Here is a 206,719-nt window from a genome sequence, read left to right on the forward strand (position 1 = left end):
AGTGCATGCAGATAGTAGTACTATGAATCAGTAAAAATCCTATTACTATGCTCAGCAAGGCAGTTTGTTTCCCCTTGGTCCCATTCCAAGTAGTTACTTCCACTGACTTATGAATATACTGGCTAGGAAGCTAAAAGGCTAACAGCTGCCTGACTGTAGGTTTAAATTTGTATTCTATCCATTCTCATTAGTGTATTTGGGTTTATATCTCTGGGAATATATAGCTTAACCCTCACCATTAACTACATTTTGTGCTTTTGCTTTCTCTTCCCCCATTAAGGGGGGGGGGGAGAAAAGGGAGAAATTAATTGGAAAGAGATTCTTCTGCTCCTGAGAATTATGGACCTTGATCACCTATTTTGAAAGGTGTGGGTTTTTTTTAACCTTTGTCAAATGTTATCCCTCTCTTCTGCACTGACTGGTGCCAATAAAAAAAAAAGTCTTCTGTACCACAAGTTCCTCATTTACTCAGGAGGATTGTTTATATTGCAGTAGTACCAAGACATTCATGAGAATTTAGGCCTGGCTCTATATGCATGTGAAGATTGTTCCCTACTCTGAAAAGTTACAGCCTAAATTAACTAAACAGGTAGTACAGACACACAATGTCTCAATTACATTTTGGTTTTGCCTTTTCCCCCGACCCTCCCTTTTCCCATTAAAAAAATATCTTTGTCCAGGTGCCTTAACCCAGTATTCTCCACCTTTGCTGGCCTAAGATGTCCTCCTTTCCAACCTGACAATGACAGAGAAATAGAGTAAGTTGTATCAATGGCCAGATGAGTGAGACAAAGCCACTTGGCTGATATTGTAAAATGGACAGTAAAATATTTTTCTAAAGATTCCATGGGTTGTGCTCTCATCAGCAGTAGTCCCTGACAGTACCTCCTGTGAGCCTGACCCTGAGCTAAAGGCCTTTCAGCTGGGGATGGTATTTTTTGTCACCTGTCTTTTAGCATATCCCCATTATTTTTAGCTTGGGGGTGAAAAGGGGAAGTAAATACTAACTTGCTATGTTGTACCACATGGGCACTATGTTCAGCCACCATCTCAGATCCTGCAGAGCATTAGCACTGCCCACTTCCGTAATCTGGGATAAATTTTACTTTTTAAGTCCCTCTGCTCTGTCTTCTTTCTTCCTCACATGCAGAGAAGGGATTACTGTGACACCCCTGTGGAGTGTTCAGAGATGTCATCACTTCAGCTCTATTAAACTAAAAGAAAATGTATGGATCTCCCTATTTAGGAGGCAATATCTATAGTGAATTGGAGAGGAGATGAAGGTTCAATATATTTCTTAGCAATAGATCTAATTCTACTCTTCTTTGTAAACTAGCGGGGAAAGCCCACTTGGATTCTTCTTTTTCCTCCATGTGGATGCCTTGTATGGAGAAAATTGCCTTTTTGGGAGAGAGAACTTAGAACTTGTGCATGATCTGCAGATGAGAGAGAGAGGACTGGTCACACAGTGTTGGTGTCCTCATTGTCAGGTGTAAATGTACTTTTAATTTTCCATTTTGCCAGTTGTAATTGCCAGAGAAATGTTATGTTCTCATAAATGGGCAAGAGACTTAAAATATGCAGTCCATATGGTGTAAAATGTTGAGAAGGCCTGCTTAGATGATTTAACTCTTATCTTTTGGTGATTGAGTGGGGCTTTTAGGTAAAGGACTAGTGATGCCTCAACCCCAGAGTAATAATTGTTTTGGGGGTAGAGATGTTGAGGCTATAAGCATGTAAGAAAGAGGTAGAAGTTCTATCCATTCCTTTCTGGCATTCTCTCTTCATATCTCAACTTTGATCATTGTCACTCAGAAGTTAGCTCAAGTTTGACAAATCCCTAAGTCCTAGAGAGCATAAGTATCAGGGTTCCCCAGAGAAGACAGTGAAGTTTTCTTCATAGATCCAAAGTAAATGTAGCCTCTTATCTTTGTCCCATGTGTTCCTCACTCAAGCCAGAACTTGTGAAAGACCTGAGTGCATTTTGTCCTTCATAAGGTTTGTGCAGTCAGTTTTTTGCCTAGCTTTTGACTTCCATTAGCTAATACATTTCTTGTGCATTTCTACATATTAGCTCGGGTGTGTGTGGGTGAAGGCATATCTGGAGTAGAATAGGGCAGTATTGTGGTGATCTCTCTAGTTCCGTGGTCACCGACCAGTAGATCACGATCTAGCGGTAGATCTCGGAGGCTCTAAGAGTAGCTCTTGAGCCCTCTCTGAACTGCGCACCTGCGCAGTACATTTACATTAGATTTCCTCATTTGAGGAGCAGCTACTCACCGAGCAACAGCACAGGTGAGTAGCTGCAAGGAATGGAGGGAATTTTTTTTTAAAGTAGCAATATAAGGATTGGGGATAGCAAGTGATGGAGAGGAGGAGAATAGAGAGGGCGGGGCTTCAAGGAAGGGGCGGGGCAGTAGATCTTGGCTTGGTCTGACATTTAAAAAGTCATCTTGGGTGTAAAAAGGTTGGAGACCACTGCTCTAGTTCATTAGGCCTCTAGCGGACAGCAGAGATGCTGCTTGCATACCCTCCCTCCCCTTGCGTTCTTGAAATATCACAGACCTAGGTTTGTTTTTAATAAGGTGCTAATAAAACTGTGATCATTTAAAAGGCACATGCTAAATTGCTACATAACAGTATCCTTAGATCACATTTATGATGTCGGGAAATGGAACACCAACAGCAGTTGAGCACTCCCTGGAACAGTAAGGATTACAGCCTTCCTCCTTTTTCCCCATCCACCTACTCCAAGCTAGTCCCTGTAGGTGCACACAGCATCTGAGAAAACCCTTTTTTTTTACTTACTGAGGCATAAATATGATGTGAGCAGTCATCTTTTTCTTTCACCAAGAATAGAGGGAGGGCATTAGCTTCACACCCCTGTTACCCCCTTCCAGAGAAGCAGAGGCTTGGGACATCATTCCTACCCATCCTGGCTAATAGCCATTGATGGACCTAACCTCCAGGAATCTATTTAGCTCTTTTTTGAACCCTGTTAAAGTTCTAACCTTCACCGCATCCTCTGACAAGGAGTTCCACCGGTTGACACTGCACTGAGTGAAGAAAAACTTCCGTTTGTTTTAAACAGAAGAAAGAAAAAAGTGTGAAGGACAGTAAAAGGAAGCATGATAAAAACAAGACACATAGTAACTTTATTTTTAAGTATTTAATATTTTAATTCCAAAATAAAATACTGCTACCTGGTATGCATGTTCAGTAACAAATCAAAAAATATTCAGGCTGTGCAATTATAGATTAGTCAGGAAATAAAAAGTGCAAGTGCCTTACAAATTCAGTCTCTGTGCTCTGAGCCCCAGTGCAGTCAAATAACAGATGTTCCCTACAACTTTAGGTACAGATGTGTAGCATCTTCTAAAGATTTTTGTCTGTAATTATACAGTATTAATTCATTGGCAAAATGGTTCACTATGACTTCAAAGACTGAAATTGGGAAGATGAATTCTGTGATGCATAATTTTAAAATGTAATCAGCCAGTTATTGTCCAGTACACTTTCTTTTCAGCCCACAACTCATAAGATGCATCTCATAAGACCGTTAATTGTGAAAGTATTTATCTAATAATCTTGGTGGCTTCTGTGGTTAAAAAAATTGAAACAAGATCACACCACATTGTTGCATTACCCTGGGTGGGCTATATATGCCATTAACTATCACTGTTACTTTAAAGCAGTGTTACTCAGACTTCAGTGGTTAATGAGCCAAATAAGCAATTGATATTTCCCAAAAGAGCCATAGTAGTGTGAATTCATTGTTTCATTTACTGTAAATGAAACAATGAATTCACATACATGTTTGTATAAAATAAAAATAATTCTCATGAAAAATTGACCAAATATAATTTTATCAACTACAGTTGATTACATAGTAAAAGAATTCTGATGGATTAACAACTTAGATTGGTTAATAATTAAATCACACAGTGTTTCAATATTGTGCTGCAAAGAGCTGCAGGAGACATTGCAGAGCTAGTTACAGCTCATGAACCTCAGGCTGCGTATCGTTGCTCCAAATTTACACTTAATCTATAGTATGTTGTGTAAAAATGGTATTAATGTGTTTTCATATAAATCATTTTGTGGACTCTGCAATACACAGAGTTCAGGGCATTATAAGATTTTTACACACCCCTGGTCATAGACTTCATATAAACTTAGAACTATTTGCTCAAAGTTGAAAGAAAATTACCATGAGTACAGACCAACCCTAGAACAGTAATTTATCACCAACTAGGTTGTTGGGTTTTTTGTTTGTTTTTTTAATTAAAGAAATAGATGGTTTTGTGTTTCTTTTTTACAAGTCCAAGCTGGGTCAGACAGTTAAAGGTTCCTAGAGGTTAAGACGCTACATATAGTTTCCAAGCAAGCTGAAGAGTTTCCCACAAATATTTGACTTGTCTAAGAGAGATGGCAACTACTTGTAAAACATACGGAGTCCTAACAGGAATGTACTGTTAGACCCTTACACAGTTTGTCAGATACAATTTCAGCATCAAAATTCTCTTGGTAGTGCCTTTGAAATGACATCCACCTTCTGACTTAACTTAGTTATAAAAGCAGTATAAGGGTCAGGGACACTACATGATATTGTTATGGATAAGATCATCACTTTTTTCACAAAATCTAGCAAAACATGCCAGGACAGTGGACTGTACCTCCATTGAACATTAATGTAGCAGACATTAGTGACAACTAGCAGGGGCATAAAACCCCAAACTCACTTAAGTCCTATAGTGGGCAGATTTACCTACCTCTGACAAAAGGGACAGAGTCCTGTGTCACCTTATAGACTAACAGATGTATTAGAGCATAAGCTTTCGTGGGCAAAGACCCACTTCGTCAGATGCAAGACATGCATCTGACAATGGGTTTTTGCCCACGAAAGCTGATGCTTCAATACATCTGTTAGTCTATAAGGTGACACAGGACTCCTTGTCACTTTTGCAGATCCAGACGAGCACGTCTACACATCTGATATTTTACCTCTGACAGATGCCCGAAAGCACACTCCTTTTTTACAGTTCAGTGGAATGGTTGTCATGATGGTAAATATTATGGAATTATCCCGTGTTCCTCCTCCTCCCATCTCTTTGCAAGAGGACATCCCAAAATTGCACCATTTATCAATAGGTGCCATTATGGTTACTATGTTGTGACAAATACAATGCTAGAACTGAAGCAGATTCTTTGGACAGTAGAAGAAGGTAGGCCGGGGAGGGGGGGGGACACTTAGTTTCTTTCTACCTAACATCCTCTCACTTACAATACAATAATCAGAACCCAACCACCACAATTATTAATGTTGTACCAAGACAAGGGGCAGTCAGTATGTGATGAAAGCTCACTGACATGATTCCTGAGCTCATTGTGTGTCATGTGTACTCAGCTCTGTGGAAAACCACAATTCTACCCCTAAACTACAACCTTCAAAATCTAGCATTACTCTTTAGCATTCAGCTGCACTATTGGAAAAGTAGGGGGGCTATGGGATATTAATTAGCTTTCCAAAGTTCATAGGTTCAAATCCACCAAAGGTATTCGGGTGTCTCCCTGATACTGATTTCAGTGGGAGGTAGGTGCACCAGTAGCATGTAAGATCTGGGAAAAGTCTGACTTGTAAATCACAGAACTGAGAACTGCCCAGAAATAACTCCTGTCTGAACTAGAGCAGACCTTTCAGTAAAACATCCAATTGCTATTTTTTAATCGTAATGATGTTGAATCCACCACCTGCCTTGGTAAATTGTCCCAAAGGTTAATTACTTTTACTGCTAAAAATGTACATGTTATTTCTGGTCTGAATTTGTCCAGCTTTGACTTCCAACCAGTAGATCTTACTATACTTTTGTCTGCTAGACTGAGGAATCCATTATCAAATATTTGCATTGGGACAAGAGTTAAACTTTTCAGCACAGTCAGCTGAATTTGCCCTTAGTTCACGTTATCCACCTTCATACTGTTAACAGGCTTTGATACTATTGTGACTTGTTTCCACAGAATTTAATTAGTGTACACTGCATTGCAAGGTAACCCACAAAAAATATATAGAAATGTAGGAAAGCAAAGGCCTAGCTAAATGTATGCCAAGGTTATCTATGAGATAGTTACAACACAGAAGAGCTAGTAATATTTTGTTACAATGGCCTGCAAAATATTCTATGTTGTAGTCATCTTTTGACAGCGGGGGCCCTGGTGGAAGGGGTGGGTTTGGAGGCAGCCAGGCCTCAGCGCTGCCCAACCCACAGTGCTGGATATCCCTATAGTCCTCAGAGCTGCGTGGTGCAGTTCTCTGGCAGCAATTCAAAGGGGCCCAGAGTTCCGGCTACAGGCTGTGCTACTGTTACAGCTGTGGGAGCCAGAATCTCAGGCTCCTTTGAATTGCCGGGCCCTGAGGCAACTATCCCTGTTATTCTCCCCCCTGCCTTCCATCAGCAGACCTGTCATTTGAACATGTGTAATAGCGTTCTTATGTTCTTCCATTCTCAGGCTAAGAAGAGGGATCAGCTCCAAAGAGTAACCTGGGTTGGATCAGCCTCCTGTGAGCACAGTCTTCATTTAGTGTCCTAAAGAGAGAGAAAGCCAAAGAAAAATCTATTAGGCAACACATTGGCTGGAAGTCAGGCCCAGCATATATGATTCATGAATTGTAAACCCAGTTGCGATCATCTAGTCTGATCTCAGGTACAACACAGGCCGTAGGACATCCCAGTATTAATTTCTGTATGAATAAGACTGAGTTTTAAAAAAATAAGTAGGTAGTTAAAAATAAACTAGTGGTACAACTGTAGCAGATGTGATCATTGTGTGCATTCAGATTCACATGTAACTACTTGAAACATTATTTGCTTCATCCCATTTGTCCTGCAGAAGCACCTGCCTCATGTTCATCAGCAGAATTTGAGAGCTATTGTAATTGTCCAATTGCAAGACAACTGGTGTATCTCCATTGCCCTCAAATTATGCTATCGGTTGCACTTTTGCAATCCAGCTGACGACAAAAAGATTTCATGAATATAAATGAGCATACAATGTGAAGGCCATGCACTTGAACAGGTATAACTGACAAAATTTTTATTAATGATGATGATACATAAATCAAAGAACTCCACTTGACTTTCAAATGCAGAACAGGGTGAAGGGATGACAGGTAAATAGTATTTTTGAATTGTAAACGGAGGAAATTTGATACAGAAATAATTGAATCACAAATGTAGAACCTTACAGCCATTTTCACAAAATATTTTGTAGAGTAAAATGGTCATTCAAATCTAAGGAGATAAAATTGAACCATTTGGCATGATTTTAAAGCTTTTCAGTGGAAAACCTTTATAAAATCTCTTATTGGAAGTTACATAGCAACTTGATGCTATGTGGTATTGGGTGTATTAGAAATGGAGAGAGAATTCTTTGGGGGGAAAATACAACAAACCATACACAAATTGTCTGAATTCTAAATGTCAATTTTGTACTAATTTGTTTGAGGCTTAAAATATTTCAAATTCATCTTAAGTACTTCTCTACACCCACCAACACTAGTGCATATTAATAAAATTCCATCACTACCCAGAGAGAGGACATTTGATCATTTTAAAAAATATATTTGCTGATAACTATGGAATCACTAGTGTTTCATGTTTTATCTGGGTCTGTTGTTTAGACTGTAATGTAAGCTCTGCTGGACTGGGACTATTTATTTGCTGTTTGTCTTGTACAGCAACAAGAACATTGTCAGAATTTAATTGTAATAATAAAATAAATTTATAAACATTAGATATGATAGGATAAACTCCAGTGTTCATTGGGGCTGATCCTGCATTCCCTTTGCACTTGGAACTCTTGCTCATTCTTAAAGGAGGTTTGTGTGAGCATCAAATGCAGTATCATTTGTTGCTTTTTAAAAATATTGCACTTAAGGATTGACCTTGCAGATGTAAAAAATCTTGCTATAGTTATTTCACCTGTGTTATACTGCAACTCTCGTGTAATAGGACGCACTTTACAATATTGTCATTTTAAAGGGGAACTATACAACCCTGACTTTAAAATCTCTTGTTATGTATCTGGTCCTAATGACATTTCAAGAGTCATTCAAACATCAAGCTGACGTTTCATTGATGCTTTTCAGTTGATGCAGCTTCCTCTCTGTTTTGTGTGACTAGAAGAAGCAGCCATTTGTTGGTGGTCTGGTTGTATTTCCTTTTCACATGCATAGGTTGCTATGTAAGGTGGAATTGCATGGGATAAAGTAGAACTGCTGTACTGGGAATTTTATTAAATAAAGGGGAGTGCACCCCCTCCTGGTCAATAAGGATCATGACACCAGATACAGAAAATGGTTCAACGCACATTCCTGCTAGTGCATCTCTTTCTCTCTTCTGAACTTGGGTAACTGAGAACCCCCAACAATGAGGGGCTTGGTGCATTAAATATAAAAAGACACTCTTCAGTAATGTGTTGTGTAATGTATTGTGCAGTGTTAATTGTGTTATACGAAAATCAAAACTATTAAAAATCTGTTTCCCTTTTTAAAAATTCTGCTTCATTTCCCCCTTCCTTCCCCTGCAACTGCTGTCATGCACAAGAATTAGTTTCCTTAATAGAAGACACATTTTAGGACCTAAAGAGTTTAACCTTATATGCTTTTATTACCAAAATCCAATAGAACAAACACTTATAAAGACATACAAGTTGCTTTCTCTGTGTGTTCATGTTTAGAGATGAAGGAACATAAAAAATGTGGAAAACATAGTTCTCTAACATCGCTACAAGCAAGTGACACCGATGACAACTGCAAATTGGAGAAGTTAGTGGAGGTGGAAAGACCTGAATCATCAACATCAGAGCAGAAAATCCCTTATAAAATCACTTTGAAAAGGATAACAGAGAGAAAATAGTGCACTGTTTGAAAGGTGCTTAACCAGAAAGTGGACTGTGTTTAAATGAGTTGATGTAAAGAAATTCCAGTTGACGGTGCCCTTTAAGTTATTCCTCCTGTTCCTCAGGCTAATGCTTTTCCTAGCACAAAAACCAAAAGTTCGAGTTTTGCTTGTTTGTTTGTTTGTTTTTTAGAAAGGTGTTGCATGCCTGCAGTGACTTTTGAGTTCAACATGATGTGGCCATTAAGTACCTCCAAAAAACAGAAACATGGAGATGGGGGGGGGGGTGGAAGAATAACATGAGAGGGGAAATTCTCATTGCTGAGATAGAGAATATTCTTAATAGGGCCGTTAATGCATGTGATTAAAAAATAATTGACTAATCTCTTTTAATCACACTTAAACAATAGAATACCAATTGATGTTTATTAAATATTTTTGATATATTGATTTCAGTTACAATACAGAACTGCTCACTTTATATTATTTTATTACAAACATTTGCATTGTAAAAATTATAAAGAAATAGTTTTCAGTTCATACAAGTTCAACTTAGTTCATTCAGTTCCTGCAATCTCTTTATCGTCAAAGAGTAACTTACAGATGTAGATTTTTTGTTAAATAACTGCACTCAAACCCGAAACAAAATGTACATACACTTTAAAGCCTACAAGTCCATTCAGTCTTATTTCTTGTTTAGCCAATCGCTAAGACAAACAAGTTTGTTTACATTTATAGGAGACAATGCTGCACACTTCTTATTTACAATGTTGCCTGAAAGTGAGAACAGGTGTTTATAGGGCCCTTTTGTAGCTGGGGTTGCCAGGTATTTATGCGCCAGATACACTAATGTCCCTTCCTGCTTCAGTCACCATCCCAGAGGATATGTCTCCATTCTGGCGATGCTTGTTTAAAAAAAAAAGTGTTAAATTAAATATTGACTGAACTCCTTGGGGGAGAATTGTATGTCTCCTACTCTGTTTTACATGAATTCTGCCATGTATTTCATGTAATAGCAGTCTTGGATGATGACCCAGCACATGATTGTTTTAAGAACACTTTCACTGCAGATTTGACATGCAAAAAAAGTACCAATGTGAGATTTCTAAGGATAGCTACAGCACTCAACTCAAGGTTTAAGAATCTGAAGTACCTTCCAAAATCAGAAAGGGACAAGGTGCAGAGCAATACTGCACTATGCACCCCCCTGCGATCGCCCCCCCAAAAGAAAATCAGTCTTCTGCTGGTAGCATCTGATGAAAGTGAACATGCATCAGGCCACATTGCTTTGGATCATTGTCAAGCAGAACCCATCGTCAGCATGGATTCATGTCCTGTGGAAAGATGGTGGAAGCATGAAGCAAATGAATCCTTAGTGCATCTGGCATGTAAATATCTTATAAAATCAGCTATGATAGTGCCATGAGAATGCCTGTTTTCACTTTCAAGTGACACTGTAAACAAGAAGTGGGCAGCATTATCTCCTGCAATTGTAAACAAACTTGTTTGTCTGAGTGCTTGACTGGACAAGAAGTGGGACTGAGTGGACTTGTAGGCTCTAAAGTTTTACATTGTTTTCTTTTTGAGTGCAGTTTTTATATATGATTCTACATTTGTAAATTGAATTTTCATGATAAAGAGACTGAACTACAGTATTTGTATGAGATGAACTGAAAAATACTATTTTGTTTTTACAGCATCAGTATGTAATCAAAGATAAATATAGTGATCACTGTACTCTTTGTATTCTGTGTTTTAATTCAAATCAACCTATTTAAAAATGTAGAAAAGATTCAAAATATTTAAATAAACAGTATTCTATTACTGTTTAACAGCATAATGAATCACGTTTAATATTTTTAATCATTTGACAGCACCAGTTCTTAATTTAAATATTCCTTTATATAATCCTCCAAACCTCTCATGCAGCATTCAAAAGGGCTGGAGCGCACAAAATCTACTAGACTGTCGTCCCCCCTCTCCTCCCGCAAGGCTCTGGTGTGCAAGGGAAATGTGGAGAACCCTTTCCCATTGGGGACCGCCTCAATGAGAGGTGGTTTTTTTCCGCTTCTCACTTGTGTGAAGCCCCCTGACTGACTTTTTTGTGGGTCAGCAGCCCCTGACCCAAACAAGGTTGTCCATCCTTGTTTTAACCACTGGGCCACTTGTCTTTCAGGATATATTGCTCTTGGTGCAAACACTGTTTTCACTGGCCTATAGAACTGCAGTGGTAGAACATGATGGTCTCCCAAGGAACGTAATCACAACAAGCACGTACGCACATCTACAGATAAAGCACACTCCAGGACTTGATGCAGCAAAGACAAAACTAAGTCTGTAAGAGAGACTTCTCCATTCTCTTTCTCCTGGCCACATGCTGCTTCACACTTCATCTTCTCCCTACTTTTCCACTGCCTCTTCCTCCCCTCTTGCTTTTCCCCCCAAGCTCCTATCTACTTCATCATGCACACTTCTGCCTCATCATACCCACAACTTTCACCCTCTGCTGTCTTGTCTATATTATCTATAAGCTCTTTAGGGTAGGAAAAAGTCTCTTACCCCCTTTAGATTTATGTTAAAAAATGACATTTTCTATAATCTGCTCTGCCCTTAGAGCAAGACTGAGTGGTATGGCCCTGGAAGCTGACAGTGTGGGGATCCCTATTCTAGGGTGCCCCGACACTTTTAAAATGCACTATTATCGACATCTATAATTCCCCAACAAAATCTAGATTCCTATTCCTTTCTCACATTGCACCCTTTCACCATCATCATAATTGTCCCTCACCAAAAGCAGGAAAAAATGACAGGCTTTGCAGCATGCCCCAAAGACATAGCATTAGGATATTTTGAATGAAAATATTTCCACTGAGGTCAGTGGGCACCAGCCTCTTATCTTGTATCATGAGCTCAAAAGTGGCTTTACTAACCAAGTAGGACATGAGAAGGGAAAGGTAATTTCACAAATAGGGAAGCCATCTTTGCCACCAATCATTCTCTTAACAGACTTCTCAGTATTGGCTTTCTCAGTTTCAACTGCTTCCTCCAGTAATAACTGAGAGGTGTTTAATGCACCTGGTGACTATCATTCTTGCCAACAGTGAAACATTTTACTTGGTCACTGTAGTCCATTCACTCATGGGATATTTTCTAATGACAGTCAGTTGGGGGTACTTGAAGTAACATTTTCTCCTGGGAAGAAAAATGAATACAAAAGGCCAGTATCTCATAATGTGAGTTGACATATTTTAGCCTAAATCCCATTTGTATCAAAGAGCTTTCTTTAAAAGCCTTGATTCGAGTGGAATTTGCTTTTGGAGTTGGAGAAAAGTGTTTGCAGCTGAAACTGATTGGGGTTCAGGTACTTGGTGACAGATGCAGCTTATTTGGGAGGAGAGAGGAGGGGGAATAAAAGAGGCTCTGGAAACAACTACTTTGTTCCTCTTTTTCAGGAGGCTCTCAGCCATTCTTTCTTTGTTTTTAAATACAGCTCTTGTTCTTATTCCTATCTCACTATGCCATCCCCTAGCCCTCTTAATAGTTTTCTTTCCCTGGAGTTTTCCCCTTCTCTGGACCTGAGGCCCTGCAGTAGTCCCCTGGTACTCCCTGGTAGAGGCGGAAAACTCTTCTTGGGGGGAACTCCGCCGCCGAGGGCTCGTCGGCTGCCTCCCCGCCTGGCATGGTGCTCTATAGACTGGGATCAATTGTGCCTACTACACCCCTTGGGCTCTGGGGGCTTTGGGGCCGTCTACAAGGCTACTTACCATGGGGAGACGGTGGCTGTGAAGCAGGTGAAGAAGTGCAGCAAAAACCGGCTGGCATCACGGCAAAGTTTCTGGGCTGAACTGAATGTGGCCCGCCTCCTCCATGACAATGTGGTACGTGTTGTAGCTGCCAGCACCTGTGCTCCTGCCAGCCAAGACAGCCTGGGCACCATAATCATGGAATATACTGGCCGCACTACCCTCCACCATGTCATCTATGGTATGGGCTGCCTGCGGGGAAAGGGAGAGGATGAATGGGATGGGTGTGGCAGAGAACCCCTAAGCATAACTGACTCCCTGGCTTATTGCTCTGACATTGTGACTGGTTTAGCCTTCCTCCACTCACAATGCATTGTGCACCTGGACCTGAAGCCTGCTAATGTGTTCATCACTGAGCAGGGTGTGTGCAAGATCGGAGACTTTGGGTGCTCCCAAAAGCTGGAGAATAGTGTGTCCCCAGGTCCCCAGCTTTGCCAGCAGGGGGGCACATATACCCACCGTGCCCCTGAGCTTCTCAAAGGGGAGAGGGTCACACCCAAAGCAGACATTTATTCTTTTGCTATCACCTTCTGGCAAATGGTTACCCGTGAGCAGCCTTACTCGGGTGAGCGCCAATATGTGCTCTATGCGGTGGTAGCCTATAACTTGCGTCCTTCTCTGGCTGCTGCAATCTTCTCTGAGACAGTCTCAGGCCAAAGACTTGAGACCATTATCAGTAGTTGCTGGAGATCTGATGCAGAGGAACGTCCCAGTGCAGAAATGCTGCTTCAAAGCCTCCATTCACTGCAAGATAGACAATAGCAGGTTCTGTGGTGTCTCTTTCTTCTTCTTTTTCCCTTTTATGCCTGGCTTTTCTCTTGATTCTTTTTTTGTGTGTGTGTGTGGCTGCATTAGCATATTGTGGATCTGACCTCTATTTTGTCCAAAGAGGTTAAAAAAAATGTACCTGTTGATTGAGATTTCTATAAATAAAGTGATTAAAATTAGCTTGGTCAGTGTTGAGGAAATACATAGAGGCAGGACTGTCCAAAATGTGTCTGCTATATCATCTGCCTTGCCCAGGAGAAAACAGAATTTTGGTTTTGAACTCTGGTATTTGAGGGGTGAAGTATGACTGTTAAGCCACCAAAAAGCATTTTTATAAATGCCTCAGACCAGAGTGATGGGCATCTTGTAACAATCTAGCTAACTATTTGCAAAATGTGAGATGGAGGCAGTATTTTAAACTGCCTCTGAAAATCTCTTCATGTAGTTGTCTATTGATAACCTTCCTTCTCATTCCCAATTCTCCCAACAGATACGGATCATACATCCTATAAGTAGATGTACCGAGAACAGTCAGACATTGAAGATAACCTTTCTTCCTCCACTTCCCCAAATGTCAATTCATTTTATGTGTGATGAGTTAGGAATAAGGATGTTGGGTCACTTGTGTGCCTGTTTAGCACCCTGGCAACAAAGTAAGATGGTTTTTCATCAATTTAAGTTCTTAAAGATAAACTGACTCTACAAATGCTGTATTAGCAGGTGTATTGAGTTAAGAAAAGGCTGCAGTGTTGCCAGCTGTTAAGGTGAATCTATTTGTGATGGTTTACTTAAAACACTGCCCCGTGAAGTCTATGGAAAATCACAGCTTTCACAAACTGCTAAAAAACTCTGAAAAGAAATAAAGAACCAAATACTTTAAAGCCAAACTCTTGATTTTTGGGGGGCCTGATTCACAACTTTTTAAATACTGGGGGTTGGCACTAAGGAAGACATTTTAGAACTGCTAGGAAGGAAGCTGCCCTAACAACATAAACGTTTTAGAGAGATTCTAATTGGGGAAACTAGTACTGCTAGATTATCACACCTCCCCTGTGTCTTATCCATCTGTTGCATCTTGGCATAACCTGTGCTGAAAGTTTTCTGGGGGCAAAGGCTGACTCTACGAGTGTTTGCAGAGTGCCTAGAATAATGGTGTCTTGATACTGAATTGGGGTCACAATAACTGACACATTCTGGATGATTAGTGTTGTAAGACTGAATTGGAACTGTGAAGACAGCTATAGTCTGTACTCTTTCAGCTCTTCTCTTCATAGCTCATTTTGGGAAGCTGGGAAGCTGTGGTTCAGTGCAATTTTGTTATTTCTCACTCATTTCCATTCCTTAAAGAATTAATGTATTACAAGTCAGAAAGTTACAGATTTGTTCACTTCTTATGAAGTATTGGAAATAGGTTCTTGTGATTTGGAGGTGGAAATGCTAATCTTCAATATGAAAATGTCTGTGGCTTGTTGATCACAGAATTTTGCATATTTAAAAGGTACTCCTAAATCTTCTACATAATATTTATTATTGAGGGCTTTGAGAAGCATACCGGCATGTAGAAAACTGTAAAGGTAAATATTAGACTTGGTCTTCCATGTTTCTTGTTTCCTTCAAAACCTGCTTTATGGAGAGGTCATTGTGTGGCAATTTCACAGTGTACCATAATCACTTGCCCCATAATACTGTACAACTTAAATCGAGAGTCTTATGAATTTTAACATACTGTTACCATATTGAGTCGCATGGCTGTCTTGGAACTTAGTGATCAGAGTGCATTTAATGTAAAACCTAATTTAGAACAGCTAATCTTCACCAAGCTACTAATGGTCTGCAGACATAATGTTTTAAGCTAGTGACACCTAGTGTTCTGAATGTGAAACACCATAAGACTAATAGATCTCAGCTTCTACAGTAGTTTCTGGTATCAGACTCTGGGTTCCCTGGCACTAAGCACTGGACAAATGTTGTCTGTTTAGACAAGTCTTAAAAAGCAAAGTGTCTAGAGTGTAAAAGTATCAAGCTGGAAAAACAAACTTTTTGGAACTTAAGCAGCCTCCCCTCCCTCCCCCCAAAAATATTCTTAGCCAGTGTGGGGGGAGGGGGCGAAGAAATCAGAAGCTAGAGCTATGATGGGGGGGCTGGACAAACATTTGAGCTTCCTGAACAGAAAGAGGGATCTGATAGCTATAAGAAATCTTAGGAATGAAGTGGCAAGATTCATTTACAGTATGGCTGCCTGGGGAAAGGATTCTGAGATGCTGCTGCAATTATGGGCTTGGTCACCAGGTTATTTTCAAATTGGTATTCTCAAATTGCCAGAGAGGTGAGACTATTGGGTGACTTAATCCAACCTCTCATTTCCTGAGAAGGTTGCTACTGGTCCCTTTTAAAGGGCTTCACTAGCTTTTGTAGAAACTTTGGGGGTGGCTTATAGCAGTTCTTTGTATAACTTTTCATTGGGATTTCCCCTCTATTGTCATATCTATGTTGGTGTGAACAACTGTACCCTGACCACAAAGTGATGCAATGACAACTTTGTCTCTGGCATCCTCTGACAGGATATATGTTTCAGTGTTATGTTTAAGATTTACACAGGAATACCTTTTGTCTGCCTCTGTTCTCCTTTGTTCCCAGCTTATCATATCCATACAAGTGAATAGCAAGTCATTTAAAACACTTAGTTCTGATAATCTGCTTCCCAAACTATGCCTCAAAATTATGGTCAATTATGTATTGATGAATTAGGGCTATAAAATAGCTCTTCACTTAATTTTTGTAGGCTAACTGCAGTTAAACGTAATCAGTTGTATTAATTATTATCAATGTTAAATACTATCAATGGAATCCATAAGGGTCAAAACCTTAATATGACTTCATAGACATTCTCAGGAATTTGTTTCCAATGTTGTCCTTAGTTTGACAAACACACATCTATAAATAATGCATCTGTAATGTGGATGAATAATCTCATATGCAGAGAATATGGTTAATATGAGTGTGCTTCGTAGAATTTTCTGCTCAAGTATCCCTAACAATTTAGTGTAATTAGAGGGCAAGGTCTGCAAAGCAGATCTGTAGCATAAAGAAGCCTAAGCAGAACACTGGGATGACAGAATTTTCTTTCTGAAACTTTTTAGGAAAAAGTCAAGATGCAACTCAGAAACAGATTTTATTTAATCCTAGTGCTGTCAAGTTAAAATTTCAACAAACATGATATGTGGAAAGTGTCATGATATGTGATCAAGTGTCAACACACCAGTCAGGAGAACTCTGGGCATGTTTTGGATCAAAACGAAAACTCTTCTCAGTCTCAAGGCTTTTTGGTTTTGGTTTTTAATTTTCCCTCTTTGAACCAGCCCTTTAGAGCTGGGAAATACTCCAGATTTCAGGTGTCAACTTGATCCACCAAGTGATCAGCAGAAAAAAGGAAAAGATTGCAGCTGTCTGAGTTACCTTGACCTGCAAAGACAAATATATAAGGGAAATGAGAATGGATGGAAGAAGAGATTAAATTGGAAATGGAGTGTCTGAATTTTAGAGAGGAAAGGTGAGTGTGGTTGTGGGGTTTTTTGTTTGTTTTTTAATTGGACCAACTTGTGTTAGAGAGAGAAGCTGTTGTCATCCGAAGGCACTTCTTGAACTGAGAGAGCTTGGTACCATCTCCACTATAAAGGAGAACTTGTCTTTCACCAACAGAAATTGGTACAGTAAAAGATATAACCTCACCCACCTTATTTCTCTAATACCATGGGGCCAACACTGCTACAACCACACTGAATACAACTGTTTTTGTTACTTTATTTTGAATTGGTCTTCTGTAGCTATTGGTGAAGCTTTGTTTGCAAACAACATGTAGGCATCTTTTTGGGGGTAGAGATTTTTTGTGTGAAGTTCTATGCTCACTTGTGAATTCAGTTGGACTACTCATGTCTAAAATTAAGCTTGTACAGAAATGTATGCAGGATTATGGTCGTAGGTTACCCATCAACTCTCCCATATGTAACTGGAAATGTAATAGGGCTAAGTTGGGGAAACAATGAATATTTTATTTATAAAATGTTCAAAGGCAAATTATTCCATCTGTTCCTGCCATAAATATCCTATGCCATCCTTGTCACACCTCTGCACTTCTGTTATCCTCACCATAAAATAGGGGTTGGTTTGTTTGTCAGTTCAGGCAAGAAGTGGGCAAAAGTCTACTTGCTCCTAGCCCAATGCTAAACATGGAATATTTTGACAGGAAAGGCAAGATCAGATCCTAAATTTCCCAGAGCACATTAGAGTTGTTAAGCAGCCCAGCCTGACACAGAGTTCAATGGTCCAAATATTCTGCTAAGGAGTAAACAGTTGCACTTGTTTGTGCAGTGTTTCTCAACCAGGAGTACATGTACCCTTGAAAGACCACTGGATACATCAATTTGTCTATAAACTTGCCTAGTTTTACAACAGACTACATAAAAAGAACTAGCAAAATCAGTGCAAACTAAAATTTCATACAGATATTGACTTGTTTATACTGCTCATGTATAGTTCATTCTATACACTGATCTGTAAGTACAATACAGGCAGTCCCCAAGTTACGCGGATCCGACTTATGTCGGATCCGCAGTTACGAACGGGCCCTCCCTCTCCCTGGTCTCCAGCAGACCAGGGAGAGAAAGCAAAGCTGCGGAGCACGCGGCCAGCTCAGACGCGTCTGGGCTGTCCGCTGCCCGTGTGTTCCGCGGCTTTGCTCCCCGTCCCGCTGGCCTGCAGACCAGGGGGACGGGGAGCAAAGCAGAGCAAAGCGGCGGAGCCCGAGGGCAGCAGGATAGCCACGGCGCGTCTGGGCTGTCCTGCTGCCCCCGTGCTCCGCGGCTTTGCTCCGGACACCTGTGGTACAGCAGCTGGGGCGCTGCCGGTTGGTCCCGTAGCGCCGCTCTGGGTGCCACTGGACCAACCCAGCAGCACCCCAGCTGCTCTGCCCCAGGTGTCCCCAAGTCAGCCGCTGCTGAAACTGACCAGTGGCTGACTACAGGAAGCCCCTGCCCTGGGCTTCGTGGAATCAGCTGCTGATCAGTTTCAACAGCGGCTGACTTGGGGACGCCTGTTCCGACTTACATACAGATTCAACTTACATACAGATTCAACTTACATACAGATTCAACTTAGGGACTGTAGGTTTGTTCTTATCTTGTACGTAACCCGGGGACTGCCTGTATTTATATTTATATTTGATTTATTTTACAATGATACAATAAAAACAAAGTTGGCAATTTTTCAGTAAGAGGTCTGTGTATTTTATGTTTATAAGCAAGTGGGTTTTTGGGTTTTTAAGTAAGTGTGAATAGCTTTCTTTACAGCTGCTGTTTTTTGGTAGACAAATATGTAATCAAATAGAGATATTTGGATATTCTTAATTAAATAAGGACAATTAAATGTCTTTGTATGTTGCCTCCAGTGGGTCAGTTTAAACCATGGTGAAAATTAATCTTAAAACAATGACCTAGCTCATGGGGTTGAATGTATCCCTGCAGAGAGATTCAGCTGCTAGCTGTATCACTACAATACGTAACCCACCACCAAGGTAATAAAACTAATAGATTTCAAAGCCAGAAAGGACCACTGTGACCATCTAGTAGTCTGATCTGTTGTATAAAGCCAGGCTATAGAACTTGACTTGACTTCACAAAATGGCTCCTAGAGCATATCTCTCTTTAATCAAATTTTGATTTAAAAAAATGGCAAGTGAGGGAAAATGTGCCACAAAGCTATGTACATTCTTCCAATGGTTAAATACCCACAATGTTAAATTTATCCTTTTTTTTTTTCCATTCTAAACTTGTCTAGCTTCAATTTCTAGCCATTGGATTATTAAAAACCTTTTTCTGCTGCACTGAAGAGCCCACTATGAAATCTTTGTTTCCCCCGGTGGGTACCTATACTTCATAAGCCCCAAACCTTCTCTTTGTTAAACTAAATAGATTGAGTTCCTGGAGTCTCATTATAAAGCATGTTTTCTAATCACTTAGTATTCTTGTATGTCTTCTCTGAACCTTCTCCAATTTATCAACATCCTTCTTGAGAATCCTGGTCACCAGATCTGGACACAGGCTTCCAATAGCAGTCACGGCAGTGCCAAATACAAAGGTAAAATAATTGCTCTTCTGTTACTTGAGATTCCCCTGTTTATGGATCCAAATATTGTGTTAGCCCTTTTGGCCTCAACATTACACTGTTCAGCTGATTATCCCCTAATCCTTTTCAGAGTGTCTGCTTCCTGTATAGATGGACTATCCTCTTTGTTGCTAGATGTATGTATTTACATTTAACCATATTGAAATGTATATTATTTGTGTCCAGCACACCAAGTGATCCAAATCAGTCTGTATCAGTGTCTTATCTTCATTATTTAACTCACTTAATTTATGCACCATCTACAAACTTTCAGTTATGAATGTTATTGCCTTCCAAGTCAGATAAAAATGTTAAATAGTATGGGTTCAAGAACCAGTCCCTAAAGGACTTCACCAGAAATTATGCAGTTATGTCACTTCTGCAAATAAAGTGACCTGAAGTGAAGAAATAAAAGATTTTTCTTATTTTACTAAATAAAGCCACTCCTATTAATGAGAATCAAGACCTTTAGAAAGGACAACTTTAAGAGACTTTTAACTGGAAAAAATACCTGTGAGGTTTGAATAATGCAATACTTGTACTGATGTTTGACAGAAAAATATTTTACAGCTGCAGTTACAAGCAACATCCTTTTTTTTTTTTTTTTTTTTTTTTTTTTTTTTTTTAATTGTTCAGGTCTCATGTGGCACAAGCCAGCAATACTCTTACTGAAAGTATATGTTCAGATTAGTTCTTAGTTCTACAACTTCAAGGTTAGAATTTCTGTAATGTGCAGGTACATTTCCATTGGGCAGAATCAGATCCTTATTCAAACATCAAGCCAGGTTTCTTGGATTTCTTTCTTCTGGGGATTGGACTGAGATCACAGGCTTTCTTCAGACAGGTCACCTAACTGCAATCAGATAGTACAGTAATAGGTTTTAATCACTACTAATCTGGGCAAAATGGTGTCAGGCTCTGTATTCTATTATGAATACCTAAGGGTATGTCTATACTACAGGATAAGATACACAAGTTCAGTTATGTTAATTACATAGCTGAAGTCCAAGTCCCTAACTCAATTTTTTTGTGCTGTCCATGCTGCAGGAAGTGGAGAGTGTGCACCTTTCACTAAGACTCCTCTTCCCCCCGCCTCCCTTCTTTGTAGAAGGACTACTGGCATTGACAGAAGCGCCCTCTCAGTTCAAATTAGCGTGTCATCACTAGACCTGCTAATTGAACCCCGGAAGATGAACTGTGGCAGCTTCAATCTTCTCTGTAGTATAGATGTGCCCTAAGAGATTTAATGCTGCATATATTTTTCTTTTCCTTTCCCCAGTCACTGCTATGAATGCTTTTCTGTACTAATGGATCTTATGAGCAGAAGCTCAGGATTTGAGCCCATGACCTCTTACATTAGGAACAAGAAGCCATACCCCTATGTCAGCAGCAGGAAAAAAAACTTTAGGTAAGCTTAACTTTTGAATAAGTAGAAACCTGCTGCTGGTCTAAGACAAAAGACATAAGAATTCTTTAGAATACCAATTCTTAGTTACTTATGTTTCTATTCTACAGTGTACAAGTAAAACAACCCAGGTCAGTTTGCAGTTCTCCAGTAATTTTTTTTTGACACATTTCCATCTACTCAGTGAATGTAAGTAAGCAGTATTTTTAAAAACAAGGCTTAAGTGTTTGTAAGATAAATAGACTAGCAATACCTGGGTACTGCATTTTTTCAGTCTGGATGGTTCTCTCATCTCCATATTACTGATAAATCCTCTAATTTGTATCACTTTTATTTTCATAACCCTAATAAATAGAACAATATATCTTATGATCATGATCAAGTAATTTTAAGACATTTTTATAGTGTCCTAAAACTTTTCAATAGGATTTTTTTTCCTGGGGTCTTCTCTATTCTGACTCATTAAAAAATGAGTCTCCCCTCTATCCAGACAAACAGGTAAGAAAAATAAGCCTAATCTTACCCCCCCCCAAAAAAAAATCCTAGCAAAAATCCTTTAGCAGTCTGTCCCTTCCCCCCCAGTAAACTCATGTTTTTGTTTTGTTTTGTTTTTAAAGTAAAGAATACTTATGTTCCACAATAACCTTTCACTAGTTGTGAGAGGTCTAAGACTTCTCAGAGACCACCCAGAATACTTTTCTGAAAACTTCCACCGAGCATATGTCCTGCTCAAGAGGAATACCTTGTATACTCATGTGAAGAACTGCTTTAAATATGTCCCTATTAAAAGATTCCGACTATGAGAAGTCTCTAGTTTTGTTGTTGCAGGCACATAAGCATATTAAGCCACTTGATACAAAGCTCACCCTTTTGAGATAAGAGTAGAACTTTAACTCTTAAAGTCCTTCTTTTATGTCAAACAATCTTGTAAATTCACACTGGACTATTAGCTGTTTTTTCAACTGCATTTCATTGCTAATTCATATTCAATGTGATCTACCTAGATTCTTTTCAGCAGTACTAACATTTAGCCATTTTATAATTACACGTTTGATTTATTTTTCTTCCTAAGTGAAAGTTATTTGTACTTTATTGCACTAAATTTCCTCCTGTTAATTTCAGAATAATTCTTCCATTTGCAAGGTTCTTTCGAATTATCTTGCCCTTTAAAGTGCTTGCAAACCCTCCCACCATGGAATCATTTGTCAATTTATAAACATACTGTCTACTCTTTTATCCAAGTTAATGAAGATATTTAATATCAGACCCAACAATGAACCCTGTGGGCCCCTACTAACTATGCTCTCCTAGTTTGACAGTGCATCCACCATATAGTAAATTAATCTAATTCTCATGTTCCCAGTCTACTTATGAAAATATCATGTGGGTTTGTGCCAAAACCCTCACTAAAATCAAGATATCACATTGACTACTACTTCCCTAGTCAATAGACCAGTAACCCTCACAAACTCCAAGAGCTAGGGCTTCTACAGGAGAGATCTGGGTTCAAAGTTACAATAAGGGCACCCCTCTTTCTGCTGCAGGTGGTAAGTCTAGGTCTCTTTGGTTTTGTTAAAATGACCAAAATAAAAACTTTGTTTTTATTGAAAAAAGTGACTGACTTTGCCAAAAACTAGTTATTTTTAGATTGATCCAAAACAAAACTCCCCCTCCACCCAAAAAACCTGCCACTGAATGGAAAAAAATTCCATTATGTACCCCACTCTACTCCTGAGTCAAATAGGGGAAACCTACCCAAAGAATCACTAAGGCCTAGACTGAGGGCCATGAGAACCCTGATTTAAAGCGAACAAAGTTTAGACTTGTGACACTAAGGGCTACCTTGAAATACCATAATAAATAGACCTCACACAGGGAGTGTGTATGTTTAGGTGAAGAGAATCTTAGCATTTTGACCTGAGCATTTTAGCATTTTTTATAAGACCCAAAAGGGAACTGAGAACAATGCACCTTCAAGGCCCTGTGGTGTGTCAAGGAGGTGCCTGGCATTGTTTCACTTGTTTTATTTTTCTGAAAATAGAAGTTTTGATTTCTGAAAAGCCAATCTTCTAAAACTTCAGAAATATAAGAAGACTTAAGTAAAGCTTAGCTCTTCCTTCTCCCAAATCTCAGCCAGTGATGGACAGTAGGGTGTTGAGGGAGCACAGCTGGGAGTCCCGTACCTCCTGACTTCAGGGGCAGGAGAGGTTGGGATGGGATGGGGAGAATGTATGGACCCCTCCTCCTTTCCTTGACAGTGAAACTGAAAGGTTCATACAGCATACAAAGCCATCTCTTAAAAGTTTCAGAATGAGACTGGCAATGGAGGAAAAAGGGCTGCATCACCCCAAAGATCAGTATATTCCCCCACCCTATAACTGGAGAGAGAAGCCTCAGAGCAGTTTCTTTCAAGAGAAGATTAGATAACTGGGCCTTGTCTACACTGCGGGGGTTTTCTCGGGAAAAACTCTGCCACGTCCAGGGAACGCATTTGCTCTTCCACTTTTTTCTTTTTTTTGCAGAAGAGCAAACACACTCTTTCAGAAGCCCTGTCTCCTTCATTCTATGAGGAAGAAGGGATCTTCTGAAAGAGGGAGATTTTTCTGAAATTTGGCCTAGTGTAGATGGGCCACAATAGAGCAGCACAGCAGTGGAAGTGGTGCCTAAATATCCAGCCAGAAAAGTAGCCAGAGCAGTCTAGATTCTGCAGAGACATATACATGCTTACCTTTATGCACTATGAATATGCTCTGATCCACTGAGACTACTAGTAGTATGTAAAGTTGTGTGTGTGCAAGTCTTTGCAGGAACTGGCCCTAGAATCTGCATTACTACAGTTTGAGATGTAAATTTCATACCCTCATTTGCAGTTTCCTCATCCCACACCTTACACATGGAAACTGACTGTCCTGGCTCACAGCCCATTAATGCACTATTGCCAACCCCAATCATTAAAAGATCATGACAGTAATACTTTTCAGTTATTTTCTTGCTGGTTTTTGAGTCAGATTCAAAGCTTTTTCTCTGCAGCAATAAGTGCTAGAAATGTTTTAAAATTAAAGCTTTTTTATAAAAGTGTATAGTCACATGATTCCAAGAGCGTGTTCAAGATAAATATAACGCGGCCTGAAAAGCAAGAGTTAGCAAAACTTTATATGAAAGTAACTTACCATACCCCTAATTGCTTTCTACACATTTTTCAAGATTTATTTCTATAAACAGTTGAACAAAGTCTTCTACACCCTTAAGACAAGATGACTTCTCTTTCCATGTTAAATGTGCCAACCAACACTTCAGCTCATTTTATGGATGGAATGCCTGTTGTCGTCAGTTTAAATGTGTAAGGTGGAGGCAGCCATGTGGGGAATTGGAAAGCAGAAGTGTCTTCTAAGTTTTTGTTTATAGGACAGCTAAAATGATAGTTTAAATGGTAAAGTAAAAGGGGAAAAATGTGTGTGTGTGTGTGTGTGTGTGTGTCTAGGGACGCTAAATAATCCATGTGTTCTCATGTTATAGACACCAAACTATCCATATACTGTGTGCATGAGACTGTAGAAAATATGCTTTTATTAAATATGTATTTATGAACTACTATGTTAAGATTAAGTGTAAGGCAAAACCCATTGGCTAAAGCACCCATGCAAGCCTAGCATGTATAGAATATCAAATGGGAAGGCTATATTACTTCTGAGTTTGACAATATTGTGACTGCTAATGGAATACTGTGTTCAATTCCGGTGTTAATTCAAGGGGCTTATGATAACCCAGAGAGGGATCAGAGAAACCAAAGGAGAATGATTAAGGATTGGAAAGTAGGACTTAGATTGAGCTTCTTAAGTCACTCTTATTTCATTTATTGAAGAGAAGGTAAAGAGGTGATTTGATCATTCTATAATACCAACATTGGGAACAATAACTTGGCAATAGAGAGACCTGCAATCAAGCATACAAAGATATACCAAGATCCAACTTATCTGAAGCTAGATAAATCCATACGAAAATAAAGCACAATTTTTAAAGAAAGGGTAATTAAACATTGGAATAAATTTGTAAATGTTGTGGATACTCCTTCACTGGAAACTTTAAAATCAAGACTGGATATCTTTTTAAAAGATGTGCTCTAGTTCAAAGCTGCCAACCTTATTACATAGGAGGGCCACATAAACCAAAGCATAACCTTGTGTAGGCCATACAGATTCTGCATACAGTAATTCCTCATTTAACACTATAGATATGTTTCAGAAAATGATCGTGTTAAGTGAAAACTTGTTATGTGGGGTCAATTTTCTCATTGAAAATAATGGAAAAGGTGGGGTTGCGTTTCAAGCGGTGGCATCTGTTGGGACCGGGACATAAGGGGACTGGGTTACAGCAGGGAGGGGAGGTGTTTGGCTCTGGGGAAGTGAAGGGGACTGTTGGGAGTATACCCCTCTGATGGATCTGCCGGGACCCGCACTGCGTCTGGGGGGGGAGGAGGGAGAAGAGAAGGGTTGCTGCAGAATGGCACGGCGAGCGGCGAACCTTCCGCTGCTTTGCAGGGAGATGAGGGAAGCCCCGTGCAGCCACCAGCAACAGGCCAGCTGGAGAAATTGTGTTATTCCGGGGACGGTTGGGTAATTAAAAAAAACTATCCCTAAAAAAAATTGTGCTATCGCAAAAACGTGTTAAGTGGGCACATGTTAAATGAGGAATTACTGTACTTAAATATTTTAAAGACCCTGCTATTGATTTATATTAGGCTGTTTGTGTACAGCATTATCTTTGTACACACTTGTATAAGCTAAAATGATGTAGATGTAAATGTAACAGAGCCCTAAAACTGTAACATGCAGTAATGACCAGTTTGTGGACTTTTATGAAATCCTCTGGTGAGCCCTACACACCCTGGCAGTTGGGCAGCCCTGCTCTAGTTCAACCACAGCCACTGAGTTTGAAGTAGGACTTAATTCAGTTGTATTCTTATGAAGTCCAATGGTCTGTTATACAAATGGGACTAGATGATCACAATGGTCCCCTCAGGCCTTAAAAATCCATGAATTGCAATGATTATACTTAGCAAGGAAGATTAAGCCACCAAAGCCCATAGTGAGACTTTCAGAAGCTGGAGTGTACTCAAGGGCTACGTCTAAACTGGCCCCTAATTCAAGTATTTGTACATGAGTACGAGCCCGCTGAGTCTCAACCTATCCACCTTCCAGTCATACCACAGAACTTTCATTTTAGTAGAGAGATTTTTACAATACCAGAAACAAAAGGATACTAAAAGAGAAACACTTTAGTGGATTTTTTTTTTTTTGGGGGGGGGGAAGAGAAGGGAGAGAGTGGATACAGCCAAGTGTAAATGGAGCAGGATCCATAGCCGGGATTTAACTCAGACATTTTTTCTGCTCCTAGATACTATAATGATTGTATTATAAATACTCTGCATGAATAGACAGGAACATGTTCACCTCCATTTTAAAGCAAGTTAATATGTATACCAAGCAATGTTCCCTCTAATTTTTCCATGCATGTGCAGAATAAATTGTGCTTTGCTTTGTGCACCACCAATAAAAACACATGATGGTAGCTGTGGGTGCTTTGTCAATCAGCTGGGTGGAAACTGAATCTCTTCTGGGTGGCTGCTAAAGCACTCAGCTTACAGGGAACACAGCTATCCAGGCATTTATGTTTCTACAACAGCCTGCTCTATTAATGAAGAATGTAAAATGACTGTAATCTCTCTGGGGCAGAACAGAAATTAGCCCAAGTGCCTTGATCAATAACTGGGGCATTAGCCAGTGTTATCAGAAAAACAAACATTTGCTTAGTGTTCACTTAAAGTTACTTTACATTATGGAGAATAGTTGTTGGCTAGCGTTACTACTTTTAAAGTCCAACTCTTAACAATTCAAGACTGCGCTCCCTCAACAGTGTACACGTTTAAAGCTGAAGGACCCACTAAGGTGCTGTATCTACCCTGCAAGGATTGGTACAAAGGCTGAGAGTGGGATGCTTGTGTACTGTGCATCTCCTCTTACCTCTGGGACACCTACCACAGTATCAGGTATCAGAGGGGTAGCCGTGTTAGTCTGAATCCGCAAAAGCGGTGAGGAGTCCTGTGGCACCTTATCGACTAACCAAAGTGTTGGAGCATAAGCTTTCGTGGACAAAGACCCACTTTGTCAGATGCATCTGACAAAGTGGGTCTTTGCCCACGAAAACTTATGTCCAACACTTTCGTTAGTCCAGTAGTCCCCAACCTTTAGAGGTGCCTGGGGGTGGGGCCACTCATGCACCGGGTGCACCCGGTGCCGGCATGTTGCCCGGGGTCGGGGCCGCCCGAGCGCCTTGTGCCGTGCGCCCGGGGCCGGCGCCGGCACCGGCATGTGCCCTGGGGCTGGGGTCGCCCGAGCGCCGCGCACCAGGTGCCAGTGCGTGTTGCGCACCTGGGGCCGATGCCTCCAGTGCACTGGGGGTGGGGCCGTCCCAGGTTGTCGGCGGGCGCACACAAATGCTCTGACTGGCGCCATGGCGCCCGCAGGCACCGCGCTGGGGACCACTAAGTTAGTCTATAAGGTGTCACCAGACTCCTCGCCACTTCTACCACAGTATAAAACTGAAATACTGAAGCTGGCCAAATGGGGCAGGACGTCACCTTTTTTAAATTAGAAAAAGCCACCCACTTGTATTTAAAAGCGGTCAGTTTGACAGTTGCTCCTATCTCACTGTGTGTGTGTAAACAAATTCAGTGCGAGCGGCTGGGTGTTCTTCAGTCTTTGTATCTTTCTGTGCAATGAGGCGATGATGCACCAACGCCAGCCTGTCAGAGCTTCCCCGTGACAAATGCAGACACCGCCCCCCCCCCCCGCCCCCGCAATTCAAGCGTTCAGTTCGATGAGGGGGCTGTTCCTTTAAAAACAAACGGCGCGGCCCCGGGCCCGTGCGCTCTGAGTCCTCACTAACCCCAACGCTTACACGGCTCCCCTACGGACTCAGCCCTGCCTGCGACGTCTTGCTGCGGCCACCGCGCTCAACCCGCGGCCAGGGGCTGCAACCGCCGCCCGCTCGCTGCGGCCCGGCAGCGCGGAGGACTCCGCCTCTGCGCCCCGCTACTCCGCGGGCGGGTCCTGCGCCCCTTGTCCCCTGCCTGGCAGCGCCGCTCGCGCAGAGCCCGCCCGACCCCAGCGCCCAGCAGAGGCGGCCCCGCCCTGCGCGCCCCTACCCGCACCCTTCCCTTTCCGGCGTCAGAGGTCGCGTGATGGCCCGGATGGAACGCGGCTATATAAGCACCGCGCGCGCGCCGCCCTGTCTCTGCTGCCTCGCGCGCCGCTCCTGACTCACCGCTGTTCGCTGGGCCGCGCTGCCCGCCCCGCCCGGGAATAAGTCGGTCAGGACGACTCTGTGCGGCCATGGTGAGCGGGGAGGTCGGAGGGGGGCGCGCGGCGCTTTCCCCGCTGGCGCGCGGCTGCTTGGCCAGGTCTCTCCTCGCCGCGTGCTCCGTCGCGCTCCCGGCCTCGCTGCGGCTGCCCCGGCGGGGCTCATCTCCACCGCGACAGGGCGCTGGGCTGGCGAGACCCCGCTGCAGCGACTGTCTGCGCTGACGGTGAATCGGGGGCGGCATTGGCCAACGGGCTGAGACTGAGCTGGCCCTTGCGGCTAAACGCTGCCAGCCGCAGATGCGTGTGCTGCTACGACGGGGCGGCATCTTGGCCCACGGCGATTGTGGTTGCATCTCGTTCCCCTCATAAATAGTCCTACATAAATAGGCCTTACAAATTAAATTGAGGGAAGGGTCCTGTATGTTGTGGCTCTGCTGCCTCTAGAAACCTTTCGCTAGTTAAACTTTATCTCGTCAGTGCGATGATTGCAATCCCGTGCCATTTGCAAAATAAATACGAGTATCTTTTTAAAAGTCCTAGCCAATATTGCCATCAAAAGAAAGGGTCCCACTTCCATATAATAGATAATGGCAATAACGTGTAAATACTGTTGACCTAAATCTGTTAATACAGTTTGGACCTCCCTGGTCAAGCAAAGACTCTGGTTGCTAGCCAAAGAGGTCCCTGGGGCAAGAGAGGTTCAACTTTTAAATGGATTGCCTTTCCTTTCTGATTCCTCTGAGACGTATCTTTCACCAGTGATAAAATAAGATTGTTCTTCCTTAATGTTTCACTTTTCCCATCAGAAATCAGAACAAACGTACTAGTGTATCTATCATCTTCCCAAATGAATTTAAGATTCAGTCTCATGATGCATATCTATAATTGCCTGTCCAGACACCTCTTTGTTCTTTATCACCTGACTGGACTGAACTTAAGATATTGGCATTTTTCTCTTTTTGACTTCTTGCTATGAAACAAAAACTGGTTCACTTGCATAAGATTTGTATGTTGCTACCTGGTTAGAGACAAGGTGAGTGATAGGAATATATTAGCTGTTGGTGAGAGAGTTCCCATTCTAGACCGCTCTTAAGGTCTGTGAAAGATACTAAGAGTTATGTATTTGATTTTTGTATTTAATTGTGACACTCAGTACCCTTTGCGTGGGGCATAGCCCCTAAGTTGGTGTAACCAAGTTTAGGCAGTTGCTTTATTTTGGAGGTGGCTTAGTGGCTAGATATGCCCGTCCATATAGTTACTCATCAGTATGGGATGCTTCTGCTGTTTTTCACGGTGAATGATTGATTGTTTTACAATAGTAGTGTGAAATAACATTTCTAAAACTGGATTCTTGCCCTTTCCTGTTCTTCTTTTTCCCCTCATTCAGAAGCATCACGGCTACATCTTTTTGATATGGTCTCTAATAAAAGTTATAAACTAAATATGTGTTCTGGATTTTAGTGAAGATACTTTAAAAAGCATACATGCAATACTGACCAGTTTGGCTATAGTTTCTAATTTTCATAATGTAAATGTTTCAGGCATTTAAAGATAGTGGCAAAGCACCTGTGGAACAGGAAGTAGCAATTCACCGAATTAGAATTACCTTGACAAGTCGCAATGTAAAGTCACTGGAGAAGGGTAAGTAGCACTTTTTTTAGGGTTGCTTATGATTTGAAGTTTTAAATGGGAAAGTTGACAACTTAGGTTATTTGCCTATGAGTTGTCAGTTGTGTTCTTTATCTCAGCCATTGATTTACTCTTCCAGTGACTTAAAGTAAACTAGGAATAAACTTGTTAACCTGTTTTAAATGCTTTCTTTATCCCTGTTAAATTGTCTGTGAACTCTCTTGAACAATATTTTAGCTATGTGTTGTAAATAGTCTTCAAAAATAGGCCTGGTCCATGCTCTCAAAACAAAATATGTTTACACCATGTTAGTCTAAACTCTTAAGGTCTTTAACTATAATGTAACATTCTTTAAATGCAATTTTGGATAGACCTAAAAAGTAAAATTACAAGTGACTGTTAATTCTGGGGTGAGGTTTTTTTCATATGTAGTTGGCTATGAGGATAAATTGTCAGTTTGAAGTACTATGATTGCTATTTACGCTATTCTGAGCCAACAGTTTATCTGAAGTGGAAAATCAAGTTCAACTAAAAAAAACCTTATTAAAACAGTTGTGTATTCTCTTGCAGTCTGTGCTGATTTGATCAGAGGTGCCAAGGAAAAGAATCTAAAAGTGAAGGGACCTGTTCGCATGCCTACTAAGGTACTTACGGCTTAAGAGGCAGGAAAACTATGACCAGTTCTACAAGATTTTATTTGTAAATTACAAATAGTAAACCTGAGAGGGAATGCAGTCTGATTACACTGGATTGAGTATATATGAATTCTAGACAGTTAATGGTTAGTAGCTCACATAAACACGTGACTGAATTGCTTAATACAGTAGACTTCCGATAATCCGGGACCTATGGGTAGTGCCGGATTATCAAATATGCCGGACTATCAGGAGGTACTGTAAGATGGTTATATATGTACACTGTATACATTATATACTGTATATAAAGTGTTCTTAACCCTTTTTATTGTACATACTGTATACAGTATACTGTAATATTTTAGTTTTTAAGCCTTTTTTACCCTTTTTGCTCAGTTCAGCTGCTGCCGCTGTTACCTTGTGAGTCATTTTTTGCTGAAGCTCACTCACTAGGCTTTTGCCATTTTGATGCTGGACTATCAGGAGTGCTGGACTATTGGATGCCGGACTATTGGAGTTTTACTGTACAAACAACATGCTGAAGAGAAATGCAAAAGGGGATTTTGATCAGCTTTTTATCTGCATTTTTTTTTTTTTTAAACTTAATGGGTTGCATCTAGACTGGCATGATTTTGCGGAAATACTTTTAACGGAAAAGTTATTCTGTTAAAAGTATTTCCTCAAAAGAGCATCTAGATTGGCACGGATGCTTTTGCGCAAAAGCATCTGTGCCCAATCTAGACGCGCTTTTGCGCAAGAAAGCTCCTATGGCCATTTTAGCCATCGGGCTTTCTTGCGCAAAAAATTAAGGTGCCTGTCTACACTGGCCCTCTTGCACAAGCACAAATTCAAGTGGCCAGTGTAGACAGCTGGCAAGTTTTTGCACAAAAGCATCTGCTTTTGTGCAAAATCTTGCCAGTGTAGATGCACCCAATGCTGTTTTGGCAGGTATGAAAAGGATGGCCATCATAATAAGTAGAGTTGATTTTAATTAAAATATTGCTTACTTTTTTTTTTGTTTGTTTGTTTGTTTGTTTTTACGTCACACCCATAAGGTTTTGATACTAGCATAAACCTCTGCATACATCTGACCTGTTGGTTACTGTTCCACTTTCTGTTACAGACTCTGCGAATCACTACTAGGAAAACACCATGTGGTGAAGGTTCTAAGACCTGGGATCGTTTCCAGATGCGTATCCACAAGCGTCTCATTGACTTACACAGCCCCTCTGAGATTGTTAAGCAGATCACTTCTATCAGCATTGAACCAGGTGTAGAAGTTGAAGTTACTATTGCTGATGCCTAAACACCTGGCATCTGCTTTAATAAAAGTTGATTTGTAACTTTTTATTGTTGGTTTGTAGTCCGTGAAATACAGTATTGACTAGAATTGTGAAACTTTAAACAAAGAACTGGAACAAAGTAGCATTAACTATCAAGAATTTTAGGCATTTTGAGGGGAACAGTTGGATAAGTTTTGAGGTGGAAAAATTATTTTCTTGTGTTTGAGATATAACTGCTTTTATGTATTTTGAAGATGGGAGAGAAGTGTGTCGTTTAAATAGCTATTAAACCTGAAAGGAACATTAACGGGGGAGGGAGGGGATTTCAGTGAATTTTATTTGAAATGTCTTATAGGCTGTATACTTGATCACTGTTCTCTGATAAAGTACACTGAAATGGTCCAAACCCTTTAGATAGCTTTTATACATCATAAAAAAAAGGCAATCATGCTTGCTTTGGGTGTTCTGTGGTTTTGCTAGAGAAGTGGTCACCAACCAGTAGATCTTGGAGCCTCTGACAGCCTCTTGGCCAAACCAGTCAGGATCACATATCAAGTGCCAGCACTTTCAGCTGCCACTCTCCTGACTGCTGTGCATCTCCTGCCTTTTGCCTTGGAGCTGTTCCCCTCAGGAGTCCCCTGCTTGCTGGGCGGGGGTGCCAATGTCAGGGTGTCCCCTTCCCCTCTTATCTCCATAGCACAGAGAAGGGGAAACAACAGGGCTTGAACTGGAAGGAGTTTGCTGGCTGCTTTTGGGAGTGGTGCAGGGCCAGGACAGGGATGAGCCTGCTTTTAGGCCCACTGCCCAGGAGCCACCTGAGATGAGCAGTGTCCAGCTGGAGCCCATATCCTGAAACCCTACCCCAGTATGAACCCCCTGCTGCACCCGAAGTCCCTGCCCTATTCCTCAGCACCCCTGCATCCAAAGTGCTCCCAGGCTATGTCTAGACTGCAGGCTTCTTTCGGAAGAAGCTTTTCTGGAAGAAATCTTCAGCAAAAATTTCTAGAGGAGAGCATTTGCACAGCAAATGTTAATCCAAAAAAGCAGTCTGCTTTTTTGAAAGATAGCATCCACACCAAATGGATGCTATCTTTCGAAAAAACAGATTGCATCGAGAAAGCAATCTTGCATTTAATCTGTGATTACTGTGGACAGAATGGCCACCAGGGCACCTGTGCTTTTTCCTCTTCCCCGTCCACACTCCTTTTTCTGAAGAGCTCTTTCAGAAAAAGGCTTCTTCCTTGTAGAAAGAGGGTTTACCAATCTCAGGAAAAAAACCCTCTGTTCTTTCGTTTGGTTTTTTTTTTTTGAAAACGTGATTGCAGTGTGGATGTAAGTGAAGTTTTTTTCAGAAAAACAGCAGTTTAGATATATCCCCCAGAGCCTGCATCTAGAGCCCCTTCCAGTACCTCAACTGCCTGCCCCAAACTCAGCTCATCCCCCAACACTCCAAATCCCTTAATCCAAGCCCAGAGCCTGCATCCCAATCCTTTGCCCCAGTCCAGTGAAAATGAGGGAAGATGGGGAAGGGAGAGAGGATGGAGTGAGCAGGGGCGGGGCAGCGGAGAAGGGGAACAAAGGCAGAACAAGGGTATTTGGGTTTGAGGTAGATCTTGGATTGCTCTTAAATTAAAAAAGCGGTCTCATGCTTAAAAAGGTTGAAGACCACTGTGCTAGAGTATCTGCAAGAGCTACTGGGGATACTTATTGTGAGACTTCATTTGAAGCAGTGAGCATAGTGAATCTCTTAACCACTTCTAATTTCAAATATGAATTCAGCATTTAGTTAAATCTGTTAAAAATTTAAATGCTGACTAAAAACTCCACCCCGTTCCCTACTGCTTAACTTGCTCTTGTGATACTTCAGTCTTGGGGAGCTTGTTTTCATGGTGCCTGGGCTCCAGGAATATTCCTGGTCCAGGGGCCTAGCTGTAGCAAAGTTCAGGACTGGGTCTCTACCTACCACCTCAGTGTACCTCCCCAAAACCCCCACTGCTACCTCAGGGTGATTTAGAAGGGGCTTCTGTTGGCTGTCACCATTGGCAGCACAGCAGGGATAGAGCAGCTTCCTGCCTGCACTTGCCTTCTGGAGGGGAGGGGGATCTCCATGTACTACCCTTACCCTGTGCTCCCACTGCAGGAGTACTTGGGGTGGGAGCAGCATGTTGATCCCCACCCCGACTCTCCACCTAGATGTTGCTTCAAGCAAGGTGCCCCAGGTAAGTACTGCACCCCACAACCCCTCCTGCACCAAAACTTATTTCCAGAACTTGATCCCCTCACCCTTTATGCACCCAGACTTCCTAACAGCCTGCAAACTCCCATAGCCAAAGGGAGAGACTTGGACCTGTTCTTTTTACTACAAAATGTCTACAATGCACTAGCACATGGTTAATCCACCTCCCCAGGAGGCAGTAGCTCTGTTGATGGGAGAAGCTCCCTCCACCACCACCCTCCCTTCCCACCAGCACTGAGAGGGGAGGTAGGTTAGTGTGTAAGGCTACTTCAAGGTTTATGGATTTGTCACCCCTGAGCAGTCTATGTACACTGATACAAGTCTACCATAGACCTGGCCAAGTCTTCCAATGTAGATAGATTCTGAATTGTGTGATTAAGAATCCCTTCCCTTGCACATGTGCATGCACACCTGTAAGGACCTTCAAAGATCCTGCAGTAAACCAAAGTCAAGCTTTGCAAATCTAGTATATGATTCAGTTAACTAAAGCGATTGAAAAGTGCTGGACTATTTAATTCATCATAAATATTTTCACATCACCACTCTTATGGGCTGGTGGTTCTAAACTTAAATTTAAAAATGCCTGTTCTTGCAGGATGCTTGGAAAATATAGTGCTTAAAGCTAGTGTCTTACAGTCTTCAAATATCAATTCCTATCTGCTAGACCAAAATACTATGTATAAAATATATACCTCAGCAGATTTAGAAATGTTTTCTAACATTCATCTATTTTTCTCTCTGCCTATATCTGACTATAAATTAACAATGAGTACAGTAGTCAAGCAATTCAGTACAGGTTAGACCTCACTGGTCTGGCGGTCTCGGGGCCTGAATGGTCCTGAACAAGGGGATTTGCTGGACCAGAGAAGGTCCCTCTGCTTGTGGCCATGCTGCCACTGAGCTAGGGCTCCAGCCTGCCCCTTCTGCTGCCTCAATCACCTGGGGCTCTTCCTTGCTGTACTGCTGCCGTGGTTGGAGCACCCCAGCCAGAACTCTGCAGCTGCCTGGCTTCACAGCTGGGGCCAGAACTTTGAGGATGGAGCAGAGGGATGGGGCCAGAGGTCCCTGGATACAGTCAGACTAGGAGCTCTGCTGGGGCCAGAACTCTCTGCCATGCCATCCGTCCTATGCTCTCCTCCTTCCCCCACACACACTCTAGGCTCCTGGATGAGTTGTTGGTGCCCCTTACAGAGCTCCTGCCCTGCTGTCACACCTTCCTCTTCCTGGGCTGACGTTGCTGGACTAGGGAGTACCAGTTAAGGGAGGTTCAAGCTGTAGTGAAATAACAAAGATGGGGGACAAGATTATGCTTTGAGTACAACAAATCAACTAATTTATTACATGTTGGCTTCTAAGAGAAAACATTCTAAATTCCAGAGTGCAGTTATTGTGTATCAGTAAATATTCAGAAATACTTCATTTCTTTCAGCTAGTTCAGTCTTCTGCAATGATTCTCCTAAACCACTAATTTACAAGTTTCTGTGATAACTGCAAATACATGAGCTATCTAGTCCCAAACTTAAGTGTTTGTGGAAACAGCTACTTGTTGCATACACTTTTATAAAAACCCAAATCCAGAGGCAGGATGTTAGACCATTCAATTTGTTATACAGTAAAACTCCAGTGGTCCAGTATCCAATGGTCCGGCCCTCCTGATGGTCTGGCACCATCTGAAACCTGGAAGTGCTCCAGGCAGCTGGACAATTGGAGCTGCTCTGCCCCTGGCTTCCCTGATTCAGCCGCTGCTGAAACTGACCAGTGGCTGGCTGGGGTCAGAGCAGCTGGGGTGCTGCTAGGTTGGTCCCGTAGCGTCTCCCTATGGCGCTGCGGGACCAACCGAGCAGCATCCCAGCTGCTGTGTCCCTGGCTTCCCTGATTCAGCCGCTGCCGGGTTGATAAGAAGCCATCAAGAGATGGAGAATTCATCACTTCCTGTAATTGTACAAATACTGTATTTACTGTTAACATTTTGTGCTTAATTTCCAATTTGAAGTTGTCTTGTTTATGCTTCCAACTATTGATTCTTCTTATACGTTTCTCTGCTAGATGACAGGGCCCCTAAGTGCCTGGTATTTCCTCCCTCTGAAAATACTTTGAAGTAGGAATAAGAGCCTCCGGAAAAGGGCGCTTTTTCCGGAGGATCGGGGCCAGTGTAGATGCTCTTTTCCGGCTTTTTTAAAAGCCGGAAAAAAGCGGCGGACATTTTTATTTAAATGCCGCGGGGGATATTTAAATCCCCCGCGGATTTCCCTACTACGATAGGTGAATTTAACATGCCCCTTCCGGAAAAGGGGCCAGTGTAGACGTAGCCCAGGTGTCTGGGTTAAAACACATTTTGTTTAAATGGACCTAGTTCTCCAAGCAATTCAGAATAACCTGAGTAGCTACCCTGTCATTTCTTATCACTCTACCAATACCTGTCATTTGCAAATTCTATCAGCCATGCTATATTTACTACCAGATTACTGATGAAATGTTGAGTGTTGAAATTAAAGTTACCTGCTTGCTCCAAGGCTTTGCTTCCTACATAACTTCATACAGCATATGTCAAGATATCTCTACAAATTACATTAGGTCAGCCTAGAGCCACCACAGTAATTACATTGGCTCTTTGTGTCCACACTATGCTCCTGTCAATGGTACACATCCTCATCAGGTGCATGTGCACCAACTTAAGTGGGGCAGTATCAGGCACTGACAGCTGGAGTCCTGCTGCCTGGGCTGACAGTCAGCATTGCACTGTCCTGAACCACCTGCCAGAACCCCACTCTCCAAGGCTGACAGCAGGCACCCTCCCACCATAGGGTTGACAATCTGAGCTGTCACCCTGGGGCAGCCGGGCTCAGGTGACGACAGTAACAGGCAATGTAAGCAATGCAGTGACTATAGGGATACTCTGTTAATGTAACTACAGCAACCTATGCCTCTCTTGGAGGTGGAATTATTAGGTTGGCATAGTGAGGGAGTTAAAAGTGCTGGGAAGAAAACTGTAGTGGAGATGCTTACAGTTAGACCAAGGCTACCTCTCATGGACCAGTGCAGCATAAGGATGCAAAAGTAACAGTTTAAATGGTTAAACTGATACTTACCAGTTATCAGTTTCCATTATGGTTATATGGGCTCCCTGGGAGCAACACAGGCAGGAGCTGCTGGGGAGCCAGCTGAACTGTTGACTCTGCAGTATAAAGCTTATATTTTAAATATAAATCTTATAAAAAAGTTATACTGCAGAGCCTGTAGTGCATGGATTCCAGGGTGCTGGCCCCACTGGTGGGGAGCCGGCAGCAGAGCCCACAGCAAGTATAACCGTGTAACCACTAGGATTTAGTGGTTATATGGTTACATTTTAAAACAATTTTTTACATCCTGGCTGTGTCTACACTAGCAAGTTTTTCCGGAAAATCATTTGATTTTCTGGAAAAACTTGCCAGCTGTCTACACTGGCTGCTTGAATTTCCGGAAAAGCACTGACGATCTAATGTAAAATCATCAGTGCTTTTCCGGAAAAACTATGCTGCTCCCGTTTGGGCAAAAGTCTTTTTCCGAAAGACTTTTGCCCGAAAGGGCCAGTGTAGACAGCATAGTTCTGTTTTCCGCAAAAAAGCCCTGATTGCGAAAATGGCGATCGGGGCTTTTTTGCAGAAAAGTGCGTCTAGATTGGCCACGGATGCTTTTCCGGAAAAGCGTCCTGCCAATCTAGACGCGCTTTTCCGAAAATTCTTTTAACAGAAAACTTTTCTGTTAAAAGCATTTCCGGAAAACCATGCCAGTGTAGATGTAGCCCCCTAGTGTAATGCAGAAAAGGCCTCAAAGTCAGTGGCAGACCCAGGAATAAACAGTGATCTCCACTTACCATCCTGCTTTTTTAAGTTACTTCCCCTAACCTTCCTGCACCTGCCCAATTGCTGCCGCTAATTTTGGACACTCTCATAATCAACTGGTCTGGATTGAATCTTTTTCTTAGCAAAACTGCCAGTTTAACCAGACTCAAAGCAATGGCTGGGAACCTCTAGGCCAGTGATCCCCAACTTGGGGTCCGTGGACCGGTGGTGCTGTAAGGGGTCAGTGCAGAGCCTTCCAGGCTGTATCGTTTCCCGAGGCTGGGGAAGCAGAGCTGGGTTGAGGCCAGCTGTTCTTCAACCCGCGTTAATGAGCCAGTGGGCTGAGGGTCGCCGCTGGATAAGCAGTGCGGGCTGAGGGACGTGCATGTTGCGGGCGCAGCTATATTGTTGGGGGTGAGGGCGTAAAATTGTAGTAGGGGCATGGCCTCGAGCAGGTTGGGCGCCACCGCTCTAGGGTGCCAACCCCACCTTCCCCTCAGAGAAACTGCGCTGCCCCTGGTGCGCAGCTCCCCTCCAGCCCCGCTCTGCCCGGGGGTCGCTTCGCAGCAGCCCTGGGGCCCCCTCAGTGAAGTTCCAGCGGCTGCGCGCCCTGGTGGGAGAGCGGGGGCTGCTGCAGCCACGTGAAAGGGGCAGCGGAGAGGCCTGGCCCAACGGAAAGGGCCGTGACCTAACGCCCCGCTCACGTACACACGCAGCTCGGGCCGGCAGGACTGTGTCAACTCCCCGCCCTGCAAACAGGGACCGGTAGGGGAGCCGCGCCCGGGCGCACTAGAAAAGGCGACTGGCCGGGCGCGGGCGGTTATGGGAGGAGCTAGAGCGCGAGGCGGGAGCGCCTGCGAGGTGCGCGCGACGCTCTAGCGGCCTCTCTCCAGGTGGCGCGCGAGAGGGCTTGGGACCGCCCCTCCCCTCCCCCCCATGCTGAGCCGGGGGAGCGCTGGCTGCGGCGCCGGGCTCGGGACGGGCGGCCGTCGGTGCCTGCGGGTTTTCCGCTCTGAGTCCCCAGCCGGCGGCCCCGCCGCTCTCCCTCGCCTGCCTCCAGCCTGGGATGGGGCCGCTCCCGCCTCTCATCCAGTCCGGGCGCCTGGTTGCTTTCCCCGGGCAGTTCCCGGCCCGGCCGCGGAGCCGCTGCGCCCTGGGGGAAGAGGCTGCCTCGGCTCCTCCTCCGTGAGCAGGAGCGAGAAGGGGGCGCCAAAGAGACTGGCGCCAAACGGTTACCTTGCACCACTGTCTCCTGCTGCGTCATTGGGAGCCCTGCACGGGGGGGCAGAGTGGAGTCCACGCTGCGCTGAGCTTGTTAGCGTGCCAGTCACAGCATGTGGGAAATACCTTTTGACAGCTGAAAGGGAATGATAGAAGCGCTGTCCCCTTCAGATGTACCGCCTTACAACAGGGCAGTACCCATGTCCAATGTTCCCGCCAATCTTTTCCCGTCCATGTGCAGAATAATTTTTTTAAGCATGCACGTGTGAATGTGCACCAGTAGAGACAAAAACACCTAGCTGTGGGTGCTTTGCTAATTAGTTGGGCGGGGCTTGACTTTCTCGTGACTGACAACACAAGTGCAGGGCTTACAGCGAAGGCTGCCCCTGTTTCTGAGGTGGTACTGTAGACAGAAAGGTTTGGATTTCCTGCAGACTCTTTTCATGCTAAATGTAGTTTTAGAAATGTCTTAAACTGCAGAGCATTTTTCAAAGGGTAAATAACTAAATGTTTCTTGGAGGCTGTGTGTTTAGACCTTCCTCCTCCCCCTTCCCTTCATGAGGTTACTTTAAAACCATACTTGTTTTTTGCATACTCTTCACCATTTGTATGTGAGAGCATATGTGTTTGTTTCTTATTCCTCTCCATGCAAACAGGATAAGAAGATGGCCGATAAGGGAAACTATAAGTCCTCAGCAATAGGTGGTGTGTTGGAATCCACCTGTTATGTGCACTCAATGGGTAAAACTTCACCTATGGAGATGTCAGTCTTATCTAATGCTGATGAACAGCAACAGGAGGTGGGATGTATTTGTAATGTTTCTTCTAATGATGCCTTTGCATTTAAGTAGCAAAAACTAAATATCAAGTTTGTCTTTGTATTGTGAACACTCTCCCTTTTTCTGAAAGTTTCTTTTCCTTTTATTTAGAAACAGATCATGTCCTTCAGTGAATTAACATTTTAGTGGGTATAATGTCTGTCTTAAGCATTGGAGGAAATAAAAGATTACAGGGTAGTGCAGAAGTACACGTGGAAGTTTGCATATCATCCATCAGGTGTATTCTCAGTTCAAACTAATTTTCTTATTATCTCACTTTCACCATGGGCACCAAAGAGTTGTAAACTTGCACTTGGCCTGCAAGCTTTTTGACTTTATGCAATACAGCTATAGCAATTCTGGCCTGGCATGTTGTTTCTGCTGTTCATGCTGTCCTCTACTGCTTCAGTATCTTTAGTCAGCACACTATCTGGTCTGAAGAGTAGTGGTAATGAAAGGTGCTAAATGGACAGCTAGCTCAGTGGTTTGGAGACTCTAGAATACCTCTTCTGCTTTAATAGCTGAGTGGAAAGGGAAGGATAAGCAGGATCCCTCTGTCTAATAGATAACAGTGGGTAGACCCAGTTGGATTGTTTTCTTCTTAGTAGCTAGAATGGGAGAGAACAGCACGGAGGTAGACTTTCTCCATGACTGTTTCTGAAGGATTGGGCAAAAGTTTGTGAGTTGGTAATAGTCAAGGTGTTTTTTGTTTACTGAGCCCCTCTAGCATGCCTTGCAATATTAAACTAGAGTACAAATCTGCTGTTCATGCAAACAATACAGCTCTAGATATAGTGCACAGAGCGACCAGAAGGTGGAAGCAGTGCAGTTTAAAAAAAATTAAATATATAATAATGTTGATAGATTAATGTTGGGCTGACTGTGTGGAATAAAGAATTTGAATGAAAAGTGGTGGAGTGTTTAGCATAGTAGGAGTTTTAGTTCTTGGCATAAGGGACAACTTGGAGAAGACATGAAGATTAGTGGAAGGGTAGTAAAAGTGTCACAGTAATGTGGGTGGCATGAGATATAGCGGTAGGGGCGAGAAAAACATCAGAGAGAAACAAACTGGAATCCTGAGTCTTTTTGGCCAGTTGACTTAACTGTATATATTTTTAAATGTGCAGATATATCAACCTTTGAGAGTCTACTTGAGAGTCAGACCCTTCTCTAAGGCAGAGCTTGAAAGCAAAGAATCTCAGGTTGGTGGTTGTCCATAAATGACTTATTTTTGCCCTCTATGGAAAACACTTGCCTTTCATCTCAATAGAAAAGCTTTTGTAATTTTAGAGTTTAAAGTCTGTAACAGTAGATGTACTTTACTGCACCATTAAAGTTAAGAATGCTTCAAAAACAATTCTGTCTTCTAGAAAAGTGCTACTTAGCAGTCTTTATTTTCACTGATTTCTGCAGTGCACCTTGAGTGAATGAACAAGATCAGAACAGCGTATCAAATTTTGTACAGTAAACCGCTCTTTTTTCAGTTACAGTAACATGTGATAGGTAATTTAAAGACCAAACACAAAGAAAATAAATATTTGCAGTGGAGCAGTAAGTTACTTAGGTTATAGGAAAACCATGCACAAGGTAGTATTGCATGGCTTATGTGTTGTGGAAGGTAATTGCTTCTGCCACATCATTCGCAAGGTCATGTGCTCTTAAGCAGGGTGAAATTCTCTGTACATTTTTTTTTTTTGACAAGTTGCAGCTTGGGGTTGACTGGAATAGTTTTAGACCCCAAAAAAGCATAGTAGGAGTTTTGCTTTAAATTCATATGGCTATGTAAGCCTTCTTCCCCTTTTGTACCAGTTAGGACACTTAACTGTGGGGTGGGATATCCGTGTTGAAGTTCTTGCTCCAATGAATACTGAATTATTTTACACAAAGTGGAATTGCCTCAACAGGAGAGACTAAGAGACAAACTAGAACATTCAGTAGTCTGCTGCTTAGGGCCCTCAACGGAGAGATTGACTTTAAATCCCTGGTCCAGATTAGGGATTTAAATTTGGGATTCCCACATACTAGCTATGTGATGCAACGAGTAGGTTATTGAGTATTTAGGCACTACCTTTCCCTCCTATGAATCCAGCCCTTTGTTTAATCTTTAAACTGGGTTAGGAGGAACAAAACACTAATTCAGTCTGAATTAAAATGTTTATTGACTTTAAATTTGCAAAAAAAAATTCAATTAGGATTGAGCCTAATCTGCCAATGAATTGAAAAATAAGTAACTTGCCCAGCTCTAACTACCAGTTATCAAATGGATTTTGTTATAGTGTTCTAATGATTTAACTTCTGCCTCTTAAATAAGAGCTAGGGCAAGTTCCCTTTCCTAGGTTACAAATAACACCATAAGCATTCACATTGAAACTCTTCAAATGCAGTTTACATTCTACGGTTTATGCAGTTTACAGTTGGTCCAGAAACAAAATATGGAGGAAAATAGTCAGTTTTCTAATCCTTGTTTTCAGGTTCCTTGCATGAATATGGTACTGCAAAGCTTGGGATGCAAACTCTACAGGTGTTTGGAATGTGTGTTGCAAATAGGAGTGGGTGGAGGGATCCTGGCAACATTTTTAATTCTCTTGGGTGTTGTAAAAGCTTACCTTTTACAAAGCCCATATTTTGGTCCAAATCTGACAATGCACCTATTAAATATGTTAAACGTTTTGAAAAGCTATTTTAAAAGAAAGAACTTGTTTCTTTCCTTTAGGACTGTGTAATTATTGAAAATTCAGAAACAGTAACCCTACAGGCACCCAAAGAATCCTTTACCGTTAAAAACAGTGAAAAGGGGATTGGACAGTCTGTACACCAATTTACTTTCACTAAGGTAGGCTAACCTTCATGTAGTTATCTTTAGAAGGAAAGCAATGGTACCTTTTAGGAAATCATAGTTGTAGCTTGCTCTTCCATTTTTAGTGACAGTGAAAGTATTTCTGTTGCATAATTAGTTGACTATGACTTTTCAGATGTGAATTACTTGTGGTGTCTAACTTCATTTGAAATAAAACACAATGTGTAGGACTCATGTTCACTGTTAAAGTACAGCCCTTTAGACACATTGATGCAAGTGTCAGTTAGTTGAGAGAAGGACACTTATGCAGTAATCCTGTTGCTTTCTTTGATTTAATGACATTTTCTAAAGCTTCTTGCAGGCAGTTTTTTAAAGAACAATATAGCACAAGGAAGTAGTGTGACCAAACAAAATTTTGTGCTTTATTGTCCCTCCAGATTACAAATGGATATACAGGTATTGTGGGAACGTGTTACTTTTCTTTAAGCCAGTTTTAAATATATCTTTCAATCAAGAGTATGGAAGCTTATAGCTTATCCCATTTGAATCTGAAGCCTATGTTTTCTGTTCTTGAGACATGAATACAAAATCTAGTAAAGACTATAGGAGCTTCTGTTCTCTCAATGTCAAGAGATAGTGGCTTTATGTTAAATAGCTTCATATTTAAGACTTGATCTTTCATGGAGTAGTTTTTGAATTGTAGATTCACATTTCTGCATGGTTCCCTCCTATTCTGCAATACAAGCTCAGATAATTCTTGGTTTTTGCCAGTTGCAAGTCTGCATTTATCTCAGTAGATGGAATTAAACATCTCTGACTGTGGAGCCACAACAGAAACTTGTGATCGGTTTATAGGAGATACAGAAAATGAAGCTGATGCTATTCAATTTTCTTTGTACAATTAACTTACCTTATTATCCAACTGTGAACGGTATATACAAGTTCTTTGTACCATGTAGTAATCCATTTTTCAGCAGCTCCAGACATTGGAAAACTATTATTCTTTTTTTTGTTTAGGTCTTTGGTCCAGAAACTACGCAAAGTGACTTTTTTGAAGGCACAATGAAAGATATAGTAAAATCATACATTGATGGAGCAAATGGACTGGTGTTTACCTATGGGGTTACTAATTCAGGCAAAACATTCACTATTCAAGGTACCCAAAGCAACTTTCATAAAATCCAATGAACACTTTTTGTGAGATTAATTAGTATAATACACTAATTTTTTTCTTCACAGGTTCTCCTAAAGATTGTGGAATTTTGCCTCGTTCTCTTGATATGATCTTTCACCACATAAGAGGAAGGCAATACCTGAAAATGAACTTTAAACCATATTTAAGCAATGATGTAAAGAAGCTAGATGAGACACAGGTTAAACAAGAGGAAACTATAAAAGCTGCTGTTCTTGCTTCTTTGAAAGAGGTCAGTAACCAAATACGTGTTACCTTAGGTAACATCTAAATCTTCTTCCCCTTTATTTATAAAAAAAAAAAAAAGCTGCTGCTTAATACTTTTACGAGGATCTGCTTCTGTAGTGAATTCCATTGTCAGATTTGTGCAGGATCTGTAATGTTGATTTAAGATATGGAGTCTTTGAAAAATAACAAGAGGCCATTCATGCATCATAGATTTAAACTTTTTAATGCAAACTTTGTGGGAACTCAGTCTGCTGCAGGCATGGGAAACAAGTGAAAAATATAACTGTTTGAAACCTGCTAATGTTATGCTGTTGAGGGTCCAGTTATATAATTGTTCCCAAGATAATATCAGTAGAACCTTGATCATCTCCTTCTCAGCTGAGTTTGAGTGTAATATACCTTGAGTAAAAAGAAGCATACAGATTTGGTCTCTGTTCTCAAAACGTATGTGAAGTTGAAACCAGGCAACCAAAACAGTTCAGTTCCAGAATGACTGATTAAGGCTTTGTGCAAGGAATAGAAATGAAATTTCACTGGGGGCTGTAGGCTCCTAAGTGAGTGCATTTTGAAATTTTCATCCTATGCACCTTTTCTCATACTTATTATGAATATGATCAGTCTGACAAAACCAAAATATGCACTAATAGTCTTAAAATGGAAGTATGTATTATGGACAGCTCAGTGTGTCTTATGTCAAATATACCTGGATGGTTATGAGATTAGTGAGGTGGTTTAGTGGCCTATCTTCCCTCCCAACTGTGCTTTCTATTGCCTAAATACAGGCAGTCCCCGAGTTACACGGATCCGACTTATGTCGGATCCGCAGTTACGAACGGGGTTTGCTCCGCGTCTCCCTGGTCTGCTGGAGACCAGCAGACCAGGGAGACAGGGAGCAAAGCCTCTGAGGACGCTGGCAGCGGGACAGCCGCGGCACGTCGGGGCTGTCCCGCTGCCCGCGTGCTCCGCGGCTTTGCTCCGCGTCTCCCTGGTCTGCTGGAAACCAGCAGACCAGGGAGACGCGGAGCAAAGCCGCGGAGGACCTGGGCGGCGGGACCACGGTGTGTCTCTGTCCACCGCCTGTGTCTTCCTGGTCTGCTGGGGGGGGCGGGGTGCAACTAGTACAACCCCCCCCCCCCAGCAGACCAGGCTTTTCTCTGGATGCCTGTGGTAGAGCAGCTGGGGCGCTGCCGGTTGGTCCCGCAGCGCCGCTCTGGGCGCTACTGGACCAACCCGGCAGCACCCCAGCTGCTCTGCCCGAGGCGTCCCCAAGTCAGCCGCTGCTGAAACTGACCAGCGCTGACTACAGGAAGCCCGAGGCAGAGTTGCTCTGCCTCGGGCTTCCTGTAGTCAGCTGCTGATCAGTTTCAGCAGCGGCTGAATCTGGACTCCAGTTCTGACTTACATACAGATTCAACTTAAGATAGGGTAGGTTTGTTCTTGTACGTAACCCGGGGACTGCCTGTAGTCATGACTACTTTTGAAGTAGTCCAGTTTACTATGAGACACGTATCTCCTTAATAAATGAGAGCAGAAATTATTCTAGCAACTCATTCAAGCTCACTCATATTTGTTAAGAATGCTGCTGCAAAAATCATTCTTCCAGCCCATTGCTTTTCTTTATCTTTCCTCTTTATATCCTCAAATGTAAGTAGCTGTCTTTACTTTCAAGACCCTTGGTGGCCTATCACTTGCTATCAAGATGTTGACTCTTGCTTCTAACCCATGCCAGACAAGATTGCCCACCTGTTTAAATTTTCAAAGTTGCACTTTTGTGCTTTCTTCCATGCTGACCCTCATGGTTAGGAGGAGTGCCTCGTAAACCATCTGCAACTCGGTTATCCTAAAAGTTCCTCCTTTAATTTTTTTTCAAGAAAAGAAGATTTAACTGCAGTTAGGCCACTGGTATCACTTCCTGTCTGACAACCATTATTGTTTTACTGATTCTTTGTGCTCTCCCTCTAGGTGTTGATTCTGTGGGTGCTCCAGGGTTAGTGTCCTTATATGTGGAGAAGTGGAGGAAAGGTTGGTGCTGCGCAACTACAAGTTGCCAGCTCTCTCCCTCCCAGCACCTCCCCCCCCCCCCACTTGCTTTGTATCTGCTGTTCTGCAGCATGCAGGAGGCCCTCATGAGCAGGAGGAGGAATAAGGGTGGAGTTGCCTTAGAGGAGGTACTGGGGATGGGAAAAGGTTGGTCAGGCATGGGGGCTTGGAGGAAGAGGCTGAGTGGGAGTCAACACTCCCTCTCCTCCCTGCACATTAGAAAGTGAGTATTTCTAGCTTCCTGATTTGTCTGTATCCATCTGTGGTCTCTTGTCTTATACTTAGTCCCTTCCCTAAAGATCTTGTGACAGTGGTGGTCAACCTCTGGCCCGTGGGGTCCTTAGGACATTTTGTTTACTGTTGCTCAGGGTTGCTAGATTGTGCTGACTTCCATCCACATAGTTTTTTTCCTACCGGTATTGCCAAAGTGAAACACATTCCTTGAAAGTAGGAATAAGAAATCCTCCGGAAAAGGGCTTATTTTCCGGAGAATCACGTCCAGACTGACGCTTTTCTCTGGCTTTTCCGGCTTGGGGATAAAAGCGGCAGCCATGTAAATGCAAATACCGCGGGGGATATTTAAATCCCCTGCGGATTTGCAATTCCGAAGTGTCTAATCTGCATCCCTTTTCCGGAAAAGGGGTGCAGTGTAGACACAGCCATGTAAAGCAAGGGCAAATTGATTGGATGCAATCAGCATGCACCTCATTTCATGTTGCATGCAGAGAGAACACACTGCTCTCACATTTAAAGGGTTGCTATGGTTCAGTCTGCACACCCCGCACATTCTAGGTACACAAACACAGTTAGCAGAGCTACCCTAACCTGAGAGACCATCTTGGTTACAACAATCTTGCGGCCCACTCACTAGCTTAGGTTGACCATCGCTGTCTTACACTATACCTTACTCCAGCCTGAATTCTTCTTGTAAGGCTTTTGCTGAATTTAGCAAAAACTGAAGCTTACAAAAGAATTAGGAAGGAAGACCAGTTATTGTTACAATGTCAAAATTCCATAGTCGAGAGCTCATACATGCACTTACTACAGTTCTTGAGGATCTTTTTTTGAATAGCAGATAATTGGTTAAACTGTGTCTGTCTTTTATTTTAGTGCAGAAGAATTGCTAAGGCTTAATTCTTTTGTTGCTATAGAATTTTAGTACAGTAAACTTCCGATAATCTGGCAACTTTAGGACCCAGGGGGTGCCGGATTATCTCATTTGCCAGACTATCGGAAGGGGGGGGCTATGAGGGGTCTGGAGTGGGGTGGGAGGGATGCCACCCCAGACCCTTCATAACCCCCCCCTTCTGATAGTCCGGCTCTGCCCCAGGCGTCCCTGATTCAGCCACTGCTGGTCAGTTTCAGCAGTGGCTGAATTGGGACGCCTGCAGCAGAGCAGCTCGAGTGCTGCCGGGTTGGTCCGGTAGCGCCGACGCTTGGTGCGGCGAGACCAACCTGGCAGCACCCCAGCTGCTCTTGGGGACGCCTGGGGCAGAGCAGCTGAGGTGCTGCCGGGTTGGTCCCGCAGCATTGCTCTTCGGTGCTACTAGACCAACCTGGGAGCCCCCCAGCTGCTGATACTGATCAGTGGCTGACTCCAGGAAGCCTGAGGCAGAGCTGCTCTGTCTCAGGCTTCCTGGAGTCAGCCGCTGATCAGTAGGTCCGGAGGGGCAGCGCTACGGGACCTACCGGCAGCACTCCAGCTGCTCTGCCCTGGCTTCCCCAATTCAGCCGCTGGTCAGCTTTAGCAGCGGCTGAATCGGGGAAGCTGGGGGCAGAGCAGCTCCAATGGTCCGGCTGCCCGGAGCACTTCCAGGTTCCTGATGGTGCCGGACGATCAGAAGTGCCGGACCATCAGATGCCGGACCAATGGAGTTTTACTGTAGTGTGCTCTAGAAAGATTGTTCTTCATGATGAGAATATTATATTGCAAACAAATATGTGGAGGACAGAGGAAAATAAATGCTTGGATATACTACTTTAGTAAAATTTGAACAATGTTTGGGACTTTAATGACACCAGAGTCAGCTTTTTGTTTTATGAAATCAAATTCTGGATGTAGCCAGATGAAATTTGCAGTAATTTTGATATTTAGGTGTGAAGGACCACTTTCTTTATATTGATCAAGTTCCAGTAACTTATCAAGGCACTTCTCTTGTACATATAGTTTAAGGCCAGAAGGGACTACTAGATTATATAATCTGTTATCTATGAAGCGTTTTTTTCTGACTTGCTTGAATTCCTTGTAGTTGACATTTCTGAGCGCCCTGTACCATCCAGTATCTCTAGCTACTCTTAATAATAGAGTATTGCTTCACTATGTTTACAGTCTTCTACTTAAGTTCCTTTCAGCTAGATTATCTAGAGAATCTAACCATTTTTAAACAAGTGGACATCTTCCTTTCTTTTTTCAAGTAAATTTTTTAATTTTGCTTACTGGTTTTTCTTTCAAAAGAGTTCACTGTTTATGTTGTGTTAGATTAAACACCGACTTTCTCAGTCGTGACTAACTATACTATCCATATGAGAAATCAGATTCTGACATTCTTTTCTGTTGCTTGCTCCTGAATGGGTAGAGAGAGCTGTCCATTCCCTTCTATGTAAAATATTCACTGAAGAACAATGGCTGAAGCAGGGCCAAAATATTGGGAGGAGGAGGAAAAGGCCTGGAGCTCCATTCAGGATGCCAAAGATCAAATTGTTGGCATGGGGGTGGGCAGATGGGAGATGGACATAACATTTAAGAAAAGAGGATGTGGCAATCTGATGCTAGTTTACTGTTGCTGCTTTTGCAAATGTAAAACCTTTAGTGAAAACAGTGGCTGCCAGCAGGTGGCCAAGAAATGACTACTTTGAATATAAATTTTAGGCCTAACTCAAGAATTCTGTGTGGTGGTTTTGTTCTTTTTTGTTCATGACAACAGTTTTTCCCTTAGTTACAAGAATTATTTGTCTTTGTGATTTTGTTTTGTTGCTTATAATTAACTTTTTTCCCCTCAAAAATTAGTGTTGGAGGTGAAGACAAGCTCAGTGTAACATTGTCACTGTTGCACTCGTTTTTCAAATATGTTATGTTGGTAACATGCCTTTAAAAACTTTATTTTATCAAGGAAGAGGCGTCCAAATCTCCAGTTCAGAACGCTTCATTGTGCATCTTGGAATCTGAGTCTTCTTGCAGCTATTCTTTAACAAGTCTGCCTTCTGAGCCACTAGGTAAAATATACTTGAATTCTTTTAGTAAAAATGAATTCGGTGTCTGCTGGAGTTGTTTTAAGAATGGAGGGAATGGAAGCAGAATATTTCATAATTGGTAGCTCATGGAAAACTTTAAAGTCTAAGATAAAGATTAACATTTTGAAAATGGATTAAAACGTAAAGAAAAATAAATAAGACATTTTTAAAATTCTCTAATAGCTTTTCCACCTTTAAATGGTGGTTTAGTTTGCTAGTCAAAAAAAGGTTTGATCAGGACTTGTGGTTAGAGATATAAAGTTAGCGGTTGCATAAAAGGAGAAAATAGGAAAACATAAATCATTTGCAAGTGTTTTTGAGTTGCAGATATTTGATGGGAAATGTTAAAACATGAGAAATATGAGACCAATCTGTCAAGTGTGCTCATGTGTTCATTAGGTATATTCAAAAAATTTGAGAGGTTATTAAAAATCTAAATTTTGTGCACAAACTGCAGAGTCCCTATTACGCAATTTTGAATTTCAGAGGCTTCTTAACAATTTCAGACTTGCCAATAAGGTGCTTGAACAATCTCTCTTTTTATTTTATTTTATTTTTGTGTGTGTGTGTGGTTTTTTTTTTTTTTTTTTTATGGTTAACAGTGGAGGACTCTGTTTTACTGGACGCTGATGGGATTAAGCATCAGAGAATGCAGTTTTCGGTGTGGGTTTCCTTCTGTGAAATTTATAATGAGTATGTGTTTGACCTTCTGGATGTATTTGCTATGTCAAAAAATCAAAAACGCAAAATTCTAAGAATCTGTGAGGATCCAGGGGGAAGCTCTTGTATAAAAGGTAATAACATTACTGTTGTGATGTTATTTGTCTTGTATAAATGTTAGTAACTTGATGTGTTTGTAAACAAGTCTCTTTCTACAGATTTAAAGTGGATCAACATTCAGAGCACTGAAGAGGCTTGCAAAATATTAAAAACAGGAAACAAGAACCGAAGCTTGGCTTGCACTAGAATGAACCAACACTCAAGCAGAAGGTTTGCTTGCCTGTAACAATATATATGTCCATGTACTTTACCCTTTTTTGTTTGTTTTAAATTGAAAAAAATTATAATACTTTGAAAGCATCTTTGGAAAGAACTATCAGTTGATTGCTGAAGACGTTGCTTGATTGTATTCTTGCCATTGTAGCCGGTCCTTAAATTCCCTTGTTTGGGGAAGAGAGGTTTTGACAAAGCTGGTTTAACAGTAATTTGAGTAATTTTCTTCACCTCTTCAATCTGACCGGTATGGTGATCCCTTTTTGAGTCAAGGGCTGCTGACCGACAGAAAAATCAGTCAGGGGCTGCACACAAGTGAGAAACAAACTGAGAAACTCCTGACTGAGGAGGAGAAAAACCCTCCCCACATTCCCCTTGAACACCAGAGCCTGGGGGGAGGCAAGCTAATAGATTTTGTGCTCCAGCCCTGCAAGTGGGTTGGAGCACTAGCACAGACTCTCCAGTGCAGAGCCTCGGGGGCCCGTAGCCAGGCAAGTTGGGGGCTGCATCTGGCCCCTGGGCCTAAGGTTCCCCACCCCGATCTAAGGCCTCACTATGGTACAGAAATTGCACAGGTTTAATCACTTTATCTCAAAATGGATCAAATCCTGTATCCAGTAATCAGATCCATACAATTGAGATGACAAATCAGTGGATCTTTGTAGAGATAAATAAAATAGGATTGGAATGGCTATTTTCTCTTCAGCCTCAGAAGGTAGTACAGGGTTAGGGATATCAGTGGTTAACCAGTAAGCATCACATTTATAGTTAACTGACAGTGCAGCTAGGCTAGAGCCAACAGCCCTCTCCAACCAGAGCACCCCCTGCTTGCTAGGCTCAGCCAGAGCAGTCCCGCCGCCCCATAGCAGGCCTAGCCAGGTTACAACAGCCCTCCTCACCCTTGAGATCCTGTTTAAGTGGTTAATTGGTTAAATGTTATATTTAACCAGTTAACTGATTAAACAGGATTTTACTAGGCAACTGCTTGGTCTCCAGTTGGGGTTTCTCAAGATTTCCTTGTCTTCCCACTATCATTTAACCTGCAGTAGAGCCTTTCTTCTGATGCTAATATGTGTACCTTTTGCCAGACTAAGATATTGCAGTTCATCTTTCCATTTAGTCTCTATGGATACAGCTAGTTGGCTGTAGCTCAGTTCAGAAAAGACTGAGATGATATAGGGTTATGTTTAAGTAAGGGGGAAAAGTATGCCCATTTGTTACTCAGTTTTATAACACGGGAAGGTTCTTTTTACACTTTGCTGTGTGATGTCTGTTTATCTGTTGAGCAAGGATGCTTTTTTCAGTCTGTCTTCAATGGGAAAGCTCACAATCTCCTATTGTACAGTGGCAGCCTGAATCCACCCATAGAAGGCCATGCTTGATTATCCCTTAAGCTAGTGCAGAGCATAACTGTCCTCTTCAGCAGGGAAAGTACCTTAATATCTTACAGGTACTGTCCTTTTGCAATCCATGTCTATACCAGCTGTTTAAATAGCTCACTGCTGGCTTTTGCTGCAGCTCAGCCAGCTCTTGCCAGAACTGCACACCAAGGTGCACCCACTTACTTTCACTTCTGGTCTCCTTTCTTAGCAAAGCTTCATGCATGGAACAGTTACACTGATGCTCCATTTCTGATTCTAAGTCATGGCCTGTACACACTAAAATAATGCCTTCAGAAACTGTGACTCAACAGTTGGAGTGCCTTTATACCAAACTTTTTAGTAGAGATTAACTAGGGTGCTCAGACTATGCAGGAGGAATTAGAAGCAGAACATACTAATGCTGAAATTTTACTTCCATCTAGTCTAGCAGCCAGAGTATCAAATTTCAGAGCACTAATGACTGCTTCTTTCTGAGGGTATTGATCTAGGGCAGCGCTTCTCAAACTGCGGTCTGTGGACGACTAGCAGTCACCAGCTGCCTTCCAGGTGGTCTGTGGCTTGAGCTCAGCCTCCCTCCCTGGCAACAGGGAGCCTGCACTGGTGCTCCAGGCTCACCACTCCCCTGTGAGGTTGGAGTACCACCACTAGCTTCTTTCTGGAGGCAAGGGAGAAAGTCCTGAACCTCCTGGCCAGATTTTGCCCACAGGGAAGAAGCAGAGCCAGAAGCAGGTCTGCACGCTGCTGCTCCCTCTCCCCCAGCTGGGGGAACAGCAGTGCAAGGACACACTGCCTGGAGGCTTTCCCTACTGCTCCCATTTGCTCTGCCCCCGGCTTCCTGGAATCAGCCGCTGATCAGTTTCAGCAGCAGCTGACTTGGGGACGCCTGGGGGGTTCTTAAGTTGATTCTGTATGTAAGTCAGAACTGGCGGTCAGTTTCAGCAGTGTCTGAATCTGGACGCCAGTTCCGACTTACATACAGATTCAACTTAAGAACAAACCTACAGTCCCTATCTTGTACGTAACCCAGGGACTGCCTGTACGAGGAAAACCTTACAGCATATTGGGTAAACTGAACAATAGCTAATTTATGTATATGCTAAAAACCAGGGTGATTTAATAGACTAGCAGATTCCTCTTATCCCCTTCCAAATCAACTCAGTGTATTTCCAGGGAGTTGGAACTTCAGAGGCAGGGGAAGATCTAGTTCCTGTCTGAAGTTCTTGTATTCAGGGATCCCTACATTAATCTGTCATGGATCAGTAGATTTCTGTATGCCATTGAAGCCAAACTCTGACTCATGAAAACCATTTTCCTCCTCTGAAGCAGCTAACTCCCATACTTTAAGTACCTCTGTTTAGCTCTTTACCTTGTTTTTTATTGGCATTTATCGTATAATATACGGACTTTTATTGGCTGTACAAATATGCACCTTAACATGTATTTTGTCTGATGCTTAATTTTCTCTTATACATGTTAATACCACTCAACTAGTTAAAAACAAAATACTTGTTCAACTCAAATGTTGTTCTAGTTGGAAGTGTGATTGTTGATGACCACTTGTCTGTTTTTCCCTGCTAGTCACAGCATATTTTCTATCAGACTACTAAAACTAAGTGTTGAAGAGGAACCTCATATTCTTGGGGTTTCAGAGTAAGTGCCTTTTATGTCTCAATTTTACAATAAAATTAATTGAGAGAGCTAATAGTGAAACTGTCTTAAACTGCTGTTTTCTGGCACAACCAAACTCTGACCTTACTAAGTTAAGATAAGAGGAAGCTGCATTCCAATTTTGGTGGTCCTAGCTCTTAATGATTCTTAAGAATCATTAAAAAAGGGATAGAGAATAAGAAGGAGAATATCTTGTTGCCACTATATAAAACCATGGTACTCCCACATCTTGAATACTGCATACAGGTGTGATTACCTCATCTCAGAAAAGATACATTGGCATTGGAAAAGGTTCAGAAAGGGGCAACAGAATGATTGGGGTTTTGAATGGGTCCCATATGAAGAGAGATTTAAAAAGACTTGGGCTTTTATCTTAGAAAAGAGACGACTAGCCCTTCACTTGCCTAAGGTTCTGAGGTGTGGGGGGGGGGAGGGATTGGAGTCAGGTGCGGGATTGGGGACAGAGTTTAGATGTGGGCAGGGGAATGAAGGGTGTAGTGCTTACCTGGTGCAGCTCCTGTTAAGTGACTTGCATCTTCCACTGGCTGCAGGAGTGCTCAGAGCAGGGGTGGTGTGCAAAGACACATTACTTTTGCCCCTCCCAAGGGACTCAGAGACATGCTGGCAGCCACTTCTGGATTTGGAAGTGGAGTGGGCAGTCAGGAAGCCACTTTAGCCCTGCTATGGTGCCAGTGGTGGGAGTAGGGCCCCATACCCTTTTTAAATGGCCTTGGAGAGGCAGACAGAGCTGGGGGGAAGGTATGTAGGGGTGGCAGTGGCAGGTGGGGCCAGTGCGGGAGACCTAGCCCTGAACTTCATTGGAGCCAGACCCCTGTGCTCTTATGCTTGTGGAGCACAACCCCCATGGGCCCATACAGCTCTCCACTCCTGGTTCTGTATTTGCCTGCATACTTTGATTAGTGTACAACTGCATCATACCCTGAGCAGCCATCCCTCTTGTATATTGAATGACGTACTTGTGAACATAGTATGATCATGTAATTAGTCATATACATGTAAATGTCTAAAATTTGCATAGGCATAGATTGCATGGGCAATCTACTTAAAAGTTTTGACATGCCCAAATGTACTTGACTTTGTAACCTAAAATAATGTCCTTGTAATGCAGTTTTTAATGTAGTTAGTTATCTTGGGACAAATATTTCTCTAAGCATTCTGGTGGGCCATGTGAGGGCAGATCATTAGCCTAATTCAAATTTTGGTAGCATATAATGCTGCCTTTGTCCAGTGTTGACACATGGCTATATAGGTCAGTCTGTGGGGAACTCCTGTCCTTTGCACACCTGTTGGAAGCTGCAGAAACAAACTACTCTGCATCCAAAAAGTATCTGCATTTTATTACTAATACTCTGCACTAGTATTTCCAGGCAGCTGTTATCCTTAAAGGCATTCTGCCCTGAAAAATTAAATTCTGTACACTATTTTAAAATTCTGGAAGTTTTATTTGTCAGTAAATAAATGCAGAGTCTCCATCATGGCAATCAGGAGCACTGGCCACTGGCTGGAAGGTAAGAGATGACCCTGAAACCCTCCCATTTACCCCCCACCCCCAGTACACTCAGAGGTAAGGCTGCATCCATTTGTGATGTAGCATAAAGTCTGGGCCTGCCCCAGAAACACCCTTGGGTCCTGCACTTTGTGCTGGGTATCAGGCAGGCAGGATCCAAGTGGAAAGGGGCTTAGTGTGGAGAGATCCAGGTATGGGGTGAGAGCATTCTATATGAGGAAAATCTGGTTGCAAACCGCTCAGTGGGGAGATCTAGATGCACAGAGGCTTGTTGGGGGCTGGGGTTTCAGGGTGCAGGGGCATTGTGACCATCTGTAGGGGCTTCCAAGTGAAGATGGTGGGGGCTCAATAGAGGGGTCTGTGTTTGGGCTCTGATGGAGTAGGAGTCTGGGTGTAGCTAGTTAAGGGGTGGGGTCTGGATGTGGGGGCTCAGAGTGTTGCAATGGGGAGGAATTCCTCAGGTTGGGGGTTTGGGTTCAGGAAGCTCTGGGGGATGGTTTGTGTGCAGGAAAGAGGAGTCTAGAAGCAGGGGTTGTGGTTTGGTGGGGTGAAGTTTGGGTATAGAGGGCTAGGTGAGTTTTGGATGTGCTTGGGTAACACTTGGCAGGGGTGTTTAGGTATTGGAGGTCCAGATTTACAGGTGTGGATGGGGGAGTAGTTTTCTGTACAGTGACCCTCTTCTTCCTACAGCTGGTAGCTTTTTGGGGGTGGGTCTGACACAGCCCTACCTATTCCTTGCAGGGAAAGAGGAAGTCCTATCCCAGCTGATCCAAGTACAGGGTAGAGGTCACTGGTCCGGTATCCTGAGCCCTACAGTGATTTACCCCTCCATCAGCTGCTCCTCATGCTTGAAATGATGCACCTGCACTTTTAGGGAGTGGTGCATGACTGCTCTTACAGCTTCCCTTTGTTTCCCTGTCAAAGTCATTTTTCTGTGGGAAAGCAAAGAAATCTGTGGGGGATATGAATTGTGTGCATGCACAGCAGTGCAGAATTTCCCCAGGAATAAGTTCATGCAGTACTGAAATTGACTACGATAATGATCCAAGTACTTCTAACAGGTTTTTCTCTTCTAAGAGAAAGTGCATTGGTAGCACTCATTTGAGGTCAAGTTGTTGTTAGAATAGTCCTACATTGAGATTTGGGTTCCTATGAATACTGGTACTAAAAAATTGGATAAATGTACTGAATGCACCTGTTTCCATTGTTAAAAAAAAAAAAAAAAAAAAAGAGCTATGATGTTGACTTGACTAACTCTGTGGAATATGGAAATAGTAATTACAGTATTTAAGCTATTGCAGTGTATTTAACTGTAGCTATATTATCTGATGATTAACTGATGACCTACTCTGGTCTTTGTACAAAGCCTTCCCTTCAATAAAAAACTGTTTCTTGCATTTTGTTTGCCAAAAGCCACTGAACGATCAAACATTAAAAATAAGGTATTCTGTACTGTGACTCTTGAATGTATATCCAGAAATGTTAAGATTTAGTGGTTTTTATCACACCGACTTATCCAAAAATAAACAGTGTTAAAATTATACAATATTTACATTACTGATTAATTCTTTCATTTAGAATGTCTCTTTGTGACTTGGCTGGGTCTGAACGGTGCAATAAAACACAAGCCTTTGGAGACAGACTAAAAGAAGCAGGGAATATTAATAATTCTCTTTTTATTCTTGGGAAATGCATGGCAGCACTGAAGCTGAATCAGAATCCTAAGTAAGTGAGAAGACTTAAAATAGTAACTTGCATTTTAGTTCAGCTAAAAGACTAACCGTGCAGTGCACAGCACTGAAGTGATTCTGTAAACTTGCACAGTGGTTCACTTAACAAATATCTTTTATGTGGGAATGTGGTAGAAAAGACATTAAACTGCAAAACCTGTGAATTTCAGACTGCAAACAACCAATTATTTTTAAGTGTAGATTTTTCTCAGTCTGTGTAAGTAGAGTCACTCAACAAATTAGAAACAAGACTGTACTTGACATAAGATTCAAGTATCTCCTTTTTATGAATGGTATGAACTTCGCCAAAGGCAGATTTCTTGTCCATATCCCCCCCCTTTTTTTTTCTTGACTTTTAAAAAATATCTGCCATAAACATTTCCTTGGACACTATTTGGGATAGAGATGTCAACAGTAGTCAACTAGACGATTAACCAATAGTTCTAGGTTTATTGGTTAATCTTGTCAACCACTCGCATGCCCCCCTTGCTGCCTCTGTGTCAGAGGCAGCAAGGGTGGTGATGGGGAAGCAGGAGCTGGTGCTGGGGGAGCTAGCTTAAAAGCCAGATCTGCATGCGCCCCACCCCCCAGCACCAGCTCGCAGTGCCACCTGTCCCTCCCCCACTGCTGCCTCTGCTGTAAAGCAGCCCATGTCTACGAGGGGGTCCAAGCTCCTCACGGACAGGGGCTGCTGCCATCCCGCACTGCTGCCCCTGTATCAGAGGCAGCAGCACGGGGTGGCAGGCAGCAGGTCTGAGTGGGGAGCCGGCTTTTAAACTGTCTCCCCTTGCAGACCAGCTCCTGCCTAGCACCCTGCACTGCTGCCTCTGAAGCAGCAGCGTGAGGTGGCAGGAGGCTCCCCAGGAGTGGAGCCTGAGTGCACTGGCTGCCGCCCCTCGCCCTGGGACTGTAGAATAGTCAAGTAACTGATAAGAATTCATGCAGTTACTCAACTATTCTGTCACCCAGTATCTAACATCCCTAATTTGGGAACATGTTCAGGGACGTTGCATTCAAACTTGGGTGTTTTTATGGAAAAGTACATGTTTCCTCAGCATAACTTTAGAAAATGTATTGGTCAGCTATGCATCTGCTATTATGACTTGCTCAGATTTCTTCATGGAAATTGTACAATTTCTTTTTTTAAGAGTGAAACCAAGCTATATTCCATTCCGAGAGAGTAAACTCACCCGCCTCTTTCAACCATTCTTCTGTGGTAAAGGCAAAGCTTGTATGATTGTCAATGTTAATCAGTGCGCTTCCACTCACAATGAGACATTACATGTAATGAAATTTTCTGCTATAGCCAAACAGGTAAGTAGAAGTCTACTTCTCCTGAAGCACTATTACACTTAACTTGTGAATTGCCTAGGTTGACTGACACACACAAACTCCTGATCATATGGTTTGTGTATGTAAGACTTTATGATTTGAAGAACATCTGGCTTGTTTCTTTTGGGCTTATCTTATATTACCACACTATCCCCTACATATTATATTGGGTTTTTGTTTTTGTTTTTTTCAAAGTTTTTAATAGTCTTAACCTTCTTGAAATAATTTTTTTTCTAGTCAGATACATAGAATTATATTCCTTTGTTAGTGTGCAGTTACTTAGTGTGACCAGACAGAGAGCTAGCCATGTTATACCATCTGTAGATATGCAAATAGTTAAATTACATACTGCACATGTGCTCAATTTATGAATATTTAAATACATGAATTGCACAAGCTGATAATTTGTCCCCAAACTTTTTATCAGCAGATTTAAGAGGTGCAGTAAGAAGAGGCATTCTCTAGTTTCTTATAACCAATATCCTAAACAAGATCTCTAGTTTTGGAAATTGTTCTGATATCTGCTTAGATACCGAATAATAGCAACCTTAAAAAAAGTTGGAAAAAACCTGAAAAAAAAAAAAAAAAAAAAAAAAGGATCTTGTTTTAGTAAATAAAAACTGAGGGACAATAGGATTAAACTTCTGTCCTGAACGTACATGTATTATAACAGATTCTTTAGATGGTTTGATGTAGCTCCTTATATTTATGTCAGAAAGAAACACCATTTTCCCCTCACAGTACATGTTATTTTATGACTAATTTTCAGGTTACTCAGACAATCCACTCCCAAACCTTTGAATATTTTGCCCCAAGATTACTTGGGAAGGATGGCAAGCCTATAGTACATTTTGATGCCAACATATTTTCTGAAGAACTTCCTGATGAAGATATCGATACCTTCTCCTCTGAAGAGGAAGTGGACATCACCATCATGACCCACGAGGTAGTTAAAATCTATTTAGTCATGCATACTGTGTAGTCTTGACTTTGGCTACATTCAATTTCAGTCAATATAATCAAACCATAGGAGAAGTAACATTGTCTAACATGAAAGGTTGACTTCCTGCTCAGTCTAATTTTAAAATGGTTTGGGATGGTAGGATGACCCACCTTAATTTTAAAAGGCTAAGTAGAATAGAAATGAGACTAGGGATATTAGCGAGTAGTTGACTACCAGATAAGCATAAGCTTATTGTGTAGTTGAGTGGAGTATCAACTGCTTCCTTCCCGCCCCCCTCTCCCAGGAGTCGGTGCTGGGAGGAACTAGCTTAAAAGCCAGTTCTCCCCCTCCCCCCAGCACCATCTCTATACAAGAAGAAAAGTAAGGAAGCAGAAGTTTTATTTTGTTAAAACACAGCACTAATTATTTTGAAATAGCTATTTTCTTCCTTGGGAACTTTATAAACATGTCTTTAAAACCTCTTCAGATCATTTTAACAAAGCTATCTTGGGTTACATCTCCCAGCATCAGTTCCTACAGTAGGGTGGATCAATCCATGGGCAGTGAATTTAGTGGGTCTAGTGAAGACCACCAGTGCAACCACAGATCACTCTGAAGTTGATCTCTGTACTCTGTCACCAACAAGAAGAGTAAGATAAGTTGATGGGAAGGTTTTTCTCGTCAGCCCCCCGCCATGTAGATCCTACGCTTATTTTGACCTAAGGTACTTCTACCCATTTATGATGTTAATGTAGCTGGAATTGCTTACTTTAAGTCAACATTCTGTGGTCGTATAGGCATGAAGACATGAAGGAAATGAGGTTAATGTTTTTAACAAATACGCAGATCTGTATTCATAACTTCATCTACAAAAATGATACAGGTATATGAATGGGATAATCCTATTCAGTAAGGCATAACCTTTCAAATGATTTCTTACATGAACCATTTTGAATAAAACCTATTTCAGTTGTAACATTAATATAATAAGCATATTTGTTTAAAGTATATGGAATGCCATGTCACAACAATATACCTGGGCTTCTCTAAGCTATTTTACTTGGCATTCCCTGCCCTTGCTCCACCCTTTTTTCCCCTAAGCCCTGTCCCTTTCCACCTAGTGGGAGCTAGGGGATGGGGGTGGGGGTGGGTGGGCCTGGCATGGAGAGGCAGTAGCACGGGGGTGTGGGGCAGACAGGAGGCAGTGCACATGAGGAATCCGCTTGAAAGCCAGCTCCCTGCACACACTGGCTCCTGAGGAGCTGACTGCAGCCTTGCATGTAACCGTGTAACCGCTGAGAACTTCACCAGTTACACTTTACTTAACCATATTTTAGCATCCCTAATATATAGTTTTATAGTAAATGAGCCAGTGAATTCCCACTACTGTGGGCCTTTCAGTTGGGCTGTGTCTAGACTGGCAAGTGTTTCCGCAAAAGCAGCTGCTTTTGCGGAAATACTTGCCAGCTGTCTACACTGGCCACTTGAATTTGCACAAGAATACTGATGATTCAATGTAAGATTGTCAGTGTTCTTGCGCAAATACTATGCTGCTCCCGCTCGGGGGGAAAAGCCTTCTTGCGCAAAAGCATTTGCGCAAGAGGACCAGTGTAGACAGCTAAAAACTGTTTTGCGCAAAAAAGCCCTGATGGCGAAAATGGCGATCGGAGCTTTTTTGCGCAAAACCGCGTTTAGATTAGCACGGACACTTTTCCTCAAAAAGTGCTTTTGCCTAAATCGTCCGTGCCAATCTAGACGCTCTTTTCTGCAAATGCTTTTAAGGGAAAATCTTTTCCGTTAAAAGCATTTGTGGAAAATCATGCCAGTTTAGACGTAGCCGTAACGTCGATTGCTTATTTGGCTTCTGAAGAAGCACTGATGTCTGAGTATCACTGGACCAGATAATCATAAGGGTCCTTCTGGTCTTAATATGAATGAATCAGTAAACCTAGCATCTTTTGGCAATTAAATACCAAGGTGAAAGCAGAAACTATAAAGTAACTTCCGCAGTAAATATTTTCAGATTTGAGTTTCCCTTAAACCTTTTCTTTAGAATGCTAGAAACTGCTAAAAATGCAAATGTAGAAGAAATGCAGCCTCTTTCTACTGGCTCTGTAGCCAATTTTCAGATAATTTACAAACAGCCTAATCTTTAATAACTTGGTAGCAAAGTTTTTTAATAATTTAGCAACATAAAGCAGCCTTTAATCTCCAAGTGAAGAATTGTCATTAAGCTACAACATGGTTAACAACTCAACCACTGGTTTGAAAGAACATTCTGTTAAGAAAACATTATGCTTGTACAGGTTGAACCTCTGAGATGTGATTTGATAGTGGATAGGTAGTTGTGGCTTTTATGAACACCATTACCTGGTATATAACACTTTTTTTAAATTTAAATTGTATGCTACTACTGCTTTTAGCTTGCTTTCTGAAGTGAAGTATTTTAAATCCAGGAGCTCTTGAAAATTACTGAGAACCTGAAGGAGAAGCTAGTAACAGAAAGGCAGAGTAAACTCCTTCTTGAAGTGCAGATACGTAAAGAGATGGCAGAAGCAATGTTTCAACAACTGTTGGAAACAGAGGAAACCTGGAGGTAAGTGGTGAGACCACCAAACCTATTTAACATGATGGAATAGAATAGAGACCTCTCTAAATGGTGAATGCATGAGAGAAGCCAATAATGGCTTGCCAACTTTAAAGTTCTGTTTCAAAGAGCAAAAGACTGGAAAAATCTCAGTGATTGGATTGTTGATGCAGGCTTTAAAAAAAAAAAAAGTAGTAATGCCCTTTGTATTGTACTTACTTTATAGTTAACCTGAAATTACTGGAGGATATTGCATTCTGACTTTCCCCATATATGAGACTCTACCAGACCAAAAAAAATTGTCTAATCACATACTCAGTACTTCTGAGGATGCTTTCCTAGATTGCTGTTGAATATAAACTGCTGCCCAATTGGTAGAACACCTTTGTAAGCACACCTCACTTTTTATCTTCTGTGTGGTTTTTGCCACTCCATGAATCATTGCTGTCATCTTGGTGGCTAAAATGCTGTGATTTTGCTCAGAATGAGCTCTATATTCTGTGTCATAGTCATAACTCCAGGGATTGGTTCAGTATCTGCAAAGTTGATAGGTATGTCATGTGCAATAGCATAGGGGTCTCAAACTCCTGGCATTTGAGCAATCTCTGGCTGCATGGGATGGGACTTCCCTGTGCTACCATTTCTGGCACACAGCTGCTTCCTTTCCCCACTAGGCGGAGCCAGCCACATCCAGCCAGCAGCTTGCCTGAATCCAGTCCGCGAGGCTCAGGGATGTCCCCCCCCCCCACACACACACACATCTGCAGATTGGGAGGGGACCTCCAAATTTTGCCAGCCAGATCAAGACAAGCCAGAGCCCAGATCTGGCCTGCAGGCCATAACTTCCTCACTGTAAATAAAATAAAGTCTTAAATTGTAGTTGGGCTTGAGTTTAAAAGCTAATCAAATGCAAGGATCTTAATCTTAACAGTGTTTGAGCCTGAATATTAAAGGGAGGAGATCTGGCCCAGTATTTAGGGTGCTAGCTTGGGTTTGGGAGCCCCATGTTCTTTTTCCTTCTCCACTGGCTTTGTGTGTCTTTGGGCTTGCTGTGCTTCAGTTCTGCATCTATAAAATGAGGGATAATCACACCACCACAGAGGCTGGGCAGTGCTATTCTAAATCCACTGAAGACTGCAGTATTTGAGTGCCTCTCAGTAATGTGGGCCATATAAATGCATTAGAGCCTTTTTATCTTAATATGTGAATGTTGCCAGTTGTACTGTGATCAAAGCAGTGACATGGCATGTCTTTACCTTTCCTGGACTGGCAAATATCTGTTGCCAAACCATAGCAGTATAGAGAAGCAGACCAACCAAACTCAACTTTCAGCATTAAACATCCACATACACTTCCTGTTATGTATATACAGTTGTCTCACAGACTTACCTTATGCAAATAGCTCAAAGTCCTTGCTAACATATATATATATATATATATATAATATAAAGAAGCAAAAATCAAAACAATTTTTGGCTTTCTGATTTCTCCTATTTAGACTATTGTAAATTAATACAATAGATTAACTAGAACTAAATATTTTTCTGACCCTGAAAAATAGACTCTAAGACTATGAGCTAAAACAGCGAGTCTCAACTTTTTAAAAAATAAAGTACCCCCTTTTTAAAAACAATTATAAGTACCCCAAGTACCTACAGTTTTCAGACACAATTTTATTCTACCATTGCTACGCATTTGTTTAAACAACTTAATTGTAGCCGGGCAGGCAATGAAATTTTTGGGTATAAAAAGTACAAAAATAATAAAGCGCTGTAAAACTTAAAACACAAATTCAGTTTTCTCCAAATTTCAGTTGTTGATGTTCCTCCCAGATTTCTCTTGAGTACCCCTAAATGTACTTGTACCACTGGTTGAGAAACACTTGTCTAAAGGACTAAGTGAAATTACTGCAAACATAAAAAGTAGAACTTTCTTTTTCTGCTAGTCTCCCACTTAACCTTGTGATTTTTATTTACTTTAATCTTTGACCAACTCTTTCTAGGTTTTAATATTAATACTTTGAGTCTTGGAAAATTCTGTAAATTGTAACACTCAAGCTAACTTGATTTATCAATTTCAGTAAACGCCTGGAAGATATGAGAGAAAGTTATGAAGATGAATTGGAGAATAAATTTGAAATGTATAAGGAAGCTATAAAGAAACATGCATATATGTGTGCAATGGAACAAGTCGAAGACAACTATGTTCCAATAGAAGAGTTCATAGCTGAACAAGAGAAACTTGAGGTAGAGTTGATTTGACTTTTTTTTTTTTTTTTTTAATTGCAGTATAGTGTCCTTTTTAACTTGTCACTATGTAACATTACCTTTCCTTAAAGATGTCTTCCAGGAATATTCTCTCTGTAACATTGTAAACTAAGCCATCAAAATAACTTTTGAGGAAGTTCAGCTCATTCGTGTTGTGGTACATGGTCATATTGTGCCTGTAGGGTGACGCTGGCTCCATCTGATACTGTTAGCCTCTGTACTAACTCTGGCTGTGGGTATGTCTACTCTGCAATAAAACACTGGCGGATGACCCATGTTGGCTGACTTGGACTGTGGGGATATACAATTGCAGTGTAAACATTCTGGCTGGAGTTTGGGCTCTGGGACCCTCCAGCCTGAGCCTGAATGTCTACACTACAGTTTTCTAGCCCCACAACTCAAGCCCCTGACAGTTGACACAGGCCAGCTGCAGGTGTCTTATTGTGCTGTAGACCTATCCTATGTGCCGAACACCTAACACCTAAGTGGTGGGATTTGAGCAAAGCTGTGACCAAAGGAAAGACTTAGAATAGCAATTGGCAATCAAGACTAGTGACTGGGCTGCACCTGTGGCCCTCCTTCATCTCAGTAGGTCACGTGATTTCCAGTGGTGGGCAACCTGTGGCCCCCAATCCCTTTTTGTCCCCTTGCATCACATCCCTCTGTACTGGGGCCCCAGAGCACTGCACTTCCTACTCCTCCCCCACCCTTCCAGCACTTGCTGAACACCTCAAACCTGCTGATTGGCACTTTGTCCCCGTTTCTCTCCCTTCCTCCCAGGGCTTGATTCATGACTGTTCAAGTGCAGGTTCCAGTGTCCCAGTGAGCAAAGCGGACACACAGGGGGTGCATAGGCCGCAGGTGGAATCCATGGGCTACAGGTTGCATGCAATTGATCTGCAATATATTGCTACCTTCCTCCTTGGGTCAAAGGATTGGGGGTTATGAGAGTTACAGTGTAGAAGTCAGGAATTAAGATGGGATCCCATGACTGAAAGGAGATTTTTTTTTTTTTTTTTTTTAAGAGGTGGGAGCAAGACTTCACTTTTGGTCTTTAAAGGGGAGTTTGTGTAGAGGAAAAGCAGATGGAGTCATGAATGAAATGATAGCTCTCGTAGCAGCTCTTGATTCTGAATGTCCAGAGGGAAGCAGTTGATGGTTAGGAGGTTGGCAGTTCCATAGTAAGAAATCCAACTTTTTAATAAAACACAAAAGGAGACAGACTTTTGAGTTTTAGTAACAGTAACCTACACTAAATTGTATTCTTCAAGTAGATGCATCTAAGTGGAATACATGTCTGCATACATGTCCAGCATAAGGATGTTAAATTGCAATTATCTGGCTAAAGCGTGTGGTTGATACAATTGGTATTGACTACACGATTAGTCAATAAGGAGACCCTCCACAGAGTCACAGTGGGAACTGGCTGAAGCCGGAACCAAGCAGTCGCGGCCCCCACTGACTCTGGACTGCTGTGACTCTGCATTTTAAATATAGTAAGAGCCACCAGGCTTTTACTACATTTAAGATACAGAGGCGTAGCATCCTGAACTGGCATGAGCTCGGACTGCTCGGTCCTGGCTTGCACCGGGTCCAGCCACCCCTATTCACGGCGGCCGAGGCTGGCCGCAGGCAGGGACTGCTTTGGCAGCAGCTCCTGTTCAGTGGCAAGAGTAGCGATGGACAGAAGCTGCTGCTGGAACAGTCCCTATTTTTGGCAGCCAGAGTTGACTGCTGACAGAGGCTGCTAATGCCAGGGGGACCAGCTCCACTCTGGGACCCCTGCAGACAGGGCCTGCTTCTGGAGACTCTTAATATATTTAAAAGGCTGAAGCACAACAGGGGGACTGGGTCCGAGTCGGGAATCAGCTGTCCTGGCTCACGCCTGTTTTCCTCGTGCGAGCCCTTTAAATAGAAGCAGTTGAAAGGGCTCCCGTGTCCCCGGCACCCAGGCAATGTGTTAAAAAGTGGAGCCGGGAACTGCTATGTGGGTCATAGAAGAGCTAGGTGGTCCAGATCTGGCCCACTGACAGGCCCTTGCCCTGCCCCATGCCACAAAGATCTCTAGCTCCAGCACCCTGAACATGCATCTACTTCTAAGTGCAGTACACCTTTGCCTTGGCAAGACTGGCACAAATTTCTAGAGAAGATTCAGTGAGATCAGCTTTAAAAGTAAACTTTCAACTAGCATCTGTTTCTAAAACCCATGTTTAGTATAATCAACATTTACAATAGTCAACGTGATTGAAGACCAGTCAAAGGTGTATATTCTTTGTTAAAATCAGTGCATTTCTTCGTTCAGGACAGAGATAGGAAAATATTAGAGTTGCAACAAAAATTTGGAGAGCAGTCTGGATTGTTGGCTTTGGGAATCCCAAATTCAGAAGACGAAGTACAACCAGGTACACATCTAATATTCTTCCAGTATGCTCTTGTTGTAGAGCATGACTCAGTTTAATTCTGTCTTTGCTTCATACAGAACTTAAATATGAGGAGTCGCAGAGAACTACAGACGTATTGCAGAGACAGTGTGACGATAGAAATGAGGTAAAGTTGTCTATCTTATTCTAGGCTTGGATGAATGGTGGAATGTTTTGTTGTTTGAGGGTTCTAGTTGGTAAGGGCCAGATTTTTAATTGCTCAGCACCAGAAACCATTCAACTGAGAAGAAGCTTTCAAACGTGCTTACACCCAATATGCGGAGTTCTTTCCTTGGTGCCTAAAATGGGAATTAGGCTGTCTTGCATTCTGACTTGCCATTGGTTTGAGTGTCATCTTGTAGCAACTGTTGCATGGAATCACTATTAGTCGGGATGCAGTGGAAGCTTGGAATCAGAAAGGAATCTGTCCTAGAATCAGGATATCTCATAAACACTTATTATTCAACAATCCTTTGAGGCAGGAAATAATTATTGCTCCCTACGTTAGAGATGTGGGGAAGGGGAGGTGTAGATTAAGTGACATGCCCAAGGAAGCCTGGTAACAGTCCAGATCCTGAACTTCAGATTGCTGTGACAGTTCATCCGTCCCATGCTTTATGACATTGACTTATGGATACCAATATGCATAACTTGAAGATGCTTTGGACAAAATACCTCCTCTAACCTATCAATTTTAATGTCTCAATCTGCTGGATCTGTATCTTATTTTTGTGTATGTATCATTGTTTGTAAAGTTAAATATATGAAGTATGGAATGTTTTTAAATGTGCAAATGGAAGCAATCAAGGGTCTTTTCCACAGTGTCTTGAGTGATTACCTGTAAACAGCTTCTTCTGTCATTTGAGTCTAAGCAGCGTTTGGTCTTAGGAAGTCATGTGATCACTCCCAACTAGATGTCTGTCCAGGTAATTTTCCATGGAAGGATGGAATGTAAAGACAAAATTCTCACCTGCTTTGCTCTACCTGTTTTCACTTGCAACCACTTAAATCTTACTGTTTGCACTTAATAAAATCACTTTTATTTACTCTTAAGCCAGTGTAAATAATTGTTACCTGGGAGAGCAATCAGTGTGTACATCTTCCTTTCACTGTTAAAGGGGGCTTACCGGAATAATTTATTTGGAGTTCTGATCCCATTTGGGGAGTGGTATCCTTGGATGCTGGGCCCAAAACTGCATTTTCCTTGGACCTGACGAGTTTTAGTGTCTATATTGCCCCTCCGTGGTGGTGAGGGAGAGGGCAGTGACTTTGGCTCTGTATCTTGGCTGGGGGAAACCAGGAGATCTGACCTAGCAGAACAGGGTGGTGAGAAGCCCCAGTAAGCAAGGAGACAACTAAGTGGCTTTGTAAGCACACGGGGAAGCACCCCTAAGATGTCTTCTCTGGCTGCACCCCACAGTGCCTTAACAAAATATCTTCCCCCTCCCCCCCAAGTGATTTTTTTTTTAATCACGTTGAAGTAAAACCCAGTAGTTGGGACTTCAGCAAATTATGGAAAAACTATTTTCTGGATGCAATGCATATCTGGAAGTCAGGCATAAATGTCACATTGCTCTAATAGAATGCCTGGGTGAGCATTGGGCTTACTGGCATATGCCTCAGATATATTAAACGTGACCTCAAAACAGAGTTGCTTCAACCATGTGTACCAGTCGCTAATTAATTCACACTCCTTGCTGTTGGACTGTGATTCTCACTTTACACTCAGTTATATTTTAGAGATTTATTTTGAGTAATTCTGGTAATAGATTTTTCTACTTGGGTGGGGGGAAAAAAAGGCACTGTAGGGAAAGGAGAAACCTCTTCTTGGCCACCTCTAATAAACGTACTCATATATAGTAGAGAAAGCTAGAAATTTTCACTGTTATGATAAACTTCCTGTAACTTACTAGCCCTGATCTTGAATGATATAACCTATTTAAGGTTCCTGAATTAGTCCTTCATCTTCTCATCCCATCTCCAGAAGCCGTTTCTGGCCATGAAGCCAATTGAAGCTTTTTTTTAACCTGAAAGCTAAGCGTGCTTTGTAGTGTAAAAGCTTAATTGTGCAGAGTTCAGCATTCCAAGTGGGTAAAAGAGCAGCAAGCTCCCTTAGACTTCTTGGAGTGGTGAAAATCTAAAGGAATTGCTTATTCTTCTGGAAATTCCACTCTTCTGTTCTGCTTCACTTGTCTCATACATTCCTACTCAGTGGTAAGAACTTACCTTGCATAGTTCCCCTCTCCCATATTTGCCCACTAAATCTAGTTGAGCACAAGATGTTTTTTTTAAATCTAAGTATTTAACTTAGTCTTTTGGAGAACTAGCTTAATAGTATGTGAGGGAGGTATTTTGTTTTTTGTAGGAGAGGCACTAATTCTCAAACTATTTTGATTAGCAGGTTTGGTCTCTTTCAATTGTGCTCCTGCTCATAACTAGTCAGACATAAACACAATTAATAGAACAATGTTAAATGGAAGGGGAGAAGCGATAGGAGAGAAAGTAGATTCTTCTTTAATGATTGCCCATGTCCATTCCATGTATGTGTGTGCACACCACATGCACTGATTGTTGGAGTTTTCCCTTAGGGTACCCAGCAGGCCAGCAAGGGAGCCCCCTGGAGTAGTGCTGCTATATCCACGCATATATACCCCTGCTGGCCCTCCACTCCCTCACTTCCTTTTTGCTGCTCATGACTGTCATTGGTGCAAGCAAAATTGCTAGCAATCGAGATATCAATGGTATCCATAGTTAGTGCCTCATTAGAGTTCATTTGTTTCCAAGTTTCAAATTCCTTGTTCCAGTTGTTTCAAGTTTTTTGGCTGCTTGGAGTTCCTGTTGGGTCGGGGTTCACCCATTGTGTCTCCTTCCCTCCCTTTGATACAGGGCATGTATCAAATGTGAATACAGGCAGTCCCCGGGTTACGTACAAGATATTCCATCGTGTTCCGACCCTGCTCCCCTCCCACAACTTCCTCCTCCTTCAAGCATCTCTTCAAGGCCCCTCTCATAAGCATCTCTAATGGCTAGAGGTACAACAGCTCCTCAATCTTGGAGCTGTATAAGAGATCCTGATGGACTACAGAGGCAGGGGGTTCTACTCTCACTATTTCTTGTTCCTAAAGCCGGGTTTCATCCTACATTAGACCTCAGGGGCCTGAATGACTTCATAGTAAAGTCAAAGTTCAAGATGATGTTGGCTGATGGTGATCATCCATTACCTAGCCTTGGGAAACTGGTACACTGCCCTTGATCTCAAAGATGCTTATTTTCACATCTCAATTGTGGACCCTCTCAGTCGTTTCCTCTTGTTCACTGTGGGCTAAGATTATTATCTGTTTATGGAACTTCCCTTTGGCCTCTCTCTGCCCCCCACCCCCCTCTGTGTGTTCACCAAATGCATGGCAGTTCTGGCCGTGTTCCTGCACAAAAGACGGGTTCAGGTGTACCTGTATTTAGACGACTGGCTCATAGGGGCTTCCTCCCCTTCTCAGGTCCTAGATGACATATCCATAATCAGGGAACCTTCCTCAGGCTAGATCTCATCCTGAACAAGGCCAACTCCACTCTGATTTCCACCCAAAGAATAGTTAGTGGGGCCTTCTTTGACACTATCATGGCCACAGCCTCCCTGCCCGCATCCTACTTCCTATAATAAAGGAGCACGTTCAAAGGGTCTTGCTCGGGGAGTCATAAACCTTCAGTTGAGGCCACTTAGCTAACAAAACAGAAGTGCTTCATGCTGTGGTTAGAAGGGAAGAACTCCTTCCCCTCTCCTCCCCCCCCCCCACCCCCCCCGGCAGAAGTCCCTGTCACTGCCATTTTGGTCTACCTTCTGGACCTTAGAATCCAGAGCCTTGCCTTTTCTTTGGTCAGTGTGCACCTAACTGCTATTTTGGTTTTCCATTCAAGCTCCGGGATAAGACTGTCTTTGAGGACCCTATGGTGTGTCGCTTCCTTAACAGTTTGGATATGGTATGCCCCTGGGTCCTAACTAGGTGCTCTCTACGTTGATGGCTCTCTTCTCCCCCCCCTTCCCCCCCCCCGAGCCATTAGTGATGTTTTCTCTATTGCACCTTTCCTGGAAGGTGTCATTTTTTGTGGCCATTACCTCCACTAGGCTGTTACCTCCTTAACTGTGGACCCTCCCCCCCCACCATCTTTTCCAAGGATAAAGTCAGTCTTTGCCCCCACCCCACATTTTTAATCAAAGGTGGTCTCTCATTTCCATGTCAACAGAGACTTTTTTTTTTTTTTACCTGAAACCTCACGAGTTGGGAAGAGAGCAGGCTCTAATCACCATAGATGTTAGACATGCTTTGGCCTTTTTATTTGGACAGAACAAAACTCTTTCAGAAAACCCCAGTTATTTGTTTCAATAGTTGATAGCATGAGGGGGTATGCCAGTGTCAGCACAGTGTATCTCGTCCTGAACACTTTCTGTATCGGGGCATGTTATAAGCTGACTTATGTTCCAGCTCCCCCTATTACAGCTCATTCCACTAGCGCCCATGCTTCATCTGCCACTTTTCTGGCTCCAGGTGCCCATCGTGGAAATCTTCAGTGCATACTTTTGCAAGTCACTATGCTATAGTGTAGCAGGCCAGGAATCATGTGGCTGTGGGCAGGGCGGTGTTGCAGTCCGTGTCTCTGTAGTCTCTGACCCTGCCTCCATGGGTTTGGCTTTGGAGTCACTGACATGGAATGGTCATGAGCAATCACTCAAAAAATGGTTATTTACCACTCATAACTGTTGTTCAAGATGTGTTGCATATGTCTGTTCCAAATCCCACCTGGAACTGAGGGGGTGGAGGACCAGCACGTGTTTATATACACCGATGTAGTGGCTCCCTTGCTGGCCTGACAGTACCACTGATGGAAAACTCTGACAATCTGTGCATGTGGTATGTGCACACCTACATGAAATGGACATGAGCAGCACATCTCAAAGAACAACAGTTACAAGAGGTAAGTAATCTTATTTTTTTTTTTTTTTTTTTTTTTTTTTTTTCAAACTGCCACTTGCTTTTCAAAACTCTCCTATCTTTTTAGTGGAATGGCTGCTGAATATTCCTGAAGTGATTCTGATTCAACAGTTCTTCTATATGATGGTTGTACTTTATTGTGGATAAGATGTACTTATAACATTCTATTTTTGGGTCTTAATGGCTTGTTACTGTGTAACATTTTAGAGTATTTAACTACCTCTCCATGCACTCTAAAAATATATTTATATTTATGTATATAATATTTATTTATATTTATAAAAATACATACCCTTAAAATTTTCAGTGATTTCTTAATCTTCATGATTTTTTTTTGCAGCTAATAAAATCTCTGAAGTTTAAAATACAGAAATTAAATGAAACTTTACAAGAAGTAAATGAAGTTAACAGAAAAACAATCGAGGAAAACAATAGACTGATGCATATATTGACATTGAAGGTTTGTCAAACAAGTATTGAAACTACCTTTTTAAATGACTGTTAGCCTTGTTAAACAGTGAGCTGCACTATATATGAATAGGCGATATCAATTTTATTTTTGGCTTATGTTCTTGAGTGCTAGCATAAAGCTAGTCCTTGGGTTACTGTTTGCTGAATCTCTTGTATAGTCAATCCATATCCTAAAGGCCATAGAGCAGAGCAGTGGTCACCAACCAGCAGACTGGGACATACTGGTAGATCCTGGGGCCTCTGACAAGTGATCCTGACTAGTTTGGCTAGGAGGTTGTCTTCAGCTGTCTCTTCCCCCACTGCTGTGCTGCTCCTATTCTCTGTTGTGGAGCTGCCCCCAGGAACCTCCTGCTTGCTGTGCAGGGTGGAAGAGGGTGCTGATGTCATGGTGTCCCCCATCTCCACAAGGTGAGCAGCGAATGCAGGGCTTTGGAGAAGGGATGGTGTAGGTGCAGGGCCACAGGGAAGGAGTGGGGCAAGGGATTTTGGGTATCAGGTAGATCTTGGATTGACTTAAATTCAAAATGTGATCTTGTGCTTAAAAAGGTTAGAGACCACTGCCATTAGAGGATGCTTCCTGTAATATGGATTCAAATGTTAAACCTTTGTGGCTTAAACTCTTTAAGATGGTAATGTGTAAAAGAAGGTTTATTTTGTTTGACCTTGTGTAGAGGGGTTTGGAAAGGAAAACTAGAGGACTCTATATTGTAAATCTTACTGCATTTGAAATTACTTTATAAAACACTAGTTTGTTAGAAACTAGCAACTTTCAGATGTCAAAGATGAAGTATTTAGAGAGCTCTTCCTGAATGCCCGAATATCACCTGTTGCACCTGCACACTTACGTTGATTACTGGGAAACATAAGAATATAAGCTTAAGCAATGGTGCTTTTCCTATGGAGGGGACTAACTTGCATCTAATTAAAGGCCTAACCCAGATGATGTAATTAAGGCCATATTCTAGCTTCAGTGACTCTCTCACTGACAATGAGGCTTAAAAGTTAAGTAGATTATTCTTCGGATAGCAACTACGTTCATACTGTTATCCTTGAATTTGGCCTCTTGAGTTTGGAAGGGACATATAAAAACAATGTAAGATACTTCTAGGATTGCTGAGCTTTTTGCTTTAGCATATGTGAATATTAAATATTCAATTTGCATGCACATGCATTCAATTCACCGGAGTAGCTCAGTGCCTTCAGGTTTTTATTCTCAGACTTGGCTACATTAGTTCACACTTAAAGACTTTTGTTGCAACTATAAGAATGAAAAACTTTTTTTTTTTTTAAGATCTTAGTCTTCAAAATGTGAATCTGCTATGGGAGCTGAATTATCAGCATCAAATGGGCAGAACATTTGACCATTTCACAACTTTAATTACTGAGCCCAGTCTTGTCAGACACTGGGGCCAGGTCTACACTAGATCTGGAAAGTCAGCTTAAGGTACACAGCTGACGTCAGCTTACCGTACACCAAGTATAGTAGCTTCCACACAGCAGGAGGCTAATGGGAGCAAACACTCCCATCAGCTTGCCTTACTCCTTGCAACTGGGAGGAGTACAGGTGTTGGTTGGAGCTGCTCTCAGCATTCAACTGAGTTTAAGAAAGATGGATCTAGACAATGCTTGGTCCTGCCATGAGGACAAGGGGACTGGACTTGATGAAGAATCAAGAAGAACAAATGAAGTTAATGGGTAGCAGGTTTAAAACTAATAAAAGAAAGTTCTTCTTTACACAGCGTGTAGTCAACCTGTGGAACTCCTTGCCAGAGGAGGCTGTGAAGGCTGGAACTATAACAGAGTTTAAAGAGAAGCTAGATAATTTCATAGAGGTTGGGTCCATAAAAGGCTATTAGCCAGGGGATAGAAATGGTGTCCCTGGCCTCTGTTTGTGGAAGGCTGGAGAAGGATGGCAGGAGACAAATCGCTTGATCATTGTCTTTGGTCCATCCTCTCTGGGGCACCTGCTGCTGGCCACTGTTGGCAGACAGGCTACTGGGCTAGATGGACCTTTGGTCTGACACAGTACGGCCGTTCTTATGTATGTTCTTATGATTGCTCGGTTTTTTCCAGTTCTAGTATTCTATGATTTTATATATTCGAATTGGAAAAGGTAAAGAGAAGAGAAACAAAAATTAAGGATATGGTACAGCTTCTGTATGAGGAAAGATTAAAAAGACTGGGACTTCCCCTATGGGGATGATATAATGGTCTATAAAAACATCATGAATGCTGTAGAAAAGGTAAATAAGGAAGTGTGTGTTCTTTCACAATATTACAACTGTCAGTCATCCAATGAAATTAATAGACAGTAGGTTGAATACAAACATAAGGAAGTTCTACTTCATGTAACACACAATCAACCTGTGGCTCTCATTGCCAAGGAATGTTTTATAGGCCAAGACTATAAAGGAGGTAAAAAATGAGATATGGCCGTTAGCCAAGATAATCAGGGATGTAGTCCTATGCTCTGAATATTCTAAGTCTCTGAGTACAGAAGCTGGTTGAAGGCAACAGGAGATAAATCACTCCATCTACATGTTTTGTTAGTCTATAAAGTGCTACCAGACCATTTGTTGTTTTTTCCTGACTTTTCTGTTCGATCGTTCTTTCCAAAGCAACTGGCATAAACCATTGTCAGACAGGATAGTGGGTTAGATGGACCGCTGATGTGACCTTTTATGGCTGTTCAGTTTTTTTTGTTGTAATGGCAGCGTAATTGCACAGTGCTATCTTATGACCTACAGATCGCATTCTGAAGTTTCTTGGAGAAAATGAACAAAATAATATTATCCAGTGATGTTAAAATGTGTTGGTTTTTGTAAATGTATAATGGCTGAATTTTTCAGCAGTTACATGAGGGGGAGGGGGAGAAGCTGTTGCTCTGCTTCTTGCGTGTACCACTCCCATCTGCCCCTCCTTCCCCTCTCCTCGTTGTGAGAGGGGGAGGTCGCTCTGTGGGAGCTGGTGCTTGTGAAAGCCAGCTTGGAGGCGGCAGCATGGGAGGGATGTACAGGCTTCCTGCATGTACAGGCTCCTACTGCTCCCTCCCCCCCACTACCTCTGATATAGAGGCAGCAATGTGGGGGTTGGAGCCGCGTATAACCATGAGGGTTAACCGATGAGCCTAGACTCATCTGTTAAACATGTACACAGTCACATCCCTAGTAATGTTTACTTATTTAATGTGGCTTAACTATTCCATAGGAACAAGAAATGAGAGGCCTTCAGAACTGTGCTAAACGTGTCCTTGAGCTTGAAGCTACAGTGTCTCTCTTGCAAGAACAACTAGATGAGTGCAAAAAGCACTTGTATTCAGAAGTTCTTAAGGAGCAAAAACCCAAGAAGGGTTTATTTGCTAATATAAAGTCTACAGTAGCAGGGACTTCTAAAACACCCATCAGCAGAACCTTGGGGAAATCTGACGACTCTCCAACCACATCAAGAAAACAAGCTACTTTGGCACGTAAAGCAAAAGAATAACTCTAATCCTTAATGCATTATGTCTGTATTGATAAGAAACAGCAGTTGTAATTCTGAATTGTTGTTGACAACAATTTTGGAGGGAGAAAAAAGGCTAGCGTAGACACAGCCTTACCATCAACTTAACTGGGAGGATAAGCTATTAATAGAAAAAAAATCTGTCAAGTGTTTTCATTTACTAAAGAAATATGTAAATGTAAACTTAAATTGGGATTCTTATGAAGATATGATCATGGAAAGACAACAGACATGGATTTCCAGACTGCAGGAGAATAGTGCCTTGTGTCAAGGTTTGTGGTACATTCCTGTCTTTTTACTTTCCTTGTTTCTTTTTACATTTATTTCCAACATTTAATGGCATTTGTGTTCAACCATTTTGGGAAACAGCTTGTTCACTTTTACTGTTTCATTAGCTAATAGATACTGTTTGTAGAGGAGCTGGCTTCCTCCATTAATCTTATACTTGATGTCAGTTTACTGTGGAATTAAAATGTGAAATTTGGTACTCAGATTTCATTTAATGATATAGTCAGATGATGGAATGGTATGGAGCCACTGTTGATTTTAAATGCTTGTCATATCCCTAATTGTCTTCCTTTGGAAAGGAATGGCTGTTTGAAAGTCCCTCACTGTATTGTCTATGCAATCGACTTTTTAAAATTTGCTTACAATAAAGCTTGGGTTTTTTTTCAAGTCAATTCAAATTTGGTGTTAATTAGATCAAGAGATATATTTTGTAATTTGACCTTTGAATCCTTGACTACGTCTAGACTGGCATGATTTTCCGCAAATGCTTTTAACGGAAAAGTTTTTCATTAAAAGCATTTGCGGAAAAGAGCGTCTGGATTGGCACGGATGCTTTTCCACAAAAGCACTTTTTGCGGAAAAGCGTCCGTGCCAATCTAGACAGGCTTTTGTGCAAAAAAGCCCCAATTGCCATTTTCGCAATCAGGGCTTTTTTGTGCAAAACAAATCTGAGCTGTCTACACTGGCCCTTTTGCGCAAAAGGACTTTTGCCCGAACGGGAGCAGCATAGTATTTCCGCAAGAAGCACTGATTTCAGACAGTAGGAAGTCAGTGTTCTTGCGGAAATTCAAGTGGCCAGTGTAGACAGCTGGCAAGTTTTTCCACAAAAGCAGATGTTTTGTGGAAAAACTTGCCAGTCTAGACACAGCCCTTGTGTGTTAGCTTTGCTTCTACTTAAATATGATGCACTTGAAATCAAGAGGGCCATTACGTAATCTTAAAAGGAAACTTTCTCAAGAAATTTAGTGGGGCTAGGACAGAGTGGTGATTATAACCAGAAATAGTTTTTAGCCAACTAATAGGTTAACTGCTTTAGAAACGTGTGCCAGCAACAAAGTTCTAAGAGTTGACCAGTTGCCTTAGTGAGGTTTACTGGTGACAGATTTGTTGCATTATATTAACTGCATTATACATATACATTTCAAAAGCCTTGAGTCATGTAGGAGGTCTTTCAGCATGTTTTCATCTCATCTTGGGCCTGACTCAGAGGCTGTCACTAGCATTGTGAAACACTAGATGGAGCAGCATTACTGTTGCAACACTCAGACTATCCTGTTTTTATAATAATTAAAAGCTCTAGTCTTGAAATTTCCTCTTTCCTCTGTCAACTAAATACTCGCAACCAGTTAAGAGAGTCTCTCTGTTAAAATACTCACAGAAATGTGTACTCAAGGACTTGTATGAACATGGAGAGGTATTTTATGATGTAGGAAACACCCCAGAAAAGTAATACCCAGAGGGATTATTTGTCCTGTCAATACAGGTATCCACTGGACTCATCACAGCCATCCAAATTCCAAAGAAATATAGCCTTCTTGCAGATTGAGTCAAATGGCATTGTCTAGCCAGACCTCTCAGGACGAAATCAGAAATGATGATGAATGGAGGCTCTCCTTTTAAATGCTTTGGTTTATTATAGTAAACTGGTAACGTGATTAGGAATCTTGATGAACCCCAAACAATAGATTTCAGAGAGGCTCAAGAGGTCATTTGATTTTTTTTTTTTTTTCCTCGAACATGAGTTAAGCCACACATGCTTTCATCTGTGTTTGAACAAGGGGAATACGGTACACTTCAGTACACCTGTATTTCTAAACACTCCATTAGCTCTGCAGCCTCATACTGTATTTGATCCAATGTATAGCTCCTAGACATTTTCTGCAACTAGGATGACTTACGTTAAATTTCGCAAACGCTATTTACAAGTGTTTAGGCTTTCTTAAATGTTTCAGTACACAAGCCTAGTGGTATTGTTTAAGATTGAGTTTTTAGCAGCTTTTTAGAAGAGATATACTAGTGTGGTGAGTAGTTTAGGATTCTAGATTAAGAGCCACTTATCTGGCTATTTATTTCCACTAAAATATTCAGCAGTGAAATGACTGTCTTGAGACCTCTGAACATCTCTTTTGAAATGAATGGGTATAAAAGGCAAGAATCAATTTCGTTTTGTCACTTTAAATAGTTATTTTGATTGTATAGCATCTGAACACTGACAGGATCTCTCCTGCATTCCTTGTACACAGAACTGTCAACCTGGGCTATAAAATCTGCTACTTTTTTTTTTGTCCCACAGATTATAACTACTATGGTACACATTTTTAAATTTAAGAGTTTATTACAATTAAAACATACAGTAAAATATTTACAATCTGTGGTTATTCAGCACATGGACGGACTGACTGACTTCATTCAGAAACCCATTATGCTTTACTAAATAAAGAAAAGCAATGTTTCTACTGCTCACTGTTTGGACTTCTGGTATGGTAAAGCATCACTAGTAGTTAGCTAGCCTCTTTTTTTAAAAAAAGCTTCTGTAAGTACCCTTTTTTCCCCCCATAAATTGTTTTGTATTGTGCAGAAATTTTTTGTTTTAAGAACAGACCAGTGCTACTTTAACAAGTCTGTGTCCTCCTTTATATAATTGCACTTGTTATGCTTTGATAACTAACTTACTCATAACCTGATGATTCACTCATGACTTGAGAATTAGTTTAAATACAGTTTTGTTAATACACCTTGATCCTAGCAGAATATGCATTAAAAACTATGTAACAAGTAAATCAGCTATGGGTTTAACTGGTTATAAATTAATAGTAATTACATACTCAAAGCAGAATCAGTGTACAAACCCTTCAGTGTAATTTCACTGATTACAATATGCTTATAAGGTATGCTGCATTTTAATACCTTAATTTTGGCTAATCTTTAGAGAGGTTTCAGTTCCATCGAAACAGCAAAATATTACTAATTACTCCTATTAAAATACCCATGAAAATGCTTTCTATAAGTAAAGGTAGTTTGAGGTACTGATTGTGATTCATCTGAGGGCTAGATAGTGCTCTCTTCAAAATCTCTAGGGGCGATTTGCCAGTGGCTTAAACCCATGGGAAAAAATTAAATTTTTGAGCAAGTGGTTCCAGGCTTAAATTCATGTTCCTCCATATGCAGAACAAGACACCATACTGTCTTTTTTGACCCAACTAGCACAATAATTGCTGTTTTATAATGCACTTTCACAATATTCTTACCTTGGTGCCTGTAAGAGACATGCTTTTCAAACCTTAGCAGTGGAAATGCTTGTGCTATGTATAAATGCAAAAGATAATTACAGTAAAATTACCTTTTTAACCCTTTCTTGAAGGAGATGATTACATCTTAAGCATTTGAGTCTTACAACAAGATACAGTACTCCAGATTCTGATGTAAAATAATCAGAAGCTAGAAAATCATGCTTCATATTTTTAATCTAAAATTTTGCTCCCAAATTAGCTTTGACTTTTCTATTAATAAATTGTTCATATTTATCTTGTAAAGTGTGCTGTCATTTAGAGTTTTTCAGCTGCAAATACTTCAAAAGTTTATACTGGTGGAACTGTATTTGGTCTGTTTCAAAGTTTGTCTTGTTTGGATGTTGATTTAGGCAAATAAAAAGATAACATCTAAAGAGAACTCTAAGCAGAGTGAACATTTAAATTAACCAAAGAAAAAGATGGTTTATTTCTAGGTAGAATGATTCTTCCAGTGAAATTTCAGCCTTCAGTTTCAGAAGCCACAATCTGTTAGGATATCCAAATACATGAAGTAACTGGTCTGCCCAGTTTGTCCGAACAATAGTCTATGCCAACTGGAAAATGTTTTTGCCCTATGGCTGCTGTTGATACTGCCCTTCTGTTGCTGTGTAGAAATCATCAAGCACACTCTGTAAATAATCAAATGTTGGCCTCTCTTCTGCTTTATCTTTCCAACATGTTTTCATGATATCATAAAGTTCAGCTGGACAGGCTTCCATGCGTGGCATCCGGTATCCACGCTGAAGAGCAACCATCACATCAGAATTACTCATACCTATATTAAAAAAAAAAGCTTTTTTAGAAGAAGATTTGTGTGTCCATGATTAAAGTGGAGCATTTCCTTTTGTTGTTACTCTACACTCCAAAAATTCAATTTGTTTATCTAATGGGGCAGTGCAAGATTTTTACTGTATTTTAAATTACCCAACATTGCTGGTGTCTTTAATTCAATTTAAAAAAAATAAAAGGAAAAGAATATGCTTTATTGAAATTAGTTTTAAAAATGCAGTGTTGTTTTTATGAAGTGAATTTTAATAAATTTGTTTAAATGGGAATTCCATCAGTATATTTTTCTTAATTCCTATAAACGCTTATTTGCTATGTTTTAACAGAAAAGGGCTATAATACTGCCTTTTAGTTTTTCAAACCTTAAGCATTGATTTAGCTGTGCTAAAACAAAGCACTACTCCAAATTTCTTAGTTTTATCTCTTTTCTATAAGGCTTAGTGAAAAGCAAGCCTTTTCCACGTTAATCCTATCTTTCTGGCTCATCTTGGTTCAGTCTCTTTAAACATTTGCTCAGTTATGTAAAAATTGAGGACTGTACTTGATTTGGTGATTGTCTCTTCTGTTTGGTTTTATAAAAAGCAATCCCCTTTTCTTGGCACAACCAGACCCTTGTATTTTAAGTTATGAGGAGAGGCAGCCGTATACCGAATTTGGTGTCTCCTAAAAGGTAGGACCAAGTGATAGAAATGTAGCCATGTTAGTCTGGTGTAGCTGAAACAAAATACAGGACTATGTAGCACTTTATCTTGTTAGTCTTTAAAGTGCTACATAGTCCTGTATTTTCTTTTAGGAGAAAAACTCACTAAAATAAATAGTTGATTAAAGCTAGCAAAGACCAATTAAACAAATCTTATGCAATTACCTGGCAATTTACTTCTAACTACTGTATTGTCTTGGAGTTCAGTACTTAGAGGCTGTACATTTATCTTTGTCTTACAGAGCGTACATGTAAATTCATCCGCAAAAACCCTCTGATGTAGGGCTCTGGCTGTAGACAGTGCTCCTACGTTCCTCATGCCTTTCCACAACATGAATTGAATTCCAAAAATCCGAATGTTGGAAAAACCAGGAAACAGTTGGGTTCTTTCTCAAGGCCCTCTCTGTATTCACAACTTATGGGCTGAGACAGGTCAGGCTCCAACTCCTTTGAAAAGGTTGTGTCATGAGATCTCTTGCAAAAGGGTTGTATTGCCTTACTCTGAGGCTAGGTTTACACTGGTGGCATCTTGCGCAAGAAGTCTTGTGCAAGAAAACGTCCACACTGCCATGTGCGAGCTGTGCTTTTGCGCAAGAGCGCCCATGGCAGTGTGGATTCTCTCTTGCACAAGCTCTGATGGTCATTTTAGCCACAGGGCTTTCTTGTGCAAGAAATCCCTGCCGAGCGTCCACACTGCCCTCTTGCGCAAGAGTGCTTATACCTGATAAAGAGTATAACTCTTGCGCAAGGAGCCCTCTTACCACGCCGTACCATACATTTCCTTGCGCAAGAGCGGGCAGGCAGTGTGGACACTGCAGATTCTTGTGCAAGAACGGCCGTACTTGCACAAAAGAATAGCCTGAATGTATCCTCCACCCCCTTTGCTCCTTCATGGTCATGGCAGAGAGTGAACTGAATCCACATTTGTGTTTTTGGGACAGTATTTTCTCATGCTTAGCTTTAGATCGGGACTGCATCCAGCTTGGGACGGGGAGAGAAATATGTGCTTCTTTGAGCACTACAGGACATGGGCAAGGAGAAAGACTTGATGTACTACCCCCACCCCATCTCTCAGCTCCCATTGGCCAGAAACTGGCCCACAGGAGCAGCCTGGACCTTATTTGTGGGGCAAGCAGTACACAAAGTACCCCCTGCCAGACTCTCAGCACTCAGAGCCCATGGCCCCCACAGCTGGCTACCTGTGAGCAGCATGTGGGGTATGGAAGGCAGGGAACCTGGCTGAGGTGCCTGTTAGGCTACCCACATAGCCCAAGAGTGTAAAGGGTTTGGGTTATGTCTACATTGCAGAGCTTTTCTGGGATACTGCTGGTATCCTGGAAAAAGTCTGCTGTGTCCAAGGAATGCATCCACTTTTTCAAAAGAGTTTCTTAAAAAAAAAAAAGCAGACATGTTCTTTCGGCATCCCTGTATTCCTCATTATATGAGGAATAAGGGATGTTCCAAAAGAGGTTTTTCAGAAATTTGGCCCTGTGTAGTTAGGCCAAATTTTGGAAAAACCTCTTCCGAAAAAAAAGTGGAAAAAGAGATGCAAATTGCAGTTTGCAATTTGCATCTCTTTTTCTGACTTTGCAGTCTAAACATAGCCTTGCACCCTCCCAGAGCAGGCACCGTAGCTCCTTACCCCAGCTCACAAAACCTGCTTTGGATTTTGTAAGTAAGTCTCAGGGTAGTCATTTAGTCTAACTTTAAAAACAATGAGTAGTGTAGCACTTTAGAGATTAAGGATAATATATAAGATCATGATAAAGCCCACTTATGACAATGCAATAAAGAAAATAAAGTTCTGTAAATAGTTGGAATAGTACAAGTTAGTTTAGTGCAGGCAGCTCTTCCAATGTCCCAGGTGACCTCAATAATTTACCTGGACTAGGTCCAGCTTGAAAGCCCTGCACCCATTGATAATACTGGAAAGAGACTTCCATGCTTAGATCACTGTGTAACCTTATGTACTCTGCCACACTTCCACTCTTTGCATGGTTGCTTAGTGAAGCTTCCATTTGGGGAGGCAGTAGCTTCCCTGCCCACTGTCTCCCTCCTCTCTTCCTGTGTCCTTGCTCCCTGTGTGCTTGTCTCCTTCCAGTCCAATCCCTGATAATAATTATTGTAAAAACCCTCCACTTTTCTCAACAAAATGGAGCATGTTTTGTACCATGTGCTAGACATGTAGAAGGTACCTAATTAAGAGCACTAAATTTGAGAGTAAGAAATGTCAGTCTCAGGTTTATTCTATACCCTCATAGCAGATCTGCAGGCAGCTTGCAAACACCCCAAGCTCCTCTAATTGATCCCGGGGAACAGAGAATGGCAAGCACTAGTTAAAGGTCACTGAGAAATCTGTCCTTGCTTCACACAATCAAACAAGATGTCAGGCCTTGCCCTTAGTTTGCATTTGCTTCCTGACAGGAAGAAGGTAATTAGAATCAGACTGCAAAATTTACCTTGTTTTAACTTCTTCACACAAACAAGTTGAGGGCTTCCTATGTTGATTCCTTCAACAGCAGTAAACACCTCAGACAGTGAATAAAAATTGCCAGGGGCCATGCCAGTAAAATACAGGCTGTCTGCTGCTAATACCACCAGCACCCATTCAGCTCTCTGAACCAAGAAAGTAAAGTGTCCCACTGAGGCAGCATGATGGTGCCAGCTTTATGTACCAATATCCCTAGGGGTGAAGGAAGCAAATCCCGAGCCCTGTTCTCACGAGGCAAATGTAATCTCCCAGCCACTGATCAGAGTTGAGACCTATCCTGCCTGTAACTTCTGTCTTCCTTGCCACATCATCCTTCCTCCCTCTACACCGCGCTCTCCCTAAGCTCCCACTTCTCAAGATCACTGCTCTCCCCAACCAAGTGCTCCTGCTGCCCGGCCCAGCACAGAATTTGAACAAGTAAACAAAAAAAAATTGCCCTGGCTCATGCCTCTGCTTGCTTGTGGGAAACCTCTGAAGGGCTCCTCCACTGGCTCAGGAGGAGGGGGAGGCATTCCTCTTGGCCATTTATTGTTCTGGCTGCAAGTTTTTCCCACTTAGCAGACCAACACAGGCGGTACCTGCTGCCACAGATGATCCAGCCCTCCCTTCGGCACACACACATCATAAAGCTGGCTGGCCTGCCTGTGTCTTTGAATAGCCCTTTGAAAGTGAAGAGGGGCAGGAGGTGGCCCAGTGGAGCCCCGCTCTCACTACCACTGCCTCTTCTGGCAACTTGCTCCAGCATCACACAATGGGAGGAGACGTTATCCCATAACATCCCAAATTGAAATTCTCCAGTAATCCAGGAGCAGGGGCTGCTGCATAAATAATGCAGAAAGAGTTTGAAATTGTAAAAGACACTTTGCAAATTGCACTGCGCAGCATTTTCCATCTGCTGACATCAAAGCACCTAACTAAAGCCAAAGTATTTACACACACTCCTGTGAAGCAGGCAAGTATTATTGTTATCCTTTTTTTTGGGGGGGGGGGGGGGAAATGGAAAAACTGAGGCACAGGATAATTCAATTCCTTATCCACTGGGGGTTTTTTAAATCAGTGGAAAAACTCCCCTTGAGACCAAGCCTTAAATGCTAGGTGCAGTGTCATACTGGAAGTCTGTGACAGGAAAACCATTAAGAAACCCCCTGATCTTCACCTTTCTAGCAGAGGGGAGCATGGGTCACTGGCTGCATTGAGGTGGAGAGATCGCCCTGAGACCCCAGCCTCCCCCAGTACAGGAACTCAGCGAGAGGCTGCACCTGGCTCTCTCAATGTAATGGCTGGCTCTGGTTCTCTGTGCCAGGTGTGGCTGGCAGGGCTCAGCCCAGCATGAGCCAAGTGTGGAGGGGGTTATTGTGGGGGGATCTAGGTGTGGGGCAGTCTGGGTATGGGCCACTCAGTGGAGATCTGGATGCTCGGTGCAGGTTCTGTTGTAGGAGCAATTGGACTCTGGCTGAGCTCAGTGGAGGAGTCGAGGGGAGGTGGGGGCTTGATATGGGCTTCAGGTGCTGGGGAAGTGGGACTTCATAGGATAGGGGGTCCAGGTGCAGCTTGCTGGGGCTCAGTGGGGTGTGGGGAGCTTGTTGGATGAGTCCAGGTTTAGAGGAACAGGGCTTGGCAGGGTGAGGATTAGATGGGCCTGCTTAACCAGGAAGTCCCAGCTGCTGCTGCGTAGGGATGTCAATGAGCAGTCCACTAGACAATCAATCGACAAGCCTAGGCTGATGGGTTAATCTGCTGACAACTGGCACGCCCCCCCACACACACACACACACTTGCTGCCGGTTCCCCCCAGGACCTTCTCTGTGGTGCCACTTGCTATCCCCCCCACATTACTGCCTCTAAGAGAAGTAGCAGTAGGGGGAAGGGAGCAGGGGAGGCTGCCACGGAACAGCCTCTGTCCCCGGGGAGTTCAGACCCCCACCCACGGACAGGGGCTGCTGCCACCCTATGCTGCTGTCTCTGTCAGCTAGTCTGCGCAGGGAGCTGAATTTTCAACTGGCTCCCCTTGCAGACTGGCTCCCGCCTGGCACCAATGCAAGCTGGCAGGGTACGCCCCAGGAGTGGGGCCAGATTGCACTGGCTGCTGGCCCCACCCCGGGGACTATAGAATAGTGGAGTAATGGATAGGAAGGAATTCATGCTGTTACTTGTCCGTTCCATTACTCGATAGCTAACATCCCTATTGCTCAGGGCACTCGACATGAGGGACCCTGCTTCCCCCTCCTCCCCTGATTCTTCCTCCCCTTTTCTTCTCCATCCCTCTCACTCCCCATTCCATCCCACTGCCTATTCCCCCCACTTCTCTCATTGCCCCCCCCCCCAACTCCACTGCAGGCCACAAAAAACAGGAAGCCTGTGGGGGGAGGACAAGAAGGGGAGGGGACCGGGTAGCTGTCTCTGCAGGGCTCCTTAGGCTAGGCAACCCCACACCACCACCACCACTGCACACACTAGCAAGGGGGAGGGGAACTATGGGGAGCGCATGTGGGGAGAGGGCAAAGGGAGAAAAGCCAGCATCAGGCTCAGTAGCAACTGGGCTGGGAAAGTGAAACCAAACCCACCCTCACTCCTCACACTAGTAAGGTGGTGGGGGGAGGAGGGGAGGGCAACGGAACAGGGAGAGTGCAAAGGAGGAGAAGGGGGGAGCAAGGAGGAAGCCCACTTTGCCCACCCTGGGCCAAGGTGCAGGGAGGGATTGGACAGGGAGGGAGCTAAACGGGCAAGCACCACAGCAGCAGGGACACAGGAAGCCGGGCGTAGTGGTCTCTACAGGGCAGGGCTGGCTCTCCTCTGGGATCTGTTGTGCTGAGAATGCTGCTGCAGTAAGGCAAGCCCATGTGACTAACTGGAGCTTTGTGTCTGTGCCATACAGGTTCAGGGGCAGCGGCTGAGGAGGCTCCTTGCTACTCTGCCTTCCCAGCTGCCCTGGAGCCTGCCTGAGCCACACTAACCATTCCACAGCTACCCCACGGACAAATTGGAGACAGGGAGGGGACAGCACAGACCCAGCGTTGGGTAGGCAGAGCCTCCCTCTGCCTTACACTCATGCTTTGCACTTGAAGCAGGCCCATACATAGGGGGTGCAAATGATGCAACCCCCCCCATAATCTTTCATGATCTGCCATGGGGCCAATTCCAGCCTGTCTGGGAAAGCAGAGGTGGTTACACAGCCAGCTTCCCTCCCCCGGGGCTCTCGCCGGCCGGGGGAAGCCTGGGGCTGATTCCACACTTCCTCCCACAGCTCACATACCCCTTACGCACAGAAATTCCTGCATATGGGCCTGCTAAGGGAGACATGCTCATCTGATCTTCCAATGCCTCTGCAGAGCTTCTTACACAGGAGCCAAGAGGCACGTTATCAGTCTGGTCTCAGCACCACCTTCTGCCATGGGCTCAATCAGAATCTCTTTGGCCTTACTCTGCAAGACAATCTCTCCCGCAGCACTATCTGGCATTGGTTAAAAGGCTGTGCCCATTTGTTCTTCAAAGTGTCAGACTCTTGGGTGCCATCACAGGTTGTAACAATCGTGCCTACTCCTCAAGCAATACCATGACACCAATTCTGAATCTGTCCTCAGCTGCCTCATGATGAGATTAGATGTCTGATTGTGTAATAACACATTTCCCCTGAGGCACTGTTTCCTCTTCTGTTTTACATCAGTTATCTTCTGTACACTTTTGGGACAATACCCCCCCTCAGCTTGTGAGGCACCCTGTCACATGCGCTTCCACTGCCTGCTCCGCTGGTCCCACTCTGAAACTACTTCAGGGTACCATCAACCTCTTTGTCCTTGGACACTCCCTCTCACTTCCTCAAGACATCAGGCATCCTGGAAAGAAACCCAGGGCCACCTTCAGTTATTTACAGAGCCCTCCATCTAGGAATCCTTAACCCTTCTGAAAGATGCAAGACCAGCTCCAGGAAAGCCCTTAGTGCTAGCACTGAGCCCCTACCCCCCTTTGGCACAGATAGCCCCTCTAGCCATCATGAGACCCCAGTCTTGCTCTAACAAAGGTTTGGGGTGGGATTCACAGGCAAGGGGAAGTACGAGTGATTCTGTAGCTAAGTGGAGGGTGCTTCCCTGGGAAGCTCAGTTTCCAGCCCCTGTCCCTCTACCCCTTCTCGTTTGTTTAATTTATACATAGTGGCAGATTTTACCATACCCCACTGAATAGGGCACCCTCTGGGGAGAGACCAAAGCTGAAATCTCTTCTCTGCTTCAAGATGAGGATGCAGTTGAAACTGGGTTTCCCACAACCTGAATGAGTGTTCTCGCGGGGTTAAAGCTTATACACAGGGCCTTTCTTCTACTCAAAGCATGCCTCCTAGCTCATGGCCAAAGGCAAGAGCCATGCTTAGCATGAGAGTGCTGACAGGCTTAGACAGACAGAGCTGTCAAGACTTAGGCAGCTGTTTATGGACCTGTCCCCACCCCAAACACTGGAGTGCCTACAGTGTTATACAACAGCTGGACAGGGGTTCTGTGAATGCTGGTGCCTACCTGGGGGACAGGCCTCTATCTCCCCTCTTTAACACTTACATTCCCTTCCTTGTTCTTCTTAAATTAGCATTTCACTCCTGTTGTGTACATAGCGAGACCCCACTGCCAAACAGCCTCACTGGAATAGGAAATATTGAACACTGGTAAGTCTTTCCTAGAAAGCCAGTACAGTAAAACTCCCGATAGTCCGGCATCCACTTCTTCGGCACTCCTGATACTCTGGCATCAAAATGCCAAGCTCTCCTGAGCAGCTGATTAAAAAGCCTGTCGCTCAGCACAGGTGCTGGTTGTAACCAGATGGAGCATAAGGTCGGGGGAGGGACTGGGATCGTGTTACAGTATGGAGAAGAGCATTTTGCTTCAGCGAAGGGGAAAGGGGAGGGGAGAGGGAGGAGGATCAGGTTACAGCAGGGAGGAGCTGCGAAGAGGAAAGGGGAGGGGAGAGGGAGGGAGATTGTGTCCTGGCCAGCTGTTAAGCCGTGCAGCTGTACTGGACCTCCTGATTCTCTGGCAAATCTGATAATCCGGCACCACCTAGGTCCAAAAGGTGCCAGATTATCGGAAGTCTACTGTAGTTCCTGGTTTAAAGACTCTGGTGAGGAGAACTGTTCTACCCTCCATATATCTCCCCATCTTTGTGGTTCAAGGTTCAATGTAGGAACCCGGTGCTACAGTTGGTATTGAGCTAAGAATTTCTTGCCTACTCCCCTGTTGCTCAGGCACTACTGGTTTAATCTCCCACAAGTGGGAATGCAGAGAGGCCCTTTAAGCACAAAAAGGTTACTCATTCTTAACTGTTCTTGGCATTCACGGAAGCTGCCCACCTTCCCCTCCGCTTCAGCATTCTGGTAAAGATTAGCAGTCTCGAGAGTGGGACACAGAAGTGACTTGGGTGGGGTGAACTGCCCTCTACCGCAGAGGACCGTGTCATCATGGGAGAACTCTGGTGGAGTTCTCACATGGTCATGGCTTTGAGATTGCTACTAGGGCATTACCCCACAATGTAAGTGCCCAGAGCGGTGAACGATAAAATCCTTGTTAAAGGTGACACTTTGCTATAATCTTAACCTCTGCACACGAGGGAGACCCCCATGCTTTATCCTCTTCTGTGTCTGAATGAACAAGGGCCAGTACTGCCCAGAGCAATGGTCCACAAATTCTCCTAAGCCCAGCAGTGATGATGGTGCTCAGCCAGTCTTCATGCTATATACCCCAGGCCACAGCCTTCCCTATAATAATGCCTGTTTGCTGCACCGTGGGTCCTCAGAACTGTGAGAGTGCAAGTACGGAGTTAGAATTTCGCTGGGCTCTAGTAAATGGCAGGTTGAGTTAGGGAGGGTAAAGTAAAAGGGCAGACTTAAGGTTACAGCAAAGTCTCCCCCTGTGGCTGGATTGCCAACGTTTTATGTTGGACATTAAACTACTCCATGGCAAAAGATCACTAAGAACACAGGGGAGAGCTGAGCCCCTGCACTCACAGCTTGCTAGTTGTGGAATGTCTGAAAGACAATGACACAGAACTAGTAGAACCACCCTCAGAGCTCATGGCCCCTACAGCTGTCCACTTTGAGCGTTGGAGGTGTGGAGGGCAGGCAACCTGCCTGAGGGACCTGCTGGGCTCCTCAGCTCCCCTGGGCTAGAAAGGCAGAAGGCTTAACTGAGGCATCTGTGTAAGAGCGCTAGGCATACCTCACTGTCCCATAGTTAGCAACGAACGGTACCAAGGGGAGCCTGGCTTTGCCTCTGCCTCACTGAGACAATCCTTTCTTCCACAATGAGGTAGAGTGGGAGACCTGTCCTCCTTCCCGCTACTGCACCGTCCCTACCCACAGTCAGCTACCCTTTTGTTATCCCCCATGCCTGGGTATGCTGTATGTGGTGCAGCAGGTTTTTGAGGAAAGTGAGATTGCAGGGTTCCCTATCTCCTCACGCCTACTGCTCAGGAGACACAAAGATGTTATCTATACTATTACATCAAGCACACCACTGGCTCCTAGACATGGAGCATCTCAAAAAAAAGGGCCCTCGCCCTTTTAAGAATCAGAGCTGTGAAAGCATGATTTCCCAGAACTGTGGCATGCAGCATTTCCCTACTTTCAGATCCCCTTTTCTGGCTCTCACTGCGCCTGCCTACCAGGCATTTCTTTTTTACCCCAATCCTTTAAGGATCTGTGAATGAGGCATGGACTGAGCTGCCCATTTCAGTACCATGTATCAGGGGAGCCAACAGCTTTTGCGAGCCCCCGGGCATGGGGTGTGTGTGGGGGGGGGGGGGGAGGAGGGGGCAGGCTGGCTCCGCATTTATGGAAGGCACAGGGCCTTGGGTGGAACGGGTGGGGCTGGGGCACTGGTAGCTCTCAGCACTGCCGGACTGTGATTCTGACCCCAACCCCCAGCTCTCAGAGACAAGAGGACTGATGCTCCGGTAGCTATTTAAAGGGCCCAGGGTGGCGTGACAGAGCAGTGGCGGTAGCTATGAGCCTATGTCCCTTTAAATCGCTAGGTCCTGGTGTAATTGCCCCCTTTGGGATCCTCCCCCCATTCAGGGCCGGCTCGAGCCATTCCTGCACCCCTGACAGTGGGTGCGCGACGCATGTACAAACTCCCCCCCCCCCCCCCCGGTGCGCTGCGCACCTTGCAGCTGCCACCAGGCGCCGCACGCCCGGGACAGGGGGCCATGTGGTGCCTCTTAGAGCTGCCGGGCCTAATGGCCCCAGGCATGTGGCGCCTGATGGCAGCTCTAAGGGGCGCTACGCAGCCAGGCATGTGGCGCCCCTTATAGCTGCCTTCAGGCGCCCCCCATAGGTTGGGGCTCCGGGCAGCTGCCCGGCTAGCCCCCCCCTTAATCCGGCCCTGCTCCTATTGGCAGGCTTACTACATACTGTCCTTCAAGAAGCTGCCCTTTAGAGGGGAGGAAAGTGACTTCCTGTGCTTGCTTCCCCCCTTACTCTACAATGCACAGGAGAGACACAGGTCTCATCTGGAGAATTGTGTTACACAAACACAACATTGCTCCCCCATGTTGCAGGCCCCCAAACATCCTGCCAGGACTCTTTTTGCTACCTTATCACACTGTTGACTACAAGTTGAGTGAGGTAAAATCCCTCTAAAACTGAGACACTCGAGGCTTTTAAATGTGCCCAAATTGTCTCTTGAACGGTAAACAACCTACAATTTGCTCATGAGCCAAATATGGGGAATTGAAGAATCTTGGACAAAGTCACACACAACGAGAATCAAAGGCAGCTCAGTCCAAAATTAATGGTTCAGCTACAAAAAGTGTCATTCAACCTACGCCTCTCAGCATTGAAGGTAGGTCTTTATACAGTCCTCTGAAAGCAGCCACCCTTCAACTGTATGGGCTTTGTGACTCGCCTAACATCACTACAGAGTCTGGAACAGATCCTAAGTCTCACATGCTAGCCCATTCCTTTAATCACAGCACAGCTCTTTCTACAGTCATTGTCCACTTTCATTACACATTCATTACACAGTGTTTCCAGCCTAACAGCCTAGCATGCGTGACTAGTTGATTAGGCACATCTACTTCAAAAGGCAGTGCAGTGGCAGAGGCTTGGGACTGCCGAATAAAGGATCTGGACACACATTTCAGCTCTGCTGTAAGTGCCCGTGTATAATTGCTGCAGGTATGAAGAATACTAGTTGCCTTCATCAAAGGTACACATGTACATGTAAAAATCTCTGCTGAGTGGATAGCTCCAGTTGGTAGGCGTCAAAGCAGTGACTGGAGGTGGGAAGAGAGTAAAGTTGCCCAACCCCATCCCTTGGGCTCAAAACTGCAGGGGAGATGCTCCGCACGCACAGAACCAGGTGATGCCTTCCTGCCCCTGCCATGTGGCACACTACAGAACCTAGAAACCAGCCAAGTTTATGAATGGATTTTCAGGCTGATATCCTAGTACCAAGTACTCCTATTCCCTCTCTCCATCTCACTCCATCTGTGGCCCCATAAGGACAATTTTGTAGCATATTATGTTGGGAGGAGACCTGTATGTTGGGAACCTCTTGGCCAGATGACCCCCAAACCTGTGACACACACTCTACTGCTACCCCTGTTTCAAGGCAATCTGCCCCATGTACAAGAACGTTAGAGTTCTTAGAAATTCTGCTGCAGCCTGTAACTATTGAAGTGTTGCTAGACAACAGCAGAGGGAAAGGCAGTATTATCATTAGAAGGGAGAACTGAAGCAGAGTGTGATTAAATGCTTTGGCCAAAATCCCATACAGGCAATGTGTGATAAAGCTGAGAGTTAAACCTAGTAAGTGCCTAAGTATAGGAGCATTCATTCTCTGCCATATGCTTTCAGAGCACAGGACAAAGAATAATGTCCTCTGCTCCTCCTAGTACAAATAATCTCTGTCATCTTCTCTATTATACAGCCTGAGGGAAGCAAAGCAAGCAGAAGCTGGATAAATCCAAAGAAGCAGCAGGGAGAAGAGCTTTCAGGGAATCCTTCCATGTTCCTTCAAACCTGCAGCTACCCTCTTTCCCTTAAGACCTCAAAAGGAACCAAAGACTCGTGTGAAAATTGTGACACCAGAGGAAGGTTTCCAGGAGCAGGGAACTAGTCTGATACAGAGAGAATTGCCAGATGTAGCAGGAATCTCAATGACAGAGCAGCACTTTCACAGAACTAACGAGAACTGCAAGGCACATTATACCCCCAGCTTGTGTGCAGAAGCTGCTTTTCTATCACATCAAACCTACCAGAAAGGGGAACAAGAATCAGATGCTTTATTTTCTGTTCTGCATAAGCTTAGAAGGCAACCCTCTCTGAAATGCAAGGGGAAAATGCAGCTTGAATAGGCAAGGAGAAACATCAAAGTGCACTCAAAAGTTAGCTAATAATGTGTAGTGGGACAGATTCAGATCACCAGAGTATTTCTGAAGCAATTCCATTATAACCAATTGAGTTATTCTGGATTTATTCTGGTGTAGCAGATCAGGATGTGAGCCATAAGAAGTTAACAAGGTGGTGATCAGAAAACAGTGGGTCAGTAAATCGTACTCTCAGCTGGCAGATCCGAATATGAATGAAGCAGGTTTTTCTGAGGTGAACAAAGCTAAGCACATTTCAGAGAAGGGAGAGGGTTACATTGTATTTATAGCATATTTTAACAACTGATTCTCAGACAGTGTAAGAAATAAAGGAAACCATTGGTTTGGCCTCTACACTACAGGAAGAGTACTATACCAGGTTGCTGGGAATAGAACAAAGGATAGAACAAAGAAAATATGCTCAAATGAAAATATGGAGGAGAGTTAAATACTATACTTTGGAGGCAGGCTCCATATATGTGGATGCGCTACCTCAGACTTAGAGCCCCAGGAAGCATTGGGGAGTAATTAGTTCGAATTACTCTGGGGAGAAATTATTTCAAAATAGCAGCATTGGAGAGTTCACACTACTGCTATTTTGAAATAACTATTTCAGAATTAGTGTTACTCCTGATGAAAAGCAGGAGAACAGATTTTGAATTCCACAGCCCATTATTTTGAAACAACAGGCTTGGTAGTGTGGACGTTCCGCTTATAAATTTGACCTGGGGGTGTGTGTTATTTTGAAGTCCTAGTGTAAACCAGGGCTGGGGGGAGAGGGGGGCGGCATACTGTCTTAAAGGGGGCAAAGAGGAGGCAAATCCATTTATTTCCATAAAGTGAGCCAAGATATCCTCGGAAAGCAGGATGTTATGTCCACAAAGATAGTGGAAGCAGTGCAAGCAGTCTACAACTGAAATTGGTAATTTTATATTCAAAATATCTATATGAATGACAATTATAAAATGTGTGAAAGTTCTGCTATCCACAGTACATTAGTGAGTGAATAAGCCAGTGCTTTTTCTTTTGAAAAGAAACAGGCATGGGTGTCTTCTTATACTCCTTGAATTCTTATATGTTAAATAAATATATATTTTAATTCCCGCAAATAATATATTAAGTATTAACACTAGAAATAGGCCTGAGTTGGAGACTTCAGGTCCAGATTCAAACATCTCCAAATTTCAGAGATACTTGCATATTTGGTTTCAGTCCAGCACAGAAATAGAACTCAGCTATAAAATTCAGGTCAAAACTCAGTTTGGGCCAATGTTTAATATTTGCATTCAGTTTTCCATATGGTAAAAAGCAGTGAAATTGTCCTAGTTATGGTAATGCAAATGCACTTGCTTTTACATCAACGTAGCTTTTGAGAATATCAGTGGAATCTGATATTGTCATAGGACAAGAGTTGCTTGCTGCTGCACAAATGCAGAGCAATGGCCAAGGCATTTATGGAAAATAGAAGTGGAGAGGAAGCCAATGATACATGTATTTGAAACCTAAATGCATACTCTGATATTGCACCTTTATGGATGAGCGTCAATTCACAAGAACAACAGTTGGTCACTTTGGGTTTCATCCTGCAAGATGCTGAGCACCCTGGCTCCAGTCCCCAAAAAAACCACTTAAGAATGTTCCTATTTATAAGAAGTGAGTAGGACCATCCATATTCTTAAGTGCCTTGCAGGATTAGGGCTCAAATGCCTATCATTTTGCAGGGCTTGATCTACATTCTGAATGTGTGGAGCAAATATCCCCATTTTGTGCTTCTGCTCATTTGTGAAAAGCCTACCCTTAAAAAATGATTTCGAGTTTCTAAGAGAATAATGGGGAGTTAACATAGGTTAATGACACATTTTAAGTACACATGCCAACACACAACAGAATGAGCACATATACAAACATATACTGAATAAATAATATTTCCCAGCTATGCGGCTTGATCTGTTGACATAGATTCTGCTATAAGTTAAAGATACAGAACAGTAGCAGCGTCTCTCTAATTGTCAAAGATATAGTTATGGGTAGAATATTTCTTAATGAACAGTTTCACTAAAAACACATATTACTTAATTGAAATTCATCCTTATACAGAATGGTAACTTTATGAATCTGAGGTGATGTCTAAACTACAGTGATCTATCAGAAAAAGGTATGCACAATGTGCTCTGCAATTTGAGTACCTTTTTCTGATAGTTCTTTTGGAGAAGGCTTTTCTGAAATTTGGCCTGTCTACATTGGGCCAAATTTTGGAAAATCTTCCTCTTTCAGAAGAGCCCTTCTTCCTCAGGGAGGAGGAAGACAGGGCTTCCGAAAGACTGCATCTACTCTTCTACCCCCCTTTCCTCCCCCCCCAAAACAGTGGAAGAGCAGATGCATTCCCTGGATGGGGTGGAGTTTTTCCGGGATACCGTTGGTATCCCGGAAAAACCCGGTAGCCTAGACGTAGCCTGAGGCAGTGCTGACAAAAATTAGCTGTTAAACTTGACAGAATGCAGAACCAACTCCTTATGTTGAAACCTCTTATTTTTCTTACATTCAGTATTGGTGATGATCAGGGGGTAACTGATTATGGGTAATGGAGGAAGAATCTAGATCTGAAAGGTACGTGTACCAGACAACAGGCAATGGTACTGAATGTGTCCAATATTTGAAATAGTGTATGATCGTCGGGAAACTACAGTTTACAACTGGCTCAAATTGTTTGCTTACAAAAATCAGATACTTGCATTTTATATTTCAAAATAGTTTCCGTAACTATAAATCCCACTAAACACTTCAAGATTATCAGAAAGAAAAATAGCCACTGAACTTTAGGAATAAAGCTCAGAAAACCCCAGTTTTCTGGACTATAAATGCTTTCTGCCCAATTGTATGTTTATACTCCCTTCATACTTGTCAAATATAATTCAAACCATTTCACTGATTTATAAACTGATAACATACAAAACCTTAGATTAGCTAGTTTTCATCTATTAATAAAAATATTTTAGGGTATTCTTACTAGAACTGAATAATCTGTTTATTATTTCTATTGAAGACAAAAATAGTCCACGTTTCTTTCTAAAGTGTTAGTTCTCAGACTCGATCGAACCCTACTATTATTTTGTTAAGCTGTGTTTTCATAGCTGTTTTCTGGTCCCACAATTACTTTGGTCACATGCCAGCTCTTCATATTATATTTTCAATACAAACCAGGAGATTTACATTTGTGATTTTAAATTATTTGAATGCAAAAAAGATTATATATATGCTCATCTTCCAGTGTGTGTAGATGTATGCTTTAGAAGGCTCTTGGGAGATCTTTTCCGTGTGTGTGTGTGCGCGCGCGTGCAGGGATGTAGGGGGTCCTTCTCTCTGGGCATGGTCTCCTTGCTCCCTGTCTGTATATCAGAATCTAGGAACCCTGAAAATGACATATTTAACTTTTGAAAACCAAAGAGTTACAGTCTGTGCTGATGCAACCTTAACTCTGCCCTCTTTGAGCATTTCCCCAAAACATCCCTGCCACCTATCCTTGCACTCTGCCTTTGTAGATAGAGCAGAACACTCGGGATAGGGCACTTTACCATGTGAGATAGAAACCAATACCTTTGTCTGCTGAGGCAAAGCTTGTCTTGAGGTATGACATACTGAAGAGTAACCTACACCTGCCCTTTACTCAAACACTGAGCCCAGGCCACAAACAATCCTGCCTCTGCTAAATTTTACAGTCCCTTCACCCTTATGCACAGGGTGTCAGCTAACACAATTACCCATAGAATGTGCTCACACCCCACATCACTGCTGACAGTCTCCAGGGTGAGAAGAGACTTGTGCTGCGTTATTGGCATAACCTACAATAAGTCCATGGCTGAAATGAGGCATACTGGCTCTCTCAGGGCACCTCTTTTCACACTGGGAAGATGGCAGGAAGCAAGGCTTAGCTACCTCCACAACCCCCCCTCTCCAATGTGCCCTCATATCACAAGGGCACACCATGCCACACAGCTAGACCTAACACCATGAACATAAACTTAACATGACCATAAGCTTCAACGCACGCAGATAATTCTCAGGGACTCCTGCCAGCTCCAGATTGGCAGAGTTAAGTTTGTGTTAGCATAAGCATTACTTTCACTCTGTTTCCTGATTTCCAGCTGTTTGAGTTGTGCTGTGTTTGACATTCTCAAAAAGGTGCAAGATACCACCACGCAACTTTAATTCTGCATCAGTGAAGGCTTTTATTAGTCATATCTATCACCTTTATACAAGGATTTTTGTTAGCTTAAGCCAGGACAACTAAAAGATTGCATTTTTTTTTTGTAAAAATATCTTAAAAGAAAAATAGATCAGCATTGGGTTGCTTAATAAATCTGGTCTGCCTAAGGTAAGAAACCTCCAGTGTAGCTCTGTGTCACAGCTGCTTAATATTGAAGTGTCAATATTACAATGCGAAAAAAAATCAGCACTTCTCTAAACTTCACCTTCATGTTGTTTTGTAGTGTCTAATGCTGATAAAATATAATGGCTGTTGATGTAAAAGCAGAATTGCTTTGTCGGTCTCCTTTGAAATTCCACCTGTTCAAGGAGCTACAAACAGCAATGATACACAACTTGTAATGATATCTCTTCTAGTCTGTCATTAAACCACTTGAAGCAAGCTATTGAAAATCAGGCTTAGTGACAATAATGGGAATTCAGCATTGACTACGATTTTGACATCATTTGAGTACATAAAACATGAGAGTACAACAGTATGCTGGATTTGTATTTTAGATTTAGAGTTGAAAGTGGGCTGGTATAGGCCGGTACTATATACCAGTAAGAAAGTGGCTGCCAATATGGGCCAGAGAATTAAGTTAAACTGAACCAGAGAATTTGCCAAACCACAGGTGGTCACTATTGTCTAGCAGCATCACCAACACTTCCACTGCTTACTGGGCTCTTAGAAGAAATTTAGCGGTAAATTAGAACTAACAACTTGCTGATTTAAAGCTGCCACAAAGTTACACGCAGTGTTACGTATGTATAAAATGGCTGAGAATTTTCAAATTCTTTGAGGTAGCCTGCAGCATACACATATCAAACCCCCAACACTGCCATTCTTGTCAGAAATGAGCTCTTTTTCATTAGTTAACCTTTTTCTTTAACTCCCTAAAAGAACATCAGAATATAAATACAACATAATGATATAAAAATAAACGTCCATACCTGGATAGGGGATCTTTCCAAAGGTAACAACTTCATACAGAAGAATTCCGAATGACCACACATCAGATTTAATAGTAAAGGAGCCATAGTTAATTGCTTCTGGTGCTGTCCATTTAATAGGGAATTTTGCACCTAATAAACAATATATATTATCAATTAACCAAGTAGATACGTTGCTAGAAAAATTTAAATTACTAATAGATTTATCCATTATTTCCATTAAGTATAAGGTAGATAGTGACCTTTTAGTAAAAAACCCTGCCCTTATCTTAGAAGACTAAAAAAGACAGTACAGGATGAACCTCTCTATTCTGGCACCTTTAGGGTATGTCTACACTACAAAATTAATTCGAACTAACAGCCGTTAGTTTGAATTAATTTTAATAGGGGGCTACACATACAAACCGCTAGTTCGAATTTAAATCGAACTAGCGGAGCGCTTAATTCGAACTAGGTAAACCTCATTCTACAAGGAGTAATGCCTAGTTCGAATTAAGTAGTTTGAATTAAGGGCTGTGTAGCCGCTTAATTCAAACTAGTTGGAGGCTAGCCCTTCCCAGCTTGCCCTGGTGGCCACTCTGGGTCAAACCAGGGAAACTCTTCTGCCCCCCTACCGGCCCCGGAGCCCTTAAAGGGGCACAGTCTGGCTACAGTGCCCGTGCCAGTTGCAAGCCTGCCAGCACCCAGCCAGCAGACCCTGCACCTGGCACAGCATGAGCCAGCCACCCGCTGTCACCCAACCCTCCGCTTCTTCCCAGGACCAGACTGGTGGCTCCCAGGAGCCTGCCCAGAGCCGCAAGAGGTGGGCGCCCGCCTGGCCTAGTGCAGAGATCGTGGACCTCATTGAGGTTTGGGGAGAGACCACCAATGTCCACAACCTCCGCACTAGGCACAGGAAAGTGGCCGTCTAGGGCAGGATAGCTGCCAGCCTGGCCACCAAAGGCCACATGTGAACCCAGGAGCAGGTTTGCATGAAAATCAAGTTGGTTCAATGAGACCCCCGACCCTGAGCCCTGAGCTTAGAACATAAGAACAGCCATACTGGGTCAGACCAAAGGTCCACCTAGCCCAGTAGCCTGTCTGCCGACACCGGCCAACACCAGGTACCCCAGAGGGGATGCACCGAAGACAATGACCAAGTGATTTGTCTCGTGCCATCCATCTCCAGGTTTCCACAAACAAAGGCCAGGGACACCGTTCCTACCTCCTGGCTAATAGCACTCCATGGAGCCAACCTCCATGAATTTATCTAACGTCTCTTTAAGCTCTGTTATAGTTCCAGCCTTCACAGCCTCCTGTAGCAAGGAGTTCTACAGGTTGACTATGCCCTGCGTGAAGAAGAACTTTCTTTTATTAGTTTTAAGCCTGCTACCGATTCATTTCATTTGGTGTCCTCTAGTCCTTCTATTATGGGAACTAATGAAGAACTTTTCGTTATTCACCCTCTCCACACCACTCATGATTTCATATCACCCCTCAGTCTTCTCTTTTCTAAGCTGAAAAGTCCCAGTCTCCTTAGCCTCTCTTCATATGGGACATGTTCCAAACCCCTAATCATTGTAGTTGCCCTTTTCAGAACCCTTTCCAAGACCAAAATATATTTTTTGAGGTGAGGAGACTACATCTGTACATAGTACTGAAGATATGGCATACCATAGTTTTATACTTCCCCTCCTCCTTCTTCCCCTGGCTTTCCCCTTCCAGCTCCCTCCTCCCAGGTTTCCCCTTCCCCTCTCCCACCCTCTCTCTTCCCCTCTCCCACCTCCTTTTTCCAGTCTCTCCAGAGATTAATCCCCCCCCCTCAGTTTTGTTATATAAAGAGAGTTTCTATTTTTGAACACACGTGTCCTTTATTTTTTACATCAGGAAGGGGGGACTAGGGAGAGGTAAGTAGAAGGAGATGAGGGAGGAATGGGGCACGAGCACCCGATGGGGAGGACTGGGGTGGCTCTGCGGGCTCCTCGGGGTGGAAGCTCTCCTGCAGGGCCTCCTGGATCCGGACAGCCCCCCGATTGACTCCCCCCCTCCGGATGGCAGCCTGCAGCAAGTGCAGCCAGGCTGATGGCCTAGTGCTGTGATGTGCTGAGTGTGGGCACTCAGGGCACTCCAAGACAGGACTGCTTTGCTGTCCCTCATCGAGTTAGACAAGCAGGCGGGGAACTCTTAGAACTGTCTGTCCGGGGTGGGGGTTGGGTACCTTTAAGCACGGCCCTCGGCTAGCCTGAGGCAGCAGCTCCACACTCTCAGTCCTAACCTGATGCCCTGCCGGCACTGGTTCCGGCCATCCTTAACTTCAGTTCAGGGTCCACTCAATGTGGACATGCTATTTCGAATTAGCAAAACGCTAATTTGAATTAGTTTTTAGGTCTAGATGCAATAATTCGAATTAGCTTATTTCAAATTAACTAATTCGAATTAAGTTAGTTCAAATTAGTGCTGTAGTGTAGACATACCCTCAGGACCTGACCAGTGCTGAACCAGAGAATTTGCCGAACCAGCAGCATTACCAACACTTTCACTGCTCATGGGGCTCTTAGAAGACATTCAGGGGTAAATTAGAGCTGACTAACAGCACAGAGCTCTGTGAGCCAGGACTGGTGGTTATAAAAAACTTTATGGGACCGTGGGAAACTTGGCCACACCCATCATAAGTGGACATGCAGCTAATTAAAATCATGCCTGACCATGAATGTTGCCAGACCAGAGAGTGCTGGATTGGAGAGGCTCAACCTGTAGCAGCTCTTTCTGTCCAAGAGGTATTGGATAGATGCAGTGCTTGATTTGTGGGGCTTGCCAGGACTGAGTCTTGGCACCTTTAGGCTTGGTAAGTCATAGCTTTGGCATCTTCAGGCTTCCTAAATCAATGTAAAAAAATTGCTTGTGTTCTGGCACCTCTTTCATTACGGACTGAACATTATACAGATGCTATGATAGAGGTATATAAAATCATGAGTGGTGTGGAGAGGGTGAATAAAGAAAAGTTATTTACTTGTTCCCATAATATAAGAACTAGAGGACACCAAATGAAATTAATGGGTAGCAGGTTTAAAACTAATAAAAGAAAGTTCTTCTTCACACAGTGCACAGTCAACCCGTGGAACTCCTTGCCAGAGGAGGCTGTGAAGGCTAGGACTATAACAGAGTTTAAAGAGAAGCTAGATAATTTCATGGAGGTTAGGTTCATAAAAGGCTATTAGCCAGGGGATAAAATGGTATCCCTGGCCTCTGTTTGTCAGAGGCTGGAGAGGCATGGCAGGAGACAAATCGCTTGATCATTGTCTTTGGTCCACACCCTCTGGGGCACCTGGAGCTGGCCACTGTTGGCAGACAGGGGTGGAAGGACCTTTGGTCTGACCTAGTATGGCCATTCTTATGTTCTTACTACAACACAGATCAGATAGAATCACCACAATGTACTCTCGCATCTCTCCTGGAAGTCTTTAAAAAGTTAAGAATTGAATTTGAGATTTTCAAAGGAACCTAAGGGAGTTAGAGACACAAATTTTGTATCTAACTTCCTTATATCCTTTTACAATCCTACCCTAAATGTGCATGGGATTGAACTAATATATTCTGTCACCTCAGAGGTGCTTCAGACTTACTGGAATGGTAGTGTGGGAAGAACTATTTGCAAACACCAAATGCCATACTATATGAGTGAACTGACTTCATTCTATTGTGTTGTCAGTCCAACATTTTTCACAAATACTACATTTACTTAAAATTTTAGAAAATTTACTTAAAATCTGTGAAGTCTTGTCCTCTACATTTATCAGTTCAGAATCCAAAGATGTGATTTTTCACATAACGGTTGTGCCGCTCAAAGACTGCATCACTGTCATTAATATTACCCTTAACTAACTTCTTTCCATATGAAGAATTTTTCCCTCTGTGGGAATTCTGCCTTTGTAAGAAATGCAGAATTAGGCAAAAATCTACCTTCGGTATAACTGTTAAGGGCACATCTACACAGCAGGGCAAAAGTTGAATTAAACTCCGCAACTTGAGCTACGTCAATTATGTAGATTAAGTCAAAATATCTTAGTTCAGCTTTTGATGCTGTCTGCACAGCAGGAAGTCGAAGGAAGTACACTCTTCCTTCAACTTCCCTTACTCATAAAATGAGAGTTACAGGAATTAGAGTAAGAAGTCCCACAGCTCGCCACTATTTCGAAATAATGGCTTGCAGTGTAGACACGCTCTGATTTAATCCTTTGTCTCATTCTCAAGAAGTATGTAGTACAGGACAAATTGTAGCCATATTTTAAAATCCTCTCACTTCTGCTTGCCCCCTCAAAAAAAACTCCCCTGGTTTAACAAGAAAAGTTCAAACAGACTTCCTCGGGGAACATGACATCTACCTTTCAGACAAAAGGAGGGACAACACACAAACACACAACACAGTCTCTGTTTCCGAAAAACGAATGCCATCTGGCACAAGACATTCTGTAAAGCTGGGAAACTATATCAGACTCCCATAAACACTGGAGGAAGTTACTTAGCAAGAGTGTTTGGAAGTTAGCATAAATGTATAATATGCAAAACTTTAAAAAAATCCAAGTTTTATTCAGTTAATATACAATACCAAAAGCTGTCTAATAAACTAAAGATTTCCTCCTCCTATACTTTCTCTGTCTTTAAAATCTACTCCATTGGGCTGTGTCCCCCCTTGAATGGTTATTATCTAGTGACTCCCTAGTACAGTAAACGTCCGATAATCCGGCACCTTTAGGACCCAGGGGGTGCCGGACTATCAGAAGGGGGGGCTATGAGGGGTCTGGAGTGGGGTGGGAGGGGATGCCACCCCAGACCCCTCATAGCCCCCTCCCTTACGATAGTCCGGCTCTGCCCCAGGTGTCCCTGATTCAGCCGCTGCTGGTCAGTTTCAGCAGCAGCTGAATCGGGGATACCTGCAATAGAGCAGCTGGGGTGCTGCTGGGTTGGTCCCGCAGCGCTGAGGGGTGGCGCTACGGCACCAACCCGGCAGCACCCCAGCTGCTCTGCTCCCGGCTTCCCCGATTCAGCTGCTGGTCAGTTTCAGCAGCAGCTGAATGGGGGACGCCTGTCCGGCTGCCCCAGCACTTCCGGGTTCCTGATGGTGCCGGACCATCAGGAGTCCCGGAGCATTGGATGCCGGACTAATGGAGTTTTACTGTACCTCACCTTTTTTACCCTAACTTTGATGCCTTGTTCTCTTTCTTCCTTGTACCTCAGTCTCCTATCACTTCTGTTTTCAATACTACTTATGTGAGGTCAAACCGTCTAATCATAAAGTAGTTGTTTTAGTTTTAGATCTAGTGAAGATGAAGTTTATCTGTGTTGCACTATATATAGAAATGTGGAATGATGACAAAGCTAGATATTTTTCTTTTACTGAATCTTTAAAAAAAAATTGATATTAGCACACAAAATTACCAAATAAAGTATATTGTATGAAACCTTCATACAAACTTCCTTGAACTATCCTAGAATACTCTGCTATGGAATAAACTACCTCCTGCTTTCAAGTAGGTGCTCTACTATTGCTTTAAACGCAGCATTTAAGTCAGGTAGTACCAATATAAAACTCCTACAAAAATCCCACTTCATAGGTAGAAGGAAAATTTCAGTGCTCTGGAAAACGTTTTTTTCAGGCACCACTGCCTCTACTTGGCTAACCCTTTCCCTTATATGTTTGATTTATAAAATTTGCTTAAAGAGGGTACAATCTACTTTTCATAAACTTTCTAATTTGAAGAATCTGGATTAAGGAGACAGAACAATTTTTAAGTTCATTGTTGTCATTAGAACACTTCATGTAACACACTGTGCTTTGTGCTTGCTTCTCATTTTTATTTTAAACAAAGGTCTAATTCTGTGGCTCTTCACAGAATGAATTTTCTAGATCTGAAAAATATAAAGTGATACATACCTTCCCGTGCTGTGTATTCGTTATCTTCAATTACTCTGGCTAGTCCAAAATCAGCAATTTTGCACATCAGTGAATCCGAAACCAGAACATTAGCTGCTCTCAGATCTCTATGAATGTAGTTTTTCCTTTCTATATATGCCATTCCCTCTGCAATCTGTTAAAAAAACAAAAAAATACCTAAGCAAATATGAGCTGTTCTCCTTTACCACAGCCTTCATTAGTTACTGTAGCATCAAGTATGTATGGAGCATTTTACATATATATGAGAGGCAAAATCCATGCCCAGAAAAGGTTTTAAAGGTCAGTCCTGCAAATCTTCACTCGCAATAGACTTCCTGGTGATTCCAGAAAGATTGCATGTGTGAATAAGTTTGCAGGATTTGGCTCTCCACATTCAGTTACAGTCTCTGATCGGGCAGAGAATTTAGGCATATGCTAAATTTAGGGCCTGCTGAATTCAGTCAGGAATGTGGTTAAGAGTCTTCCTGAACCAGAGCCTTCATGCTAATAAAATACATATTAAAATTATACTGTGGGATTTCTTCCCCAAAATTCTCTATCCAAAAACTGGTGTTAAATTAACATATTCAAACAATAAAATGGAATAGCGTTAAATAGCAAATAAAAGCTTTGTATGGATTTCCTATTGTAAAGTGTTCCTTTTCCAGGGAGATTAACAAGAAAGCATTCTTTGAAGTGTTAGTAAAACTGCAATTATAAAAACATAAGAACGGCCACACTGAGTCATTCCAAAGGTCCATCTAGCCCAGTATCCGATCTTTCGACAGTGGCCAATTCTAGGTGCTTCAGAGAACAGAGCAGAACAGGTAATCATCAAGTGATCCATCCGGGTTGCCCTTTCCCTGTTTCTGGCAGAGGCTAGGGACACAATCCCTGCCCATTTTTGCTGATAGCCAGTGATTGACCTATCCTCTATGAATGTATCTAGTTCTTTATAGTGTTGGCCTTTACAAATTTCTCTGGTAAAGAGTTCCACAGGTTGACTAATATAATATCCAATACAAATTTGAACATTTTCAAGAAAATTTTCAGAGAAGTCAGCTAGCTCTGTGTTTATTCTTATTTACAGTATGCATCTGAGCATGCACTAGGAATGTCTGGAAACCCCGGCTCTTATGTCTCTAATTTCATAAGTAAACAATGAAATAAAATTACCATTTTTTCTTAACTATTCAAATTACAAGTCATAAGTATTCTGGCAATTATCAGAGATAATGTTTCAGCATTTGCCCAGATCATTACTTTATTTTTAAAATGATGTGTGAAAACATTGGGTAATCCACACCACCAAAGTGTGTCCAAGATACTGTATAGTACAATAAAACTTACACATTTGGAAAGCAGCTGCCAAACAAGGACCCTTGACTCTACAGACTACTGTAGATATGGCTCTGATGCAGCGGCAGATTTAGAGTTAGTAGGGCCCTGTGCTCGGCTTCATTTTTGGGGTCCCACTGAGACCCAGCCAAGAGAAAGAACATTTACTCTTCCTGTCCCCCCACACTTTTCATTCTTTTTTCTTTATCCTCCTCCTATATTATAAGTAATAAGAAGTACATGAAAATAAAGTGAGGTACTTTGGTTGTTTTTGTAGTCTAACTTTTTTCATAGATCAGTTGAACATTGCTGAGGATCTTGGTGGATCACTTAATGGTCTTTCCAAATATTGTTTGTACCATGAGCTAACTATTGTAAAGTGCTTTGGGTAAGAGCGCTTTATAAAAATACCATAATAATGTTCCTGAGTTCACCTGAATGGCATTCTCGAAGCACAGTTTGAGAACTTCTGGTCTAGATGAAAGCTTGTATTTTCATTAAGCCAACATGAAAAATGTGTAAAATAAAATGTATAGATGACACATGAATGGAAAAATAAAAGTTAACTTCCTCTGAAGAAGCTTACTCAATTTGAAAAAAAAAAAAATCAGCTGGCTTTCTTTCTATACTTTTTCTTTACAAAATCCTCAATTAAGTCATTGTAAGTGTAAGCAGGGCATGAATCAATGCTTCCATTACAGCCAGCTGGAATGGGAAAGAAATCCTAGGTTTGTTTATGTAAACACAGTTCACGCCGTTTGCTTAGGCCTGCTAGATATTCAATTGTTAGAATGGTGTTTTACTCATAGTAACCAATTTAGCTGCTGTGGGGTCATAAACTGTTAACACTAAATGGAGAAATTGTGAGATATGATCACCAATGCTTGCAGTTACTGGGGAAATGCAGAAAAGTCAGACTGTGTTTAACTCAGTTCAAAGGAGACAAACTGTCAGTGTAAATAACCTTGGACAGACAAGGCTTCCTGTGCCAACACTCTGTGACTTTAACTAAAGGAAGGGCAGGACTCTGAATCAGCTGGCCGCATGCCCTCCAGCCATGAGCTGTAAGACTGGTTGAACCTGTTTCTCCCCCTCCCCCCCCACACATACACTTCTAATGACAGAACTAGAGCAGACTCCATAAGGAGTCTTTTTATTATTTTTAAATTTACTCCAGTGGATGCTGGAGTTTCTTATGGCTGGCCTGTGCTTTGGGCCAAGAGCTGAAATCACTAAGTTTGGCCCAAAGTCAAATTCACCACAAGCCAATTGAAGATGCGATGAGTGGCCAGCAGAGCGGTGGCAGCACAACGAGCCTCAAGGCAAGACAAATGGACAGCAAGGCAGCAGCAGAGAGCAGCAAAGAGCAGTGAGCAGGTGGATGGTGAGCAACCAGCAGAGTGAATAAGATTCTTCCTTACGTCCCTTGCATTCAGGCTGGAAGGTGAACTCTGCGGATGCACCTCTGAACTCTGGGGGTATGTCTACACTAGCCTCCTATTTCGAAATAGGGATGCTAATGTAGGCATTCAAAGTTGCGTATCAAGCCCGGGATTTAAATATCCCGCGCTTGATTTGCATCTTCTCGGCCGGTCGCCATTTTTTGAAATTTACAAGTCCAGACTAACTGCCCGCGTCTACACACGGCAGGGACCCGGTATTTCGAATTAAAGCCCTAAATCGAACTACCTGTTAAACCTCCTTGCAGGAGGAATAATACCTTGAAGAAGGAATAACAGGTAGTTCAATTTAGGGCTTTAATTCGAAATACCGAATTACACAGACATACCCTGGGTCTGCCCTGACCAAGGCAGCAACTATGAGTGGGGAGCAGAGAAGGGCTGGGCATATGAAGGGGACATTTATGTTGCTGGACTTAAGAACCTGTGAGGAAAAGGACATTGTCCAACCTACTTGGAGGGGCACTGTTTCTTATGTTTTTGGTTATGAACTCACATTACTTCCCTCCCTTTTTATTAAAGGTTTCTTTTCTACACTCAGACTATGTGCTTACAGGTGGGGAACCACTGCCTCTCAGAGGCACCCAGGGGTGCTGTGTGATTTTCCCAGGTTACTGGGTGGAGGCTCGAGCCAGTTCTGTGTTGGATGGATGAAGAGAAACCCCTAGATACTGAACCTGGCCCTGGCTGGTGCTGGCAGAAGGGTTACATAAGTAATATTTTGTAAAGAGGCACTTTCAATTGTCAATAATGCTGATAATATGTGACACTGCACAGAAAATGGGTCAAACCCTCTAATCATAAAGTTGTTGATCTAGTTTTAGATCTACATATTGCTTAACTTGTCAAATGTTCCTCCCTGCTCTCTTACTTCCCCCAGAGCCCTCTCTGCCAGGGCTGGCCCTACCATGAGGCAAACTGAGGCGGCTGCCTTAGGTGCCAGACTGTGGGGGGCGCCACTAGGACCCAAAGTGTAGAAAATTGTGTCTGCTGCTGGTGCATATGTAGGTAGCAGAGCAGTACCATGAGAGGAGTAGAAGAGGAAGAAGGCAGAATTGAGACCTTTCAAAGTTTTGGCCCAAAGGAGCAGGAATGGGGGCTTCATTTGAGCTCCTTGCCTCAGGTGCCAAAATGTTGTGGGCTGGCCCTGCTCTCCGCAGAGGGACTACCCTTCCTTCCACAAAGTGGCCACCCCCTTTGTGGGGCAAGGGAATTGCCAGACCCAGTGCTGGACCACCCGGCCCTAGGGGCCCCCCATGTCATTTGGGGGGCCCGTATCAGGGCATGGTATGTTTCACTGAAAATCTACCTCTGCTTAGAGCTATTGACGAACTCCTACAGATAAGTTATAATGCCCTTCCTATTGTACGGGGAAAACACTGCTGTCTGTTCTGAGAGAGTGCTGGGGTAGAAAAAAAAACACAGGGAACTTTTTTCAACCCCATCCTCCTGTGCATTAGCTGTCCCCTTATCAGTACAAGTTAGCACCAGTCTGTGTGTTCCATGGCTGGCCTTGCACTGCTCCATGTATACAGGAACTTGCCTCATTTTGCACCACACAGAGCATCAGAGTCTAAACTTTTGTTAAAAAATTAACAACACTTCCGATAATGTCTTTAAAAAGCCCCCAAAGGACAAGACAAGTGCACCGGCAAGCATTTATGACAGCAACTGCACACACTCTTTGTTCCTCTTTTTGGGTCCAGACACTGGAAAAAAAATGCATTTCATTCCGCTCCCTTCCCCCCCGACCGACACACATACATACACATACACCATTGTGAACCTTTGCTTATAAACCAATGTACTGCTGCTTTTTCAGACAAAAGAGTGGAGTTTCAGTTGCAAAACAGAAATAAAAGTTCTCATGCAGAACCAAGATAGGGTTTTTATCACTATTTGTGATGATCAGAAGTAGATACTATATGTAATCTGTTGATAAGTAAAATGAAAGGAGTATCTGCTATGGACTACTTATTAGAAAAGATCTTTTTTGGAGATCTACAGGCTAGCCACACATTGAAATACTGAATTCTGTGTGCAGTGATGGGCACAAGCTCGATTACTTGGGTATTGGGAAGAAGCAGGGATCAAACTATAATTGATACAGATACTGGTTTTATTTGCTTTGACAATGACTCCACTGAAAGGCAGAAAAGTACATCTATGTCACGGAAGTAATCAACTTCCCTGTCATTCCGCCACACACTTAATGGGAATGGTTTATGCGACACAATGAACAGGATGCAACACTGTGGGAAACAGACTGTGATAGTGACTTAATTTCTGTAGGTACTTCCACAATTCTGCCAGCAATATCCCTGCAATGCTGTAGGAAAGAACTTAGGGCACATCAACACAGCAGCGTTATTTCGAAATAACAAAGTGAGCGTCTACACAGCAAATGCCTTATTTCAAAATAATATCGAAATAATGGGCTTCTTATTCCGACTTCTGTAACCCTAATTTCACGAGGAATTACGCCTATTTTAAAATAATCATTTTGAAATAGGGTGTTTATCGACAGGGCAGCTGGAGTTATTTCAAAATAAGTGTCCTCCAGAGCTTCCCACAGGTACCCTGCTGGGCCACTCTGTCCACACTTATCAGAACTCTATAGTTCCCCTTCCCCTGCAGCCCTTAAAGCTGCAGCCACAGAGGAAAGAGCAGGCCCTACTATTCATGTGCCACACAGCAGTGCCCTACTCTGCCCCTACCTCTGACATGGCAAACCTCAGCATACTATGAGGCCTCCACGGCTGCCAGCCCAGCTGCAGCTGGCTCCCAAGCCCCTGCCCGAAGCTGGAAGAGGAGTGCATCCTTGTGGACTGACACGGAGATCCTAAATCTCATTGAGATCTGGGGGAAACAGTCCATAGTCCTGGATTTCTACATCAGACATGCCAATGAGTACAGCCGCATGGCCGACAGCCTGGTTCAGAGGGTGCACAGCTCAGAATGAAGGTCAAGGAGCTCTGTTGGGCCTATACCAAGCCCAGGGAAAGAAGTTCCCAATTGGGAGCAGCACCCCAGACCTGCTGTTTCTTCACCCAGCTGTAAAGCATCCTGGGAGGGGGGCAGGTCACCTCCCCTCTCCTCGTCATTGACTCCAGCCGGGAGACGCCTGTCATCAGCTTCTGGGATGTCACCTAGGGCTAGGACAAAGCCAAGGTAGACCATCAGGTGCGTTCCCTGGGCACATACGAGAAGGGTGGGGGAGTGGTGAGTGGCTGCGCACTCCTTGCCCAGCCTCCTCGGCCTGGGGATTGCACAGCAGCCTGTGCACGTGGCTGCACACTGAGTGGCAGTCCAGAGCAGACAACTGCATTGAGGCAGCCACGCAGAAACCTTGCCGCTGCTGCTCACAGGGATTCTGCTTTACGCACACACAGCAGGGCCACACATGGCATGCCCATACTGCTGGGGCACCATGTGCTCCTGGGCAAGCATGGTGAGGTAGAGAACACCGGTCCCCTGCCAGGTGGGCGAGGCAGAGGAAGTGGAGGGGGCCCTAGCAACAACCCTCCCTGGCAAGCGGCATCTGCTGCTCACACACCCCTCCCCCAATGCACTCCCCTCCTCCAGTGGGAAGGGGTACAAGTCCTCTCCCTGTGGGACAACACCAGTGCTGGACCCGGGGTATGAGCAGCATGGAGGGAAGCCAAGTTGCACCGTTGCCTCTCTCCCAGCTGCTGGTCCCCAGCCTGGCCAGCCTTCCCATGCTGCTTGTCCCCGGGACGTGGGAGTAGCAAGACTCTGCCTTGGGATGTCTGTGCCCCTGCAGGACAGGGCCTACTGTTTAGGCCACAGATGGCTTTGCTCAAAGCACATCGCCATCTTCTGAACTGAGACCTTTCTGTGCTGGCTCAGAGGTGAGGGCTGGGTTTCATGAACCCTGCCTCCTGGTATGACTGCCCTTCTCACTTTTCTTCACAGCTGGACCAGCTGCGAGTGAGGTGCAACCCACACCTCCTGCGCCAGCCTCCAGACCCTGTGTGACCTGCAGGCAAAGGTGACGCCAAGAAAATCTACAGCGGGAGCACATCACCTGCCTGCATGCTCTGCAGCGGACATGGAGCTATACCGGACCACCTGGCAGGAGTTCTTGCAGCAGGCCCGGACCATGTGCATGGCTTACACCACTGCCATGGACCACCTGGTGGCTGCTCCTGCCCTAGCTCTTGCCCCTCTGGCTTCTCCCCCAGTCCCTCCTCCCAACTGTTCAGGGGGTCCCTTTAAGCACGAGTCTCAGATAGCCTCAGGCAGCATCTATAGGAAGTGACTGCTGTCCTGATACCCTGCCCAAAGTGCTTCTGGGGGGCTTTAAATGCAATTGAGACTCCAAGCAGTGTGGACGCTCTATTTCAAAATAGCTCAGTGCTATTTCAAGGGGCATTTGCTGTGTAGATGCACTATTTCGAAATAATCTATTTTGGAGTTTCTATTTCGGAATAGCTTATTTCAAAATAAGCGTGCAATGTAGCTGTGCCGAGACAGAGACAGAGACAGAGACAGAGACAGAGAGAAAAAACACACAATAAAACATTGGGGCCAGATCCTTTGACATTAATAGAGCTGGTTTTCACCAGCTGAAGATCTGGCCCTGTAGGTTAAAAAATATCCGTACATTTGGAGCAATTTGGACTCAAAATATCATTCTTTTCCTGTGACTTATCAGGACAATCTTTTGCATTGAAATGGAAGTTCAAAAATCATGTACAAATCATGCATGCACCAATGCTCCTTCCCGACAATTACTTCCTTCTCCCTACACTCCATTACCCCTGACTTCCCCAAGCTCTTGTATTGCTTTTGAGGGGCAAGGGAAATATATTTCTATATTGTAATATAAATTAATTATTACTCAGAGTTCTGTATTAATATATTTAGTAAGGAATCTTTTGTCCAAAAAAACCTTGACTTTTTTGTTGCCTGTTGTTATAGATACAGTTGCTCACAGGTACAGGTTCGACCTCCCTGATCTGGCACCCTTGGGACTCAGGGAATTTGCCAGATCATGGGAGGTCAATGCATTGAGGGGTCTGTTTCTCCCTTGCCCCATCCCAAGGGCTCAGCTTTTCCCCAGACAGCTCCGCTGCCACCCAGGGCTCAGCTCTTCCCACAGCGCTGGGGGAAGGGAGCTCTACTTTTCTCCTCTGGCTTAGCTGACACCCCAGGCTCCACTCTCATGCTGGAATTCCACTCTCCCCACAGTGGCAGGGGAATCCACTGCCATCCAGAGTTCCATTCTCTCCCCAGTGATTTTGCTGCCTTCTGGCGTCTTCTGCTCCCACTGGTAGCCAGGAGCTCCTTCTCCTCCTCCTGCTCAACAGCTCTGCTGCCGCTTGGGGCTTCACATTCCACCCAGCAGCTTTGCTGATGCCTGGGGAGCTGCACACTCTGCCCAGCAGCCTTGCTGCCCCCCAGGGCCCTGTGTTCCGCCTGGCAGCTCCGTCCTCCCCACAGCAGCCCGACTGCTGCCCAGGAGCTCTGCACTCCACCAAGTGGCTCTGCTGCCACTTGGGGGGGAGGGCTCTGTGCCCCCCATAGCACCCTCACTGTGGCCCAGGGAGCTTCCATGCTCCCCTCTGGCAGCCATGTTGCTTCCCTCCTCCATGACAGGGAGCTATGCTCTCCCCCCCTTCACAGAACTGGGGTTTCTGCATTCCTTCTGGCTCTGGGGCAACATTTTGGCCCCCTAGTTTGACAATGCTCCTGGCCCCAACCCGGACGGCTCATCCCTATGAGTGCTCTCTTGGGGGTCACTCAATGATGCCGGACCAGGGAACTCTCATTTGTAGAGTTACAACCTGTATTTTGAACTAGGTTACTAAAATAATTGAAATGAGCCTGATTGTATTGTGTTATTCTGACAAATAAAGGGAAAATGAAGCCACTCTCACCCACTCACGTAAAGATAATTTTATACACAAAAATCATCAGCCAAACAGCTGTTTATCAGCCACTTGCAAATTTTAGATAAGACTATGAAGTTGGTTTTTGTTTTGATTGTATTGCCTATATGGTAGGTGGGGGTGTCAGTTTTGGCTGAATGTATTCCTGTAGGTTCCATCACAGAACATAATCTTTAATTAAAGATTATGTTTTTATTCCTGGAGACACTAGGAGAATCCTGGAGGGCTGGTAACCTTCCCTAGGGATATGGAGTACTTCCACACTTTCCACATGTACTGCATGTCTATTACTATTAAACAAATAATATTCTATTCCCTCCCTTTAAATAATTATTGCCAGGCTTCCAGCACCATTTTTTAAAATCCAATCCCCAAACAGTAAAACTTTGTACACAGTAAGAGAATGATGAACAATCCAGCTTCCCATAGCAGAACCAACCAGCCTCACTACTACAAAGTAACATAAACGAGTACCCAGTAAATTGGGCGGGGGAGGGAGAGGAGGAAAGGACATTACATAGGTTTGGGAGCCAGCATTCTTTTTTCAGCTCTGCCACTGATTTATTTTGTGACCTTACACTAGCTTTTTACTGTAATCCATGTCTTAATTCCCTCCTTTGTAAAACTGAGAGGATGCTTACTTCAGCCACTGAGGTGTTGTGGAAAATTAAATTAGTAAGCGTATGTAGTTTCTAAACGAAAAGCACTATGATGAGTGCTAATTAAAATGACTGTTGGAAGATACAGCAGAGAGTACTGAATAGTGCTGGAGCAAATATTTCACACTTTCCAACCATTTTTTGTAGTCATAGTATTTTTTTGAAAAGTATATAAGGAATAGAAGGGATACTTGATGATATGCAAATGGGATTCTCACATTTCTCAGACACAAATTCCAGTTTAAGAGGATGAAAGACCCTATAAGTGGGTTAATTTAGTGAACGTGTGGTGTAGTTCATGTCAGAGAGGTCGGAGGCAAAATTCAAAGCTGAAATTAAACGGTGCGTATAGGATAAACCACTATGCACTATTCAGTTTGTAAAAGATGCATGTAGTATGAAAGAGCAAACAAGACTGAAGAACCTCAGATCCCTGACAGCACTGTATTTCAAGTCCCACATAGTCCTTTTTTCCCTTTTGGTTTCCATCCCAGAAAGAGGTCTAATCTTTTTTCCCCCAGCATTTTTCCTCCAACATGTGATTTCAGCAGGGTTTGCAATGCTGAGAGTTACATTTTAACTTACAAAGAATGCACATTGAACGGCATGCTAAAACAGATGCTCCTTTTTATGTTTGTAGGCTGTATATAAAAATATGCATTTCCGGTGTTACCAAACTGAATTTGACTGTTGTTTCACCTCAGAGTTTCCCTAGGTCAATGGCTCTTCAGGCTGAGTCTCTAAAGGCATGTCAGTTCCATAGCCAAGGGTTCACAAAGGAACAATGTGGCCAGGATCACACACAACTGCTTTTGACTTCCCCATGGAAGAGGTATCCATTTTGCAGTGGCATGAACTTCAGATGGCTTTTCGATGTGAGATCAAGCAAGACTCAAATCCCTGACCTACAAGATTGTAGTTGAGCACTTCAGTCACTCAGCACGGCACCTACAGGAACCTTTCTTTTAGAGGGAAAATTTAAAGCCCTTTACTAATTTAAGTTTAAAATTAAGGTTCTTATCCTTTGTTCCTGTCATACAGGCCGTGTCCAGACTCAGGGGTTTTTTCGGGAAAAGTAGCCTTTTCCCGAAAAAACTTCCCCTGCGTCCAGACTCAAGCCTCGTTCTTTCGAAATTATTTCGAAAGAACGCGGCTTTTCTTTCGATGGCGGTAAACCTCGTTTCACGAGGAAGAACGCCTTCTTTCGAAAGTTCCTCTTTCGAAAGAAGGCGTTCTACAATGTAAAGAGGCCGTCTTTGAAAGAGAGCATCCAGACTCACTGGGTGCTCTCTTTCGAAAAAGCAGATTTCTCTATCGAAAGATCCGCCTGCAGTCTAGACGCGATCTTTCGAAAGAGGCTCTTTCGAAAGCTGCTTTCGAAAGAGCCTCTTTCGAAAGAAGCCTGCAGTCTAGACATAGCCACAGTCTAGAGTGCAAGCCAGAAATCTGTGTGTGTAAACGTGGCTTAATTGTCCCCCCTATCCTGATTCTACAGAGACGGATCAACCAAACAGTTGCCTCGATTTGCCCTGACAGCTCTAAGGGTCAGAAGCCAGAGCTGGAGATCAGCATAGTACTGGGCATCCCAGCCATGTACCCTTGGCCCTGCTATGTTGCAGCAGGGAGAAGAATAGCTTAAGAGCCATTGTCAGCTGTGTACTACTAGAGGGTCATCATTCTCCTAGAACAGATTCACCAAACTTCAGAGGCTGATTGAACTGACTAGTGGCCACACTACACTGGGAGAATCTGGTGCCTAGGCTGTCAAAGAAGCCAATAATGCAGTTGAATTTTGAGTTTAAACTGTTTAAGGCTGGGGTGGGGAACCTCAGGTCCCGGGCCCACCTGCAGCCCTTGACTTGCCTGCATCTGACCACCTCGGCTCAGCATTGGGGAGCCCACGCTGGCACTCCAGCCCCCCTATCACCCACCTGCAGGGCTGGAGCACACAAAATCTACTTCCCTGGGCCCCCCAGGCTCTGGTGTGCAAGGGAAATTTAAGGAGTGTCTTTCTCCTTCTCAGTCAGGGGCTTCTCACTTTGCCTATCACTGACTGATTTTTCTCTGGGTCAGTGGCCCCCAACCCCAAAAATGTTCCCCACCCCTGGTTTAAGACATAACTCTAGGCTGGGGGGTGGGTGAAGGAGGAGTCTCATTATCTTTTTCTAAGAGTACTCTCCAGTCCTAAAGGCTACACAGTATCAGAACGTTAAACTAGTCAGCCTCCCACAGCAGAACCAACCAGCCTGCCTACTGCAAAGCTACATAGACAAGTACACAGTAAATTTGGGCTGAGAGCATAGGACATTACACAGGATTGGGAGCCACTACATGGGCATGGTACTGATCACTCTAAATGGGTTTTCCATCAGCCTAGAATTAACCAGAACTAGATTTCTTTAAGTAATGTCTAGCCCAGAGAAGGGCCAAAGGGCCTCCGTAGGCTGGATCCGGATTGATCCAGCCTGCAGAGGCCCTGCTACTCCCCCACCCCAGGCCAATTAGGGAAGTCTCCTCTCACCACCAGGGGCATGGTGCTTAGTGGAAAGAGGGGGCAACAGGCCAATCATGGTCGGGGGGGAGGGGTCCGAAGCATCCTGGCCATGCCCCTTCCTTTTGAGGCCCTGCCCCTTCCAGAGTGGCCCAGGGCCACTTCAAACATTTTTTAAGTGCCCCCTGGCAAAAAATTATTACCCACCCCAGTCTAGCCAATGGAAGAAAAACTGAGTTCTCTATCACTTTGTTTAAAAAAAAAAAACCATTTAATCCTGATGGGATCGAGATGTTAATTGCTTAGCTGTATGGTGAACAGTGATGGCAGTCTACAATTCTCCAGAAATATACTCCAGGTTTTGTTTTGTTACAACTATAAAAGGCCTTTTTTTATTAGTATTTCTTTTTATTCTGTACCATGTTTATGTTAAAGATGTGAGCAAAATCGTGGGCAGGGAAGGCTGCACTGTATTCTTCCAGTTTGGACAATTGCTTTGTATTCTAAACAGAGCAAAATGCCCACACAAAACTAAGGAAGATGAAACAGAGTAGTTTGTTGGGTAATCAGTTACCAGAATGTAATGTTACCAAAAAAAAAAAAGGAACTTGAAAAAAATGTGAGACCTCTAATGTTGAAGAAGAATGACGACAAAATAAATTGCTACATGTTTCTTCTGGTTTATTTTATTTTATTTCTGCTGAAAAAGGATGACAACACTGACCCAAGATTTTTGGTTTCTCTCTCTCATAGACAGAAGTTGGTTTAATAAAAAAATATTACCTAACCACTATGTCTCTACCACACTGGGACTGACACACCTACAACTGCACTACATAGAGCAATGAATGTGCAAACTTGGACCAGGGAAGTAAACAGGTCTTAATGAAAAGTATGTGCTCTGCTAAGACTGAATAGGATTGTTTTTACAACAACAACGTTTGGAGTATTTCAGAATGGAAACCTGAGCATGTTCAGTAGAAATTCTGTTAAGAGTTATCTAAGCAGTTAGAAGATAGAGGCTGTATGTCTATGCAGTTAGCTTACTTGCAGTACGTGGTTAAAGGACTTTAGAAACTCACCGTTGAAGCAGAAGGGGATTATAAAGTAATAAAGCATCACTAACTTTGGGGCAAGAGGTAAACAAATAAATGTAATCTCTGAAATTAGAGAAATGTCAGCACCTAGAAGCTTTGACTCCCAATAGCATTAGATCCACTAATAAAGCAATTAGAGCTTGTTAGCTGAGCTCAGACCCATCAATAGGGGGTAAAGGGTGCAACTGCCCTGGAGCCCAGCAATTCAAAAGGGCTCGGAGCTCACAGCCACCCAGACCCTTAGACACTGGAGTACCACATAGCATGCTTTGGGTGTCTTTGAGGGCTGGCTGGGGAGGTTAGGGTTGCCCTCAGCCCCACTCCTTCCACCTTAGTCTCGGTAACTTCTGGGAACAAGGAACTGCCCTCCCAACACACAAACACACAAACACACCTCTGACTGTGCTAGTTAAATAGTTAAGGAGGAAGCTGTTGCCAGTTGTGAGTGGAGACAGGAGAGCATAAATATTCTGAATTAGCTTCAGACTGTTATATTAACAAGCTTTGCTAGCATAGCTTGCAAAAGGAGCTGGAGGAATATTTCGAACTGGGGCAACATCTAGACTGCAGGCTTCTTTCAGAAGAAGCTTTTCCAGAAGAGATCTTCTGAAACAACTGCTTCCGAAAGAGCATCCACCCTGCCAAAGCAAATAAAAAATGCGATCTGCTTTTTCGAAAGATAGCATCCATTCAGTGTGGATGCTATCTCACATGTAAGCTGTGATTACTCTGGACCAGTGGTCTCCAACCTTTTTATACCCAAGATCACTTTTTAAGTCTCAGAACAGGCCCTGCCCCTTCCTTGATGCCCCGCCTACATTACATGAGGAAATCTAATGTAAATGTACTGCGCAGGTGCGCAGTTCAGAGAGGGCTCAAGAGCTACTCTTAGAGCCCCTGAGATCTACCGGTAGATCGCGATCTACTGGTTGGTGACCACAGCTCTGGACAGAATGGCCACCAGGGCACCTGTGCTTTTTCCTCTTTCCTCTTCTTTCGAAAGAACTCCCTCTTCCCCAGCCATACACGCTTTTCTCAAAGAGCTCTTTCAGAGAAAGGCTTCTTCCTCGCAGAAAGAGGTTTACCAATGTCGGAAAACCCCTTCTGTTCTTTTGATTATTTTCTGAAAGAACACAATTGCAGTGTGGACGTTCCTCCACCCTGCTCCCACCCTGTGAGGCACTTAGAAGTGCCACTTGATCCTGGCAGGGTGGGAGGAGGCTTCGTGTGCTTCCCTGCCTCCCAGGCTCTGATTCGCTGGGGGGTGGGAGAGCACAGGAAGTCTCCTCCCACCACCAGGGGCATGGTGCTTAGTGGGGAGGGGAGGGGCAAAGGGGCTCCCCCACCTCCAGACCACTCATGGTCTGGGGTGGGAAAGCCCAAAGCATCCTGGCCATGCCCCTTCCTTTTGAGGCCCCACCCCTTCTGGTGCGGCCCGGGGCCACTTCAAACATTTTTAAAGTGGCCCCCGGCAAAAAATTGTCTACCCCAGTCATAAAGCTTCCATCACTCTTTCTGCAACTAATTTGAATTCTTTTGAGATTTGTAACAGTAAAAATTTTCTTTACACTAAAATGATAACTGAATAGATAGTTCAATTTTAATTTTGTTAGCAAATATTTTTTATGAACTCTAATCATAATAGTCATGACACTTTTCCAATGAAAAACAAAAATAATAATCATTTAAACCTTTCACCCCGCATATTCCAGTGTAAAAAGTAGTGCATTCAGCTAATTTAAGTGGCAGGATTGTTTGTGCAAAATTTGGTATCTGTAGGTAATTGCAAATATAACTTTATTTTACATAAACAAACTCTTTAAAATATAAAATAGATTTCCAAAAGTGATGAATGGGGACCAGAGAGCGTATAGCACTTTGAAATTGCTCAGTCCCATAGCTGACAAGCAGAAAAGATTATAGGGAGGTGGTACTGCTTATAAATTGTGTCAGCTACGAGCAATAGGCTAAGGAAATTATACAATCAGCTGGCATATTACTAGCTACGCAAGACAAATGGTGTAACAAGCAGCTAGCGAAGGACTCTGTAAAAGACAGTTCAGTTCTGATTTTTGCTTCTCCATTATTATTTCAAACATCCTTTCTGGCATACTCTACACTTTCGATGCCCAGTTCTGTACCACTGAAGTCAACAAAAAACTCTGCACCCTGTTTTGATCCTGATCCTTAGTAACATCAGTTATAGGTATAACTGGAAAATTGCCTTTATAACACAAATTCTAGTTTCACAAACTCATAACATTCATCTTTAAAATTCTCTGTGATTGGACTCTAGCAAAAGCTGATTTTCCCATCTGTCCCTTTCCCCCCCATTCCATCCCCACACAACCTGGAACATGGACAACATCCCTCCAGAGCGGGGAACATTTTTTGGGTCAGGGACCATTGACCCACAGAAAAATCAGTCAGGGTCCAGACACAAATGAGAAACAAACAAACAAAAAAACCCTTTTCACTGAGGGGGCCCCCAACTGAGGAGAAAGACACTCCCCACATTCCCTTCCCACACCAGAGCCTTGGAGGGGCCCAGGCTAATAGATTTTCTGTGCTCCAGTCCCGTGGAGGGCGGGGGAGGAGGGGGTACTGAAGCACCAGCACAGGCTCCCCAATGCTGGGGAGGAGCCCTGAGCCTCAGGGGCCAGATCCAGACAAGCTGGGGGCTGCATCTGGCCCCTGCACTGTAGGTTCCTCACCCCTGCTCCAGAGATTAAAATTTTATTTCAAAAAGTCCTAATCAAATTCTTTTAGGCAAAGCTAAAGCAAAAATGACTAACAATTTAAGCTTGGTATAGACGTAGTCCTCAGTGAAGAATTGTGAGCTGTTCAGTGTTTCTTTTTCACTTCATTTTTTATTGGACAAAGATAGGAGTGTTTAAAAAAATAGGCAGCAACAGATTTCCTGAGGCCTGCAGGTAAACACTAAAACAAAGGTGTGCTGGGCATGTAGGTATTATAAGATTGGTGTTTAGCTATTATTATTAGGCGGTGGTTCAAAGAACTTACATGCTCTGCTAACAAAGCAGTAAAATTAGGGCTATCATATTGGGCTCATATTGTGTTAGAGAACACAACAACTGTATAGTATATGTGAGCCAAGCCAGAATTTCAGCTCAGTTCTCTAGTGAAAGCCCAGTAACTCTGACTTGAATTTGCTTGAAAGTGACAGCTATTAAAGTTAGGCCTATTTTAGATAGAGGGTTTTGTTTTGTTTTAAAAAGTAGCTGAAACAAGCAATACACTATAACCTCTATAGATCTAAAATAGTCCTTTTCTGACTGTAGATATTTTTTCCCCTGAATGATTGTGAACTAAAACTTTAGGGTTATAAAATCTTGAAAATGGGGCTTGTGATGGAAATGACAATTCAATTGAGACAAATGATGCTCTAAGAAATCAGCAGGACGGCAGTGTTCCTCTGAGTGTTTGGTTCTAAGGGCCAGTAAACTCTGTAGCTATTTTTGTGCTGTCGGTCACAATGACCACATCCTCTCTCTTTCTTACACCTCCCTATCTGACAGACCACTTCAGATCACCAGACAATTCCTCTGGATAAGTTAGCAACATGCTACTGAGGGGAACTGCTTCCTGTTTATTTTCTTCCTGTTGCACCATACAATCTTGGTTAATTTGTTACTCTGCAATGAGTGCCGGTTCTCTTATAAACAGATTATGTGTTCACACACATCACCAATGCTCGGCTGCATTAGGATATTCACAAGATAACAGTACCACAAAAGAGCTGTGTGTTTATAACAAATGCCAGCACGATGCAATAGCAAGTGAATGTACAAGCCAAGAGAAAACCTCATGCTATTACTGTATTTTCTCCCTTTCGTCTCTTCCCCTACCCCTCGAGAAGCTGGACTAAGCTGGCGCACAGCCTGTCAGAGAGGTGTGAATTACACTGCCATACACAGTTCAAGTCTGTGTCATCCAAAGCAAAATGTGCTAGTCTTGGCTTAAGCAGATTAATGGGAATTTCCTTTTATTTATTTATGTTGAGACACAGCTTTTCAATTTTTTCCCCCTCAGGATAAGCATGGAGATATAAACCCACGCTCGGCCAAGCACATCCTGAAAAATGTATTAAATGTGTTTTTCATCCCTCTCCTTTCTTAGTACAGTCTATGTTCTTGAAAAGTGAGTTTGTACCACTCAATTTACTCACAGCTCTGCTGTGAAGTTACCATTATTTAAAGATGAATATCTTAGAAGGTGAACACCACAGCTTGAAAACAAAGCGTGGCTCTGTCAGACCCCTTCAAAAAATGATGAATTTTATTGAATCAAACAAGTTAGCAGTAGAAATAATCCATCATCCCTTCTGTTTTCCAGGTACTGATCCCTAGCATACATTTCTCTAGTGATTTGTTCACTGTAGTATTAAAAGTCCTGATAGGGCTTTCTCCACTTCTGGGGCTGTTCCAATTTTCCTTCTTTTAAAAAAAAAATTGCATTCCTTCATCAGTACTTCTGTGGAGCAGGGGGTTAATAAGGCATTGAATCACAGACGCCAAGACTTCAATGGGCTCTGCCTGACATGCAGGAGTCAATGCGCATGGAGCTCACTGCAGGATCAAAGTTTAAGTCTTCATTCCCCACAGGTATTTTCACCCTTCAGATATTTGTACAACAGAGTTGTCCCATCACCTCCACTGCTGCTGCTTAGCCAAATTCTACACAATTGGCTTTTTAGATCTTTCCCCATAAGTCAAGTTTTCCAGGATCTGAATTACTTCTATGGTGGTGCCCAGAACCAAAACACAAAATTCCAAATACACCAAATCCTGTCCAGTCCATCATCTGTTCCTTTTGCACATACAGTCAAAATTGCATTGAATTTATTATCTGCCAAAAAAGCTACGTGTCTGCATCTGGGTCTCTTAGCCTTATCAGTTCTCATATGTCCCCTCTCCTGTTGAATATACATATTTTATAGGATATTTTCCTATCTACATTATATTTTTTCCCCAGTTTTTCATTTTATTATTTTCTGCTCATGTTTATACTCTCTCTAGGTCCCTTTCTGTTACCTATAAAGTCGAAATATCAATATATTTCTTATACCTCAAGGGTGGGAAACCTCAGATGCAGGGGACACAGAACCATATGCATTCCCGGGGAGCTGCACCAGGTAAGCACCCCCCTCCTTTGCCCACATCCCTCATTCCCAACTGCTCCTGCACCCTACCTCCTGCTCAGCTCTCCCATCCCACTCCTGCACCCTCTCTACCACCCAGACCCAACACTTCAAGCCATCTTCCCAGCAACCATCCCCTTGCAACATATCCAAAAGTAACTTCCACAGATAGTTCAGACAAGATACCAAATCTGCAGCCAGGTTGAACTAATGGTTGTGGAGTAAGGCAGTCTGAAACACTGGAGCCTTCAATTGAATGGCTTCACTGCATTGGCTTTTACCAACCTGTGTATCCATGATAAGTCTAACTCATACATATTTATTTATTGACCACATTAAACTTTTGATAGTCATTATATTTCTATTGACTTCCTCATGCACAAATCAGTACAAAATAGAGTCTATACTAGTCTAACACTCACAAAAACCAATACCCTACCAGAAGCAAAGAACTACTGTAAGTTAGTAGTATATGCTAAAACATTCAACAGTAGAAAGATGACTATGGCTACGTCCAGACTGCAGTGTTAAACTGGAAAAAGATACGCAATTTGCGTACTACAAATTGCATCTCTTTTTCCGATTTACTTTCTAAAGAGACTTTTCCAAAATTTGGTGTCTACACATGACAGTAAATTTCAGGAAAGAGTTCTCTTTCAACACATCCCTGTTTCATAGAACAGGGATGGCGAAAGAGCACATCCGCTTTTTCAATTTTTTTTCCAAAAAGCGGACACATTCCTTGGACGCAGTGTTCCTTTTCTGGGATACTGGAGGTATCCCGGAAAAACAATGCAGTCTAGATGTAGCCTTAGTATCATACACCCTATTGACTTTTCAGTGGGACTTTGAGTCCCAAGTCATGTTAGTGCTTTTGAAAAATGTTACCCACAATACATCATGTATCTCACGTATCCTTTGTATCTAGGGCTGTCAGTTGGTTTAAGTGTTAGTATTTTGAAACCATCCTTCATATACATTTCAATTATAGAAAAAAATATTCCAAAATCAGTTTGAAAGTAGTGATCTGTTGCACTCAGCAGAATTTCTTTACTAGCTGACAGCTCAAATAAAAAAGAAGAATCCATTTATTAACCCCATTTTAAAGATTTGCAAATGTGTGTACTATATGAAACTAGGACTACTCCTTTACATGTATCTTCAAGAACTGAAAATAATCCTCTCTTCTTCAAACAAAATGGAGAATAACTCACAATAAAATCGACATGCTAATGCTAACATGCAGGCTTAATCATACATACTCATAGAAAAAAAGAATAGATATTTCACTATCTCCCACAAAAATAGTTCTGAACATTATTTCATCACACCAAAAAGTCTTGGGAAATGGAAAGTCCACTGTTACTACAACACATTTTTTCAACCGTGTCTGATATGAGCTTCAGCTTCCAAGACACTCAATATTTTTTAGTTTTCTTTATAAGAGAGCCATTTACCTGAGCTGAAAAGTCAATTAGCTTTGGTAGAAGTAATTTACTTCCTTCATCACTCTTCAGAAAATCCAGCAAACTACCTGTTCCAATGTGGAAAGAATAAATCAGCACAGCTCTCAAGTAAAATAAAGTAACATGTCTACAACCAGCCTCACTAACTTCCGTGTGGTTGAGCTTTAGCAGTCTAAGTTTTGTTTTAGCATAGTTTTAAGCCCGCCACAATTAGTTAGACAATTCCTTTACATGTTATAATAACAATGCTGGTCCGATATCTCAGCTGATCAGCTTTGCAGCTTTCTGTGATGCAAAATTAAAAGGTCAAGCTTCTCCTGAGTTCAGCATTGTTTTTTTACATCTTTTTTTTTTTTTTTTTAAATTTGAGTAATCCATTTTTCCCATTCTAAGGAATATCAGCAAAGTTGTTCTCAGAGAATCACCCATCAGAGAATCAATAGCAACATTTTGAAAAGTCACAAAAATTGTGTCTAAAATCAAAGGAAGCTGAGCTTTTTGGCAGTATAACACAAGTATAAGATCCATTTACACAGGACCCAATTCTGATTTGGCAACCTTTACTAGCATAGTGTAGTAATAATTCATAAACATTTTGCAGTTCTTCAAATAGGGCCAATCAACAGGACTTTTCATGAATTTAACTGCATATATAAAAACTATAGAGTAAAATTAACACAACTATTTTCCCCCTTGTTTGTTACTACAGTTTGACGTTTAATTAAGATGTGCTTACAGAGACCAATCACGCTCACCTTTTGCCATGAATTCTGTTATGATATAAATAGGTTCTTCTTTGGTGACTACAGCATACAGCCTGACTAACTTGTCATGCTGAAGTGTTTTCATGAGGTTGGCTTCCTCCAGGAATGCTTGCGCGGACATAGTTCCAGTCTTCAGAGTCTTCACAGCCACCTTTGTACTATTGTTATAGTAAGCTAGAAAAGAAAGATATTGTTATGGCATAAAAGTCATTCAGCACAGCCCACTGACTCTTAAGAGAGTTTATAAACTAGGTTGGACTTCACTGATTCAGGTCAAGGTCAACAACTCTGAACTGTGCCCAAGTCAGATTGTTTTTTATTTCATCCTTCAGACATTCGGCCTCCCTTAAATCAACCTGTTTCCAAACTGTACAAATACATAAAGGACAAAATACTTCCCAAGGAAGACAGACCCCCTGATCCATGGAGGGCAGATGCCTCACTGCATTGTTGGCCAGTGAGCCTTCTTTAAGTATTTGTCACCTTTCCCACTATTGATAACTCCTCATTGGCCAACGAGTCCTTCATTCCGAGACCTGATAGAGCTGACTCTGAGCTCCCCCAGCTGCCATGGAGACAGGACATCTTCCATCTCCACCTCTAACCCAGCTCAGCCATGAGAACATTGGAGTGGTTATCATCATAGGAACACACACAACAGAATTCTACCAGTTCCTCCTCCAGGCACATAAAAAGAGCAAACGGCCATCACTTCATATACATATTCAAAAGGAGCCATAGCCAAATGTCTGTGTGTTTTGAGTTGGCCTATGAGTCAAGTCAACTTCTTTTAAACTCAAAAGAAATCATAGATGAAACCTTTTACCCCAAGTTTCAAAGCCACGGGGAATGTTTATGACAACTATAAACTCGTGGAAAAAAATGAAACATAAGATATGCTGACAGATTCATAACTATACTATTGCTATCGGATGTGATCACTCTCTCTCATATAATCTCTCCTCCCCGCCACCCTTTTCTAACTATAAAACTAGTTACACTCCTTTTGCGAACAACAATTTCTTCAGAAATCGAGCCATAGATTATAGTTTCTACCTGGTACATATTATTGCTTTAAAAAAATCATCTTTGTCCCATAAAGGCAAAAGTAATTCCTCATTGAGAGACTATGACCATGTTATCTCCAAATGCCATTTTACAATTAATGGAAGAGTTAAGGGGCTGACTATTAATAATGTGACCATGGTGCTTATTACAATCTTGCTCTAATCGGTCTTTTCCAGTGATAGCTTCGTCTGTTCTAAGATAAACATACGTGACTAGAAAGGATCCCCACCATGCAAATCAGCTTCTCTTGCTTCAGAAAAAACGCAGAGAGTAAGAGGAAACACGCTACTCAACTTCACAGTACAGTAATTTCCCACATAATGTAACACAATCCACAAAGGAAAATATTAAGCCCAATTTAGACGTCAAGATCATCACATAAACAAGAGGAAACATCTTGAACCAGAAACACCCCCATTTAAATTTTTGTGCATGTGTATGCAGAACTAGTAACTTCCTGAAATTAGCTGTAATTTCAACAGATGACAGCATACCATACTGGCTTTTCTACAGCAGTTCAGAGTCAGTCTCAATCTTTATAAACTTGATATATTACTTAGGGAAAAATGCACAATAGCTGACCCTTGTCTTAACTAGTGAGAAAGCATCACTCATGGGCCTCACAGCTAGAGGCTCTCTCAGGTTTCCTCTCATGAGGGAAGATGAAAGCTGCATTCAATCATAACATAATACAGATATATAATCAGAATGCAAGTAGTATGTTCTTTAGTCAAAGATTAAAAATAAAATTAGAGCTTTTTGATTGACTATCAAAGATGCTGCCCCCATGACAATATACAGATCTAGAGGTTTTACTTTTACATACACACATACCATTCAGAACAAACATTCCACATAGTGCGTTCCCGTGAGACTATTATTCTATTTTAGATGGCTAAAGTCACCCTGGCTTAGCTTTATGCCTCCTGCCAAGCTTCCAGGCACACTTCCATTGCTCAGAAATGCATCATCTACTCTGTATCTTATTATTTAAAAACATTTTAAACTGCTTAAAATGTTTAAAATTCTTTAAAGATGACCTATGAAAGCGAAGAAGAGATTCAGAGAAGGGTAAAGAGTAGCATTAGGGATACGAAGATAGACGGAACGACTAGATTGGTTTTCCTCTGAGAAGAGATGAATATGAAGGGACATAAGCATATAAAATAATGAATGCCCAGAGAAGGTAAATCAGCAACTTCTGTTCTCATAACACAAAAGCAAGGGAACGTAGTGAAATTAAAAAGGTGGAAAATTCAGAATTCACCGAAGTAAATACTCTTCACAGATATGGAAATTAGACAGTGGAACTCATTGCCACAGGTAGTTGTTGAAGCCAGGAACAAAAAACAATTGTATAATTAGATGGATAACAGGAATAACTAGGGTTTTTGTAATTAATGCTAAGCATTTTTGGAAAGCATAGTAAGTGTCATAATTTTGAGTCTTCAGACATTCTAACTTTTGGAGCTCAAGATGAAACAACACTTGGGCTGATTACTCACAAATCTGCCAACTGCAGAGATTCTATCTCTTCCTGGTCATCAAATGGTACTGGCCACCGCCAGAGATAGGATACTGGACTAAGCAGACCACTGGTTCTGATCCAGTAGGACAATTCTTATGTACTACTTTCCAGTCTTCTCTTTACAAAGAGATACTGAAGCTCTGCACGAACACCAAAAATACATACAAAAGAAAATGTATTTTAAGTGTTCCAGTGCACATCTTTGCCCTAATTTTAAAAGAGTATTTTGTAAAGGCGGAGACATCAGGCAAAAGATGCTGGACCAAAGCCTGAAGTATTATGCAGTTTGTAAATTTAAGAGTGTCCCACTGGAGCCAGTGGAAGGCCATTATGATTATAGCCCTTTGAAATGATTTCACAAAGGGTACAGAAAGTCATGAAAATGCTCCAACAGTGCATATTGTATATATCTCTATCTATCACTATCCACCTGCCTAGCTATATATATTTTAGAGATCTATGCCTCTGAGTCCATTGGCTCAAGAACACCCCCTAAACGATAAGAGCTAGGGCCACCAAATTTGGTATGCAGATTCCTCTTATCCTAACTTAAAGCAGAGTCAGAGTTTGGTTGTGCCAGGCAAATGGGAAGTGCTGGGAATGGGACTGTTTTCCAGATAATGGAAACAGGGCAGAGAGGGGAGGGATGTGATACTTGCAGTCAGCACTGGGGACAGAGAGTGCAGGAGAGAGCTTTACTTCAAAGTGACCACTAGGGGCAGCCGCACCAGCTGGGGTTGGCGCTCTGCAATGGAACAGGTAAGTGGCCCTTCTGCCCCAAAACAGTTCGCGGGGAGTCCCTATCCCCAGCCTTTTGCCCTGCCCCCATCACCTGGGGCCCCCTGACTCTACCCAGGAGACCTCCCCAAAGAGAACCTGGGGCCAGGAACCATGGCACAGCCCCGGACAGCCTCCAAGACTGCAGGCTGGGCAGGGACCAGTGGAGGCCAGGGTCAGTCCCCAGCCCCCTGGACAGCCTGCAGGCTGTGGGGGAGGCCCTTGGAGGTTGGGAATGGCCCCTGAAGCCTCGACCCTTCCCCACTCACAGACGATGGGTCACGGGGAGGCTGCTGGAGGCTATAGCCAGCCCCCAGAGCCTCACCCCACCAGACCAGCTGCAGGATGGGGGAAGGACAGCTGAAGGCCAGGGCCAGCCTCCAAGGCCTCGTCCCCCTCCCCAGACCAGCCGCAGGGCAGGGAGCCAGCTGGAGACCAGGGCCAGTCCCTGAAGCCTTGCATCCCCTACAGGGACCAGCTGGGGGGGAGGGGCGGCACAGCCCTGGCAGGAGCCATCAGCTGGAGAGTGCAGATCTATCCCCTTGGGAGAAGCTGCCGCCACATCAATCTCTTTGCCCCAGATGGACCTTTGTCCCCTGCCTGGCCTCCCAGCCTCCTTCCCTGGGCCCCTTGCCCTCACTCCTGCATCCCCACACTCCTGGGATCACCTGTTTCTTCTCTAGGAGGGTTTGCTGGTACAGCTACACTAACAAACCATTTCTCCTATAGAACTGTCCTTATAGTGGAATTATTGCACCATGGCTTTTTTCCCCCCAAAAAAAGACAGACAGAGGGTACTGCATAGCCCTACAGTGTTTCTGTTTCTTCCATAGGGGAACTAACCCACCATAAAAGCTATTGGAGAAAATTCCTCAGGGAGTTTGTTTGCCCATCCTACTACTCCCACTGGTTTTCCCAATGAGAGGGCATCTTCTAGGACTTAATATGCTCATTGCAAAATATATATTGGGCCAAATTCATCCCTGGTGTTATGCCAATGAAATCTAAGTAATAACTCCACAGATGAATATGGATCCTTGAAACTGCAGATAATTAGATCTCAGTGACATTTTGAACATTTAAAAGATCCTTTTTTTGAAGTGCTAAGGAAATCAAAGACTCAAACTTACCCATCCAAACTTCTCCAAACTGACCAGCTCCAAGTTTCTTCACTAATTTAATTGACTCCCGTGCAATCTCCCAGGCATCTTTATCCCAAGGTTTTTGGGGTTTGGGACTAATACATGATTTTTCCAGCTTTCTGCATAAACCATCTGACTGCTCTATTTTTCAAAGAAAAATAAAATATCAAATCCGTTGCATTAGATAATTACACTACATTTCTGTGCCTATAGTGAAGCATGTGCAAATGCAGAACTGCATCAACTTCGCTACACCCTTCACACTATTTTTAACCTTTTATTCTGGGACTTGGGATTTTTTTGAATTCTAGAGACAATTTATAATGTATGTGTGATCTGTATTAGATGCTATAGATCTGCAGGTGCCAAAGAGAATAATGATGACATGAGTAACAAGAGAGTTGCTTTTTTTGCTCTTCCACAGTGCACTAAGCTAAATAAAGCCACAATAAATAAAATGTATGTTCTAAGTGTGTATATGTTAATGAAGACAGAATGGGAAAAACTGCTTAAGAAAAAAAAAAGTTTTTGTTGCTAAGTAAAGTACATGATCCAAATCAGGAGAAGTTCTGAGTATGTGCCACTTCCACTGACTTCAGTCAGCATTTTTGAAAGCATAGATTCACTTTATTGAGATGCTTAATTTTAGGCATCTGAATCTGAAACTACATAACTTGCACAAGTTCACAAAGGAGGGCTATAGCAGAGCTACAGACAGAACTTAAGAATTTCTTGATTTGAGTCCTATGTTCAGACCACTAGACTATGCTGTTTTTTAAGCTAGGAGAGTTTTGGACACAGTAGTACATCTCTGACGACATTAATGAACACAGTATGTTGGCTCAGTTAGTTCAGAAAGACAGAATGATTATTTAGTTTGTGAGGTATTTCATTCCAAAAGGCAGCAAGCCAGGTAATCTATAGCCTGTAGAATTTTGTAGGCTAAATGCGGTTTGGTAAAGGATACTGATGTGTTTTCTCTTTTCCCTGTAGAGGAAATATTGGCTCCAATCTTGTGAAATCTGGGTAACAGAAAAGCTGACACTGGACTTCAATAAAAATAAGATTGAGCCTAGTATTCTGTTACATTTCTGTGTAGCTCTTAAATTATACAGTAGCTACCCCCTACACTATCTAGGGAATAATTATTTCTTAAATCACTGCACAATTACAGAGACAAAAAATGTAATTAAGTAGGGTTGAAATTTTCAAGTTGGTGCAGGTGATTTACAACACATCATAAATTAAATCAAAATTGTGTGGCTAAACCTCCAGTGTGGCTTTGAAAATCATAACCTTGTATTTTTTCAGCATGAAATGGGCCCAACATTCCCTTTTCCTGACCCCAAAAAGTCATAGGCAATAAAAAAATCACTTTTGTACTTAGTGAGCAGCCATAGACATTTTTATAAGAGGTTACTGTTTATGGACCCAATTCTGCTCCCTTAGAAGTCAGTGGGAATTTTGCTTTCCCACCACAAAGTCACTCACAAAAATGTTATGGTTGGCACAAGAAAATTACAATGTTGATTTTGTTTTGTATAAATAACCAGATATGATACTGAAAGACATTTATGTAGAAGAAATATTTAGAATTCCAGCATATCAAAATGTAAACATATATCTGTTTACACTTTACAACAGAACTTAATCACACTGGGCCTGATTATTCTCTGCTACCATTTTCACACTGGTATTAACAGACACTTGTATTGAGTTATTCCTCATTTATATGGGCACTTAAAACATCAGAATTGAGGCTAATGTTACCGACAGCTTTATTAAGCTCTGATCTCTCTTTCTCTTTCATAATATTCATCTTGCTGCAAGTCACAGTACTTGGATATTTTTTTATACAAAAAAATGTGGAAAGACTAGAAATAGAACAACAAAGCATTTTGATTATTTGCTTTAATGAGAACAATGACTAGTATTTAATTACTAAAGTAATTGATTTAACTTACTTTGGTAATGTTTGATCATCTCACTGATGGTGGGAAATGTAATTCTTGGAGAGATGTAATATCCTCCATTGTCTAGACTTCTTATTTTGTAGTGCTTAATAACATCACCATGCTGTGGATCACAGTCCCTGATGGACAGAGAATAGCTGCCTGTTGATAAAAAGTGCAAAGATGTTGTTTAGTAAATAGGAAGCTTAGGCTATGTCTAGACTGCAAGCTTCTTTCAGAAAAAGAGATCTTTCAGAAAAACTTATTTCAAAAGAGAGTGTCCACACAGCAAAAACACAAGGAAAAAGTGATGTGCTTTTTCAAAAGATAGTATCCAATAAATGTGGATGCTATCTCACACGTAAGTTGTGATTAATATGGATGGAGTGGCCACCAGGGCACCTGTATTATTTCCTGAAGGCCTCTTCTTTCGAAAGAACTCCCTCTTCTGTGTCCACACATGCCTTTTTCTGAAAAGCTTTTTCGAAAAAAGACTTTTTCCTTGGAGAAAGAGGTTTACCACTGTTGGAAAACCCCCTCCATTCTTTCGACTTTCAGGGTACGTCTAGACTACCGCGTTTTGTCGACGGAAGTTTTGTCGACAGATACTGTCGACAAAACTTCCGTCGACAAAGAGCGTCCAGACACATTGAGTTCTGTCGACAAAGCAAGCTGCTTTGTCGACAGAACTCCATAGTCTGGACGCAGTGTTACAGGCAATAACACCTTCTGTCGACAGAGTTCTGTCGACAGAAGGTGTTATGCCTCGTAAAATGAGGTATACCAGCGTCGACAAAACTGCTGAGTTCTGTCGACGTTATGTCGACAGAACTCAGCGGTAGTGTAGACGCTGGTATAGTTTTGTCGACAAAAGTCCACTTTTGTCGACAAAACTAGGTAGTCTAGACACACCCTCAGTCAAAAGAATGCAATAGCAGTGTGGATGTAAGCAAGGCCGACTAAGGGGTGGGTTAGCCGGGCAGCTGCCCAGGGCGCCAACCTATGGGAGGCGCCTGGCTCCTGGTGGGCTGCAGCGGCCGCCCGGGGGGGGGGCCCTGTTAACCCCCAAAGCATCGGCCAGCAGCGCCCTTTCCCCCGCAGCCGCAGGGCCCTGCTCGGCCAGGTACAGCCCGCTCCGTGCGGCCCCAGGCTGCGCGCCATCAGAGGTGGATGGGGAGACTGGGCAGCGCATGCGCCGTGCGTCCGCCCACGCGTCCCTGGGGTGGGCCCGCGCATGTGCCGTGTGCCTTGAGGCAGGGCCGCGCGTCCTGGGGACGGACCCATACATGCGCCGTGCACCCGGAGGCGGGGTCATGCCTTCTGGAAGCGGCGCCACGCGCCTGGGGTACCAGGCGCCAAAAGGGCTCGGGCCAGCCCTGGATGTAAGTATAGTTTTTCCAGAAAAATGCTGCAGTGTAGACATACCCTTACATTGCACACATAGCTGTAGTTCAATATATGTAGCAAACCTGTTAATTTTTTTTGCCTGCTTCTTTTGTCCTCTCTTTACTCCAAAAAGCATTTTGCAATCATCCCAACTGATTGGCACAAGTTAGCCAAATGCAGGCTCTGTTGCAGGAACAAATCCTGGTGCAGAGTGCTTTGTCCATGCACTTCCATGCTCGGTTTTACTCTTTATTTCATCTGTATGCTTCCAGCCTCTCTTCTGATCCATTGTTATCCTGTTCTTAGCAAATGATGTCCTGTGCATCCCACCTCTTATCTTAGCTCGCTCATATCAGGGCTGCCGACAAAATTGCCTGGCCTCTGGGCAAGGTGCAGGGCAGCTCCAGGCCCCCGGAAGGGACAGGGCCTTGGAAAGTAGAGGCAGGGCTTGGGCTCAGCCTCCCCCAGTCAGCCCTCCAGCACTGTCCACCCTATACCACTTGGGGTTCTGGTGGCAATTAAAAGGGTCAACCAGGAGCCCCAGACCCTTTTAAAAGCAGCTGCTCCCTATTATCCCCACCCATTGAAAGTCTTACACTTTGTCTATGATACCAAGTTTTAAATCTCCCAAAACTGCCTTTTGATGAGCAAACAAACAAACCAAGAGAGGGAGAGGGAGAGAGAGTGCATATACACTACAATACGACTTATCAGGAAAAATGCCCAGTTTTGGCAACAAAAACTTCCGCCAGTATCCCACAATGCCTGCCCTGCTGTGTTTGCTCAGTATTTTGATCTCCCTGGCATGCTCCCCCCTCCCTTTCAAATTTCCAGGAAGTATCTGACAGCTGAGTGAGCTGCTCCATCTGGGGAACAAAGAGTAGAGCACTGGAATGTTGCTGTTCTGCCCTGCACTAGGAACACAGTTGCTGCAGGGGGGAGGGGGGCAGGTTGCTGTGCTGCTTTGACATTCCTCAGCACAGAGAGCTCATAGAGATACTCATGATGCCACTCCTGGCAGCTGAAGTTGCTGAGGGAAAATTGGGAGGGAATCTCAAGATGCGCGTGGAATGAGGTGTACCGGTAGTTCGGAATAGGAATCCTAGTTCGAACTACCTAGTTCGAGCCCCGTGTAGCCGTGCTGCACGGGGTTCGAACCAGCGGGGTTTTAAAACTGGCGGCTCCCCGCTTATGCAAATGAAGCCCAGGAAATTCAAATCCCGGGCTTCATTTGCAAGTGCGGTATGCCTACATTACCCTGCTAGTACGAACTAGCGGGGTAGTGTAGTGTAGACATACCCAGAGAGAGATTTGACATCTCAATAGCTTTACAGAATAAGGCAATCACTATTAAAGTGATCATCTAACTGAAGGCTGGGCAAATACTGGCCTGAGGGATGGATCTGGTTCATCATGGTTAGCCTCTGGTGGGTCACTGCTGCTACGGGCTATTGCAGCTCCTGTTGGCCACGGGTCACCATATGGGCTTAAATTGCAGCAAGGGAGGTTTAGGTTGGACATTAGGAAAAACTTCCTAACTGTCAGGTGGTTAAACACTGGAATAAATTGCCTGGGGAGGGTTGTGGAATCTCCATCATTGGAGATATTTAAGAGCAGGTTGGATAGACATCTATCAGGGATGATCTGCCCGTGGGGGTAGGGGACTGGACTTGATGACCTCTTGAGATCTCTTCCAGTTCTAGTACTCTGTGATTCTATGATTCCCAACCAATCAGAGCTGCAGGAAGTGGTGTCCTGGTCTGTGCCGCTTCCCACAGCTCCCATTGGCCAGGAACAGCAATTCGCAGCCAACGGGAGCGACAGTCACCCATATCGGTGGATTGCATGCAGATAAATAGAGCAGTAGTCGCCCACCAGGGGCTTATCCTGGACAACTGCCGCCATTTTAGTTCCTGCCCCGACCTAACCCATCCTAGGAGTCACATATGTAAGGAAAGAAAAAGACCTCTCTATCCCTTTGCCTAGGATCATTTCTCACAGTACATTCTCCATTTCGAGTCTATATTTTCTAAATAGGTTTTAGGTTCTAAGCAGTAGGATTACCCCCACTTCCTTTGGAGATTTTACCACAGTCTAACTGAATTCACTAATATACCTAGCAACCAACATAACATATCAGGCCAAGTTCAGATCTTGATGAGACCATTTTTAACTCTGGTACCAATCCCAAAGTAATCCAATGCTTACCTTTTAATGTTTCACTCTCTCTGATGAGGAATGCTCCAGGATTGTTTCCTGGTGCTAGAAGCTGTCTCTCTGCATCTTTCCTGGTTATATCTTTGAAGAACCATCTGTAAAAGTATTTAGAAAGAGTTAGGGTTTTTTCTCTACCCCCAAGGATATGCAGCAGGGTGGAAAAGAAAGTTGAAAGTTATTGAAAACATAGAAGAACGTACTCTTCTGTTTCTAAGGTGTTTACTTTGGCGACGTAGTTGCTTGGAATGAAGCCTTCCTTCTTTGTTGAGAGAGATTTTGCTCTCCACCATTCTCCAAGCCTAAAATACAAAACAACAACATAATACAGAATGTGTGACCACAGAATAATGAAAGGTTAGTCAGCTAAATCTGTGATGCTGCTGAGGACCTGGTTGGTCCAGAGGGTGAAAAACAGCCTCTCTCTCTGAAGATCAGCCATCTCAGAAGCTTTAAAGGATTTCTCTTCAGAATAAACTACTACAACCCTCACTCAATTATCTGGTAAGTGTTACAGTGGCTGGGGGGAGGGGAAGGAGGAGGCGGAAGGATACAGTTTCACTTGCATGTGGAAAGGAACCTTTTTCCTTTAGAGTCTGAGTGTGAACCACCAGCTATATAGGGTTGTCAGATGATTTCAACAAAAATACCGAACACCTCCCCCCCTTAAAAAATGAGGAAAAAATTCTGTTGGGGGAAAAAAAGGGGGGGGGGAGGGGGAGGAAGAGACCAAAGTTGTGGAGCCAAAAAAAAAAAAACCTCAAGAGTTATTAAGCAATAAATAAATAAATAAATAAATCAAACAGTATTAAAACAGCATGGCCCCTTTAATTGCATGGAGAGAACAGGAATAAAAGAGAAGAGGTTGAGCACTAAGATCCAGGGAAAGCAATGCTTCCCCTTGCTCAGGTCTTCAGGTTTTTGGCCAGCAGCCATCTTGGCCATCTTGCTTTCTTGGTCAAGTGAGAAAGGAGCTTCCCTGTGGAACCAGGTAAGCAAGGAGTCTGGGATTGGGGGGCGGGGGAGGGTTAGGGACTGGGGGGGGGGGGAGGGCGGGGGCTGGGCCCAGTTGCTGAGTGTGTAGTAGGATTGCCAGGTGTCCAGTATTTTCGCCTCCTGGCACGGAAAAAACCAGAAAATACCGGATATTTTAGATGTCCGGTATTTTCTGATTTTTTTTTTTTACTGGATAGGAGGCAAAAATACTGGACTGTCTTGGTCAATATCGGACACCTGGCAACTATAGAGATTTAATGATATCCAGATATAAAGTACAGTATAGCTAGCACTGCTATACTTACTCCTCAAGAACTTTCATCTTTTCTCCTTTCTTGAAGGACAAGTCATCTTCATGAATGCCATCATAAGGATACAAGGCCACTACAATGTCTCCGTGCTCCTTTGCTTCTATTAATGCAGAAAGCCAAGTGACATTCTTACTGTTATATTTGTTCATATAGGACTACCACGAGTTGTTAATGTTTTTTATGAAAACTTACCTTCATTAGAAAATCTCTGTCCTGGTAAAAGGTGCATGTCTGTATTTCCCTACAACAAAATATGTTAATTAAGCAGTTGAAGATCAGTAAATCACTACTATATATACATATATTATATAAAAAATTCTTCAGCTGGTGTGCATTCACCTTGTATATTTATAAGACAACATGTACAAAATTTTAATGAAAAAGAAGCATGCAGTTATTTTTCCCTGTCAATTTAAAAAGCAAATAATAAACTAATATTGAAGAAGTTCCACCTAGACTTTGAACTTAGCAGTTCACACCTCATGAAGCTGAAAAGTGAGGTGGAAAATTCACAGCTATGCTGTTGCTGCACTGACTTTTGACAAGGCCACTTTAAAAGGTTAAAAGAGCAATAATTATCAGTGTGAGGATCTGCTGTTAGAGAGCTAAAAATAATATTAGAGCTGTCAAAAAAAAGTAATGATTTATTCGCATACTTCTGGGTGGGAATGATGGGAGTCCCAGCCCAGAGCCTATCCCCCAAGCCTATATTTGAAAACATGGAAAAATTCCAGAAATATTTAAATACATGTTATATTATTATTGTTTAACAGGGCAATAAAACAATTGCAATTAATCATTTTTTTAAATTGCTTGACAGACCTATAAAATAGATTTACTTTTAGTAGATTCTGGAGGAGGGAAAATCCAAGAAAGTAGATAAGAAAATCTGTTTCTACAATTTTTTTATTTTCCAGTGTTGCTGTCTATGAGATTTGATTCATACAAGATACCTGGTCAAGATCTGACTAGTTTTTTTGTTTTTTTTAGAAAAAAAAGAATGGTTTCCCTTTTAATCAGATGGTAAGAGGACGTTTACTCACCTCGATAGTAACTGATGTTCTTCGAGATGAGTGTCCCCGGGGGTGCTCTATATTAGGTTTGTGCACCGCTACCAAGTCTCAGAGCAGAGTTTTCATACTAGTGTCCCTGGGGCCATGCAGGCGTGCACCAGAAATTATACACTGTTAGGCTGCAGGCATCACACATGTGCCAGCTCCCCCTATCCCCACTCCTCAATTCCTTCTCTACCCTGAAACCATGGCTTGGGAAGGCTAGGATCCTGAAGTAGAGGGGAGGAAGGGAGGGTTGTGGAGCACCAATGGGGATACTCATCTCAAAGGACATCAGTTACTATTGAGGTAATTAACATCCTCTTTGAGAGAGAGATGTCCCCCGTGGTTGCTCCACATTAGGTGTCTACAAAGCAATTTCCCTTTAGAGAGGTAGGGACTTCAGATTAGGCAAAAAAAGTGGTGGAAAGGACTGCTTTAGTAGTTTCAGGTTGGAAAGAGGTCCCTGTGTAAGTGCAGTGTGCTTTGCAAATGTGTGGTTGGAGGACTGCATGGCAGCTGTCTCTTATGGGTACTCTACAGAGGAAAGCTATTGAGGTAGCCATGGCTCTGGTTGAGTGTGCTCTTATGCTCTCTGGAGCACATCTGACTATGCGTAGCAAAGATTGATGCGATCCGAGATCCAGTGGGAGAGTCTCTGTGATGAGACAGCCTGGCCCTTATTGTGGTTTGGTATTGAAACAGTCTGGGAGACACTTGGAACGGTCTTGTTCAATGCAGGTAAAAAAAGCGCTCTGCGCAGGGCAAGGGTGTGCATTTTCATCTCGAAAGAGCTGATGTGTGGTTTGGGGAAGAAGGTGGGAAGGTGTATTGTCTGGTTAACATGGAAGGATGAGTATACTCTGGGGAGGAAATTGGGATGGGTACATAAAGTGACCTTGTATTTAAAAAAGGTGGCGTATGGGGGATCCGCCATTAGGGCTGCGATCTCTCCTACCCATCTGGACGAGGTAATAGCTACAAGGACAGTTTTCATGGACGAGCATAATAATGAAGCGGTCACCATTGGTTCGAAAGGCGGCCTTGTTAGAGCATTCAGTACTAAATGCAGGTCCCACGGTTGCATTGGTGGATTGCTATCTGGATAAAGTGCCTGCAGGCGCTTTAAGGACCCCTTGGTTAGTGAATGAACAAATATGGATGAGTCGTCTATCTTAGAGTGGAATGTAGTAATAGCCGCAAGGTGAACTTTAATGGAGTTTATTGAGAGGCCCACTTGTTTAAGGTGCAGAAGATAGTTGAGGATGGTAGATAGGGAGGAAGTTGAAGGCACCAACTGGTGATGAACACCACCATGTTGAGAATCTTTTCCATTTCTGAAGGTAAGTCTTGCGGGTGTGCTGCGCCCTACTGTGTAAAAGGACCATTTGTACTTGCTGTGAGCAGGTCATCCAGAAGCTACTCCTTCAGGTGTAGTGAGTGGAAGTTCGGACGGACATTGTGGGAGCCAGGGTGAAGAAGGAGATCCCTGACGCAAGGTAAGTGGATCGGTGGGGTGCAGGACAGCACCACTGGGAAGGGAAATCATGGCTGGCATGGCCATGCTGGTGCTATTAGTATGAGATGGGCCCATCCCTCCTTATCGTGTGAATTTAGGAATAAGGGATCTTCTGGAAGAGGGCTTATTTTCCACAAGATCCCGTCTAGACTGGTGCTTTTCTCCAGCAAAACCCCGAGCCGGAAAAAAGTGGCAGCCATGTTCATGCAAATGCCGCGGGGGATATTTAAATCCCCCACGGAATTTGCAATTCCGAAGTGTCTCATTAGCATCCCTTTTACGGAAAAGGGTGCCAGTGTAGACACAGCTGTATAGAGGTATAGGAGGAAATGCGTAGAATAGGTGAGACATCCATGTAATGAGGAAAGCATATACCATTGATCCCTTGCCTTTTCCTGCCCAGGAACAGAATAGGGGCCATTGGCTGTTGGACTGCGTGGCAAACAGGTCTATGGTAGGGTGACCCCACGGGCAGAAGATGTCCGCCAATGTGTGCGGGTTCTTTTACTACTTGTGTTCGACTGGGAGGGCTCTGCTGAGTGCATCTGCCATTGTATTCAGGGTGCCTGGAAGATGCACTGCAATGATAATTGTGTTGTATTTCAGGCACCAGTTCCAAAGTGCTATGGCCTCTGTGCAAAGTGCTCAAGATCGGGCTCCACTCTCACGATTTATGTAAAATATTGCTGCAACATTGCCTATGTACAGTCTGACATGCCTGCTGGCGATGAATGGGAGGAATTTGACGCATGCATTCCCGACTGCCCACAGTTCTAGGATGGTTATGTGCAAGTTCTTGTTGGTGCTGGACTACAGGCCCTGTCAGGCATGATGTTGTAAATGGGCACCCCATCCTATATAAGATGCATCTGTCAACATGGAGACAGATGGTTTTGGTAAGTGGAAGGAGACTCCAGAACACAGGTTCCGTGGGCTTAGCCACCAGCATAAGTACTCCTTTACTATCCCTGGAAGGGCTACGGATTTGGATAGCGGATTGATATTGGGCTTGTTCACCTGTCCCAGCTAGTTCTGTAAACATCTCATGTGCAGACGGGCATTGCCGACTATGAAGTTGCACACTGCTATGTGCCCCAACAGCCGAAGGTACTCAAGTGCTGTTGTTCAGGGGCTAGACTGTAAGGTATTTACCGAGGCCACAATTTTAAAAAAATGGTCTGTAGGTACAGATGCGGTGACCATTGTCGAATCAAGGCAAGCTCCTATAAACTGTATCTTTTGTGTAGGGGAGTGAGTCGATTTGGTTTCATTCACCTGAAGGCCCAGGTGTTGGAATAGGTGTTTAGTGACTGACATAGAATGTCAGGAATCGTTGTGTGAGCGTTACTTAAGGCGGCAGTCATCTAGATAAGGAAATATGATAACACTTTGTTTCCTCAGGTATGCTGTGACATCTGCCAGCACCTTTGAGAAGACCCTTGGGGCTGTAGAGAGTCCGAATAGAAGCACTTTGTATTGGTAGTGTTGAGAATCTACAACGAAATGAAGAAAATGCTTGTGAGCAGGAAGGATAGCAATGTGAAAGTATGCATCTAGAAAGTCGAGGGATGAGAACCAGTCATCCTTTTCCAATGCCGGTAATATGGTAGCAAGCGTTACCATCTTGAATTTTTGTTTCTGAACGAATTTAATGAAAGCTCAAAGGTCCAGAATGGGCCTTGATGCCCCCGATCTTTTTTCTGTCAAGAAATAATTGGAATAGAACCCCTTACTCCTAAATTGTGGTTCAATTGCCCCAATGTGTAAGAGATGTCTACTTCTTGTTGAAGGAGGGTCTCGTGAGAGTGGTCCCTGAAAAGGGATGGGGAAGCGGGGTATGGACACAAAAGGGAATAAGGTAGCCTTTTTCAATTATCTACAGGACCCATCTATCAGAGGTTATACATTGCCAGTTGTTGAAGAAGGGCAACTATCGGTGACGGAAGAGATTTGCTTGTGCAGTGGTGTTGGAATAGGTGAGAGGCTCTCCAAACCCTCGACCTGATGATCAAATTTGCTTGTTGGACTGCTGTGACTTTGTAGAGGGAGGGTGACGTCGTTGGTTTCTGTCTCTGCCTCTGTTCTGCTGCTGGTGGTCTTGTCTATTATAGTGTTGTGCATATGGAGGGTATTGAGGTCTCGGATAGGGATGTTACCTATATTGCCTTTTTCTAGGTGCTTGGTTGTGGCTCCCCAAAGACTAAAGCATCACTCTGGAATTTTTCATGGAGTGGAGAATTTCATTGGTGTTAGCTGCAAATGACTTCTGGCCATCCAAAGTAGGTCATCTACTGTAGATAGAATCTCCCTAGGAATGGAGTGGAGCTAAACCATGATGCCCTTCTCATTACTACCAATGTTTCTATAGAATGTGCAGCTGTGTTAGCAGCATCTAAGGCGGCCTGTAATGCTGTTCTTGAAATTGTGTGACCCTTGGATATCAGTGCTTTATAGTGTTGTCTCTTAACCTCAGGAATGTCTGCAACAAAGTGACTCTGTTTGGTGTAATTTATGTAATTGTATTTGCTCAATAAAGCTGCGTAATTTGAAATGCAAAGTTGTAAAATAGAGGATGTATATATTTTGCGCCTGAATGCATCAAGCCTTTTGCTATCGGGGTCCGATAGGGTAGACCAGTATTGTTGGTGCTTGGATTTGTGTGGTGCAGCTTCCACCACAAGAGAATTAGGTGCTGGGTAAGAAAAAAAAAAATTCTGAACCATTGGGCGGGACATAATATTTCTTATCAGTTCTCTTAGCCGTAGAAGAGATTGATGTCGCAGTCTGCCACAGCATCCTTGCCGGTTCCATTATTGCTGGATTAATTGGCAATGCTATCTTTGATGGTGTTACTGATGGTGCAGTATATCTGTTAGGTTGTGTTGAATTTCCACATCCTCTTGGACAGGAATGTTTAATTCAGCAGCTACATGTTTAAAAAGGTTTTGGAAACATGTAGCGTCGTCTGAAGTCGTTGAAGCTGGAGCCAGAGATCCTCCCTCCTCTGGAGGTGGGAGAGGGGGTGTCCTTTGGGTCAGGAGGGGTTGCAGCCTCCTGTGTGAGTGGGTCCCCTTCTTGTATTTGTTTGGAGGGGGAGTATTGCATTCTGTGTAGTTTCCGGCCATGCTGGTGTTTCTGGTAATATTGCCATTTGTCCCAGTATTGCCGGTAGGGATAAGGCTCAGGTGGAGGTGCCCAGGGATTGCCATAATATGGAGGCATATTCCTAGATTCAGGAGTGTAAATACTCTGAACTGTGTAAGGAGAATTCTCTGGTGAAAAATCCCAAGAGAAGTCAGCATCAGATTTGGATGAAAATCTTTCCTGAGAGAGTGATCTCTGTGATGTGAACATAGCAGGAGAGCACTCAAGTTGTAAAAATGGGGAGTTAAATGTGGATGAGACTAATAAGTTTCTGTGTTGTGTAAAGCCCAACAGGTGTTGTTGGTGCTGTCGTCAGGGGGCCCGGAGGCTATCTGAAGCACTGAATCATGCCTTGGTGCCGAGGGCAGTTGTGGTGCATCAGGCGCCTCTGTGGTGGAAGCTGAGAAGCCTGTGAACATAGTCAGCGCCATGCTCTCATGCTGCATCGGCAAGATCATATCATTGCTGGATGATGCTGCAGCTAATAAGCCAGGCAACTTGAAGCCTGTCACCTCAGAGTGCGATTTAGTGCATGCACGCTGTTTGTCTCCACTGGGGGCTCCAGAGACGCCAGCAGCATCACAGGTACTAAGGCACGGTGCCGCCACTGCTCTCAGCACTGGTCATGAGGGAGATGGCCATTTTGGTGCCGTAGCCCCTTGAGGTTCTGAGGAGGCTTGCTTTTTGGCAGGCTTTTTGGATCCCTGCTGCTTGAGTTCCTCAGGCTGCTGTCCAGGATCAGAGGCTGGTCTAAGCAAGTTTTCTAATAAAAATAACTTGAGGTGGGGGGTCTCTGTCTTTCCGCACCCGTGATTTTAGCTTTGTGCAATGAAGGCATTTCTGAGAGCTATGAGGCTCTCTGAGGCAGTGGACGAATTGTGAGTGACCATCCAAAAGCAGAATATGCTCTTTACATGAGGTGCAGCGCTTAAACCCAGATGATCCAGGCAGGCATGGCTGCATAAGCAGTCAGAGACTGCAGGAAGGGATTAACTGGGAGAAAAAGAAAAAACCCCTTATACTAATTAAGATTTTTAAAACTAACGAAGTGATTAACTAACTATTTAAAACTCACTAATTAACTACTATGATGAATTTAACTGGTTTTAAGAAGTACAATCATGTAGACGTGGAGAAGCTAGGGAGCACTACTGAGTCCGTCTGTAGCCGGAAGCGGTAGAGAAGGAACTGAGGAGGGGGTGCTTGTGCACGCACGATGTCTGTAGCCTAACCGCATGCGGCAGCTGGTGCGCTCCTGCGCAGCCCCAGGGACACTGCTATGAAATCTCTGCTCTCAGGCTTGACTGTGGCACACCAACCTAATGTGGAGCACCCACAGGGACATCTCTCGGGGAAGGACAATTCTTATATTTTGCCAATTTAGGGTAAAAATGCTCATAAGTTCATATTTCCTCTGTACAAGGCCTTAGTATAGGCTTTTGCACAGGAGATTTCACGGCATCCTTCCCCTTCCTGGCTGCAGAAATACTTAGCAGGTGGTGCTGGGTTTCCCCTATTCAGAAGAGGAATTTTACTGGTGGACTCACTTGTTAGCTAATTCATGAGTTATGACATTGGTCTGCCTTCAATACCCTCCCTTTGCTAATGTGGATGGAGCACTGCTCCACAGCACACAGGGCCTTTCTATTGGCTTGCTTCACCCTATCCAGCAGAATTATATCAATTCTGCTGTCATGCAGTCCATGTGTGCTCCTGGAGAGATGTGAGAGGTCTAGGTTTTCTGCACTGTAAATACATGCAACAATACATTCCTTATCAGTGTAGAACTACGCATTAAAAATAAAAAGATGGTGCTTTTCATAAGGAAGTTCTGGTGTTCTACAGCTCTTACAAGCTTAAAAGTGCAACACACTTCTAAAATATTGATGCTTCTAGAACTATTTCTAAACTACTTCAGAATTTCTTAGAGTCACTCAGCATTCATTTAAAGCATCAAACATACCAAAAAAAAAAAAAATAAAATAAAACCCACTCCACCACACAACCCAACAACATATCAGGGAATATTCTCTCTCTCTATAAAGAAGACAATGCCAATATTTATTAAACAATAAACTGCTGGGATGGGGGGTTAAAAAATTGCATGCCCTTTGGCAGTGAATTGAACAGCACTACAAAGCAAAATTGTGGACAAAAATGATTAATTTTAGTTTTTGCATGCACTTTTTATTTAAATTATGCCAGTCATGCTTTGATCTTGCTATTGGAATTCTCCCCTGAAACTATCTACTTACTGGCCTTTGCTGTTTATTGGACGTTGGATCCCTCACATAAATAGTTCGTTCAGTTTTACGTACTGGTTGGTTCTTCAAATCTAGCCCATCTCCAGGCAGAGTCTCTTTCCTTTTTGATTTTATACATCCCATATTTCCTGTTGGAATAAAAAGGTATTAAAACAAAAATGCTTTATTATATAACCAAGTAGCTTTTCAATTCTCTGTGTAACAAAATACTCCTTTCCAATCACAATGCTTGAGCATCAATTGCAAAAGCTTCCAGTATCAGTATTGGTACACGTACCTGTGGTCGGAAACCACTGCTTTAGGATTTCCCTAATACACTCTGCCAAGGTAATTCTTATATCAATGTGTGCATTCAAAAATAGTACTGTCTGGGTACAGCTGCTAGTATCTACACAATTGGAACCGGGCTGCTAATCCATCTATGTAATTATGCAGTTCTTCAGACAGCACCTGCAACAAAAAATCTTCATCTTCCTCCATTGTAGGGAAGCAACTATTTGTATTTGTCACAGGACCGGCCTTGAAGATGCCAAAAAGAAGCATTTACATATCAAACAGTCTCATGGAATGGGCTTGGGGCATTTACAAGCGCTATTAACCCAGGAGTGGCCAAAGCACAGCCCGAGAAGCTAAAGCGGACCACTGAATTCTTCACCAGGTCTTGAGTCTGCCCTAATCTTTTCTAGAGACCTTGTCCATACTAAAAAGTTGCACCTCTTTAACAATACTGATACAGTAAAAGAGAACTGTACCCACAATAGGAGAGCTGCATCCATGTAAAAGTGCCCCTTTTTTGGTTACAACTGTATACTAGAAGGGCACCATATCAGTATAAGGCCCCTTTATAAGGGTATAACTGTGTCCATAATAGGGCTTCCACACTTTTATCATTTTATAATAATCACAATTATACCAGTACAGATATCAAGCATAGACCTAGTATTAGATGCACCCCTCAAGGAATACAGCCACAACATGTTATGCTCCCACCAGTTGTGGCCTTCTACCCAGGGAAAGATCAGAGCCATAGAAGATTGGGTTTGGAAGAGACCTCAGGAGATCATCCTCCTGCTCAAAAGCAGGATCAATCCTCACTAAATCATCCCAGCCAGGGCTTTGTCAACCTCACCTTAAAAACAGCTAAAGATGGAGATTCCACCACCTCCCTACATAACCCATGTCACTGTTTCACCACTCTCTCAGTAAAACAGTTTTTCCTAATATTCAACCTAGGCCTCCCCTACTGCAACTTGAGACCATTGCAGATGGAGCATTGCTCCATCTGGATCAAGTGTCTTCCTGAACTGCACCTCTTCCTCTACATTAGAGATGGGGGTGGCTGCCGTCTGATATCAATGGGCATTTGGGCATGCTGGGCCAGACCCACAAAGGAATTCAACCAAATGGAAGTTAAGAGCCTAAATACCTTTGTGGATTTGGACCTCAGTTCCTTATAGGATTGAGTCTTTTACCTGTTCTTTATTACTTTCTCAAATCTTCCTAAGAAAGCAGCTGAAAAACTGCAATAGATTAAGTTCAGTTCAATGTACATGATTAACTTTCAAACTTAATTAGAAATCCTGTAAATTGATTTAAGTACATAAAGTTATGGAAACTTCATATCACATAAAGCAACTGCAAAATAATTAAGACAGTTAGGAATTTTCTCACTATTGCATTTTATCTTCACACTGACAGTGAAACTAAAGATTCTGTGAAGTCTTCCAAAAGTTGGGATCATATATTTCCATGGGTGTTCCCAGTACTTTATGCATCTCTGTGTATGGAGTCCAAGACATTTAAAATGGTCAGAATGTTGAGGCAGGCATAGATATTTCCAAAGTTACACAGTTCCATAGAAAGTGTGGGGAAAATGGATTTATGCATGAATTACTGTAAAATGTTTATTTGCATTACTTCCTCCCACCCCCATCCCATGCAATTATCTCAATGAATATAAGGTATGTTTAATCTTCTATGTCAAGCAAATGTTTTTTTGCAGGTATAAAAAGGAGAATTTGATAAGCTTTCAGCTATTCAGAAGTACATCATCTATGGAGTAGAGTATTTGTTCTTCTGAGATAAGAATCACTTGTATAACAAAGGAAATACTTTCAGTTCCTTTACACATTTCTCATTCCCACAATGTTTTACAATAGGCAAGATCTTACTTTTCATCAATGCTTTCAATCAATTCTCCTATCCACTTTACTAGACATAGAAGATGATGTATATATAGATGACAAGAAACTATATGAGAGTGGATTACTTCTATAAACAGACATGTAATTAAGTAATTCAATTTAAATGATCATTGAATAAAATAAAATTACCTGATTTTATTATGTTACAGTTAAAAGTTAAAATGAAGTACAGGCAGTCCCCAGGTTACATGGATCCGACTTACATCAGATCCCTACTTACAAACGGGGTGAGACAACCCCGCACTAGCTGCTTTTCCCCTAGCAGACCAGGGAGACGCGGAGCGGCTTTTCTCAGCAGACACCTCAGCTTGAGAATAAAGGACTGAGGGAAGTGAGGTGTGAGAGAATAAAACTGAGCTCTGGAGAAATGTTTGGCTAGAGTTTCCCCTACGATATGTACCAGTTCCGACTTACATACAAATTCAGAACAAACCTACAGTCCCTATCTTGTACGTAACCCGGGGACTGCCTGTATAAAGATAGGACTGCTTTCTTAATTAGTATCTCAGGTCTATTGATACAAATCTAGGTTTACACACATAAACACAGCTATGAGCTTCCTCTGACAGGCTGTTTCATAATCACCAACCTTCCTTTTGATGTCTGCAAAGATGTAGGATTCAAAGAGAATTCAATACAAACATCATCTGCTAGCATCTCCTCTCACTGCAGTAGTATTTTGTCTCTTCTCTTTCTGCTTAGCTTTCTCTTTGATTTCAAGCAGTTTTTAGGTACCAGAAACTGCCTGCGATGTACTTGGTTAGATTTTAAAAACTTCTGACAAACAAAGCTGTTTTCTCTGCCTTTTATTTTAGTACGAGCAATGTAATTTACTTAAAACCACAAGTATTTTAGCCTAATACTTCACAGTAAAAGATCACGTGACCATTACTGGTCCATCCACTTCAGCCATCATAGCCTGTGAGGTTTTGTTTCCTTTCAAGAGCTTATCTCTCTTAGTCATCTATATCTTATCACATTTTTGAATAAATTCATGGTTGCTTCTTCTAGTGATGTTTGTTAGTTTGTTGCACATTTTCATTATGCTGTGAGTTAACAACTGTTTTCTAAATCAACTTGGATGTCTGGGCTTTTCTCATCCAATTACTTTTTACTAAAATGCTTCTGAAATTCCAACACATTTTTCAATCCTTTAATCTTTGTAGAAACTGGAAAATAATAGCTTTTTAAAATGTTACAAATTAATAGCCTCTGATTAGTAAAATGCACTAACATACAGTATGCAAACTGCCTATTAGAATTTAATCAAGGAGCTGACTAGACAATCCCAAAGCTATAAGAAGATATAGATAATTCTTAATAAATATCTATTTGCAAGTATACTTACTGTACAAATATAACACGTCTATGTCATTGCAAGCTTTATAGGTGGTAGACTATAACTTAACAATAAAGAGTTAATCATCTAACCAGTATTTTTAATGTCTGCCTGTTGTAGTAGACTAAAATACTCATTTTTATGAATTATATTTCATATAATAACTGTGCAATTTACTGTAAAGGAACAATATTGCATTTTTTTAAAAATCCAAGATTGAAAAAGTCATCACTCCAGGCTTTGGGCAGTGCTTTGCATTTAAAACTCTGAATCTAGAATGGAAAACAACTTATTTTTCAGCTGTATATTCCAAAAAGGATATCATTAAAACAACAGGTAAATGTATCTTTTTAACATTTAAAAATTTGTTTCCATTAGTTTTAGTACTCTCTTAGAAAACTGAAAAGAATCTCTCTGGTTAGTCTTTTTCCAGTTTCATCCAGCTTTCTCTCAGCACGGCTTTTTACACTGATTGTGCTCTTCTTTTCTCATAGTTTATAAAGGTGGACATAGAGCTGGTTGGAAATTCCCTAACAAAACAAAATTTTATTGGAAAATGCTAGTTCATCAAACACAAATGTCTTATGAAACCAAGTCAAGTTCAATGAATTTTAGTGAATCATAGGAAGGTTTCTGTCAGAAATCTGCATGGTTCCCCACCAGAATATCTGGCAGGCTGCTGGAGAGCCCCACCATGTATAATCCACTTCTTACTTGGCAGGCACACATGCACCACAGAACACCGCACTTACGTGCACTGTATTTCCAAGTCTACCATGCACCCCGCACAAACAGTCCATTCAACATGTGACGTATTAGCAAAGTCTGTATTTTACTCAATCTTTACTAGGCCCCAAACTCACACTTGGTACACATATGGGCTGCTGCCTTTGAAGTTATCCGATGTAGAGTCTGTCTGCAGGTAAGAGGTGGCCCCAGCTGAGCAGGGTTTGGCACAGGTTAATGACCCAGAGCCTCCTCCTTCCCTGTGTTGACTGGGCACTGCCAGATCCCTTTTTCAACTGGACTTTCCAGTCAAAAACCAGGCACTTGGAATCTTTATTGAGAAATAGTCTTAAATCCACTGCTGTACCTGATCTCTTTTCTGGCAACATTTCTAAAATGTGTGCACTTTTCCTAATCCATGAGCAGTGGGTGAACCTAGGGCTGGGGGAGGCAAGCCACCAGTCCCACTCCAATTGACTGAGCCCCTCAGCCAGGGCCTCATGGGAGCCAAGTGCTCCCCCCACCATTGTAGGTGTAACCCACACTCCCCTGTCCCATGCAGCGGCACTTAGACCACTTACAGAAAGAGAGAGAATGAGGTTGCTCTACAGCCGTAGCTGAGAGCCAGCTGGATTTCACTCAAGCTATAGGGTCTCAGAAACTAAGCTCAAGAGGTCCCAGGTTCAGTTCTGCCTGTCGGCATTACCATACCAATGCTTGGCCCCCAGCTTTCCCTCTCCAGCCTGAGAGCACAGGAGTGAGAGTGGGCAGCACACAGCCCCTGCCTGAGCATGGGAGAGGATGCAGAGAGCAGGAAGCACATGGCTCCAGCCTTCCCTGACCCTGGATGGAGCATGCGGTGGGGAAAGCAGGCTGCATGTGGCTCTAGCCTTTCCCAGCACTGGGGAGAGGGTGGCACCTAACTCCAGGAAAGCTGGCAGCATGACATGGCTAAGCTGAATCCCAGACAGCTCTGGGGAGATGCAGTAAAGGGGGACAAGGGCTGGGGGTGGAGTGTGGGCGGGGCCAGGCTGCCAGTTCGGGAAGGCATTGCCTTCCTCACCACCCATGTCCTAATCTTTATCTGGGAAAAAAATTACATAAAGCCAAATTACATTTTAATACATATATATTTAGAGTCAACCAAATATAACGGGACATAGTAATTTCTAATGTAATTCCATTAAAAATAAAGAATTATATAGAATGAGAAATAAGTTTGAAGGTACCATGAGATTCTCCTAAACTTGCTTTTGCACAAGTCAAAATCCAAAATTCTTATGTTGTGCACCTTTAAATTATAAATCTATTCATTCTATCATTTGATACTTGCATAAAATCCATCGTTATACTATCTAAATATTTTACTTTTTCAGGATGATCTCCCAGTGATATATGAACTGACTACAAACCAAATTTCCTCCCATTTACTCAACAGTATTGTTTCATTTAAGGTTCAGTCCTGTGGCCATTGCAAATTCATACTGACTTCACTGGAAACAAGATAGCTTACAATTAAAAAAGGGCCTGTCTCAGTCCTGGACAATAATTTACTATGCATTTCTAGACAACATGGAACACACTGATAAAGAGTGTACAAAACAATAAAGGCTCAAGCTATAGTCGTATTATTCTTAACAAATCACTCATTAAAGGTCTGATCAAATATTTACTACAGCACTAAAGTAAAAGGAACCACAGGACTGCTGAATTTTTTTTTAAAAGCCTGCGTAACCTGGAGTTAAGCAATGCTGCACATAGGAAGACAGCTGAAGATTGCTGAAACTGGAGTTTTTAATCAGTTAAAAAGGAACATAGCAAAGAACAGTTCATGGGAACATAGCATAGACGGGAATTATTCATTAGTGAATCAGGAAGTGAAATATAATAAACTGTACCATTTCTATTTATAGATTAGAAGACCTGTATCATACACAAAGCAGCAAAAGTGTGTGCATAATAGTGCTCATGATTCATTTAACACATAATATATTATTTTAATTTCAGGGACTGACTTAGTATCCCTTATATACAAACACATTGTTGGAAAACTTATCAGGAGAAGTCAGGCACATACTTGGGACACTGATTATTAAAGAGAGCTTTGCATCTAAAATTACAGTTCTTCTTTGGGACAGGAATGGCCTCCATGGGTTTGCCTACAGTGAAACCAGCTGGTGTGATTTCAGCATTTGTAGACATACCTGAGCTATCTTTGATCTAGCCAGAACAAAATTAACTGGAGTAACAATAGCAGTAAAGTGGTTTCGTAGGCTAGCCCCCTCCACCTCGGATGCTAAGTATGTACTCAAGTGACTTCTGCCCATGCTGCCACAGCCTCATTGTTAAATTATTGTTACTTGAATTAGTTTTGCTCAAAACAAGCTTGGGTATGTCTACACATACATACACTTCATGTTTATACAGTACCAAGCAAAATGGGACCCCGATCTTGATTAGACACTCAGACACTACCATAATAGAAATCAACCAGATCATCTATGGAGGAGTAACTTATAGGAACTAGGGGAAATTCTTTATCCAGCCAAAACTCCCTTTGCTTTTCATAAATCCACCTCACCTTTTATCTAGACACATAAGAAACTTGTCCTCATCATCATTCTTTACCCCAGCAAAACATAAACAAGAAGTATTAAATAGGACCTATAATCAAGTCATTGTTGCAATTTGAATGATGAAAATATTATTTTGAAATGAAATAAAATGATGTAATTAAAGGGAAGGACAACTGAATTTATATGAACCATTAATTCTGATTTTCCTTGTTTGTTTTAACAAAATATTAAAATAATATTGTTCCACAGGGAGTTTGCTATTTTGTTCACATTATATACATTCATAAAGAATGACATCATAGACTTTATGAATTATCTCACAGGGGTAACTGTGTTGGTCTGTATCTGCAAAAACAATGAGGAGTCCTGTGGCACCTTAGAGGCCAACAGATGTATTAGGGTATAAGATGAAGTGGATTTTACCCACAGAAGCTTACGCCCTAATTAATGTTAGTCTCTAAAGTATGACAGGACTCTACATTGTTTATGAATTATGTACTTGAAGAATTAGGAATGAGTTCCAGATTATGTAGTCATTTCTGGTATCAATATTAAACTTGAGTTTTATTTTAAGTTAACATCTGTTTTCTGACATGACATACTTTATTTTATTGCAATTCTTTGCCTGAACAGCATCCTCGAGGATGATGAATCAATATCACCAATAAATTAATCTATTTCATCACTCTCTAGACAATTGCATCTTCTTTTTTTTAAGCAGAGTCTTCAAAAGGAGCCGATAAAATGAAACATGGGGATAAACAAAATGTTATCATATTAACAAAATTTAGGAAGGATCCCAAAGGACTTTGTATCTATGATTTTATCATCTATAATCAAAAGGATCTGATTAACAGAATCTTAAAATTGATTTTAAGTTGCTTATCCTTTCTTCCCTCTTCAAGAGCATTAAATACAAAGAGAAAAAAGAAAAAAAAGGTGCAATTGCCTAGAAACTGGAGAAATGGATAATTCATTTGTGATATTGATACAAACTATATTACACACTCCCAAGATCACTTTCCCCACTATTAAAATGCATCCAGCACTGAAGTGAAATAAAGCTGTATTTAGAGCAACATAACACAACTGATTAGGGTGAGAACTCTGTTTCCAACTGAAATTGAAGAGCAAATTCCTGGCACTGGATTATCCATATTGGAATTTGGCCATGTCACTGGGTTAAAAGATCATCAAATATTAGCAAAACATTTTAGGGGAAAATTACAAATACCTTACTCCTGCTGGGGAACACAGGCTCATGGATGGAGTAGGGGCAAAGGGGACAACTGCCCTGGGCACTTTAGAATCACCACATCCACACAACAGAGCCCTGCTTGGTATGCTCTGGCTGGCTCTGAGGGCTGGCAGGAGCAGTAGTGGGTAATACACCATCCAGGTGGTGCCGAGGCCCGGCCTATTCCAGGAGCATAGAGTCCTGTCAGCTCCCTTGGGTGAACACTTGAACATACAAGGGTCAGTTTTATGAATGTAAACACTCACCAACGAGAGCAAGGGGTTCGCAAGCTTTCCTTCATTTTTTAAAAAATGTTCAACTAATCACTTTCGTGAGAAATTGGCCACGGAAATAACAACGTATGGGCCTTAAGGCACTGTGGCGTTCTGTAGCACTTGACAGTGCATTACAAAATACCAGAAGCATTAAATTATTCCTCTGTAGAAATGGGGATAGACAGAGCTCCTTGCAGTGGCTGTGAACACTTAAGCACTTCCTGCTCAAAGTGAACTTGAGCTGGTTCCTTTTCACAGTTTGTTCTGTAGTCTGCCCAAATTATGATGCTGAAACGGCTAGCCCATCCCGCCATGGAAGCATGTAGATTGTTTGACTTTGTGTTTCTAGAATATTTATACCACAGGAAAATGCCTCATTTATAAAACATGCAAAGCATTAGTATTGATTCCAACAAATAGTGTAGGCCCCCACTATTGGGAAGGTCCTATGTGCTCCAATCTAGTCCAAAGAGACTAGAACTCCCATAATGCCTTGGAACCGTGGGAAAACTGCTTTCTTCCAGAGTGCTGAGTGCAGAGAGAGCAGATCGTGGGCTTCATTTTTTCAGAGAGGAGCCAGGTTGCTATTGTCACCAATCCATTATCACAACATCCATGATCTGTTCTTATTTCAGCATACTTCCTCTCTGACAATTAGGTTACCCATCCTGTCCTTTCTATGATAATTTCTATTTTCTTGGAACATACTTGTTTCCTACTAGGAGTTCTTGTAGCTACATGAAAAGAGATATGGGGCCTATAAAGCATCATCAAGCTGCATCATGACATACCAATGACAATATATGGGAGGATGCCACCTTGAAGAATGTACAAGGGAGTTTTTAATAGCGGACTTAATGAAAGACATGCTGGGGTCAAGAAGGTTTTCTACAGGCTCATTTTCTATTTTATCAAATCCTATATTTATTAATATACAGAGTACTTAGAGGCGAAATTGATATTCATATTGCTATATCTAAGCAACTAAAAAATCATCTTTCAATCACTTCAACAAGCAAAAACAATCAAACCTGAAAACAGAAATCCAACATACACCTCTATTGCAGACAAGGAGAAGGAGCTTTCATTTTTTAGTAGACCTCATTATTTTATTTCTCAAAGCTGTATTGACTTTAATGGGTTATATGGATGCTCAACACTTCTGACGCTCAGGACTCTGTATGTGTGTGCTGGATTTAGGACCCTCATAATAAAACTTCAGGTTTGAACATTCTGGCTTAATTGTCCAGTTTGAACTAGACTAACACTTGTTTTAGATTGCAGTTCTTGGAAATTTGTGAACTCGGGTTTGATTTTACAAATCAGAATTGCTTCAGAAAGAAACTGAAAATGTACTTGAAAAAATGACAGTGCTGACTCTGGTGCCACTAAGTTACACAAGAAAAAAAAATCTCATGCAATTTCCAAATGTTACTAATAAAAGAAAAATATAAAGTATTAATTAACAGTGCAAGCTTTACATTTAGAGGTACCCGATCTCACTCCCCTTGATGTCAATGGCAAAACTCTCCTGGAATTCTGTTGGAGAAAGATTAAGCTCCACCTTGTGAATTTTTGCGGGAACTAATTCATAAACAACTTATTTTTGCACAATTTAAACTGTGTTTACAGTAATTCCTTCATGGCATGAAACAGTAACCTGCCTAGATGGATAACTAGTTTATCTCAGCTAAGTAAGCTGTAGCAAATGAGATAAAGGACTACATCAATGGGAAGCTTTGGACAATATATATATCAAAAATCCTGAAATTCTTTCAGAGTATACACCCACCCTGCACATCCCCTACCCCATACCCAGCTCCACCTCCCCTTGTAAAGCAAAGCCTAGCCAAGTGCTGGTGAGATATGCTGGTCTATCTACCAGATAGTGCTGGTAGACAGTAATCCTCCCATACTATGGCCACTGCACAAGAGCTTTCTATTGCTGTGGAAAAATAGGGTTGCTAACTTTCTACTCCCACAAAACAGAACATCCCTGTCCCACCCCCAGCCTCACTCCATCTCCTCCTGTCTCTCGCTCTCCCCACCCTCCCTCACTCGCTCTTTTTCACTGGTCTGGTTCGGGAGGCTGGGGTGTGGGAAAGAGTGAGAGCTCCAGGGTGGGGCCAGAAATGAGTTAAGGCTGCAGAAGAATTTGAGTGGAAGTGAGAGATCAAGTAGGGGGTTTGGCCAGGAATGAGATTTTGAGGTGCAGGAAGGGGCACGGGGTTAGGGGTTTGGAGTATGAGAGGTGGCTCCAGGCTTAGGCAGGGGATTGGAGTGTTGGTGAGGGGTATCAGATCTGGGCTTGAGAGTACAGGTTACGGGGTGGGGGGCACTAGGCATGAGGGGGTGAAGACTGACTTGGGCTACAGATTCTGGGGTGGGGCTGGGGATGAATGGTTTGGGGTGCAGGAAGGTTCTCTGGGCTGGGACTGAAGGGTTTTGAGGCTAGAAAGGGAATCAGGGCTGGGTTGGGGCACGGGGTACAGGCTTCAGATGAGGGTGCAGGTTCTGGGGTAAGGCTGGGGTCAGTGGTTTGATGAGCAGAAAGGTGCTCAGGGCTGGGAGCAGAAGATCTGGAGGACAGAAGGGGAATCAGAGCTGGGGTATGGGTTGGGGCATGTGGGAGCTCAGGCATGCAGGCTCTGGGTAAAGCTCACCTCAAATAGCTCCTGGAAGCAGCAGCCGGTCTCCCCTCTGCCTCCTATGTGGAGGCCTTGCCAGGTGTCTCTGGGTGCTGCCCTATCCACAGGCACCACCCCCACACAGGTCCAGCGGCCATGGTCCCCAACAAATGGGAGCTGTGAGAGCCAGCTCTTAGGGCAGGGGAAACCCCCTGGCTGCCCTTTTTCATAGGAGCTGGAGTGGGGACATGCTACTGCTTCTGGTAGGTGCACAGAGCCACCACAGACAGAGAGCCTGCCTTAGCCCTGCTGTGCTGCTGAATGGGATTTTAACTGCCCAGGTGGTGGTGCTCACCAGAGCCACCAAGATCTGGTTTTCAACCGGAATGACCAGTCAAAAAGAACACCTGGCAGCTCTACTGAGAAGTTACTTACTCTCACAGCCATTCTTTGGGGGAGGGAGATTAAGTATTATTGACTCTTTTTACATTCAGGCAAATAAAAGTACAGAAGGATGAAGGAAACAGTCACATAAGGAGTCGTTAGCAGAGCTAGAAATAAAACCCAAGAGCTGTGACTCAGTCTCATGCTCCAGCAGCCACAGTACCTCCAGTATTCTATGGTGATTCATGTTTGCAAGTAAGTTTTATTATTAATTACTTAGCCATAAACACAGATTAAAAGACAACAAATTGCTGGTGCCCCAAGTCTGGCATGTTAGTTAGTAGGCACAAAAGCAGGCTTTTGCAAAAGGCTTAAGAAACTACCCACAAATTAGATCTTGGTCACAAATTTGTGAGTGGAACAGCATGTAAAAGTGAGGGTAAGTCACTGCATAAGCTGGGTGTAGAAATGCAAGATGATGGGTTTTTGAAAATACTCTTTATGAAGGATGTGTTTTGACTAATAAAAGATAATATGTATTTAGTAAGTAGGATATGCAATTTGAAAACAAACAGACACTTCCTTGATTCTTCAGGGGAACACGGGTAGTTTCTTTTCAAAGAGGATCATCAGCACCCTACATTCCATCTGATTGTTTCATTATCTTCTGTGAGAAGATTAGCAATTAAAGCACCCACATGTGTTTAAAGTCCAAAGATTCTATTCATTATAACACTGGGAACAAAACCCCAAATTCCAAGTCATTTACAGGATATTACCTTTTGTACCCAAGAATAAAGTTTTGCTAGTTTAAACTAAAGGATTCTGAAATATAATTCTGAATTACATAGAACTCTCTCCAGCTAGATTCAGGGTGGGGAAAATTTAATAGTCACACATTTCTCTCTTGCACTGGAAGATGCTAATTCTTTTCCTGTTTCTAGAAACTGGAGCACTGATATGTAATGTGGATTTTATATGAATTGGCCTTAATACACCACTGTTATGATTTTGAATGTGACTGGCCATTTCTTATTTTTATTTCTAGTTTCACAAGCTACAATGATTGGCTTCAATGCTACTGCAGTTATTTGTATTGATTTGGATTCCTTCTTGTGCTCAGGGGCCTATTTCTGCAGTCACATACTACCTCAGGTAGTATAATCAACTTCGGCCCAAGTCCTGCAGTTCATTAGAAGTGGGCAAAATGATGCACCCACAAGAACACCCTTGCCTATGATGGGGCTTAATCGGAAGTTGTGGTCTGCCTACCCACATCAAGCCCTATTAAGAGCAGGGCACAGTAATGTTTGCAAGCTTAATTCTCAAGTTTGCAAGGGTCTATCAATAGAATGAATTTATAGCTGTATCACAAGTCCTCAGACTCAGAATTGGGGCTGTTGCTGGAAGGAAACATAGAGGGAAGGATAGTTTACAGATACATAAAAGACAGAGCACAGGAAGAGACACAGATAAAGGAAGATGGGGAAGGCTGAAAAACAATGATCAGAAATAGGGTGGCCTTAAGAGGAGCATAATTTCTTACCAAGTGTGACAGTAAGGTATTGAACAAATATTAAATAAAAAAGTTTAGTTACTAAAAGCAGTATTTGCCTCTCATTTTCTGTATAAACTTCCTGTTGGCCCTAGTGAGAGACCCACTATCGAGTAAAGGAAGTATCAAATATGACAATTCAGGGAATCTATCTACATGCAATTCTTTAATTCTAATGTTATGAAATTGCTGTCATTAATTGCCTCAGTGTGTGGTGAGTCATAAGCTAGCAATGTCCCTCAGCACTTATCACCCACGTTATCTGGAAGAAGATACAGAACAAACGAAGACATTAGCATATCCATTATTTGGGCAGCATGAAGGTTAAGGAGGGTGTCATCTGGAAAACTAGTTTAACCATGTTTATATGCAAGAAGTGAAAAGCGAAGTGGAAAAATACTTAACAGGAGAACAAAAAGGTGGGGGAGGTGACAACAGTGGCTAAAAGGCACAGGAGGCTTGGTCAGGCAAGAACAAAGGGAGCTTACTTTTGTAGCAGAGGAGTCATTTTTGATTGTAGGACTAACAGGGACAGGGTGGGGACGGAAATCTTGCTGTATGGGGGAGGGGGAGGAGACATACACACACACACTCACACTCACACTCTTGTGCTTTGGAGGAGAAGCCATGTGCAAGAGGAGTGATCCTGGACAACTTGGACTATGACCAAAATCCAAAGACCACATAAAAGTAATAAGGAAACAAATAGGGAAAGGCAAATAGATGTTCTACTGTTTTGTCTGGATCTATATCTCTCTTGTACTATCTAGAGTAAAGAGCAATTGTGTTGGAAACTTTTACAAAGGCCTGTGTGTTCAGTGCTTGAACTACCACGTTTCTAAAGAGGCAAGTTGTAAACCAGAGAGGTTATACATTTGGACTTTATGAAAGGATGTGGTTAAGCTACTGGGAGGGGAGGTTTGAAGAGGTCAGCACAACAGCTTAATGTCCGAGATGTAGGGCTACTAGGCTTTTGGTTTTTGACCAGAACACCTACTCAAAAACGAATCCTGGCAACTGTGGTCAGCACAGCTGGACTGGCCACTAAAAGTCTGTTTGGCCACTGCTGCCAGATCCTCACAGCTTCTGGAAGCAGCTGGTGTGTCCCTGCATCACCTAGGCACAGGTGCAATCAGAGATTCACTGCCCCTGTCCTGAACCTATGCTCCACAGTACTTGTTGGCTGGGTACCACAGCCAATGGGAGCTGCAGGGGCAGTGCCCGTAGGCACAAGCAGGGTGCACTGCACAGAGCTGCCTGGCTGTCCCATGCCGCAGAGACAGATACACCAGACACTTCCACAAACCACATGGAGCCAGCCCTAGCAGTGTTGTAATACTGACCAAGAGGCAAGCAGTGCTCAGCTGGAGCCAGAACCTTCCACCCACACCCCAACCCTGTCCCCCAGGTCAGAATCCCCTCCTGGAGCCTGCACCCTGCACTTCAACCACATGCCCCCTCCTACAGTCTGAACCCCTCATTTCTGGACTCTGTCCAGAGTCCACTCCCCTCAACCAGAGGCCTTAGCCCATCCTATATCCTAGCCTCCTGCCTCACCCAGAGAAAGGGAGGCTGGAGGAGAGCAAGCAATGGGTACGTGTGGAGTGAGGGGCAAATCAGGGGAAGAGTGTTTTGTGCAATTAGAAAGTTGGCAACCTTATTGAAGGAGGAAGCAATAGGGGAGACTGGACACTGCACAGTTTTTAGTTTATAAATGGTCCAGGCTAGTGTTGGCTCTAAAGGTGACTTGCGCCTACACACAAAGTGGTTAAGACTCCACTTAAAGTGTTTTGCTCTTGCTAGTCACCTGTAATGGCACTTAGCTGCCTTTCTGTCAGGTTCAATGCACAATCTGTTTGCTGTGTCTCCAGGACCTCTTCTTCATGGTTGTATCACTGGTTTGGTTGGTCCACCTTTTTCCTTAGGCCATTGTAGCGTTCAGGATAACACAAGATGAAACATCCTTCAGGACTTCCAGCCCCTTTTGAGGAGCTCTGGGATAGCTGCATGGTGTGATACATATAGAATAAGGCAGTATGGTAGTTGCTAATGCACAACATGTCCTGTAAGGTTTTTATTGTAGGGACGGGGAGGAAGCTGCAGTTTGGGGTATAAAACCAGTGTTTGTTTTAACTGTCTCAGTACAGGTAACTCATCCGCAGAGAGGTGCTAAGAGGACAAAGGATCAAGACAGATGGGAAAGGAACAGACAGTCAGACCAGGAATAGGGAAATAATTTAAAAACAAAGGACACCAAGACACAACGAAAGGGGTCACTGCTACAGCTTGATAAAAGCAAAATAGTGACTTTTTCCTGAAAAAAAAAAAATCAAATCAACTAATAAAAGGACTCAAAGCAGCACAGCACTGAGGATGCTGAGCGAGCAGGACTGACTGGTACCACCACAGCAGAGAGGATAGAGAGTTGCAGACTGATTCTGTCCTACAGCAAGGCAAACGCATTTAATCAGCTTTAATGATAGCACTGCTGAGGCCACTGTCTCCCCGGTCCTGCCAGGAATATGGGAATGCCAGTCAACCCTCTCCTTGGGCCACTTCAATCATCCAGAGTGCAAACCACCAGAGTGGACAGTCAAGCACCAAGAATAAACGGGCTCTCCTTTCTGCTTAACATATGCTAACGCTCCTCAGATTGGTGTTTGTCATATTTTTCAGGCAATGTAGGGAACTGATATCATAAAGAGAAAAGCTGCCACGCTGCTTGCAAGGTCCAGATGAGGAAAGAAGAAGATAAACAGCACAGAACGTTGACAAAAACCAAGGTGTAAAGAGCAGGGGACAAGCAAAGGGAGGAATAAAATCTCCAAATCCCCATCCTGAACTATAAGAACTTCTTTCTAGCCTCTGCCTAGAGTTTCAAAGTTCTTTGGTATTTTGCAGTTTCAAAAAGCCTACTTTGAATTTCATTTGCATGTTGTGTTATTCTGCTGATTGCAGATTCAAATAATTTTTGCCGTTTGTATTGAAACAGCTGAGCCCCAAACACCCCAATGACGAATTTCCTCTCTCCCCTTCCTATTTACCAAAGAGAATTTCACTTCCTCAATGACAAAGACTCAAATCCTGGCAATCATCTTAACTTGTGTTCCCCATCTCCTTTCCTCTCATACATGAATCATTATTACACAAAAGCCCTCAACCTATTACCCAAAGAACTGGCCAGACCACTCCCAGTCTGCTAAACTGGGTATGTAAGAGCTGCTCTGGTATAATACAGTCCCTTCCATTTGTGCTTTAAGGCCATAATCTCCATAATTATGCTGGTCCTGCTGATGTCATGGAATGAGAATACCCATTTCAGATAAATATGGCAGATGCACTCGTTTTATTGTGATCTTTCCCCATTTAATATTACACCACTGGAAAATTTATGTTTGAATATTTTCTTTACCAAGACCTAATCTGAACTGGAGTCAAAAGCAGCAGTAATACAGATCAGTGGATTTACAAATTTCACCATTATAAACTGATTACACACATCCATGCTTCTTAGTATTTATTTTATTGGAAGGCAATAACCGAGTCACGTAGTACAGTGTACTGAGGGAAGAGGAATATATTTCTACATTATCTTCTGCAGAACCACATTGCTAGGACTTTTGCATTAGATAAATGCTGAAACAATCAACTTAAGTTAAGGTAAAAAAATCTAGTAATCAAACAGGTCTGTATAGGTGTGCCTGTACCAAACAATGAATAATATGTAAAGAGCAATAAAACATATACAGCAAAAACCACATACACCAGAACATAGCAACAATAGGGTTGCTGAGCCAATATGTACATTTGCTGGAGTCCTTGAATTGCTTTCCACTAAACAAACAATAATGAAGAAGGAAAACATTTTGAAAGATACACTCAGTTTCCTTTGTATGCATATCAAGTCAGAATTGTAAATAAATGGATGTAGAAAATGTATACAAAGATAACACAACGTACCAAGCTTGGAATACAAATGTACCATGCACACCAATTCCTAGGATGTACTGTATTAAGGGTCAGCTCAGTGTTTCACAAGATGACTACATTGTAACTGGTGTTCTTCAGAAAAACTAAAAACTACAATTGGTATTGTTAACAGAGGTGACAGGCTCAATCCAAATAACATATAGAGAAAAAAATAGAAGTTTAAAGATGTAAGTGAGCAGAGTAGGTGTCAATTATTCAGTATATCACCAACAGATTAGATTTGAAAGGGCAATGGTGACCTTACATTATGTGCACCAAAGGCCTCAGAGGCAGGAAGAAACTTATACCTGGAACTGTGAATGATGGGCATTTCAATGCTATACAAAGGAGTACATTATAGTTACCCGCTGAGCTTGCAGTCTAAATAAGACAGACAGTACCGTCTTAAAGTATAGGATATATAGGTTGAAAGTCTTGTTTTCAAATAGTGCTGTTATTCTTCTCCTCCCCTGAACAAGGAAACATTGTATTTGGCTCTACTTTCATAACAACATCTCTCCTTGCCAAGTGCTTCTGTCAAAATGTCATCTCTAGTCTTGAGGGTAGAGGATATTTCCCACTGTAATGTATCTATATCAGTGGTCCCCAACCATTTGAGGTTGCCCGATGCCAGGGGGTGTGGCCGTTCGCCTGCCGGGCGCCAGAGGGCGGGGACACTTGAGCGCCTGGGGGCGGAGCCCCCCCCATAGCCACGTGCCCGGGAGAGGGGGCCCCCCAAGCGCCGCGTGCCCGGGACCAGTGCCCCCTCCAAGCGCTGGGACTGGTGCTTCCCCCCAAGTGCCATGCACCCAGGGCCGGCGCTTCTCCTCCCTCAAGCGCCGCGCGCACGGGGCCAGGGCAGCCCCGAGCACTTGGTGGGCGCACATAAATGCTCCCGTGGGCGCCATGGCGCCTGCGGGCACCGTGTTGGGGACCACTGATCTATATCCTGATCCCTATGAGTAGTTCATTGGCCTGGATATTAAATAGGGGTCCATTATGAATCAGACCAAGCAGCTCATATGTCTCATACAAACACCGCAGAAGACAGCTTCTGCCTCTATATTTATGTTAGGATAATAATCTTCAGGGAAAATGCAGAAGATTGTTGAGACTGGCTCTACCCAGGAAACTCTAGATATCAATGGATACCTATTTGAATGAGGCTAAAAAGATCACTACAATTCTCAACCTTCTCTGGAGGACAATTTAATTAAGAATGTTCAGTGATGTCACTGGAATTGTATTGACAGAAGTTAAAACATTTTAGAAATAGTTAATAGGTTACTACACTGTGGAGTCAATCTAAAAAAACCTTATCTGTCATTAAAAACTATGTACATAGTTCTCTGGGCCATAGCCTTCTTCTGGTTTTATCTTGTCTGGAAGGGTTTGCTAGCTCTATTCATACATAAATAACTAAATTTTGGGGAAGGTAGAAACTTTCATGTGGGGAGAAACCTTGCAGTAACTGATGGGGTCAAGTGCATGATCAACATAAACCCCCCCAAACACTAGTATTTCACAGAAAGGACAGCTGACTATTCAAAAGCCAAAAGGAACATTAGTCAATTCTTAAAGGGCATGCTTAAATTCATTCATACTACAGGTTGACCCTCGGTAGTCTGGCATCGAACGAGAGAACTTGCTGAACCACAGGAGGTCAACATTGTCTAGCAGCATTACCAACATTTCCACTGCTTAGTGGGCTCTTAGGAGACATTTAGGGGTTAATTAGACCTAAATAACGGTTCAGAACACTGAAAGCCAGGACTGGCAGCTATAAACAGATTTTATGGCACCACGGGAAACTTGGCCACACCGAGGACAAGTGGACACCTGGCTAATTAAAATCATACTGGATCACAGATGTTGACAGGACCACAGAGTTCCGGACTAGAGAGGTTCAACCTGTACTTGACTCCCTGGCCTGAAGTGGAACTCCAGCCCATTTTACATGAACCTTGAAAGATTTTCAGGGTTTTGTGGGCCACACCTTCCTTTCTCCTGACTAAAGAACACAGGAAAAAAGCTTCCCACTCCTTGTAGAGATCCTCAGCCATAGGCATGATCTAACCTGGGGTTCTGGGTTGCTGAAAGCTCACAGGCAGACGTGAAGAATAGACCTGTTTAATATAATGTTTCAAACAAATGACCCAGCATTTTTTCATGGAAATATCTACACTGGAATACAAGTTACCAGCAGGAATTCTACAAAACCCACTCAAATAATTCTTTTTGTCCTACTTTATAAACTAGGGACCTACCAAATTTAGGGTCATGAAAAGTTCATCCATTGTGGTCTCCCCACAATGGAATCTGGTCTTCTGTGTGCTTTTTACTCATACTATACAGGTTTCATGGCGAGACCACTGTTTCTCAAATTAGAGGTCCTCAACCAAAAGGGAGTTGCAGGTGGATCTCGAAGTTATTTTAGGGGAAGAGGGTCATAGTATTGCTGCCCTTCTGCACTACCCTCAGAGCTCAGTGGCCACAGAGCAATGACTGTTGGCCAGGCACCCACCTCTGAAGACAGTGCCTCACCATCAGCAGTACAGAAGAAAGGGTGACGATACCATACTTTGCTGGTGGTGATGGTGGGGCTACCTTCAGATCTGGGCTCTTGGCCACCAGCCACCATACTTCAGTTGTTCCGCTTTGAAGGCAGTGCTGCCACCTGCAGCAGCACAGAAGTAGGGGTAGAAGTACTGCAACCTCTCTCCCCCACACTCATTTTTGGGTCAGGACTCCTATAATTATACTACCATGACATTTCAGACTTAAGTAGCTGAAATCATGAAAATTATGATTTTTTAAAAATCTCATTACCTTGAAATAGATGGATTGTAAATTGGATTGTAAATTTGATAGAGCCCATTTATAGCAATGCCATCTGTCAGGGCTGATCCCCACTCTGGCACTCTGAGTGCAGAAGGTTGGGATTGGTCCTGCCTTGGGCAGGGGGCTGGACTTGATGACTTCCTGAGGTCTCTTCCAGCTCTATGATTCTAAGGTGAGGACACACAGAAACTTTAAATACCTTGCTTCTAGGCTCTGTTTACAACCCCTTCCCGCCCCCACACACAGAGTCACAGATACACTGGCTCTGAGAAATAAACAAAAGCTGCCACCATCAAGGGATTTAAACCTGAAAAAACAGGAGGGAACACTTGAATTCCTTCCCCAGGGATACCTCAAGCTCTTTTGCTCCAAAAGAGCTTGAAAAAAGAAAAGAGAAAAACAAGCTGCAATCTCTGGTAGCTGACAGCTCAGTCTCTGCAGGAAGACACACATAGACAGACCTCCTGTTATCTTCCAGAACACAAGAATCAAATAATCTCCTTACAAAAGTGATTTTAATTCAAAACAGAAGATAAAATTGATAAAGCATACTTGATTGCTGGGTGTTACAGAGCAACCAAGTAAAACAAATTAAAACAGAGAAAATCTCTGGGAACAACTCTGAGATGGTGAATGGGGGAGAGGAGGCATGGATTCACATACAGCTGTTCAAACCAAACAAAAAAATAAAGAAAAATACCCTAATTATGACTAAATACATGTTTCCCTTTCTTTACTCACGATCCCTTCCGGGTTTAGTCCACTTTCATGCCCCGAATTCCTTGGAAGCATGGTAGTCCTGCCTGGGTTTAAATCATTCTGTCTCTCTCAACTCCTTGTATAACTCTTCCACACAAAGAAAACAGGCAAGGTATCTGATGCAATTCAAATTTGAGCACTATCACCATTGGTTCTTCTGGCTCCTTGCCAACAACCTTGCTAACCACCTGAGTTTAACACCTTAGTGTGATGGGCAGGAGGAGTGCTGGCCAGTACCTGGTAACTATCTCACACTGATTTGGGGCTCATTGGTAACATCAGGCATATCTTCATGCTGAGGGGCAGCAAAGACCCATGCCACCTCAGGGAAGCTGCTGCAAGGAATCCTACACCCTCCTCCTCCTTTACATTCACTCTCTCCCTGCTCACTTGCTTCACGGGTCCAGCTCCATCATCCACTCCCACAGGAAAAAAAATGAAGGAGCGGATCCTGAGTTTCCCTAAGCAAAGGAGCTACAATTATATCTGGCTTTATACAAGTCACCTAAAAAGAGAGGAAAGGTGCCTTGCTGCCTTCCACACAATACCTCACCCAGTGGTGAGTATCTGGCTCAAAGCAAGTACCTTCTCCTCCCAACAAAGCTCTGAACACTTCAATACTCAAAATGAAATACTGAAACAGACACTTCTTCCCACCCCAAAAATTCAATTACTTCTGGGATTAGCTATTTAACTCCCCACAACCCTAGTACAGCATTGCCATGTGAAAAGTACATTATCTAATAAAACTAAGGCTAATTTTAGATAAGATGCTGCTACCCAAGGTGCACTTAGGACATCATGTGCAATGCCTCTGATCTTGAGAATTTTACCATGTGATCTTTAATGGCCACAGATGGTCAGGGAGACCTTAGTTTTGTGTCATCCAAGAGATAGAACCTCCAGCAGCCCCTAAATTAATCTTGGGACATCAATTAATTTCCAATTCAGGGAGAAGTCTCAGAATTGAAGTATCCCCATCACTTTCGGAAGCACCTGGGAAGGTTAAGTGGTCTCCCTTATAAAAAGGGCATATTGCAGTTTAACTTGCAAGAGGGTCACCGAACAACGTGTGTCATTTCTAGAGACAGAATCAGGAAGCAAAGATTTAAAAATTTGTCGAAAATCCATCCACTAGTTTGGACCAGGTGAAACGCATCTGAAAACTGTAATGCTAATAGAGTAAAAAATGCCTAGTATTAGCAGATAGTTAATCATTGCAGTCAAAAGTATTGTCTACAAAAACAGCCACTGAATGATTTTACTGATCAAAATATTAAAAAAGACCTTTCTGCCATTGTTTGTGTCTTTGTAACAAGGAGTCTTGCTTACCCAGAGGGGTACATGGAAAAGCAGAACCCCTTTACATCCAGCAATTTACAGTAATTGGCAAAATATTGTAATGATGTGTAATAAGCAAGATATATCTCAACATTTACTGATGAAAAACATCCTCAAATCAAGAAACATTTCAACTTTTATGTAATTTTTATCCAGTGCCAGCTTTATAATATTAATCTTGAAATAGGTTTCTCATTTTCTTGACCTATTGGCTGAATAATCCATGAATTTTAATTGTCTCCTGTGTTTCCATACACTCCTAATAGGCAGTATTCTCAGTTCATTTCATCCTTTCTACTTTTAGTGAGAAAACTGTTTTCCAATCCACAGGTGAAATGTTGTCACTACTTATTATGAAGATGTGAAGTCCCCACTTAATAACATAAACCATCACATCTGCTCTGCATCCAGTACTAGAACAGGAAAGATTCACATGAAAGCAATTCAGTTAATTCTGTGTTAAAACTGGGCTCCCCAATATAATTTAATTATTTTGTTAAGACAGTTCCAAATTGCAGGTTTTTATATTATCACTTGGTAAATGTTACTACACTGTTCCAAAGTTTATCTGCTGTCAGATATTACAATACAACCATTTACAGCCAACTCACCCAGGAATCATACTGTATGAGGGTAAAGAGTTTCCCCCTCAATTTGTAATATTTCAAGATGATTGGGTGAGTAGGATGGGAATGGGAGATTTGCAGTGAGTGTGAGAGAAGAGTGTTTAGGGTTTTTTTGGCTGAAAAACATCTAAAGTGCTCTTCCATTGTGAAAAACGAAAGTAAAAACGGCAATTTCTAATTCAACTTGTTTGTTCTCTGTGTCTTCTCAGTCATAGCTCTTTATTTCAGTGACTAAAACTAGTTTTGACCTCTGAAATGAACTTCATTCCTGAATGAGAAAGAACAGGGGGTGTTAACTACATTCTAACTGCAGAGTTAAAATTTAGTTGATGATGTTGACAGAGAAAGAACCAGCTTGGCTTTCAGATTCTAGGCTGAATCTGTAGATCGGGCAGCTTACAAAGTATCTTTTTATTTAGAAATGAACACCACAACAACTTTTTTTTCCAGCACAGAAGCACACTTCAATATCTAGCTGAGAGGGAGCAGTTTTAAATTGAAGATGCTCCAGAATTACTTTACTATATGCTTGTAGGTTTAAAATCCAAACTTTAATACAGAATACCCTAAGGTCATATTTTTTCCTCTTAATTAAACCAAGCCTATTGTCTGAACTTGTGAAAGTGACTAAGAAAAATGCATTGTGTAATACTACCTTCTTTCTAGCATACCAACTCTTTTGTTGTTTGTTTTTAATTAGGAATAGTCAAGACTGGCTGAAGACAATATATCCCTGAAGAACATAGTAAAACATCAAAATGCAATCCCTTTTTAAGTCTTCTTAAATAAATTGCTGTATTTTCTTAAAAGCTGAAACTAACCATCCATACAGGAAAGCTTAAGCTGCAGCTACACCCCTTCCCCCAGGCTAGAGGAAAAGCTAACCAGTCTGAAAAGAACTCTCACTTCCTTTTAACTAATGTGCTGTATGTATTTTATCTGAGGTTCAAACAACCATTCCCTTAAGGGGCAGAAACACAAGCTGCCCATTAATGTCACACTTCCTCTTTTGAACTGGCTGTACCCTTTAGACATGGCTCATTTAATATTTCTAGTTCACTTCAGTGAATGGGAAAGATCAGGTTTCATGACCTGCCACATCAATCGCCCTTTAGCTAATTCAGGGATACTACTATAATATCCTCAATCAGCCCCCCTTTTCTCCTCCCTGAAGACTTTGCTTCTCCTTATTTTAGGGGAGATAGGAGGCTAGAGGAAGATTATACCAATACGTATGTAGAGTTTTCCCTATTCTGATTGGCATGCCAATAGGGCAGGTCAGAGGTGCTGGAACAATCTGTATAGCGGAGCTGGCAGATTGGAACCAAACAGTAAACCCCGTATATAATGGAAACCACTTCAAACCACTGGGTGCAGAAGCACCTCTAGTTCCAGCATCTATGGGGCAAGTCCTGGCCCCCAAGTCCCAGTGTTGCTAACAGTGTGTTAGGAGAGCCAATAAACAAAGCACAAACCCAAGCTCCTGTGATAAGTTGTTTGATCCAACAGACAAACAAGTGTCTATTATGAAAGTTCCCTCTGATCTGCAGTGCAAGGTAAATCCAGGGGGAGGGGGGACAGTTTCCATAGCAACTAGGACTGCTGCAAAATAGATGCCTTACCCCTGATCCCCAGAGAGAAACTCTCAGTGGTTCCCTCTGACAAACGCTAGGAAGCCCCCTTAGTCCGCTCCCTGCCAGCAGGGCTGTTCCCTGCATTTCCCGCTGCTCGGAAAGGATCGCAGAAATTACACTTGGCCACCGGCGCCCAAACAAGCTACCCACTGCCAAATTAGGAGACAAAAGACGCTTACTTACTTCCCTGAATGCGAAACTTTGGAAGCAGCAAGTCAACTCCACAGTTACTTCAGCCACAGAGTTGAGGCAGGAGCCAGGCTGCCGTTCAAACTCAAACCAGCTGATGAGCCTCGGGAAGAGGAAAAGCTACTCGCTTGGTTTTTTGAAGACCACGGGATTTTACAGCTGGGAGAGAAAGCCCAGAGCAGCTAAGCCGATCCTCTGCCACCCCAGAGAGCAGAAGAGGAACTTCGCTTGGTTTCAGTGGGTTGGCTGAGAGTTTTCAGTTTACTTCCTGGTACTGTATTAGGGAATTTGCATAAATATCAGTAAAGGGGATGGGGGAGAGAAGGGAGGATTTTTAAGAAAAATGTTAAGTATTGTTCAGCTTTTGATCAAGAAATCAAAACACTGGGTGAGAGTTTAAGAGGGGAGACTGAAGCAAAGACCCAAACAAGACTCGCAGAGGTATTTCCACCAGCAGCAGGGAATAAATGAGAAGGGATTTCAGGAGGGGGAAGATTACTAGGGGCTGGTTTCATTTTAACAAGGCAGCCCTCCCTCCAGCTAACGGGAGGGGGCGTGGCGTGCCCTGCTCTAGAGAGCCCCACAACCACCTGTTTCCGCTCATTCTTTGCTACCTAGGAGAGGAGACTGCATGGGGTCGGGGAAGAGTAAGGGATTCTGGCATTTTCTTCCGTTCCCTCTCTCCCCTGGCGGATAATGAACTATTTTAGCTCCACTAGAGCACCCAGGACTCTAGGGAAGTTTAGAAGGAATGCAAGCTAAATATGTTGCTAACATGTCATGACTGCCCTTCATGAGACAGGGAAACTAGAGTGGTATGACTGTGCAGAGCAGCACTGTTAGCACTCCTGAATATTACTATTGCAGTACTAGCTCTAGACTAGAGGCTAACCAGGCTAGGACCCCATTGTGCTAGGTGCTGCACAAACGTATAGCAAATGGCAGTCCCTACTCCAATATCTTATGACTCTGAAAGGCTAAATGGAGGAGGTGGCTATGGCAGGTAATAGGATGGAAACATTTTTGCTTTGATCATGATTCAACTTATGTCCAGGACATAAGGGTCAGAGTCCAAATTAGTTTCCTTTCCCATAATAGGCTATTTATTAATAAGAAATAAAAAATATATTGAAAGATCAGAGAGGGAGGTTGACGCTTCCTCTGAGGCTGCTGTCTGGATTTATTAGTCATGTGGTCTATGCTGTGGTCAGTTCTAGTAAGTGTCTTTGTTCCTGTCGTATAGCAGATATGTCTTTTGCTGGTATGGTGGCGTGTACATGCTGAGGGTGCGAGAGTTTTTATTGCTATGCAGGATCTTGTCTGTATTAGCAGCAAACAGCTTTTGTTTATCAAAAGGGAGATCCTCCACCTTTCTTTGAAGCTCCCTGAGCACACCTCCTACATGCAACCAGGAGGCTCTCCTCACCACTGCTGGTGAGCTACTATCTATTGCTGATAGTAGTGCTGTGCAGGCGATGGTGTGCCTCTCACAAATTATTGTCCTGAGGATGGATCTTTTGGAGGTGCTCCATGAGCTCAGCAAGCTTGGAGTAATCATCAAAGTCATGGCTGGCTAGCAATGCAGAGTAGTTTGCAATTCTGAGCTGCAGGGTGGCAGAGAAATATATATTTTTTGCCAGATAGAGCTAGTTATTTATATTCTTTGTCACTGGTTGCTGACCTAAGTTGAGGAGCTTGTGAATGTTGATTCACTGCATCCACCACCAAAGATGTGTCTGATTCCTCCATTATTGCTTCATCAATTGTTAATGCAATCCTTCCCTGAGAGGAGGGATAGGTGTTCTTTAGGAGACGGTGCTGTTTCTCCTTTACCTCCTGGAGCTGAACTTCCTGAGTAGTGGTCCCTCTTAAAAAGTTCCTGAGATTGTTTCAGGTCATCAGTAGAATGGGTATCTTCAGGTATTACTGCCTCATCAGGAGATAAGGATGAACCGTTCCTCGAGGAAAGCTACGGGGCTCGTGTAACAATGTGCTCATTGAGAATTGATCCTCCTTGTTGTCTTCGGATTCAGCGGTATTCAGAAGGGTATGGGATAGGGAGGCTGGTGGAAGCCTCTTTGGTGACACAGATGGGCCTGTAGAGTGGCATCTGCAAGGTCTCCAATAGTCCCATGGGGCCCACTGGGGTGGATAATGGGGCAGACAATTGGGAGGTGAAAAATGTCAGTCAGGGTACCACTGTGGGTGGTAAGGTCCCTCTCGGTAATGGTGAAAATGACAAGATGTAGTAGGAGAGGAGTGTTGTGAGGAGAAGGTGTTCCTCTGATTATGTGTCAGCTACTCCAGCATTTTTGTGTAACAACGGAGACATAATGTAGCCTGGAACTCGATAGGGAGAGCATAGCAAAGGCTGAGCATTCTCAACATCAGCTGTGTGAATGCCCTCAAGTTGGCCAGTGTGATTATGCAGCACCGGCACAGCTGCCGAGTCTGGCGGGGGAGGCATTTGCACTGATATTAGCACATCAGAAGGCAGTGCTGAAGACTTGTGGGGCTGTGACAGATGGTTCCCCGCTCTTTCTCAGTGCTGGGTGTTGTGGTGCCACTTGCGGCAGTGCCGGGGTTCGCCATCATGATCTCTCTGGTGCCAACGATGAACGATCCAGCTTGGAGTGAGCATGGGGTGCCATTCTAGCAACTCTTGTTAAAATTCTTGGCACCAAGTTGTCTGTGGTGCCTGGCGAGTCTCCACTGGCTTGATGGGGGGGAGTGGTCAGGGACAACGACCTCACCAGGGAGACCCTCGCCTTGAGATATTTGTGAGGTGTGGGAGACACAGATCCGTGTTTCCACAGATCCCCTGGAGTCAAAGAGGGCTGAGACCCTTCTGAGGCCTGCAGAGCCCACTTGAAAAGAATCATATGGCGCCAAAGCTCCTGGTCTTTTGTAGCCCTTGTCATAAGGCTCTGGCAGTGATCACATTTTTTGAGGGTATGCGACTCCCCCAAACAGCGTATACAGGCATCATGCCTGTCCAAAGCCGGCATGGGGTCATTACACTGATGGCACTTCTACGATGCCCGGTTCTCAGGGCTTTAAGCAGTGCTTTTCTTTCTTTTTTCCCCTCTGTCTGTGATTGAGGGTGGTTAGCGAGGAACTGAAAGGGGGAGCAGGATTGCATATGAATGGTGGCAAACCGCCAACAGCACGAGCTGCCTTCAGTGAATGTGCGGTCCAGCTAATAGCTGTTAAGAAAAACTCTGAACTGCGGTTCCGGGGATGACCTGTCACCAACAGAGGAGCACCCACAGGGACATCACCCGAAGAAGAACATTCCATAATAAGTCAACAAATCTGACGGGGCTTTTGCATATTTCAGTTTGTGGATTGGGCTTCGATAAAAGGTACATTAAAACATATGGGTTTGGAAAGTGGGAACTAGGGGTTTGAAATTTGAGTCTAACATTGCCAAGTGAGAACTTTTGCCCTATAGAAATTCCACTATTTACATGGTTATTGGTTGAATGATTTCTCCTAGTTTTATTTTTAATTGAAGAACTGTCAGATATCATATATACCCGTTGATAAGCTGAATTTTTTTTGGTAAAAAAGTGGCTCAAAGAGTAGGTGTCGGCTTATCAACAGGTCTACGTTGTCATTGTAGATCAAAGGTTGGAAAACTTCAGTACCCAGCCCATCAGGGGAAGCCACTGGTATGCCGTGACATTTTGTGTACCTGGAGTGTCCACAGGGATGGACACAGGGATGGAGTCCCTCAGCTCCCAGTGCCTGTGATTCACTATTCTTGGCCATTGGGAACTGCTGGAAACAGCACAGGCCAAGATACCTGCTGGCTGCCACTTCTCGCTGCTCCTATTGGCCAGGAACAGTGAATCAGACACCGAGAGCTATAGGGCTCCATGCCTGCAGACGCTCCAAGTAAACAAAATGTCCCAATGAGCCAGTAGCTTACCCTGACAAATCGGCAACCGAAGTTTGCCAACCTCTGAAATATAGAATTGGCTTATGAAAAGGCCATACCCCATTGGCTTGTTCTTTTTAACTATTCATCTTAGGGTGGGTCGACTTATAAACTAACAAACTAATGAATGAGTATATACAGTTGTTTAGGTCCAAATTGTTATCCTATTTTATAATCTATTTCATAGTCTGGTAGTAAATGTCTTCTGGATTTCATTTTTTAAAAAATTCCTGTCTTTCCCCAAGTTTATTTTTGTTTTTAACAGGAAAAAAAAAGACCAATGCAAAAGCAATATATCTTGACTTTTTTCTTCTTTTTCTTGCAGAGCCAGCATTGTAGTGTGGATGTCTTAGACCTGGTCTACCCTGGCATGTTTTGTCACCAAAACGTATCTTTTGTTGACAAAACAGTGAAAGCATTTACAATCCAATGGCACTTTTGTCGAGGAAAACACCCACACTCTGTTACTTGAGAGACATAGTAACTTGAACAATTTAGTAGATTGAGGTTCTGAATGGTGTTACATGCCTTTGCCCCAGAAGTGAGACCCGTCTGGCACTCCATATCTCTATCACTGGTAATTGAATGAATAACCAGAGACCAGATATGTTTAAATCAAAGGTAAGTATACTGTAAATTTAGAAACACAGCCCCAAACGCTTGATATTGAACACATCCATCCACACCCCAAATAAATACAAGAATAAAGAATAATCCCAGTACAATAAAGAAATACTTTGCAGTTGATGGTGAGGTAAGTGATGCCTAGGATCTACAACCCTAGAGCTAACTAGTAGCTTTTGGGGAGGAACTATAGGTAATCCCACGCTGATTAAGTCAACAAGTTAATAGTGGACAAGAAAACAGTTCTCAGTTCCAGCCTTGAGCTTTCGCAACAAGCAGCTGAGCCCGTCCTGAAGGCTTCTCCTCTACTCTTTCTCATCTGGGTATTCACCACAAACTCGGTTGATGAGGTAGAAGATGCCTAAGATGGTTCTCCGTGGGGAAGGTGAGATTCAACAGGCTCTAGTTGGTGTAACTCAAATGCTTCACCCAGCCTTCGCTAGAGCTAGCACTGAGGAACACCACAGAGACCCAAATCTTCCCACCACACCACTGACCACGAGGGATAGTGATCATCAACAAAGAACAAGAGCCCCCAAAGCAGCAGACTTATAAAGTTTGTTTGACGGGAAAATGGGAATGGTGCCGTGTGCAATTCTGCTTGGTGCTGAGTGCAGCCAATGGATGAGTGGTGCTGAGTGCAAACCTTGAGATGGTATGCTAATTAGTCCTTTAGCAGGCAAAGCCTGTTTAGCCATGTCGCACTGTCCATTGCATTGGCCATCATGGCATCTCAAATTAACTCCCAACACAGTTTTGGTGACAAAAACCTTCCACCTCTGTGAGAGATTTTTGTCTTTTCCCCTCTTTTTATCGTCAAGAAAGAACCAGTGTGGACTCTGCTGTTTCTTTTGTCAAAAGAACTGGCTTCCATCAGTATCCCACAGTGCCTGCGCTGATGGCTGTGTTCAGTGTTTTGTGATTTCTGCTACCCTGCAGGCATGTGCTCCACCCCTTTCAAAACTTTGGGAAGTATCTGACAGCTGACTGAGCTGCTTCATTTTGGGAACAAAGAACAAATCATTGGAGAGCTTCTATTCTTCCCTACAGTGACAGGCACACTGCTGCTACAGTGGGAAGGGTGGAGAGATTTCTGTGCTGCTTTGACATTCCTCAGTACAGAGAGCTCACAGAGCTATAAGGGAATCCCAAAAGGCACAGGGATCAGCTCTGCCTTCCCACACATTGCTTTGCTCTTATGTGTCACAGGTGCTAGCAATGTGGCCATGAGATGTCGACAAGGGGAGGCAGAAAAACTGGTTTGACTGATTTTTGCTTTTGGCAGCTTTTGCATGTTGACAGCACTTTTGTCCCCAAACCTTCCCAGTGTAGACATAGTCTCAGAGGAGACCATCCAGCTAACAAAGAGCACAAGAAAATTTGCAAATACTATACCTAATGTGCTGATTATATCACACAGGAGATTTTTGACAAGCCAGAAAAGGGAAAATAACCTAGTAAAGGTATGTTATTTTCAAACTTGAACACTATGAAGAATAATAACACACATAATTGCATGGATATTTTGCAGTCACTATCAGACTTGTTGGGAGGTGGGTGTAAACATTTGTACTGGTGGAGAGGGCATCTATTTGCTGTTTTTCAAAGGTTAAGAGTACAAACAGGTTACTTTTTTTAGCTGTTAATTTGTAGTCCCATTACTCTAAAATGGCTTTGATTATTTTAATGGAAATTTGCAGCCTATTAGTTCATATTCTGGACCAATGCTCTAAGAAGTTAAAATGTTTCCATTTTGAAATACTTCAGGGAGAAAAAAAATCTGTATATTGGCTCAATCTCTTTTTGAACATCAGGCAGACTAAAATGATACACACTCTATGGCTGTGTCTACATTGGCGCTATCTTGCGCCAAAGCGGCCACTTTTGTGCAAAAACATGCTGCCTATCTACACTGGCGGAGAGTTCTTGCGCAAGAACACTGACATTTTAATGTGTGAAATCAGTGCTTCTTGCGCAAGAACTATGATGCTCCCGCTCAGGAAAAAGCCCTCTTGTGCAACTGTTCTTGCGCAAGAGGCCAGTGTAGACAGGCAACATGAATTTCTTGCGCAAGAAAGCCCGATGGCTAAAATGGCCATCGGAGCTTTCTTGCACAAGAGAGCATCCACATCTCTTGCACAAAAGCACATGCCAGTGTAGACGCTCTCTTGCGCAAATACTTTAATGCAAAAACTCTTGCGTTAAAAGTATTTGTGCAAAATCTTGCCCATGTAGATGTAGCCTTCATGGTTAAAGCAGAAGCTAGCAATCTTTCCCATAGACACAGTGGGACTAATACACAGCCTATAGATGTCATTGTATTGAAATGTTCCTCGTGGATATCCCAAATTTATCCTTTATTATTTCACTTTGATTATGTCTAGACAGTGGTGCTGTTTTATGATACCTCCAATATTCTGAAATGCAATTGAAATAATGGGCTTGCTAGACTATCTCGAAATAAATTCAAAATAAGCTACACCATTTTCCTAGCTCAATTGCGTTGCTTATTTTGATCTAGTGCCACTGTGTAGAAGCACCCTTTGTTATTATTGTACCACCCCTTCCTAATAGAAAAATGCTTACTTGAAAAGTCTCTGTTTCTGAGGTTTCAGAAACAGCTAGTTTCTTGGTTAGACTGTGATTTTTGTGGGTATGTTTATTATTGGATTCAACCTCTCTCTCTCTCTCTTTCTCTCTTTTTTTTTTTTTTTTTGGCCAGGAATTCCTTCTTGTTTATGTCTTCCCACTCTGAAGTGAGCAGATAGTCCGTTGGTTATCTGAAACAAATCCTCCCCCACAGGCAACCAGCTTTAAAAATACTTGCCCTGAGCTAGACTGTAGTGGAATGGCACTAGTGAAATAGACATGAAGAAAGAGAAAGCTGACTGCGCATATCCTACAGTTCATAGTACTTTCCTTTTTCTAGGCATGTCAGATCAACTGAAGCGACTTTGCTACATCTGAGATCCATTAGAAACGTATGTTTCTTGCTTTACAACTTCAGAGGAATATAATTCTGTCTGAGGCACTGAAGAAACTGGTTGTAACCAAGGAGTATGCATACGTCACTCATGATGCACATAATGAAGATGTAATCAGGGGCCACATGAGCTCTCCTGACATCTATGAATTAGGGGCAGGAGAGCCAACAGGCCAATGTAGGGGGAGGGGGAGCAGCTCTGTCGTCCTAGAAGGTGCATGGCCTCAGCCAGAAGGGGTGGGGCTGGGGCTGGGGCAGTCAGCTCCAAGTGCTACCCAAATAGTGCAATGCCCCTTGCCAGCCCTCAGAGCCAGCCAGAGCATATGGCATATCTGGAGCATGCTTTGTGCTGATTCCTTTGGAATTGCGAGGCCCTGGGGCAATTGCTCCCTTTGTATCTCCTGCTCCCCCATCTGCAGGCCTAGCTGGGAGGAAAAGACTTCAGGAACAGACCGTATTTGCATAAATACACCCAAAGAGCTTAGGTAGGCAGCAGAGAGTGCGGCTTTGCAAAATGATCAGTTTTGGCTGGTAGTGGGTTACAGGTCACTTTAGTTGCTGAATGCCAGAGTGATGAAATGGTATCTTGATTTTTATGAGTGAAGGACAGTTGAACTGTACTTAGTCTTTCCTGACTGAGGGACTCCTTAATCTGCTGGGATGCCAAATCTCAGAGAGAGAGAGAACAAGCGAGCTCTTCCTACAGAGTGGTGGGGGCTCTGTCAAAGGAGTCCTAGCTACCATTTGACCCTCCTCTTTTCACTGTTTGAAGACAGAGCTGATAAGACCCACTGGAGAGAGTCCTTGTTTTATTCAGTCATTACTAGAATGGAAGCCACTGGCAACCTGCTGTGAGACAGTGGCAACCTGCTGTGAGACAGCCTGCACTAGCAGCAAGGTGCCCCACTACCCCCTGAAATCACTGGGTGGCTCATGGCATCTGCCTCAACCATTCTATGGATGGATCTAGGGAATTACCTGGGGGCCTGGTGCAAGGCAGCAGCAGGGGTTGCTCTCCCCCACCCCCGCACTCAGCAGCAGGAGCCACAGCAACCCAGCAGCCTGCTCCAGTCTGCCCTGCCACCCTCACCAGGCCCACTGTGCTTGGCTTCCTTGTGATGGGAAGAAGAGGGAAGGTGTGGAGTGGGGGCAGAGTTGGGCGAGGCCTGTGCTGGGGGTTGTCCCGTGCCGTGTGCCTGGAGGGATTGCCCCAAGCCCCGCACCCTTTCTAGGAACGGCCCTGCTGAGAACTGGGTCAAGTAGGGGCTCCTCAGAACATGGTGTCACAGCAGAGAGACAGCAAGAGCAGTGTGGTGGTAGAGTGAACAGTAGCAGCAGAGTGAACGGCACGGCAGCATTCAGTATCAAGCATTGTTAGGGTAATTTCACATGGTCATATGCCTTCGTGGCTGTGGTGTTTTCCCATGTTAATGCTGGGTTCCTTTATATTAAACGTTTTCTTTGCTATATCCAGACTCAGCACTTGAGAGTGAAGTATTGCCTCTTACAGGTGCCTGTGTGTGTGATAGTGAACCTAGCCCTTCACTAGGCAGAAGGGTTACAAAGAACTCCTTATTCTCCATGTTGCGGCCTTTGTCCAAGACCTCACTTAGGGTACGTCTAGATTACAGGCTTTTGTTGACAGAAGTTTTGTCGACAGATACTGTTGACAAAGCTTCTGTCAACAAAGAGCATCTAGACGACATCCAGGTCTGTCAACAAAGCAAGCTGCTTTGTCGACATGACAGTTTAGACGCAAAGAATAGTGTAGATGCAATAACGCCTTCTGTCGACAGAACTCTGTCGACAAAAGGCGTTATTCCTCATAGAATGAGGTTTACAGCCGTCGACAAAACTGCTGAGTTCTGTCGACGTTATGTTGACAGAACTCAGCGGCAGTGTAGATGCAGGTATAGTTTTGTCGACAAAAGTCCACTTTTGTCGACAAAACCCTGTAGTCTAGACACACCCTTAGTTGTACTCCAAAAAATCCTTGTGCAACTAAATTAATTTTTGCTTGTGAGAATGGCGGTTGGGGACAGAGAGTTCATTTTCTGGACATCTCATTCATTCAGTTAGCTGAAATTTTTGGCACTTTGAGTGCAGAAAGTTGGGGCCTGGAAGATTGGGGAACAGCCTTGACACTGCTATATTTAGGTTTCAAACTGGCAAATATGCTGACACTCTCTCTGCAGACCATATGTTAAAGTTAGATTTAAATCGTTCCATCTTTCCACAAACTGGTCCAACATTTCATGCTACTGGGATGAAATTATTAATATAACCCACTAGCAGATTCCCTTCCTTCCTCTTGGTAAATCCTCATACTTATTATAAAGAGTTAAACTCAAAGGATCAAATATTCAAAAGTGTAACCAGAATGCTACACTTTTCTTTGTGCAAAATCCCACATCTGCAAATGGCCAAACAAAATTGTGGTGAGCACTGATATTTCTGTACTTGCAGCTTTGGGGTTTCATTGCCACACATACATTTTTGAGCATAAAACAGTTGAACCCATCTTTCAAAGCTTGCATCAGAAAGCGTCATAGGCATTACATACACTTCAAATGAATTGTAATAGTAATAGTCCTGTATTTTGCTTCAAATGAATTGAAACTCTTTGCTAATCTAGTTTGCCTATGTTTTTTCTAATTCTGCAGCTTCTGCTGCAACAAAGTTAACAAATAATATTACTGTGAGCCAGATCCTGTGCAGAACACTGGGGTGGCTTCAAGGAGCCAATCTTTTTGCCTGAGAACTGCACCAGCAGGCAAAGGACTGGGTTCCAACTTAATATAGCCAGGGCACAGCTTTTGGCCACTACATCTACCTACCTCTTGACTTCCCATCAAAGCCAATTGAGAGAGGGCTCCAGGAAGGTTGGCTTGGGAGCTGGCTAACATGACCACACCCATGAGAGACTCCCCCGACATGGAGGGTATCTCAGCAAAGGAGATAGGGCTAAATTCCATCCTTATGGGGTCTTATGAGAAACCTGAATGGGGTAGGGCAGGCCATAAAATCTGGCTCCACTTGTTTTTACAGTTCCTGGTTTCATAAACACTGCAGTCAGATGGTTTGTCTTTCCTGCAACTGTGGATTTAGGCTTGAAAGAACATTTCAAAAGTTATGAATATTTTCACTCTTCTCTTCTTTCTAAAAGCTTGATATCCAAATCAAGATATATTTAACCAAAACTATAGGAATGATCAACAGCTGACATTTTCTCCAGTTTATTATAATAAACACCCTGATTAGTCATACAAATAACAGGTGTGCATATTTTGTAATCTGCAGCCTATTATTCAGGGTAAATATCTTTGTGGTGAGTGCTAAGGTAACAGGAAAATTGTCGAAGAATCCCAGAAACTGTCGTCAGTGGTCAGACTGGCAGATTGTTTCACAAAAGTTTAAAAATGAACTAAGTCACAGGTCTTTGAAAATAATGTGCAATCTGCTCAGACTGTCAAAGGTGATGTCCCATTGCTCAGTGATGTCGCTCAGTGCATCACTATACTTTCCCACTACCACTGGATAAATGCAAATTGTTGTCAAGAATAGAGGTAAGTGGACTGCTGGAGTGGCTGTCTGCCTAGAAGTGTTAAATCAGCATCTATCAAGCATCTTCAGGGGGGTCCCTGAGCAACAGCCAGTGGATCTGTCAAACTCACAATCGGAGAAGCGGTTCACAGTGCTCCCGCTGCAGTAGAATAAATGTATTACTAATAGTGATAGCTACTGTTAAACAGCACTGACAACCAAGGAGCTGCCAGTGACAATTGTGCCCCCAAGGTAGGGCTGCCTTCTGCACATCACATACGGCTCAGAATTCTTTAAAATGTGCTATTAACTAGACAAGCCACACAACCAGCTCATGACCATGTCTGCTGCAATATGGAAGGCTAAGGAATTAGATCCTGGGAGCCACTTCCACAGCTGTTTGTCATCCATTCTGGCATACACAGTAAAGAAGTTACTCAGCATGTTAGCTATGCTTTTGCAATAGAGAAAATGGGCTGAATGGAAATATCTGTCATCAGATTTATGGCTGTCGGCCTTTGACCATTACTGGCCCTGGCTCTCTGGCCCGGGGAAGTTTGTGGTGACTTCCTGACTGCCTTCACCATTCCAATCTGACTCACTGCTCAGTCAGGGAACTCACTTCTTTCCCTGTCCAGGGTATCTCCTTGAATTTATATGTCATGTTTAGGACTATACTATATTGCCTCTCACATCACACACGTTCTTAGGTTAGCCATTTTCAGAGATCCAGTTTGACACTATTCCTGGAAAAATCAAACAGCAGGGTCACCCTGGTCAGCAATTTGTTTTAAAACAAAAACTTAGTGGACCAAATTCTTCTCTGCTTTAACTAAAAGGTTTTAGTAGAATAACCACAGATGAAGGTGACCTACTATGGCTCTTATTTTGCCCCCATCCCTTCTTCTGTTTCCAGGGTCTGTTTTGCTTAAGTTTTAACTTTTCTTTCCCCTTATCCTATCCTCCTCTACCTTTTACCTCTTTGTGACAATCAGTCCCTTCTTTCTCCCACCAGGTCAATTTCTACCTCACACCATTTTTCTCTTGGGTCCCCTTTGTGTCATGCAACCTACTTTGGCCCTCCTTTGGGTCACTTCCGAAATACAATTTCCATTCTCCCTTTCCATGTTCAACCCTCATTCATCCTTTTTGCCCCCACTAGACAACAATCAGCAGCAGATATACTCTACTCAGCCCCAAACTAGGACCAAAAAGGCTCCCCTACAAGGCTTCTGATCAGGGTATCATGCATTCACATGTGCTGCAATTGCTCATTGGCTCCTTCAACTACCACTAGTCAAAAACCCAGGCTACGTCTAGACTGGCATGATTTTCCGGAAATGCTTTTAACAGAAAAGTTTTCCGTTAAAAGCATTTGCGGAAAAGAGCATCTAGATTGGCACAGACGCTTTTCCACAAAAGCACTTTTGCGGAAAAGCGTCCGTGGCCAATCTAGACGCGCTTTTGCGCAAAAAAGCCCCGATCGCCATTTTTGCAATCGGTGCTTTTTTGCGCAAAACAAATCTCAGCTGTCTCCACTGGCCCTTTTGCGCAAAAGCTTTGCGCAAAAGGGACTTTTGCCTGAACGGGAGCAGCATAATATTTCCGCAAAAAGCACTGATTTCTTACAGTAGGAAGTCAGTGCTTTTACGGAAATTCAAGCGGCCAGTGTAGACAGCTGGCAAGTTTTTCCGGAAAAGCGACTGATTTTCCGGAAAAACTGGCCAGTCTAGACACAGCCCCACTTTATGGTAGGAGAAGAAATTACACGGACTCTTAGCTGATCAGTGGGTAGTGACTGGATAAGTGGAGAACTTGATCACACAGCAACTGCACCCAATATACTGAGACACACAAACAGGATGTTTGGTGTGAAGTCAAACCCAAGTGCTGTGATCAGGCTGTAGACAAGCTGTGGAAATTCCACCCAACACTTTGGGGTGTGAAAAAGATATTTGGAAATGTGACCTTGATGTCCCCACTCACCCTTTAGTAAATTATTAAATTCTTTGTTCTAATAAGGAAATGTCAGCTATGTTTTCATACAAGTGTAAAATTAAGGCACAGCACAAGAAAAGGGATACCATGAACTACAGGGTTTTAACTTGCTGTGGTCAGTGCTGGCCAGAGCAACCTGTCAGTGTTACAGTTAAAGACTAAAGATTGCAAAAATATTAAAATAGCAAACACCAAACAAACAAACAATACCCTTGCTTTAGTCAACAAAGAATGGGTTTGAAAGGGAATTACTAACTGCAGTTTGGCAAAAATCCTATATTGACTAAGTCCAGTGATCACACAGTTCTGGTAACTTAGAATCATATCCTGTAAAGCATGCAAAACAAGGGTAGAGTTATTTGTTTAAATAAAGATCAATATATACCTAATGAAAATGTTCACTGTACTTTAATTCTTGGGTGATTCCCCCCCAAAGAGTTTGTAACTTTAATAGTTGTGAATGAGAAAGCTTGGGTTAGTGGTTAGGCTACAAATGTAGGATTTTGGAGACCTGTGCTCAAGTCCCTATGCCACTAGAGGCTTCTTTTATAACAGGGGTTGGGAACGTAAGGCCCGGGGGCTAGATGTGGTCCCTGGGTGCCTGGATCTGGCCCCTGAGGCTTAGGCTCCCCCTCCCAGCATTGGGGAGTCCGTGCTGGCACTCCAGTAGCCTCTGGCTCCCAACTCAAAAAAGATTCCCCACCCCTGCTTTATAATATTGGGTGAGCCATTCAGCCTGTCCATGCCTCAGTTCCCCAGATGTAAAATGGGGATAATAGTTGTAACCTTCATACTTACTGGGTGTAATGTACTGTACCATCTAGTGCCACCGAGATCACTTACAGAGAGAATAATGAATCTGTTCTACAGCCTTAGCTGAGAACCAGCTGGCTTTTGGTTCATGCACTAAGCTCCAAAGATCTCAGGTTCCATTTTACCTGTCAGTATCTCCCTTACCTTCCATACATGTGTGAGGGGAATCACACTGCAGATTGTGAGGTGCTTTGAGATCAACTGATAAAAGTGCTGGATGGGAGCTAATCTTTTTATTATGAGTGATGTTGGCCTGTTTGAATTTTAGGAGGCAGTGGAGGAAGGGCCCACAGGAATTAGGGTAGAGGATGAAAAAGGACAGCTGCTCCATTGCATGAAATCAGGTTCAGCATTCCCATTGCAATCCAGGTGCACTCTAGTTTGGTGTAATGAGGGGGTGGAGGGACACTCCTGAGAGCTGTAAATGAGAGTTCAATGTCCAGAATCCAGAGAGAACATTAGTATGCAGACAGGCGTGTCCTTAGGATGTACGGGGCCCAATGCAGTACTGTCAACTGGTGCCCATTTCCCCGATGAAAGCCCGGGGAGGTAGGGATGATGATTTTTTAGAGCTGTGATTTTATAATCTTCAGCAACAGACTAATGAAATATTTTAGAGGAATTTTTAAACGACGGTCCTGTCGACTAACGCAGTAAATTCAGTCACTGACAGTATATACCTGGGGCTGGCAAATGCCTGTTAAATGGTTTCATTACCCTTGAATGGTTCTTTCACGGGTTGGATGTTCTGCTAATAGGTCTGGCGGGCTTCTTCACTTTTAGGTTAACTAGATCCTTGCAGGAAACAGAGCCAGAGACCCGGGATAGGAAGAGCGGCTAGGTGGATATTAAAAGACCCAATGGTGCCCCACTTTTTCAGGTGCATACTGGTAAGGACTGCCCTGCATGCAGATCCCACATCCTAAGAGGGGGGATTATCCAGAGAGTAAAAGGAGCTCAATGGAAGAACTGGGCTGAGTGCTTCAGAGATGGGATACCCCTGAAGAGGTGAGCAGTGAATTTGCCAGATTGGAATGGTGAAGGCTGTCAGGTGGTCACCCAAAAGTTCCCCAGGGCAGAAAGCCGTGGCCAAAAAGGGCTGAATGCTGGGTGATCTTGCTGATGTCTCCAGGCAGGAACTGGAATCCTACATTCTGAAGGAAACAGGGAAGAGCAAGACCCCAGCTACAAGGACTGGATCGAGGTTAGAGATGGGAAAAGTGTATTGAGTTTATGTGACGAATGAAGAGGGAAACTGAGGCAAGGAGCAACTTGCATGGCTACTCTGAAGCCATTCAGGAGTGCCTGGGAGGAGGCTGCATGTTTACAGGCAACACCACATGAAGAATACAGGAATAGGAATGCAGGTTGTAAGTTCATAGTGAGGTTATTAGATGGAGATACCAAGCAGAGAATCCCAGACACAACTCACTACTCCATGAAGGCAAGGACAAATGGCCTGGAACATGAGAGTTGCAGAGCATCGTCCTCCTAAATGGATATGTCCAAGAGGTCTCATGACTTTGTGGTGCACAGATAAAGGGCACTCCAATGAAGACATAGGGAAAATTGCACCCGAGGAGCCAGAGGAGAGCTACAACTTGATGCACAAGTGACAAGCATGTGCCAGGTTCTCTATCTTGCTGCAGAAAGGAGAGGTTTTGGGGGCATCTGAACTGTGCCAGTCACATACCCATATTCCTCACTCCATGCAGGAGCTCCTAACTAATATCCCTAGTTAGCTGAGATACAGGGTGGAATAGAGAATGGCCCACGAGAGTTCCTCACCCTTGCAGGTGGTAGAACTTCCTACCACTTGATATCAGGGTGGGATATAAAGACAAAGAAATGCATTTCATGAAGCATGAGCACCTAGAGATGGTATCTAGGTATGATGCAGATTATCGTTACACTGGCTGGGGCATAGGGTTGCTGAATGTCTAACTACAAAAACAGAAAACACCATCACCCTGCCCTCTGCCACGAGGCCCAGCTCTTCCTCAGAGATCTGCTTTGCTCATTCCATCTCCCTCCTTCTATAGTCCACTCTTCCACTCTCACTCACTTATATTGGGCTGGGGCACAAGTTTGGGGTGAAGGAGGGGCGCAGGCTCTGGGAGTTTGGATGTGGGGGAGGTCAGGGCTGGGGCAGGAGGTTGGCATGTGGGCTCTGGCTGGGTGGCACTTTCCTTAGGCAGCTCCTGGTTGGCAGTGACAGCAAGGCTAAGGCAGGGTCTCTGGCTGTGTCTAGACTACATGCCTCTGTCGGCAGAGGCATGTAGATTAGACAGATCGGCAGAGGGAAATGAAGCCGCGATTAAAATAATCGCGGCTTCATTTAAATTTAAATGGCTGCCCCCCTCTGCCGATCAGCTGTTTGTCGGCAGATCGGGGCAGTCTGGACGCGCCGCGTTGACAAAGAAGCCTTTCTTGATCGGCACAGGTATGCCTCGTGAAACCAGGTTTACCTGTGCCAATCAAGAAAGGCTTCTTTGTCGACGCGGCGCATCCAGACTGCCCCGATCTGCCGACAAACAGCTGATCGGCAGAGCGGGGCAGCCATTTAAATTTAAATGAAGCTGCGATTATTTTAATCGCGGCTTCATTTCCCTCTGACGATCGGTCTAATCTACATGCCTCTGTCGACGGAGGCATGTAGTTTAGACGTACCCTTTGTGCCCTGGCACCACCCTGCTCCTGGAAACAGCCAGCACATCTTCATGATCCCTAGAGGGATCCGCGACTGACCTCACCTGCAGACACTGCCCCTGCAACAGCTGTGGGGGCAGTGCTTGAGGCGGGTGCAGCATGATGAAACCCTCCCTGCTCTCCCACCTCAGGGGCCACAGGAACATGCTGGCCACATCAGGGAATGGCATGCGGCCAGGGCAGGCAGAAAAGTGCCGTCGGACTCTTAGCATCTGAAAAATCTCCCAGATTGGCTGTAGTAGCCTCCGGGGGAAGAGAGTTTGATTCTGGGAGACTCTCAGAGAAAGTGGGAGGGTTGGCAACCTTATTGGGAAGTCAGGAGGGTTCATGGTCCAGGGTATGCAGGAAACACCTTCTTTTAGGATGCACTCATAATAAGCAGGAGAGTTAGGGCAACTTTTCACCTTCTGGAGCACAGGATGTGGTACCTGGGGTGACAGACAACCGCATGCATTAGGGAAGTACTATGGGATCCACCAGCCCTGCCTGCCAGAGTCCTCGTGGTCTCTCATTAAAGTAACATGAACAAAGACTAACCTCGAGTGCATTAAGGAGACCTCCACCAGCTGTGTAGGAAGTAGCCACCATGGACTTGGCTGTTGAAATAAACTTTCAGGGCCTGGAATAAAGACGGATAGCTGAGAGGTCTTTGTAGAGGAGCCCAGTGAAATTAATAGATGCCAAGTCCTCATTGCTCCTGGTCTCCACGCCCCAAGGCCACAGGGAGTAATCAATAGTATACACACTTAACATGATTGCTGCTGGTTCTGTTTCAGAGCACCAATCGCATCAACCTCTTGCAGAGGAAATGGATAAAGGGCTCAATTCTAATAGCGTAGAGTTCTCTATACAGGGGGCACTCCTACACCAATGCTGACAGGTATGGTCAGAGACCAATTGAGCTAGATCAGACATGAACAGCAGAAGTTAACAGCATATGGAAGAGCCCAATCTGAATACCCTCTTATGAACAATGTTGAATTAACAGCCCTGGAGTGTGGAGTTCCAAGCTTCTCCATTGAGATGTTTCATGTTGGGGCCATCTCTAGGAACAAGAAATCAATTCAGTCTCTGTGCTGTTGGCTTCTGCTTAGATGGTGAAGAAGGCTGTGTGATGGGCTATTCTGTATTCTTTATGGGAATATGCTTATGAATATGACATAACTTTATGCGAGATATCAATGGATACTGACTATATTATCCTATTTGTATGCACATATCAATTCTATATATGAAGTTGGGAATATTGACTGTAGATTTATTATCAATGTGTTCATATTGGGGAAAGCCTATTACTGGTCCATCAGGTACAAGTGAGAAGAAGCTAGACACAATGCTAATGGCCCATTAGCAAGAGACAATGGAGCTTAACCTTCCTGCAGATGTGTGGGTCAGCCCATGAAGTATGGACACAGGGACCTTGCTGAGACATATGACCATGTCATCTGATGATAGGATGCATCTTGGAAGCTGTATTTTTCCACAAGACATAGGAAAAGTTTAAAACAAAATAATAAAACCTTTCGCAAAACCTGTTCAAGGGTGGAGAGTGAGGTAATCTTGGTCATTGGTTCTGCCCTGGGACCCCACCCAATATGACTGCTGAAAACAACGGAGATTGACCTGGGGAAAGACTTGGAGGCCCAGGCTGGAAGGCTTTCCAGTCTGTAAAAGAAGCTTATTAGAACAACTCTGAGGCCGTGTCCAGACTCAGGGTTTTTTTCGGGAAAAGTAGCCTTTTCCCGAAAAAACTTCCCCTGCGTCCAGACTCAAGCCGCGTTCTTTTGAAATTATTTCGAAAGAACGCGGCTTTTCTTTCGATGGCGGTAAACCTCATTTCACGAGGAAGAACGCCTTCTTTCGAAAGCTTCTCTTTCGAAAGAAGGCGTTCTTCAATGTAAAGAGGCCGTCTTCAAAAGAGAGCATCCAGACTCGCTGGGTGCTCTCTTTCGAAAAAGCGGATTTCTCTTTTGAAAGATCCGCCTGCAGTCTAGACGCGATCTTTCGAAAGAGGCTCTTTCGAAAGATGCTTTCGAAAGAGCCTCTTTCGAAAGAAGCCTGCAGTCTAGACATAGCCTGAGTGTGAGATATTATATGTAACAAGCTTCTTTAGTGTATTAAAACAAAACACACATGCTAAGCTTATTTTGCTTACTAACCTACATTGTTCTTTCCACTCTCACTAATGACCACTTAAATACTACCATATATACTTAATAAAATCACTTATGTATACCTGGCAGAAACAAGGAGTCTGTGCATTGAGAGAGAAGGTGAATTCCATAAGCTTATGCTGTATAGGAGATCTGTACAGTATAAAATGGATTTAATCTAAGGTTCAATGCCCGGAGGAATTAGTGTACTTGGGTGTGGGGAAAAGATCTCACACAGTGCTGCTTTCAGTGTGTCTGCAGCTGGGTTGTGTGTCCCTATGTCTGTGTTGCAGCAGGCTAATGTATCTTGGCTCAACAAGACAAACTTACAGGGTGCCCAAGCTGATAGAGAAAGCGGGCTCAGTGGGGTCTCGGTATATCAGGTAACAGTTCTGACCCATCACCAGCTACTAGTTAGGATGATGGCTTGCACCGACTTCTAGAATCTAGACTGTGACAGCTTATTTATGGGAAATAGGTCAATGGAGGGATGAGAGGAGTTACTATAGAGAACTTTCTGGGTGCCTGGCTGGTGAGTCTTGCCCACATGCTCAGGGTTTAGCTGATCGCCATATTTGGGGTCGGGAAGGAATTTTCCTCCAGGGTAGATTGGCAGAGGCCCTGGAGGTTTTTCGCCTTCCTCTGTAGCATGGGGTACAGATCACAGCTGGAGGATTCTCTGCATCTTGGGGTCTTCAAAGTATTTGAAGGCTTCAATATCTGAGATATAGGTGAGAGGATTATTCTAGGAGCGGTGGGTGAGATTCTGTGGCCTGCACTGTGCAGGGGGTCAGACTAGATGATCATAATGGTCCCTTCTGACCTTGAAGTCTATGAGAAGTCTATTTCACATAAGCCCACAAACTATCAATTGGTAATAACTGTTTGTTACTACAGTACTACTGCTGAACTGGATTAAGTAGTAGCCTTAGCAGTGTATATGCTAGTATACTTTACACTAAAACAAACCGCAAAATTATGAAGGAATAATACCTAAAATTCTATAGATACATGCACACTGCATGCACGTTGTATTTCTGTATATTGAGGAGCACTGAAGAATGGTGTCTTTTTAGAAGAAATCGATATAAATTTAACAACAAAACGTAAGAAGTCCATCACAGTGTAAGCTTCTTAAAAAAATAAACTGCATTACGTGTTGCATGCATGATAGTTTTTAAAATCTTCTTTCCCTTAGGGAACAAGGAAACATTCTTATTTTTTGTGAGCCAATTAGATTACTGTCAGGTCATTAATGTATACAAGCAGCCAGATAAACAAATTCATAAACAAATTCCTAACCAGTTTTGTTAGGTTCTTTCCAATGTATACAGAAAATTAATGTTTTCTAATGATTAGACCATATTAAATGATGAAAGAATAAATGTGCTTTTACAGTAACCAATAAAACATTCTCAGCCAGATAGATAAGTCATCTTATGACAAAATGTCTCCAGAAATATGGTACAACTCGTTCTTTTCATATCTTTCACAAGATTTTACAGAACACAGAGGGTTAAGGACAGTGTGACGAAAAATTAAGAGGGAAAAGGTAAATGTTAAGATGAGATTTGAAGAGATTGAGACAATGAAGCTATCTCAAAGGCTATCTTAAACTGAAAACTGTGCCCCAACAATTTGAGGGGACTGAATGGAGGGTGATGGTAGATGAACAAAGGGATGGAGAAAAAGAGCAGAAAGGGGCAAAGTCTTTGAGGGGAAGCTGCAGCAAGGCTAGAAGGAAATTCCACAGAGGATCCTCTATTCTTAGTGAAAAGTTAGGGAACCAGTATCACCACTCAAGATAATCCGCTTAAAAACTCCTTTCTCACATATCTTATCACTATGGTCAAACTTTGATGTCTCAGTCAGGTCTCAGGACTCCACCGCACCAGATGCTGTACAAACAGTAAAAAACCCCAAAGAATCCTTGTCTCAGAGAACTCCTCATCTAGCAATATGACAATTCAGTGGATGGCAAGAGAGCTCATTCAGACCACTGGCTTACAAGTGGCCACAGGAGACCACTAGCCTAACCAATGCCCATGAGTGATGACTCATAGGCACCCATGGCAGAAGTAAATAGTATCATGTTAACAGCTACTGATAGGATAGTATTTTTGGATGAATCCTTACTCTCAGCATTCAAAACAAACACAGCCACTTATCAATAAAGGTCACCAGACAAGAACATGTGTTTCATACAACATCTTCCCCCGAAAGTATTGGGAAGCAATCATTCCCTTCTATGGATGCTCTTTCCTGTAACTCAAAGGTGGCCGTCACATCCACTTGAAAGAGGAAGTGCTTAAATTGCACACTAAGGGTATGTCTACACTGCATTCCTATTTCGAGAAAGGAATGCAAATGCAGCTGAGCAAAATTGCAAATGAACCGTGGATTTGAAATTCCTATGCTTCATTTGCATAATTGCATCCAGCCGCTATTTTGAAATACCCTATTTCGAGATAAAAAATGCTGTGTAGACATGGTTATTTTGAGAAAAAACCCTTCTTTGGAAATAACCCTAAAAAACCTTGAGTAAGGGTTATTTTGAAAGAAGGGTTTTTTCTCAAAATAACCGTGTCTTCACAGCGTTATTTTATCTCGAAATAGGGTATTTCAAAATAGCGTCTGGATGCAATTATGCAAATGAAGCACGGGAAATTCAAATCCACACTTCATTTACAATTTCACTCGGCTGCATTTGCATTCCTCTCTCGAAAGAGGAATGCAGTGTAGACAAACCCTAAGAAAATGACAAATTCCTGGTGTTCTGGTTGACAATAACATTCACTGAAGCGATGTAAGTAGAGGGCATGGAGAAAAAAACTTGATAATTGGACTCTTTTGTAATTGCTTCTCTTAAGTCACCATTTTATTTAGGAGACAAATTGGCATAAAGCAGTATACATAAATGAAAGTGATTTGTGCCTCAAATCTATTCCACAAATCTCAGACTAGATCATCATTTGACTGATGCCAGTTATTTTCTTTAAGGCCTTGAGGAAATAGCTGGATTCCAGTAGATGTGAAGTTCAAAACTTGTTTGTATTTGTATTCAGTTTGGAATGAGGAAAATATTTCCTTGTCAGAGTATTTTGATATTTGTTCCTTCTTTTGTTATGTATACATAAATTAGGAATGTGGATAAAATTCTTAGAGCTTGCCTTTTCCCCCACATTAGGTGCCTGAGACAATAGCTTGTTTCATTCATTTTTACTAATGATATGGTTGGCTTTGTCCCTATATTAGCATGAAGAAAGAGGCTAGGCAGATGGAAAACTCTAATGTTACCTTTACAGAATAGCCTGTAGATGCTCTCTCATCCTTACATAAAAGGAACAAGTTTAGCCCCTAAAGGGACCTATGAAGACTTATCAAGCCTTACAGTCTATGACTATATAAATACATGGATTTCTGTCCCTCCCTCCACTTGCCAAGATCTGCCATAGGACTGACCCATTGGCATAGACATCTTGTGCTTCCACACAGCCTCCGGGGTCCTCTGGCTTCTTATTGACTGCTTGCCAGCAGAACTCCAGAAAAGACATACAGCTGCACACTTATTCCCCTTTGGTTATCTCTTAAAGCTCTTCCATAGTTCAGCAGGAGAGAGAGGACACAGAACAGTGGACACAGTCTCTCTCATCTCTCTCAGGCTGCATTGGCTGGATTTTCTGTTGCTTGCCAGGGAGACACCACATATGAATGTCCCTGTTCTCACATGTGCAGATTTCTGGAGTGCATGGGTGCAGGGACTGGGATGCTTTAGCCACATTACAAGATTGACTGAGAGAGGAGTTCCAAGTGGAAAAGGGTACAATGCCGGGGTAGGAGTATGATTCCATTGCCTCTTCTCAGCCTTGTTTCACTATCTGTGGAGGGATTTTTTTTAAAGTGTTAGAAGTTAAAGACAAACGGTATAACAACTACAGGATGTCCTGTGCGTTTATCTAGCGAGGCAGGCGCATGACTCACCCAAAGTATTTGATGATCAGAAAGTATTATGTGTGTTTCTTTTTAAAATATCTTCCTGAAAATATGAAGCATTCAAGTGTTAATATACAAAATTCCAATAATTGGAGAAGTCCTAAAACTAATGGGGTCTGAGCAGGGTTCGACAAACCGCTGTTTCTACTCGCCTGTGGCGAGTAGATTTCAGCCGGTGGCTCCATGCACTCCATTCACCAGTGCTGCGTGCATGCACAGTGCTGGTCTGGCGCATGCACGATGCGGCGCTGGAGTTTGTCGAGTACTGGGTATGAAGAAAGAATAAGAGAACTTTTTCGTTCTCGAACAACCTGCTTGATGATAACCAAGAAAAATATCACTTGACATGACATGCATCTGTGTCTTCCAAAACCCCAGTTATATACATCCTCTGAAAAAAAAAACCCTATGATGTACAAATTAGAGGAAAAAATTGACCAAGAATATACTCTTTGTCTCTAACTTACTAAAGTTTAATAGAGAGAAGTGTTTTTTTTTTTAAAGAAAACTAATACAGCAATGAGTAACTAGGTTACCAAGTGTCTGGTTTTTAACTGGAAGGTCTTGTTAAAAAAGGACTATGGTGGTTCCAGTCATCACCACTGACCAAGCTGTTAAAAGTCTGGTTGGTGGAGCTCCTGCACCAGGTTAGGCTATTCCCCACTTTTCCTGGCACTGCGTTGCACAAAAGTATGCTGCACATACTTTATTTTCAAGGGTGCCTAAGGTTAGGTTCACTTTTAAAAATTTCCACCTCAGTACAATTTTTAGGGGTTAAGTATAAACATCTCCTTGTGATATACATACTGTAAGTATGTTAGCTCATTGGTATTCTCTTCTCTTTTGGTTGTGGCTATGAAAGTATTTTGTTTAAATGGGAAGTGGTTAAATGACTTTCCTAAAGTCAAAAGGAGGTCTTTGGAGAAACTGAAGAGAAGAAGAAGTTACTTACCTTGTGCAGTAATGAAGATTCTTCAAGATGTGTGTTCCCGTGGATGCTCCACTGCTGGTGTTGGGTGATCCTGGCACTTCAAATAGGAGTTTTCCCTAGCAGTAGCCAGCTGGACTGCGGATGCATGGTGAGCGCCTCATGCCGTTTGTGCCCTTCTGCTCATGCCTGTGGTCCAGCTCCCGCCAATTCCTCATGTCCACCTGAGTATCTGAAAGACATGATTAAAGACCAGAGTTTCTGAAGTAGGGAGGAGAGTGCATAGTGGAGCATCTTGAATAACCACCGTTACTGCAAATGGGGAGTAACTTCCTCTTCTTTGAGTGATGACCCCATGGGTGCTCCACTGTTGGTGACTTTGTAGCAGTACCCGAGAACATAAGGAAGGTGGGTCTCAGAGTCATGGTTTAATAGCTGTTAACAGTACTGCAGAGGCTAGAGAGGTATCATTTGTTAAATGCTGGGAGATGACATAATGTTTCATAAATGAATCATTGGAAGATCACATGGCTGCCCGGCAGATGTCTTGCAGGGGAACCCCTCGGAGGAAAGCCTTGGATGTCACTACAGCTCTCGTGGAATGAGCACTGGGTGTTCCCAGAAGCACCTTCTTTAAAATGGCATAACAAGTAGTGATGCATGAAACTATGAATCTAGAAATACATTGAAAGGAGAGTGGTTCACCCTTGGATCAATCCGCTAAGGAAATGAGCAAACGTTGCGACTTGCGGAAGGTTTGGGTTCTGTCTATATACCATGCAAGTGCTCTACGCACTTCGAATGGAATGGAGTTAATAACTGAAGCAACCCACTATTTGGTTTTTTAAGTCATTAGGAAGTGGAAGGTAGTGTGCTAGCCAGGTAATGTCTTTATTCAGACCTTTGTGAACCGTCCCAACCCTGTAAATGAAGTTAAGTTCCAACCCTTCCCTGTGTATTTGGCTTGTGGAATTGGCCTCAAACAATATGGTGACTTTCAATTCCATTAGTCAGTGCCCAGGAATGCTCATGATACCATCTACATGTTTTGTTAGTCTTTAAGATGCTATTTGTTGTTTTTTAAGTTATTCTAGTTACAGACAAAAGACACAGACTGCTTAAAACACTGCTGCTGAAGGACACTTTTTTGCTGAAAACATCACTTCATAAATGCTGCTGTGGCTCATGGGGGCTGTGCTTGTGATGCCTCACATTCCCATTCTCTATGAGCATGATGCATTGTAGCCATGCAATTCACAGGATGAACCAAGCAGCTCACAAGAGAAGAGACCGTGGCAGGCCCACTAACAGGGAAGATGTAAAGGAGGCAATTGCCCTATGGCCCAGAGATTCTAAAGGGTTGCCCTGGCAACAACAGTTCCTGGATCCCTTGGCCCTTTAAATCACTAAGGGCAAAGGGGGGGCAGGGGCGGAGAGCACCACGCTGGGCCAGGGGCAGCCCTAGACTAGCTGCCAGCAACTGGCGCCCTAGGCGAACCATGTAATTGGCGCCCCCACCTCCAAACCCCTCAATGACATTGCTCCACCATTTGGTGCCCCATTTAACTTGGAGCCCTAGGCGACCGCCTAGTTCACCTATATCGATGGGCCACCCCTGCTCTGGGCCATGCGGATGGCTGGGGGGAGGAGTGTGGCATGCTCGCTATCCCAGCCCCTTTTTCCTGAGGCCCTGCCCCTTCTAAGAGCACGGAACTGGGCCCTCCCACCTTGCAAAATGGCCCGGTGTGACTGTCAGTTCCCCTGGACCTTGGTGGCACATGACGCATCCAAATTACAACACCCACAAGGCATCACAGCAGCATCTCTGAACTTCTGAAAATTTCAGAGCCATTTCTGAAAATGTGGTTTTCAGCCACAAGTTCTCACTGCAAAATTAAAGTTGTCTCTAGAACCACCTGCAGATATAGATGTAAAGACAGGATCGGTGCCCCCGTGTGGTTAGTCAAAGCCTTTTTTCCTAGCATTGGGCAGTACATGGTGCACAAGCCCGTTGTACCCTTTACCCACAGTAGTGCTGAATGTGTACAAACAGTAAAACACTGGAGGAGCTTTTGAATGAAAGGCACTATTTACTTGTAAGTTATTGTCCAGAGAGGAGTACTTCCTGTGGGTAGAGTGGACTGGCTGTGTTCTACATTAATCGTGGGAACTTGTGCCTTTTGCCTTTCGGTCACCACTTCAAATCCTTCCTGGGCCAATAGGAAGTGGGTTTAATTGCTGTTTAGCAGCACACTAATGTACCCAACCCAATTTGCAGAAAGAATAGCCAATATGGACAGCAACCAGCTCAGTTTAGCAGAGAAGACTTTGGGGAGCCTTAAACACAAAAAGGAAGCTTACAAGAAGTGGAAACTTGTACAAATGGCATGGGGTGGGAAGAAGAGTATAAAAATATTACTCGAGCAGGAAGTGGTTTAGGGAAGGACAAAGTGTAATTGGAGTTGCATCTCACAAGTGATGTGAAGATAACAAGAGTATCTATAGGCAATAAGGTGGTGGTCAGGAAAAGTGTGGGACCTTTACTGAAGAGTCTCACAGTATAGCCCTGTACAGAGTGTTACCCCAATCTAATTAAAAAAGGCAGTAATACATCATAATTTACCCCCTATGCAAAAACAAGAGATAGTGTATAAAATGCACATACAGTCTCTCTTGGAGGCTGTTTATATAACAAAACACCACACAGATCATCTCTCAGGGCCCAAAGCAGTATAAAACATTTGCTAGTGCTTGAAGTCTATTTTTTTTTAAATTCCCCAAGAGATAGGACATCTTCCGTGGAAACCATTCCCCAGCACAATACTCATTTCCCGCTGGTCAGATATATTTTCTTAGTTCCTTTCTTTTACTACTTTGTGGCACACTAAATAAATCCTCTCCATCCTTGGTGTTTATACCCAAATGTGTGTCGACTAGAACAATGTTTCCCTAGCAGTTTCACACTGTACCTTGTCTACTTTTGCTTGCCAAATACAGGCTGCCCCCGACTTGCAACGTGCTCGGTTCTTGGGATAGCGTTGCAAGTCAGGGGCGTCATAACTCGAACCTGCATTTATGATAGGCACCATGCGCTGTCGTAAATGTGAGCAGAGGATGTATGTCGGGGGTTTTCAGTCTCTTCTGCATTTAAAAAAATGGCCGTAAGTGCGGGGGTCGCAACTCGGGCTGTCATAAGGTGGGGGTTTCCTGTACAGTCTCTCCAAGCACCTTTATCAGTTAAGTCTTTAGTTGTCCTAGCCCAGGGCTCACCATTTCAGTTACTCAAGTGCAAATTACATTACATTTTAGTTTGTTAAACTGGTACCAAGCAATCAGCTGATGTTTGCCATACTTAACAGGGATATAAAAAGCTGTTTAAAAAAGGTAACTGTAACCGCTAAAAATCTTAATGGTTACACACTGCAGAGCCTGCAGTGAAGCCTCCCTGGGAACAGGGCCACCAGCCCCGCTGCTGGCTCCGCTCCTGGGGAGATTTCACTGCAGGATCTGCAGCCAGCCCCCTGGGAGCAGGCTCGCAGCCCCTGCCCACCCTACTTCCAGGGAGCAACAGCATGTAACCTGTGGCAGGGGAGGGGGAGACCCTGCGAGGTTGGAGTAGCTCCCTGCTCAATGCAGGCAGGGAGTTCTCCACACCCTACTGTTATTCCTAGGGCCTGGATAATATTCAAACTAAATTTAAGAAATGGCTTACTGTTCAATGCTCTAGTAAATAGAAACAGATTCTCCCCTCCTACAGTATTTATCACCTGTGAGCCGGCCAAAGGATGAAGGAAGACAGACTCAAAGCAAAGGTGCAAACAGAGAGGAACCTGTATTAGGGATTCAATTACAATGTTAGGGAAAATGGGTAAGGAACCCAATGCAGAACTAATAGCTTTAACAGAACCATGGAAGTGGACAGCAGAACAGGCAGACGTAAAGTCCATGCCCCTTAACATCCCAACTGGACTTTGTGGAAACTGAACGGTGTTTATACCCCAATAATACAAATGTACACACTACTCTTCTAGGACTGGGGTGGCTTGGCCAGAGGCTTGATGGACAGACCGTCAGGAGGAACACTGGGAAGTCCCTCTCAGGTGGTTCTGGAACCCAGAAGTGGACTGCAGGCAGATGACACAGTTGCTGGTGTGGTATAAGGAGGATGGGTTGCCCTCCTCACCCTCTGGATAGTTTGTAGCAGGATTGGGTCCCTCGATGTTCTCAGGTAAGTACTGACGACCAATGCAAACCTCCACCACTAAGATGGACAGCACTCCTTATGGGTTGTGACAGGACTAATATAACCCCAAGGGTGGGAAACCCCTGAGGTGATTTGTGCCACATGATCCCTAGATAGGAATCAGTACGGAGGTAAATGGAATCTTCCTGCGCAAAGAGCAGGAAAATCCAATATGTGCTGGATCTCAACTCACTGCCTGAGGGGGAGCCCCTCCCTGCTCTCCAAGAGTCTGAAGTCACATGCTACACAGACTCCGTTTTGTTTTGACATATAAAGCTCTAAAATACCAATTAACATTATATAATAAACATATAACTTGCTGTTTTCTGTTTAGGGTTCATAATTAACATATTTACATAATTAATCATTAATACCGAGAGGTCAGCCTATACTACCAGTTAATTGGGACTGGTAAGCCTCACCCATTAACCTTTTACATCCCTAACACATACCCTACTGGGATTTGGAATACACCAAGATGCATTGTGTAATGTGTGCACAGTCAAATGGAAAATGAAATATTATTGCCTGGGGATCGAGAACAGGAGCTTCTCATTAAAGCAGATGAGAGTAAAATCAACACTGCTCACAAGCACATGCCAATGGCTGTCAACCACTTCTTTGCTGAAATGAAAGTGTTAATTCAAATACACAGAAAAATGGTACAGAATAGGTTAATGGGTGGAAGATAAAATAGTAAACAAATCACCAAGACAGATGTCAACAATCAGCACAAAAGACAAGATAGAAATGGTTCTCTGTGGGATGCAAGGAATTAAAAACTGGGACGCTATAGTCTATTTAGGAAAGAGAGCTAAAAGCTTTCCATGTGGTAACCAGCCCCTGCTGCTTATACAGGCAACTGAATGGATCTCAAGCTGCAGAAGTAAATTCAGAATATCAATTATGGCAAAGAAATGATTACACTAATTATCTCATCCAAAGCAAATTTAAAACAAAAACAAAACCCACTCATACAGATTTGAACACCTGAACTAAAACTAATTCAGAACCCTAACAGATTTTTGCACTAGAGTCATTTAAAGAGCTTCTCTTCTACATACATACGGTTGTGCCAATTTTCTTCCACATATTGATCTGAGGAAGTGGGTCTGGCCCATAAAAGCTCATCACCTAATAAACCATCTTGTTAGTCTCTAAAGTGCTACATAGTTCTGTCTTTTGTTTCTTCTACATAAGGCATTCAAAACACGACACACTTCTCTTAGACAACTTTTCACTGCATAATAACAGGCATCTGCTCACCACAATATGAATAACTGGTGAAAATACTCTAAACCAAATCCAGATCTGGTGAGATAGAACAATACCATTGGTTGCAGCCTAATTAGCTCATTCTACCAGCCACAACTAAATCAAAACTGTGTGTGTTGTTGCTGGATTTGGATATCACACAAAGAACAGATCACAGTTGTCTTGAATTGAACACGTAGGTTCACCCTCTGCATTGCACATTACAAATCAAGGCAGCTAAGCAAGACTGGGAACCCATCAGGACAGAGGCTATGTTTATACACATGGGGACATGGCCCCTCAATTCTGAGGAAAGAATCAAGATTTTAGATGTTATCTCAAGTAACTAAATAAACATTCTTGATAGTTTCACTCTGAACTGAGAGAGACTACAGGTTTCTTCTGTTAGCAATCATTCTGGTCTGACACAGTCCTCACTGCTTATGTAACTCTTAGTACCTTTCATTGGGAATTAAACGAGCACTAAGGTGAGTGTCTATATTCTACACACTCATGTCACACACACATTTAAAGTAAGTTTGGATTGTGGGCGGGGGACCTAAACCCACATAAATGTGCTTAGACTAGGAAAAGCAATCAAAATTAGGTGAGGGCTAGCTAAGATGAAAGGAGTGAAGCAAGTAACATTAAGAGACTATGACATTCTGGCTTCAGACAGGAAAAAGGCTGAAAACCTGTTCTTGTTTCAAGTAATTATCATTATCCAACATCTGCTTTTATGAACACTTCACACTAAGACGGTGTCCCATTAAGCTGCATGTAAAGGCTCTCAGGTTTCTCATCTCCTTTGAATCCAGATGAGAGAATAAATCTTGTTTAGGACACAAGAAGCTCAAAACCTGTCTCTATCAGTTTCTGTAGATGGATTCTGATCTCCACCCTGAAGATGAAAGTCTAGAGTAATTTAGTGGCAGTGCAAGACAGCCAGGAAGTCAGCTTGAACAGCTCCCTGGGAATTCCCCTTTCCCCAAGAGACATCTGTGGGTAGTGGAGAACCCATTCTGTGCTACCTATACTCTCAGCTTCCCTTCTGTCTGTGGTTATAAGGCTTACAAAGGTGCTCCAGCCATATTTAGTGTAGTCCAGCTCAAGTAGTTCAGAGCCATCTTTGAATGCTGAAACTTAATGCATGAGCTGAACCTGCCTCCACCAACCTGAAAAACTAGCAGCTGCCAGGATGGCATAAAGGCAGTTTTTCCCTTCTCTAATATCTTCGTGGGTCTTGTATGATGTGTACATGGGCAGAGGGTGAACGCTCAGCTGGGGAAGGCAAGCTCCAGCCTCACCCCTTCCACCTGAGGTACTTCCCCGGCCGCAACCAACACCCCTCTCCCATGGAACCAAGCCCAGCCTCCACCCCAGGTTACTGCCTCCAGTTCCTGAATGGAACAAGCCACTTTGTCTCATCCATCCCAGCGGGTGGTGCGGCCCCATCCTTTCTGGCCAGTCAGAGTACCTGGGGCCGGAGATCCAGGGAGCCATGTCACCATCCTTCCCAGGCAGCTGGAGGGCCGGGCAGCTACGCCACAGCCCCAGCCCTCCCAGGTGGCCAGAGAGCAAAAGCAACTACCCTGTGGTCCCAGCCCTCCCAGGTGACCAGAGAGTGTGCAGTTGTGGGAAGGCAATGCCTTCCCTTGCCAACATTGCCTGCTGCCCATGGAAGTGCGGTTTGGTCGGACTCAGGAATTGGGCCCAGTAGTTACTCTGGATTTATGGTGCTGTAATGGCAAACAGCACCTTGGACTGACCTTTGGCTTAGCCTAGGAGACGAGCGTATATGGTTTCACTTAGTCAGTACTTTTGTAGCCGCACACCAGGTTTGTGATTTGTGAGTTTCCGGCTGTGGACAGACTCACTATGCATTTGTTTCCAGGAGACAATGTTTTTATACTTTGTACTCCTAATCTGTGTTTCCTGACTGACCAGCTGGTTGACATTGGTCACATTTACAGTATATTCTTTGGACTGAAAGGATTCCTGGTGTAAACAGACTGGCTGGCCACCAGCCACATAAACAAGTTGAATGTATCAGACCATGTGACTGGCTTCTCCTGAGCATACTTGCCCACTCTATTGTACCCAATTGTGCAAGCACCTTATCATGCAATACTTATTTATTACATCAAAACAATTTTGCCCTGATTACTACTAGTTCTTTGTTAATCTAGCTGTGGTTGCATGATTTCTTTTCGGAATTATGACTAAAGTCTCCACCTCATTGGCACCCCTCCAAAACTGCCCCCCCTCCCATTTCTACTTTAAGCATGCACAGACAGTGGAATAATTATTCGCCTAGGTAAGGTGACCAGATGTCCTGTTTTTAAAGGGACAGTCCTATATTTAAGCCCTTCTGCAGGTGTCCAGACTTTTCTTTTTAAATGGGAAAATTGTCCTGTATTTTCTGTCTCTCCCCTCCCATCAGTACAGGTGGGTCCCACTGCTCTCCAGATCCTTGCTTTCCAGTCACCAACCTACAAGCAGTGAGTGTGTGTGTGTGGTGGGGGGGTCCAGTGATTGATGATGGGGATGAGTGTGCAAGGTCAGAGAAAGCTGCAGCATGTGGGGCCGGCCACTCCCCCTGCTCGTCCATCAGTGTGATCCCTGTTGGGTGCCTCCTCTTGGCCAGCAGGCTCCTTGTCTGTTTCCTGCCAGCACTGGCTGCTTGCTGTAGTGGCTGGTGAGTATAGGCAGGTAGTGGCCAGTTACGGGTCACCTCTGCTGCCCCTCATCAGCCCTTTACATGCTTCCCCTCTCACTATTCTGCTCTTCCCATTCATGCTCCTCAGCCCCACTGCTCCTTCATATCCCTTCGAAGGGTGTGGTCTCCTCCCAGTACTGAGCAGACAACCAGCCTCTGGTTGGATCATTCAGCTCATTAATAGCCTGGTTGGCAGGCTCCTTCCTCTCCCACTGCCTCTGGCTAGGCTAGTACCTAGAGAAAGCTCAAGACCCTCTGGCATGGGGTGCTGGCCAGGAGGAGCCACGCCCTGCATACTCCAAAGCCCCCCAGAGAGCTGGCATGGGGAAGCTTCTCCAGCCCTCAGCTAAACTCCAGTGGTGGGGAGGAAGCTGCTTCCTGTTTGTGCCCAGACCTGGCAGGTCCTGAGGCAGGGCTGTGTAGCCTCTTCTTATACTGCCCCCCACTCTAGGTCCTATCTGTAGGGAGCATGGGGCTATTTTGTCCCCTAGAGACCCTTCCCTGCTGAGCCATCTCTCTGGCCAGGCTGGTTGAAGTTTCTGCAGTCAGGTTCCCTGGGCCCTGGTGCATAATGCCTCCTTAGGGCTTATCCCTTTCTGCCCATGGGGTAGCCAGGGGATAGGATGCATCTGGGTTAAGTTGGTGGCTAGCAGCAGCATGGAGGTGTTAGCTGCCTTTCTACACTGTGCAGGCAGGGAGGAACAAGCAGCTCTTAACCATGGAGTGGGAGGGAAGGGAAGAGATGACCTTTGGAAAAACATAGGCCAGGTCATCCCATCCTGTAGTCATCCCAGCCACCCCACTTCAGCTGGAAGCAGCTCCCATCCCTTTCCTCCCACCCAGTGCTGAAAAGCTGCTGTTTCCCATGCTCCGGTATGAACCCTGACAGAAATCTGGGGAGTGGGTGCCTGTGACCCTGCATGTCCCCACATGTTGCCTCGAGAAGACGCAGTACCAGGCACTAGGAGCGGTTGCACCATCCCAGGTGCCCAGTGAGGCCTGGAGGGTAGAGAGCAAGGGGTATGGAGGGTTGGGTGAGATTCGTCAGTCACCCCCATCCCAGTGTAAGAAAGGTGGATGGGGAATATGTGTTTGTCACCTCTCTCCATGCAAACCGTGAAGATAAGAAAGTAAATAAAAAGTCTCCATCTACGCAGTATTTCTTTTTAACAGGGTCTCAGTCAAGCTGAATGTTTGTAGTGCATAGTTAGGATGGTTTGCAGGGGCGGCCTGTCCATATAGGCGAACTAGGCAGTCGCCTAGGGCGCCAAGTTAAATGGGACACCAAATGATGGCGCAATATCATTGAGGGGTTTGTAGGTGGGGGTACCAATTGCAAGGTTTGCCTAGGGCGCCAGTTGCTGGCAGCTAGTCTAGGGCTGCCTCTGAGCCATTGAACTCACTTGAAAACAAGTAATTTTACCAGGTGTCCCACATTCAACAAAGGGAAATATGATCACCTTACACTTGTGACAATGCACATGAACCTTCAGAGATCTGCCCCCGTCAGAAAAAGGTGGACATGAGGCATTAGCTGCCGTAGCACTTAGACAGACATGTCATCAATCACCTGCTATATTCAGCATGTCATGACTGGCAGCAGCATTTGAAAGATGGTAGCAAGTCCAAAGTCCTTGGCTGAAAGAATCAGGCACTCTTTTTAGCTACTAGATCATTCATATTGAGCCAGAATCTTCCTTGGTATAAGTCCACTGGCATCAAGGTAGAATAATCAGATTTCTGTAACAAGTCATTAGATATATAATTATTTTTAAAACTTTCATAATATTCTGTCTGTATTTTCCTTCCCCAGAGTGAATAAGAATAATTTGCTGTAATTTGTATGTGGTATATTTGTATCTACTTGTTGTATGAGTCAATCATTGGTGGTTTTTATTGACTATACCTGACTCACATTGAACTATGGCACTCTTGTGTTCCTGTGATAAGCCTTCTTATGATCCTGACAGAGGTTAAATTACTTTACAAATGATCGAAAGCAAAAGGCAGCCTGTCAGAAAGGACTGCTGAAGTAGAGGCATACCCTATGCATCTAACATGTGCTTGAAATGGTGTGGGTGGTGTCTAGCATCTAGTTATTAGTTTATGGCACCGGCATCAATTTATTGTTGCAAATTAAAGAGTCTGCTGTACAAATGGCAGCCTTCAGAGTAAAAGCAGCCATTTTAAAAGGGTCCAAATGCACTTCTGCCCCCAATCTCTCCCTTTAGAGGTTGTATCATTCTTGTAGGGATAAAGTGAGCTCTCCTCTGTGAACTACAAACAAGTTTTAAATAATTGGTCTCACTCAAGGAGGCTGGTTGTTTTCCTTCTTCATCCAACTAGTTGACTTCTAGTGTGGTCTGCATTGGTCCTTAGTATCACAAACTTGGGCAATTAGTCCCAGTGACTGGAGCAAGAGCAAGGCAGACAGTAGTCAGAGCCCAAGGGTGAGAGCCAGCGTCAGGAACCAAAGCCAGACACCACAATTAAAAGTCAAGAAGTCAATGGAAAATCATGCTTACTGGTGAGTTTTTGAAGATGACACTGGCTGCACACCATAGATTTTGAATAAACATGGGTAGCCTACTACTGCTTTAAAACTCTCCATTTTCAGAGAACCACAGAGTGGCTGGCAAAAACTTCCACTGATAGCCAAAAAGGCAGGCATTTGAAAATTCATTTATATATGACTTGTACAAAGGCACCAAACGAGCTGATTGCAGAACCAGGAGCCCTGCTCCCCAGAGACCAGATTTAAGTGAGACACAACATTACTAGTATTACATTTGTTAAAAGATGAGTATATGTTAAAGCGACACAAAATGTCAGGGTTAACTGCCAGGTTGATAGGAAGGCATAGTCAAATGGGCAGACATTACTCACCATTGCTTCGGCTGTTTTGCATTGCTACCACTCAGCAGGTCACTGGACAGTGTTTCTCAGCTTAGGGGAAATGTTGGGTGGAGTAGAGCTGCTATAGCACCTCCTAGATCAACCCCTATTCTACTAGTCACCTGCTTCAGGGTACAGCTGAGGGGAACGGATGTGGCCATTGCAATTCTTAGCTGCTAGAACAGCTCGGGTTGGAGGTTTCTTTGAAAGCCACCATAAGGAAGAACACCTCTTCTTTATGCTGGAAACCAGACCAGTGGGTGAACGGACTCAGGATTAGGGCATGCAAAGGACATCTTTGCTCTTGCCTTCTCCACTGCCCTGACCACGGCTTCACCGTAGCTGAGGATTTGGCCAGATGTCTTTGTATACCTCTGAGGTCAATATCCTAGCTCTTTTATTAGCAAACTAGCCGATTAGCCCGTCATAAGACGGGATTTTCAGGTCTCTCCTCCACGTCGGTCTTCTCTCCTGAGCCTCCGGTCTCTTGCTCTGTCTCTCTCTCCGCCTCCCCCTCTCTCTCTCAGCTCTCCTCCGCCTCCTGCCTCTCTCTCTGTCTCTCTCTTTCTCTTCTCCTCCCCCTCCTGCCTCTCACTCGGCATGAGAAGCACAGAGCCCAAACGGCCGGTTGCTCCGCTTGCTTCCCCGCGGTGGCCTGGCTGAGCGGCCAGGGGGAGGTGAAGGGGGGTGGGGCAGTGACATTCACAGCCACGGGGTGGGGCCTGGAACCACCGTCACACTGCACGTCACTGCCTCGCCCCCCTTTGCCTTCTGCCGTGGCGCTCAGCTGACTTCTGCGCTGCTCAGCCGGGCCACTGCGGGGGAGCAAGTGGCCATTTGGCCTCCCCCGTGGTGGCCCGGCTGAGCAGCACAGAAGTCAGCTGAGTGCCACGGCAGGAGGCGAAGGGGGGGGGGGGGCGGTGACGTACACGGCCAGGCCCCGCCTCCTTCCTCTCCTGCCATGGCACTCGGCTGACTTCCGCACCGCTCAGCCGGGCCACTGCGGGGGAGCAAGCGGAGCAAGTGGCCATTTGGGCCCTGCACTCCCCATGCAGCACGGGCCATCCAGAGGGAACAGCCAGCATTTCAGGCAACAGCGCCGCCCAGAGGGAACAGCCAGCATTTCAGGCAACAGCACCGCCCAGAGGGAACAGCCAGCATTTCAGGCAACAGCACCGCCCAGAGGGAACAGCCAGCATTTCAGGCAACAGCGCCGCCCAGAGGGAACAGCCAGCATTTCAGGCAACAGCGCCGCCCAGAGGGAACAGCCAGCATTTCAGGCAACAGCACCGCCCAGAGGGAACAGCCAGCATTTCAGGCAACAGCGCCGCCCAGAGGGAACAGCCAGCATTTCGGCGTTACAGACTCTCAGACACTGGGCTACTATATATATGATGAAAAGAACTCTTTGCAGTTACAGACAAATCTAGGTGCCTTTTTGACACTCCCAAAACACCACATTAAGCTCCTTTCCTAGGTGGCCATGTCCCAGAAATGGAAGGAGGGTTGATGGAAAAACTATTGTAGCTATTTGGGGAGTTTTGAGGGTTCTGTACTTGACTGTCTTTGTACAGTATTGTACTTGCACATACTTGCACACTGTATGAATAGATTATACCCGTCACTGAGCTGAATATATTACTTGACATCTTAATGCCTTTGACATATAAAAAAATTAATGCTGCTAATATCATTCCCAAGTACTTTTTTTTACAGCATTTATCCCTGTCATTTGTTTTTAAATTATAAAAATATGTACTGTAGGCTTTCCTAACTTGACACACACTTGCAAAGATACCATTGTTTTGTTTGCATTTAGTTCTGATCTCCAATTATATAATCATGAATCCCAGGGCCTACAGGCAGACTTTACAATGCTATACAACTCTGATTTACTTTACCAGATCTGCTCTCCAGTAAGTCATGCTATTGTTTCCCTGCTCCAAACTCCCGCAGTCAAGACAATTAAGTAGTAAATAAGGAAATACTATGAGAAATAAAGTTTGTCCATGTGATTGAGTTCACAAACCCTACACTAACCCAGAGCAAGGCATTTAGTAGTGCTGAGTCAGGGAGGCACTGCCTCTTCTCAGCTGACTCAGGTGGAGGAGCAGTTTAAAAGGGCACTGGAAACCCAGCAAGAAGGAGGAAATTGTTAGAGGTCGCATCAGGAAGTGAGGCTGATGCCTGGAGTTGTAGCAAAGCAACTGCAGCCTTGGTAAGGCCACTCAGGGAGCATTGGTCCATATTTTCTCCCACACTTCTTTGGAGACAAGAACCTATGGGAAACCCCCAAAGAATGAGCATATATCCTCTGGCAGACAAAGTAGGAACTACTAAGATTGTGACTGTGTCCCAAATGGAGGTACCACAGACAACTAGGAAGTGATTTATGAGAGTGTCACTTGGTGGACCAATGTTGAGCCACCTGGATAGTGGGAACAGGGTCCTGGGTTGGGATCTGGTAAAGTGAGAGGATCTAGGTCCCCCCACTATGCTCTCCTCCATCCCATCTTGAGAGAACGAGGAGACACACAGAGACTGAGCCACCCTATATATGACTTATGGGGGTCCTCCAGGATGGACAAATTGAATAGAAATGTGAAGCCACTGCCTGACCGCTAAGCCAGCTAGCTATCAAACTGACCTACTAGAAATTGGTGGGGAATTTGAGCAGGCGTCTTTGCATCTGAAGGGAGCCTGAGGTATTTAAATAAAAAGTGGAGGACATTGTAGGGTTGGATTTTGACACGTTACTAAAATGATCCTGGAAAATCAACAACAAACTAAATTACTGTGACATCCAGCAACACAATAAAAGCAATAAGCTCAGCAGCAGCAGCAGCAGTTTAGAAAGGAGCATACTGTCAAATTAAATGTAAAAATATAATAAGAAAAGCCAAAAAGAAGTTTGAAGAACATCTAGCAAAAACTCATCAGTAATGGCAAAATGATTTTAAGTACATTAGAAGCAGGAAGCCTGCTAAACAGCGAATGGGCCACTGGACAATCGAGATGCTAAGGGAGCGCTCAAAGATGATAAGGTCATTGTGGAGAAACAAAATGAATTCTTTGCTTCGGTATTCATGGCTCAGGATTTTAGGAAGATTCCCAAACCTGAGCTAGTCTTTTTAGGGGACAAATCTGAGGAATTTTCCCAGATTGAGGTGTCATTAGAGGTGGTTTTGGAACAAATCGATGAATAATAACTGGTCAGCAGGACCAAATGGCATTCATTTAAGAGTTCTGAAAACTCAAATGTGAAACTGTGGAACTAACAACAGTGGTTTGCAACCTATCCTTTAAATTGGCTTCTGTACCTAATGACTTAGAAGATAGCTAATGTGAACCCAATATTTAAAAAGGGCTCTAGAGGTGATCCTTGCAATCACAGACTGGTAACTTTAACATTAGTAACAGGCAAATTAGTTAAAACTGTAGTTAAGAATAGAATTGTCAGACACATAGATGAACATAATTTATTGGGGAAAAGTCAACATGGATTCTGTAAAGGGAAATCATGCCTTACTAATCTACTAGAGTTCTTTAAGGGGGTCAAAAAGCATGTGGACAAGGGGGATCCAGTGACTATAGTCTACTTAGATTTCCAGAAAGTCTTTTGACAAGCTGTAATGGGATAAGAGGGAAGGTCCTCTCATGGACTGGAAACTGGTTAAAAGATGGGAAACACATAGTAGGAATACAGCCGGTCCCCGACTTATGAACGAGTTATATACCAAACATTAGGTCGTATCTTGATCTCTTCACAGGTTGGATTAAATTCACTTATGTATGGCTGCACTATTCATAAGTGTGGATTTTGTTCGTAACTCGGGTTCTGGCTGTATAGGAGGTTGGTTGTAAATACAAACGGTCTTAAGTCGATGCGTTCGTAACTCTGGGACCAGCTGTAAATGGTCAGTTTTTAGAATGGAGAGAGGTAATTAGAGGGGTCCTGCAGGGCTCTGTACTGGGACCAATTGTATTCAACATATTCATAAATGATCTAGAAAAAGAGGTAAACAGTGAGGTGGCAACATTTGCAGAGGATACTAAACTGCTCAAGATAGTTAAGTCCAAAGCAAACTATGAAGAATTTCAAAAGGATCTCACAAAACTAGGTGATTGGGCAACAAAATGGCAAACAAATTTTAATGTGGATAAATGGAAAGTAATGCACACTGGAAAAAATAATCCCAACTATACCTACAAATTGATGGGAACTAATTTAACTATGATCACTCAAGATAGAGATCTTGGAGTCATTGTGGAAGGTTCTTTGAAAACATCCATTCAATGTGCAGCAGCAGTCAAAAAAGCAAGCAGAATGCTAGGAATCATTACAAAAGGGGTAGAGCATAAGACAGAGAATATCTTATTGCCTCTATATAAATCCATGGTATTCCCACATACTGAACACTGCATACGGATGTGGTTGCCTCATCTCAAAAAAGATATATTGGCATTGGAAAAGGTTCAGAAAAGGGCAACAAAAATAGGAGTTTGGAACAGGTGTTATATGAAGAGAGATTAAAAAGATGGAGACTTTTCAGCTTAGAAGAGAGGAAACTAAAGGGGGATAGGATAGAGGCCTATA

At 43.2% G+C, this 206,719-nt stretch overlaps 4 protein-coding genes, 1 long non-coding RNA gene and 1 other non-coding gene across 15 annotated transcripts; 5 read left to right on the forward strand and 1 right to left on the reverse strand.

Annotated features, from left to right (window-relative positions):
• The first annotated feature begins 12,292 nt into the window (after positions 1 to 12,292).
• On the forward strand, positions 12,293 to 13,647 carry MOS (MOS proto-oncogene, serine/threonine kinase). Its single transcript, XM_006126155.5, has one exon. It carries the CDS (start codon positions 12,413 to 12,415, stop codon positions 13,460 to 13,462), a length of 1,050 nt encoding a protein of 349 aa, XP_006126217.2. The 5' UTR covers positions 12,293 to 12,412; the 3' UTR covers positions 13,463 to 13,647.
• A 14,688-nt stretch (positions 13,648 to 28,335) lies between these two features.
• On the forward strand, positions 28,336 to 32,000 carry RPS20 (ribosomal protein S20). Its single transcript, NM_001286916.1, has 4 exons — positions 28,336 to 28,426; positions 29,935 to 30,034; positions 30,593 to 30,666; positions 31,781 to 32,000. The coding sequence occupies exons 1-4, from the start codon at positions 28,424 to 28,426 to the stop codon at positions 31,961 to 31,963; spliced, it is 360 nt and encodes a 119-aa protein (NP_001273845.1). The 5' UTR covers positions 28,336 to 28,423; the 3' UTR covers positions 31,964 to 32,000.
• LOC112546289 (small nucleolar RNA U54) lies at positions 30,456 to 30,521 on the forward strand. Its single transcript, XR_003089946.1, has one exon. It is a non-coding gene; the product is annotated as a small nucleolar RNA U54 (small nucleolar RNA).
• Positions 32,001 to 38,706: 6,706 nt separating the features above from the next.
• Positions 38,707 to 75,935, forward strand: LOC102446292 (kinesin-like protein KIF20A). Of its 4 annotated transcripts, none has more exons than XM_075920670.2 (19): positions 38,707 to 38,858; positions 39,875 to 40,018; positions 41,164 to 41,238; positions 42,750 to 42,869; positions 43,851 to 43,989; positions 44,073 to 44,257; positions 49,404 to 49,506; positions 50,127 to 50,318; positions 50,403 to 50,514; positions 53,478 to 53,549; positions 56,674 to 56,820; positions 57,974 to 58,139; positions 58,927 to 59,103; positions 61,557 to 61,696; positions 63,768 to 63,933; positions 66,257 to 66,356; positions 66,434 to 66,501; positions 71,700 to 71,819; positions 75,038 to 75,935. In XM_075920670.2, the coding sequence occupies exons 1-19, from the start codon at positions 38,820 to 38,822 to the stop codon at positions 75,311 to 75,313; spliced, it is 2,541 nt and encodes an 846-aa protein (XP_075776785.2). In that variant the 5' UTR covers positions 38,707 to 38,819; the 3' UTR covers positions 75,314 to 75,935. The 4 variants fall into 4 exon arrangements, with proteins under 4 accessions (XP_075776785.2, XP_075776787.2, XP_075776784.2 ...); XM_075920672.2 differs by having other exon boundaries at positions 38,850 to 38,890; XM_075920669.2 differs by lacking the exon at positions 38,707 to 38,858 and adding an exon at positions 38,928 to 39,182.
• A 1,995-nt stretch (positions 75,936 to 77,930) lies between these two features.
• LYN (LYN proto-oncogene, Src family tyrosine kinase) lies at positions 77,931 to 167,549 on the reverse strand. Of its 6 annotated transcripts, none has more exons than XM_075920679.2 (13): positions 167,315 to 167,549; positions 143,097 to 143,170; positions 135,256 to 135,304; positions 135,058 to 135,163; positions 133,960 to 134,058; positions 133,751 to 133,854; positions 130,169 to 130,318; positions 128,193 to 128,345; positions 123,681 to 123,863; positions 122,917 to 122,993; positions 103,339 to 103,492; positions 97,428 to 97,559; positions 77,931 to 79,684 (listed from the first exon to the last, which is right to left on the reverse strand). In XM_075920679.2, the coding sequence occupies exons 2-13, from the start codon at positions 143,163 to 143,165 to the stop codon at positions 79,482 to 79,484; spliced, it is 1,479 nt and encodes a 492-aa protein (XP_075776794.1). In that variant the 5' UTR covers positions 143,166 to 143,170; positions 167,315 to 167,549; the 3' UTR covers positions 77,931 to 79,481. The 6 variants fall into 6 exon arrangements, with proteins under 6 accessions (XP_075776794.1, XP_075776793.1, XP_075776791.1 ...); XM_075920678.2 differs by having other exon boundaries at positions 167,319 to 167,548; XM_075920676.2 differs by having other exon boundaries at positions 143,034 to 143,170; positions 167,315 to 167,547.
• Positions 167,429 to 183,434, forward strand: LOC102463161 (uncharacterized). Of its 2 annotated transcripts, XR_016348760.1 has the most exons (4): positions 167,429 to 167,561; positions 170,436 to 170,689; positions 171,593 to 173,354; positions 174,614 to 183,434. It is a non-coding gene; the product is annotated as an uncharacterized LOC102463161 (long non-coding RNA). The 2 variants fall into 2 exon arrangements; XR_012901446.2 differs by having other exon boundaries at positions 171,593 to 183,434.
• Positions 183,435 to 206,719: the final 23,285 nt, after the last annotated feature.

This window comes from Pelodiscus sinensis, chromosome 2, assembly GCF_052426305.1.
Source record: "Pelodiscus sinensis isolate ZL-2025 chromosome 2, ASM5242630v1, whole genome shotgun sequence".
Taxonomy (NCBI): Eukaryota; Metazoa; Chordata; order Testudines; family Trionychidae; genus Pelodiscus; species Pelodiscus sinensis.

Bases quoted from the DNA above. Each gene is read 5' to 3' on its own strand.
- MOS (XM_006126155.5), top strand. From the start codon at position 12,413: ATGCCATCCCCTAGCCCTCTTAATAGTTTTCTTTCCCTGGAGTTTTCC.
- RPS20 (NM_001286916.1), top strand. The intron at 30,035-30,592 runs GTAAGTAGCACT...ATTCTCTTGCAG, and splicing joins TGTAAAGTCACTGGAGAAGG to TCTGTGCTGATTTGATCAGA. The intron at 30,667-31,780 runs GTACTTACGGCT...TTTCTGTTACAG, and splicing joins CTGTTCGCATGCCTACTAAG to ACTCTGCGAATCACTACTAG.
- LOC102446292 (XM_075920669.2), top strand. From the start codon at position 38,934: ATGCTGAGCCGGGGGAGCGCTGGCTGCGGCGCCGGGCTCGGGACGGGC. The intron at 42,870-43,850 runs GTAGGCTAACCT...TTTTTTGTTTAG, and splicing joins ACCAATTTACTTTCACTAAG to GTCTTTGGTCCAGAAACTAC. The intron at 56,821-57,973 runs GTAAGTGAGAAG...TCTTTTTTTAAG, and splicing joins AAGCTGAATCAGAATCCTAA to AGTGAAACCAAGCTATATTC.
- LYN (XM_075920676.2), bottom strand. From the start codon at position 143,165: ATGGGATGTATAAAATCAAAAAGGAAAGAGACTCTGCCTGGAGATGGG. The intron at 130,319-133,750 runs GTAAGCATTGGA...TTTTATCAACAG, and splicing joins AGAGAGTGAAACATTAAAAG to GCAGCTATTCTCTGTCCATC. The intron at 79,685-97,427 runs GTATGGACGTTT...TTTTTAATATAG, and splicing joins TGGAAAGATCCCCTATCCAG to GTATGAGTAATTCTGATGTG.